This window comes from Cryptomeria japonica, chromosome 3, assembly GCF_030272615.1.
Source record: "Cryptomeria japonica chromosome 3, Sugi_1.0, whole genome shotgun sequence".
NCBI lineage: Eukaryota > Viridiplantae > Streptophyta > Pinopsida > Cupressales > Cupressaceae > Cryptomeria > Cryptomeria japonica.
In genome coordinates, this window is record NC_081407.1 from 434,160,069 (window position 1) to 434,448,426 (window position 288,358).

At 36.3% G+C, this 288,358-nt stretch overlaps 2 protein-coding genes across 2 annotated transcripts; both read right to left on the minus strand.

Moving 5' to 3' along the window:
- Nucleotides 1-4,591: 4,591 nt before the first annotated feature.
- LOC131068485 (protein MRG1) lies at nt 4,592-148,015 on the minus strand. The gene is made up of 11 exons (XM_058003670.2): nt 147,619-148,015; nt 129,435-129,488; nt 129,152-129,165; nt 128,579-128,721; nt 98,631-98,666; nt 61,426-61,466; nt 58,949-59,053; nt 58,511-58,590; nt 31,312-31,487; nt 30,773-30,857; nt 4,592-5,126 (listed from the first exon to the last, which is right to left on the minus strand). Exons 1-11 carry the CDS (start codon nt 147,868-147,870, stop codon nt 5,030-5,032), a joined length of 1,083 nt encoding a protein of 360 aa, XP_057859653.2. The 5' UTR covers nt 147,871-148,015; the 3' UTR covers nt 4,592-5,029.
- A 133,118-nt stretch (nt 148,016-281,133) lies between these two features.
- LOC131068484 (uncharacterized) lies at nt 281,134-282,157 on the minus strand. Its single transcript, XM_058003668.2, has 2 exons — nt 281,995-282,157; nt 281,134-281,902 (listed from the first exon to the last, which is right to left on the minus strand). The coding sequence occupies exons 1-2, from the start codon at nt 282,026-282,028 to the stop codon at nt 281,367-281,369; spliced, it is 570 nt and encodes a 189-aa protein (XP_057859651.1). The 5' UTR covers nt 282,029-282,157; the 3' UTR covers nt 281,134-281,366.
- Nucleotides 282,158-288,358: the final 6,201 nt, after the last annotated feature.

Below are 288,358 nucleotides of genomic sequence, written 5' to 3' on the forward strand. Positions count from 1 at the left end.
GTAGCATCATGATTCCATGAGGGGACAGAATGATAGGGGAACCAAACAATAGTGGAATAATGATCTAAAGAAGGCTACAGATAAGACGATTTTATCCACTTTTGATGGCAACGGTTCTACTAGTGTACGAGCGTGGGTTCACAAGATAGTTATATACCTCTCCTTGAAACCCATGGCTGAAAACGAGGCCATTCAAATTGTTGTCCTACATTTGGAGAGTACTGCATATGACTGGTGGCACCATGGATTGGTCACGCAGAATCACACTCTCATTCATTCATACGCAGAGTTCATAGAGGTTGATTTCCAGATTTGATACGAAATATGTGGAACTTTATTACATGGATTTAGCTCGCTCTCTTGAATCAGTCGGGTCATGTGGATACATATATTAATGAATTTCAACGTACATTAGTGATGGTACCTGTGATGCCTATTAGGAGGGTAGTTATGCTCTTCATAGAGGGACTTCATGAGAGATACTATGGTTTAGTCAAGGCTTTGAAGCCTAAGACTTTGTAGGAGGCTATACAGCTTACCTTGGACTTGGACACCACACCTCCACATTCTACATTTCAGTAGAACATGAAATCTTCTGAAGGTTCTAAACCTTCTCAAAGTTCATCTTCATAGTTACCTAGTGCACCACCTCCACCTAAGATGGATCATGAATCACGAAACGAATTAAGGAGGAAGAATTTGTGTTTTTCATGCAAGGAGCCATGTAGGTCTTGCTTCTACACACATTAGTAGTATATCCTTCCTTGAGACAATTGAAACAAACAGGGTTAAACTTTTGCTTACCTTTATCCTTGGGTGTTGGTTGCTTCTTTGATGCTTCAGCTTTTGTTCCAGAGGTTTCACCTTCCTCATACCCAAAAAAACCAAGTCCAGTGGTATTCTTTACCAGTTTTGCCGATTCTAGCTTTTGCTCTAGCTTAGCAGTACTCTTATTGAATTTGGCAAGTATCTCATTTGACTCAGTAAGTTCCTTGGAAATAGCAACATTAGATTCCATCAAGGTTGCATTCTTAGAAATAGCCATGTTTAGTTCACCTTGCATTTCTTCTTTTTCCACTTTACTCTCTTGGAGATGAGCGGTAAGGGCACTGATTTCTTGCTTCAACTTGGAAATCTCATGATCTTTGTCTTTTACCAGATCTTCAGCTTTCCTTCGGTTCTCAAACTCTTGACATATTCTGATAGTCAGTCCTTCCAACTCCTTTCTCAAGTTTGCTTTAAGATTCATTCAGTTTTTCAACTTCTTCAACTAGGGCATCCATGTCAGCTTCATCAAAAGAGCTATTTTCAGTAAGTTCCATCAGTTTCTCAACATGCTCTGTTCTCTTGGCCAAAGAAGTTTTATACTCGACTTTGAGTTCATCATAGGCTCTCTCAATCTGAGTGAGACGATGAGTAAGTTTCCTCACAGTGTATTCCCCAATATCTCCTTCCAAGTGGTTAGACTTATAGAAAGGTTGGCTTCGATACCAATTGATGAATACTAAGAGGGGGGGTGAATTAGTATAAAAAATACTGAACTCAAACTCTTAAACATTTTAACATATAACTGGTATAACAAAATCACTAATAAACCGGTTAAGATAAATGCAAACCAAATAGCAAATAAAGCATTCACCCACAAAAGCACAATCACCATAACACAAGATATTTTGACGTGGAAACCCAAATGGGAAAAACCACGGTGAGCAGAAACTCTCAAATAACTATCTGCAGAATAGAAACCAGACCGGTTAAGGTCAAACCAGTTAAAGTCATACAATGTTCTTCACCAGAACAGATCTTGTTAGGAATCTAGATCTCTATTAGGAGATAAATCATGTTAAGACTACCTTGCTAAAGGATTTCAGATCCACAGTTGTAAACCACCTTTTAAGAGGATTTACAAAGGCTTTGTTGGGCCTACCCGATTAAGGGTTTCAGACTTGTCGAAGATGTGAGTAATCAACAAGTGAGTAATCTAGATACTAGCACAGTATGCTTGGTTAGATCCTGGATAGCTCATTGTTCATGCATTTCAACATTACTTCAGTCTTCAACATCTCCACACTCTAACTCTTCACATAGACATAATCTTCTCTGCAAAGATCGCACATAACCTTCTCATACATCATTCATCTCTCATTCATACAAACCCTAGACATGATGTCCTTATAAAGGAAATTGATTTCATGTCGATCCAATAGGATTAAACTACAAGTTCCTAGGTTCAGTGCATCTAAACACATTTGGTAACATGGCACAAAATCATCGCCAAAGTGTCTGTGGATGATAACTCATTCACAGAAATACCGGTTCATACAATATACCGATTACCGGTTGTCAAAAATGAAGACTGAAAAATGTTAACTACCGCTTTGTTCCTTCGTACCGCTTGAGGTCTTCATACCGCTCGAGTTCTCCATATCGCTTGAGGTCTTCAATCAATTTGTGACCGGTAAACATCTTCTGCAAAACACTGATAGTCTAGAGACTATAATACATAATACCGGTTGGAACAATTACTAGTTGAGCATAACTCATACATCAAGAAAGTGTGTCCATCAATGACAATCAAAACATCATCAAAATGCCAACATAGCTCACCTTGTTGAAGAGCTAAGCTCCAAATTGTTGGGTTAATCTATCGACTCATCTCAATCAAATAAATAAATGTCACTTAATAGAACTCCTTTCTTAATAAGACTTCTCAATTGAACAAATAATTACCATTTTGATCCCGTCCAATTCTTCAATTCATCTATACTTGCACATGCCCTAATGAACTTACATATGGCTTCGATTAAATAAATTGGGTCATCAAATCTATGAATTTAATTTTGACACTATGGGAATTCTAATCTTAGATTCAAAGAGATATTTCAAAGGAAATCCCTAAAGACAAGGGTTGAGAACACTACTACGAATTAACATTACATTAGTTATAAATGGACCATTATTTATTATGTCCCCAATCATAATATTATGTCTAAAAATCAAGAAAAATAAAAGGTGGTAATGTCTATATACCCAAACCTTTGCACAAAATGCTCTATATACAACAAGATGAATCAACGAATAAAAGTTTGTTTAGATCAAGTTTTCTGGGAACTTTTTCCTACATTCAACACGATATTTTAAAACTCGAATGTTTTCTCTATCTAATTCAAACCTTTGTTCATTGTTCTGAGATAAACTTCTAATGCATACAGACACCGTACGAAATAAATAGTGCTTGAAAAGTGTAACACACTGGTTTGCATGTTCGCTACATGGAATGAGATTTGAAAGAGAAAATATCTTGACAACTCCATTTTTTACCGGTTATTGTATTATTGATCGTAAGATAATAAACAAACCTAACTTAGGTTGTCAACCCTCCAAAAAATACAGCAACCCGAAAGAATCTATGAGAAATATAGGTCGGTTGCTAAATAAGAAAGGCATGGTATTCAATTCAAATGACCAGACAGACAACATGGGTGTGAAATTAAAATGTTGATGACAAAATACAATGTCACAAACAAAAACAGGAAAGATGTTCAGGTATCTCAATTGGACGATGTGTAAAAGAATCAATCTCAAAGTGTTTCAATAGTATGTTTAAAATTCTCGTGAAATAGAAGATACCAATCCCTACAAGGTTTCAAGAGGATTGCAGTCTTCATCTTTAAAGGAAAGAATTATCCATTTTCAGGCTTGAATTCTAGGCATAATGATCAAAACAGAAGGTAACAACCAAAAGGTTATTTGAAAATCATGCATAGTACATCTTGACACGAACTTCTATTTTACAATCAATACTATTATGGTGGTTTAAAAATTCTTCTTATTGAGGAGGACATGAGCACTGATGATGCAAGTGAAGAAGGTTTAGAAAAAACTAATTTCTATTGTAATTTGGGAATTTACCAAATATAAGAACCTTTTCATTGACATTACTCTTAAGGCATGTATACTAACGAAGACACTAGGAAGGTGTGTGGATCAGAAAGTTTGGGATATGCCATTACCTTGTATATTTAGATGTTGTGTGAGGAAGCAGTATTCCTGGTGCGCTTAAGGATAAAGTCTAACATTTTAATTCAACTTAGCACTTCATAGCAAGAATATAATAAGTTGATTAAAGAAAACAATTGAAATTCTGACACTTTGATTATAAATCAATACAATGAAACTTATTATCTATCAAATCTACCATCTACTTTGTTTATGATTCGACATACTCCACCCTAGGACCAACATACCGAGAGAATAATGAATGTACTCTTATTTATCCATTACGTTCAAGCAATACGTTAAAAAAGGTCGTCCAGCAGACCTCACAACATATTGAAGGTGCCCAATAACCTCCCGAAAGATTTACCAAGCACTCAAGTGCATCATTAATGAAAAAAGAACGTCGGCTTGTAGAAGAGAGCATAACTCACCCCCATATGAATATTCACTCCCAATGATATTCAAGAAAAACAGGAGAATTCGATTCACAGTAATGAACAACCTTTTTTGAGACTTATTGCTCGGTAAAGAGATTTTATGAGAATTACAAAATAAGTCAAATGCAAAAGAGGTTTAATGGAAGGACCAAACAAAACAAAAAGGAAGAAGCATCTATATTAATTCCAATTTGTTTTTATGATATGCATCTAGCAGATTTTTAGCAACATTTATATCAAATCAAACTTCTCTGAAAGGATTTCCTACTACATTTGTTAGCTATGTATGCAAATAGTATGGTAATAATTAAACAGAGTTCAGATTATTTGTGTGTAAGTTTAACATCTAGATGCAAATACGCTTTACAGTATGGACATCCATGACCAGGCTAATCAGCAAGACTGTAAGTTCAGACTTGAAAAAGAAGAGGCCACACGATATGATCACTCAGGTCACAAAATATCAAACACCGCATAGCAATGGCCAAACCTTGCATGGAAAATGTTATATAACTTGCTGAACTCCACTCTACCCAAAATTCACAGCAAAATGAGAACCCTCTGAAACAAAATTGCTGGGAGTAGACACAAAGTCAGGAACCTTTCTGCTCTCTGTTTTCAACCTCAGAGGTAACTTTTGGCCCATCATAGCTAGAGAGGAAAAAGCTGCTTTGATTCTTCTGTAGAAACCTGCAGATTTAGGAAGAAACCTTAGAAATAAACCCCTATTGTTTTATAAGTGGTACCGCATAAAATATTAAGTATTGTTATAACGCATTCCTAAAACACTGCATACAAAATGCTCCATTTACCTTCCTCTCTAGCATTTAGCATTGAATAATGCAAGCAGCATGGAAGTGACAATAAAAAAGAAACCAGACACCCATTTGTTAAAAACAATATCATTGGCAGAGAAAAGATCGGCAATAAAAAATTGAAAAACAATTTAATGTAAGCATGTACCTACCAACCAAAGGTTAAACTTGGCACAGGTTGCATGTTGGAGTAATTAGGACATTATCTTATTATTTAATTAATTAGGTCCTTTAATAACTTTACTCACTTAAGCTAAACTTAGGTGCTTTTTCATTTTATTAAATTAGGCTTACACTTGGCACTAGCTAATTTAAGCTTGCTTTAGGGTTTAGCCTAGGGATCCATTCAACCTTTTCATAAGGATCCATTCATTCATTTGTAACATATTCTTTTGCACATCAATACAGAATTCTCAAGTTGTTGAGCAAATTATCCTTGCTTGATCTCCATTTTGTGACAGGTGGTGTGCTTGTAGATGATTCTTTGGATTGTGTGGTTAATCGATAACTCCAACATTGCAAAGGGAGGTAAAACATATCAAGGCTCACAGCAAGCATTTGTTTGTTATCTGAAAAGAAAATAATGACGGCCCAAGTAAACTTCCTCTAGGATCTCCAGAAAGTAGTCCAAGGAGAGCCACAATACTTCAATTACCCCAGCTTAGAGATAGTATTTATGCTATTTTTAATTCTTTATTTTGAAGAGGCCAATTTTATGAGAAAAATAGTGGCAGCAGGCATTTTGAGCCCAATAAAAGGCACAGCACTAGAATCTATAACAACTGCCCCTCATATACTAATATTTTTTTTCACAAGTACCAACGTAATTGACCAAGCATCTTCCATCTAATCTAGAAGTGCCGACTTCATAACTTCTCCAACCACCATCGTGGTGGCGACTCCATGCCACCACTCATATGCTTACACTATAAAGTGGTAGCTCACAATGTAAGGGCATTCCTAGACCCAGAACTTAAACTTCAAAGGTTTATTCATGGTGACCCTGCCCATGTATCCCTTTCCAAAATCAAAGGCTTGTAGTTCATAAACCAATGATAGAGAGGATTCATCCTCTCTTCCTCCGTACACCAATGATAGAGAGAATCCATCTTCTCTTCTTGTATGAGATCTCTAATCTCACTTTTAAATCACGACTCTCTCATCTTATCTTGATGATCAAGCCCCACCCCTGGGCTAGATAGGCAGGCAGGTCGGTGGCCCTACCATCTTTTTGAGGTAGGGGATGTAATGTCCCCTTTTCTGAAATAGGATTTAATAATAAATTAAAATATAATAATATAAAAAATAAATATATAATATAACATAATTATTAAATATAAATTTAATTAGGTTTAATGAATGGTCAAAGAGCATGAAATAAAGAGTTATGTCTATTGGAGGATTAAAGGTATAAAAGGAGTGAATCAATCATCAACTTGAAAAGGAACGGAGGAAAATATAAGTGACTTGAGGAAATATAGAATAAATAATTATTATCAAAAGACAGAAATTAAGGATGAATAGTTGTGACTCTTTCAAAAGGGTAGAAATAGTGAAAGGTGTGACTAACTCCCAATTTTAAAATATAAAAAGGAGATCAAATCATTTGGAGGGGCATCAATTCAGATCACAACAATTCAAAGCAGAAATCTAGAATGACACTCAGCAATAAAGGAATCCAAGAGATTTGGAAAATAATTTATTATTCTTGAAAGGCCACAATGAAGGGTGGTGACTCAATTCTTGTGAAAGGTGGTGACTCTTTCACCAAAAAAAATATAAAGGAGAGATCATTCCAAGGATTCAATCATCTCCTCTCTATCAATTCAGCATTCATTCAATCATCACTCACCAATACATCAACTCAACAATTACTAAATAATCACTCGTGAATCCATCAAAGGAAATTATTCAATCATCCAACAATCATCAATGGAGATTCATCAATTCAGAATTCATCGTCAAATATCAATCCACTCAACCATATATACAAATTCAGAAATCAATCAACAGTCATTTTAGACTATCAATTTACAATCATCAACAATCAATAAAATAATTCAATTCATTAATTCAATACAGAATTCCAGAAGTACACTCGAATTGATTCAAGACTTATTCCTAAGAATATTCAAATATTATTCAAGGGATTGATTGTCAAATCATCGAGAAATAGTATTTAGCAATAGTCTAGCAAATATACCAAGTCATCAACTTTGAATTCTAGTTAGTACTTGCAAAATGGGCAGGGTCCAGGCCCACAGGTTGGGCTAAGGTTTGGAAGGATAGGGTCTTTTCCAAACCTTTGGCGAGCTAGGGAGAGGGTCCTTGGTATTGTCACCGAATGAGGTCTAGGCTCATGGGGTGAGCTAGGGTTTGGAGGGACGAGATCTTTTTCTTACCTTTGACAAACTAGGGACGAGGTCCTTAATTTCATAACCATTGAGTTAGAGACAAAGTCTTTTAGATCAGCAGATTTGCAAGGTATTTATGGGGAATTCACGATTTGATCAACTTGGGTATTGTTCAAGGATGTATTGACTTAAATTTACATTGCAAATCTTGACAAAACTATTATATCTTGAGTGAATTCTATTTTTTAAGGAATATCCCCCAAAAGGAAACATTATTAGAGCTGGTTGTACCACATGTATAATCTTTCCTAGATTTGTAGGTCTCACTTTTAATTCACAACTATTCATTAAGATTATGTTCTGAAATTAGTCCAATTACAATAAAATGATGATAAACACATTCCAATCAAGTGTTGGTTCCATAACAAACATTCTTGTATAAACACACAAAACCACACAAAGGCCATATCATTTGAACATTCCATGTTCACACAATGATTGGCTCATGCATACATCATTTATACACATGGTGACTAGCCTATATGCACATCATAAGTACAAACAATGGCTAGCTTAAACATACATCACATATACATAATGTGAATGACTCACTGATACATCATATATACACAATATAACTTGAGCGTGCATTACATATACATATTGTCTATCTCATGCACCCATCACATCCACAATGTGAATAACTTATACATCACATGGTCACATAAAGATCAACTGATAGGTGGATGCAACCTATGACATGCATCATCCTACTACCTAGTTCACTAACACATAAGATTGTAAGTAGATCCCATCTAGAAAAGGAATGTCGATGTACCCCATACTACACTTCAGGTGCCATCCTTTTTCCCAATCCACCACCATTTGTGATGACAATCATCTTATACAACTTGTCATTATTGGCAAGGCCATAAGTATAACAACATGCACAATACCCAAGGCCATTGCACAAGTACATAATGATTGGCTAATGCATACATAGTAACCAACTAGCAATAGGAAATGAATGCAACACTATTACATGTATCTTCCTATTGCTTGTTTCACTTGCACTTATCCTTTAAGTGCATCCCAACCAAACAAAGGAATGTCGATGCATCCCATACCATACCATGGATCCCATCATTATCCCCGATCCTCTACATCAACCATGATGATGGGCAACTATCCCATACTGCTTGCAATCATCACCGGATAAGATATATGTGTTACAAACCCATCACATAAGGCCATTAATGACACTAAACCATCGAGATAGTGGATTCCAACGTCTATTGCCCCCAGGCCATTGACAAAAAGTATATCCACCCTAGAAGGAAATAGTACCAAACATATAACACCATGTGGCCTTGGTTACACATCGACTAACCCCTTCACAACATGGGTAGCACCTAGCATCAATCACCTTCGTACTAATGAACATTTGATACACCCCCCTAACACAATGGTTAGTTCTTGGCATTGATCACCTACATGGTATTAGTGATAGTGGAATAACCACTCATGTATCATAACATGAATAGTTCATGGCATCCTTCACCTATGTGCTACTGATGAAAGTCAACTAATCCATAAGATACAACAGATAGCACCTAACATCAATCACTTGGACAATACTAGTGACAATTGACTAACTACTCTTGTATCATGGCATGAATAGCTCATGACATCCTTCACCTCCATGTTGCTAATGAAAACTAGCTAATCTATAAGATATGCGAGATACCACATAACATCAATCGCCTCCACAGTACTAGTGATAGCTAGCTATTTACATCTATATTAGACTTGGCTCCAACATATGAGAACATCTTATAACCAAGTACACATAATCCACACATCACGAAGGTTCACAAATTTAGGACAAATGGACCTAAATATGTCACAACCAAGTGATCCCGGAACCTACACACAAAGTCCTATAGGACTTGAGGTCAAATTACTAACACAATTAACACATTGAACCCACATGAGTTGGCCTCTACTCAACACATACACAAACAAACACCAACTTCTAAAATAATCAAGCCCATCCACTTCATTCAAACTACTATTCAAGAACGCATTATTTCAAAGTACATTATTTATTAACTAGAAATCAAACCCATAGTAGTTATATTAAAAAATGTCCTACTAAGTACGTATCATTTTGGTTAATAATAATCACAAATCATAGGACACATTTCTCCACTAGATGGATACAAGGGCAAAATACCCAACCATCTTCATTAAAACTTATTGTTGATGACTACATTTGGTAAAGGAGGTTATAAGAAACTTTGTCCTAAACTCAACACCAAAGCAAATACATATTAAAGCGAGAAGATCAAATGAGCAGGATAAGGTTTGTTTACATCATTATATCCATGTCACGACCAAGTTAATGGCTCCCTTATTGCCTAGAAAAAATAGAGCTCACAAAGTCACAATGATAACTTATACCCTCATATATTTGTTAATGATTTCAAACGCTATGCCATAGTGTTTAACAATTAGCTCTAATTATTTTTAGTTCATATAAGTTTGGAGGCATTCTCACACCTTCACATTGAGACAAGCCATGGTGATAGACTCTAAGTTCGTCCAAGATTGGGGTAGATTTTGGAATACCAAATAATACTTACCTTTGAGTAGATAGGCTTGAATCGCTTGATCACGACGGGTTGCTTTTCATTTGCTCAAACCCATATAGTGCATAGTTCAACCTCTGGCCAAACCATATTAAAGAGGGAGAAATATTCGAGTTTAAAAACAACCCCAAATCTTGGAGACGTCCACTAAACCCTTCCTTACAAACTTGGGTCACAAGAGCATCCTTTACCCAAGGACTACATACTTCCAAACTGGATCAAAGTCCCATGAAGTTTTCCTCACAAGAACTCTCTCAAATAAAATACACAGAGTCCCATACCCAAGGTTTCATAACCAATCTAGTACCATTACTCGAGAGTGAAGTAGAATGAACACTATATAAGGAAAGCCATATGAAAGATTAAAACCCAACAATGTAGCGAACCACCTGTTGGTGTACGTTTTATCATAGACCGAACATTAGAATAATATACCCAAGGATACTCTATCCTCTCTTGAAAAACCACCACTTATGTTAAGGTTGCAAGAAGACTATATGGCGATTCCAAGGTTTCTTTGGTCAGGTCTTGACGTGTGGATAAGCTCAATGGGTGTTGTGATATGCTAGTAATACACAAAGGGACTTACACTTGGCTCGTTCAATTCACAATGGAGGTTTATCATTTGTGGGTTTTGGATTGTGGACTTCAAGAAAACTGAAAAGGAGACATGGTTTAGAAATTCTAATATATTCCTAAGAATTCAAGAGACGGTAAAGACTGGATGAAACTAATAACAACACTTTGTTCCGCCACACTTAGGACAACTACGCAAAGCAGGTTGTGCTCAAGATTTTCACATTTACGAATAACACCAACAATTGAACAATATTACTCAAAGTAAAAGTTAAGCATCCACATCAAAAGCTCAGGCTAACTTTACATATCGAATGAAAATCATCCATCCAACAAAAGTATGAGCAAAAAGTTTCACCAATCTAAACTCTCAAATCCTTCATTCTTCTAACATACATGAAATAAAATCAAAACTATGATGAGGGATAAGAACCATGCCAACTCCAAAATAAAAGAGGTAATCACCATCAATTCGACCAATGCATTACTTATTACTTTGGCAATTGTATGCAACAATTGCTTGTCTCCACATGTTTTGCAACATGCTCCCATGATTTACAAATGAGGGGTGAATTCAATTTATAGGCACCCCAATTACAATTAAATGGCCAGGATTGATTTCTAATCAACGGTCGAGATTAAAACAACCTAACCCTAATTAGGGTTTCCTAAAATAGATCAAATATCCGTCAGATGAGAGACAAGTGGCACAAGATGCTATCTTTTAGGATTGCACCCCCTTCTTCTGTTGAGAGGTAGTGTGTTCAATGAACTTGGACATGTTGACTTGAATTCTCCAATTTGTGTCGAAAAATTTGTCTGCATGGAAATTTGTCTAGAATACTCTTCTTGCCACCAATTTCTGTTGCACGTGGGAGCTTGTCTTTGACTCTCCAAAAGCGAAATCCTTCAAGAAATCTGGAATTTTTTTCCATACTTTCGCCAAGTTTGAAGACTTACCTTTCTTGATGCCCGGAGACTCTTTCAGGTGCCTTGAATTTGGAGAAGAATTTGATTCATCTCCTCTTTATTTTCTTCTTTGATCTTCTTCTTTCTTCCTGTTTCCTGTCCAACATTCAGTCAAAATTTGATTCTTTTGGTTGTGGAAAATTCCACACTTAGCCATTTTTCATGTATCAAACCTTTATCCACCCGTTCGTTTGATTGACCCTTGATTTCATGTGCTTGTCAAATTTATTTTCCTACTCGATTGCTGGTCTGATTTCATGTGAATTTGTCAAAATTTGTCTTTCCTCATGGCATGCCAGCTTGATGGTCTTCTTGTCTAATGGATCAAATTTGAGGTCCCTGATCCGACATCTTCACATATTTCATTTATGCCTTGGACAAATTCGTGTCTAAGTTTGATCAACCTGCTTGGACAAAGGCTTGAACAATTTTCAGTCCTGTCTTATGTCCTGACTGTGAATGTGCCAATTTATTTTTCTCCCTCTTAGGTTGTCTTAAACCAGGAACTTGAATGTGTCTGACATATTAAGGTTTGTGTCTTGGAACAAATTTGTGTAGGTCTTTATGTCTTGGCATGCTTCATGTCAATTGGCTTTTCCTCGGACTTGGAATATTCTTGGACAATCATCCTTCATTTTTTATGGATTGGAAAAGTTCAGACAGTCACATGTCCTCGTCTTTGGCACATTTCGGAAATATAATCAGACAATTTGTCTTGCTCTTTGTCATGTCATCTTGGCAGGCTTCGGAAGTATGATCGGACAACTTGTCTTTCAGTTTGTCAAGCCATCTTGTTCTTGGGAAGAAAAATTTCATGCTTTGGATTGTTTGGCATGCTCGAAGGCTTTCCTCTTGGCAGGGCGAAGATCACCTATCCTTGGACAAATTTTTATTTGCTGAAATTTTGTGCTTAGTTTCTTTGGACAAAATCTTTGGACATGTCTTATTCCTCAACAAATTTTGGATGACTTTCTTCCTTGGATATGAAAGGGCGAACTTTCCACATCTTTGGACAGATTTTGGTTGATGCTTCACTTCAAACTTGGAAGGTTATCACATGCATATCAGATATAAACAATCTTCCTCTTCCAAGGAGGGTTTGGAAATGATTAAAACTTCCTTGTTGACCATGATAGCAGCAGTTTGACAATGTGAATTTAGATTACTTTTTTTTTTTGGACAAGGCACAATTTATTCTTCCTCGGGCAAGTCCACTTTCAATTTGCTGTCTTGGACGATCTTGAATGAATTTTATTTTTAGGCAGATTTGAAAGATTTTATTTTTAGGCAGATTTGAAAGATTTCTGAGAAATCTATGTGCAGATTTGAATTCTTTTCCCAAGGTAGATTCAAGGATGATCAATGGTGAACTCAGAATTTTATCAGCAAACCTTGGTGATGGCGAACTTGAACCTTTTGAATGTCCCTTTCAAACCCTTGGACCTGCTTTATTCTTCCTTTTGGAGATGTTCAAGGTAGAATCTTCTCCTTCAAACTGTTATCAATGGCGAATTTAAGGAGAATATCGAACTTATTTTATCCAAACCCTTGATTTTGCTTTATTTCTCATCCAAATTCTTCTGAAAATTTGACAATCTAGTTGGATTTTGGAAGTGCCTCCTCTGAAGAATTTGAATTTTTTTCTTCAAACCCTTGAATTTATTTTATTTCTGCAAAGGTAACCTGATAATATGATCAGATTTTGGCATGAATCTAATAATCTTTATGCTTGAAAGCTGTTCACTTTGATTTCCAAACCTGTAGACATGGCAGATTTTGAAGTTGGATAATCTGATCATGCATTGAAGCTACTAGCTTCTCTCAACTTTAGCGAAATTTGACAAAGTTTTGATGCTTCCTTCTTTGATATACAAACTTCTTCTTGGCAAACAAAGTATTAATGAATGGGCACCATGTCTTTATAGCTTAGCAATTTCTAGAAGCTTTGTGTTTTATTCTATCTTCAGAAAATTGAAACCCTTTGCCTTCTTCTAGAAGGAAGCTTGGAAGATTCTCAAAAATTAGAAAGTTTTATTGTTTTATCCTCCCTCTAAGAAGTCGGAATTTATCCTTAGAAGCTTCCATCATGTTTTAGAAAGTTTTATTTGTTTTAAATCTCCTAGAAATTCGAATTTGAGTAAGGCATGCACAATTTTTATTTTTATTTTTTTTTTAATTCTTGAATGACTTTAATTGCCAAGTCATCTTACTTGCCATTTTTAATTCTCTTGGAATGCCAAGTCATCTTTTATTGCCAACTAGGAAATTTATTTATTTTTTTATTCTATGCCATCTTCAAGTGGGCCCTACATTCTTTCTCAAGCTTTGGCAAATTTTGCACATCTTCCTTATGCTATGTTTTTAAAGTGGACTTGGAAAGAATTTCTTGCTTGTGCCATGTTTTTAAAGTGGACTTGGAAAGAATTTCTAGCTTGTTCCATGTTTTAAAGTGGACTTGGAAAGAATTTCTAGCTTGGACATGAGGTGCATTTTAAAAATTGTCAAACATTTTTGGTGCATGAATAAGCTTAACCTTAGGCGAGAGTTAAGTAACCCTTGCCATGAGTTAGTTAACCCTTGGTAGGAGTTTAATATTTGTCGGACAATTTTTCTTGGACAATTTTTAAATTGATCTTGCTCAAATTTCTTCGACATTTTAACTAATCGTCTACCATTCTACCCTTGAACCTTGTTGAACTTGTCTGCCATTTTTATTTCTTCAGCTTGGACGAAATTTTCGATGTGCCATTCCACTTGCCTTCTTTTTACTTGGTCAACAGTGTTCATGCCATATTCATACCTTGCTGGTTCATCTGGACAAAAACCCTAATCTGGATTTCCATTTTGCTTTTGGCACTTGGAGACCTCATTTTTTAAATCTGAGAAAATGGGTAGGAATAATTTGGCATGGGGATCAAAACCCTAATCTCAGAAAAAAGCAAAATTTTCAAACCCTTGCTTTTTACACTTAGAAGCAAAAATTTTCAAATCTGAAGACATGGGTAGGATCAAAAGAACCTAAAGAACAAAACCCTAATCTCAAAAAAAAGCAAAATTTTCAAAGCCCTGCTTTTTACACTTAGAGGCGAGATTTTCAAATTCTGACAAAATGGGTAGTAATAAAATAGCTCAAAGAACAAAACCCAGATGTCAGTTTTAAAAAAGCAGAAAAAGAAGAAAAAAGCAAGAATTTCTAAAAATAGCAGGTTGTCAGAAATGACTCAAAGCAATTGCGATTTTCGTCCTTCAGACCTTCTGAACACTTTGGCAGCATTCAAATTCAATTCTAAGCATAAATTCTCAATCTGGTTTGGGATGAATTCTCAAAAACTCTAACTCCTCATTGTAAAAACACTGGTGATTATTAGATGCGACGCCAAAACAGAACCCTAAAAAGCAAAAAAAACAAGGGGGTCCCCATTTGCAATGGGGCGATGTGTGAAATAGGTCACAACACCACCCTTTTATCAATACCCTTCCAAAACTATGACCATATCTCATACAATATCATTGATACTATTGTTTATCCCAACAAGGTTCCATTTAATGATTACCATCAATCAATAACACTTAACAATGTATAGAAAAACATAACTAAGCTAACAATATAGCAAACCTATTTTGAGGAACTTCTAACAAAGGACATCTATATCTCAACCTTGCCTTCCCCACTATTATTAATCCTAATTCAATGTGAACATCCCAAAACCCTAACAATTACCTATAAACAATATCATGCAACATTTGGTACCTTGATGATAACACCATAAATATATCTAAATTATTTACATCTTATATTTGACATCAACCTTGTATCATAATGCAACCAACATCTTTTGGCAACATTTCATGGGTTGCAGCCAAAATCACTCTCTATTGTATCACTCTAGTATTTGACAAAAGAGAGTACCACCATCAATTACATGGACTAGACATTGCTAAAACCCATCATTTTATAGCCACAATGGAACAAAAAGATAGCAAAGGCTACTTGTAATTTGTAAACAAAAGGTTATGCAGTATCTTAGTTAAACAAGAAAAGTTCCAATAGATACCCCATTTATAATTAGGAGAAACAATTTCATAGGGGTGGCTCCCTCACTTTCACCAACTTAAATAGTCAACAACAAGATCTTCTTACTCAACTTCAACAAGGAAGAATAACACCAATGTCCCTAAATACCATTCCCACTAAACACGTGGGGTATCGTTGAATTGGCCCTTAGTCAAGCATCACTAAAGTTTTGCCAAAAGAAATATTCTTAATATTTATTAATTGAAATAGTACAACTACAAACTATAGAATTATATAGGTTTTCAATAAACCATCAGCCAATGATTCTTTTGCATATATTTCATATCCCAAAAATTATAAACATTAATACACAAAATATGGAGACAAAGCAATTTTCCTTTCCACTTGGCATTATTGCAAAGGTCGTGCCTTAGGGAGATTATATTGATTCCATTTTAGTTTGCTAGGGCAACCGTTAAGGAAAGTATGTATCAATTTCCAAGCTATAACTCAATTTCAACCCAGCTTCATAGTCTAATATACCTTCAAATTCTATTTTCTAAGTACCACATTATTCTAAATAGCATTAACCCAGTCCAAACCCATTCAACATTAATAGTACTCAGCAGCCAAGAAAAGATGTTTGCATCTTTACTATCAGAATCTTACATCTTAACAGCATGGGAGTATATCTCATCTCCCTGCTAGGATTGAGCAAAATTGTTGTACTTATAACAAGGACATCTCCATACTCGTAGCATAAAAACATTGAAACTACACAGTTTCACACATGTCAACTTGCTTGGTGGATTTTCCAGAAAAAAAAAATGTTCTTTTAAGATACTCTAATCATAAAAATATCACAAATTCCTGTGCAGATCTATCTATTTTCTCCATTTGTTAGCAACAGGTAGAAGAGCTCACAACATTTCACGCTGAGGAAAATGATAGATTGACAAAGTCTTGTCCTCAATTTCGGGATCTGTATCTACCTGGAGAAGAATCTGGACTTGATTTTCTGACAGAAAGATGTTTATTATCACACCCACCAATCATATAAAGTTTTACAAGAAAATGAATTATTGTGATAAATTGTTTCTTTTTTTGGCATCTATATTTGCCTAAAAAGTATATTGAGACTAGATCACCACCAACTTAACTTTCCAACACAGATAAGTTTATTACAAAACTCTAAAATCCTATCCAATTTACCAGAGAAGGAACTTTTAATAACATTTTTTTGTATTATTTTTCTAGTTAAATTGGAACAATGAAAAAGAGAGCAGAAAACTAATAACTCTCCAACACAAACAGGGTAATCATCACATTCCCTAACTATACACAAATCTACAATCTGTTGAGATTTTATAAGCAGGGTTTTTATTTTCATAAAGAAGATGACCATACTGCAACTTACCTCGAGGAATGCCAGTGCACAACATCATGATGAGAAAGAAGAACGATGAATCCTATACTCACAATGAGAAGGGACAAAATAAATGTCTTGGATGTGACTCTTTTCTCTAAGCACCTATGCGTCCTCCTATCTCTTTGCCATGTGTTGTTCTTCTGCTTCCTTTTGCATGAAAAACACTCCCCTCTCCTGCTCAACCCTTACATTCAAACCCCCACCCTATTTGACAAAAATCTCTAGCCCATTCTGCTTCAGCAGGCATCCATCACCTAGTGCAACCTCCCTTTCCTGATCAAGCATGGAGAAGAAATGCGAAGGTTGTAGAATCTAGCTTTACACATACCAATTGCATTTACTCAAAAGTTCTGAAAACCTTTTCAACGAATCCATTTTTGTGAATATCCTGTCTACTGGAGCAGTTCTAAAACCCCATGCCCTTTTAAACTTCCAGCCATTATCCTTGTCTGCTCCTACCCTCTCACCTTCCTCCACAAACATCTCTTGGTGCTCTAACAAAATTCATCTATCCTTTATGCTTTGATGGTGTCCACACCTCTCATGAAATTTCTCGCAACCCTGGTCCACAAATCCCTTGGTTGTGAAGAGACATCATACCCTATTAAAGGCATTGCAGTTGTTTCCTTCCCTTCTCAACAACCTACTGTCCTTCTATGTCGCCCATACACTTACTATTAATTACTTTTTTTCTCTTCACTGACTTAATTGGTTTCTAATACCTCTTTTGATTATCTATTATATTTCTAACATGTAAGCCCCACATTTACGCTTGCTTGTGCGAAGATGTGACAGGATCATCTAATTCCAAAAGAAATAAAAGAAAAGTGATGACTGACACATACGTGAAGAGGAAATAATTTAATCTTTTTTTGCTTAGTACATGTCAGGTTTAGAGCTAACTTGTCTGTCCTTATGCAAGTATGGAAGTAAAATTTTGGTTCAACTTCATTTGAAACACAATGAGTTACAATACCACTTCCACCAACCATGTCAAATGTAAAAGTTCTCATTTAAAGAGATTTTGGCAAGTTGTGGAATAATGGCATCCAAGTCAGCACAGTCAAGAGTTAGATCCCAATTTCTAGTCACCCCCATTGTAATCAAGTTTCTTATGTGACGAGATCCCAAATCCAACAACTAGTGGGGGTCTAGGAGTGGAGATCCTAGTAGTGTTGAGAGGCAACACCTCCCACTACTCCTCATGGGAGTTAGGAGGCAATGCCAGTAGGGTTGAATCTACGGGCAGCACTCCCAATAGGGTCAAGGGGCAAAAGGGCAAAGCCACCACCACCAAGTCCAAATTACGAACTTTGAAACCACACAAACCTTCATGTTGCATGCCATTTTCACAAGATTAACACTTGAGAACAAAATTAGGTATTTGACACATGTTTATAAAAATGTTTCTAAAAAATCTTTTTTTAGTTTATTATTTTGGGCGGCCCTTAGGTCCCCTTGGGTTTGCTTAAATTTACCTCGAGTCTACCTAAGGGTGCCCAAGGCATACTCTAGAAGAACCCAACCAACACCCAAACCCATACAAGTATGGGAGGGAAGGGTTTTGTCAAACCCTGCAACATACTTAGAGCATAGGAAGCCCACCCATATTTGATACAACTTGAGTAAACGAGAATACCAATTTGGATTTTACTAATATAGAATTATATAGGAAGAGAGCCTTCAAAATTTTCAAAGTTCTAAATACAATCAAATTTGTCCATGGTAAGAAATAAGCAATAACTACTCCTAATATTTCCATATAACAACTTGCAAAATTATAGATGAAACTAAGACTTTAAACTTTTCAAAATTATACAAATTCTACTTCAATTCAAAGTCCAAAATAATTAATCTATACTTGTATCTTTGCAAGTCAATATTGTTGTAAATTGTAATGTATATTTAGTAATAATGCAATGTAATCACTAAGTATAAAGAAAAGGCATTTATTAATGTATATTTTGCAATTAGTTTACATATAAAATTTATGTATTTACTGAACAAACTTACCCTCACATGATACTAGAACATCCTATAATCTACTAGTTTTTCGTTTGCCACCAATTTCACCAAGCATTAATCTGAAGTTGAGATTCTAGAGGCAATTATCAACTTTCTCCTAAGATTGCTTGGCTTGAACCTATCCATAGTTACAAGACTTGGACTCGGCAAGCTGAATTTTGACTCAAACTAAAGCCCAGACTTGGCAAAAACTCGGCCAAGACTTGGCAAATTGAAAAACCTAATAAATTCAAAGATTTCTAAGAACTTAAAACTTGTTTCATGAATCCTTTAATAAATAAACCTTAAAGACACAATAATCTCATCAAATAGAAGCTACTTTGAAGTGAAACTAAAGGTAGGTTCTCATATTGGATATAATCATCCCAAAGCTTCTCAAAAGTGGTAGGCATCTCACAACAGCAAACGGATTGAACAAATGGATCCCAAAATAAGAATTCATTTAGTGCTATGGACAGCAACTCATCATCATTGACCTTTGCCACTATAGCAACAAGTTGATCCAATGTTTAATGATCTTCATAAGGTAACAGCCATCATGTTTGTATCATTTTTGTATGTGGCACTAAGATTGTTATTTGGCAGTATCTTCCAAGAAGTATTCATGATAGTGTCTTCTCTGCGATGTGAGGGACCAAATGGTCTTTCACCAAAACTAGGATGATTTTCTTTGTCTTAGCCAACTTTTTGTTATGCTCGATCAATTGAGCAAGATTGTTATTAGGTGCAATCTTAGCTTCCACAAAAAGTCAATCAACTTTGTACAATAGCATTTGCAATCTACACTTTCAAGGTGTAGAATTAGAAGTGCCCTCTAGACTGTCACATTCTCTAAGACTGAAATAAGTAGTGAATCCTTTGACAATTCCCTCTAATGTGTAGTGCTGCACTCCCTACAAGGACCTAAAAGATTTCAGTCAATGTGCTCTAAAATCATGTTAATTGTCAGACCATGGTAAGTAGATTCTGAATTCAAAAAGGCAATTGTAACTGCAAACTTGAGTCCAATAACTCATAAATACACACCACTCGAAATACTAACAAAAACAATAAAAAAAATTGTCATTTACTAAACTGAAACTAAATTACACTCAAATGTCATACCTCTTCTGTATTATATACATTTTTGGCTGCTAGGTTATGTGCCTAGGATATATTTTTTAGACTAACAGAATCTTCTAGTTTTTAAACACATCTAACTGAGTTTTTAAAAAAAAATTATTCACCTTTTGTTCAAGTTAAAACAAACCATTTTTAATATTTTTCTTTATTATTTTTTGTTGGGTGCGGCAGAGTCTGAGGCTCGAGACTCGACGAGTCTGTCGAGTCTAACAGAATCAACCAGACTCGACCGAGTCCAAGTCCAGAGTCTTCAGGACTCTGCAGAGTCGACCCGCCTCTGGACTCACAAACTCCTGTATCTATGAACCCATCAACCCTATACATTCCCCTACGACATTATCAAATTTTGTATTGGCTCTCTTGTAGTGATAGATGATTAGGTTGTTGACTCTTCAGGCCCAAGCCTTGCTACACACAACATCACTTGTGTTCTATTACGGTTCCTATTTTTGTGTTTGTCAACTTCATGCTTCCTTGAGGGGTCCTACCTTCACAAACACATTCATCCTGATGATGGATCACAGTGTAGTTAGAAACATCAATGGTATTTTAATATCATGATCACATATCTTTTCCAAAATCCTTGTTTCATCAACGTACTCATTTTTGAAGTGTGGCTTGACATATTTAGGATGATAACATAATTGAAGTGTCATGGGTTTGGGAAGTAAGTCCATCTTGAGCTCAGCTTCAGTCTAGAGACCCAATACTGCTGTATTAGTTGGCAAATCCAAATAGTGGCGTACAATTGGATAGCATGGTCCTAGCGCTGCCTTGACAGATGATGGATCTTGGCTGTGAATGGCAAATACAGATGGCGAGTGGATCTAGGGCAATGTTAGGCATTAAATGCTCATGCAACCATGCGTTGTAGTTCTCTTCTGTGGACCTGCTTACTCTTGATATTGTAATTGGAGGGTGTGGTGCTCCTTATTGAGTGATCAGGTGGTCTTCAGCCTGTAACCTGCCAGCAAACTGTGTTCTTCAAACCCAAGCCCCTGAAAGATAGTAGACCCAATGCAAATGGTTGGAACTTGTATCGTTCCAATATGTTGGTTCTAAATTTCTAACACTTAGAAGATGATAGATCTGAATGTAGATGGCTGCACTCTAATTTTGGAGCTGTTGGTAACAATCTGGAACTGTGCTTAGTTGATAACCTAGAGCTGCACGTTGTTGTTGGTCGTTCCTCCTAATAGTGGTCGCCCTAGAGTGAATAATAGATGTTGATGTAGATTCACTCAGATTCTTCTGTGAATAGCCCTTGAATGAGTTTGTTGTAGCTTCTTGTCACCAAAAGCTACACAATGAGCATGATACCTGTTGTTGGAGGGCAACAATTCAACACAGAGTGTAGTGAAATCCCTTTGCTCAGCATGTGGATTAACGGGGATTGAAATCAATGACTATAGAAGGTAATTGTGAAATTTAGAATCAAAAAATGCTATAAGAAACTGATCTAATGAGGTAGTGGTTTCCTCCTAACTTCAACTTTATAATAGAGGATTTTGTCCCTATTGAGCAGAAACAATAGTTGCAACAGCAAATTGATATCTAGAAGTGCCCTTCAAAATTTCAAATGGTACCCAAGCAACTGAAATACCTCACTCCAGATTTAGGTCCCAAGGTCCTAAATTGGGCACTCAGATTTCAATTTGAAATTCGTCCAAAGCCCTAAATTGAGCATCCAAATTTAAATTTGAAATTCGCCCAAGGTCCTAAATTGGGCACTCAGATTTCAATTTGAAATTCGTCCAAAGCCCTAAATTGAGCATCCAAATTTAAATTTGAAATTTGCCCAAGGTCCTAAATTGGGCACCCATATTTAAATTTGAAATTAACTCGAGGCCCTAATTGGGTGCCCAAATTTTAAATTGAAATTACTTTATTTGATTTTACTTTTGATATTTATTATTTTATTCTTTATAGTTTATATTAAATATTTATTAATTAATTAGAATTAAGTGGTGTTAATAAACACCTTTATTTGAAGGGTTGGGATGCTGGCCTCAATAAGGGAGAGACATGACACATAAAGGCACTCTAAACACTTGGAACTAGAAATATAAGGAGTATTACAATAGATAGCATAAGGATTGGGCATATTAGATTTAGATGATTCAAGATTGCAATCATCAAGGGGCAATGGTTGCTGACTTTGAGTCATACAAATTTGAGACTAAGTATGGTCATAGAAAATATGTTAAGCATCAAAGTTTCAAACATCTATGGCAAGCACAGTTGCATACACATTGCAGATAAAGCAATTTAACTTGGACTGCAATCTTTGAATACATCCCTTTTATTTTCTTTCATTGTAGAGACAAATTTAGCATAAGCCTTTTAGAGCTCCCCCTGTTGGATTCATGCAAGATCTACATCCAATACACTTCAGTGGGGAGAGAAACTAGATTCTCTAATTTTTTTAATGCCACTGAACACAAATATTTAATATACTATCATTGGGACCCTAAGTTACTAAATCAGCACACATGTATGCCGATTCCGAGTAGGGAACATCCCAGAATTGAATCTTGGGTTGAACCATTTATGGAATCTACTAGGGCACGCAATTTTCTCACCCGAAGTGATTCAAAGTTTTGCTTGTCAAATATGGTCAACTCCAAGAACCACATGAAGATTCCAAAACAAATTCCAACCACTTTAACCTACAAATACAATTTTGAAAGGTTCTTTGTTTTTGACTCCCCAAACATTTTTGCGTCATGAGCTAACTACCATTTCTTTCTCAAAGCTCACCATTGGAATGCATTTTATGACTCGATATTTTTTTCTTCATTGCATCCTCGCAAATGGAGACAACTCTAGAATTCACTTTGTGGGTGCATAATTCGAAAGAAACAAAACAATCCACGAATCAAATCAAAAACTTTAGGCTTAATTTTTCAGTTTTAAATTTATTAGAATTTTATTGAATTTAATATCACTTTTTATTATTTATTAATCTCACAATTATTTTACTGAAGCTTATTGTTAATAAACTTAATTTTTTGGTCTATAAAATATTTTTTAAATATATATTAATTAGTATTAAATTAGTTGTTTATTAAGTTTAATATTATTTAATATTATTATTTCATTGCCATATATATATATATATATGAATTTTTTTATTAATGTCATATCAAATGGTATTTTAATTTATATTAAAGTATTTTGAAGAATAGTTTTATTAATAGTAACAGTAACACCATATATGTCATAAATATTATATGTTGCTTATAGTTTGATATTTAATTAATACCCGAGGACGTGTTTCCTACGTAAAATCATGCGTCCCGCAAAACGGAAACATCACGGGGACAGGGGGACAGTAGGGAACATCCCCTCATGTATTAACTATTAAGTTACATTGTGTAAAAAATTTATGATTTTCAACTCTAATTTGAACTCTCAACTCAACTCAATTGCTATGTATAGTGTATATGATGAATGATTTATCAATGTTATCATATGAATATTTGAAATTCTCCTATATATTTTAAATCTTCCCTATTTTTGTAGTCATCCCCTTTGTCCCCAAAAATGGCAAAATAAAATCCATCCTAGAAACCTGTTTCCCTATCCCCCACATCTCGATAACTCGAGGTAACATAGTTAATTATTAATATTTTATATGTTATAGATATTATATAATCATATATTAGTACTGTGCATATAATTATATGTGATTTTTATATGTTTTTTGTACAAACGTACCCAAATGTACCTAGGCCCCCAAAATGATTTGGATGTACCCACATACACGTACCCAATTTGGCAACTTAGTTGGGACCTTATCAGCCTTCTTTTACCAGCACCAAAATGCCAACAAAGCCTCCAACCCTGTCACCCTAACCAAAGATATGAACAAGGTATCCTCCTTATCGAAAACTGTACGCCTAGCAACAACTCTATTATTTTGCAAATTGCCTTAGTTTGCCAACTACCAAAGAGGGCATGTAGAAAAGACTAGTTATCTCCAACTTCCTATTTTTATGGGTAATAACCATTACCAACTCTTGACAAAAGTCGGCCAGTTCCACTTTTTCGTGAAAATTCTCTTTCCTCAATAGCTCTTCCTGCGAACTAAATCTAAGGTTCCAAAATCCCCTATGCAACCTGTTGCAGGTCCACGCCAAAAGAAAAAGGGTCGTCAATATCCAACAACACATAATTAAATATAATTATATTGAATTTAAAAATATTATAAATTAAATATATTTATAATTTAAATTCTAATTCAAATATTTTAAATATAATATATATTTAATTTAGGACTTAAGTAGATCATACTAAATTTAAATACATTTAAATATTAAAATATAATCTCCATATTTTAAAATTTCAAATTAAACATTAATAATAATTTATAAATGCTAAATATAAGCTTATAATTTAAAATATAAAAATCTTACCAAACAAAAAACTAAGTCCATTATGATATTGCTCTCAAGATTCAACTGTGTCGTTTTCGAGTCAAACTCATGAATCATGGGTCAATGAGTTTGACTCGAAAACTACACAGTTGAATCCTAATAGCGATAATATAATTTGACTCGCTGTGGAAAATACATCCTACTTATCAACTAAGTCCATGGGCAGTAAGCTTAATTCAACCCAAAACAATTACTAGCTACCACAAAAGTTGACGCTATAGTAGCATTACACACCAAAAACTTGTGATTCATCTTGAGTAATCTCGAACCACCAAATTTTCCATGTTGTTTCCTCACATTTTCAGATTTTCCATGTCAATACCTCAGCTTTTCTGAAAGTCATTTCGAAACATTTTAATGAATACCTAACATCATTTTGGCTCACTTTCCACTATAAGGAAAAAATATAGCACAAGAAGACCAAAAATTTTTAGCTTACAATTTAGACTCTGGCATTTAAAATTTTCTTTTTAAGTTCTACTTTGAGTAGATTTGTTTGAGTTAAAATTTTACACATTAATGAGGGGTTTTCTTTTAACTTTCAAGTATGGGGCTGCTCCTAAAGGTTGTGCTCCATGAAGGCAATGCTTATCATTTTAGGACCCTCTTTTGGACACACAAGAAATAGGGATTCGGGGCCCCACAGGAGTATATAAACATGGTAAGTTGGAATTGCAAAGGTTACCCATGGAGAAGAGGACTAGGGTTGGGGCCCATAGCAGAGGGGGAAGACATTATTTTTCTTATGAGAACACATGAACATGACAGTTGCAACATTCCAAACATTGAAGTATACATTGAAATATCCGTGTAGAATGAAGAGATGGAAATAGGTAAAGGACATGGAGGGATAACGCTCCTAATAACAGAAATGTGGCGTGATATTGTAAAATTGGAGAAAGGGGACCCAAATAAACAGTTTATTTGGCTGAAAATAACAAACATTGAGGATACAATTTGGATGGCTGCTTGCTATTTTGCCCCAAAAAGCTCAAAATTCTACCAAAAAAAACCATTATGTTGCATTACAAAAAGATATTTCATCTTATAGCACTTTAGAATAAATTATCTTAATTGGAGATTTCAACGCTATGACAACGAACAACCAATCTATTCAGTTGAGCAGCAGTGTAGGAGAAGACAACAACCCCTTATGGCTTGGGGAAAATGAGGATCGTCTTTGGAAACGGACTTTCACAGGATGGGAATGGGAGTGTATCACACTTTGGGGCAGAGTTGTTAGGCCTTTGCAGCTTATATGTAATGGCATGAAGAATTGGCCGAGATCCAATAGTATCACTTGCAAGACTTACAATGGGCAAAGCGTGGTAGACTATGTAATATGCTCTCAAAGCTCTATTTCCAAGTTGTTGAACTTCAATATTGAGAGCTGTCCTATAGAGTTGAACTTTGACAATATGCCTCTTTTTATTAAGCTTGGCATAAATGCTAAAGGCCTGCAAGCAGAGAAGAATCAACACTCTCACAAAAAGGTCTTTAAACAAGGTAAAATCCTTATAAATCAAGAAAACCATGAGCTCTTCGAGGCTGCTCTGGAAAACCACTTGTGTTAGTTTTCGTGATCAAATTAACAATAATGAGCAGGAAATAATAATGCTGAGTCACAAGAATCAAAGCACACAAATAGAAAGGGCACACAACACAAGTCTACCCTGAGAAAACATCCCTCTTGGAGGAAAAACCCAGCAACAACAGATCCTCAGATCTGATTATTCATTATGAATAAAATTGCAGTCTTACAACACTTATCTCAGGCTGAATACATGTGCAGATATCTTCAGCTTCAAATGACCTTTTTGTAATCAGCATAACCGTACCTTCTTCAGCATGAACAATAGACTTAAGTTCGCATCAATCGGAGCAGAGTTGCATCTATAGATCAAGTATCTTCACACCAAAGGAGAGCAGATATATTTCGCACTATTATTGCAGATCCGATTCGCATATATAATAATTGTATCAAGATGCATTCTATGTAGCTTTTATATATGAGGATTGGTGCCTTATTGGGTCGGCCCAATAAGGCACTTTTTGGCGCTAAAGTCTTTGTACTTTTCCCACGTTATATGTGCAAGATAGGGTTGGCCCTATATCTCACTCCACAATTTATTTAGGTTCAGCCCTATCCTGGGTGCTAAGGTAGATGCTACAATCTCACACGTTTGACCTTGCTTGGCATGTGGAAGAGAAAGGGCCCAGCCCTATCCTAATTTGTGCACATAGATAGGGCCCAACCATATGTGCCCTTTTACATAAATACATTAGATGGAGATAGGGCCCAGCCCTATTTACATGCCTCCTTATTGAAGAAGGGCCCAGCCCTATAAGGATTCGGATGATGCCTTAAGGCAATCCGAATCCTTTTTTATTTTCCTATCCTAGTTACACCAAAAAAAAAAACCTGCAGTTGGCAAAATACAATATAGAGTGCAAGGATAACAAGAGAGAAAAAGAGTATGTTTGATCCCTTTAATACACAAGGCTTTGAAGGTGTGTAAATGATCTAAACCTCTGAAGAAAGTTTCAAATACCTTCCCAACTAATCCTTGGTATGACGAATAGTGCAAGGCTGCTAAAAAATCTCTTAAAGAGAAGGATTCAAACAGGGAAAACAAGATAATATACAAACAATTGATAAAATATAAAATAGAAAGATATTTAATTTCGAGGAGGAAGAAATAAATTGCTTTGGGGAAACAAAATCCCAACGGATTTTGGAGGAAGTTGTTGGCCCAAGGTTTGTCGTTGCACCAAAAGATCGACCTATTAATGATCGATACAAACACAAAAGATAAACAAACCGCAAGAGGTGGTTAAGCCATGTCACAAATCCCCAAGGGCGGCCCTGAACAACCAAGGGGACGAAGGCACCAACTTTCCAACTATCCCTCCCAAGCGCGACCAAGGGATTCAAACCTGTGACTTGAGCTCTAATACCAATTCTTGGCCCAAGCTTTGTCGTTGCACCAAAAGATCGACCTATTAATGCTCGATACAAACACCAGAGATAAACAAACTATGAGAGGCAATTAAGCCATGTCACGGATCCCCGAAGGTGGCATTGAACAACTAAGGGGATGAAAGCACCAACCTTCCAACAGGAACTACAGCAAAAGAGAAAACAAATTGAAAATAATATCACAAATGCCCAATGGTTAGAATATGCGAAGCTCTTATATGAATGAACAAATGAGAAAAGTAATCCACCTACAATTGACACTTTTGTTGAGCTTTTTTCAATAATAAACATCAAACAACCTTTAAAGAATTTGGCAAAAGGTGAAGCACAAGATATTGATCTTCTACAAGTAGAATTTTCTTAAGTGAGGAGTTGATCTCCTCGCTCCACATATCAAGATCTTTGACAGACTTACTCAAAACATCTTTCTGGTAGAATGGACAACTAGTGTTGTTATTCCTCTTCACAAAAGTGGAGACATCAATAACCCCTCTAACTACTGTACTATTATGGTCAACCTTCTATTTGGGAAGCTTTTTGGGAGCATGGTAGAGCGTAGAATCAGTAAATGGGCAGAAAAAGTGGGAAAAGGGGCAAGAGGATAGGCTGGTTTCCAGCCTAAACACTCCAAAGTTGACCACTGCGTCACTCTAAGGCACTTCATTCAAAAAGTTTGGGACAGCCAAGGTGGAGAAGCCTTTTGCTGCTTTGTTGATTTCAAAAAAGCTTAATGTCATCCCTAGGGATAAGCTTTGGCACAGAATGGAACAACTTGGGGTACCAAAGTTTAGAGCTGCTCTCCACAAACTTTATGAGCAGGTTAGAGCTAACATCAAAGCTAAAGAGGGTATGTCCAAATGCTTCAGTAGTGAAATCGAGGTCAAACAGGGGTGTCCTTTGTCTCCCACATTGTTCGGTTTATATATTGATAAACTTGAAGAGTGGTTAAACAATACTAATGGAGAAGGTATCCAGTTGGCAAGATATGTGGTGAAGTTGCTTCTATATGCAGACGACCTTATTCTTATTGCAAAATCAGCACAAAGTTTGAGAGGGCATTTGAAGGCTCTTGAGTTCTATTGTGAGGAGGTTGGGATGCAAGTGAATACCAACAAGACCAAAGTGGTGATCTTTTCTTTGAAAAAGAAGAAGCCGCAGGTCAATTTTATCTTCGAGGGCAGCCCCTTGGAGGTAGTGGTGGAATACAAATACCTATGAATTGATTTTCACAATAGGCTTAGTTTGGAGACATGTAGATCAAAGAGGATCCAAGAGGGATGGAGAGCTTTATACCTTCTTCAGAAGCTAAGTTGTGGGTTTGGAACACTAAAAAAACCCTTCTCGGTTTGTTAGTTAGTGATGCCAATTATCCTTTACAAGTGTGAAATTTGGGGGAATAGCATGTCAAACCATAAATGGCGACAAATAGAAAGAATTCAAAAACATCTAATCACTAGCAGCCTCAAAGTCAAATCAACAATACCTTATGAGATTCTTTTAGCGAAAGCCGATATGTTCCCAATTGAGGCTTCAGCAATATTATTATGCTACTTTAAAAAGTTGAAAGTATGAATAAGCACCACTGGCCCAAAATGATTGTTGAAGAGAAGCTAAGTCATAGGAAAAAAATGTGTAAGAAACAAAACAGCAAGTGGATGAACAAGTGGGGCATAAATCTACATGACTGTCCTAAGCACTAAAGTGGAGATAAAACAGTGGGTGTTAGAAATATTCAGGAATGCCCTATGGACAAATCAGATATGCAAAAAAAAAGTATACTATATTAAGAATTTAACCCTACTTGGTAGAATGATGAAAAAGTTTATTTGAGATCTACGATCAACAGAAAGGCCAAAATTTTAATTGCATAGTTGTGGACTAGATCTCATCATTTGAGATGCGAAACTGGTAGGTGAAAGGTGCCCAAAGAAGACTGGGAAGAAAGGACGTGCATTTTTTGCAGCAAAAGGGTGGTGGAAACAGAATGGCATTTCATCAAGGAGTGCACAGCATATGACGATATTCACAGTCAATTTGATAATGAGTTAAAGGTGGACAATTTGAATCAGTTTTTTGAAGAGTTGTCAAGGCTTCAAAAAACAGCAAGTTTCTTACTCAATATTCATAATAGAATAATCAATGTGGAAAAAAACTTGAAAACGGATTAATTTTGGTTCTCGGTCCCTTAGACCGCTGGGTCTCGTGGACACCATTAAAATTCCTTCATTCATTCAATCAAAGTAAAATAGCTTTTTCAAAAACTTAAAAGCCATACTCTTCTTTTATAATAGGAAACTTTTTGATGTACTATGTTTATTTCTAATATAACAACACCAAGATCTTCTCTATTTTTATGAATATTAATCATTCTTTAGTTTGCCAAGTTTTTCCCATTTTAAACCCAGGATAATTGAATTCCATTTACACTTCTGTCAAATCATGTCAATAGCGTGTAAATGGAATGCTACTATGGTTGATGCCACCTACTGTACAATGCACAGCGACTTCAAAGATGTTCAAAACTTCAAACCACAAGCAGCAATACTGAAACAAAACCCTTCAAGTATGAAAGCCTGAAACTTAAAGGATGCTGAAATCCTTAAAATAAGAACAGAACCTAACAATAGCACACAGCATGCTGCACAACAATGGCAAGAGACTTGAATTTGAATTCCCTGAATGAAATCTGGCAAACTCTATGGTTGATCATATAGCCATGTCAACCTTTGTTTAAGGCACATTGGGCATGTTCCCCAAGATAATGTGCTTTTTAAGGTTTATTTGTATCAATGTAGTAAAATCTCCACTTGTAAAAATAAGTTGAAGATACATTAAGGGAAAAAATACTAGTCCTAAAATACTACAAAGAACAGAAGGATGCTGTATTCTACTGAAATTTGTTTTTCATAGAAAATATGTTTCCTTTCAGACAATGTTTATTAAGGATAGATTTGTACGTACTTGAGAAAATCAAGTAACTTTGTTTGTAGTGTTGCCAAAGCTTCCTCTTCCATATTTACATAGACTAACAACTCAGGCAACTTCACTGCAAGACCATAAAATTTATTACGATTAGTAAACCACAAGAAGAAAGAGGAAAAGACAATTATTCATTACCCTATTGGGGATTGATCATTTATTTAGGTTAGAAAGCATTCAGATAATAGAAACGTCTCAGTTCATGACAATCCACGAACTCATACAAATGTCATAAGTCTGACAAGCTTATATAGACTAATGGAGCCCAATTTCATTATGCAGTCTTATGAGCTTTTATAAGACTGTTTGCAGATTACACTCATATTGCTGACTGCATAAGACATTAAAATATTATATAAACTTTGATATGACGATGGTAATGTATGTTTTCCAAATAAGGCTATAATGGTTTTTATCAAAACATCCCTCATTTTTACCGGATGAATATTAACATGAAATTAAATCCGCAAGCAAACAGTGTCGAGAGCAAAAAAAAACTCTAAAGGAAACTAACACCATACCAAAAAGGCGAAGCAAATGCTCAGCCCCATACACAGTTGATGGAGCTACATTATTGCCTTCAGGAACTACATCGCTGTATTGTTGCCTTTCCTGCTTATACAAGAGCATTGAAGGCAATGCCTTGTCAAAATAGCTGCGGACACCACTTAGTATTTCCACAACTGAGTCGCCAACCCTACAGCCATAAACAAACTTCAAAATAGAGTTCAAACATATGGTAGAAACTCAAACATAAGTTGATATCAGATTTTAAATCCCTTTTATCCTATTCAAAATCTCTCTGTTCGAGTCCCACTGGCTTTTGGTCATCTCTAGGTATCAATATATTTTATTTCATTCTTCTGTATTTACTATTTAGACACACATCAAGAATCTGCATTAACATCATATTGCATTTGCTTTCATATACATGACCATAACCAGTTCCTACCACTCATAGTGATCTATCTACAAGGTACATGAACTGTGTGAAAGAACATGAAATCCTTCCTCAGAAGGAAAGAAAACCATTTCAAAGCCATTCATTATAATTGCCTTCCTCCAATTAGAGTATTCCATGAAATCCCAAAGTGTTAATATGCATCTATTCTGTTACTAACATGCAAATGCCAATCACAGACACAGTGTAAGTATTCTGTTTTGTTACAATTGTAAGATTGTCAGCATCATTGTTCACCTTCAAGCCGTGCAAATATAAAAGAAGCAGAATTCACAGATAAATATGTAATTGTATTAAAAGGAAAGAATGTAAACATAGCTACTAGCGGTCAAGAAGTTATACACTCAGATAGGATATTGTATGTACAATATTTAGTATAATGACAAGCCAAGTGTCAAGAGAGTGATAGTTCTCTGTTTCTTTTCTAATATCATGTCCAGCATTTGATATTCTCATCACTAAGATATGAAATTTATACTGCTGCCTGAGTAACATATGCAATCATCTTTGTAAGATGCCACCGTTAACCATTCAATATTCTCTTTCACTGCTCATTCACAGAATGGGAAATATTTAATTCTCTTCCCTTTAAATTTTACAAATGTGATGAATAGGAACAAGTTAGTGACCATTAAGATGGAAAGTACACACACCAAAACAGAGAAATGATGCCTAAAATGATCATCACAACTTGAAATCAAGCATGGAAGAAAGCAAATGTTAATGGCAAACTATGGCAAAGACTAACTACCATTGCTAATTTCAGAATCTCAGATGGGGTGCTAACATAGATGAGTGTAAATGATGATGAAAATTAGGGATAATGCATAATCTCAATCCATACACATTGCCGGAGAATGCATGTGATGTGAGCATGGGAACATTTGGGGGAAGAATAAACCCATGGGTACTTGTTTATTAAACCTCACTCCCCTGAACAAAAATATATAATAATAAATTCTCCTGGTCTTCTCTCTCAGGCTGTCTTACATCAATTTGAAATAGGCTGGGCAATTTTAGGGTTAAGCAAAAGACATGTTTCGAGTTGTAATACAGAAACTTTGAACTCTGATCTCGCTATATATCTTAATCAGGCATATTCTGCATGTAACTTAAAGAATTTTGTCTGCAAATGAACAGTGCATGATTATATTGCATTCCTTATTTATCCTCTGTAATTTTTAAAGCATCAAAACATTAGAGACCATTACTGATCATATCTAAGATCTTCATTGGTGTTGTGGCATTGGTTAAAGCTCAGATTGACAGCAGGAAAAACAATCTCAAAGGAAAGTCTTCCAAAAACATTCTATAGTGGAAGTGCTAAAAGCCTAAAACTAAAGTCACCAGAACCAGCTACCACGTAAAAAAACACTTGGCAGCTCATATCGTGGCTTATATTCTCCTTACTCTCTTATCTACTGTACAGTTTCTATTTGGATGTATATATCCAGAATCTATCATGCCATGTCCTCTTTTATTTCTGAGATTTCTGATCAACTTTCTAGACCCCTTATGATCACATGATAAGGTATTATATATGTTATAGGCTGCTTTGACCTATAGATACCAATTACAGGGGTGTTTTGGAACATATGATGCCAAGTCTGTCATTTTTATACAGTAATAATTAAATGTATTACTCATTGTTATGGCCCATATTATCTTTATGGATAATAATAGGTCCCCAATCGCTACTCAAATTCCGACCATCATTCCTGTCAATTTTATTCTTATGTTGTTCAATTTAACCAGCTCAGATGGTGTTTCATGTGGTGATCTTCCCTGGCCAATACCTTCACCTTATTGACACAAATGTCATGTTCTGTCACAAGTGAATGTTCTAACATCTGCTAGAGATGATTTTCAGCCCTATCATGCTTCAGATTCCCATAAAGTGCTTTGGTCCTAGTTTGATAGATTTCCAGCTTCATTAATGTACAGTCTTCACCATTTCTTTATTTAGGATCTAATGGCTCTGGTTAATTGAAAATTATTTCAATTCCTTTTCATCCTAGCATCTTGGATATTTTATTGATTGTGCTCTTGATGAAAGGAATCAAGATCTTGTTAGCATTTGACAGTGTCACTGATATCCGTAAAATTGTATGTGACTTGCCCAATGGATAGTGCCAATTTGATAGAAGGAATAATGGAGGGGAGAACCCAAAGGTTTTGTCAAAAAACCCTCAACATACAATTTTCACAAAAACATGTTGTAATTGTTCCAAACCCTAGAGTAAGAGTTTTGTATGTAGTCCAAAAAAATTTATCTAACTAAAGATGTGTAATCATCAAACTTTGAACCAAAGTCTAAGAACAAAAATGCTGTGATGTCCCCAATTAAGGAGGGTTGGCTCTTTTGTTTGCTAGTGTTTGCTTTCTAAATAATCAAAAGAAGAAAGAAAATTATTAATAAAGGTAACTAGTAAACAATTTTATTAAATCAGTTCCATTGGCTGACTTAGCTTTTTGTAACGATCTCTTCTTAGAACCGGCTATAGGGCAGTTACACTTGGAGCCGACTTAGAAAGAATGTGTATATATCAGAGTTCTAGGACTCACCTGGACTCACCTAGACTTGGCATGTCTCGACCCAGGTGACCCTAGGCAAGTCCCAGGGGCCCGACTCAGGCTCGTCCGAGTCTTGGGCGAAACCTGGCGAGTCCCAATGCCCAAACTCGGCTGACATCAAGCACAAATTAAAACATAAAAAAAACTTAAAAAATGTTCAATTCAATTGTTTTTTATTTGACTTGTATTGTCTCCTTAGCTCTAAAAGTGAACTCATTTCATTGTATTGGAAAAATTGGAGGAGAAGAGTGAGTTGTGAGGAAAAACAAGAGTGCATATCAGAGCAACCAGCAAGGAGGAAGAGAAAAATTTCTTCAACAAATCGCATTGGGGCAGCATAATACTTACATTTGATGTCATCAAGAGCTTGTTAGAAAGGATTGGAAAGAAGATGCATTTCATTTCATTTCAAGAAGTTGTCTTTTATCTTGATGATTTAAATTGAAAGATCATCATGATGTGCAAATTGAAAATTTTATTTAACAATTTGTTCATCCATTTGTATGCACCAGTTGAAATTTGTGTAAATACTATTTATATGGCATGAAGTTATAAAATGTATTTGCAGCAATGTTACAAGAAAAAATGGCCTACCTTTGACAGAAAAGTACTGCCTCCCAACTACCTGCAAGTTTGCAACTAGTTGCATCTTCTATGCATGTCCTCAACAAGCTCCCATTTGTACTCATGCCCTAAAAATATTATGTGATTGCATTATTCATTAAATATTTTGCCATTTCACAAGTTTTGAAGGTTTCACAAGTTGGCAAGAGATTGATGAAGGTTTGAGACATGATTTAAATGCAATTTTTATGTGATTTAAACACAAAAAAATTGTTGAAAATCGTAGTCAACAATATTTTACAAAGACTAGATTTTTTGAGGGGGAAAATATCCACAAGACCAATTCGTGAAAAAACCAAGTATAATCAATATTTTTTGGAGATTTTTGCTTCTATGGTCTCACCCTCCTTATGATGAGAATACTTCAACATTTGCTGTTCGCCTAGTAACCTAGTGGGCATGTGGACCAATGTCTAGGGTTTCTTGTCGCCTTAATGGATCTAACTTGTGCTTCTTCTTATCATGCCCTTTGGATCTATGTTAAATGCTACTAGTACTAACCCTTGTACGATTGGTAATGGCTTTGAACTGGTGGTTTGAGGACAATAAAGTGCTAAACCTAGGTTTGTTCTTCAACAAGGGCTCAAATTTGCACGTTTGTCCACCAAGAATCGATCAGAGTGTCCCTAGTGATGTTGTTCACAACTTGCTTCAATGCTCCTCACACTCAATAGGATCTTCACCCAGAATGTGTAATTGGAATTGTAAGGATATCCAAACTTCTTGCAATAATAGTGCCTTGCATACTTGATGGATAAGTAACTCAATCAAAACCAAGGTAGATTTCGTAAGAAAAATAAACTCAATAAACAATTAAAGGGTAAAGGTTTCATCCTAAACCATGTTAGCTGAATATGGGGTTTTCATTATCAATACCAGCCTATGGAGGTATAAAAGAAGTGAACTTATTTTTTGCATAAACAGCTGCTTTCTTTTTTTAATATCAAAGCCTTATATATATATATGCCAAATTGCACCCCTCAAAGGAGAAGTTAGCCTCCAAAAAGTGAGTGAGTTGGCACCCAACAAAATCAAAATTGAGTCAGCCTCATGATGAACTAATTATTAATATTGAAATAAATAATATTTTTATTATTTAATAGAGTTTAAAAACACTTTTACTATTATAATAAATAAGTCATGGTGTTGGAGTGTAGGGGACATGACACAATCATAATATATGACAAGCAAAAGACAGCATTCCAAAATCATTAAGGTCATTACAAATCACCAATCATAACCTTTGGTCTCCACAATGCCCCTGCCAAATTTCAAGCAATAATGAACAAGATATTCAACAAATCCCTTAGTAAGTTTGTTCTAGTAATCTTTTATCGTCTCCTTGTTTACAGTAGACCATTAACATCCAATTTAATTCATATGAAAACCATGCTCAATATTTTGGCTAAAGAGAAGTTGTAGTCAAAATGTCCAAGTGTGTTTTCTTACAAGTTACTGAAATATTTGGATATAACTATTTCTGCATAAGGGGTGAACTCTGCCCCCGATAAGTTATAAGGCAATATATGATTGGCCTGCAATTTCTTAGGCTTGGCAAGTTTCTACCAGAGGTCTGTGAGAAATTTCTCTACCATTGTGTATCCATTGACTACCCTCACCAAAATGATGATTTCAAATGCTCTCTAGAAACATAAAATGTGTGTGAGCTCAAGATGGCTCTTATGACTAGTCCAACACTAGCAAGTATCGATTTCCCTGCTCCATTCATCATCAAATTTGATGCTTCTTAATTTGGACTTGATGAAGAACTCTCTCTGAAGAGGATCACCCCATTGCCTTTGAGAAGAAGCTTAGTTAGTCAACACATAGTAAGAATATATTATCCATTCTGCATGCAATAGCCAAGTGGTATTAACTTCTATTGGAGAGAAAATTCCTTGTTAAAACTTACATTCTCAATCTTATGCACATGTTGACTTCAGGCACACTCAAAAGGGGGCAACAACTATGGAAGATCATTCATATGCATATCACCTTGAGATCCTTTATGAGAAAGAGAAAGATAGTGTGGTGGCAATTGCAATATCATGTAAAGAAAAGTTACCAATTTTCATGCAATTTGTATTAGCAAAATTTATTGGCTCCAAGATCTTCATCAAAAATATTGATCAAAGAGTAAATTGTACAAGGAACACAAAGGATTGATCAGTTCACAATGGGGACGTTTTCTTTTGCATAGGAATAAAGAGATAGATCCTCACCTACAATTCACATTGGTTTCAAAAAATCTACAAATAATCACCTTCAATTTCTACTTGCTGAACATGAATGACGATATTCGGCAATTTGTGGCAGAATGTAGCATGTGTCAATGAAACAAATCTAAGAGAATCCAATCCCCAAGACTCTCCAAGATAACGTCATTCCTACTTGAAATTGGTCACATGCATCAATAGACTTTATCTCAAGTTTACCAAGGTCTCAAGGCAAGGACAAGATATATGTTGTTGTAGCTTGGATGACCAAGTATACTCAATTCACTCCTACAACAAAAGAAAGATTCGATAGAACTAAATTTTCTTAATTTCATTTCCAACATGCATTCAAGCAACATGAGATACCACAGATTACCATTTGTGAGGAGCATAACTTTTGAAGCAAGTGTTGATTAGCAAGAGTAGCATTCATCATGACTAATAACTATCATCTCCAAACATATGGTCAAGCAAAGGCAATCGATAATTGTTCAAGGTACCTGATGATGTATGCAAGGGATAAATAGAGCAAGTGAATTGAATAAATATTGATTTAGAACCACATATCACTAAGCCACAAAGATGTCTCCCTTTCACTACTATATAGGTAGATGTCCTTAATACGCTTTATAGGGGTAGTACAAAGGGGGATGATCTTTGCAACTATAGAGGCATTAGAAGCAACAAGTACACCAACATAAGAGAGTGAAGCTTTGAAGTGAGGAGAATATTGTTTGTTTGTTTGCAGCCATGCAAACTGTGAGATTTTGCCAAGATCAAGAGCTCAATGAAATGTACAAAATAGAGACACAATATAGGACAAGAATAAACTGTATTCTCATCAATAGAAAATGATCAATAATATCAATTACATACAATGTAGATGAGCTTGCTTATATAGGCAAGGCTAGGGATATGTGAGCACACAAACATGACATGTGGCTCAATAAGAAACAAGGGTAGGTAGGAAATATGTGTGTGTGTAGGAAAAATAATATAATAGTCCACATGAGGTGGATCACCCACTAAATGTGGAGTGTAACAACAAGATCAACACCATAAAAGGTGGAATTTCTCCTACACACACTATCCCAATGTGGCACAAACACCCAAGTGTCTCATACCCAAAATACTATGAGATGCATTTCCTAAGTAAACTTAAGTGTAATAATATCCAAGATGAATAATTATTTCCACCAACACCCCCCTTTAAGTGCAACTTAGGGGAATGCACTTAAGTCTACAATGCAACTAAGCAATGCAAGATGGGTCCCGGCTACTAGGCCATGTTAGGTACCCATGTACAAATGCAAATGCATGCAAACCAATGCAATGAAATCTCTCACAAAGTGGGGAAAGAGAGAAAAACCCAATGGGAAAAAACCCTCCCCCAAAAGAGAGATGAAAAACATACAAGAGAACTCTCATAGAAGAATGTGAAGGACAAAACCCCATGTGAGGAAAAAGTCCCCCCCATATGAAAGAAGAAGAGAAGCTAGGAAGCCCCCCCTCAATGTGGAATCTGCACCAATGATAGAAGCTCGATGTATGAAGAAACTACTCCACGAACGTCGAACAACATTCCTCCCCTTAGGAAGAAACAAAACCAAAGGTGTATCCATGAAGTCTCCCCAATCATGAAGGGAAGATGTATGAAAAAAACTCATGATGAATGGAATCTCTGAAAACTGCTCAAGTGTCCCCATGTCGATGCTGAAAGATACCCCCTCCAAAGGTGGTAAACTATGCCACACTGCTGAAAAAGGCACTCCAAGATCTAGTGGAGATGGATGTAGAACATGTCCCAAAGACTCACATGTCTCCTCGAAAAATAAAGAGACCTCCTCCAACTGCTGTACATAAGTATCCACAATCATGTCAACCTCGAAAGAATGATCATGTAGAGAATGAACAAGAGGGTCAGAGTGTGCCCTCGCAACAATCGAAGAAGGATCACCTTCATCAAAGACAAGATGAATGTCATCAATGATGTCTCCCAAATCTGCAATGTAGGATTCCATAAATAAACCTGCAATATCTATCAAGTAATCATCCCATGAATCTGAAGCTGGAAGACAATGAATATCCTGCTGCACTGAATCACATGAAAGCAAAACTGTCGCACTATCCGCATCATCAGGTGCAATAGGTGATGTGATATCAATATGAGGAGATGAAATACAAGACTCAAGAATGGGGTCACATGTGAGAATCCCCATGTTCAAGTATCCAAAGTTCTCAAAATCTGAACCATCACAAGAAATGTGATCATCATGCGTAGAATCATCAAATGTGAAATCATCATCATCAACAAAATCTGAAAAGGAGTATAACCGAGATGCATGATCAACCACCCCAATCGCAATGATAGCTCTAGTCTCCAAGTCTCTAATAAAAACTGAGTCAGGTGTGAACTCCACAACTCTCTTAGTTGCGCCATGTGTGATTTGATAAATAGAAAGGAGATTGTTTGTCAAGTGGGGTACACACAATACATCATTGAAGGAGTTATCCCCAATGTCAATAGATCCTTTCCCAATCACATCCATTTATGTATGATTGCCCATCAAAATCTATGGCATGGTGCAAGGCTCAAATGTAGAGAACATAGACTGCGAAGATGCCATATGATGAGAAGCCCCTGAATCTAGAAGCCATCTCTCTGAATTATGACTGATAGTAGCACATAGAGCTTTTCCTTTTCTTGTTCCAAAAGAGTGAGTCTTCCCACTTGTAGAAGCCATGAATGCTTGCCCTTTTTCCTTTTGAATGTGAGGAAGTGGAAGTTGATGAATCATCCTTCTTGTAGACTTTAGGCAAATCAATGTTATGCTTTTTGATGATATGTGTGAGCTCATCAATCTTCTTAGAATGGCAACGATGCTCCTCATGACCAATCTTTTTACAATAAGCACAAGTAGGTCTCTCCCTCTTTGGTGAATTATCTCTCTTGGAAGAGGATGTATCTCCTTGTTGTGGAGAAGATGGTGCTTTTTCTTTAGGCTTTGATTGCCATTTCTTCTTGTTTGAGTTGTCCTTTCCTTGATTTCCTTTATTCCCTTGATTTGCCACTAATGCTTGAAACTTAGAAGCCTTAAGAATGCCCATGCTTATCAACTTAGTTTGTTCCATCATCAACATTTCATTGAAAGCATCAAATGTAGGCATTTTGTAGCTTGAACCCATTGTCATCCTATGGGTTTGGAAACTAGAAACAAATGTTGCATATTCTTGTGGAAGCTTGCCGATCAAGTTGAATATCAATTGAGTATCCTTCTTATCAATGCCACAATCTTTGAGTTGTGCCCTCAACTCATTTGCCTTAGTGACATAATCTTGTATAGTATCAAAGTTCTTGGGATCTAACATGGTGAGATCACTATCAATTTGATATCCCCTAATCTCATCAACTTGACCATACAAGTCTTGAAACTTTTGCCAAGCATCCTTGATTAGAGTACATTTCTCAATATGAAAAATGAGATCCTTTGATACATACTTTCTTAAGGTACCAATTGCCATGATATTTTTAGTGAGCCAATCCAAGTGACCAAATGGATCAACCTTAGGATCACCGGGAGCAACAATAGTTCCATCAATATAATGAGTGAGTCCTTTTTCCATAAGTTTACTCCATGCATCAATTTTCCAAGTAGCATAATTATGAGGAGTTAAGAGAGGAAACTTAGAAGAACCCATAGCAACAAAAAGGAAGGAACACAAGAGCACAAAAGCACAAGAGACACCCCCCAAATTCAATCAATCAAAGTACCCCCCCCCCAAAGTGATGATTTTGGCACTTTATACTTAGTGCGATTACAATGAGCCACTTGCAAAACAAGGCAAAGTGGACTTATGATGCAAATTTTACTTCTTCTCAAATGAGATACAAGAGACTTCAATCAATAGTGCAATGAATCTAACTGAGATTCAAGCAAATATACAAGTACCAAGAGAGCCAAAAATGGCCAAAATCTGAAAGTACAATTTCTACTTACAATGGCATCAATCTGATAGCATCATGTGAAAGTAGACGAAAAAATACGCACTTTCAAAAAAAACGGCACCTGAAAAGGAGGTCGTATGACCCTAAACGAAGCCTCTGAAGTTGCAAAAACTGGGATTACTCAAGTACAGTCACCAAAAACTGCATTTTCTGAAAAATCAGTGCATCAAAATCAAAAAAATTCTTCACCACTGCAGAGAACACGAAATTCTAGCCCATTTCAAAAAAAATTGCTCGAAAAAAGGAGCAAAAATGAGCAAGTTATGGCCATTTGAAGTTGAACTGCAAAATCAAAAATGCAAATGAGAGGGGCCTGTAAATTTTTTTAAATGATGACGTGGCGCTGACGTCAGCAAGTCATTGTGTTAAATTTGACGGCCATATGACCGTCGCAAAAACTTCACCTCTCTGCTGACTGGGCGTCCGTACTGTACGGACAGCTGACGTGGCAGGTGACTATGCAGGCCGTACCGTACGGATTTGCTGACTGGGCGGCTCTGCGTGGCAGATGACGTGGCGGATGACTCGGCTGCCGTACGGAGCTAACGTGTGTACGGGTTGTACCCGCGGGCCAATGGCCGCCTGCCACGGGGCGGACGCGGGTCCTCCGGTCTGGGTGGTCGTTGGCGAAGCGGGAGAGACCGGCGGGCCCAAGCTCTGCCAGAGGCGGTAGAGACTAGCGCGGAGAAGGCAACGGCGGCAGCAACGAGCGGCGAGGACGAGACAGCCGGCGGCTGCGGGGGAGCTGAGGTGCCAAAGGAAGTCGTCGGGCAGTGCTGCTGTGGGCGGCAGTGGCGGGTCTCAACGACGACGGGACCGGTGCTGCAGGCGGCGTGCAGGTAAGTCGGCCGGCGAGAGGGAACCAGGACGGCCGACGGGAGGGAGCACGGCGGCGACGCGGCATTCGGAGCGGCCGGACATTCTGCGAGTACGGGCGGCGCTGCAGACCTGCAACACGCGGAACTGCAGGGGGGGTCTGCGGACCCCCAAAAAAGCACCTTTTTTTTATTTTTTTTTCAAAAAATTAATAAAAAATTTGGAAAACCGTACAATAATAGCAAAATTGGCGAAAAAAATTTTCTCACCAAAATAGGCCGACTTTATAACCAAAATTCATGGAAACGGCCTTTTGGACGCAATGGTGGGGTCGGATCTGGTCTAGGACGCCTCCAAAAGATGCTGCTCCTCAGATCTGCCTCTTGACGTCGCAATAATGCCTCTTCAAGACGAATCAATGAAGCCCCAATGGCTCTGATACCATGTGAGATTTTGCCAAGATCAAGAGCTCAATGAAATGTGCAAAATAGAGACACAATATAGGACAAAAATAAACTGTATTCTCATCAATAGAAAATGATCAATAATATCAATTACATACAATGTAGATGAGCTTGCTTATATAGGCAAGGCTAGGGATATGTGAGCACACAAACATGACATGTGGCTCAATAAGAAACAAGGGTAGGTAGGAAATATGTGTGTGTGTAGGAGAAATAATATAATAGTCCACATGAGGTGGATCACCCACTGAATGTGGAGTGTAACAACAAGATCAACACCATAAAAGGTGGAATTTCTCCTACACACACTAACCCAATGTGGCACAAACACCCAAGTGTCTCATACCCAAACTACTATGAGATGCATTTCCTAAGTAAACTTAAGTAAGTGTAATAATATCCAAGATGAATAATTATTTACACCAACACAAACAAATGATGCTAAAGGTGAAAGAAAAATAGTAGCTCGAACGCTATTACATGTTCCATAAAGGATTTAGAAGAAGTTCAAGAAAGTGGCATATGTACTAGACAGCCCAAACAAAAGGAGAATCCATGATGTCTTTTATTTGTCATGTTTCAAGAAGGTGTAAGTGTCCATGGTACTACCAATCCATAAACTTGGTTATACATACTATAATCAACATACAAATCTAAATAAAGGAAATTAACATTTTGGACTTTGGCAATCAAATACATCGAACCTAGAAGGAAAACTATGTGCAATGACCATCACAAAAGAAGACACAATGATTTTACATTGGGCAACCCAATTTCAAGCATCATTGATTGTGCAGGCATCCATGTAGATCTAGAGAAAATCAAGGTAATTAAAGACTACCCATTTCTACATAACATCACTAATGCATCTTTCTCAAATTCGTAAATTTCTACTGAAAGTTTGTCCTTAGATTCTTGCACATCTCTTGGCTGCTATATCAAATCATGTGCACCTAGGTAACATTTGCCTAGATACCTACAAAATAGTGTGCCTTCAATGAGCTCAATTTGGACAGCTCCACGTTTAGTTTCCACTACTTGTCGAAGAAGTCATGGGGGTCATCACTTCTCAAGAAAGAGCGAATGAACATAGTGCAACCATGCAAGTCTTAGAGAACCTTATGTGTGCCTCGACAAAACTCTACACTAGACGACAAAATCCAATAGCATCACAAAGACTTGCACACAAGTCACTACATTACACACCACCATGTATGTCTCAACACACCTACACTGGCCATTTAGCAATCCTACAAATATGGCATCCAAATAAGGCTTCTTCTTCATAGCATGGTATTAGAACACCAACCATTGCCAAACACAATTGTCAAGTGGTTTTACGTAATCAAATACCTGAATATTCTAGGAAAACTATTTTGATGTGCTTGCCCCTTTCTAGTTGTAAGAATTCTCCTAAACTTGCTATTTGCAACACCCAAGTGTACCCTATTCATTTATGCTTGATATAGGTGGCACTTATTTGCTATACATCTTCTGCTCTCTTTAATTGTATATTGAAAAATAATTGAATGAATGATTCAACAATCGAATAAATTAATTGAACGATATACAAACGTATATATAGAGGTTACAAGACGATGTTCTATAAAAAGAACAGATAGTTAAAGTAAAAGACTAAAAAGCTAAACACTAAATAAAGCTTAAAAGTAAATTAAATAAAAGCCAACTATGCGTCTTTAATAAAGAAGCAATAGTTTACAATTAACGAGCTAAAAAATAAAAAGCTAAATGACCATTAAACAAGAAACTAAATATAGGTGACTAAAATATAATTAAATATTCTAATACCCTCCCTTAATGGTCATTCTATCTATCACACCAAGCTACCCTCTAAATTTGAGAAACTTTGTCAGGCTCAAAGACTTGGTGAGGATATCTACAGTCTGATCTTCTATAGGAATGTACTGCAGTATCACTAATCCATCTTCAACATGCTAGCAGATGAAATGACAATGAAGATCCACACGCTTTGTCCGCTCATGGAAGACTGGATTTTTGGCTAAATTCAAAACCCCTTGATTATCACAAAACAAGGGAGTAGGTCCTGGTTGAGACATTTGCATGTCTGCAAGCATCCTACGTAGCCAAATTGCCTCACATGTTGCCTTAACAGTTCCCCGATACTCTGCTTCAGTCAAGGAAAGAGCTATTGCATGTTGTTTCTTGCTGGTCCATGTGACTGCACCTATACCCAAGCTGAAAACATACCCAGAGGTTGACTTTCCGTCATCAACACAACCTGTCCGATCTAAGTCTATGAAACCAACCAGCCTAGGATCTTTGCTTCTGCGGTACAAAATGCCAAAATCAGGAGTGCCCTTCACATATCTAAGCACACGCTTTGCTGCAACCCAATGTTCAACTTTTGGGGCTGACATGAAGCAAGAAATATAGCTCGCAACATAACTGATGTCAGGTCTAGTGGCGGTGAGATAGATGAGGCTGCCCACTAGTTGCCTGAATGAAGACTCATCCATTACAAGTGAATCTGATTTGGTTGATAATTTCAGCCCTATCTTCATAGGTGTAGATGCAAGTTTGCAATCTTGCATTCGAAACTTATCCAGTAGGCTCTTGGCATACTTTGACTGAGAAATGAATATGTGGCTATCAGTTTGCCAAACCTCTACACCGAGTCAATAATGGAGAAGTCCCAAATCTATCATATCAAAATGCTTACACAAATTATGTTTGACCTGCATGATCAAATATGTTGCACTACTAGTAATGATGAGATCATCAACATAGACTACTAGACATAGAATATCATCACTAGTATGTTTGACATACAAATTGGGATTTGAAGGACTCCTCTGAAAGCCTTGATCAATCAAGTACTTATCAATTTTTATGTATCATGCACGAGGAGCCTGTCTGAGGCCATAGAGTTCTTTAACTAGTCTACATACCTGGTGTTCCTTACCGGAAACCTTGAAACCGGGAGGCTGTGTCATGTAGACTTCTTCCTGCAAATCACCATTGAGAAAGCCACTCTTGACATCCATTTGATGGACTTTCCATCCAAACTGAGTTGAGAGAGCGAGGACAAGCCGAATGGTACTCATCTTGGTTGTGGGAGCAAATGTCTCCTCATAGTCAATGCCCTCCTTCTGTGAAAACCCTTTTGCTACTAATCGAGCCTTGTACTTATCAAGAGTTCCATCAGCTTTATACTTGACTTTAAACACCCACTTGCAAACAATGGGCTTCTTCCCTGGAGGAAGATCTGATAATACCAAAGTGTTGTTTTTCAGAAGACCATGTTGCTCAGCTACCATAGCCTTTTCCCACTCAGGTACACCTTTAGCCTTATATATGTATGAGGCTCATAAATACTATGAATGTTGGCCATAAGAGCAAATTAACAATGTTTTGCTTGCTCTTGCCTCTAGCTGATCTACCCTCAATGAGCTCTTCATCATGAAGATCATCAATGGTCTTGGCCCACCACTTAGGCCAGAGGGAGAAGTACCAACATTTGCTGCAAGATAAAGAAGATTACCTGGAATATCTGGAGCAAGGTCCTCTGGATGTGGATCTAGAAGGTCCTAAGGAAAGTCGGGTGGTGCACTGTCATGCTTACGACACCCCACAACTGTAGAGTCAACTGAATCCCTCCCATCAGGTGGAGCTAAGGGGAAGCGAACACCCGCACTTGCAACCTTTGGAGGCTGATCCTCAATGCTCAAATCAGGAGAGGGAGGCTAAAAAGGCCCTCTTTCTTCATCAAATACTACATCTCAACTGAATATGAGGCTATTAGTGTCTATATGAATCAGTCGATATGCCTTGTGGTTGTCACTATAGCCCGTGAACATCAATTTTTTACTCTTAGGATCCAGTTTGGTGCACTTGGCATCTAGAATCCAAACATAAGCTGTAGAGCCAAAAACTTTCAAATGACTAATTTTGGGATTCCTGCCAAACCAAGCTTCCTCTAGAGTCATTTTCTTAATGGCCTTTGTAGGAGACCGGTTCAAAAGGTAGAGTACAGTGAAGACCACTTCCGCCCAAAAGTGTTTTGGAACATTTTTATGCTCCAACATAGACCGAGCCATCTCACTGACTGTACGGTTCCTGCGCTCAACAACATCGTTCTGCTGAGGGGTGTAAGGTGTGGTAAGCTGATTCTTAATGCCATGTAATGCACAAAAGCTGGTCAACTTTGTAGAACAAAATTCCCCTCCTTTGTCGAACCAAAGAGTGATTATCTGACAACCAGACTCTTTTTCCACTAAGGTCTTAAACTTCTGAAACATGGTGAACACCTCTGATTTCTGCTTAAGAAAATAAACCCACATGCGTCTGCTGAAATCATCAACAAATAATAGAAAATACCTGCATCCAGTCACTGATGGAGTGTTCATGGGACCACAGATATCCGCATGAACGAGCTGCAAGACCTTGGATGCTCTCCAAGCATCTCCATCTGAAAACGGAGTCCTATGCTGCTTGACACACTACGCAAACTCCATGATTCTGAGTTTGAATGGTAGGTAATCCTACAACTAGATCCTCTCAAACCAACTGAGAGAGATAGTGGACATTCAAGTGTCCATATCGCTGATGCCAAAGAGTGCTGATGGAAGTACTCCTAGCTGCCATGGCGAGCTCTTGAGAACTAGTAGAATCAACAAGTCTATAAAGACCTTGATCCTCAATGCCAACTGCAACCGTAGTGCAACTCTCCCTGTCAATAATGTTGCACTTGTGCAACCCAAAAATGACATCCAGTTGTGGTGAATGCTACATAATCTGACTAACTAACAATAGATCGAACTTCATACCAAGTACAAAGTATACATTGAGGAATATCAAATCCTTCCCACCAGGTGAAATATGAGCGTTGCCCTTGCCAACAATAGTATGCTCTTTGCCTCCACCAAAGATCAGTGAAAGGCATGTACTCTGTAAACCGATCCCGATGATCTGTGAAATGTCAAGAGGCTCTAGAGTCAATGTACCAGGCTGATGATTGAATATCATCAGATGAGGTTTGGGCCATGAACGCATAGAAGGCAGATTCCTTCTTATCAGGATGCGTGGTAGAATTGGCTTTCTGCTTAGACCCTCCCTATTTGGATTGCTAGGATGCTATCAATTTCTTGCAATCTTTCACCAAATGGCCATATATATGACAATAGAAACATTGTAAGCTCTTCTTCGAAGACTGGTGAGTTTGACCTTGACCTTGTCCTTTCTGCTGGAAGGACTAAGCTTTACCCTTGTTCTTATGCGAAGCTAAGGCTATGAAAGCCTGTTCAGTGGATGAACTAGCGCCGCTTCCATCGATCCTGTTGTAGAAGCTTGTTGCAGAGATCAAGAAACTTCAGATCGACACTAGTAGAGGAGATATTGAGCATATCAATGAAGTGCTCGTAGGATCTGGGAAGGCTTTTTAGCATGATGACTACCATATCCTCTTCCACCATGGTTCAGCCTATAGCTTCCAATTGGTCACAGATGTCCTTGATCTTCATAACATGTGCCTGGATAGATGACTTCTCATCCATCATGATAGAAAACAGCATATTATTCAAAAAGAAAGTTTGGCTCTTGTCGGATGTTTCATGAAGATCCTTCAAGAGATCTCAGATCTCTTTAGCTACTTTACCTGAAGGCACCTGAGGGAGTTGATCATCTGTGACTGAGAGTTTGATAAGCATGACAGCCTCTCACTTCTTCACATCATGTTTGTCATGATCATCACCTAATGTTGTAGGACGAGATTCCTTGCCCAAAACAATCTGATCAAGGCAACGATACTCAAAAATGGTCAACATGCATTGTTTCCAGGTGTTGTACTTGCGGTCGTTGAACTTTTGACTATGTTCCGACATGGTGTTGATCAAAGATGCCATCACAGAAACCAAGGTTGAACGAAGTCAACTGAGTGAAAGCAAGAGATAGAAGAATCTGATTTAAAAAATCAGAATAGAAGCAGCTGCAAAAAAAAAGAAACACCAGTGGAATTCTTGGCATGAATCCCAATGCACAAATTTCAAGGTTTGGGAGAAACCCATAAATTAAAATTTGCAAAAAAACTCAAAAAGTAATAATCTGCAAAAATAGGATTGATTTTTAAAAAAAAAATCAGTCAAAAAACACTGGCACAGATCCCGAGGTAGTTGTCTGAAAAAAAAAACGCAAAAGAAAAAATAAGTTGCAAAAAAAAAAATACTGATTTTACCTCTTGAATTTTTTGTGCAAAAAAACAGAAAAAAAGGACAATTTTTTTAATAAAAAAACGTAAGAAAATAGGGTCAAAAACCCTAGATTCACGCACAACCGTGACGAAGAAAATCTGGAAAAATTTCGACGGCTAGGGTTTTTAGTGGACAGCAGTCATTTTTTGCTTTCCTAGCCGCCAAAACTTTTCCAGATTTCAAATCCAAAAAAAAAAATCGCGAATATTGTCTGCAGAAGGTCAAAAAAACCTAGGCGCAGGTCAAAAAGAATCTTAGCCGCGGAAATCACGACTCTGAAAACCCTAGCTGGCGCAGATGAAACCCAGAGAAAAACGCAAAGAGAGTGCAGAATGAACTGGGCGATGCCGAAAAATCGCGAAAATCGCGGATGCCAAAAACGCAGCCAAAAATCTGAAAAGCGCACAAAAGAACAGACTGTCTCTCGTGCCGAATCTCAGACCTACATGATAAAAAACGTGAACCCTGCAAATCAAACCCTATCCTTGATCCAATTCGCCCAGGATAAGAGAAAGAACCTGCTCGTTTTTTTTGTTTTTTTAAAAACAGATTAAAGAAAATCTCTTAAAAAAACTTCAAAAATATTTTCAATAAAAACTTTCGAAATTTTTAATTTCCATGCTCTAATACCATGAAAAATAATTGAATGAATGATTCAATAATCGGATAAATTAATAGAACGATATACAAACATATATATAGCGGTTACAAGACGTCATTCTATAAAAAGAACAGATTGTTAAAGTTAAAGACTAAAAAGCTAAACGCTAAATAAAGCTTAAAGGTAAATTAAATAAAAGCTAACTATGCATCTTTAATAAAGAAGCAATAGTTTACAATTAACGAGCTAAAAAATAAAAAGCTAAATGACCTTTAAACAAGGAACTAAATATAGGTGACTAAAATATAATTAAATATTCTAATATATATGGGATTATTTTGTTTCATGTTTTCCTTCGGATAATCTATAGACTTATCTTTCACTAAGATGGGATCATCAACCAACTGGGATCCAGATCTGCAAAACTCAAGAATGACATATTCATGAGAAACCATCTAAAGTTGCCATTGCTTTGAGGAATATGCCAAGACAAGTATGGGTTCCACAGAGTTCTAAAAAAATAAGGATCCATTTCTTCTCAAATTCACTAAGTTGTATGTAATGTCCCCATTTTAAAATAGGATTTAATAATAAATGCTAATAATAAAATTAAAATATAACAGAATAAAAATTAATTAAAATTAAAATAATTAAAATTTAGTTAAGTTTAATGAATGGTCAAAAGGCATGAAATGAAAAGTTGTGACTCCCTCAAACATGAGATATAAAAGGGAGAAGAGAACTTCATTTGAAGGGGGAGATATGGAGAAAGGAAGAAAGAATGGAGCATGTGAATCAAGGAACGATTAAGGGAAGAAGAAAGGAATGGGAAGTAAATAGGGAAGTGACTCTTTCAAAAGGGTAGAAATTATGAAGGGTTGTACTCTTCAAAGGGTGCTAATTGTTACAGGTTGTGACTCTTGCCAAAAGGCAGACTTGATGAAGAGGTGTGACCTCCCTCACATTGGAAGATATAAAGGGGAAGAAGGATCAAATGGAATAGAGGGAAATGAAGTAGAATTAGAGGAGATCTAGAGCAGATTCAGAGCAGAATTATATGGAGGGATCTGAAATAAGATTTGAGAAGGAAAGAAGAAACTAAGATATGCAAAACTAGAAGAAGAAGACATGCAGATCTTAAATGGGGTATATGCAGATTTGAAAAGCAGTAAAGACAGATTTGAGAAGTGAGAGATAGGTGAAGATTAAACAAGACGTGAAAAAGCAGCAATTGTTGCCAAACAGATGTATCTTTTCATAACCAAAGAGTGACATTTTTTCTTCATGAATGGTATAAAGTGAAGGAGACATCATATGAAGAAGGATTGAGCCAAGAAGAAGATCAATCGGTCCGTTCAAGGAAGCATCGAACTTCATAACTGATTTCAGAATAATAAAGAGAGGAAGCCGGCAGATTTGATAGTAGTAAGGGCAAGATTTAGGGCAATCCCAAAAGTATACATTACATTGTATTTTTGGCGTGTCCATTTGGACTATATATTGTCACTTGGCAGTCATGGGTTCCATTCTCCACATCTACATCACTCATAACTCATAATTTATAATTTTAACTACGTTAGGGAGCAAAGTCTATGTTTTACTAGTTTCTATATTTGTTAGCCTTGGGTACAATGCTTACTATGGGTAAGGACATGTTGTTTACCCTATTATACTACTGTTTTTCTACCCTTTATTCCTAAGTTATTATTTAAATATGTTTACATAAAATTAATGAAGAGTTAAATCATGGGTTAGTTGGGATCTCCTTTTCATTTAATATATAGTGAGGGAATGCCCTAAAAGATGTATCTCTTTTCAACCCTATTTTGTTCATGCATTATAAAAAGTCACCATTGTGTGAGTACTAGTGTGTTACACCCAGATTTGTACATGCAGCCCATATCAGGTGGCCGTTTCCATCTTTGCTTACTTTTAGTTCAATATTGCTTTTGCATTTTCTTTTGTGATTTTTTTAGGAATACAGCAGGATTGTTTCCAGCAAACATTAAATAACTTTGAATAAGATGCAGACAATAATGACAAAAGACCAGTTGATCTCTAAACATAAATTTTTTTAAGGATCCAAGAACTCCATTTTTTAGTTTGTCAAAAAGTTTTAATTGCTGTTTCAAATTTATCATCCATTATGTTGACTGTTGTAAATTGGTTAGATTTAAATGAAAGAGGAGTTATTAGTTATTACTAAATCACGGCTATTGTTTCATTATTGAGTCATTGGTTTAATTGACAATGGATATTGCAGCCCCATGATATGGCACGACATGTAACTTAACCAATCAATTTACGCATGTGGATGCCTAAGAGACTGAGATTTGCATGAGTCATTATTCTGACTATTAGGTCATACTGATTCAATCTCAGATACTATAAACCTTGGGTAATAATAATCCATTTTATATCAGTCCATACACTGTTAATCCACAATATGCACCAAATTACTGTGAAGATAAAAACGTATCACTTCCTAAGTTACACTTCAAACATCGTACAAAAGGTTCAAAACAAATGGATGAAAATAGATGAACTCTTTATGTATTGCCAAGAAACCAAGGAGATGTGAACTCTCACAAACTTAATAACTGAAGATACCTATTTTGCTTTATTGTCCCCTTTTAGGTCTTTGCATGGCAATTAGCCATGGAAGGCATTGGTAATTATATTTTACTCTTATACTGAATCCCTGTGGCTGAATCCCAAATGGATGATGCTTCCTAATTTGGTCTTAATTATTGTCATTTTTCTACCTTGGAAAGCATTACCTTATAACCGTAATAACATTCTTCTTAAAACAAAGGACACAATTAGAGATCAGACATTCTGGTGGAATTCATAAATTAAAAGTTAATTATTGGCCAAAAATTGAGATTACTCTACTATGCAATGATCTTAAAAAAAATTAACTTCTTATGATATCTGTTCCTTAGATAAATACCAGTTAGTCAATTGGAACAAGATAAAATGCAGATTATTTCTGAATTAATTCAAATATAAAAAAATTTATTCTTCAAATGGGTTTTGATACGTAGTGTTGCCCATACTGCTGATACAACTGGTGGTCAAGATGATCAATTTGTCATCCCCTCTGTTCCTGCCACCAACCTGACAGTAGATTTTACCTCTTAAGAGTTGTTTTTTTTTAACTTCTGGTTGATACTTGATAGCAATGGAAAGCTTTTACACATGGTATATCAGGTATACCATTTTATTTATAGTTGCCAAACCAGGTACAGGTACGTGAAGATGGTATGCTGGTACAGCAAATTCTTTTGGGAGGGTTAGAGTACGTTATATTTAATAGATTGGTAAATTAATAATATTAAATATGGCATTTACTCATACTATTTTAATAAGTAATAGAAATAATAAGGTATTAATACTAAAAATAATATTATTAAATAATAAATTAGTATTTGCATAAGTAATAATATATTAATAATAAGCAGAGTTTGAATGCAAAGCGAGGGTTTTAAGAATTTATCTATTCTTGAAAAGTGCATTGAAGACCAAGTACTGTTGCAAAATCAGAAATTCTCATTCAAAGCATGCATGGTTTCAGGACATGCGGTACCCCGTCTAAGACAGGACACAGTCTGGTTTCGAGTATACCACACCCTGTATAAGACCCATGCTAGTATGCCAAGGACAAATGAGTTTGAGGTTGATTGATATGACAATTTTGATCAGTTTGAATGTCTGGTTTGATTGAAAAAGTTCATCTGATTAAAGCACAATGCGTGATTGCATGTCGTTGGAGGGATGCTCAGTGATCTGTCGTATGCATCAAGAGGATATTTATTGCAAAATGTTTGTTTTTGGATTTTAATGTTTCGAAATTTTTTTGTTCATGTTTTTCAGGACTTTATTTGACTTTTTAGGGATTTATTTCAGGACTTTATTTGATTTTTAGGGATTTTTTTAGGACATTATTTGATTTTTTTGGATTTTTTCAGGATATTTTTCAATTTTTTTGGATTATTTCAGGACATTTTTCAATTTGTTTGGATTATTTCAGGACATTTTTCAATTTTTTTTGGATTATTTCAGGACATTTTTCATTTTTTTTTTGGATTATTTCAGGACATTTTTCAATTTTTTTTGGATTATTGATTCGAAAGTTCCAATGATTGATCATGACAAGGGGAACACACCCAATGCACATCGGAAAGACATATATAGAGACCAGGACCGAAACATATGCACAAGAAACCGGAGTATGCAAGACAATGATGTTGACCAATCACAAGCCTGGAACAGCACATTGGGTCAGGACATGATAAACCTGCAGAGAGAAAGCATAGCTAGAGGTCAGGATAGATGACGAAGCAATGATCTTTTTACACATGGTGCCTGTTTGCCAGGTTTTCACCATGCTACTTGCCCAAAACGCCTGTTTGCCAGGTTTTCACTAGAGGGCGAATCATTTTTTTTTACTTTTTTGTTCTTTTTCTTTGTTTTCACTTTTTTCACTTTTTTTTTTTGTTTTTTTTTTTTCACTTTTTGATTTTTTTTGTATTTTTTCAGGATCATATTTGAAGAATTGCTGATAGAAAATTATGCCCAGTACTTGCGAAGGTGCATGCTATTTACAGGATCAGACAAAGGTTCACCTTCTGGGGTGGCAAGCTGATATGCCCCCGAGCCATAGGCTGCAGTCACTATGAAAGGCCCAACCCAATTAGGTTCAAACTTGCCTTTGATGACGTCAGTAGATTGTGCATTCTTGGGGTTTGCCTTTAAAACCAGATCTCCCACTTCGAAGTGTCGCCCTTTGACCTTCTTATTATAAGAGCGACGGAGACGGTTTTGATATGCGTGCAAATGTGTCAAAGCTATCTGACACTTCTCATCTAACATCTCAAGTTGATGCAACCGAGAGACTCTGTGCGTTTCATCATCAATTAGATGTTGCAAGGAAACACACAAAGAAGGAATCTCCACTTCCAAGGGTAAAATGGCTTCCGCACCATACACCAAAGAATAAGGTGTTGCTCTAGTAGGTGTGCGGATAGAAGTGCGATAAGCCCATAGTGCTGGATTCAACTGGACATGCCAATCTCGACCAGCGTCATTGACAACTTTTTTCAGGATCTTGATAATGGTTTTATTTGATGCTTCGGCTTGACCATTACCCTGTGGATAGTATGGACTAGAGAAACGGTGTTGGATATGAAACTTTTCACAGAGTTCCTTGACATCTTTATTCTTGAAGGGACGGCCATTATCAGTGACTGTGGCAAGGGGAACCCCATATCGGCATATGATATAATTCAATAGGAATTTTGAAATTTGCACACCAGTGATATAGGTCATGGGGATAGCCTCGATCCATTTTGTAAAGTACTCTGTGGCTGTAATGATGAACTTGTGTCCATTTGCAGATGTCGGGTGAATCTTGCCAATAAGATCCAATCCCCATTGAGAAAAGGGCCACGGGGATATGACAGAATGAAGCTCTTGGGCTGGCGCATGAATATAATTTCCATGGATTTGGCATTTGTAGCACTTCTTAACAAAATCATGAACATCCTTTTCCAGAGTGGGCCAATAATACCTAGCACGAATCAACTTTTTGGCTAAGCTCAGACCATTGAAATGGCCCCCACATATACCATCGTGAACCTCGTGTAAAGCCGTTTGTGCTTCATCAGAATCCAAACACCTAAGGAGGGTATGGTCAAAGGAACGACGGTAAAGGGTGTCGGCAATGATGACAAATTTGGCTGTCTGTCGGATGAAGGCTCGGCATTGGTTAGCGGAAAGGTTAGGTGGTAAGGTTTGGGATTTCAAGTATTGATATACATCATTGTACCACGGGGAGTTAGGACCAACAAGAACGCACATCACATCTGCTGTCGGAATGTCAAAAGAAGGGACAAGCAACTGTTCGACCAAAAATTCACATTTGTCCATGTTGTGGGGCATATTCAACATGGAAGCAATCATAGCCATCGCATCTGCCGACTTGTTTTGAATTCTTGGAACTTGACTGAAATGGATAGCCGTGAATTTTGTCTTGAAGAAATCTACCATATGCTTGTAGGGAATAAGCTTTTCATCTTTTGTTTCGTAGTCATCATTCACTTGACGGATGACTAACTGAGAATCTCCATAGACTTGTAAATGTGTGATGTTCCAATGGACCGCTACTCAGAGTCCTGTGACCAGAGCTTCATATTCTGCAATGTTATTGGTACAATGGAAAATTATTCTGTAGGATTTGGGAATAGCATCACCTTGAGGGGTGACAAACAATATACCTGCTCCGGACCCGAATTTGGTATGGGACCCATCAAAGTATAACTTCCATTCATTAGTAGATGTAAGAGCAAAGACTGATTCATCCAGAAAATCGGTCAACATGGGATGATCATCATAAATAGGAGCCTCTGCAAGTTGATCTACTATTACTTGTCCTTTTATTGCCTTTCGCTCCATGTACTCAATATCAAACTCACTGAGGATCATCACCCACTTTGCTAGGCGACCTATCAAAGCTGCCCTACTAAGCAAGTATTTCAAGGGATCAATTTTTGCAACTAGCAATGTCTAATGACTTTACATATAGTGTCGAAGCTTCTGCGTTGCAAAGACTACTGCTAAACATACTCGTTCAATAGTTGAATAATTCAACTCATAGCCCACTAATGTCCGGCTGATATAATAAATAGCTCGCTCTTTGCCATTCTCATCTTGTTGGGCCAAGAGAACTCCTAGTGTCGTTTCAGTTGCAGCAATATACAATATAAATGGCTTTCCTTCTCTAGGAGGCATTCGAATAGGTGGCGACAGCAAATAGTCCTTAAGAGCTTGAAATGCTGATTGACATTGCTCAGTCCATTTAAAAGCGACTCCTTTATGCAATAAATGCTGGAATGGATGACATTTGTCTGCCAATTGAGCTATAAAGCGGCAGATTGACTGTAGCTTTCCTTGCAGACTTCTTAATTGTCGGAGATTGGAAGGAGGAGGCATATCCATTATTGCTTTAACCTTGGCAGGGTCGACTTCAATGCCTCTGTGAGAAACAATGTACCCTAGTAATTTGCCGGCTGTGACACCAAAGACACACTTCTTTGGACTGAGTCTAAGCTTGTAGGTCTCCATTCGGTCAAAGATTGGGCCCAGGATGGCTAGATGACTATCTCTTGTGACAGATTTGCATAATAAGTCATCAACATAGTCTTCCATCAAAGTATGCATGAAATCATGGAAAATTGTCGTCATCGCTCTTTGATATGTTGCGCCAGCATTTTTAAGACCAAAGGGCATCACATTCCAACAGTAGGTACCCCAAGCATAGGTGAATGCAGTCTTATGTTGATCTTCAGGAGCAATGCGAATTTGGTTATAGCCGGAGAAACCATCCATTAATGAGAGCATCTCATATCCAGCAGTCATGTCAACTATGATGTCTATATTTGGTAGTGGAAAATCATCTTTAGGGCATGCTTTATTGAGATCCCTAAAATCCGTACAGATTCTGATGCCCCCAGTTACCTTGCTAACTGGTACCAAATTTGAAGTCCAGTCTGCATAATCAATGGGTCTAATAAAGCCCACATCTAGTAATTTTTCCAGTTCTACCTTGACCAAAAGAGCCACCTGGGGATGCATCTTTCTGAATTTCTGTTTGACAGGCTTGGCATCTGCTTTTAATGGCAAGTGATGAAGGACTAATTCTGAATCAAGGCCAGGCATATCTGCATAGGACCATGCAAAACTGATCTTCTTCTCAAAAAAGAAATTGACAAAATCTATCTTTTCCTGTTTTGATAAAGAAGCAGCGAAATGAATGACCTTAGGGTTGTCAGGTGTACCCAAATTGATTTCTTCGATCATTGCTTTGATGAACACCATGTAGGCTTTGTCAATCTTGCTTTCATATTATACTTATGCACTTGAAGGTGAGATCCACAAAACAAAGCAATTTGAAGGAGAAAGAAGGACAATGGAGAATTCTTGAGGAGACATTTCACATTTGTGATGGTTTGCATTTGAATTGAATGTCTTGTTTTTCATGTATCTCTATTGAATGTAATTAGGATTTGTCACTGCAATTTAGTTTTCGTGATTGAGCTAGACCAATTTGCTATTTGCTTTGATGATTTCCAATTTCCTATCTACAGATTAGTAAATTAATAATATTAAATATGGTATTTACTCATACTATTTTAATAAGTAATAGAAATAATAAGGTATTAATACTAAAAATAATATTATTAAATAATAAATTAGTATTTGCATAAGTAATAATATATTAATAATAAGCAGAGTTTGAATGCAAAGCGAGGGTTTTAAGAATTTATCTATTCTTGAAAAGTGCATTGAAGACCAAGTACTGTTGCAAAATCAGAAATTCTCATTCATAGGGAAATAGAAAACCCATCCCCAGTCATGTTCGTCCCTGTTCGCATTTGGGAAAAGCTTTGTTTTAGAGTTTTATGTTTTTGAAAGATCAGAAAGAAACAATCAATGCCCGAAATCACTATGGAAATGTAACATAATGGACAATTCACATGCGTACAGGAGCTGTTCGACGGAATCGTTTCAGTGGGGAAAATACAGTACCCTGGAAGATTCCACCAACATTTCAGGAGAGATTTTGATTCTGGGACATTTCATACCCGGAATTGGTGGGTAAACCTGCCAATTCAGCAACACATATTTATATGTGATAGGTTGGACAGTTGAATTTTGATGAAATCAAAAGACAAACGCTGTGAACTTGAAAAAGATGTTTTGATAAATTTGGAATTAACTGAAACAGTTGGATAATCTTGGGATTATAAATTTGACACTGGTAAATAAATTTCTTCTCTTTATGATGTAGATAGCATTGTGTGATCATGATTTTCAAATACAACATCCCACCACAACGCAGATTTTGTTTAAAATTATATTTACAGTTTCTCAATTTTTCTAATGCTGACATGACTTACTCGATTACTCTAAAATACAAAAAACCATAATTTACCCAACAACAGTAGTAGCATATAAATAGTCTTCAAATATCAAATAATTTTACAAACTAAATGCACTAATACTGAATGGAACTCGAGAGCATTAATACAATAAGATCCACCTTACAATGTGTATCTTACAGACAGATACAGCAAAGAAGATAAAAAATATGAGGAAAACCAACAAATGGTACCAAAGTAGTTAGACATGGCAAGAAATAAATATGCATATTCAAAAAAACTCACTTACGCGCCCTCCTTCTTGGTCTTGTGCTCCAGATACTTTCTCAAAATATCATCCACTGTTGGGTTACGTGGAAGCTTAACCAACTGCAATCAAAACAGTATGAACTGTATAGAACTTTGATGCTAAACAATCAAAACACCTAGGCAATCACATACTGATGAAAACATAAGCATGCCAAATATGATAAAATATAATCTAGTCAATGGCTGTGAAAGTCTAAATGATACATTATGCACAAAATGTAAATTGAATATACATATTAGATGTAAGTTATAAAGATATAAAGGTAAGTCCCCTTCTCTATATGCTTCTTATGGCTAATCATATTCCATTTAGATTGTGAACATAATTAATTTTTACAATGAAAGCCAAGGCAGTATATCCTATATTTCCAAATAATAAGATTATGTATAAACTTCAAGCAATATTTAATTTAATTACCTTACCCAACTGAGTTACAAACTCCCAATCATCAACCAACTGCTTTTTCAAAGTAGTTGGCAAGTGAATCTTTATAATCTTTTCTGGAGATTCTCCATCTTTCTCCTAACAAAAGGTAACAAAATTTTCAAGAGGATGAAACCATGACCAAAACATATGTCTCAAGAACATCATATATGTGGCAAACCAACAAGAATTTAGGATTACAAAATCCTGATCTCTCAACATTACAAAATTCAAGTATGATGAAATATGCATTCTGATTATGTCCCTACATTCTCTCTTCACTCCTTTTCTGGAGTGAAAGAAGTGTATGCCCCCATTTATTCTTTATTTTTAGCCAGTGTTACTGCCCAGACTAGGACTAAACTACACAAGGTAATTATCAAGAGCATTTTTAAGTTAATGAATGACAGTCTACAAGTGAAAACAAAGAAAAATATCCAAACCAGAGAGGGAATGAAACAATAATCATTCATGACTTCATACATTATATCACCAAACTCATCAATGAAACCATTAATTCTTCGATGATGTTAATTTAAAAATATGAATTGTAAATCTAAAAACAACATTTCTCTCAGGCAGACTTGGCATTAATTGCAGGATTGAACATTAACTTTCTGCTGACTGAACCAACTGGTGGCCAGATTGGCTTCATTAAATCACTTAAACAGCTATAAGTACATTTCTTGTCTCTCACTAAATGTATCATTCACACATCAAATGCACTTGTAAATTACAAGGTATATTTGGTGAAATTGTGAACAAACTAACATTATTTAGCAGGAATACAACTGGAAACTGAACTAAGATGTCAGTAACTGATATAGTATTTTCAGTTGGGGTTTAGTGGTCTTTAGGGTACTGAGCATGATTAAGAATTTGAAATATTTGGCACATGTGAAGTCCCTGGAGCAAGGAAACTGTTACAGTGAAGTTCTTGATTATCTGTTTCTACAGAGTTCTCAAACCCTAGATATACAGGTTTTTCACAAAGCCCTTGAACACCACAATGACACAGGAAGCCCACACTTAAGGAAGAATAATTTAGACTTTTACTGGACCCCTCAAAGAGGACAACTACTAAGGAATTGATAAGAGTTTAATCAACAATAAGAATTGCAGACAGTAATCAAACTATGGAAATTTCAAAAAAATCTGTCAAGAGTTGTTTTAACCACCCAACCAAAAAGTATTAAAATGCAAATTTTTATGTGTAGTTAAAATGAAATTTATTTAACAGGTTAATCATGTTAGGCCTCAAGGAACTACAACGGATAAAATGGTTTTCCAATGGAATCAAAGTCCAAAGGACCAAACATTATTCTATAAAGAATCTTTAAATGAAATCTTGTCAATCCAGTCCTGCGTAGAGAACAAAAAAATAGTAGTTCTAGACAATGATGCAGATAGATCTGAGCTATTACCTATGTTTTTGGGTATGACCATATGCCCAGCCATACCCAAACTGAACTGACCCAGGTTTGGATCCCTTACCTGATTCAGATCCCAGGCCACATCTGACCTGGGTATGCCCAGGGCACGTCCATCAGCACTGAGCATTCATCCCAGGTACGTCTTAGATGTACCTGAGGCAAATGCACAGGACTGTGTTAGTGCCTGGTGTGTACACATGACGAACCTAGACAAAATTGGCACAGCAAAATAATGATTTTCTTCCAAAATAAAACATATTTGTTTTACCTCAGCCACCTACACAACATACCTCTTTCTATAAAACATTTTTTTTTTTACCTCAGCCACCTACACAACGTACCTCTTTCTAAGGCAAAATAGATTTGACAGTGCAGTATATTTCTGGCACTTTGGCAGTGAAAAAATTTTTATTTCCCATTAACGAAGGATTCAAAATACTATACATGAGCGTTTAGTAAAGTTGACAAAGGAGATAATTGATGTCACCAGAAAAAGAGGAATGTTGTGTAGATGGCCGTGGCAAAAAATTGGTAGAGTCAGATGGCTGTGTTAAGAAATTGGAGAACACCAGTTATTTCCTGCAGAAACTCAAGGTGAAACACTTTATTGGCATGTAAATTTCTCCTCGTTTTTAAAGTTTTTTTTTAATCAGGTTTTCATTATCAATATTCAGTGTCACTCTTACGTGAAATGCTTACGTCAGCATTTGTGCATGTGTACGCGCATACATGTGTATATATAAACTTGATTATATTGTACAGAACTGGGAAAAAAATAATCAGTGAACTGCTTAACCAAGCCAGCAACAGAGAATATTACAGCTAAAATATTAGCAGTTCCTATAACAACTGGTGAACACCTGAGCTAGCATTTCATGTTCATGGAATATTTTATAATCTTCATTAATGCAATGTTTTACTTATCCAAATCCCGAAATCATATATCTGCTAATGGAATCCAAACTAGTTTATTGAGAGAATAACTTCTGTATTTAACTTGAATACATCATATTTTCCATCATGCCAAGCCACACATACCTCAGCTCCAGAATCACCTTTCCGCTTTCTACCCCTGGCCACTGAACAGTTAAAAAAACACAGCACATACAATCAGGCACAGCAAAAACTACATAATTATTGCAACTGTAGAAGAAATCTGTACAATCATGTATGAATTCACTTGAATTTTATTTCAATGTAATTGTTCAATAAAACTAAAATGTTTCCACTCAGAAATAATATAGCTTAATTAATTATTTTAAACACATTTGGTATCATCCAGTGCAACGTCCATCTTACCAAACCAACTAGTAAGGGTTGAAATCTTGGGTTGCACCCCTGGCAGGTTCACCCCACAAGCCCTGTTGAGGTAAGGCAGGCTGTTCTAAAACATTGCCCAGGATGAAAATGAGGCCTATAAAATCTCCACATACCCTTAGAAAATAAGGAAATAGCTATACAGCCCTTAGGATGCACCAAACATCCATTGCAATGTATTTATAATGTACAAAGGGTATTGATATCTTGGTGCATTCTAAGGGCTGGATAGCCATTTCCCGAAAATAAAGGTATAATCTGGTCCAAATACATTAATGATCTACTCTATCTATAGTCTCCAGTGTCTTAAAACAAATAAACCACTTGAATGAATTCTAGTCTTCTAATTGCCAATATAAATTAGTAAACACCTTACATCCTTTAACAGCTGTATTTACACTACACATTTTGAAAGCTATGTACATGGACAGTCACACATTGAAAGAAGCATTAATAAGGTTTCTGAACATTATATAGTAGCTAGAGTTAATAGGCCACTTATCAGACTACAAAAGCACTCTTATACAGAGTGGGGGTAGGGAGGGGATGTAAATCAGTATAACAACAAACTTTTACTTTTCAAATACTTAATTAACCGCAAAAGCAATACTTCAAAACCTAATCGACCACAGCAGTAACACATATGCAAGATCTAGCAATTGGGAACACAAGATAAACACAAGATTTAGGTGGAAACCCTTGCAGCAGAAAACCATAGCAAAATATTGCTTGTATTACAAACTTCTTATAATCTTCATAGGCACCAACACACAGGAGACACCAATCCCCTTAAGATAATCTCTCTCTCTCTCTCTCTCTCTCTCTCTCTCTCTCTCTCTCCAACACACAGGAGACACCAATCCCCTTAAGATAATCTCTCTCTCTCTCTCTCTCTCTCTCTCTCTCTCTCTCTCCAAGAGGCACTAAATAGTTCTCATTTGCACATGGTATAGTTGTATGCAGGATGTATTAGCCACATTGACATTGTTCAAGAGGATAGAGCTTATTAGGAAATTAGATGCCAAAAATGCACTAGGTGATTACAAGTTATTAATTAAAATGATCTGACAATAAACAATCCTAGCTATGGGTGGTGCATTTAAAACTTAACATTACATACAATTGAAAACTCAGATACCAGATTCATGGTTGTAGGGCAAGGTGCGGGGCCGGGTTTGAGCCGGATCCAGCCCTAGGTTTGCTCCCAGTTCAGCCATATTGGAAATTGGAAAAAAAATTTGAATTTTTTTTTTAAACTTTATACTCCCACGGGTTTTGTCTTCCTCTGTCCTTCGTCTATCTTCCGTCCCTGACAAAAATGTCTTTTGTATTCCTCCGTCTTCCTCCTCCCTAGATGACAACCCTCTTCCACCTGCGATCGACTTTCTAAAAATCTATTTTTTATTTTTATTTTAGCTTCAACTTTCCAAAGTTTTTTGTTTTTAGTTCTATTTTTCCTTTTTAAAATAGAATTTATTTTATTTATACTATATGTTTTAAATCGTTCGATTTGGAAATTTTATAATTTAATAATTACTATATTTAAATTTAAAATTTTAAAATATTTAAATTAGACTAACATAATAATTTAAATTATAATATTAATAATAATTTAAATTAAATTTTAAACATATTTTATTATTATTTTGTTTTATGTTTATCTTTATTAAATATTGAAACATATTAGTATATTACTATTATTTTATTACTCATTTAAATTTGTTACTTATAATTTAAAATATATATATACGGACGTACCCATACCCGTACCCAAGGAAAAAAAATTGTCGTACTCATACCCGAATCTGTATCCGTACCCGAAAACAAAAAAATCCCACTATACAAATTTCCAAATAAAATGATATATCGCAGGAAAATAAATAATTTAATGGGAATAATCCAATTCTTCAAGCACAAAGCTGAAAATACAGATCTTGCATGTAAGGCATTATCACTTTTAATTAGGAAGCCAATCGCAGACCAAGTGGACTGAACAATCTAGGAATTAAATAGAAAGACGTGATGAACATTGGGTTGAAGACCACTACAAAACAGAAATGTTAAATTTGCATAGGGAAATTGACAGCATGTGCAAAAAATTGTTTTATGTTGTCATTGATGGCCAACTATGTTTTTATAGTCACATAAGTCTTGTAAGCCAACCGGTAAAGCTTAACCGGTAGAGAAGACAGTTTAACAGTGAACCGGCAAATAGGTCTTCAACCGGTAAACAAGAACAAAGTTGCATTCGAGCTACCGGTACAGGCGATTGATGAAGAGTTGGATGATGCGGTTCTATAGGAGTGATGGAGACAAGTATTTGGTGCTATATTCTAAGTCACAAAAATCCGCGAATTTCAAGCATTAAGCCTGATTTTTTTCGAATTTCTAACGTTTTTCAAAAATCCGTTCAAATTCGGCCATAAATTCGTATGGCCACAACGTTATTTTTTTATTAAAGCTAACAATTAAAAAGCGTTTTTTTTTTTAGGGTTTTAGAAAAGCGTTTAGGTTTTTTCTTAGATTTTCGACAGATTTTTTTTATAAAACCTACTCTATGCCTTTGTAAACACACGACTCCTGTGAAGAGGTGATTTTCGGCAGATTTCTAGCAGATTTTCGACGTGGAGAGGTGATCTTGTGTCTGCTGGGTAGCGGGTATTGACTGTCAGGTATTCACTCTCGTGGCTGAAAAGGCTGGAAATCGTCGTCGGTATTCACTCCCGTGACTTTCGCCGGATTTACAATAGACTAGAGTTCGTGGTGGGGCTGCAAAGGCCTTCTCAAGGGTCGTTGTCGCTGCCAAGCCTGTTGTCGTCGCATTGTTGCTTGTTCAAGTAGGTGATTTCAATTTTATGAACTATGAACTATATATTATGATAAATATAGTTCATAAATATATAACGCAATAATATAATTTGCATTGTTTTATATTTTTTTGATATGTTTAATAAACTATTTTATTTTTTATTTTTTTAAGATATATTCTTTTGTGTTATATATTTTATTACTGTGATTTTCATTTTATCATATATCACTGGGAATTATATATATTCTATTACAGTGATTTTTTTTGTGCTTTCGTATATTTTATTATTATTAGATTATAATAAAATATATAGTAAATAAAATAATACAGTAATTAAATAAATTATAAAATCATACAGTAAATTAAGTACTATAGAATATTATTGTATATTTTATTTGCTGTATTCTATATTACTTTATTTACTGTATGATTTTATTTACTGTATTATTTTATTTACTGTATATTTTATTTACCATATTCTATATTACTTTATTTACTGTATATTTTTTTTGTATTATTGTATTATTTTATTTACTGTATATTTTATTTACCGTATTCTATATTACATTCCAGTATTCTATTTACTGTATTCTATTCCAATATTCTATTTACTGTATTCAATTCCAGTATAAAATTTAGTCCATTTTTTAAATATTAAAAATCATTTTTCTTCTAAATTGTACAGATTGTAATGGCTCCCAACAAATCAACTTTAGAGGGATGGAAACATGTGACCCGCAATGGTACTTATCTTCATTGTAACTTGTGCCCAAAAGTTTATACCGGAACTTTAACAAGGATAAAAGACCACTTGCTTGGTATTTCAAGGGGTAAAGATGGAGGTGTTACTGCATGTCCAAATGTGTCCAAAGAAATTAGAGCTATTTTAGAGAAAGAGCAAGCCTCTTCGATTGCAAGAAAGATGCAGGCAACACAAAAGAAACAGAGAATTGAAGAGGATGTGTCTAGATCCACATCTATTATGTCTTCATCTTCAAGTCTACCCAAGGCCACAAGGGCATCCAAAGAGAGTGGAACTTTGAAGAGTCTTTGGAAACCAGTAGAGAAACAACAGGTGGAGTATGCACTAGCAGATTTGTTTTACACAAGTGCTATTCCATTCAATGTAGCTAGAAATCCGCATTTTCACAATGCAATTCAAAAAGTTGCAGAGTTTGGCAAAGGGTACACACCTCCCACTTCTGAGGCTTTCAGGACAAGTCTTCTGGAGAGGTCAAAAGAAAGAGTGACTGAGAAACTAGCTGAGGTCAAAGCCTCTTGGAAGGCAACAGGTTGCACCATATTGACTGATGGATGGTCAGATATATGTCAAGGCCATTGATCAATGTTTTGGTGGCTTGTCCTGAAGGTGTTGCATTCTTGAAAGTGATTGACACCATGAACCACAAGAAAACTTCTGAATACATATTTCAAATATTAGAGGAAGCCATTCTTGAAGTAGGGGTGGAAAATGTGATTCAAGTGGTAACTGACAGTGCAGCAAATTGTGTGGGAGCTGGAAAACTGATTGTTGAGAAATACCCACAAATATATTGCAATCCATGTGCAGCACATTGTTTGGATTTGTTGCTTCATGATTTGGCTAAGTTTCTATGGATACATGAAGCAATTCATAGAGGGAGAGCAATTGCAAACTTCATAAGAAATCATCGTCTCACATTGAGTCTTTACAGGCAGCATGCATCTAGGGAGTTGTTGAGGCCTTGTGACACAAAATTTGCTTCATTTTATATCACTTTGAAAAGAGTTGTTGAAGAGAAAGCAGCTTTGAGATCTGTTGTTTGTTCCAACGAGTGGGAAAATTCAGCGCTTTCTAAAAGTGCCAAGGGCAAGAACATAGAGCATATTGTTTTAAATAGCAGCTTTTGGGAGAGTGGAACAAAGGTTTTGTGTATATGTGAGCCAATTGTTGATGTGCTTCGTATGGTTGATGGTGACAAACCTTGCCTTGGAATGCTTTATGAAAGCATGGATCGTTGTAAGGAAGCTATTCAGAGAGCACTAAATAATGTAGATGCAGAGTACATGGAGATATGGGCAGCAGTTCATTCCAGATGGGAAAATGATGCACACACCTTTACATGCAGCAGCTTGCTATTTAGAGCCTAAGCTATTTCATATTAATCGACAAGCTGATTTTGAAATTATGGCAGGGTTTCATGAAGCCATTAGCAAATTTGAACTAGATCCAGCAATTGCATGTCTAATTAGAGACCAAAGTTGGCTATACCAGAGCAAAAGGGTTGTTTGGAGTAGCAGGAGCCAAATATGATATGACACAAGCTGCGGTACCTAGTTATAGATGGTGGATGAGCTATGGAGCACAAACTCCTGAACTTCAGCGCTTTGCCATTAGAATACTGAGTCAGGGAGCAAGTTCATCAACTTGTGAGAGGAATTGGAGTTGCTTTGACCACATCCACTCCAAGAAGAGGAACAAATTGTTGTCTGGAAAGTTGGGAGATCTTGTCTATGTTCGCAGCAATTTGAAATTGTTCATGAACAAATCAGCGAGCGACTCCACTTCTTCTTCACAACAACGCATTCCACAAGGCATAGAAGTGTCGATTGCAGATGAGCCTGACTTTCTTGATGAGAAATTGGATAGTGATACAGATGATGATGCTACACCATCTGAGCCAAGTTCTCTTAATGACTTAGAGCTTTTTTGAAGTTCTAAAGTCTTAACTTTTTATTGTAACTTTTTGAAAAGAAAACATCTTCGCAATCGTGATTTCATATGTTTCTTATGGTTTATGCTACACCATCTAAGCCAAGTGCTCTTGATGACTTAGAGCTTTTTTGAAGTTCTAAAGTCTTAGCTTTTTATTGTAACTTTTTGAAAAGAAAACATCTTTGCAATTGTGATTTCACATGTTTCTTATGGTTTATATTTTATAAATGTACCATCTTTTAATAATGACTTCAAATCTATTTAGCAATGTTAAGATATTTTGATAATTTATTAGAAGTATACATATATTTAAAAAATAAACAAAATTATATAAGTCAAATTTTATCCGATTCTTTTTTTCGAATTTTTCCCTTGTCGAATTTCATCCGAATTCGAATTCGAACCTTGTGACTTAGGCTATATTCATAACCACATTAGCAGATTGAACAAGATGATCGAGATTTGATGTACAGAGCAAGCTATCTGGAAGAACACTTAACCAGTAGTGATAAAGTCACTAAGATTCGTAAATGAGTACAGTTTTTCTTTTATTTTTGGTTTGTTATGTTGGTGGCCGACATAACTAAGGCATGTAATGTAAGTTTGTCTAGATTCATTGAACTTAGGAAATTGTTCCAAGGTTATGAGTCGATTAAGTTGATGTCTATAAAAATTGTGATGAGGTATGAAATAAGAGTGTGAGATCATTAGTGAAGGATGCGAACTTGATTGTGTTGTGATTAGTGAAGCTCTGTATTGATGTGTTGTTGAAGTTTTGGGAGGAACCGAAGCGAATCTTATCTGACACAGAGGTGTTATATGAAGATCATTGAACTGTTGTTATCCTAACAGTTGCAGCAGTCAAATCCCTTAACCGGGTAGGTCTTGACAGGCCTTAATCTGTAAATCCTCTAACAGGGTAGTTCAACATTTGAGTTTAAATCCTCTTGCGAGATTGCTCCTAACAGGGCAAAGCTCCTAACAAGGCTCATCATAGCAAATCCCTTCACCGGGTGACTCCTAACAGGGCGTATTTGTAAGACCTTAACCGGTCAAAGATTTCTATTCTGCAGATAGTGAATCTTGTGGATACTAACTCCCACCATGGTTTTTCCCTTTTGGGTTTCCACGTATAAATCATTGTGTTATGGTTGGCATGTTTTATATAGTATTTGCTTATGTGATTATTTTCCTTGCATGCCTATTGATTTTAAAGTTGTTAAGAGGTGTAATCAGATTCTTAAGGTTTTTGCTTGCATTGATTCATCCCTCATCCCCCTCAATGCCTTATAAGTTTACAATTTGTATCAGAACCAAACTTCCTTGAGGCTTAACCGCTTGGGAAGGATCCCTAAGGTACACACGAGGGAAGGAATGAGCTATAGAGAGATGTCTAATAAACTTGCAGAAACTAAGGAAGCCCTAGAAACATTGAAAGGTGAGTATAAAGCCTCACTTGCTAAGAGAAGAGAGCTAACTGAACAACTATTGGAAGTTTCTGAGAGCAGTTCTTCTGATGAAGCAAACATAGATGCATTAGTTGATGAAGTGGAGAAACAGAATGATGAGAAGGCTAACTTGAGGAGAGAGCTAGAAGCCCTAACCATCAGAATGAGTCAAGAACTTGAAGCAAGGAGGACAGCAGAAGACAAGATCAAAGAGAAAGAACATGAGATCTTTAAGCTGAATCAGGAAGTTGGTACCTTGTATGCTCATTGGCATGAGGAAAAAGAGGAAAAAGAAGAAATAAAGGCAGATCTGGATATGGCAATGTCTCTTAGAGAGACTCTTATGAAAAGGAATGAAGACCTTACAAAGGAACTTGCTGATGCTAATGAAAAACTTGCTAAGTTTAACAAAAGTTCTACCATGCTTGATGAACAGATTCAATCACAAAGGATGAAAGGTGAGACAACTAGATTAGGTTATACTACATTTAAGAAAGGTGAGTCTTCCGGTACAAAGGACAACATGGAAGAAGGTAAATCTGCACCTAATATTCAGAAATCCACCGGTAAGAAACCTTATAAACCTGTATGTTTCAATTGTCATAAGCCAGGACATACTGCTAATGTTTGTAATAGCAGATCTAATGTTACTAATGGTTATAGACCTAATATATATCAAGGATATAAGCCTAGAACTTTTAATGGATATTGTTACACTTGCAACATGCATGGGCATAGACCTGTTGAGTGCAGGTATGGAGCAAATAATCCAACACCTCACATGAGTCAGAGGTTCGGTGATGATTGGCAAAGAACCTTTAATGATCGAAGAAGTCCTAATTGGCAGAGACCCTATGTTAACCGGTCTAGCCCCTATAAGATAGAAAAGAGGATGAATGTGGTTTGCACAATCTGTCATAACTACGGTCATGTAGCTATGAACTGCAGAAGAAGGACTGGTAGAGGCAATGATGGACCTTGGAGAGCATCTGGTATGGCTTGTTATCATTGTCATCAACCGAGACATATTGCAAAGTTTTGCAGAGCAAAGGTGAATCAACTAGTAAATCAATCTACTGACCCAAAAGGGAAGATCAAAATTGATGTGGAGGAGACCAGAGCTGAAATGAACAGAATCGGGAAAAAGAAGAATGATGAGAAACCATTTGAAGATTCTAATTCCTCACCTAGTGTGGAGAACCCTTCATCGGCAAACTAAGTTGTTAAAAAGCTTAGGGGGAGCTTAATGTTAGATCCATTTCAGAACCCCCCGAAGGACCATGAGGTAAGTTAAATCTGCATACTTTGATGCATGATGATATTGAGAAGTGATTTTATGATCAAACCAGTAGGTTTGATGTGTTATGAGAATCAGTAGTATGTTAAAAGACGTTTTAGGGTTTTACCAGTAAGAGCATTTAATGCGGTAGATAATGGGCAAATAAAAAGAACTTTCTGAATGTCGCTTGTCACTTTGGATTCTTGTGAGCACTCGAAGAGCGAAAAGAGCAAAAATAAAGTTTGTGTTTGCACCATCTAACCGTATTGACAGAGTTTTGAGGAGATTTGAGGTGATCCACAATCGATAATCGGCGAGAGAACATTGTCGGTGTCAAAACCCTAGTTGTACAAGGTATTTATCCGACAAATCCTATTTTTTGTTGATAAAGTCTGAATCCTTGAGAATGGATACCCTGCATCTAGTAGATGTTACAAACAGGCCTCGTCCAGAATTTAAAAGGCACCTGTTTAAGTTTGTTGAAACTGATCCCGCCAGAGCCTTATCCAAACTTCCCTATAGAGTGTTACATGTAGAAGATGTTAGATCTTTTTATCATTGCAAATTGGAGGATCTTGGTATTTTTGCGATCGTTGACCAACATAAATTGTTGTGTGATAAGAACGAAGTGTTGAAGGAACAATTTAAGAAGGTTACCGAGAAAGGTTTTCACCATGCACTAAATTCCATTGATGATTTTGATGGTGAACATGTCAGATATGTTCTTAGCAGGATTCACGACCAATTTATGTGGCTCGATAGACCACATAAGATTACAAAAGAAGCTATTCATGCAGTCACCGAACTTTGTGCCACCGGTGAGGTTCTAGTATTGAGATCCGTTCCTAAGAATGATGTAGCTAAATTGACTGATTCAAGATGGGATGGAAGAGCAATGACAGTGAATGATATTAACGATCTGACAGTTAAATATGCTTCAATGGTTATGGGTTACCGGATATATCATTCTAGCAGGATGAAAAGCATCCCTGTTGTAGCCATTCATACCACATACCGGATGATAATTGAAGATGTTGATTATGATTTGTCTGAGGCATTGTGAAGTCAACTGATACTGAATCTTGAGTCCATCAAGAAGGATAAGAGATTGAAGTTTAAATTTGGACAGTTGATCATTGGTTTATTTTTCTACTTTCATAACTCTTTTCCCAGTATCGGTGATGTTCAGTGGTCTAAGGACACACCGGCACTATTACAGATGAAGAACAGCATTAGAATGTTGGGTAATGGTTTTGATAAGATTGCATGGGGATATTTTAAAGATTTTCAGAAGAAAAAAATGCAAGAGAGAGGTTACCGTAGAGTATTGTCCAAAGATATGAGGATACAATTTGTTTCATGGTTGATACAGATACCTATATGATGGAGGCAGCTGATCCCAAGATAACTTGGGTGATGCCTATGGGTTATGAAGTCGAGGTTGATCTTTTGGTGGCGTATGCAGATCACTTGTTAGCTCAACCGATAGTTACGACTGCAGAAAGATTTGGCACCTACAAGGAGAAATCTCTACAAGTGCACTCTGAATTAAATAAACCGGTAATTGCTAAGAAAGTGAGAAAGGAAGTGGAGGCATTTGTTGAACAACAAGGTTTTACAAAGGAAGCCATTGCAAAAGCAAGAGCAAGACATGCAGCACAACAGGCAGGTGCATCAAGTGCCCCAACCGGTACCTCCACCGATATGAAAACAAGAAGTAAAGATGCAAAGATTAAGAAAGAGATACCTGCTGAAGCAAAGAAGGAGAAGCCTTCCAAGATACAATTCAAGAGAAAAAGGTGAAATCGTTGAGCCCCATGCACCTAAAGCACCGGTAACTACAGGGAAAAGGAAAAAGGAACAAGCGAAGAAACCGGTAGCTGCTGATGAAGAAGAAACTGAATCAAAAGGTGAGAAGAAAACCTTAAGAGCTAGTGGTAAGAGATCAAAGGGTATTGGAACTTCCACTGTCAAGACTGTAAAGAACCGGTAACAAAACTTACATCTTTTGAAAAGTTAATAATGCATGTTAAGGAGTATGGTTTATTAACTGTCGTGAAGAAACTTTATGATAGTTTTGGTGAGGATGAACAAAGACAAATAGAGGATGCAGTTGTTTTCATGATGAATAAATACAGCAAAGCCCTAATTGAATTGCAAGGGCTAATTTCAAATTCTTTATATAACAAGATTGATGCAAGATGGCAGGCGGGCATGAAACAAGACAGAGAATTTATTGAATTCATTCTTAAAAATTTGCAACCTGAAGCTACAAGAGAGGAGATAGATGAAATTCTTGCAAAGGTAAAATCATCTTTAAGATCTAAGAAAAGGTTGACAAGAATGTTAATTGGTGAGACCCAATCAGTTCATATGGAAACTGAACAAATTTTGAAAAAGTTACTGGGTTTATTACCAGATGAGGAGAAAGAGCAACCGGAGAAGCTTAAGGTAGAAGATATTCCGGACAATGTTGATATAAGTGACTCTCAACCTAATGAAATTGTAATAGGAGACCAACCGGTAGATGATCAACCGGTCAATACACAAACAAAGACAGTTGTCATTACTAATGATGACACTGGTACTAATGATGTTGATGCAACTGATAGTCTAAATGTGCAGGTTGATGATGTGCTAATGTCTAAACAACAACAGGGACAGGAAGAGAAGAAAGATGAAGAAGACAAGAGCTCTAAAGAGCCACCGGTACATACACAAACTGTTCTGCCATCGGTAAATGACAATGAAAAGAATAAGGAAGAAGAAAAGACAGAAGAAACGACAGAGGATAAACCTAAAGAGAAGAAAGAGGAAGAAGAGAAGGAAACAGAGAAATCTGAACCTAAAGTGACACCTCTATCCTTTACTTCTAAGAAGAAAATTGATGATGATGAGGACGATGATGCATTAAGTATACAAGGACCCATTAATATGGATATGATGAGTTCTACATAATTAATGGAGATTGCAACTGCAATGCAATCTAGAGCAAAGAAGAAGAAAATGAAGGAACAACAAAAAGAAGCTGAGACAATCCAACATGCAATTGAAATTTTGTCAAGTTTATTACCAGAGACTGATACAGACAATTTTGCTACACCGATTGATAAGTTAGGTCAATTGGTTAATGATGCTAGTGAACAGATGAAAACATTTGAGGATGCGGCATATGTTTGTGCAGAAAAGGAGTATAAAAAGCAAAGGACAGAGCAATTAATGAAAGATATTGATAAAGCTAAAGTTGCTTTGACTGTTAATAAGGACTACTTGATGGAAGCATTGGAGACTGGCAGTAAGATCCTTTCTACTGTGGCAAATTTTTCTTTATTTTGTGATGATTTGGTAAAGAAGCGGGAAGCAAAAAAAGAACTTGAAGTTCTAAGTTAATCATTTAAGCCCCTAAATGATTTTGCTATAACTTATGGTAGATCCGTTGTAGAACTTCAACTTAAGCTCAAAGCTTATGAAAATGAACAGGTAAAGAGAACAACATCCCTGCAGGAACTACAAACACAGTTGATACCAAAAGTTGGGATCTTGTACAGAGAGTATAAAGAGTCAGAAGCTATCCTTGCTTCCCCGGAGATGAGCACTATAGATGCCATGGAGGAGCTTGCTGGGCAGATCAGGACACAAGTGGAGATAACCAACACTATTTTGGAGACTTGGCATAATGATCTGGAGCAATTGAAATCTCATTTTAGTGATGCTTTTTCTAAAATTGCATTGTAAAAACATTTTGAACTCCTATATCTATATATGCTATGCAATTTTGATGTAAATGTATTTATCTTTTCATGTATTTACTTTCCTTTGTCATTGTTATCAAAGGGGGAGTAGTAGTTGAAAAGAGTCAGTCAAAATTTTGTTGTAGTCATAATGGGGAGTCGTAGTATGAGTCTTGTAATGGTTTAAATTTTTGTAATAGCATGTAATTGCTAAGGGAGAGTATGTGCCATGAATAGAGTCAATTTTTGTATTGCACACTTAGACAAAAAATTTCTTAAGTGTTGACATCAATGCCAGGCCGAGATTGTTGGTTTGATGATGATGTTTTGATGTCAAGAGTTGATTGGTGACTTATTTTATGCTGTCATTGATGGCAGCTATGTTTTTATAGTCACATAAGTCTTGTAAGCCAGCCGGTAAAGCTTAACCAGTAGAGAAGACAATTTAACAGTGAACCGACAAATAGGTCTTCAATCGGTAAACAAGAACAAAGTTGCATTCGAGCTACCGGTACAGGCGATTGACGAAGAGTTGGATGATGGGGTTCTACAGGAGTGATGGAGACAAGTATTTTGTGCTATATTCATGACCGCATTAGCAAATTCAACAAGATGATCGAGATTTGATGTACAGAGCAAGCTATCTCGAAGAACACTTAACCGGTAGTGATAAAGTCACTAAGATCCGTAAATCGGTACAGTTTTTCTTTTATTTTTGGTTTGTTATGTCAGTGGTCGACATAACTAAGGCATGTAATGTAAGTTTGTCTAGATTCATTGAACCTAGGAAATTGTTCCAAAATTATGAGCCGACTAAGTTGATGTCTAAAAAAATTGTGATGAGGTATGAGATAAGAGTGTGAGATCATTAGCGAAGGATGTGAACTTGATTGTGCGATGATTAGTGAAGCTCTGTATTGATGTGTTGTTGAAATTTTGGGAGGAATTGAAGCGGATCTTATCTAACACAGAGGTGTTACATGAAGATCATTGAATTGTTGTTATCCTAACAGTTGCAGCAGTCAAATCTCTTAACCAGGTAGGTCCTGACAGGCCTTAATCTGTAAATCCCCTAACAGGGTAGCTCAACATCTGAGTTTAAATCCTCTTGCGAGGTTGCTCCTAACAAGGCTCATCATAGCAAATCCCTTCACCGGGTGACTCCTAACAAGGTTTGCTCAGAACAGGGCGTATTTGTAAGACCTTAATTGGTCAGAGATTTCTATTTTGCAAATAGTGAATCTTGTGGGTACTAACTCCCACCGTGGTTTTTCCCTTTTGCGTTTCCACGTATAAATCATTGTATTATGGTTGGCAAGTTTTATCTAGTATTTGCTTATGTGATTATTTTATGTGCATGCCTATTAAGCCTAAAACAGTAAGAGAAGCATTGAAGGATGATGACTGGATTAATGCTATGAATGAAGAATTGGATCACTTACCGGTTGGGAACCTATTTCTTCATTGTTATGTTCATCATCCTTCTGCACTTCTGATTCTATAAACACAAGTTTTTTTTCATCATTTTCAGGCTCAGATATGCTGGTCTCATCAGGTTTCTCAGAGAATTCATCAACCTTAACATTTACGCTTTCAACTATCTTCTTAGTTCTCTTGTTATAACACTTGAATGTTTTACTCTTGGTAGAGTATCCAAGAAATATCCGTTCATCACACTTAGCACCAAATTTTCCAGTAGCATCATCTCTCTTAATAAAACATTTACTCCCAAAAATTTTAAAGTAGCTGACATTAGGAACCTTAACATTCCAAAGTTCATAAGGTGTTTTATCATTACCTTTCTTAACAAGTACCCGGTTCAAAGTATAAACAGTTGTACTAACTACTTCCCTCCAAAACATCTTAGGTACTTCACCTTGTATCAACATTGTTCTAGCAGCTTCCACAATTATCATGTTCCTTCTTTCAGCAAATCCATTTTGTTGTGGAGTTCTGGGTGCTGACATTTGCCTCTTAATTCCATGTTCATCACAAAACTTCACAAACTCATCAGAAGTGAACTCACCTCCTCGGTTAGATCTCAAACATTTCAAACTCCTCCTGGTTTCCTTTTCAAATAAAGATTTAAATGCCTTGAATTTACTGAAAGCCTCAGACTTTTCTCTCAGAAAAGTTACCCACATCATCTTTGAAAAATCATCGGTAAAAATCATAAAGTACTTATCACCATAATAGCTTCTAGTCCTCATAGGACCACATAGATCAGTGTAAACTAAATCAAGGATATGCTCTCAAGAAAAAGTTTTACTTTTAAAAGATATAGAAGTCATCTTACCCATCTGACAGTCCTTACACAACACATTGTCCGATTTCACAAGTTGGGGCATACCTCTCACAATACTTGATTTGCTAACCTTAATCAAATTGTCAAAGTTCAGATGACAAAACCTCTTGTGCCATAACCAATTGTCTTCAATCTTAGCCACCAAACAACTATTCACATTAGTATTCAGATGAAAAAGATTACCTCTAGTCTGCTTTCCAATAGCAATCAACTCTCCTTTACTTCCAAGGATCCTGCACACTCCACTCTTAAATTCAAGAAGATATCCTTTATCATTTAATTGTCCAACACTCAATAAGTTATGTTTCAATCCATCTACCCGAAAGAAATCATCTGCATTACTTTTTCCATTCAATGAAATAGATCATTTACCTTTAACCATGCAGGGCGAGTTGTTACCAAACCTTACCACACCGCCATCAAAATCTTCAAGAGATATGAACTTGTTTCTATCACCGGTCATGTGGTGTGAGCAACCACTATCTATTATCCATTCATCACTGCTATCCATGTGTGATACCAAAGCTTTTTCATCAGTCAAATCTTCCTTCACAGCAACAAAGACAATTTCCTCATTGTCCTCTTCCTCAAATTCCTCAACTGTTACACCATCATCCACTGCAACATAGCAACTTTTCTTTCCTTTTCCTTTAAATTTCCTGAACTTTTCCTTTTTATCACCATTAGGACAATTTGCAGCAATGTGTCAAATCTTATTGCAGGAAAAACACTTCAAAGGAAGTTTACCTTTGTACTTACCGGTGCCTATATGAAATCTTTTAGCCAATAGTGCCTCAAGTTCCATCAGATGATCTTCATCATCACCATCTCCTTTGCTACCGCCATGACTAGACCTGCAGTCATGATTATGACAAATATCCTTTCCTTTCTTCATTGATGTATCGATTAGAGAAGCCTTAAAAGCAGATTCAAATGTCTTAGAAACACTATTATCAAAGTTGTTTAATTCAAATGTAGTCAATTTACCAATAAGGGAATCAACAGTAACTTTATCTTTAGAAACAAATCTCAATTCTTGTATTGGAGATACCCTAATAGCATATTGTGGTAAGAGAGTTCTAAGCATCTTACTAACAACAGTATCTTCTTCAACTTTACCTCCAACACTCTTGATACCACCTACAACTTCCTTAATCCTTTGTCCATATTGTTCTATATTCTCACCATCAACCATTCTCATGTCATCAAATTTACCTCTAAGACTTTCTTCCTTATCCCTTTGTACATGTTCATCACCTCCATAAATCAAACCTAATTTCTCCCATACTTCAAATGCAATCTCTAATCCATGAACATCTATATACTCAGAGTCAGACAAAGTACTTACAATTGCTTAAAGTGCCTAGATGTTTTCTTGCTGCTCCTTAAGTTGATCAGGTGTTAAGGGACTGGTGGTAGGAGCCACATACTTGTTTGTCACATGATACCAAAACTGAGAACCCATTCCTTTGATATATATCTTCATTCGATCACTCCATATCCAGTAGTTGTCCTTGGTAAACTTGGGACCCTCCATCATCTTTCTTCGGGTTCTTTTCCTCAAGCTGTTAATGCTTCTGCACACAAAGGACCTAACGCTCTGATACCAATTGTTAATCTGAGAGGATCTGGTTAATACTGAGAGGGGGGGTGAATCAGTATTAACAACAATTCATAACTTTAAACTTAAACTGATAAAACTTCACCAAATCAATCACAAACCAGTAATAAACTGTTTACCACTACCAATAATCACTAATATCCAACTGTTAAACTGATTTATCAGAGCTGCTCATTTAGCGTTCATCAACATGAATAAACTGAAAGTAAATCAAATCAACACATCAAAAACATTCACCATATGAAAACCAGAATTTTCACGTGGAAACCCAAATAGGGAAAAACCAAAGTGGGAATTGGTACCCACAAAAATTGTGCACTCTTTTGGAATGCGCCCTGTTAGGAGCCTAGCCCGATTAGGAGCTTACAATGATGCCCTATTAGGAGCAGACCCTGTTAGGAGTCACCCGATTAAGGGATTGCTATGATGAGCCCTGTTAGGAGCTTTGCCTTGTTATAAGCAACCTCGCAAGTGGATTTAAGACTCAGATGTTGAGCTACCTAGTTAAGGGATTTACAATTTAAGGCCTGTTAGAACCTACCCGATTAAGGGATTTTGTCTGTTGTAACTGTTGAGGAACAATAGATGAATGATCTGGAAATAGCACCAACTGCTTGCTTGTTCAGATCCAATTCAACTCCAATCTGCTACACTCTGGCAGATACACCACACTAGTTCAGCTTCACACTCTTTTCTCAAATCACCGACATAACAAACATCAACTATACTGACCTAAATAACCTTTACATCTTAGTTGGTCCATAATCCATCAAAGCACAATATATTTACATTAAAGGCATGGTATAGGATTTCTTATATCATTAAACTTAATTATAATGAAAAAAGACACAAGTCATCATTCATTAGAGGTAGGATACCATATTTTAATAAAGCTAACCTTTAACATCACAACACTACCTTCCAAGGTGCAATATGAAAAAAGAAATATGCTTTCCCCTATTTACGAGAAAGGAGGCAAAAAAGTAGAAGGGAAGCTGCTGGGGAAATTAAATTATTGGCATATCTTTTGTGGCATAAATGAGCAACAGTCCAGCTTGGCAGTGATACAAGTAAGGGTTTAAGCGATCATTTATTGGTGCTTATCATAGTTTTCTTGGTCAATGTGTGCCCTTTAGTGAAACCCCCAACACTCTTATGTGTTTCTTGGAATGTCTGAGGCATTTTCCCTAAAAGGTATTGTTGCTTTTCCAATTCATGCATGTGTAGTTTTGAAAAAATAATTGAGCCACACCTCTAACAAAAAGATAGTTTATATTCTCCTTTGACTCATAACATTGGAAAACATTTGCTAATAACAATGGGAGACCTTGATACAGTAATCTACCACACTAAAACTAAATAAAATCAAGATTGGGTTAAAAGAATTGTTGATTAACAAAGAGAAAACAAGGGTAATAAAGGGTGCTATTAGCTAGAGAAATACTATCACCTTAAATGATAAGGAATGTCAGATGCCATAAACCTAAATTGCCAAATCGGCCATTTCCTTTGCTAATCCCAAGTAGGATACATCCCAAAATCAGGCGTAGTTAAAGAAACCTACAGAATCGACCAAGGTTCATATCTATGCAGCCCAAAACTTTTTTCGATCCATAACAAGATCCTGACCCATTTTTGGTGTTGACTTGGCATTTTTTCATGGAATCCAACACGATTCCAACACCTGATGCAATTTTCGTGTTTTTTAATTTTACTTGGCAAAAGAACACTCGTCAACTTCGAAAAGAATATTGAAAACCTGAGAGGTGAAACATTTTTCATTGTTTTTGTGTTACGAATGGGGGGAAAAATGGCAACTCATTTCTATGCTGCTCATCTTTCATTCTGTTCTTTTATGTTTTGATATTTTAATCTTTTATGTTTTTAATATTTAATAAATTTTAAATTACGACAACCCAGAAAGCACGAATGTAATGTCCCCCTATTGAGATTTACCATAATTTAGTCCTGAGACAACAATTCCAACTTTAAAGTGAAGTGTAATACATTTATAAATATAATTTTATCAATTTGGGGACATTTCATTATAATATTTAATTTAAAATTCTAAGAATAGCTCAAAGGGTAGAACTTATCTTGACAGCTTTCTCTGATTTGACAATAGATTTATGCTGATCAGAAATCTTCCATAAAACTGATTACTATCTCCTTACAAACATGCCATAAAACTTCTTACAATCTCCTCATTTAATATGTCCATATAATTCTACATAAATCTGTAATAGTCTTCTGTACACTTCTCTTCATTGGATCTGCAATCTTACTTTCTATCAATGTCCTTGGTGCATATGCTCAACAGTCCTTTTAATACGCATACCCTTCCTCTATATCTGTATGAACTTCTTGTCTTATATCTAGATCTGATATAACAGTATTTCTCACACAGTATCTACTTATTATTCTCTCTTGCTTGTAGTATATACTATATTCTTTGTATACTTCATCCTTTCACTTCTTCTTAAAGTTCATTTTGTTTCACTCACATACTACCACACACATCTCCTCAAACTCCTTTCTAATCTCTATAATCTATATATCTTTTCTTCTAAAGGACATACCCTTCCAGATTTGAAGAGACATGTCTTTCTCTTGGTTACTGACTTCTCTTAGTCATAATACAAATTGCTTCCCTTCATTGCATCTCTTTCAAATTGCACCTTAACTATTGTTAATGTAGATCGTACCTAATGCAAGTTCACACCTCTTGCAAATAACAATACATTGCAACAAATGCATCTTTTCATGTATAATAATCGTGTCTTGTTAGCAATTTGCACCACTTGATAATAGTTACTTGTTAATAAAAAATTTAACTTCCAAACAGATCACACTTGTTTAATTATTGTTTCTTATTGCAACATATTAGTTAGCCTTTCTTATGATCGCTGTTCTTTAGTTAAGTATATGATAAATATAAACAATTTAACTGCTCAAAATTATGATAATGATCCCGGTGCTACGCAACAACTCCGGTTCGATTCTCACTAGTGTTACCATAAACCCTTTAAGGGTGCATGAGTAGCCGAGTTGGTGTGAAGGCGAGTCGTGAGGCGTAATGTTAGGCTAATGATCATGGTGCTACGCAACAACTCCAGTTTGATTCTCACTAGTGTTACCATAAACTCTTTTAAGAGTGCATGAGTAGCCGACTTGGTGTGAAGGCGAGTCGTGAGGCGTAGTGTTAGGCTAATGATCCCAGTGCTACGCAACAACTCCAGTCCGATTCTCACTAGTGTTACTATAAACCCTTTTAAGGGTGCATGAGTAGCCAAGTTGGTGTGAAGACGAGTCGTGAGGCATAGTGTTAGGCTAATGATCCCGGTGCTACGCAACAACTCCAGTTCGATTCTCACTAGTGTTACCATAAACCCTTTTAAGGGTGCATGAGTAGCCGAGTTGGTGTGAAGGCGAGTCGTGAGACGTAGTGTTAGGCTAATGATCCCAGTGCTACGCAACAACTCTAGTTCGATTCTCACTAGTGTTACCATAAACCCTTTTGGGGACATCCCCATAGCGCAACGGTAGTTGCGAAGCCCTGTTAATATGGCAGTCTTGGTTCGAATCCCATGCAGATCACGGGAGGAGTTTCGAACGCGGCCCCCACATGCTGAAGTGAGGATGGATTGCTGACGGTGCAAGGAGATTCGTGGAGCAGCAGCCGCTGGAAGGTGAAGGCGAGGAGGGAGTTCATTGTCAAAGGAGGAGCTGACTCGGCCATTTGGAGTAATAAGGGTTGGAGGGATGAGGAGATGGATGGATGAAGGAGAGATAAGGAGCAGATGGAGAGATAAGTCGCGAGAGTTATAAGGTGAGGATGGAGAGATAAGGGAGCTCGGAGTGATAAGGGGAGCGCGTAGAGTGATAAGGAGCAGGAGTTATAAGGGGAGTGGAGAGATAAGGAGTGATGCGCAAGGAGTGATAAGGGTGTAGGTGCTTGGAGGGATAAGATAGGTGACAGTAGATGATGCTTCAGCAGCAAGAGACAAATCCACAGAGGTGTTAATACCTGTTGTGACCATTTCACACATCGCCCCATTGCAAATGGGGACCCCCTCTTTTTGCTCGTTTTTCGCTTGCTTTTCGCTTCGCTTTTAGGGTTTTGTTAGTCAGTCAATTGTCTGGATTTAGGGTCAAGCCTTAGGGTTTTAATTGCCGTCTTTTCAGGCCAGAATCCGGTCAGTTTTGAGAGCTTTTGAGCTTCCTTTCGAAGGATGCAAATTTTGAATGAAATGAATTCACCAGAATGGTCTATTTTCAATTGGAATTTTGAGTGCAGAGCTTAAATTTGTCTAAGTGTTGATGATGAAATGTGAATTTTTGTCCGATTGAATATTTTGACCAGATTTTGAGTTTTTTGATTTTTGATCCTAGGCATTGTAAATGATTTGTTTTCGCCGTGTTAAGTGATAAAATGTGTAAAATCATGATATTTTGGCCTGTAGGAGCAGAATCGCTCCTGTCCCTCAATGAAGGACCGGAGCTCGTTTTCGAATATCTTACTGTCCTTGCAGGGTCAAGGTGAATTTCGAGTTGGAAATGATAGAGAAAGGCGTGATCTTTCCGTTGAATATAAATTGAAGATTTTCACAAGCACAGAGGTGCCTCCAGGAATCAAAATCGCTCCTGTCCCTCAGTGAAGGACCGGAGCTACAAATCAAATATTGCTTCGTCCTTGCAGGATTTCAACGACTTGACGATTTGAAGATGTCCAAGGGGATATGTTTTATCGAATGAATATAACTTGAAGTGTCGACATGGAGGAAAATGGTCCAGAATGCCAAAATCGCTCCTGTCCCTCAGTCAGGGACCAGGGCGAAGTACATTATAGCTCCCGTCCCTCTCCAAGGGACCAGAGCGATATTCTTCATAGGGCGAGATTTAGGCGAAGATCAAGTCAAGTTTATGTTTGAAGGCAAGGAAGGAGGTAAAATGAACTCATTGAAGATAAATTGAAGATTGCCAAATGCCAACAAAGGACCAAAATGCTTAAGTTCGCTCCTGTCCCTCAGGAAGGGACCAGAGCGATTTTTGTTATAGATGATTTTCTTGCCAAGTTACAACCGATCTCAAGGCATGGATGAATAGAAGGGTACATTACGAATCCGTTGAATATAAGTTTTGAAGATGACGAAATGAAATGAGGCCTACAAAGCTAGAATCGCTCCTGTCCCTCTCCAAGGGACCGGGGCGATATAATGATTATATTGCCTTTTCTCCCAAAATTCAAGACACTCCAAGACAAGGAACAAGGTGGCAAAGGCGTTTCAAGGCATCTCAATCAAGCACGAAGTATCCAAAGTTGCTAAATTGAATGGATTTACATTAAGACCCCTAGTTCGCTCCTGTCCCTCTCCAAGGGACCAGAGCGAAATTTGCATAAAGGCATAAATTTTGAAAGTTTGTCAAGCATCAAGCGATTAAGGAGGGTCAAGGGACGTCATATCACGCATTGAAGGTAATGGCAAGCTGAAGAACGCAAGAACAAACTCAAAACCTTGAAGTTCGCTCCTGTCCCTTGGGAAGGGACCAAAGCGATGTTTATTATATTGGCTAATTCATGCAAAAATCACGTAAGGTCAAGACTTCACAAGGTTGTAAAAGGTCCAAGGCATGATTAGAAGATGATATTCAAAGGCTTCAAACGTAAAATGATCGTCAAATTGAATACAGAAGCTATATCGCTCCTGTCACTCTCCAAGGGACCAGGGCGATTTATATGGAATCATTCATTTTCCTTCAAGTTCATGCCAAGTCAAGGTCTTTCGGGATCACCCAAGGTCTAAGGCGTCTTTTGAAGGTGATATAACAAAGTGTTGAACGTTAAAATGCTACCAATTTGTACAAAGAGCCTATATCGCTCCTGTCCTTTGGACAAGGACCAAAGCGATTTTTACAAAAACACTCATGCTCCTTCAAAATCAAGACAATGCAAGGATTGGCGAAGTAAAGGACATCCTTTGGAAGACAATGAACGAAGAACGAAGATCAAATGCTTACAAATTTGAGCCAGAACATGGAGATCGCTCCTGTCCCTCTCCAAGGGACCAGGGCGATATTTGCCAAAACGCATGATATCCTTTAAAGACCACATCAAAACAAAGTTGTACAAAGTTTTAAACATCATTTGGAGGGCGATACAAAGGGAAATGGACGTTAAATATTACCAATTTGAGCTTAAAATGGAGAAAAGACAAGGATCGCTCCTGTCCCTCTCCAAGGGACAAGGGCGATGATCCTTCTAACATCAAAAATGGCTTGTAAAAAGCAAGTGATGCAAGCGTGGGGTAAAGAGACGAGGTTATTATTCACCATACAAGGAAAAGTTGATGTCAAAATGGAGAATTTCAAGTGAAAACATTAGGATCGCTCCTGTCCCTCTCCAAGGGACCAGGGCGATGAGGTACTATTGACGTGTATTTTATACACAATCATACACAGAATAAAATACCAATAGGCATCTTATCCTCTCTTGAGAAAATAGTCTCTAACTGCTGAAGATCTGCACGAAGGATCAGTTAGGTAGACTCCAAGGTTCTTTTAGTAGGGTCTCTACGTGTGGACAAGCTTTTAGTGGTATGATGTGATTTGCTGTTTCCTCCAAGGGGCCTTACGTATTCCAAAAGTTCAAAGATTTTCTAAACTAAAGAAACTTTCAAAAAAAAAAAAGCAAAAGGAGTAGGGTTTAAAAGAGGTCTAATCTAGCCTAACCCTATGAATGACTTAGTATGGACAAGACTTGGCAAGATTCAACCAACTTCAATTTCGCCATAAGATAACAACTCAATTGAAATTAGTGCGATCTTCTAAGGTAATAAAATGATACTCAATACATCAAAGATCAAGGACACTACTACGAAGGTACATATCCAAGATACAATAATGATTGAAGATTAAGGGACTCAAAGTATTCTCCAGTCGACCACGCAAGGCGTTCCTACAATCAGCAAGAAGCTAGTGGTTTGGATTACGAATCCTACCAAATATCAAATCTCACACTTTGTCCTTCAAATTTAACAAACTACTTTGATTGAGCACGATTCAAGTAGATCAAACAACCATGAAGATAACTCAAGAAATTTGCAACAAAACACCATAACTTCAATATTTTATTGATTTCCAAGTCATCATGTACAACAATTGCTTGAATTTCTCTCTTCAAAACTCAATCTTGCTACAAAATAAAATTGCTTCTAACTCTAATCTCTCTTACATCAACTATTGACTATTACTCTATTCCTCTATTACACTATTACTCAATGAAATGAAAAATGGGGGTATAAATAGCATCCCCAATTACAATGAAAGGTCCAGATTGAAAGTAAATCAATGGACAAGATCATGACACCTAAACCCTAATTAGGGTTTGTTACAAATGACGTCCTTTTTACTGAACAATATTAAATACATAGCCAAATATTAAATTCGGCACAAAAACCTAGGAGGTATCAACCAATGAGAAATAAGATGTCATGTCATCTGTAACAACCTTTCATCCAGAATCCTATTCCCTTTCCAATTCTCTTTCTTAGCATATCCAATGAATTTTGTCACGATTCCTTCGATTTCTGTGATTGGAATCTCGGGAAGATTCTTCATACTCTCCTCTAAGTGGATGACCTGATCGAATGCATCTAGAAGAGCTGTGTCTCAAGTAGATTCAAGTTCCTTCGTTCTATCAATCAGGAGCATGGTAGCAAACATCTGATCATACTGCTCATCTGTAACATCTGCGTCCTTGCGAAAGATGATCTTGATTCTATCCTCAAATTCCTGCATATCCACATCTGTCTCGACCTCGATCCCTCTGCCAAGAATGGTACGAAGTACCTCAAATACTCTGTCCTGGATCAGATTGATCACTTCCTCAAGTTGGCCACATCTAACATTGATGTCCTCAAAGAAAACATTCTTCATATGGAGTAAGGTTGACCACTGAAACAAACTGTGAGAATCACCCTCCAAGATCTTCTCCTGCGCTAAAATTCTTCTTGATGTGTGTCTTATAACTCTCAAGACAGGAATGACAACGTCCTTGGTATGGGCAAATGCAGCTACTGTTGTCATCAATTTGTGGATTATCTCAAGAACTTGGATAGCCTGATGAATGATCTTCATCATCCTTGTAACAAACTCTATGGCCACTGTATGAGATCTATCCATCCAACTACATGTACGTTGAACCAGGTTCCTGAATCTTTCTGCTTCATTGATTGATTGAAGTGGCAATGCCTGCACTGGTGATCTAACTGGATCCTGACGTCCCAAAGGTTCATTGATGTGACTGAAATATGTCCTCCATGCACCTACCTCTCTCTCAAGCTTTCTGTTCTTCTCCATTTCTTCTCTAAGCTTGTCTTTCAATGCCTCAAATGAATCAGTAGCATCATCTAAAGTCTGCTCTGCTGTAGGTGGTCCTAACTCAAAAGTCTGTATATCATATTCTTCTGCTAGGATCTCACCTTCATATTTGTCTGCTGCCGGTGTAGCTATCTGCAATTTCCTAGATCCAGTCTCATCTTGAATCATCTTGGACATCTTGGTAGCCTTCTTCTTCTCTGTTACTTCATGTGAACGTCCAACAAGGCTCTCTAAATCAATTGCATTGTCCTCGTCCTCTACTACGATCACCTTAGTCAATCTTTCCTTCAACCAATCTGGGATATTCGATCTTGTCTCTTGAACTTGAATCTCTTTATGCACCATTTCTTCTTGTCTGGGAGGAGATGTCATTTCATTATCTTCTTCTAATTCATAGTCTTGGAGAGATCCATCTGACGAAGCACGTTGTGCCTGTCCTTCCTCCTGCCTGTCATTCTGTACCATAGACTCCATGGACTCTTCTACTTGAATTGTTCTATTCTCTGATCTAGAAGAAGTACCTGGTGTTTGATCTTTGTTGGCACCTTGCTTTTTCTTGGAAGACCCTTTCTTTTCTGACCTTTCTTTTCTCTTCGAACCTCTTGGATGGAGATTGCCCTCACTAGCACATCGAAGGTTACCTTCGCCTGAATTCCTAGGATTAGGATTGCCTTCACTCACAATGGCTCCACCTTCGGCTGATTTCTCTTCCAAAGTGAAAGACATAGCTATGCCTTGTTCTCTCAATTTCTGATGCTGAACGTCTACCCATCTACGAGTACAAGACAAGACTGGTGCCATCAAAGCATCTAAATCCACGACCTCGGGCTCATTCCAATCCAACCTTATTGTTTTGCTTTCTCTATCATAGGAAGACTGGATATGTCTGCCACTGTCCTGAGCTTGGTCGGCCACTCTGTAAATCCTGCATTTCCTGATGAAATCCAAAGGCAATCTAGAATGCATTTTTCGTTTCACTTTAAGATCATCTAAGAGATTCATCATAAAATCTTCAATCTGATACTCATGCCTAAACCTTCTACCGACTGTCTCCTCTAAATGTCCATGTGGATCAAAGCTATTTCTCCAAGCAAAAGAAGAAAAAGAATACAAGGCTAACTCCTTCTCTGCGTCATCCATGGCTAAAACATTAGGACATACCTCAACTGAATTACCCAAAATAATAGGTACTTGGACTCCATTCTGATGTCTGTGCCTGAATGCCTTTGCATATGCGGCCAACTGTCTTGTTACTTCAAGTAACACAATTCTGTCTGTCGGATACCTCGGCAACATTTATGGAGGTAAAGGACATCCATGCACTCTAATGTAAGTGAATTTGGGAAACTGAATGAACCAAGCACCGTACCTCTTGATGAATTCCTGGGCATCCTGAGATAATCTGTTGTGAATCCCACCTTGCAACGTCCTTGTGACGTTCATCGTGAAGGTGTCATTAACTAACTTGTAGTTTTTCCCTGGCGGATGATGCAAGTAGGCATAGGAATCACAAGCTCTGACCTCGCCGGGTCCTCTTCCAATCGTTCCTCTGTGAGGTAGTCCTGCGTACTCCACACTCCTGATCAAAGCATAGATGACGTATGAACTCATGTGGAAAGACTTAGTAGCCCTGAGTCTCCTCAACTGTACGTCTAAGCAATGGCTAATCATCCTAGCCCAATGTATCGTACCTTTATCCTGAACAATCACCTGGATGAAGTAAAACATCCACTTCTCAAAATAGAAGGCATGAGGTGCTCCTGTAACTCGGTTGAGCATGGTAATCAAATCTCTGTACTCCTCCTGGAAATCAATCCTGTGCGGTGTGTTCGGGATCTTGCTTAGACGGGGACGACTCTTGAGTAGCCAGTTCTTGTTAATTATGCTTAAGCAAGCATCTGGATCATCATCGTACATTGATCTGGCTCCTTCTATGCTCTTGTATATCATGTCCCTGTGCTCTGGAAGATGGAAAGCTTCACTTATAGCTTCCTCTGAAAGGTACGCTAAAGTGTTTCCCTCATTGGACACGATCGTCCTGGACTGTGGATTATAGTGTCGGGCACACTCGATCATCAACTCGTGGCACTGAATAGCTGGAGGAAAACCGGCCGCCTTAATGATGCCACTCTCTATTATTCTCTGGGCGACAGGTGATGGCTTGCCAATGTAGGGGACCTCTCGAAACTTCTTCGTGCTAAAGTTCCCCAAGTTTGTATCTCCAATGTTGCTCCACTTCGACACGATCTTGGTCTCCACTTCTTCGGTCTTCTGATCTTCTTTCATGAGAGCTGAGCGACTGGTGGATGCTCCCGCCTTCGGGGTCGCCATACCTACACAACATTTCATTATGAGAACTATATTTTGCAATGAATAACGTTGATTAGAGAGATAAAGTTTTTAAGAAACCTCATGATAAGTCTTTAGAGTTATCATTTCCTAAAAACGACTGAGCTTATTGAAATTCAAAATTCAAAATTTCAAAACTTAAAATATGACGATGAATAAATAAAGCAATAAAAATCAAATCGCCATACCTCAATAGAGAGCTAACTCTAGAATGCAAAAAGACAAAATTCGCCTAGGCCAAATTGAGGTATAGATGATCTTCAACGTTATCTCCTCAAGATATCAATTTCGCCACCTTTGTCTTCAATGTGATCTTCAAATTCACCTTTAACGTGGTCTTCAACTCTTAGCAAATTCGCTCAAATGAAGGTCTTTAAAGATCGCACCACCTTTGATTGCTTACGCCACCTTGGATGGAATTCGCACCTCTTCAAACACACTTCGCACTATCTTCGCTTTCCTCAATTCGCATGTAGAAGGATAAAATAATGATGTGAAAATAATAGTTTTCACCCCCCTATATATAGCGCTTGCACCTCTCCATTTACTAAGGCCGACTTGGTAAAATATAACAATTTCAAACGATTTTTAAATGATTTTTTTAATTAGATAACAAGGCCGACCTCCATGTATGAGCGCTCCATTCGATTTTTAATAATTAAATTCATTATTAATTAAATGCCTTTCGTTTTTTAATTTGTAAACTTCGATTTTAATAAATGCAAAATAATTAATAAATGACTAACGCCATATTAAATGCGAATTTAATTGGGTTTTCAAAACTTATCGGTTTTAGCATTTAAGGAAAATTTGAAATGTTTATTTGGCGCCAAAATTATGAAATGAAGAGGACGTACCTCATCGCTCTTGGAGAGGGACAGGAGCGATCCAAGATTTTTGTCATAATTCTTGCAATTTTAACGTTCATCTCCTTCCTTTCTACGTTCAATATCGATCATTTTGTTGGGTCCTTTGAGTTAGATCGTCATGTATGCGTTCACGAGTGCCTTTGGATGTTCATCGCCTTTGTCCCTTGGAGAGGGACAGGAGCGATCTCCATATCTTCACGTTGATCTTACATCTTTAATCTTCGAACTTCCATCGCAAGGTGAATAACATCATTGCTTATTCCTTCTACGCTCGTTCCACTTACTTTCATGAAGTGTTTGGACGTTTAGAAGATCATCGCCCTTGTCCCTTGGAGAGGGACAGGAGCGATCCATGTCTTTCTCCTTAATCTTAGCAACTTTTAACTCCAATCTTCGTTGTGATGTCTTCCAAACGCCGTCCTTTACCATGCCCATCCTCGCCTTAACTTAATTTCGAATGAGTATGAGTGCTTTTGATGGGATCGCCCTGGTCCTTGTCCAAAGGACAGGAGCGATATGGACTCCTTAGCTTGATTGATAACGTTTGGACGTTCAAAACTCTTGCATGTCATCCTCAAAAGACGTCTTGAACCCTTTACAACCTTGTGAAGCCTTGACTCAACGTAATTCTTGCATGAATTGATCAATATACTCAACATCGCTCTGGTCCCTTCCTGAGGGACAGGAGCGAAATTCATCATTGTGAGCTTGTTCTTATTTATTTCAACTTACAATTATCTTCAACGCGTGTAATGACGTCCTTTTGATCCTTGGGGTAGCTTGATATTTGCTTGTCTCTTGAAATCTATGCCTTAATGGAAATATCGCTCTGGTCCCTTGGAGAGGGACAGGAGCGATCTGGGGTCTTAGAGCGCAAATCCTTCCAACGTGACGACCTTGATGCTTGTGTTTGATTAAAAATGTCTTGAAACGTCCTTTGCCTCCTTGTTCCTGACTTGGATCGGTTTTGAACTTAAGTGAGAAACAACATACTCACTGTATCGCCCTGGTCCCTTGGAGAGGGACAGGAGCGAACTTGCTCTTGTGGTCTTCATTTCACTTTGCTAGCTTCCAAATTTATATTCAATGGGTTCGTAATGCGTCCTTCCATTCATCCATGCCTTGAAATCGTTTGCAACTTGGCAAAAAAATCATTTATAACAAAAATCGCTCTGGTCCCTTCCTGAGGGACAGGAGCGAACTAGGCACTTTAGGACCCTTGTTGATATTTCAAAATATTCAATTTATATTCAATGAGTTCATTTCACCGTCTTCCTTGCCACCAAACATGAACTTGTCTTGATCTTGGCCTGGATTTTGCCCAATGAAGAGTATCGCTCTGGTCCTTGGGAGAGGGACGAGAGCCTATAATGCACTTCGCCCTGGTCCCTTCCTGAGGGACAGGAGCGATTTTAGCATTCTGGACCATTCTTCTTCATATTTGCATTTCAAATTATATTCATCTGATAAAACATCTTCCTTTGGACCTCTTCAAATCGTCAAGTCGTCGAAATCTCGCAAGGACAAAGCAAAATTGGATTTGTAGCTCCGGTCCTTCACTGAGGGACAGGAGCGATTTTTCTCCTGGAGGCATTTCTGTGCTCATGAAAATCTTCAATTTATATTCAATGGAAAGATCTCGCCTTTCTCCATTACTTCCAATTCGCAATTCATCTTGACTCTGCAGGGACAGTAAGATATTTGAAAACGAGCTCCCGTCCTTCACAGAGGGACAGGAGCGATTTTGCTCCTACAGGCCAAAATAACATGATTTTACACATTTTATCACTTCACACGGCGAAAACAAATCATTTCCAATGCCCGGGATCAAAATCAAAAAAGGTCAAAATTTGGTCAAAAATATTCAATCGGACAAAAATTCACATTTCATCTCCAACACTTAGACAAATTTAAGCTTTGCATCAACATTCCAATTGAAAATTAGACCATTCTGGCGAATTCATTGCATTCAAAATTAGCATCCTTCGAAAAGGAAGCTCAAAAGCCCTCAAAACGACTGGATTTTGGCCTGAAAAGACAGAAATTAAAACCCTAAGGGTTGACCCTAAATCCAGACAACTGACTGACTAACAAAATCCTAAAAGCGAAACGAAAAACGAGCGAAAAAACGAGCAAAAAGAGGGGGTCCCCATTTGCGATGGGGCGATGTGTGAAATGGTCACAACAGGTACGTATACTTCATTTTCAAAAATTTGGCGCTCAAGCAAACATTTTTTTTTTTTTTAATTTATTTTAAATGCTAAGATCGATAAATTTGAAAATCCTATTAAATTAGCATTTAAATATTGCGCTTAATATTTATTAATTATTTTGCCTTTATAAAAATCGAAATTTATTTATTTAAATAATAAAGGCATTTAATTAATTATTTATTAATTAATAAAAAATCGAATGGAGCGCTTGGATATGGAGGTCGGCCTTTATTATTTAATTAAAAATCATTTTAAATCGCCTTATTAATTATCAAGTCGGCCTTGGGGGTGAGTGGTGAGATGAGCGCTATAAAGGGAGAGTGAAATCTTCATTTTCACATCATCATTTTACCTTTCCACATGCGATATGAGGAAGACAAAGGAAAGTGCGAAGTTGTATTCAAGGTGGTGCGAAATTTGGAAATTCATTTGTGCGAACTTGAAGATCTATTTGAGCGAACTTGCCAAGGTGTTAGAGAATCACGTCAAGGACAAAAGGGTGGCGAAATTGATATTTTGAAGAAAGAGATCACGTTGAAGACTATATATTCTCGATCTTGTTGCCTAGGCGATTTTGTTCTTTTTGCATTCTAGAGTTAGCTCTCGGTTTGAGGTATGGCGATTTGGTTTTATTGTTTTATTTGTTGATCGTCATATTTTAAATTTTGAATTTTGATTTTGAAATTTTGAATTCCTAGCTCAATCGTTTTATTTTAGGAAATGATAACTCAAAGACTTATCATGAAGTTTCCTAAAATTTATTCTCTAATCTATGTTATTTATTGCAAAATCTAGCTTCTCATTATGAAATGTTGTGTAGGTATGGCAACCCCGAAGGCGGGAGCATCCACCAGTCGTTCAGCTCTCATGAAAGAAGATCAGAAGACCGAAGAAGTGGAGACCAAGATCGTGTCGAAGTGGAGCCACATTGGAGATACAAACTTAGGCAACTTCAGCACGAAGAAGTTTCGAGAGATCCCTTACATTGGCAAGCCATCGCCTGTCGCCCGGAGAATAATAGAGAGTGGCATCATTAAGGCGGCCGGCTTTCCTCCAGCTGTTCAGTGCCATGAGTTGATGATCGAGTGTGCTCGTCATTATGATCCACAGTCCAGAACGATCTTGTCCAAAGAGGGAAACACTTTGGCGTACCTTTCAGAGGAAGCTATAAGTGAAGCTTTCCATCTTCCAGAGCACAGGGACATGATATACAAGAGCATAGGAGGAGCCAGATCAATGTACGAAGATGATCCAGATGCTTGTCTAAGCATTATCAATAAGAACTGGCTACTTAAGAGCCGTCCCCGTCTGAGCAAGGTCCCGAACACACCACACAGGATTGATTTCCAAGAGGAGTACAGAGATTTGATTACCATGCTCAACCGAGTTACAGGAGCCCCTCATGCCTTCTATTTTGAGAAGTGGATGTTTTACTTCATCCAGGTGATCGTTCAGGGAAAGGGTACGATACATTGGGCTAGGATGATTAGCCATTGCTTGGACGTACAGTTGAGGAGACTCAAGGCTACTAAGTCCTTCCACATGAGTTCATATGTCATTTATGCCTTGATTAGGAGTGTTGAGTACGCAGGACTACCTCACAGAGGAGTGATTGGAAGAGGACCCAGCGAGGTCAGAGCTTGTGATTCCTATGCCTACTTGCATCATCCGCCAGGGAGCAACTATAAGTTGGTTAATGATACTTTCACGATGAACATCACAAGGACGTTGCAAGGTGGAATTCACAACAGGTTATCTCAGGATGCCCAGGAATTTATAAAGAGGTACGGTGCTTGGTTCATTCAGTTTCCCAAGTTCACTTATATTAGGGTGCATGGATGTCCTTTACCTCCATACATGTTGCCGAGATATCCGACAGACAAAATTGTGTTACTTGAAGTAACAAGACAGTTGGCAGCATATGTGAAGGCATTCAGACACAGACATCAGAATGGAGTTCCAGTACCTATCATTTTGGGTAATTTAGTTGAGGTATGTCCTAATGCTTTAGCCATGGATGACGCAGAGAAGGAGTTAGCCTTGTATTCTTTTTCATCTTTTGTTCTGAGAGAAAGCTTTGATCCACATGGACATTTAGAGGAGACAGTCGGCAGGAAGATTAGACATGAGTATCAGATTGAAGATTTTATGATGAATCTCTTAGATGATCTTGAAGTGAAACGAAAAATGCATTCTAGATTACCTTTGGATTTTATCAGGAAATGCAAGATTTACAGAGTGGCCGACCAAGCTCAGGACAGTGGCAGACATATCCAGTCTTCCTATGATCGAGAAAGCAAAACAATAAGGTTAGATTGGAATGAGCCCGACGTCGTGGATTTAGATGCTTTGATGGTACCAGTCTCGTCTTGTACTCGCAGATGGGTTGACGTTCAGCATCAGAAGTTGAGAGAACAAGGCATAGCTATGACTTTCACTTTGGAAGAGAAACCAGCCGAAGGTGGAGCTAGTGTGAGTGAAGGCAATCCTAATCCTAGAAATTCAGGTGAAGGGAATCTTCGATGTGCCAGTGAGGGCAATCTCCATCCAAGAGGTTCGAAGAGGAAAGAGAGACCTGGAAAGGGAGAATCTTCCAAGAGGAAACAAGAGGCTAACAGAGATCGATCATCCGGTACTTCTTCTAGACCTGAGAAGAGAACAATTTAAGTGGAAGAATCCATGGAGTCTATGGTACAGAACGACAGGCAGGAAGGAGGACAGGCACAGCAAGGGTCACCAGATGGATCTCTCCAGGACTATGAGTTAGGAGAAGATAATGAAATGACATCTCCTCCCAGAGAAGAGGAAGTGGTACATAAAGAAATACAAGTTCAAGAGACAAGATCGAATATCCCAGATTGGTTGAAGGAAAGATTAACTAAGGTGATCGTGGTAGAGGACAAGGACAATGCAATTGATTTAGAGAGCCTTGTTGGACGCTCACACGAAGTAACAGAGAAGAAGAAGGCTACCAAGATGTCCAAGATGATTCGAGATGAAACTGGATCCAGAAAACTGCAGATAGCTACACCGGCAGTAGACAAATATGAAGGTGAGATCCTAGCAGAGGAATATGATATACAGACATTTGAGTTAGGACCATCCACAGCAGAGCAGACTTTAGATGATGCTACCGACTCATTTGAGGCATTGAAAGACAAGCTTAGAGAAGAAATGGAGAAGAATAGAAAGCTTGAGAGAGAGGTCGGTGCATGGAGGACGTATTTCAATCACATCAATGAACCTTTGGGACGTCAGGATCCAGCTAGATCACCAGTGCAAGCACTTCCACTTCAATCAATCAGTGAGGCAGAGAGATTCAGGAACATGGTCCAACGTACAAGTAATTGGATGGATAGATCTCATACGGTGGCCATAGAGTTTGTAACAAGGATGATGAAGATTATTCATCAAGCTATCCAAGTTCTTGAGATAATCCACAATTTGATGATAACAGTAGCTGCATTTGCCCATACCAAAGATGTCATCATTCCTGTCTTGAAGGTAATAAGACATACTTCAAGGAAGATTTTAGCGCAAGAGAAGATCCTGGATGGAGAATCTCACAGTTTGTTTCATTGGTTAACCTTACTCCATATGAAGAGTGTTTTCTTCGAGGACATCAGTGTTAGATGTGGCCAAGTTGAGGAGGTGATCAATCCGATCCAGGACAGAGTATTTGAGGTACTTCATACCATTCTTGGCAGAAGGATCGAGGTCGAGACAGATGTGGATATGCAGGAGCTAGAGGATAGAATCAAGATCATCTTTTGCAAGGACGCAAATGTTACAGATGAGCAATATGATCAAATGTTTGCCACCATGCTCCTGATTGAAAGAACGAAGGAACTTGAAGCTTCATGGGACGCAGCTCTCCTAGATGCATTCGATCAGGTCATCCACTTGGAAGAGAGTATGAAGAATCTTCCCGAGATTCCAATTGCAGAAATCGAAGGAATCGTGACAAGATTCATTGCATATGCCAAAAAAGAACATTGGAAAGGGAATAAGGTTCTAGATGAAAGGTTGTTATAGATGACATGGCATCTTATTTGTCATTGGCTTATGTCTCCTAGGTTTTTGTGCCAAATTTAATATTTGGCTATGCATTTAATATTGTTCAGTAAAAAGGAGGCCATTTGTAACAAACCCTAATTAGAGTTTAGGTGTCATGATCCTGACCGTTGATCTACTTTCAATCTGGACCTTTCATTGTAATTGGGGATGCTATTTATACCCCCATTTTTCATTTCATTTGATAATAGTGTAATAGTCAATAGTTGATGTAATAGAGAAGAGAGATTAGAGTTAGAAGCAATTTTATTTTGTAGCAAGATTGAGTTTTGAAGAGAGAAATTCAAGCAAATTGTTGTACATGATGATTTGGAAATCAATGAAATATTGAAGTTATGGTGTTTCGTTGCAACTTTCTTAAGTTATCTTCATGGTTGTTTGATTTACTTGAATCATGCTCAATCAAAGTAGCTTGTTAATTTGAAGGACATAGTGTGAGACTTGATTTTTGGTAGGATTCGTAATCCAAACCACTAGCTTCTTGCTGATTGTAGGAACGCCTTGCATGGTCGACTGGAGAATACTTTGAGTCTCTTAACCTTCAATCATTATTGTATCTTGGATATGTACCTTCGTGGTAGTGTCCATGATCTTTGATGCATTGAATATCATTTTATTACCTTAGAAGATCGCACTAATTTCAATTGAGTTGTTATCTTATGGCAAAATTGAAGTTGGTTGAATCTCACCAAGTCTTGTCCATACTAAGTCATTCATAGGGTTAGACTAGATTAGACCTCTTTCAAACCCTACTCTTTTGTTATTTTTGAAAAGTTTCTTAGTTTAGCAAATCTTGAACTTTCGGAAAACGTAAGGCCCCTTGGAGGAAACAGCAAATCACATTATACCGCTGGAAGCTTGTCCACACGTAGAGACCCTACTAAAAGAACCTTGGAGTCTACCTAACTGATCCTTTATGCGAATCTTCAGCAGTTAGAGACTATTTTCTCAAGAGAGGATAAGATGCCTATTGGTATTTTATTCTGTGTATGATGGTGTACAAAATACACGTCAACAATACCTCAGTTGTAATCTCGGGGAGGGGGTCCCCCATTATTGTGACCCCCACTGGTTCAAAGCTCCAGTCATAAAAGCGATTACCGACCAAAAAAAAAAAAAAAACAATAATTGTTTAGACTCTTTCCTTCGGCGATTGGGATAGCCATTTCCTTCTTATGTTGCTATCTAATCATATCTATCGCTGCATATATTGTTTGTATGTTTTTTATCGCTGACTTTATCGACTATTTTTGTAGCCACGTTTCTGTTCATTCCTTTTTAATTGCTGACTATATCTTGGTTATTCTTATTGCCACGTTTCCATTTCATTGTATTAATAATCACAGCTTTTTAGTAATTATTAAATTACTGCCTTATCACTCTTACGTAGGATTATTTTATTTTGTCTTTTAGTGGGGACTCTAGCATAAGGAGGTGGGCCCCATAAATATTGTCTTTAGTGGAGGGCTCTCACATAAGGTGGTGGGCCCCAATAATAATTTATATGTCATTCTTTTAAGGCACAAAGTGGGGTGCCAAACATGAGGGATCGGTCCTCATAAAACAGACTCAAACAAATTTATTTTATTCATATTTTAAACATGAATATGAGGTGGCTATTTCATAGAGGGCTGTTCTTGTGTATTACTAACTCTAGATTAGTTGTTTTTCCCCATCTATGCCTGCAATAACTGGATCATTGTCCAGCACAATCTTCATGCAGTTTAAGCCACTTATCATCAATGTATGTCATATGTTCAGGACAACACTTAAATGCTGAAATGGAATCAAACTTCCATTTATCTCTTCCATGATCTGATTCATCTGTGTACTCTTGGTCTTGTATGTGATCAAACAATTGTGTCAACCTTAGACAGAGAATGACGATATCCTCTTCTTACTTGACCATCAATGGCAATATCTCAACAGCAACCAAATCCAAATTATCTTCCAGCTTTTTAATGACTGCCAGTTGATATTTCTGTATCTACTTTGCTCATATCGGCCAACAACTAGGTTACCGGGTTCGCCTCTGGGCCCCCCTGGTACGGGTCCTGGTTCGACTGGGTCTGTAGTATGGGTCCGGTTCGAACTGGGTTCGACCAGGGTTCGAAAAAACAGAGGTGGTTCGATCCTGGTCGAACCCAGTCGAACCCAGTCGAACCCGGGCGGACCCAGGTCGAACCCAGCAGTGTTTATCTTGATAGCTATATGTGTGTGGTCTGGAGCAGTCGATTCCTTGTGTTTATTCTTGAGCTTCGTTTCTTTTTGGCAGCTGTTGTATTTGGCACATATTAAATGGCGCATATTCCAAAAAATATGCGTTATTCTTTTGTGGCTGTGAGTTTGTTCGATGATTTTTTTTGTCAGAAATGTTCTTTCCAGCACCAATTTCTGCTTTATGCGTTTCTTTTTGAAACAATTTTGGGCTGCAGTTTCTTTTGTCTGTCAGAGCTAATGTGTCATTTGTTGGAAAATGATTTCTCTTTTCTACAAAAAAACCCGTATATGCCAAGGTAGGGGTGTCGTGTTGCTTTTGAAAAAGAAAGTCACTTTTGGATGATCCATTTGATGATTAAACTTTAAGTTTATATTGTTCAAAGTTGAAACAATGATACTTGAATATTTTGTCATTTTGATATTAAACTTGATGTATATGATGCTATTATGGTATGATCATGATGCTATGATTACAAGTTTATATTTGTTTTGTTGTTTATATGATGCTATGTGACATGCAAATTTTAATTCATGCTTATAGGCTTCACAAATATCAATATATATATATATATATATATATATAAAAAAAAAAAAATTTACATGTTTTTGTACTAACGAACCCAAACCCCTATTCAAAAATTTTCTTCGAACCCAAACCCGAACCAGTAACTTAGGCCAACAATCAACCAATAAATCAATAAGGAAATGTGGATACTAAAATAGCAACTAGGTAGCAAATACAACATCAACATCCATGTAAATCTCATTGGAGTAGGCATGCTTAGTTTTAGGCAATTAACATGGTCACTAAATACAAAAAAGGATAAATATACTACTTAATAATTCAAAAACTTCCCCATGGAATATGAACCATTTGTGATTTTACATGATAATGAAAATGCATAAACTAGCCAAAGGAATTTAATATACTCACCATAATTCTTAACATCCTCTTTTTCCACTCTTGTATCTGCAATGGCCAAGTGAGGAGTCAACAATGGGTATCAAATTATTAAGACACAAAAAGCGAAAATAAATAAAGTATGTTATACTCAACTTCATATAATATACTCAATATATGCAATATTCCTAAATTTAAATTATCCCTGAGTTATTTCCGAGATCTTATTTTTATCAATGAGGTAGCCCTACCTTGATTTTACATTAAAACAATTTATCATTACTGCATTGGTTTTTGTATTGCATACATATTTTGTTTTTTATAATGTTCACCATAGAGATTCATCCTTTTTTCTCCAATCAATTGCAAATTGACACTTCATAATCTATTTCCATCGTAATAACAGTTGAATTAATTATTAGAAAGAAAAAAGCAAATCAAAATTTGCTACTAGATATGGCATTCCATTGACTCCAAAAATCCTTGCTTAGTTCACTACTAAGACCACCATGGGTCAGCAATGATAAGCCGACAATGGCATTTTCAGAAATCATTCTTTTAAGATAAAACATTCAAAATAAATCGTGTTGGCTGCACAGAACCTTGATATTAGAATAAAAAGAAACATCATGAGCAATCATAGGTTGCGTCATGAACAATAGGCAATAATTTTTTGATGAAATAAAAGATTTTAGACAATAGTAACAATCCATTTACACAGCACTAACACAATTGCCCAAAATGTAAAATCAAATTCAATTCCCTGGGCTCAAACGTAATGTCTCACCCTCTCTGGGAGACTGAAATTTCTGACTAGGAGAAGAACACCTGCTAGTTCTTTAATTAAATTAATATTACTATGCGTCTTTTCTTTGAATATGTTCTTTCAGAGCTACATGGAAATTGAAGAAGATGTAGTGTTTTTTTTGTTTGAAGTTTTTTCAAAGAACCTCTAATAACTAGTAGTTGTTAAACTGAATTGAAAACGCATTTAAGTTCAACACTTACACCAATATTCCATTGAAATTAGATACATCAATCTCCAGACAATAGTTCAATTACAAACAATGAAGTCCTTTAACTCACTACTAACATACCTGATGGTTAGAGGAGGAGAAATTGAATTCTTGATGGAACATATAGCTAAGCAGCTCACTCAGAAAATCAGCTCACAGAGATCAGAAATCCAATCTTTTCCACTCCAGATTGCTGTCATAAGGTAGGTTCGCTGGGGACAATGGATTTGCAATGCATAGACGGAAGTTATCCCTTAAGTTGGGATAGTTTATGAACTCCAAATCCTCAGTCAAATACAGTCTGATATAAATCTGATTTGATGGTTTTCATACCCTTTTTAACTGCTGCAATCCTTGTGGACTGTACTGATGTGTTGGATATGAGACTACGATGAGGGACAGCCACCAAGAGCAAAGTTTGTGACAAAGATAGATACCAAGAGAAAAGTTTGTGACAAAGATAACCACCAAAAGAGTTATAAAGTGGGTTGGCCTACCAAGCAGCCACCTCACTACAACCACTATAAAAACCCTTCAACTGATCCAAGAAGCTCTTCAAAACTGCTACCAGGTCTTCACAAAACTTGTTCTCATATGCCAATACAACCCTTGTGCAAAGATGATCCAAAAACGTATTTTCCAAGCCTTCCAATCTAGAAAGTACGGCCAAAAACATATTTTCCAAGCCTTCCAATCTAGAAATAATTATCAGCAAAAACACGAATAGAAATGAGTCTCCAATGGGGGATGACCCCACAACACAGCGGTTAGCTGCAAGCCTCTTACATGGGAGGTATAGGGTTCGAGTCTACTCAACCGGTTCTTAGCTCTAGGGAAAAGCTAAAAACACTGCTTCAGCTGTGAATTATCAAAAAAAGAAGAAATGAGTCTCCAATGAAATTAAAAAAAAACTTTCCTCAAGTTGCCCTAATTAGGGTTGAAACCCTAACACCTCAATCAAATTTAATGAATTAGATAATAGTTACTTTATCCTCATAACAATTCTCCCACTTAAGACGTACACTTTATGTTATATGCTTTCTCCACTTATAACCTTTTATCTCTCTCTTCCCCATTCACTCTCTCACTAGGAATAGGTACATATGAAAGGTGAAACTTAATATTATAAATATGTTTTAAGTGACCCAAGGAGAGATTATAAAGTAATATGCATCAACTTTAATATCTCTTTTAATTTGTTTTTTTCTCTCCTCATGGATACCTAGCAAGGAAGCACCTCACCCTCTCTCTAGACTCATGTATGCCTTTGAAGGAATACTTTAGCGTTTAATGTAGTTTTAGACTGGCAACTTGGAGATAACAATACTGTCGACTGATTCCACCCATGTTTACTCTAAAGTGCCCTCTGAAATAGGAGAAAATCACCAGTCCAATGTCCTCTGCCTGTCCTTATCAGTCTACAAGGACTTCATTAATAGACTGATCCTGATCTATTGATTCTGGCAAAGAAGGGGACATTACATCAAAACAGCAAAGACCGTAACAAAACCTTAGCAATCTGTGTTAAAATTGGCCCAAAAAAAAGGTAAACATTTTTTAAATATTCATAACCAGATGTGTTTTTCCAGAGTAGCGATTAACCACTAGTAATGTTGTCATCCTACAAAAAAGCAACCAAAAACATTAGTATTTCTCATTGCAAAGTTATTGGCAATAATGAGAGAGGATTTAACTAATAAAATCTTAAGTTAATCCATTGAAAGGTGATGAGAGCCAAATACGTCCCATTTTATGTCATATGTCAGCCTATTTCATGCACCTTCATACCCATTTGCACCTACCATGTCTGTTGCATTTTCACACCATTTTATTATTTATGTTGCATATGGTTAAATATTAATAAGTGATATTTAATTTCGTTTTAAGGTAAAGTATGGAAACTAATTATTGATTGTTTTTGCTAATAAGCGTTGTTCTATGCCTTGGAAGGTATACTTTATAGCATGCAGATTTAAGGGTACAAATCTTCCTGTCATTTTGTGGTCAGGAACTTATGTGTATTCATTTGTGACCAGCAAGTTTTCTCCTTCCAAGGTGGTAGTGGTTATAATTACTCATGCTGACTATGTGGACTGTTAGCTTCTTTCTATGATCTTTTATTGTTACAAGACTATTGTCAATGCCTCTGCCAACTCAGCCAAACCATGTTGAAATAGTTGCAAGCTTCATCACTACCAAATCCCATGTTATTTGGAAGCTTGTGTTTGCTGGAGATAACCGAAAACCTTTCCCACTATTCTCATTTTCTGTTGTGACAAGATCAGTTTTGACTATATTATTCCAAAGATGGACCCAACGCAACATGTGCCACTGTGTCTTGCAGTAAGGACAGACACACAAGATGGAAATGTGCTTGCTTCAACCACAGATCACCCCATTCGCTATTCTTGTTTTTTGTTATAGCAGATTGAGTTCAATGGTTCTGTTCACGTGGAGAATAACATGTGGAGGATGCAATTTGTTGAGGAAATCACAATTGTTAATTTGGCAAATGGACATTTTTAGTAGTTGGAGAAAACTGCAGACTTCTCATCTCTATTTTCGCTCATTGTTGTAACAGATTTGTGATTTTATTCATGGTCAGTACTCATCGATTTTTGAGGGCCATTGGTATCGAAACAAACAATCCTATTCTTTACCAGTTTAGATAATTGTTGTTAAAAACTGCATGTATATAAGTAACGCAGTATAAGCTATAGAGGGCAGAATAGAATACGGACAGGAAGAACATTGTACGCAGGTTATTATGCAGATGGATATCAATATTTTCTAATAAATAAAACCCACACTTGCATGATTACAAAAGTGTAGAAACATTTCTTTGCTTCATCACTTGGCAGCTAAGGAGGCAGGGCCCACTCCGAAGTTACCTGGTGATTCTTTTTCAGTTCTGTGTGGAGTGCATTTGACTTTGTTTTCCATCATACTTTGATCGGGTGTGGTATGTATGTAATTATGCAGATTGATTAAAGTATTATATTGTTTATATGTTCAGTGAAACCTTATCCACGTTCATTGTTGTTCAATAATATTTCATTTGAATTAGATTATGAATTAATTAATTGTTTGTTGTGAGTTTTTATTTTAATTATAGATTGTTGTTTCTGTTCCTGTAGTTTCTGCCGCCAGGAAGTGACAGTTCCTGTCGCCAGAATTGCTTTGATTTGCTATATATTTATTTTTGTGTGTTGTAGTTGCATTCATAATCACTCAACTCACAACTAGCACCCCTTGATGGCATATTGCCTGGACACCTTTCACAAGCTTACGCCCCCGGATCGACACATATAGACCAACTAAAATTCATTATTAAACATTAATTCTGTTGCATTCTGTGCCCCAGTGTTGGCCTATCAAAAGGAATTTTTTTGTCCCTTGTTTTTGGTCCTAGGGCCCTACCTCTTTAGGAATTCTAATGTTACAATAGAATCAATGGGGTACTCATTTATATTTTTAATTACTTTTAGATCTGAAATGAGGGTGATGTGTTAGGCACTCCCACCATATGTGTTGCTTCGTGTACCATCCACAATACCTTTGGCCATTATTTGCCAACTAGTTGACCTAACCTTAAAATCAAAATCACGTGGACAAATCACAAATATTTTTATGAGGCTAATAAAGATTTTCCACGATTTTCCATATTTCCAAAAATATAAATGAGTTCTAAGGATTATCCCTTTGAAGCAACCTTTAACAATATTTCCAATTGGTAGAGTTAGCTTCATGGTGACTCCTCAACTGATTGCAGATGCAATGGGCTTAGAGAATAATGGGTTGAGGATTGTGAAGAAGAGTACTGGTAAAACCAAACTTTCCTTGACAATCCCTAAATGGTGTGTTTGGAAAACCCCTCAATTCCTCCTAACTCTGTTATAATCCAAATTATTGCTAGTAAACAAAATTCTTCAAAAAAAGGCAACCTTTCGAGGAAGAAAATCCCTAACAAAAGCCATACCCATTCCTTGGCCTCTCAGAACAAGGAGCTTAAAGTTACTCTGGAAAAAAGGAAACCCACCTCCTCTTCCCCTAGGTTGTCAAAAGTGAGAAAATTTGACATTGATACTAAAGACAAAGGTGTCGCTATTACCCTTTTTGATGAAATTGAGGAGGAAAATACTACAGGTAAAAAAGTTGCGCAAGAAGACACGGATGTTGTTTCCTCTGGTGGTTGCAAGTCTACCCGGCATCTAAGGACATTACCCCTGACCCTAAAGGAAAGGGGATTGAAGTGGATGAAGAGGAAAATTGTCCTCTAAAAAAGACTTTGTTCTAGAAGCTGAGGAAGACAGTGAAGCCACTCATTTGGAGGAAGAAATGATACAGGAAAATAAAGAAGAAGATTTTCAAGAGGATGACATGTCTCCTAAGGAAAATGAGGATAGCATGGCGAAAGATGAAATGGGAGTTGAGGAATCTGATGATCAAAAAAACAATGATAATTTTTCTACTAAAAACTTGGATGTTGATAATAAATTTGATAGATTAGAGTACAAATTAAGGATCTCCACATGAGAATGGTTATTTTGGAAACTAAGATGGAGAAAATCTACAAGAAGCAGAAGATAAAGGATATCACGAATACTATAACCTCCTTGATCAGAGTCACTAATGGTATCATGAAGAAGGCGATTATGGGCACCTCGACGAGATAGTCCAAGATCAAAAAACATCTCAAGAGAAGCAGCCAGACTAGAGATGACAAGAGCATGGATCTTATTGTGACCTTTTCACACATCGCCCCATTGCACACAGGGACCCCCCTCTTTCCTGGTTTTTGTGTCATGTTATTTTAGGGTTTTGGCAGTTAGGTGGCAAGTTTTCAGCTTTGCAGTGCCCAAGTCTCAATTTTGAAGTGATCATGCCTAAGGTGATATCAAGGTTTTGAGTTTTGAAAGGGATCAAGTGAATAAAATGATAAATTGTCTAGGTGATCTTAAAATTTTGTCTAAGTTTGGATTTTGAGCGTAGAAGAATTTAAATGAGTAAGTCAGTGATATTTTTGTGCCTAAGCGTCAAGAGATCCTTTAGGGGTTGTTTTTTCCCTCCTAGTAGGTAAATTAGATCAAAATCGCACTTTGTCACAATGGAATCCCTATTTTCCCTCTCAAATTCAGTTAAAATGGACTACATCCCAATACATAATGATGAAATTTGACATGTCTGGATACTTAGTGGTGCGAAAATCATCTAAGTCCTAATGGAAAACATGAAATCAAGGTCAAAATGATTTTTTCCATTGAAGGATGTCTTTTCCTGAGTTTTTAAGGCATAAATGGACTTTTTCCCAATGAATCATGATTTTCCACACTCATTTTCTTGATAGGGGGCGCTTTTCCTGAGATATCATAATAATTGTCCTGATGGACCACGTTTTTCCACCAGGAGGCCAAAAATTTGCCTAAGTATTGGAAATTTTCCTGATGAAGGTTGAATTTCCCAAGAATAAAGTGTGAAGTTTTATGCGGATGAAATTGATTATCCTTACAGAGGTCGTTTTCCCCAAGTCAGTTCATGAGCAAATTTAATGGAAATAAGTGCAAATATTTGTCTTGATGGCGATCGAATTTCCCCAAAAGGGAATTTAATGACGAAAATGTGTGGATTGGGCATCCAGATGGCCCGCATTTTTCCCCAAGGTGGATTTTTGGGACAAAGTTGATGAAATGAAGTGAATTGACTACCCTGATGTGGGTCATTTTTCCCCAAATGGCATTTTTTGATGAGTTATGTAGAAATTTAATGAAGATTTTTATCTAGACATGGGGCGTTTTTCCCCAACTAGCCCAAATTTCAGAAATGAAGATGAATTTGGTGACAAATATGGTCAGATTTAATTGTTTTGCCTTAACGACAATTATTTAATGTCAAGAAACAACTATTTAATGATTAAAATATTTTTCCAAAGCAAATCAATTTTCCCAGGCAAGTTTTATCCCACATTGCTTGTGTGGTGGAATGTTGAGGTGAAAACTAGTTTAAAGAGGCCCAATTAGCATTAAAATATTATTAAATTTTGTTGTTGACTGATTGAAGACATTATTTGGAGGCAAGTGTAATGTCCTCTTTTTGGGACATTAGGAAATCCATTTAAATAATTAAGTTTACGTTGTCAAAACATAATAATTTAAAAGCAACTTAATTTAATTATTTATTAATGCAGATTAAAGTGACTTTTTATGTCAACATCAAATTATAAAGTAAAGTCACTTATTAAATAGAAGGGAATTCCAAGAGACAAGCAGTGGGCGAACAAAGAGTCACAGGGTTGAGCTATTTAATAACTTGGAGAGGCTCATTTCCTTATGCTTGGTTTATGTTTGGAAATTGTTTCTCTTGGAGAGTTTCTGGGAAGCTCTAATTTTCAGCAGGTTTGAGGACGCAAACCCTCGAGCTTGGAGGCAATGCACGGAAACCCATTGTCAATTGGAGTTATCATTCAAGTGGCTCACTTTGTGCTTCAGGTTTTATTTACTGGTTATCCAATCAAACTGTAAGTTATGTGGCTACGATTGGCTTTTTTTGTTGTTGTTGTTCTATTAAGGATTTGAGGCTATATCCATATCTAAATTTCAGAAATTCTGTTTAAATCTGAAATTTAATGATTTTCATTGTAATTTGGTGAATAAATTGAAATCAATTACATGCAAATTGTATGTTGAATTTTTGTGGTTCGTTTGTTCAAATTTCTGGAATACCCTAGGGGGATATTTCGGTGGTATCAGAGCTAAAAATATTCTGCAACCTGTGAAGGATTTTTTTTCAACATCAAAGACAGTTGCAGAAGTTTGAGGACTAAATTGGAGGTATTGTATGATAGGGTTCATTTTCAGAAAAAAAATTATTCTCTGCAATTTTCAGAAAAAAACAATATTATGCTTCATTGTAATTGAAGGATTTATAATTCTGAAAAGCAGTGGGTTCATGATGGAATTGAAGAAAAATTAATATTATATATAGTGGCCAGAATTTTTTGTGGAGCGATATAACTATTGGGTACGATCTTTATGTGGTTGAATCCAATTTTTGGGCAAAGAAATACGAAGCAACCTGACCCTTGAGAAGTGTTGTAGAGAAGGCCGATATAATATTTTACCAGTCGTAACGAAAGCATAATTCATTCTCACATGGCATTGGCAATCCAGCATAGTGCGGGGAAAATCCTTCAAAGTTTTTATTTATCTCACCGGGATAAGGAAGGGCAAGATCACCACCAAATGATATTTAAGTCGGGGGTCTTGGCAGAATGAACTAAGTCTGTAATACCAGTTTTTTCCTTCCAATGCAAGCGATATCAATCATCGCAAGAAAGAATCAATATTTGAAAGAATAATTGGGGGTTTGCATTCCTTTATCACAGCTCTTACAATAACTCATGGGCGAAATTATTGAGTAAAGCTTATATTTCAGAATCGTGGGTGATTTGTTGTGTGCGGGAGGTGTTCTAATTTACTCGTGGAAGATTGAAAGGCGGAGTTAGTTCATATTCATATTTGGCGAAGTGTCTTGTGTAATCTGCAACGGCCTGAGGTGATAGGTATTCGCAAGTTGTTTGATCTGCCAAATACGAATTTTGGAAAGCCATATATGAATTCCGTGGGTGTTTTCCTTGCCGTGTTGGTGATAGCTTCATCTAGGCACAGCCATCGTTCACCACTTCAATCCATATTCTTGCTGAGTTAACTGACGACATTAAATGGAGATGAAGTGTTTATTGGCTAAATTGTTTAAGCAAATCAAACTACAGTAAGGCAGTGAAGGAAGTCGTAGTTATTCATACCGGCTGCTCAAACAGAGGAAAGAGATACCCCCGACTCCAAACAGAAAAGGCTTAGCTAGTGGGAAATATGCACAAAGCATCCTGTAATGCAGTTGCCGCACAGGTCGACATAGCAGTAGAAAAACACGCAGATCTCGTAAGTGTGTTGGGGTTGTTGGATGAGGAGGTTTGTGGTGTCGTCTAGTTGGTAAAGCCAACTTACATACTAACAGTTGAACACGGAGTTGGGATGGTTTTCGCTGTGACAACCAGCCAGTATACCGCCATTGCAAGCACATGAAGTCGCAGGAATTATCAGGTTGAAGCATTTCTGGAGAAAATCTCAATTTGCAGATGAGCTGAAGTTTGAAGTTTTGACACTGTTGGAAACCATAAAGCTGGCCGAAGTGTGATTGGTGTTAGAGTTTATCATTTAACGCTAATATTGGAAGTTGCATGTATGGAGTGGAGTTGTGGTTATTCTCAGTATAACCTGTAAATCGCTCTGGCAGAAGGAATGCAGATTCGGTGTTTTGGCAGACCATATCAACCAACATCTAAATTAGTTCAGCAGTTCGAGGGGGGTTGCAGTAGGACAGTCCACTCTAAACAATTATCAGCATGACTCCCATTGTTTAGCTACAGTCAGTCGTGGCCAGAACTCTAGTCGAAATTAACTCACACAATTGTGTGTCATACTGGCAACGATTTCGAAGGTGAATCGAAAAACTAAGGGACTAATATGAATTGCTGTTAGTAGCCGCCCAGCTTCCAGGGTCACAACTGTGTTTGGGTAGGACGTTAAAGCATCACAAGCCGCAGCTTGTTCTGGGCAAGGTGCTGGAGATAGTATAGCGATATAAGAAATGATCCTCAGCGGCAAGGTTTCCAAGTTCTTAGATATTAGTTTATAATTGGAATACTGTAGTTTCAGTTTGTAGTTGATTGTTAGAAACCTGCAGCTTTATGGTAAGTTGGAAATGATTATTTGGAGTTTGAGATAAATAAATTCCTTGCTAGTTGAATAGCCAATGAATAAGAACTCAATTGTTAGAATGTGGTTTCATTAATGCATGCTATTGTAATGAAAGAATGTTTGCAAAACTTTAAACCAAACACACTAGGTTCAACAAAACCACAGGGAAATTTTTTAAAAATCTCAGACCTTAATGGGCAGCCTGCCAACAGTTTGAAGAATCACCCACAGTGTGATTTGACAAGGAAATTATCAGCTAATAGGCAGTCTACTATAGTAGAATGTTGTGTAATGTTTCAACATGTAAAACCACAGTTCATACATCAGAAAAAAATCAAAATACAAGGTGGTAGCATTACAAATTGTTTGAACAAACTCTTCTAGGTTATTGGGGAAATTGGTTTGGCTAACAGGGGTAGACTATTACAAACTGTGGAAGTGTAAATCAGATTTGGTAGGACATTTAGTGGAGAAAATAAAAAACAAAATGAAGACAATGGCAGATCAGAAAAGTGTCTTATTCTCAAAAGAATTTAATGACACTTTTAATAATGAGCAGCTAAGGGATATACAGAAACAAAAAGTAAGCAATGGGCTCTATGTAATTGGATTACAATTGAAATCCATGAAAATTTCTGATGGTGTTCTCTCTAAGCTGGAGAAATTAGATTCATGTTTGACCAAAGTAGACCAATCAGATTGGAGGCTTCTGAATTGGGCTTTACAGCCCTCGATGCTTGCTGTGGTCCGACACGAGTTCATGGGACATCCATATGAAGAGGAGAGGCTTGCAGTGGCTACTTGTTTCAATGAGATTATAAGAATAACAGCTCTTGTAGCACCCTATAATGATAACATATTGAAGAGGGTTCTGCAGCTAATTGTGGAGAGCCTACATTGGTTACATAATGTTAAAGCCCCTACTTTGGGTAAGAGGGCTAAGATTTTAGAATTCATGGGGAGTACCAGATCATTCATCATTATGTTGGATCTCAAATGTGAAAAATTAATTCTTCAAATGTTCAATTATTTCATTGCTGAAATCAGGAAACACCATTCAAACAAGGTGAAGACAAACATGTTCGACATATTGTCCATGATCCTAGATGAGCATGATGATATCTCCAGGCAGTTGCAATCAAATTTGTTAGCTATTTGGAGAAAGGAGTTGGTTGTCTCACCTTGTGCTTATGAGTTCTCCAAAGGGTTGATTAAGCAAAAAATTGAAAGGTTTAGGGAACAGATGACTAAAAATGAACTAATCTCCATTGGGTTTACAGGTTTCGGGACCTCCAAAAAAGAGCAAGAATGAAGCAGTCACCAGTGAGGAGGGACCTCAAAGAGATCAATCTGGACCGGTCAGCATGAGTAAACACAACGGAAACACAAAGATATGATGGAGCCAATGCAAAACAGATTGTTTTATTTCATGAAAATTGATTACATCCAACCGGTAACAACCAGGTTACAACATACCGACTCACAGGCCTGGTAGAATAGGTCACAACCGGGAATCTTAAGGTCTGCCTTCTACGCACAATCTAGCTACTTTAGTCTCTGATTTCTTACATTCTAATGCGCAATTACAATTATATATATATATCGATCCAAAGGATCCAGTCGGCCCAAAAGGGATCAAAAGCCAAAGAACAAGACCTAACGTGTAAAACAACAAGGTCGGCCTCCGCCAAGAGATTCCTCCGGAAAATCCAAGGGATGAAACGTAGATCGCAGGAAAAGGTCAGCCACACGCCACGGAACATCGGAATCAACGTCCAAGGCTCCGCAAGCTTCAGAAAGGGTTCTGGTAGATCGCCAAAATAGGTCCAGGCAACCGGTAACAAAGGATTGTCAACTGGTAATAGGAAATTGTCATGGAAACCGGTAGCAATATCTTGCCGAAAAATGATCCAAATGTGATGCGGTCTGGAAGCAAGAAAGATGATCAAGTCTTCAAATAGAATCCAACTCCATAGGATCCAGTGAGCCAAAACCGGGACACACATAAAGGAAAACTAAAACTGCAAACAGAAAGAAAATGTTTTTGGTTGATGCAAGATTGTTGTGAACTGGGGATGCTTCTGCAGCAAAGAACAAAATGACAAGAGAGCAGATTTGTTTCAGATGTCAAAAGGCTTGGACACTTGATCATATTTGTGAAATTAATAAGGAAGCAAATGTATTGCAGCCAAGAGGTAATGAGGGCAGAATTACAAATGAGAATGCTTACATGTCTCATGAGGAACAAACTAAAATTGCAGCCTTGAATACATCCCTTACTAGGCATGATGAAAGAAAAAAGGATAATGATTTTCAATCAACTAAGGTGAATAATTTGAAGGAAGAAACAATCGCTTCAGGTGAGGGGTTTTCCAAACTCTTCATTGGAGATTTACAAGTCATTATTGATAAAGTAGGAGAAGATAAAAACTTCCTTAATAAACCCACTCATTATCATGTTGCTGCGCCCAGTTGAGCTTCATGAGGAGTGCACACCATCCTCTAGTGAGATAGATGAGTTTGAAAAAAAATTTACAATTGATAACCAATCAGAAAATTTGATATGTGATAGCTCATTTAATTTAGATGAATTTGAACCTAAGCCCCTAGCATTGCAAGATTTGAAGGACAGATTATTAGTCACAGAGGAAAGGGTTATACAAGTCCTAACTAGGGCTGATGAATCTCACAAGTACATTGAGGATCTTACATGGGAAATACAAGTTTAGGAGACACACAAGGGAGTTGCAAGTTGAATCACTAGCACTCAGTTGAGCGTGATCAAAGAAGCCTTTGAAAGGATGAAATCAGATTTCTTGCAACTGCTTATGGACAGGGATCTTGCTATTAAGTTTGCAGAAGATAAGGAGAAGGAGTTGGATGAGCTTTGTTTACAACTGAGTATGATGCATTATAAATTATCAAAATCAGCAAATCAAACTACTACTACAGCGACTTCCAAGGAAGAAGAAGTTAATTTTAAGAGTATGGAGATGATGCAAATCGTCGAAGGGATCAATACTATTGGAAGGGATGAAACAATGCACAATGTTCCTACCCTTTGTTATTCAAAAGATAACAATGAAGAGCAGAAGAACCAGCAAGGAAACAAACTCATTAATTTGGATCATGAAAAATTAATTTACAGCAATGAAATGGCTGTGATAGCAGGGAATACGAGCAGATTTCAAAGTAGTTGCAGTCATGGGACAACGGTTACTTATGAGCTTCCAAATTTGGAAGAAGCCATGCATCAGGATGATGATAGGTAGGACTTTACCAGCTTTGAAGTTTCACTTAATAGTGATCGATCCGAGGGTGAAGAAGTTGATTTTATTGATGACACTTGTAGTGAATCAGACTTTCAAGAGTTATCAGTGTTGGGCAGTGCAGGCATACACACCTCAACCTTTTCACTGTCATCTATTTCTCTTGATAGGGCAGCGGTGTATTTTTTGCTTGGTGACTTCATACTCTTTGATTTCTTATGGACTGGTGGCTGTCCTAGTCGGAATCATATAGCACTTCCTGATTTTGCATTAAATAGTATGGGAGTGTTGAAGGGTGCTACTCTTGGATAGAGATGGAGTGTGAGAGGTTTTTCTTTGATTGGCATTGGTTTGGTGACATGTTTGAAATCATTTATGTTGTTGATCAGAGTTATGGCAACGAGTTTTGGTATTCCTTCATGTTGGTTTATGGGCATGAGGGGGTTCATCTTCATCTTGTCCAGTTATTCTACATGTATAGAGGGTTACTTCAAGGTGATTGGCTGACAGATTCTTTCATGACTTATAGCGGGTTCTACAGATTGATATGGGATCCAAGTAGTGATATGTTTGGTGCATTGGCTCTTGTGGACCAAGATATGTTGCTACATAGTTGGTAAGCAGATGTCTTAATCTCTGTGGTACAGCGGATTTGTAGAATAGTGTTCCTAAAGATGGTTTGGGATCCTAGTATTGGTAAGCGGGTATATGATTGCTTGAGGACAAGCAATCTTTAAGGAGGGAGGACTGTAATGTCCCCTTTCTGGGACATTAGGAAATCCATTTAAATAATTAAGTTTAAGTTGTCAAGACATAATAATTTAAAAGACAATTTAATTATTTATTAATGTGGATTAAAGTGACTTTTTCTGTCAACATCAAATTATAAAGTAAAGTCACTTAATAAATAGAAGGGAATTCCAAGAGACAGGCAGTGGGCGAACAAAGAGTCACAGGGTTAAGCTATTTAATAACTTGGAGAGGCTCATTTTCACATGCGTGGTTTCTGTTTAGAAATTGTTTCTCTTGGAGAGTCTCTGGGAAGCTCTAGTTTTCAGTACGTTTGAGGACACAAACCCTCGAGCTTAGAGGCAGTGGCCGGAAACCCATTGTCAGTTGGAATTATCATTCAGGTGGCTCACTCTGTGCTTCAATTTTTATTTACTGGTTATCCAATCAGACTGTAAGTTATGTGGCTACGATTGGATTTTTTTTTCTGTTGTTGCTCTATTAAGGATTTGAGGCTATATCCGTATCTAAATTTCAGAAATTCTGTTTAAATATGAAATTTAATGATTTTCAGTGTAATTTGGTGAATAAATTGAAATCAATTATATGCAAATTGTATGTTGAATTTTTGTGGTTCATTTGTTCAAATTTTTGGAATAAATATCCCTAGGGGGATACTTCAGCAAGTCGAAGGGGCTCCTCCTGAGCGAATTTGTCTAAGTGCCATTTTGGGCACAATTTTTGAGAGTTCAAGTTGCAGATTGAAGGCGATTTTTTGCCCAATTATCTCTAGTGCCACCATTACAAGGGGAGTTGCAGCAAGTTCAGTGGCTGTATCGGCCACATTTTTTGGTGAATTTGTGGAGGTGGTGCCATCATTGGATGCCATTATTTTGTGTGTGTGTGGCTGGCCCCTTCACTTTTGGGCAATATTTTGGGGACATTGTTGGGCGCTATTGCTGGGGGGCTGCCATTACACTCAGATCTGCATTTGGCACCATTGCTGGAGGTTATCTTGATCACCATTGTTGGCTAGACCTTCATTTCCAGGCCTGATTTTCACTTCCAGCCTTAGGCGATTTTATCTAGACACCAAATTTGGGGATTTTTGGGGGCATATTGTGGCTGCACCATTGCTGTTACAGTCTCAAGCTTCACCTTCAGTCTTGTCTCCAGACTTAGTTATCATTACCAGCCACTTGTTCTTGCCCAAACTTGACCATTTTCAACCTTGGAGAGGTAAGACAGTCCCAATACAAGTGTTCTACATGGCTGCAACTACTTCAAAATGCTGATTAATGTTAGTTGCAAGTTGTCTTCAGAATTGTTGGAAGCCATTATTGACCTTGGAAAGTGTTTTCAGACATAGAAAGTTGAAAATCAGACCTTTGCACACCATTTTCGAAGTATAATCAAACTTCCACTATACTCTTTTGACCTCATTTTGACAAATTTCCGAGTATACTAAGTTGTCTTCAGATTTAAGTTCGCATGACCAGACCTTATAAAGTCTGAAAATTAAGGTTTTATGAGGGTTTTGTACCCTATTTTATCGAATTCTCATTCTATTTTCCAGATTTGTGAAGGAGCATTGTTAGAATTTCTGATTTTTTATCCTAAATTTGACTAAATCGTAAAAAATCAGAACTTTTACAATTCTAAAAATAAGTTTTTAGGTAATTTTTTCCATGATATTGACTTCGAGTTTCATGGAGGTACCATGTCTAAAGCAAGGATCGCTGCGAGGAAGGATCAATTGAAGATAGTACAAGAAGGTTTTGTTCCAGATTCACAGTTGTCATCCCGATGGAAGAGAATTATGGATACAAACATGAAGTTCCTAAACATGGAGCGAATGCGGTTCGGAATGAAAAATCAGCTTCCTTCCACACTTTCTGCCAATATCATGAAGAGTAGCATATACCAAGCGGTTGGCTTTCCTCAATCCATACAGTGCAGTGAGCTAATTGTGAGAGTGCAAAGTACTATGACCCGATAACTTGAATGATCAGATCACCTAAAGGGGTCATTCTTGCATACCTTGCCGAAGATGAGATTGTGGAAGTGTTTAGAATCCCCAAGAGTGTGGATATGCGAGAAAAAACTAAGGATGAATATGAAGCAAAGTTCTTGAAGAGAGCGGATGCATGCATGATAGTTGTGAATAAAGAGTGGATGATTGAACCAAGGCCTCACCATTTAAAGATGCCCAAGAGGCTCATGTGTATGGATTTTAAGGATGAGTATAGTGACCTGTTGTTCTTACCCGATCAAGTGATGGGGATGTCTCAAGGAGCTTTGTTTGAGGGCTAGATGTTCTACTTTATCCAAGATTGTATAAGAGGAATAATGGTCAATTGGTCCAAGATTATAAGCGATAATCTCAACTTCCAGTTGAGAAATGTGGAGAAAACCAAGTCATTTGGAATGACTTCCTACCTTGTGTACCTACTTGCAAGATTTGTTACATACAAGGGATTGATGTGCAAAGGTGAAGTTGGAAACGGACCAGGACAATACAAAGTTTACGAATGCTATCCGCAACTTCATATGCACAATATTGAACATTATGGAAGGGTGAACGATGCTTTCACCATGTGCTTCATGAGGCTACTGCAACGTGGAGTCCACAAACTATTGTCCAAGGAGGCAATGGAGCTTATTGAACAATATGGCGCGTGGTACATTCAGTTTCCCACCTTCACATACCTACGAATTCAGGGATTTAAATCCAAACCTTACAAACTTCCTATGTATCCATGATCCTACTTGAGGTGGTGAGACAACTTCTGGAATTTGATTTTATCCAAAAGGAGAAACACAAAACAGAGATATATCTCCGTATTGCACTACGGAAAACTTTGGAAGTGTGCCACAATGCAGCTGCAGCTAGTTTAGTTATTGATGAGCTCAAGTTCTATCGCCTTGGAACTTGCAAGAGCAAGAATTGATTTGATCCACATAATAATGTTTTGAAAATCAAAGGAGAAAAGTTCATACATAAGATTGACATTGAGTATTACTAGGCTAATCTCATGGATAAGCAAGCAGTAAGGAAGAGAATGTGGTCCCGAATGTCAGTGGATTTCATAAGGAAATGTGAACTCTTTTCCATTCCTGATCAGGTAGTTGATGATAGTGATCATAAAGAGTTTGAATAATGTTCCAATACGGAGATCTTGTCAGAGAACATTCAAGAATTACAGGCTACAGCATAGTCGGCACTGCCGAATGAGGATGAAGAGCAACCTCCATCTCGCACAATCCATTTGAATGTTAGTTTGGGCAACAATGTTTATGATTTAACTAAGGATAAGGAGTAAGATGATTATGTCATCTCAACATTGAGACGACTAGATCGAGAGATGTGCCTTGATGATGGGATGGGAATTTCCACCATTCTCGATTGGTTACTATGGAGCATGGAGAAAAGCAAAATGATAAAAAGCAACCTATTGAGAATATTGATGATGTCTTAGCAAGGAAAGACAAAGAGAAAGAGCAGCAGAAGGCTAAGACATTTTCCAATGTTACTAGAGATAAAACAAGTGTGCGAATTGCACAAGTGGCTATCCCGATGGGTGATGTGACCAAAGATGTGGCCACTCCCATGGATTATCAAATCACTTTGATTGCCCTTGGACGAACTGCAAAGACACAGGAGTTCCAAGAACTCGATGATACGATCCAAGCAATCAAGGCTCAATTGGATAGGGAGATTGAGAAGAAGAATATGTATAAGGAAGAGAATATGAGACTTAAGGAGTATATTGCAAGTATGAATTCCCACAGGTATGAAGATCCCACTTTTGTCTCTCCTATTGCAATCGATCGTGGATTTCACTTTAATCATGAGGCAGGGAAGAATACACATAGAATTTGGAAAGTGGATTGAAGATGTGACATGGCAGACAGATGATTTCCTAACTCAATTTGCCTAGGCATTTGATAAATCGTCAATGCTCATGTTCAGGATACAATATTTGGAGGGAGTTTGGGATGATTTCCAGCCAATACAGGAGAAGACAATTCCTCGCCTCAAGGTGTTGAAGAGAATTTCGATGCCCACATTGATCCATGAGGGAGTTGTGCATGAGGGATATATTTATGACTTTCAGTGATGGTATTGCTCATTGGCCATGCGGATGTCTACTTATGAACATGCAAAGAAAGATTGTGTAGAGATGGAAGGATCGATCCATAAGATTCAATCCAAAATCCGTTCATCCATTGAAGAATTGTTAGGGGTAGATGTTGGTGCTTCCAATGGTCTTCACTTAGAAGAATTGAGAGAAAGGATAAAGTTCATGTACTCCAGCCAGTTGGATTATTTGTAGAAGAATCAAATTGATGATTTAATTTCCCTGTTGATCCACATCCACAGTTTACAGAGGCTTATGCCAGATTGGGAGAATGTCTTGGATACTAGTTCAGATGCATTGGATGTAATGGATGCACAACGGGAGGCTTTGCCCAACATCACCATGGAGCCAGATTCAGTTTTGGCTAGACTCTTGGAATATGCTGCTAGAGAGAGGAGTGCAGGCCCAAATCTTCTAGAAGATTCTCTACTTGATGATTAGGCATCATTCCATTAGATCACATGTTGGTGATTCCTCTTTTGATGTAAACCCTAATTAGAGCAAATCTAGGGCTATGTTGGCATGATCTTTGTCCTTGATTCTAAATGAATCTTGGTCATTCATTTCATTTGAGACTCTGTATATACCCCATTGCCTCTCATTTGTAAGAGAGATTTTTGAGAATTGTCGCCTATATGCTGCAGATTTGAATACAATCATTGAAGTTTGGTGATTTTGTTTAAGTGTTGTATGCATTTGTGGTTCTCATTGCCTCCAAGTTAGATTAGAATTTGTTTCAAGTTTCTTAGATTGAATGAAGTGTAGAATGCATTTGATTGAAATCCACTTAATCCATACCACTAGTTGTCTTGCTAATTGTAGGATCGCCTTGTGTGGTCAACTGGAATTTAGAATTGAACTTAACTTCAATTATTGCATGTCCATTAGTATGCATTGCCTTGATGGTATTGATGTTGATGGTGATAATTTGAATATCTATGAATTTTACCTTAGATGATTGCACTAAGCTTGTGTCAAATTGATCATTGATGGTGAGACCTTGCCTAGTAGGATTTCATTGAATCGTCCTACTAGGCAATATCATTGATGGTGAGACCTTGACTAGTAGGATTTCATTTGAATATCTATGAATTTTACCTTAGATGATTGCACTAAGCTTCTTTCTATTTCTGGGTTAATGGTTTGATGATAGTTTGAAAACTCTGCAGACTCGCCACGAAATTGCCAAGACTCACGAGTCCGTTGGCGGGCCAAGTCGACTCACCACGGACTCACGAGCCGAGTCTGAGCGAGTCCATTTAACAATCTCACGATTTTTTGCAGTGGACTCAGGGCAAGTCTGAAATCGAGACTCGCCAGTCCTTCATTAGGACTCTCGGTGTTTGCTGGAAACGCATAATCAAACTTAAAACAATTTTTTTTTTCACTTTTCCTCATTTCAATCATTTGTTATTGCTCAAAATAGGTCTTTTATTGCTCAAAACGGGTCTGTAGGGTTTGAAACAGTGTTCCACAGAGTTTTTGGGACGCAGGGATAGGGGGGCATAAGGACGGGTTTCGGGGACAAGGGGACAAAGGACCTAAATTTGGGGATGGCGAGGGGGGCGGTGGGGGCACGGCGGCAGAACAGTGGTGGGGAGGCAGTGCTGATATTAAAAATAAAGGTGAATTGAAATCTTCAAAGCAAAACCAGCAATATAACATCTCTATGAGTGCCCCATGAAAGGCCAACTAGTTTTCACAAAGTTAAAGGTTGAAATCGGTATGTAATGGCATGTGACATATAGCAAATGACCTAGCGGCATCCCCGCCAAAGGTGGTGGAGGTGGTGGAAGTGATGGTGTTGTTGGGGGACGTTTCCCCCAAGTCCCTAAGTCTCGGAAACGTCCCCCTACAAGGGACAGGATTTTTTTTAGGGGGAGACACATCCTCATGGAACACTGGTTTGAAACTATAAGTATGAATGATGAAATTTCAAATATTGAGCATTTGGAGATCATATGACATGTGTAATGTTTCAATTATGGCTCTTATGTTCTCTAAATGCATTAATTTGTTTTTTTGTTTTTTTGTAAAACTACGATTTTCTTTTTTGCTAAGTCCTTGCTGACTCCTTTCCCGAGTTCTTCTCGAGTCCAAGTCCGCAAAGAGTCCGGGTTTCCAACTATGGTTTGATCTGCTCTTCTATACTTGGGATCAGGGCCCTTTCCCTACTAATCTAATCAAAAACAATATTTTCCAATTAAAATAACTATATAGCAACAAATGGAGCAGCTTTCAATAATTCATTTCTCATTAATAGGGAAATTCTCATTTGCACAGTTCCCAAAGGACCATCTTTTAAGTCAGAAAAAGACCATCCATCAAATCAGAAAAAAAATTGATCAAGTTTCCAAAAGAATAACTTTCAAGTTAGTCATAATAAATTGCTACAAGTTTCCAAAAGACCATCCTTTGAGTTGTGAGCAAATTTCAGCTATCTGACTCCAAGAAGAACAACCTGCAAGTCAAGAAAAAATATTGATCAAGCAACAATCAAGAAAGTGTCTATCAAGAGTAGAAGTGTGATACAAGAAAGAAACCTTCAATAGGCATCTTTAATAAATAAAAAATCCAATATATGCTCTGACGACGTAATGTCCCCTTTTTAGCTTGTTCCTATTTTTGAAAGATTAGCCTATCATTCTGACCCTCGTAGGCTAATGAGGATGGACAAAGGGTCTCTTTCAGTTGGTATCTACTCCAGGATTCAGTATGCTTTGGTTCGGCTTTCGTTTGGCATCATTTGGACCTCATTTGCTATACATTTGCCATATTTACTATTTATAGTAAGTCAGGAGATGATCGAGATGGACCCTTTCTATTTTTAGCAAGAACATATGGTCACATGTGGAATAGCAGGGTGGGCTCCCATTTCAGACGGCATAGCAAAACAGTAGGTATTTTGGGAGATATTAATGTTTAATTGGCCTAAATAGTAATTATTTATTAAAAGGTTATATTATTAAGCTATAACTTAATAATTGAGGGTCAAGTTATCATTGAAAGGGGGCCATTAATACAATTAATTATGGGGTCCATAATTAATGAGAAATTAAAAGATTTCCTAAGTCTAAATGAAAATAACATTTTAAATGTTATTTAAATTGCTTTATTGGAAATAGAAACATGTGGAGAATATAAGAGTCTTCAAGCTAAATCGAATTGATTATGTGATTATTATTTCTTTCAACTTGATATTGGAGAGCATTGGGATTTGGAGAGACCAAGGGTTTCTGCAAGTTTTGAGAGCTTTTTGGCATTGGAGTGCGTAGCTACTTCATTGTGACAGCTACCTAAGGTGGTGAAATATCTTCCGAGGGTTACTTTTGAGTTGGCTGTAACCAGCAGTCAAATTTGTGCAAATTGGAGAAAGATCGATCAAGGTTTTTGAGCAGATATTTTTGTGAAGTGCACAATAATTATGGGGCTGTGTTAATTCAACGCTGGGAACAGAGGTTTATTGTATCAGATCGTATCATTCAGCCAGGTTCTTAATGAATTTGTAAAGCATTGATCTTATATATATGTTGTTGTTGTAGATGCCATTAATCTGAAATATTATTGAATGATAAGAGTCCAAGTAACTACTCGTTCATTGTAATTGATGATTGCAAATAATTAAGGAGATGGCTGTCGCAGCACTCTATATGATCTTATATCTATATTCATTATGTTTGTAGTTTGCATGCCAAATGTTTGTCTTTATGTCTGCTGGCTGTAACTGCACATTTCACCTTTCAAAGTCACGTAAATGCATTGGAGGGGCTAAATAGAAGTTATTCATGCATTATACTTCAAGCCTAGACATCGCAGGGATCATTTGCAGTCAATTTTGATGCTGTGTAGTCACCCAAACAATATTATATGAGACTAAACTCAGACCAGCAAATTGAGTGTTTGTATGTGAAGTGTTTGACATTATTCCTTGAGTTGGATTCCACCATTTTCACACCTATATTAGCAGGGAATATTACAGGTTAACACTCTTAAAGAAGTCTGAAGTTTTTCATCAGTCATATGCCAAGTAAAAACTGCATAACACGCAAGTTATACTAGCTGTCCCAACTGCATAACACGCAGGTTATAAAAACTGAAACAAAGAACAGCAAATACAGACTTTGCAAGACAAGTGTTTGACAATATTCCTTGGAGTTCAAATAAACAAAAACAGGGTCAGATTAGCCAAGAGATATTACAGACAACTAGTCAAGGGATTCTTTTTATTTGCAATTGTAAGGAGTACCATATGTATTTAGTCTGAAATAATTGTAGACAGTCGTGATCATTTCCAAAAATTTGGCTCAAGTATTTGGCTAATAGTTGAGTAGTTCTAGATTGAAGCTCTTCATCCTATATAGCAATTTTATTGTTGCATTTGAAATAAAAATGTTTCTTACTTAGAAGCTTTTTCTGTTGTGAAAATTCACAGGTGAGCATAGCCAGTACAAGAAAGCAAGACAGGTTCTCTTTAATTAAAGGAAATAGGCTCATTTCAAAGTGAGTTAGGTTGTATTTGTTCTTGTCATAGCTATACCATGAGCAGATTCCAAACACAGAATTCATATGCTTCCAGATTGTAGAGTTCAGAGCATTAAAATTGATGGCACTATAACTACCCTCCATAAAATGATGGGGTTAAAGATAGCATGCAGAAGTTCAAGCGATAGACTTCCCATATCAAGGTTGGCTCATTCTAAAGAGCTGATGGGATGACTTTGCAAGGTTTGAGTTGCTCAAACTAGTTGTAGACAAGGAAAAGTCCATAGCCAAATATGTTTATCACCATGCTGGAGTCCTCATCTTGATAAGAACATACACACATAACAAGGAAAAGCTTGCCTATCCAGCTACTAACTACATCAATACACATTTCACCTCTTTCCATTTGCCAGCTATAGAAAAGCTAAGTTTGAAGAGGATGCTTGATGTTCAGTAGTGGAAACAAGGACGTTGTAGAAGGAATGATAGATGATATCAGAGATCAGTGTGTTGTATTCAATGCAAATATACAGATGGATGCTCAAAACTCCATATGTTATAACTTAGAACCACTAACTAAGGTCCTTCACATCATGAATGACAAAATCCTAGAATCTCTAATGGGCCATGTACGTAAGGCTTGACTATAGACAAGGTGACATTCAAGAAACGTGTAGATGAAAGGAAGATAAACAAAGGCTATGCAAGATATTTCAAGTTCAGGTTGCAGCATTAAATCCGAGCACCTCAGCACACAGCGTAAGAAAAACTCAACTCCATTTTGCATTTTGCATGATCATTGGTTTCTTTATTGATGATTAAGTGTGATTAAAGGCCTATTTAAACAAATAGAGAAGATTTAACCCTTCGGCAGAGACGTCTGAAGGTCAATCCATGGCTAACTTCGAAAGTGTAAGAAGTCTAAGGACCTCTTCAGATTTGCCATAGCAGTACTGTGAAGAAAGACTATCATACTAGTTGACTTTCTCAACACCTAAAGTTTATGCATGTATATTCAATGATTCTTTTTATATGGTTACATATTTATGTTTCCAAACATTAATTTTGTTTTACGTTTCATCTATTTTGTTGTTAGATAGATTCATAAGCTATAAAGTATAGCTATTACAATGTGGATGACAACATTTGATGCGGTTATTTGTGAGCATGATTGATGTATGTTTATGGATTGAGCACATATACTATATGAAATGCAAAGATTAGAATAAAATTGGATGAATGATTTAATGTTTGTCCCATAATCTTGGACTCCAAGTTAAATGCATGGATGAAAGCAAGGCTATGGATGCAACTAGCTAGACCAGATTAATTCAAAATTGGATAGTCACTAAAACAATGGGTCAAGCAATCAGAGATGAAGAGTTAGATAGACAGATAGAGAGAAAGAGTCAATAAAACCTTTGTACACTACAAGAAGGTGTACCTTACTAAGACTAAAGCTTCCTTCTAACTTTCTAATTGTGTGATGTAGTTCATGATACCATGGGCCATAATTTAAGAAGCTTGGCCATTGCACATATTTTCCTAATTTTGTATTTGACAGGAATGTATGTTTAGTTTGGCATCGTTAATTAAGTTCTAGTGGAATTAAACATCCCCATTTTTTTGTGATACATATATTCTCTATTGTAGTCTCCTTGATTGCACCATAAACATTTCAAATGTTACCATCCAGTCTTCAACATAGACATCTTAGAAAATCCTCAAAATTTTCTCAACAGAAAGATCTTATGCGCATATCCATTTGCAAATGGTATTGATCAGATTTAATCTCTAGATTCTAGTTTTGTAGTTCTTTAGCATGGTGCTTCATCAGTTGTAGACAAGCTCACCTAATTGAAATCTTTCTATTCTATCCAGTTCAGAAATGTAAATTGTTATAGATTTTTCCATTAGCAGATAATGGGATAGACCAACAAATATGAGATACTAGTGGGCATTGAGATCAAAACCTTCTAGCATCACTAGCAATTCATTAGAAACTATCAATATGCTAAATTCATGGGAATGCCAACCTATAAACCTCATAAAAGGAAGCAATGCTTGGCCAATTGTGGAAACAAGCACTCAACAGCTTTGTAAAATAGTGGATGCAAAAGACTAATCAAACTATTGATTAAGTTTAAAAACCAATTCATATAACCTGAAAAAGCTAAAAACTGCAATCCGTATTTTTACAGATTTGTTGCCAAAGATACAGAAACAATGAAAGGAAACAAGCAAGGCAAGACATGAAGCACAGAGCAAAAAACACCAATGCAACAAATCTTCACAAGAAGCAAGAACAACTATGCCTAGACAAAAGTGACCCAAATGAGGAAGAAGGATCAAATTCATTAAACAATGCCTGTTTAGCCCAAAAGAAAAGACTAGGACAATCAAGAAAAAGTAAGCCCAACAAGACATTGATGATAATCAGCCTGCTTCAAGTAGGTATGAATAACTTCTCAGTGCTAGTGTTGCTTTAAACTTGGTATAAGACACGAGAAAGACCATGTTAAATAGGCTAATAGTGGAAATATAATAGTAGCATTGGCCAGAAGATTCATTCTACTAGAGAACGATACATAATGCAGAGCAAATTCTAACACACTTAGAGCAAGCAAACAACATGCATACAAACTTCCCTATAGAGAAAACTAGCATTACATGCACCAAAAGTTTTTGGTGGTGCCAAAGCACCAATTTCAAGATGCAAGTCCCTGCATTGACGTATTACCATCATCCTTATCTTTGGAACTAACATGAATTAGATATGGTCGAGTGCTTTGTAGGATCCCTTGCCTTCGGATTATAACAAACTCAAATAAGCAAAAGGTCGAAAAAAATGACTACTCATGGAAAATAGTCATCAAAATGATTTGACTTTTAAAATACTCCATGTAGTGAAAAAATTGACAAAAATGTAAATATCTAACTGAGACTATACTATGGAAGGTTTGATTGCTTACCACGAATTTTGCATAACAGCAAGTCCAGGTCTACCATGGGAATGAATGAGATTGCCCAGTTCAGATTCAATCAAGTACACCTAGGTTGATTCAATGTTTGGATACCATGATAGCAATTATTGAGGTAGGGAGGCATCGAAAACAAGGAATTGATCCCACATCTATTGGGAAACTTACTGGTTCATTCATCATTGATTCAAATGGATCATCTGTTGCATTATTGTGGGGTTCATCAACATTGTTTAGGTTGTCAGTTCTAGTGGTCAAGGTGAATACACTACGCAGTATTGGATCAGATATTGCTACCCCTGTTATTCCATGTAAACGGAGCTTGGCTGATTCACTTAAGGCTGCTTTTTGTGCACCGAAGTTGGCTTCTTCGTTAACTCAATTAGAACCGTGCCTCCCACAATGTGTTTGCAGCTACTTACTCCCTGTTTGTCGATAAGTTTCCTACATTGGATGTTTCAACTAGTAAAGTGTGTGAGAATGTGTCCTTTGAATTGATATTGCCTCCCAAACATTCTTCATTTGCAATGGTCATTGGCTTGGTGGTGAAGAGTTAAGGTTTTGACTATGTTCAATTGACTCCTACTCTGTCAATGGCTAAAAGTGACTCACCTACAAAATGGGTCTACCTTGTTTCTTGCTCTAAGGAAATTCCTATGTTTGTCCTTAGGGAAGAGGTGTTGAATGAAGAAGCACTACACACAAAAGGGTTTGATTCACAAGTTCAATAATTTTTGGCCTAGTTTGCTAAACCTCACCCTGGGGTGTCACTAAATTGCAAGACATTTCTTTGGCAATCTATTGATATTTATTCCTATACTCATGTTATTTTTTGTGAATCCATTCTTGACAAGGCATGCATTCTTGAGAAGGAATTGTGATTCTAAAGTAAAGGTTGTTTTGCTTCTAAAGCCTTGGCATCCTGCCTTCAACCCTCTTACATAGTCGTCAATTCTTCATACTTGGGTTAGACTCTTGTATCTTACTCCTATACTCAAGGTTTTTATATTATTTTTTGTGAATCCATTATTGACAAGGCACGCATTCTTTCATGTGTAGTGTGGGTCCTGTGGGATTTGTTCTCTTTTTGTCTTTTATGTGTAGTTGTCTAGATGCATGTAGTTGTACTAATGTTCCCTGAGGATGTGTCCCCTGTGTTTTTAGCCTCATCCCCATCCCGAAACATTTCAAGGACTCTAGGACGCCATGGAAACATCCCCCCCCCCCCCACCCCGCCCAACAACCCCTATCCCCTGTCAATTGCAAAAATGGGCATGTCCCCAAAACACCCCAAAAATGACAAGGGACAGCTAGCCCTCCCCTATGGCCCAGCAATGTTTTGAGTTTTGTTTAAAGCAGTGGGGGTCACTATATTTTTCCTCTCTGCTACAGAGGGGAAATGGCCATTTTAGAGTTTTTGAGTTCCAATAATTTGGAAATGGACATTTGTAGTGTAATTAACTCAAAGACTGCCTCTATGTTAGTTTCTATTCTCATTTCCATTGTGTGAGAATCCAATTCCATTATTACATGTCATGAGAGTAGAGTTTAGAGGATCAGTTTTTGTGGATTCCTTTGATTCCTTTCAAGAACATGAACAAAGATTTCATGTTCTTTAAACTCAGGTGCAGCAGCTTTCTGTCATTCCTGTTGTAGCTCTTGGTCAAGACAAGTTGCCGACTTCTCCTATTTGAGAAAATCAACTGCAGCTACATCACCTTATGCGGAGAAAGAACAAGACAACAGGGCTTGTGGGGTCATTTTTCATATGCTAAGTGTGGCTGGAGCGGCAGAGGGGGTTAAATCAACTAGAGCACCAGCTGGTGCAGCTGGTCACTCTGAAGGCCAGCCTTCTGGATCTGAATAGTCACTCCATTGTAATGCTTTTTCATACTTTTGTTTCAACTTTCAGTCTCCTATTGAATATTGTTTTTGGATAGTTAAATAGGTTGGTTTTGTTAAGTTTTTACCAACTCGGTATCTTGGAGATATAGACTTGATAAAAACTGTCAAACAAAAATATTGTGAAGTTCAATATAATGGGTGAGAGACCCTTACTCCCTAGTTCACCTATAAAACAAATCCAATAGGTTGCTGCATAATGTTGATAAAGGACAACATAATAGCAGTGACCAAGTTTCTAATTATTGTGGCTCATAATCTCCATGGAGATATGTAATAATTATGATGTAATAAACATGGTATACAATAAAGCATAAATGATGCTTAAGAGTTCAAAATGTGGTCCAAGAATACCATGCACGATACTGCCCAATCCTATCCCCAACAAGAATGGCATCCAATGCTTCTCCAGACCACATTAACGACAGCCCAAATTTACAAGAATAAAGAAAGGCTTCAGATTTGAAGAAAAGAATTAAAATGTACATGCATTGACAATGAAAGCATTTGAATTTTGTTAATTTGTTTGTCAATTCTCATGTGAAATCTCAATTCAAATCTAATGTTATGTATTAAACTTCTACAATATCTATGACAAATGCTTTATCAATGTTCTGATATAAATATTTGAAATTTCTCTATATTTTTAAATATTTCCCAAATTTTTAATAGTCATCCCCTGCCATCCTCTAAAAAATGGCCCAAAAGTACCCCCATACCAAAAACATGACCTACCATTCCCTGTCATCCCTTAAAAAATGGCCCAAAAGCCCCCCTTACCAGAAACACATCCTGTCGTTCCCTGTCATCCTCATCCCTGAAACTTGGGGGAGCAAAGGGTTGTACTCAATTTATTGTTGTTGTTTTTCAATGTTTGATTAACCCTTGTGAGGTCATTAGGGTTGTTCATCTAAACTTTTTCTTGTCCCATATGTACTTATGTTCACATATTATCTAAAAATAAATTGTGGGAGACAAAAAAATGATGATAGATTACAAGAAAACTACTAGCACCTCAAGGAACTCAAAGATTATTTTACTAAAAAGAATGGCAATGTATTTTTTTACCAAGGCTATGGTGATAACAAAGCATAAGAATTTAAATCATAGAATAAATACGCAAAGTAAAATCTTCAACCAAGTTACCTTTATCTTTTGTTGTACTATTATCTTTATTCTCCAAAAAAATAGATTGAACCGCAAGAATTTGTTTGTAGATATTTTACATGCACAATAACAAGATATTTCATGTTAGTAAGGTTTAACATTGATGGATAGGTAAAATTACAATTAAAAGAGCAAAGAGAATTTTGATAATATCCTTAGGCATTAGCACATTAGTAGTTCAAACTCTTTTATATTAACTACATTATGTAGTAATAACATACAATATGGCATCCCAAACATTAAAAAGATAAGTAATAGGATGAATGTTGCTCATCAATAAATCATTTCCAGTACAAATTTCAAGTTATTCCAAAGCAAAGTAAAACAATTAGATTTGGTATGCAACCTCAAAGATTTAAAACTTCTTCACAGGAAAAGTAAAAGAACCATGACAGTATCAATTCTTTGACTATAGCGATTCTCCTTGCAACTTTAATCAAGAAACGTAAATGATTTTTCACTTAAATCATCAAGAATTGCAATCAATTAGAACTAACAATCACAAATGTTTTAATCCAAATAAATTGGATATAACTTTGCCATCAATATTAATTTATCCAAATTGACTCTTCTACTTTGCTAGCTGTTATATCCGCCCAAATGACTTGGATGTTCAATCCACCTTGCCAATTATAAGAAGGTATTTGCATATTTGTTGGCACATTTAATATCACATCCAACCAATTTAACTTCATTTAGAATGTATCTTTGCACTCCTTGACCAATCTCCACATCAATTGATATGTCGTCCATCCAATTAAGCATCATTTACTAGGTAATTAATCATCATTTAATTAATTGATGTGTATTGCATTACAAGTCACCATACTCACTCAAAATAAGAAACGAGTTGTGTTGGCGTTCTTTTCTGATAATTGAATGATGGGATTTGTCCTATGCTAGTCCAACCTTAGAACTACAAATTAGTTAGAAAGCTAACCCTTAAATTGCTTTTCTTATAGGTGATATGGGTATAGAATGTAATTTTTGATTTGCAGGAATTTGTAATATAAAATGTAAGTTCATGTGGGACCCTTATCTTTTCGTCACATGGCCACAACGAATGAACCTGACATGCCCGAACATATAATATAAGTGAAATCATATGCAACATAACAGTCAACAAAGATAAGAACATATTTAAAAATCATAAATTATTGCAATATGCTATATGGCAATCCACTTTTTGTTGTAACTCTAAGTTCATTACTAAGCCCAAACAATCATGTTTTATTATTCTAATGGCATGGCTAGAACCGAACAAAAGATTTCTAAGTACCAGCCTTGGATGGTTAAAAGAACCCCTAGTAGTTTGTAGTTGCTTCTCCTCATCGAAATAATAAAAACCAATGGTGCCACGCTGAAGTCAGATTACATTAAAACAAAATGGTGGAATGTAGCCCATTATCAAATAAGCATGCCTAAATTTGGGGCATTTCCCATTAGTTTAACCAAATAATGCAATATCTGATTTGTCTGGCAGAAAATTTAGCAGACATGTTAAAAATTTTAAAATAGACAAAGGGAGGTAACTAACCAATAAAGCTTCTTGGTCTGTTTTGTGCTGCACGGCCCCTGATATTTTTGTCAGCACTTGTGTGTTTGATCAACTCTTGCTGCTTTCGTACATTTTCTTCCGTGATCTTCATAAGGCGATCTGGGCCAACCCATTCATCCCAGCTGTCCATTATTACATTAATGTAATATCAACATCCATTTGTCTACACAGGTGTCCAAAAAACAGACAACAATAGAAACAAGAATTCATATTCTTTCATTTTCTATCTGAATTCAATTTCAAGACCCTCACACCCATTTCAATCAGGAACACTGCAGCCATGTTATGACTAGATTGGTTTTACAAAAACAGAATAGCATTGAATACATTGGTATTTATTATTTAATATTTAAATATTACTTACCGCATTCAGTGACAGAGAGTCAATAAGCATGTCAATATGGCAATCTAAAATAATGCAGCATAAACAACAAAATAGCATCAAACCATACAATACGACATTTCATCCATATACAAATGTTATTGTATAGCTGGAGTACACCTGTAAATCGCAAACTAAAAGAAAGGCAAAACCAAGAGATGAAAACTCACTTTTTGCTCCAACCCTGTAATACATGATACAAGGGAAAGGAATTAGAAAGTTAGTTAACCTTATTACACATGATAGAAATACTATATTATCCAATTAGCTACCACTTCTTCCTACCCTGGCAACTTACAACAGGAATAATTGATAACAAACCTAATGCTGTAAGGCCACAAGAATAAGATGCACATACTAAAGAGTCAACCCTTCACATTGAAGGTTAATTTACAGTGTTAATGCATCTACAACTTATAAACGAAGAGGTGAAAACGATGGCATGGTGCTCACAAGATAGTGTACAAAATATTTCCATTCTTTTTTCCGAATCTCTGCTTTTTGAACCTTCAGCCAAAAAAAGAGACAAAGTTAGATAATGTGTAATTGAATCATCTAAAGACAAACTACAAACTCCTGCTAGAAATAATTCTAAATGACCAACCATAACTCAATTTCAAGTCAAAATCCTCCGTGCTGCATCCATGTCTTTCAAGTATTTCACAAAAAAAAGATTCTGAAAATCTAACAGAAAAAATTCAATGCTGAAAGGCCACGTAAGCTACTCAACAATGTTTGAAGCAAGGAATGATAAATTATCTTTCAAAGAAAAAACAAAAGTCTTAGAGGTGTCAACTTATTGTCTCTTGAATGACTATGAAGAAGCTGTAATGTAGTAAGAAAACAATTGCAAAAATGAAAGGAACTGAAAGTGTTTGTCACAATTCTACCTGTACAAAAAAAAATCTAGATGAAGAAATTATAATAATAGAAAGGTTTACACACAGATGCATACTATATTTTAGAATATTCTATAAGCCCATAAGACTATTTGATTGTTCAAGAAGATAAAATAGCTCAGGTTAATATGTTATAATTTAACAAAATAGAATAGGCCATGTGACCATGTCGCATCATGTCCTCCTACCTTAGTGGAAATTGTCCTAAATTTCTGCTGTAGATTAAGGAAATAATTCTCAAATGTTAACTAGCGCAACCACTTAGCTAGAGTTTGCAATAAATCGTTCCAACCAAGTTGTAGTGGAATGGGGCCTAGTTGTGCATGCACAAACATCAAAACAAGTGTCATAATTAAATGTCTCAGTTATCAGTTCAGTTATGGATCCTGTTTTCAGTTCGTATATCCAGTTTGTGGATTCAGCTAAAAAAATTGGGGGTTGGGTTCGTTTTGGGCATGTCCGTACAAGAAACATGTAAATATAATATAATACTATTAAAATTATTAATTTAATAAATATTTATATATAAATATATAATAATTTAATTTATAAATATATAATATAATATATAAATATATCATAATATAATTAATAAATATATAGTAATATAATATGTAAATATGATAATATAATGACCGGATGAACATGATATGCTAAAAGAAATCGCTGCCAAATGACCACATTGTTTTTGGGTCTTACTATCACTAGAAATATAATCATGACACCAAGTTTAACAATCAATTTTCAGCGTACTAAGGATTTTCTAAATCATCGACACCAACATCATCATTAACATTAGACAATGTAGTAAGATTAGAAGAACCACAAGCAATGCCACTACCACTCGCACTGAAAGTGTGCTCACTTTTGAGCTCAAGTGTAATATGTCGGAAACTGGAAGCATCCAAATCAGTTTGCTCTAGCTCAATATCCCATAGCTTCGTGGGGGTCTAGGGGCAATGCCCCTAACAGGGTCGACAAGCAACACCCCTTCTAAGGATCTAGGGGGCAGCCCCCAAATGAAGACCTTCAAAACTACATAGACCTTCATGGGGCACACCATTTTCGTAATTTTTTAGAAGGCAACGTCAAAGGTGAAAAAAATATTAAGAGGCAAAAAAATGGATGGATGCATGTTTTGGATCTTGCTTGAGTTCACTTGGACTCATCCCAAATGAACCCCACCATCATTCTCATGCATCTTACCCGTATCTACAGGCAGATCAGACCGGATCACAGATTTGTTTCAAACCGAACCAAGATCCGGCCAGTCTGCAAGCAAATCCAGTAACGTAGGATTTTAGGGTTGAAAGAAGAGGAAAATAATAACAAGGGAACCTCCTGATAAGATTTCGGTGGATATAAACTTCAATAATGCATCAAGGGAAAGCCATGGGAAAGATGGAGCTGGGTGGGGGTTGAAGAGAACTTGGCTTTGCTTCTACAACAGATTTACTCATAGCCATTAACAACAATGCAAGGGTCCTGGAATTGCCAAGTGCCAGGATCTTCAAAAAAAATTCTTGGAAGTAGACTCTATGAAAGGGAGAGGTAATTAGAAAGATACGTAAAAAGGCTAGTATCTTAGGAATTAGTTGGATGAAATTCTTCTCCCAATGGACTCCTTTGATCGGATATCTATTAAGCATAGCTTTAAAAAAATAAAGAATTATAGAATTGGCAGCCAACTTTAGCATGGACCTGAAAATAATCATTAAATTGAGAAAATAATTATTTAAAAAGTGGATCAGGTGGATGGGAAGTGCTTATACCGATTCTGAACAGTGACAATCCAACTAAGTAACCATTAAAGGAACAAGTGGAGAGTTGTAATGTCCCCGTTTTGAAATAGGATTTAATAATAAATACTAATAATAAAATTAAAATATAAAAGAATGAAAATTAAAATATAAAAATAAAATAATTAAAATTTAGTTAAATTTAATGAATGGTTAAAAGGCATGAAATGAAAAGTTGCGACTCCCTCAAACATGAGATATAAAAGGGAGAAGAGAATCTCATTTGAGAGGGGAATATGGGAATCAAAAGTGCAGATCTGATTTAAATAAGAAGTGCAGATCTGATTTGAATAAGAAGTACAGCTCTGATTGTGAAAGTTTGTGTCCCTTTCAAAGGGCAGAAATAATGAAGAGTTGCACTCCTTCAAAGGGTGCTAATGGTGAAAGGGTGTGTCTCTTGCCAAAGGGCATACATGATGAAGAGGTGTGACCTCTCCCTCACATTGAGAGATATAAAGAAAAGGAATCAAAGCATCCAGTGACATCACCATCAATCAGATCAGAACAGAACTGTTATAAAGTTACAGGCAGTAACATCCTTGTTCTTGTTCTTGGTGGTATGCATAGGGACTGTCATAGCCCTATCAGGATAGACTGTAGCTAGTTTATCAATTGGATCACAACCTTTATCTCAGACTGTCATGCCCCATTCCTAACCTTCATATTTCCTTTGATCAAATTTAATATATGCTTGACACTAAAGTATTAATAATATGACTTTATTAATAATCATGATCGAACTAGAAAGTAGAAACATCCGATCAATACTGAAATAAAAGTATTTTAAGAGGAAATCAATTATGGATATATCCATGATTACCCAGCCACAATAGAAATCACATAATAATCAATGGTGAAAGGAAATTAATGATAAACAAATGAAAAATAGTTAATCGAAGAAAATGATAAGTAGTCATTAACTATGTCACAAGGTTCGAGTTCAAGTTCAAATTCATGTTCGACAACAATAAAATTCGGATGAAGTTTGGCTAGGTCAAAAAATTCGAAAAAAAAAAAGTCATTAAATTCGCCTTATATAAATTTGATATTTTTTAAAAATAAATAATAAATCCATAAAAAAATTATATTATGTTAAATTTGAATACATTATAATAAATTTTAAAACTTATTTATATTATAACATTTTACAATTTAATTTAAATATTATTAATAATATTATAACATTTTTAAATTTAATTTAAATATTATTAATATATAAATAATAACTATATCAAATTTTATATACTGTATATTAAATATATTATCATTTAATTAAAAAGACAAATTACATTAACTATCCACATGATTTAAAGAGATATTAAATTTTATTTAAAAAACAAATTTAAAATTAATGAAACTTAAAAATTAAATCTAAATATTTAAAATTAAAAGAGAAGCCGACCCTTCTCCAAACACAAAGCATAAAAGTTGTTCTATTTCTATAATTGGTGACCCTATTTCCGTATTCTAAATTTTTTTTAAAGGTTTCGGCCAGCTAGAGTATGAGGTTTTGCTTCTGTTTTTCATCATGGAAAAGCACTAAACGAAACTCCATCTTGATCAGCAGTTAATATGCTTAATACCTCGCAAGATAGGTAAGTCCTGCAATGGAATGGACCATGCTACAATAGCACTATTTGTGAGGATAGTTTCTAGCACCCTAACATGGTTGTTCTCCATTTCCGTAGGGTTGAGGATTAGGTTAGAGATAGAGATTGGGGATTAAATATAATACTTATCAAATGTATTATCAAAGTAAATGTTCATTAGTTGCAATAATTGAATCTCAGCATAATAGTTATGTTGAAATATGTTGATCTTCCTAGTTAGAAATATAATAAACCTTACTTAGTTAAGAGTAACCCTAACGCTAATTTGTTATAATTATATTTCTAGGACAAAACTTGTAAGGGGACATTACGATTGGTATCCGAACTTTGATCCTACCATCCTGCAGGGTAAAGGCAAATCAATAAATGCATTCTAGACAATAAGAATGGTCTAACAATGTGTGTACTCGTGTGAAGGCTCTGTGTTTGCACATATTAATGTATATACTTTGTATATGCTCCGTGCCTTCATGCATTCATGTGTATACTTCGTGTTCTCAAGTGTATGCTTCGTGTTTGGTTCCATATTTTTAGTTAATCTAGAATATGAGAATAACTCGGGGGAATCAAAAGATAGGGATTTATTACATTTGAAGTCATAGACGTGGGTCATACTATCGTGCAAACATTGGGTCAATCCAAATCAGTTTTGATGCTATTACAAGATGACCTAGTTCCTTCACTAAGAGTGATGAGAGAAAACTTGTCTTAAATTGCAAACCTTGCAAATTCTCAATGCCTTGGTTAATATCAGCGTCGCTCAGCAGAAGGTGAATTATGATTAAGACCCCGTGAACATTGCATGAGCACAAACAATTTTGAGAAGGGCGAACTGTAATGTCCCCTTTTCAAAATAGGATTTAATAATAAACAATAATAATAAAATTATAAATATAAAGAATAAAATTAAACATAACCGTTACTAAAATTTAGTTAAGTTTAATGAATGGTCAAAAGGCCTAAGATGAAAAGTTGTGACTCCCTCAAACAAGAGATATTAAAGTGAGAAGAGAACTTCATTTGAAAGGTGGATAATTTGGGAATCAATAGTGCAGATCTAATTTAAATAAGAAGTGTAGATCTGATTGGAAAGGTTGTGTCCCTTTCAAAGGGCAGAAATAATGAAGAGTTGCACTCTTTCAGAAGGGTGCTAATAATGGCATGTCTCTTGCCAAAGGGCATACATGATGAAGAGGTGTGACCTCTCCCTCACATTGAGAGATATAAAGGAAAGGAATCAAAAGCATCCAGTGACATCACCACCAATCAGATAAGATAGAAGAGCAGTTAATAAGAACTGGACTAAATTGCTTCCATTGTCAGATTTTTGCTGCTATGTTTAACAATGTTAGGCAATGGAAGCCACGACTATCCAAAAGACTATAGAGTAGAATACAGGGACTAAATTGCCATATACAAATTTATATATGTAAATCTGACCACAAATAGGGTTTGCATATAGCTAGATTCACATTTATAGATCTGCATGTTCCCGAATTACTCTATTGAATAATAATTGCTATAGGGTAGGCATGTTTCTCTCAATTGGGATATGATTTGTCTATCTCACCAATTTCCTTCTTCTAATAATATACTTGATACTATCTTGTTCCAAAATTAGAAAGGGATATTTAGAAATTCAAAAATTCCCATATAGAAAACCAAGATGGTAAAGTCGGTACACGGCAGGAATTGCATCCCCCTTCACAGCAAAACATTGAATGGTAAAGCGGAGTTGAATGAACCTTTGAGTAGTAGATACCTTTTTCTCATTCATTCAGAAGCAGGCCCTACTATTCTGTGGGGGATTCGCAGTGAGAGATCCTGAGAGAAGAGATTGAAAATGGGGGATTGCCTGTATCGGCAAGATTTGGAACTGCTTCAATTTTTACGCTATCAAACTGGCTATGCTACTTACTCCACTGGTGGTGGTGAATAAACCAGGTCAACAATCGGATTTGGAACTGCACCTGGAATTGCAATTGCATCTACGAGGTCTACCGCATTTAGATCCGCTGCTAGTTCTGGATAAACTGGATCAACTTCTTAGCTATCTAATTTTTAGGATAGCCTCCCATAACTTGGATAGCCACAACTCTCTCTGCTCCATCCGGGGGTGGAACTTGGAAGGCAATACCCTCTAGTCAGGAATGTGCCATTGCTAACCCCTGCATCCTGAACCGCCAGTGCGGGATAGAAGAGCCTTCTAGGATATAGAAGTTAGGCTATAGGTTAGATTTTATAGGTCAACATTAGTAACAAAGATACAAGACAAAAATGACAAAAGGGTCATGAAACTCTTGCAAACAACAATAGAAACTTTAAGATACTCCTAGAAACAGTATCGGAAGTTTAAAAAATTTAATTGCAAGAAACTTGAAGCTTCTCAAAATGTTTTCATAATCGCCTAAAATATTGCTTTGCAGGCACTAAGTTTTTGGGAACCAAAAACTATTTAGAAACCAAAAAAATTATAAATGTGCCAGGTTTCCAAGTTTGCAACCTACAAGAAACAATTTCCTTGAATGAGAGATCAGATTTAGACTCCGTAAAAGACTGACTCATTACAATAAAATGTTATTTTTATTAAAAAAAAAATTAAAAAAAACACACATTTTTCGAGAAAAAGACAAAAAACAAATGACTTCAGCTGAACCATCAGAATTTCAATATTGTGTATCCATCAGGTCATAGTAACAAATTATTTGCATTTATCTTAATAAAAAGGGAGGACAGCCTTGGTTAAATCAAATTATAGCTAAATTTCACAATAATGAAAGCAATTTTCAGATAAGTTTCACATCAATGAAAACAATTTCCATAGTTGGCAGACCTATGAGTACTCATCGAGTTCTTTGCAAAACAACCTTTTCCCATCTTTACTCGCCAAGTTTTTGGCAAGTCCTCATCGAGTTTTTGGCCAGTATTCGCCAGACACATTAAAAAATGTAAAATGCAAAAAATAGTTTAAAAAGTCACAGTTTAATAAAAAGGGAGGACAGCCTTGGTTAAATCAAATTATAGCTAAATTTCACAATAATGAAAGCAATTTTCAGATAAGTTTTACATCAATGAAAACAATTTCCATAGTTGGCAGACCTACAAGTACTCATCGAGTTCTTTGCAAACAACCTTTTCCCATCTTTACTCACCAAAGAAACTCGCCAAGTTTTTCCTCATCGAGTTCTTGGCCAGTATTCGCCAGACACATTAAAAAATGTAAAATGCAAAAAATAGTTTAAAAAGTCACAGTTTTGCCCTAAAAATGCATGAATGCCCCTCACACTTCCTCGCATAACACTTGGAGAGCAAACATTCTTCATAAAAATGTTCCAATTGTTAGACATTTTGTCATTGATGTCAAGTGTTTTTGTCAAGCCTGTGCTATTCAAGTTGGAGGATTACTCAAGTAATATTTGACTAAGTTTGAAGTGATTTTCGAGCTACTGTTTATTCATTAAATTTTCTCAATTTTGGTTGAGCTGCTTGAGCTGCTTGAACTGCCTGGTTGGCTGCTTCAGGTGTCTGGCTGACAGCTTCAGCTAGTTGGATGCTTACTTGTTTTTGTATCAGCTGCTTAGTCATATCATGTGCCATGTCATCCTTTGAATAGTCAAAACGGTTGTTAATATCTTTTTCCAATCGAAGTATGTCTAAAGCTTTTGGGTGTTATGTGAAGAGGTTGACTTTTCTTCTAGATTCGATTGTTAGCTACAGCTGGCACTTTAATTCTTTACCACCTCCATGAGACTCCTTTAACATACTATGTTTAGGACTGACGGCTTCAGACATAATTTTCCTTTTTCATATCGTGGGCAAGGAGATTTTATTAAAGGCTGCCGTTATAAAGTTTGTGGAGCCTAACAAATTCATATATTTTATTATGGGCTGCGGTTTCAGATTTTTTAATTGTGAATGGCATCGTTTTGGAAGGTTGACTCTTCCATATCAGCCGATAAAAGGAAGTATATTTGTCTTATTCAATGGGCTGGCTATAGTTTATTGCTTCAGAATATGGGGACAGCTGGAAGTTATGGTTGAAAAGCTTTTTAATGTTTCATTAAGCCGTTTCTCTAGAAAGCGAAAAGAATTTCCAGCTGCATGTAACGCTTCTTCTATGCATGAAGACAAAAGAATTTCCAGCTGTATGAATGACGTGTTTTCCTTTGCAAAAAGTTTTTATATAGAATCGTATTGTAGAGTGGTGCTTTGAATGAGTCCGTCTATTTTACAACTGGGCCACGATTTTAATTGTGGAGTTGAAGTGAATTATTTTTTTAAGGAAGTGCTACTCACATTTTTTGCGTCCAAATTCTTTACTTTTGCTGAGCGGCTATACTTTAGAATAATTGAATTCCCGATAAAAAAAAATTTAACTTTTATGTCAGCTGGGCAGTCATTGTGGAGTTTTGTGTTGGGTGTTTTTAGTGTCGAGCAGGCTGTAACATTTTTTGGATTTAAGGAGATTGATTATTCATGACCACCGTGCATATCTCTTTGGGAATCTGTTTTGGTGCTAAATAGAGGGATGCAGCTGTTTGTGCCGTGGGGCTTTAAATGCTCAATTAAATAAAAACAGATGATGATGGTAATTGCAGTGCTGGTTTCCTGCTATACGTTAAGTGAACTGTCAAAGTATATATTGAGACATTGTGAGATGCGGGGGTAGTTGGATGAGAGAAGTAATAGCGGTGTGTTATAAAGAAAAAGAAAAAAGTCTTTTAAGCTGCAGTTATTTTTTAAGAATATAGATTCCAGTGTTGTTTCTATGAGAAGAGAAGAATACGATTATTGGAGTGGACGGAAGTGAAGGCTGAAATCCTTTTGACTATACTGATGTTTGTGGCTTCATATTGAATCGAGATTTTTTGGAATATTACTGTTGAAAAGTTGTGCAGTGTGTCAACGCAGCTTCATCTTCAAGAAATTCAGATTGGTAGATAGAATTGTGAGGTTAAAGTATTTGTTTCAGAGTTCTGAGTGTATCTTAGTGGTTAATGAATTGCTTCTGAATAACTTGAATTTTGGGGATGTTGTATATCTCTTGCTAGTGATGGAGGTGCTGTAATTGCTCAGAAAAATCTCATTGATTCTTGTATTTAAGGTTGTTCACGTTCTGGAGTTGGTGCTTCAGCAGTAAAGAGAGTTGGTGCTCTCAAAAGTTTACGTGTTTTTCACCAAATACCTAATTTCTCCCTTAAGTGATTAAATTGTGGAATGGTGTGCGACAAGAAATTTTGTGTTGTTTCAAAGGCCTTAATTTGTGCTTGGTGGCAAGGGTGTTGCCCCTCGACCCCACCTTGTATCACAAAAGGGAATGCACCAGGGGCGCTGCGCTCAAACTCCACGAGGGGCATATTGTGACGTTTTCACACATCGCACCATTGCAAATGGGATCCCCACTTTTCACTTTTTAGGGCAGATGTTTCACTTAGGTTGTTTTAGTTTAGCAGTAGTCTCCTAGTTTCAGCCTTTGCTTATGAGAGGGTGTCATGTCAAAATGCAAGAGATGATTAAAATGATCCTAAGTGTCAAGTTGCCTTAGAATTTTGATTTATTCTTGCTAAGTGTTGAGTTTCAATTTTGTCTTGAAATTTGAGTGTAAATATGTCTAAATGAGTATAAGTCAGTGATATTTTTGTGCCTTAGCGTCAAGAGGTCCTTTAGGGGTTGTTTTCTTGCTCCTAGGAAGTGATTCAAGTCAAAATTGCACTTTATCTCGATGAAATCCCTATTTTCTCGCTCAAATTTTGATAAATTTGGCTAAGTCCCGATGCGTAATTATGAAATTTAACATGTCTAGGTGTTTTTGAGTGGAGAAATTATTAAATTCCTAATGGAAATCCACTAAATTGAAGTCTAAGGGTCAAAAATCCTGATGAGGGGCGTTTTTCCCCAAGTTTTTAAGCAAATTTCCAATGACCCATTATTTTCCCCCACTCAAAATCCTGATGGAGGGCGTTTTTCCCAAATATGTATATATATGTATATAATCAAATGAATTTTCACAAAGCAAAAATAATCAATAAGTTTTTATATATCATAATTACCTACGTATATACATGTATATGATCGAATCATTATTCGAACTCATATACATAACTCATTTAATGCATGTGAAGATGTTGTTGGATGTTTGGGGAGATTGTTAGTAAAATGCTACAAATATGTGCTTTAGTCATATCTGAGAGATGTGTTTTCATTGATGTCAACTTATTTCTGTATCTATGATAGTGATGTAGTGAATTCATTGACTTGTTTTGTTTAGCATGTTGACTATTAGAGTTTGCAGATTAAATGGTTTATAGGGGATTGATGATTCAGTGCAATTTTTAGAGGTCTGTATGAAGGTTTGAGCAAGTTATGGTTATCTGTGTTGTGGCTGGAGGCCCAAAATTTGTCTCTGTGTTGGAAATTTTCCTCCTGGATGTCGTTTTTCCCCAAGTCAGATGATGAGCAAGTTCGATGGATTTTAGTGCGGATAATTGTCCTAATGTGTGGCGAATTTCCCCCAAGTGTGACCTATGATGATTTTTGATCTGGATAATCATCCAAATGGGGATCAATTTTCCCCAAGAGGCAATTAAGATGATTTGTGATGATTTTTCATGTGGATTTTTATCCACACATGGAGTGATTTTCCCCAATTGGCTCAAAGTTGATGAAAGAATTAAAATTAATGCAAATGTGGTTGACATTTTATGATTTTTGCCTTTTTAACAATTATTTAAGAATCAGCAACAATTATTTAATGATTTGCAATGATCATTTAATAATTAAAATGTTTTCCTAAGGCAAATCGATTTTCCCAAGTTGCTATAAGAGGCAAGCTTTATCCCACATTGCTTGTGTGGTGAATTAAAAAGGTAAAAACAAGTTTAAAAGAGCCCAGCCCAGTATTAAAATAATATTATAAGTGTTGATTGTGACAGTCAAGTGGCAGAATGGAGGCAAGTTGGAGAGTTTCCAGCTAGGCAATTTTGCCTGTGTGTCCATTGGACATCATTTTTGTGAGCTATAGTTGCAGATTGGAGGAGATTGTTTGTCCAATCAGACCTGGTCGTTGCCATTAGAGGAGCTTCAGTGAGTTTGGTGGCTGATTGAGACACATTTTCTATGATTTTGGAGGGTGGTGCCATTGTTGGGAAAGCCGTGACTTTGTATGTGGATGAGCCCTTCACTTTTTGGGGTTATTTTGTTGATATTGTTGGATGCCATTGATGATAGAGGGGTACCATTACACTCAGATCAGAATTTGGCGCCATTGCTGGAGGTTATCTTGATCACCATTGTTGGCTAGACCTTCATTTCCAGGTCTGATTTTCACTTCCTGCCAAAAGCGATTTTGTCTAGACATCAAATTTGGAGACTTTTGCAGGCATATTGTGGTGGCACCATTTCTGTTACAGTCTGAAGCTTCACTCTCAGTCTTTTCTGCAGACTTAGTTATCATTTCCAGCCACTTGTTATTGCCCAGACTTAGCCATCTAGCCATTTTGACCTTTAAGAGGTAAAATATTTCATATGTAAGCATTTCACATGGCAATGACTACTTCAAAAGGCTGATTCATGTTAGTTGCAGGTTGTCTTTAGACTGAAACTTCATTTCCAGCCACATAGTTTATTCAAGCATGGCCATTTTTGAGTTTAGAAAGGTGAAACAACTTAAGTGCAAGTGCATGACATGGCTATGACCACTTCCAACCCCTGATTTCTTTCATTTCCAACGTATCTTCAGACTTTTGGAGGCCATTTTCAAACCTCGAAGATGTGTATTCAGACTTTAGCATCAGAAAATAAGACTTCAATACACCATTTTCTGAGTATTTTCAGACATTGGAGGGCGTATTCAGACTCAGTCCTCAGAAAATCAGACTCTATTACAACTTTAATATAAAAAATCAGTCACTTTTTTAGTGTATTCAAACTTCCAAGTGACATTTTCAGACCTGGGCATACTTTTTTTGAGCTTCAAATTAGTCATTTTCTGAGTATACCAGGGTGTCTTCAGACTTGGTACTAAGAAAATCAAATCTGAGACAACTTTCTAGCACCTAAATCAACCATTTCTAGGGGTGTTCTCAAACATTTACACTCAGAAATCAGAACTAAGACAACACATTTGATTGCAATTTCCCCCATTTTCTAAGATTGGGAAGGTGTATCCAAACGTTGTTCTCAGAAAATCAGACTTGATGCAACATTTAGACACTTAAAATCAGTCATTTTCTGAGCATTGACAAGTGTTTTCAGACCTGGACATTCATTTTTGGGCACCAAATCATACATTTTTTGAGTTTACAGGGGTGTCTTCAGACTTATTTATTGCCATCAGACTTATCCTAAGTCTGAAAATCAGGTTTTCTGAGGTCAACTTTTCCAGATTTTGATCAAATCTCTTGTATTTTCCAGAATTTTTGTTTACCTAATGTTGAATTTTCTGATTTTAATGAGCTTATAGGTCTGAAAACTATTTGAAATCAGAACCTTAATTAATTCTGGAAAAATATTTGGACAAAGTGAGGAACATTGAAGTGTCATGATGGGGTTCGAATTTCCACTCCATCAAATGATCCAATCGAAACTATTTGAAATCAGAACCTTAATTAATTCTGGAAAAATATTTGGACAAAGTGAGGAACATTGAAGTGTCATGGGGTTCGAATTTCCACTCCATCAAATGATCCAATCGAACAAAATTTTCAAGGACAATGAGTTTGGATGAGGATCAGTCTTCCACTTGAGGACAAAATTACAAAGGAAGGGACATATCAATTCAAACTAAGTTACCGGTACGTCTAGGTTTTGACCTGGATTCGGGTACGATTCGAATCAGATTCGGATTCGAACTGGAATCCCTGTGGAATCGAACAGGGTTCCTGCATTTGCCCTCTGAAACGTATCCGCGTTTTCAACCATGAATCCCAACGTATTTGGAATGACGTGGCGTTTATTTTTTGATTCTGTGGCGTTTTTGACGAGTCAATGTCGAATGTGGATTTCGAGGGGTTTTTTTAGAACAGATGCAAGCATAGACGACGCAGCAAGGCGACGCACAACGAGGGCAGACGAGGGCAGGTGATGCACGATGAGGTCAAATGAGGGCAGACGAGGGCAAAGTAGCCACCTCCCAACGAAGATTCACTCTTCCATCCATTCGAATAGCTTCTTCCTGACGGAGATAAAACCAAAGTTGTGCTCGACGGAAGTGTTTTAACTTTAATTTTAGGTTTTTAATTTACTAAAATTTTATTAAATTTAATATCGTTTATTATTATTATTAACATTAAGAAGCTTACAATTATTTTAATGAATTCTATTGTTTATTAAATTTAAACTTAAATTAGTTATATTAAATTATATTAATTAATATTAAATTAAATATTATTTAATATTTATTGTTAATTTAATTATTTTTATTATTATTATACATGTGTTATTTTATGAATGATCTAATAAGTAGTATTTATATTAACAGGTTTTGAAAAATAGTGATAGGAATATAGTTTTACTTTTATTTTGTTAATATTTATTATTAATATTTAACATGTTTAAAAACTCAATAATATCAAATAATTTTATATTAATATGGTATTAAGATAATAGTTCATAAACTTATAAATTTAATATAATATAGATTTATATTATTATGACATTAAAGTTTTAGGTATTAAATATGTATATATTTATGATTTCATATGTTTATTAAAGAGGCGTACCCAAAACGTACCCAACCCCCTCCAAAAAAATTGACGTATCCGCGTACCGAAACTACGTACCCGTACCCGTATCCGTACCCGATTCGGTAACTTAGAATTCAAATGAAGATCAATAACAAAGTAGCCCTTATTGGCATCAAATTTCCACCAAGTGAAGGAAGGGACAAGGATAATGCGGATATTTTGAGGACTAATCCATCCATATGCGGATGGATTTCGCACCAAGGTTGAAATAAAGTTTATCCCATAGATGTTTAATTCAATGTTTGTTTGTTTTGCAGGTTTGCTACAAGGAAAGCACGATGATCAAGGCTTGAGGTGAAGGAGGATGCATATTGCAAGGAAACTCAAACAATGCGGATAGGGAAGATCAACACTTCAAGGATGGGAAGAGGATTTCGAGACAAGGATTTCCAAAGGCAAAGATGTGGACTAGAACAAACATGAAGAGGACTTCACCTTGATGGCAAACAAATAAAAGAAAGCAAGTTCAAGACATATGCACAAAGGATTTCTGATTTCACATCAAGAAATCAGGAACTTGATCAAGGAATTTCAATATCAAAGAGCACCAAGGAAGGAAATATTTCAAGATTCTAAGATTGGAAAAAATTTCCAAACATGAGGATGAAATTGTTCGAGGTAAAAGTACAAGTTAATCAAGGCAGGCTAAAGTTGCATCTCAGTCACCATTCGTTCAATCAAAGGGTTCCAAGTCAACACTCATTCAAGGAGAGAAAAAGTGACACGTGACACTACATCAAATATTATTTATCTTACTTACCCTCATCTCTCATTGGTCAATGTAATGGTGGTTGTAGCAAACCCTAATTTGGGTTTCTATCTTTCGATCTTGGCCATTGATCTTGAATCAATCTGAGCCATTCATTGTAATGAGTTGTCTATATAAGGCTCAGCTCTCTCATTTGTAAAGGTTAATGTTAGAAGAGTAGGAGAATAGTTAGCAGTAGAAGAGTAGAAGATAGATAGTAGTTAGATCATTAGAAGTTAGGAGTAGAGTAAGAGGAGAAAAGGCAGAAATTGTTGCCAAGGCTTGTAAATGGATACACCACTTTCATTGAAGTTATGGTCAATTGTGGGATTCTTTTTACATGTTGCATGGTTTCTTATTCTTTAACCTCATAGTTTAGATGAAGTTCATTGATCATGATGGAGAAGTGCAATGGTATTTGATGAATCCCTTGAGTGTTCATACTTTTGGTAGTTTGTTGATTGTGCAAAGTTAGCCTGAACCTTATGATTATGGTTGCTAAGTTCAATTGTGGATGTTTGCTCAAGTTGCGCCAATATTGGGTATTTGAATGAATGATCCTCAATATGAAAATCTTTCGACTACTTAGAAGATCGCACGAACTTGGTGTAGTTGTTGCTTGTCTTGGCGAAGCCAAGTTATGTTTGGGGAAATTTGTCTATCAAAGCACCATCTATTGTCTTCATTGTCCTTAGGAGTAGATTAGTCTTCCTAAACCCTTTCCCTTTTGTCCTTATTTTTCAATTCAAGTTAGTTTAGGAGAGAGCATCACAAGATTGCAATATCAGATGATCAAGTTCCAGCATTATTCAAACGTCAAACATTCAAGCATTCATGTACAATGTAAGTCCTCTTGTGATTCCAGCATTATCACATCAAACCATTGAACTTATCCACAAGTCAAGACCAAACATTTCATAACCTTGGAGTTGTCTCATTTGATCACGAAGTATAGCATTTGAGAGACTTCATTCAAGAGATAATAAGATACCTTTGTATTTTATTGTGTTCATATGTGCATAAAACACACATCAACAGAGCACTACCCCTCAATCCCGCCAATGGCACTGCCCCCAAACCCCCATGAGGGATGTTGCCCCTCAACTCCGTTAGGGCATTGCCCCTGAACCCCCACGAAGAGCATTGCTCCTCACCTCTATTTGGATCTCCACTCCTAGACCCTCACTAGATTTTGGGATCTCTCCTCATATAAGAAATTTGATTACAATGGGGGTATTTGGGAGTGGAGACCACAATCAACAACTTAAACAATTATCTATATCACTATCATAGTATCATTGGTCGATGATGAAGTGTCAAACTATAAGTATCAAAAATTCAAATGCCACTATTATTCTAAAATACAATACAACCTTCAGCCTTGCATAAGAATGGTAAACAACAAATAATGGAGTTCATTGGTTTGGTCGAATCAAAGCCACAAACACATCTTCAATGTCAAGAAATAAGCTACAAAAGAGTGCAAAGATTAGAAACTCTCCCCAAGTTTTCATTAGACTAGGACAAAGGAAGATATCAAATGTTGTAATATGCAATTTATGAATTATGATGATAATTTTCAAAGGCAATCATCTTAAATTCATAATAGTTGCCAGCTAACTATTGTATCAGGATTTTGCACGATGATGCCACTTTGTACTCAATTTGTATTCAAACGAATCAAATTTAATAAAAAACACTTTTGTACTCTTTATGGACTCATTAGATATATTTTGTCAATGTGTTTTAAAGAAATTTAAGCAATTTTATAAGTTTCCAAGTTTTTGCCAGCTAAGAATTTTCAACTTGGTTTCCAACATATAGCAAAATTTGCACTGAATTTATCACTACATGAAAGCAAATTTCACGATGCTATACATATTTTCAGCTAGATTTCAAGACACTAGACACAAGTTTGCAATTTTACTAGAAATGTTGATGGATCACTGAGTGTGAACTGAAATGTTCATGAAAATAAAATTACACAGCATTACCATAAGTTTTAAACTCATTCTCATGGACTGTGAAAACCTCATGCTCATAAGTCATTGAAAAGTTAAATAATTTTTGCAACACTAAAAGCGGATTTCATCTAAATTCTCCCTAAATTTCACAATGTAAGAAAACACTTTTCAACTAAATTTCACAAGATGAAAGCAATATTCAGCTAGTAAAATTCAATGTCTTCGAACATGTAGTGTTGTGGTTAAAACACTTCATTGGTGAAGTGGCCCCCCAAGGTTCAAACCCCTGTTGGGCCATTGTACTCGCAGGCCTTGTGTCTACGCTGGGCTGTTGTGCTTGCAGGTTTGAACAAGTGAAGTGTGGGGATGAGGTCCCTTGTTTGTGGCCTCACCGGTTCATAGCTCCGGGTCAAAAGTGTTTCACGTGGAGCCGGAGGGCATGTCATGCAGCATCGCCAGTCACGTTAAAAAGTTTACCAAGCATTATTTTTATTTTATTTTTAAAAACTAGTAAAATTTCATGACATGTGCAAGCAAATTTCACAAAATTGAAAGCAAACTTGGGCAATATTCCATCTAAATTTTATGACATATGAAAGCAACTTTTGGCTGAATTTCACAACATTGAAGATAAATGTCAGTCAAATCTTACAATACTAAAAGCAAAATTCAGCTGTAATGCTATAACAAATGAAACAGATTCTGGACAATTGCTAAATATGAATGCAAACTCCAACGACATATCACAACATTGAAAGCAAACTTCAGCTAAGTTTCAACTGCATTTGATAACATTTAAGGCAAACTTAGGCTAAATTTTAAAATGCTGAAAGTAAAATCCAATTAATTTCACATCATTGAATACAAAATCCAGTCAAACTTCGCAACATCGAAAAAAGACTTCTGCCAAATATCACAAGATTGAAAGCAGAATCTAGCTAAATTTCACAACACACGAATCAAATTTCTACTAAATTTCACGATACTAGAACCAAATTTCTGATAAATTCCTACTAAATTTCACTACACTTGAACCAAATTTCTACTAAATTTCACAACATTGACAGCAAACCAGGCTTCACAGCATCATAAGCGAACTACCCCACAATTTCACAATATCGTACGCAAACTTTAGCTGGATTCCATGGCATAAAAAGGCAAATTTTGGCTGAACTTCACAACAATGAAAGAAAAAACCGTCTAAATCTCGCAAAATTGAAGCATATACTGGCTCAGTTTCACAACTTTTAAAACACATTTCAGCTGAATTTTGCCACTCTTAAAGCAGATTTCACCATAATACCACTCTGTCAAAATCATCTATCAGCTACATTTCGCATCACTGATGACAAATTTTGGGTAAATTTGAAAACGATGATAACAAATTACATCTGAAGTCCACACCTTGTAAAGCAAATTTGAAAGCCAGACAACTAATGCCTCAAATCCACAAACCCTAGTGACCCGGTCATACACCCACGCTTGGAATATACAACCAAACCTCCGGTTGAACCACGGGCTGCCACTTTAAATTAAGAAGAAACTTAAAAAGTGCTAAGCATACAGCAGAGAGAACTTTTTCACTTTCGTTTTGCTACAAAGGTCAAATACAACACGTCAAACTGAGGGAAAGCAAACTCTCTCGTAATTTCACATGCTGATGAGAAATACTTTGCAAGAATGGCCAAAAGACGAGAACATTTATGAAAGGAGGCAAAAAGAAATTTCTCACTACTACTTCGAGTTATAATAGAAAAACACTAAAGCGGGTGTAAGAGAAAAACAGAAAATATTATTGCGTAACCTCACATAGCTAAATAAACAGTAGAGAGGAAAATTGAAGTCAATTAGAGTGGAAAGAAGGAATTAAAAACCTTGGCCTCATAGATGAGAGGGCCGTGGTAGGCAAGAACCTTGTCGCCCTCTTTAAAGAGGGCAATCTCCTTGGTCTTTTCGTCTTCGTCCTCTTCAGCTTCCGCTTCTGCTTCCTCTTCCTCCTCCTCCTCTGCTGCATCGTCTCCATTAGCATCACGACTATCATTATTGTTGTTGTCCTCTTTGTCATCTACCTCTTTTGCCATTATTTCTTCCTTTCCATTCTGTGTGGTGGAGCTCACCATTTTCATGAACCAGCGTGTTCAAAGAGGAGGGAAATTATGGGACGCTGTGAAAAGGACTTATTTGACGATAGCAAAAGCAGCCGTTTTATAGACGCAAACTAGCGCGATACAGGCCTGCAATTTGAAGCCGTATTTTACAATTACAAAAAACAGTATAATGTGACTTCGTTGTATTTTTTCATATCCGTATAAATATTATTTTACATTATACTAAATTTTAAATATTTGTCCTAAAAAAAAACTGAAACATTATTTTAATTAAAATTATTTTTATAAAGAATATGTTATTTAAATTTTATTTTTAATTCTTTATTTTACATGGTTTATAAAGTTAAAATAAAGAAATAAAAAATTAAAATGTAACATGTTCTTTATTGTAATAATAATAAATGCAGTTAATGGGCTTTCTAAGATGAATCTTAGTGTGGGGGACTCTTTTGCATCTATTTGAGTTAGACTAGATCAAGGCTGGGTAAAGATCAATTTTGATGGTGTCTCAAAGGAAAATCCTGGTGTTTGGAGTGTTGGATGTATTGCTCTGGATGATGCTGGTAGGATCCTTATTAATGGTGCTTAAAGGTTACCAAATGACACGAATAATGAGGTTGAAGCTCGAGCCGTTGTATTGGTAGTTGAGCTAGCTTGTAGTCTCAAAATCTCAAAACTCCATCTTGAAGGGTGTGAGATTTTGCCAAGATCTAGGGCTCAATGAAAAATACAATAGAGAGACAAAATATTGATAGGAATAAACTGTATTCTATCAAGAGAAAATACTGATCAACTGGATCATCAATCGATGTTATTTATACAATGAATATGAGTCTGCTTATATAGGCAAGGCTATATGGATATGTGAGCACACAAACATGACATGTGGCTCAATAAGAAACATGGGTAGGTAGGAAATAGGTGTGGGTAGGTAGGAGAAACAATATAATATTCCACATGAGGTGGATCACCCACTGAATGTGGAGTGTAACAACAAGATCACACCATAAAAGGTGGAAATTCTCCTACACACACTATTCCAATGTGGCACAATCACCCAAGTGTCTCATACCCAAACTACTATGAAATGCATTTCCTAAGTAAACTTAAGCAAAGTGTAATAATATCCATGATGAATAATTATTTACACCAACACCCCCCCTTAAGTGCAACTTATGGGAATGCACTAAAGTCTACAATGCAACTAAGGAATGCAAGATGGGTCTTGGCTACGAGGCCATGTTAGGTACCCATGTACAAATGCAAATGCATGAAAACCAATGCAATGAAATCTCTCACAAAGTGGGGAAAGAGAGAAAAACCCAATGGAAAAAAACCTCCCCCAAAAGAGAGATGAAAACCATGTATAAAGAAATCTCATAGAAGAATGTGAAGGACAAAACCCCATGTGAGGAAAAAGTCCCCCCCATATGAGAGAAGAAGAAGAAGAAGAAGAGAGATTAGGAAGCCCACCCTCAATCTGGAATCTGCACCAATGATAGAAGCTCGAAGATGAATGAAGAAACTGCTCCATGAACGTCGAACAACATTCCTCCCCTTAGGAAGAAACAAAACCAAAGGTGTATCCATGAAGTCTCGCCAATCATGAAGGGAAGATGTATGAAAAAAACTCATGATGAAAGGAATCTCTGAAAACTGCTCAAGTGTCCCCATATCGATGCTAAAGGTTACCCCCTCCAAAGGTGGTAAACTGTGCCACACTGCTGAAAAAGGCACTCCAAGATCTAGTGGAGATGAATGTAGAACAATGTCCAAAGACTCATATGTCTCCTCAAAAGATAAAGAGACCTCCTCCAAGTGTTGTACAAAAGTATCCACAATCATGTCAACCTCTAAAGATTGATCATGTAGAGAATGCACAAGAGGGTCAGAGTTATCCCTCGCAACAATCAAAGAAGGATCATCTTCATCAAAGAAAAGATGAATGTCATGAATGGTGTCTCCCAAATCTGCAATGTAGGAGTCCACAAACAAACCTACAATGTCTATCAAGTAGGCATCCCAATCAACTGAAGCTGGAAGACATGAAATATCCTGCTGCACTGAATCATAAGAAGGCAAAACTGTCGCACTAGCTGCATCATTAGGTGCAATAGGTGGTGTGATATCAATAGAAGGAGATGAAATGCAAGGCTCAAGAACGAGGTCACATGTGAGAATCCCCAAGTTCAAATGCCCAAAGTTCTCCTCAAAATCTGAATCATCAACATAGGAAGAATCAACCTCATCAATAGGACCAAAATGTGAAAAAGAGTACAACCGAGATGCATGATCAACCACCCCAGTCGCAATGATAGCTCCACTCTCCAAGTCTCTAATGATAACTGAATCAGGTGTGAACTCCACAATTTTCCTAGTTGCCCCATGTGTGATTTGATAGATGGAAAGAAGATTATTTGTCAAGTGGGGTACACACAACACATCATTGAAGGAGTTATCCCCAATGGCAATAGATCCTTTCCCAATCACATCCATGTATGTATGATTACCCATCAAAATTTGTGGCATTTGGCAAGGCTCAAATGTAGAAAACATAGACTGCGAAGATGCCATATGATGAGAAGCCCCTGAATCCAGAAGCCATCTCCCTGAATCATGACTTGTAGTAGCACAAAGAGCTTGTCCCTTTCCTTTATCTGTCCCAAAAGAGTAATCCTTTCCTTTATCCTTGGAATAAGAAGCCGATGTAGACATTTTAGAAGGTAAGTTGATTCTATTCTTCTCAAGAAGATTCTTCAACTCATCAATATCCTTCTTATAACAATGATGTTCATCATGTCCCGACTTCTTGCAATATCCACAAAAAAGATTGTCCTTATATGATTTCCTCTTAGGTGAGAATGATGAATCACCTTGTTGTGGAGAGGAAGATTGTACTCCATCTTGTTGTGGTTTTGACTTAGGTTGCTTTTGATTGTTGTCTTTTCCTTGATTACTTTGATTCCCTTTGTTAGCCACCAAAGCTTGTGACTTTGAAGATTTGAGAATCCCCATCGTGGTCAACTTAGATTGCTCAAGTATCAACATCTCTGTGAATGAATCAAATGAGGGAGAAGTGTATGAGGAACCTTGAGCGAACCTATGGGTGTGAAAGCTAGATACAAAGGCTGCATACTCTGAAGGAAGCTTGTCCAACAAGTTATAAACCAATTGAGCATCCTTTTTGTCAATTCCACAATCCTTTAGTTTTGCTCTTAACTCAGTTGCTTTTGTGACATAATCTTGGATTGTATCAAAATCCTTGGGATCCAAAGTTGTGAGTTCCCTATCAAGCTTGTAGCCCTTAATCTCATCAACTTGACCATACAATTTCTTAAAAATATCCCAAACCTCTTTAATTGTTGTACACTTATCAATGTGAAAAATGAGGTCATCTGATACATACTTTCTAAGTGTTCCAAGTGCCATAGCATTCTTAGTAAGCCATTCAATTTGAGCATTAGGATCAGCCTTAGGATCAAGTGGTGTTATAATAGTTTCATTTACATAATGAATGAGTCCTTTTTCCATTAGTTTACTCCATGCCTTAATTTTCCATGATGCATAATTATGAGGAGTTAAAAGTGGAAATTTAGGAGAACCCATAGCACCAAAATGAAAAAACATAAGATAGAGAGAGGCACAATCACACAAGACACCCCCCCAAAATACTCAATCAAGAAACCCCCCAAAATGGTGATTTTGGCACTTTATACTTAGTGCGTATACAATGGGCCACTTGCAAAACAAGTCAAAGTGGACTTTTGATTTCAATTTACAACTTCTCAAAATGAGATCTAAGAGACTTCAACAAATACTGCTAGTGATCTAAACTGAGATCCAAGCAAAATGCAAGTACCAAATATGCCAAAAATGGCCAAATACTGAAAGTACAATTTCTCCTTAAAATCACTACAAACAGATGGCAGATTATGAAAGTAGATGAAAAAATACGCACTTTAAAAAAAAATGGCACCTGAAAAGGAGGTCGTATGACCCCAAACGAAGCCTTTGAACTTACAAAATCGGGGATTAGACAGGTACAGTCATGAAGATCTGAAAATTTTGAAAAATCCATCCATCAAAATCAAAAAATTCTTCCACCACTGCGAAGAGCACGCAATTCTAGCCCATTTCAAAAAAAATTGCACCAAAAAAGGAGCAAAAATGAGCAAGATATGGCCATTTGAAGTTGAACTGCAAAATCAAAAAGCTCAATGAGAGGGGCCTGCAAAAATTTTCAAAATACTGCTGATGTGGCGCTAACGTCAGCAAATCACGGGATTAAATTTGACGCCCGTCTGCCCATCAAAAAAAAAATTGCCTCCTTGCCCATTCGACGTCCGTACAGTACGGACTGATGGATGGACCAACCAGATTATGCCACGTGTCGTACAAAAATATGATGAGTTGTCTGCGTGTCGGTATGACCTGTGATGTGGCCACTGATGTGGCAAGTATGACTGCTGACGTGGCACTTGGATTGCGCAGGTGATTCGGCTGAGGTGGATAGTCTGTGTGACGGGGTCTGCTTAGGTGGCGGAAGCTGCGTGGGCGGGAGGATAGGTTGGCCCACATGACCGCGTGCAGAGGAGGCAACCGATGCCGGAGGGAGGTCATCAGGGAGAAAGCAGCTGCCGGTTGCCAAGGCACGGGAGTCGGGGAGTTAGGCAGCCACGGGTGGAGCTGGTCAACGGGAGCAGGGTGTTGGGAGGGTCGGGCTGGTGTGGCAGCAACGTCCGGTGTCCGGCAAGTGCAGTGGGAGGACGTCGCCAATAGTGAGCTCATCGTCACTGGACAACAACATGAGCTGGTACTCATAGGAGCAGCACTGACAGAAAAGGACGGGAGGCACAGTCAGTACGCAGTACAGACCCTGCAAAAAGATGACGCAGGGTACGAAGTTCACGGGGGGGTCTGCAGACCCCCCAAAATTTGATTTTTTTTCTTTTTTTTAAAGAAAATACATTTTTTTTCGGAAAATATTAAAAAAATTTCGAAATCCGTACAATAATAGCCAAAATGGGCAAAAAAAAAAAAAATCTCACCAAAATAGGTCGACTTTATAGTCAAAATTCATGGAAATGGCCTCCCGGATTCAACCATGATGTCCAAATCGCTGTACAATGCCCCCAAAAAATGAAGATCCCCAAATCCAAAAATTGAAGCCTCCAAAATATCTCCAAAAGACTAATTAATGAAGTCCTATAGGCTCTGATACCATGTGAGATTTTGCCAAGATCCAGGGCTCAATGAAAAATACAATAGAGAGACAAAATATTGATAGGAATAAACTGTATTCTATCAAGAGAAAATACTGATCAACTGGATCATCAATCGATGTTATTTATACAACGAATATGATCCTGCTTATATAGGCAAGACTATATGGATATGTGAGCACACAAACATGACATGTGGCTCAATAAGAAACAAGGGTAGGTGGGAAATAGGTGTGGGTAGGTAGGAGAAACAATATAATATTCCACATGAGGTGGATCACCCACTAAATGTGGAGTGTAACAACAAGATCACACCATAAAAGGTGGAAATTCTCCTACACACACTATCCCAATGTGGCACAAACACCCAAGTGTCTCATACCCAAACTACTATGAAATGCATTTCCTAAGTAAACTTAAGTAGAGTGTAATAATATCCATGATGAATAATTATTTACACCAACAAAGGGGACTCCAAGATAGTTACAGATGCAATTTCTAGTGGATCCTCCCAGTATTGCGAACAAATAAATTTATTTCTATTATTTGCACAAAACTTAATTCTTTTCAAGATTTTAAGATTTCACATATCCGAGGAGAAGGCAATGGGGAGGTCGACCCTTTGTCCAACCTAGGATTTGAATTGATCCCCAAGGGATTAGGTGGTGGGACAGCTCAAGAGCCAATGTGGCATGGGCTACTTAAGCAGGTACGTGGTAATGATGATTTTTGCCATTGGGATGTATAGTTCATTAATTTTACGCCCCTGTTTTTCCTCTTTGTGTTGATCTTACTCCATCATTTTGTTTTGAGCCACGACCTAGAACTAATATTATGACAAGTTCTTCTGTGATTGGATGTATGCAAGGTGACACGTTTTCTGTCGTGCAGATGGATTGGCATAGTTTTGATATAAAAAAAATTTGATTTTCAACAAGCATTTGTTTCCTTTTGAGTGAGGCTTTGTTGGTTTTTTGAAGTGAGGGTGAGGTGTGGTGGTGGAATTGTTAATCTCAAATTCTCAGGTTTGAGATGGAGGCCAATTTCACTCTACACTCCACCAAGCAGCAGTTGGCATTTTTAGCCTGGGCATCTCTGATAAGCGGTTGGGTGGTAAATTTTTCTTTGTGATGAGGAGGAATTCTTGGACTTTATCAGGTGATTGTTGGGTCGCAATTACTTGGTGTCTGAGTTTCAATACAGAACAAACATGTACATTGTGTCATGTTGGTGGCCTGGGGTCTTTCCTTTGGGACTAAAGCAGAAGTTGAATGGGTAGCTAAAGTTTGTGTCCCTTCTCATTCATTGTGTGATTTGGTTTCTCTATTGGGGAGAGCATTTCCAGGGTAGGGTTTGAGACGTCCATTTGGGGAAGGAGTAATGGCAGATCAGGTGAATGTGGAATATCAATCGTTTATGCTTTGGTGGGATGGTGCAGACCATGTGGCAAGAACCAAAGAAGCTCTAGAGGCGTGGGAGGATTTGTTAATGTACATTTGCTTGGCACAAATCAAAAGAGACAAGGCTCATGAGGCAAAGAAGAAGAAGGATCGTGGCAAGATGATGGAGATTGGTGTTGCAAATGGTCGGGGGTTTGGTCCTGACCAAAATTTGAAAATCAAGTATGAATTTTTGTTTGTCCTCTATGTCCAATTTTTGATAGTTTAGTTTGGACCAGGTAGTTGGGAAGTAGCGGTTGTCTATGTACAACCTTTAATGGCAGTTATTTAGTCTGTTTCATATTTGCTCTTAGACTTTGGGGTTTATCTCTCGTTTTAGGAACTAGATAGATATGTATATGGCTATTTAATTTTGATATAAAATCCTCAATATTATTGATCAAATAATAATAATAATAATAAATTTTAAAAAAATTAAATTATTAAATAAATAATTATTTTTAATTAAAAATTCAAATTTAAAATTTAAAATTTAAAATTCTCGTTAAAATTTATTATATTTATTTTATGTTTAAGTTTTCAAGTCAATCATTTCTTTTTCTTTTTCATAATTTCAAGTTTAGTTTTCTCTTTTATTTTTTACCTAAAAAAATATTTGTCCTAAAGAAATTTGATACAATATTTTAATTAAAATTATTTTTATAAAGAATATAATACTTAAATTTTATTTTTAATTCTTGATATTAATTATTTTACATCTTTATAAAGTTAAAATAAAAAAATATTTTTTTAAAAATCTAACATGGTCTTTATTGTAATAATAATAAGTACATGAATTTAGAATTTTTTAAATTATAAAATAATTAATTATTCTTAATTTAAAAAACTTAAATTTTAATTTTAAAATTTTAAATTTTGATTAAAATCTATTATATTTATTTTGTATTTAAGTTTTCAAGTCAATCATTTCTTTTTCTTTTTCATGATTTCAAATTTAGTTTTCGTAACGTAAACAAAATTTTATTTATCTCTTACTTTTAAGATTATTTTTTTATTTTTTGAAGTGTTGTCATAGTAGGTAGCTCCTTTCTATTAAACTTTAATATTACAGAACATTGTGCATGATGTGCATCAAATCCATCACTGAATTCATAAATCCTATCTAGTATCCACGTTGTTGGAGAGAACAAATTCCCAAGCAGACTAATTAATGTAGCTGCCATGTCATTCTATCTCTTGTTTGTAGAGGTAATCTATTTTTATTTACCATTGTTGTATTGAAGATTACTACAATCATTCTGAACTTGGGTGATTTATCGATGGTGAGGATGGCCCTTCTAATAGCTTCTTCATTGGTGTTCACCACCAAGTTATGAGCAATGGTGGCCCCCCAAGTCTGCACCCATTACTTGAACCACGTTGCTAAGGAGGATCTCATAGACCACTCCATCATGGATACTTCTGGTCACCCACTTATTCGCATCAATGATTTTGACAGCTCATCCCAATATATCCTCTGCATTAGCTTTCAACAATCTTTAGATCTATTGATCCCTAAATTCCTCCAAATCTATTTTGTGTCACCATTCTGCACACAGATGGCCCCTCGACATCCCAATTATAATTCTCACACAAAAACCAAGGTCATTCCAAGAATCCTAAACTCAATATTGTCAATGGAATAAACTCTTCATGGCATCGTTGCTCATTAAAAGTGAGGAAGAGATCAGTCATATCCAACTTATCATCTGCATCGCCCTCGTGAATATAAATATTCAAACACTTAGATTGACCAATGTTCTTATATCTTTCCCCAGGCTCAACATACCACAACTACCACTGCATACCATCCCTCACCTTTGGTGATAATAACAAGTTATTTCATTTGCCATCCACTAACTTACTTCAATTATTGTCGACATTGCCACCATCTGTGGGACTACTATTCAATGCCTCACTCTCAATGATTTTACTTAAGCCATCCCAAGCCTTGGGATTGGAGAAGAGTGTCACTAAGCTTCCTGAAATAGCCCCGACATAAACTAGCAAATCTGTCGCCCAATTCGCTTCACGATATATGTATTGAATAGTGAATTCCATCTTTCCCAAATCCTCCCATGTTTTTTGGACACCTTTCATCCATTTCTAATTGGTTTTATACTTCTTCCTAGTGGTGTTCATGCATACCTTTGAGTCTGCTTCAATATCAATCGTGCTTTGTTTGTGATACTGGCATTCTTGCACCCCCTTGACTAAGGTCGTCATCTCAACAACATTATTCATTAAGACTCTTCGATGGTCAGACATATCCCACACCAAAACTCCATTCTCATCTCTTGCAATGCACCTAAAGCTAAAGAATGTGAGATTCCCTTTTGACATTCCATCGAAATTCAATTTCAACCTTCGCTAGGCAAACCAAGGCACCTACTAATATTTTAAAATTTAATATATATTTGTATTTATTAATATATTTATTTTACATAAATACATAGAAAAAATATTAAGAGACTATTTTGAAGGTGTATATTGAACTCATATATTTTGCATACATTTATTTAAGATAGATGTGTTGGTTTTAAAGATATTTATAGATTTTTCAAATCTATCTTTCTTTTATTAGCTAGAAAAAATATATCCCCCACGTTCATGGGAAGACTAGGGATAATCCAATGTCAAAAGCAAGGTTTAATGCAATATGGACATCATTGGAAGAAGGATGGGTCAAATTGAATTTTGACGGGGCCTCTTGAGGAAATCTAAGATTGTCCAGTGTAGGATGCATATTCAGATTTCACATTGGTACGATGATTAGGCCAATAATGAAAAAGCAACATGCATGAGCTAACAATGAAGTGGAATTTCAAGTGGTGTTTTACGTTTACAGTCAAGAATAAAATTTGAGTTGAAGAGACTAATTATTGCGGATGATTAATTAGTAACAATAAATGTCATACATAGTAGCAAATGCACAAATTGTAAATTGAACAATATTTTACAATACTATCAAGAGATGGTGAAAAAATTTCAAAGATTTCAAAGTTGAAAACATGTATAGGGAAGAAAATAAGGATGCGGATATGCATGCTAATTTGGTAGTTGACATGAATGTTGAAGCGCAACTTGGCAGAGGGGAAATTTGTGGAAAGATCTCATAGGTGATACACCCTCATGTGGTATAATGAAGCATTTCAATGAAGTGTTATAAAGATGATCACCCATTCCTTTCATTCATGGGAGGACTCTGTAAAAACATGCAATTGAATTAATATAATGATGAGACTAAATTCCTAAAGATTTGAAAGAAAATTTATTTTGAATTGTTGTGTTTGTCACAAAAGTTCATGAAATGGACTCTACAATATGTCTCACAATAAAAACAAGACAAATAACTTTCAATGGAGATATTTTGGAGCTCCATTTGAAGAGGTGTCAAAAAAAATCTATTATGGTTTTGTGTGCACAATAAGAATGGTTTTAGGCAGCACATTTGTGACATCAACCTATTGAAGAGTGTTTTGACATGTTCCTCAACATGCAAGTAGAACACCAAATGCACTAGCTCTTTTGAAAGGAAATGAACCTCAAGAGGTTGATAACTCCAAGGTCTCTTTGTGTCAAATTTTGACAATGTTGGATAACTCAATGGCTTATCTAGTTGTACTTGTATAATGGTTTGTTGATAATCAATTAAATAAGTGGTTCGATGCACTAGGAGGTCAAAAAAAAAAAGATAAATAATGCATAACAACTACTTCAATCAACCATTGTACAAAAATTTACGCTTTCAGCACTATACGAGCGATTGGACGACTTACATTCTTGACAACTCTTATTCATAACAAGTTGTTGGAAATAATATCATATTCTAACCACAACCTGTTAGAGTAAAAGGTATTAGTTTACTTAATTAATTAAATCATATTGATTTAAATATTAAGTCACCTTTTCTCTATTTCACTTAAGCTAAATTTAGGAAGCTTTTTATAGGAATTATTATTTTAATAATTCCTTTCTTTTATGCCTGCATCCTTTAGGGTTGCATTAGGGTTTTTTTATCTCCTTTATTAAGGATTGATCTCATTGTAAAATCAATTCCCTTACAATCTGATTATTATTATTGCATATTCTTGCTCTGGTTTTTCAAAGAAACCTTTTGTGTTTTGTGTGAATCTTCCATTGTTGTGACAAGTTATTTGCATACAGGTGTTCATTGGGTTTTGTGAGGTTGTATTTCACAACTTTAACATGGTATCAGAGCTTCAGACCTGAGGCTTTCTTATTTGTTTGATTGGGAGATTCTACCTATAGCAAGTCTTCAGTGTATTTTCAGTTAATTTTGACCTCTCCATTGTGTCCAGAACGCTCGAGTTAGTAGAAAGTAACCTATGGTTTGTCAATTTTGGCTTCACGACACCAAATCTGAGAGGGTTTGAAGTTTTGTGTGTTTCCAAATCCAGAGAGTACCTACAATTTTGAGACATTTTGAGCCCAAACAAACCTCACCATTGCGTTTGCAGCGGCCAAAAACCCTAAGATCGCCTATCAAATTGTCGAAATCCGAGCAGTTCACCTCTGAGGCAAAAAAAATTGCCTGTACGACCGTACTGCCGATTGTGCACACACTTAAAAAAAAAATCGGTATTTATTTTTTGGTTTTTGGTTTTTTCCAAAATTTTAAAAAATTGTTAAAAAAAACTATGTCAATTTTTTTTTTTTTTTAAAAAAGAGGCAAAATTTGGGGGAGCCTGCGCAGGGTGTTGTCAACCCTACAGCAGGGTACTTGCCGCCCCTACGCCTTTTCGGATGCCCACCTCTGCCGCTCATGGCTTCCCAGCCAACTTCCACCCCTCCTCCGAGTCACCACCTACACGCTGCCTTTGGGTCGCTACCACAACCACCGGCCCTCGTTGGCTTTTTTCCGACCCACTTTCTTTTGCTAGTCGCCGGTAAAAAAATTTGGCAAGTTTTTCCGATAGTATTTTTTTTCCGGTGGATTTTTTCGACAAAGTTATTTTTTGGCCGGTGAAGGGAATATTCTCATAACATTCTGTTGATGTCAACATGATGTCATGCTAACGCCAGTGGTACAGACAACTTGCATGGCCCCCCTGTGAGCCTCTTTGTGCCCTAAAAGAGGGCTTTTTTTTTTTCTTTTGGCCATAACTTGGGCACGATATCGATTTTTGGCAAACGAGATATTGTTGGAAAGTTGATTTTGTCTACTTTTTAGATATGTGTGTTTCATCACCTATTTTTGTTGTTGATACATTCTACAGCCATTTGAAGTCAGAGGTGTTATTTTCAGTCCCAAGCTCATAACTTTTCACTAGTTTCTCTGTTTTTCACAATTCTAGCGGTGTTGGGACAGTGTTTTAGAGCTCTTCACAGCCATCCATGTAATTTTTCCAGATTTTACTCCAGGTACATTTTATTCAGTTTTTTGTATTTTCACACTCTAGTGAATTACTTGGACATATGAGCTCGTGGAAAGTTCTCGTTTGCATGGGATGACTCGTTTTTGGTTGTTCTTCGTGTATTTCTAGTCTTATGTCTTTTTTTGACATTCTGAACTTTCATTATAAGCACTTATTGTTTTGTAAACGCACTGAGATAAAGTGCCTCTGTATTGCACATTTATTATGGGATCTTGCACATTAGTTTTGTGCCTTATTGTACTCGCACTATGATATAAAGTGTCATGGGGGTTTTGATGTTTGCCTTTGTTTTTCCTTGATACCTTTCTCATGCGTGTGTGCCTTGGTTTGCACACCCTTTGTATTTTCTTGTACTCTCATGTCTGCACAGTCATATGTTCTTGGTTCTTCTTCATGCACTACATTATGGCTTTCAGATTTAGTGTACCTGTCATACCTCTCCCTTGTCAGCATTATGGAAGGGTTTCTACTGTTGGTGCTAATGCTTCCTTGGTTTCGCGTCGGAGTGAGCTATGTATTCAGTATTTGATCCTATGTACTAGGTGGATGCGGCGGCTAGTTACCCATGCATATCAGTGAGATAGAATACTTACCATATGGAAACTCTTGCATTCCTATTTCTGGAGGCGACCTTCCATTTTTTCATTTGATCAGTTATTCAGACTATTGGTACTTGCGCCATCTGTATCTTCGAGTTCCAAATGTTTTCCCTGTGTTTGCCATTTGATTCGGATTCAGGTAGTGTCATTGAGGGCACTCATGCAGATTCATATCTTCTTGATCCTGATCATCTTTTGTTTCAGAGGAGGTTCTTATTTCAGCATCATAGCAGTCCTACTACGACAGTGTTTGTAGCTTCTTCATGCTTTAGTGTTTCTTCATGCTTGTCTTTTGTTCCTATCTTTTGGAACATTCTTGTTTGGAGGCTTCTTAGTCCTTCACTTGAGCTTTCATCTCTTCTTGGAGAGGAGTTTTGTTCTCATGGGGTTTTCTCCTTTTCTCCACTTTACAAAGATTTAATTGTACTTTGGTACGTCATCAAGCCTTGTTGTCGGGACCTATTTTCGCTTTCATGCATCTAGTCCTTAGTTTTTTTTAGCTTCTCCCTAACTTCAACTTAAGGGGGGTGTTAGAGTAAAAGGTATTAGTTTACTTAATTAATTCATATTGATTTAATAATTAAGTCACCTTTTCTCTATTTCACTTAAGCTAGATTTAGGAAGCTTTTTATAGGAATTATTATTTTAATAATTCCTTTCTTTTATGCATGCATCCTTTAGGGTTGCATTAGGGTTTTTTTATCTCCTTTATTAAGGATTGATCTCATTGTAAAATCAATTCCTTTACAATCTGATTATTATTATTGCATATTTTTTCTCTAGGTTTTCAAAGCAATCTTTGTGTTTTGTGTGAATCTTTCATTGTTGTGACAGGTTATTTGCATACAGGTGTTCACTGGGTTATGTGATGTTGTATTTCACAACTTTAACATAACCTACTTCTAAACTAACCAAATATGCAAAAAAGAACAAAAATGGGGGTTTAATAAATAAATTAAAAACAAAGAGGATCAACTTTGTATCTATTTTACAATTTCTTATCTTGGAAGATTCAATGAAATTTGACTAGCTTGTAATAGAATAACTAGTATTCCACACAATTATGAACATCATAAGTGTAGGGTCCTAAGGGTGAAAATGGTAAAGAAATTGCATAAGACTACTATATTACAAGTGCAGGTATTACACAATCTTTGACAAATCCACCATAAAATAAAGATGTAAACATTACACTTTATTGAATTCTACCAATTATCTAAATATCAAAATAACAAATACAAGTGTGTCACCATCCAATATGAAGAACCAACAAGCTATGGGCATGTAAAAACTTCCAACAAAAAACCTTACTGAAAATTGCCACTTAGCTCTGTCTTTATAGTCTCAAAATTGTTTTCCTAGATTCCTCCTCAAAATTAATAGCACCCCTTCTTTTATTGAGATGAATTTACACTTCACATCATGAGTAAGTTTGCTTAATCTCAAATTTAAATCCACCTTTATAGGATAAGACCTAATTCAACTTTAAGCTACAATGAGATAAAGTAAGTCCTACTAGACCTCCCTATGAGTGAATTATAAATCAAAGTCAAAGTCATGTCATTCTTCTCTTCCTTGCATAATTGTATCTCTCCATCCATCAAGTAAAAGTGACTTTGTTCTTATAGAATATCTATGAATCTCAGTATGCTTTACTCATGTGTCTTAGCATATTTCCATAATGTTTCCAACATCCTAGACTTCCAACAAGCGAAGAGCATAAAATTATTCATCATCAAATCAAATCAAATAAGAAATATCAAGGTATATTATTTTAACCGCCGAGTCTATCAATTCCAAATTTTGGGTACATTTGTTACCATGGGAAACTTCACATTTTTTTATCATGTAAGGCCTTCATCCATAGATCTACGTCTTCGCCTCATACTCTCTTTCATTATATTCTTCATCCTTGTCAAGCTTGCATAACCATGCAACTAGAACTCAAAAGACAGGCAACATGACTACCCTACAGTTGTCGAGCCTATCAATGTACATCTTTGGGATAATTATTTGAATCTTTCAAGGATAATAAGGATTGTCCCTTATACCCAATCTTATAAGGAATAATATTTTTTTAACCATATAACCAACCTAAAGTGAATTATAATATAATAGTTAGTCACAAAATATGCCTACATATCAAAATGTCATCAATACTATTTATGATAGCCATAACTCTCCTCCATCTTTTAGCTACATATTTTTTTTTTAGAATTAAAATTAGGTATTTTCATTGGTATTATACCTTACTTGCAAAACCCTACCTCCATCCCACATATAAGGTAGATTTCATAAAATTTGAGTAAAACAAGAGAACTTTATGACAATCCTATAAATATTATAGTTGATCATTGGTTGTGCAATCTTGAAGTTCATCAAAAACTTACTTTTTCAACAATATCATGCCTTGTAACTCCTCGATGATATCTCAAATCCATGTATACTGCTCCCAATATTCGTTTGAGCAAATATTTCATAGTTTATGGGCATGAAATATTCACCATGCTATTGCCCCAAACAGAGAAAAAGTTGACCATGACTTGGACAACATCACATCACATGGAAACTTAATTCATTTTTTTGCAAAATTCCACCTCAACAATCCTTATATAGCATCTTCATACCATGTCGAGCACTTCCATTCTCCATTTGGGAAAGGTTTCATGGTTCATGGGTTTAGAAACTTCATCATATTGTTTCCCTAAAGAAAAGGTTGAACATGATAAGGACAACCTTACAACTAATGTAAAAACCATTTTCATAGTTTCTCATTTCACCTTATAACTCCCAAATGTTCTCTAAGGGCCCCAAAATGATATCCATTCTTTTTATTTCTTGATGAATAGATGATTTAAGCCTCCAAACAATATAATGAATAGTCATTAGAGTTGTTACATTACAAACCAATCTAAAACCCCTTATAATATTTAAAACCCTTGAAGTTGTTTAAAATTTTGCAGCTCCCTTCATGTATTCAAATGTTGCATTAAATCCACTATAACTTGTCATTTATTTTCCTTTTTAAACTAAGAGTTCATGTAAATAAGAGAAGATAGTTTCAAGCTACTACAAATTAGGACTATCAGACATTGCATGATCTATGATATTTAAATATATATCTCTCCATAATTGATTGATTCACTTATTGAGATTCCACCATAATTACATATGATAAGACATGTTTTCCATAATAAAGAAAATCTTGAAGCCATAGTTGACAATATCATAACAATATATTTGCAATACAAATATTTGTCAAACCAATAGGATGGCTTTGGGAAAGCCTAAGACAATGAGATTTTAACTTTTTGAAACTCCTTCCATGGCTGCAACAACCAAAATAGCTATAAATCAATTCATTTTCCTATCCATATCTCCCTAAAATAGTTATAGAAAAATAAAACTTAACCATGATTGTGATTGAAAATAGTGACTCTCTCTTTTTTCTCACAAAAATATTGCAAAATTAATCATTCATGCTCTTCCATAGATCCCACACCTATGAAGGTTGAATCAGGAGAAAAATGCATGGAAATGAGGCTCTACAATATCTATCAAGAGAGGTGAGTCATGGAATGGAAAAATCAAGAAAAAATCCAATACTTCACCTCTTCCAAATTTCCTTAATCCATACATATTAACATATGGGCCCCTATAAATAATGATAACTCTATAAATAAATCCTTTCAAACTTATAAGCCCAGATGGGTAGCAAAATTGGCTTGGACCATGGTTTTGCTCCCCATTGGTCTCAGGTTCAACTTTGAGGCCCGAAATCACCCATTGGATCTAGATTATGGGCGGCTTGGTCCATCCCCAAGGACTAGCCTCGCCTCAAGCTCGGCCCTTCCTAAACCCCAACTTGGAAATAAGTACGCCCAACATAAGGCATGTTGGGCATTAGGCTTGGGTCGTGGGAATACCTTGAGTTACCAAAAACAAAATCCTTTCAAACTTATAAGATTTTATCAAAACTATAAACCATTCATTTAAAGAGGGTAACTAGTATTTTTTATTTAACTTATAACAATCAAATCTAAGATGAAAGGTGATATGAAATTAGAAATTTAAACTTATTTTCCCTTCTCATTAATTTAATTTTTGGCTCTCAAATTGATTTATAAACTCTTCCAAAAGTTTCAAAGGTTTATAAAAGGAAATTGGAAAATCTAAGGGTTGTACAGTGTCACTAGGACTATTGTACTTGTATATTCACCTTTATCTCTTAAATAAGTCCAATATTTCTTGTTGTGACCAAACAAACACAAGAATATTCATTTTTAAGAGATCCTAAGACCAATCAAGGAGTTATAATATAAAATATAGAAACAAACACAAGAATATTCATTATTAAGAGATCCTGAGACCAATCAAGGAATTATAATATAGAATATAGACTTTCAAAGCATGCTCTGATCAAATTAATTTGCAAACAATACTAGCATAATGTCAAACATAAGACCATGAAGAAAATTCTCCACACAAACTAATAAATCAAATGAAGTAATGTTGTATCTCTCAAAACAAGACTCCTCAAGCAAAGAATGCCTAGACCATCAATGAACAAGTAAGCATTGGTGTCATAACCCTCCCTTATCACTTTTCATTTGATGCAATTTTTATTATATCTTCTTTTGGTTGAACTATTGAATATGGTTGAATAAATATTATAAAAGGTTAAATAATGGACCCACATACACACTTGGAGAATGTAATTTAAATAGGTATTATTTATTTTTCCCATTCCCAATTATGGCACATGTTGTAGGAGAAATTAGAAGCTTCTAGAGGAATCTTCACTATTTAATTCCCTTGCAAATAACTCCCCCACTAGGATATTAATCAATTTTGCATGGATCCAATATTGGAAAAAGAATCTCATTTTCAATTAATTCCTCTAGATAGTGGAGTTAAGGGATTTTTCCTATATATTGTATGCAATTTCCAAAAGAATGGGGTTGATTTTTTTTTTGAAGAAATGTTTTCTCAAGTAGTAGTCTTTTTTCTGGTAGTCACATTTTTCATTTGTAGAATTGTTAAGTTTGTTTTGAAGAATTTCACCAAGCTTGCAAGGAAGGATCAAGGAAGGCTAGCTTGAAGATTTGGAGAGGATTCAACATCAAAAGGGCTTCTCTAGGTTCCCCCTTTTCCATTTGCTAATTGCTTATGTAAATTTTATATTTTCAAAAGGAAATATCTCCTCTTAGATTCTTTTATTTGAATATAATTTTTTGAAGGAAATTATTACTTAATTGTTAGATTTATTAGAAAGGAAAAACTATTTTTCATTAAAGAAATGCATTGACAAAAGTACTTTTCAAACATGCAAATGTAGATTTCTTTTTATTTGTTAATCTGTTTAGAGAAAAGAAAGAAATCAGATTTCTACTTTTTCTGCTTTTTGAAATCTAGAGAAAATCTTGAATCTGGAAAAATCGTGCTTTTCAACATCTCTACTTTTTTTGAAAACTCAAATTCTTTTATCTATGTAAATAGTTTCTTTCTCTATGCATATAATCATTTGTATTGAGAAATCTCGCTATGTGAAATAGTATTTCAAATATGATTTTTTCTTAATATTGTTGTATAAACTCCCTGTGAAAAATATTATATTGTTATTTATTTCTTTTCAGAAATCTCTCTCCTTCTGTGAATGTTAATTTCCTGACAAACTCATCATAAAAATTTATGTTTATCTCAACGTAAGGCAAATTTATTGAATATGATCACTGTGAAATCAAAATTTATACATCTATCTATCTCTGAGGTAATTTAGTTCTCTGTTGTATTGTTGCCTCAAATTCAAACTCAATGTATCTTTTTTTGGGCTCCTATGAAATCATTTGAAATAATTTTCTCTATTATCTTTCATGCCTATGAATAGATTCTTATTTTTATTTTTATAATAACATTTTTATATGTATCCCTCTTAAATTGTTAATAGAACTGGAATAAAACTGTGTGTGTGTATATATATATATATATATATATATATATTGTAATATTTAATTTGTATGATAAAAAATATATATAAAATAAAATAAAGTAGTTTTCAAAAAAAATAATTCGCATTAAATAAACTAAACGGTCAACATAGGGGTGAGGTGGAGTTAATATAGCTGTCAGGGAGTGGTACTTTCCACCACCCCTGTGGTCACTATTACGGCAGTGGCCGTAGAGGAATTGGAGGGGCCCACGACTGTCCCCTCATCTCTGTGGGCCCGCACCTGCAAGTCCATAGTGGTGATGGGACCCATGGCCCCCACTCCCCACTTGACAATTAAAAGCTTATTTTCATATTTTTTTTTATTTAGATTTTTTTTCATATTAATTTGCAAATTGGAATTTGCTAATATTTTCTTTAGTTTAAATTTTAGTTAGTAAAATTAAACTTAGAAAAATTTATAAATAATTTGGATCATTGTTTAGTAAATTTATAATTGTAAATTAAAGTATATCTAATTTTATAATTGGAATCTCTCAGTTTATTTGAGATTTATTGGGTTACTTAGTTGGTATTTTAGATTCATTAAAAATAATTAATTTATATTATTATGATTTAATCCAAAATTTGTCTAATGTCTAAACTAATTGCTTATTTTGAACTAGTAACTCTATAATTAATTATTCTCGTGATAGAAATAAACATTGCTTAATCTTGCATGTAAATGACACTATTCTTGCATCATGCGAATTACTTATACATTATTTGCATTTATTGATGAGCAAGTTACATTTTCATCATCTTCATGCAAGTTACACGTTTGATTATCAATATGCAAGTTTCATAATTGCCATTATTGTGCAAGTTATATTTCAAGTTTTGATTATTAAATAATTTAGTTTTCAAGTGGTTCATGAATCCCATAGAAGTAGTTATTTCAATTATTTAAGCTTTGCAATGTCTAATTATGCACGTTTATTTCATAATTGTTTCAGGCATGATGTTAATTAAAAGTTTTCATAGCCTCTTAGTTAGAAAACTAAACAAAGGGAGTTGGAAAACAAAAACCTAGCAGCGTTCGGTATTTACGGTGCCTCTGGGTCACGCTTACGGGTAATGTCGTCGTGTTGAACTATTGCATTTAACACCTAATAAAGTTGCATCAACGACGTCTGTGGCATCGTCCCTATAAATCGTAAGGGAGTAATAAGGGACACTTGGAAGTTTAAATCCAAGGGGAGGGTAATCCCCCTTGGATCGATAATCTAATAAGATAATCCTTAAATGATTTTACATCCGTTGAGTTAAACCATAGTAAACCCCTTTAGGGTTGATTGAGTGAAATGCTTTTATAAATTTGATTTAATCTCGAAGAGTTGTTGACGATTGACAATTGGGTCAAGGGTGACGCTTATGATAGGTATTAGGATCTAGTTGTTTTAGGCCACAAGCAATAGGCCATCTTGAGCCTTTGCTTAAGTGCTACCATCATGGGTAGCAACCACAGAGAAACTGTATGGGACATTGACCCTAGAAATGGTTGCGTACCCACCAAACGGTTTACATTAAACCACAGATTAGAAAATAGAACTACATACTTTACGCCTTGATCCCATGCCGAAATGGGTATGTAGGTAGTCTAGGGATGAAGTTGTCCCTAGTACTCAGGCGTTCATGGATGGGGTCTAGGTTCTGGTAAGAAGAAGGGTTGCGAAGAATCATAATTTGAAAGATAAGTGTAACAAAAGAAAAAGTAATTCAATGCATACTCGGAAGGAATCTCGTATGAATCCGCTTGACTTCCTGAGGCTTTAAGCCAAATTCTGAGACGGAATTCAAGCTTGCATTATGTTATTTTGATTTCTCCTAAGGACGATGACCTCGATGCACTCCTATTAGAACACCTACTAAAACACTAGCACTTTGGAGATCCAACACCATTCACCGGCAAGCAAGTAACTATTGCACAGTTACTGGTATATGGTTCACCGGTAGGATATAATGATCACCGGTACTCGGAATTATGTGGAAGACACTTGGTAATGTCGAAGACATCTTTTGGACATCTTGTCCTGGAGTTTTGTTCATTGGTACATTCATATTTGCACATTTTCTTTTACCAGCAAATAGGTCCAGGGTTACCTAGGGTTACACCGATAGGTTTATCTTTTCCAGATCTGCATGGCACGCTAAGGAAATGATTAATTATTGTTGTAAATGCATTAAGCCGACATGTTCAATCAATTATTGCATCAGATATTATATTGTTTGTAAAATATTTTTATTGTAATATCTTGTAGAACTGACCTACTAAAATTGGTCTTAGGTTATGGTATAAATGTAAGATCTTATTTGTAAGATTGAATGTGGAATGCGAAAAAGAATTGTGTGAAGGTATATGCGAGATTAAGCAGAGCTATACACGAAGACATCATTTGAAGGTGAAGTTAGGTTTTTGTGAAAGCATATCAGCATTACACTGGTACTGAATCCAACATATGAAGATGCTATCTTGTGCAGTACATTCTTATTGGATTTAACCATCCAACTGTAGTCAGTGTGACTCCCATTTTATGATTGAGCAGTGAGCTCTAGGTTGTTGGCCTTTCTGCATGTGCAGACCCCATTTATGTACACTTACTATCTGCAGTAGTATGATCTGATTGTGGGTAAGGTTTCCCACCATGGTTTTTCCCCTTACAGGGTTTCCACATACAAATATTGGTGTCATGTGATGTGGATGACTTTGTGTTTATGTTTCATGCATTAATCTTTACCGGTATAGCTAATAACTGTTAACATTGTCTACCGACATACTTAATTGGTTTACCGGTATTAAGCATTAAGGTGGTAAAGTTATTTTTGGTTTGAAATTAGTTGACAACTGATTCACCCACCCCCCTCCCCCCTCTCAGTTGTCTTCAGGACCTAACAATTGGTATCAGAGCTTAGTCCTCTTTTGCAAAAGTTTAACAACTTGAGGAGATCCAATGTCTACTAATTATTTCAGGAAGGACAGTCCTAAACTTGATGGAACCAACTATGGCATATGGAAGATTAGAATGGAGACACATCTAAATTGCATTGGCAAAGATGTCTAGGAAGTTACAAAGAAAGGTTACACTGATGTTGTATCTGGTCAGCCCAGTCCAACTACCTTGGCTAAAGATGAGGAAAATGATTGCAAAGCAAGAGAAGCACTTTTAAGCGCATTATCAGATCAACAAATCATGGGATTATCAGATAGGTCTACTGCTAAAGCTATTTGGGATCATTTGGAAACATCGAATGAAGGAGAGTCCACAGTCAAAATTGCAAAACTTGAAAGCTTCCGAGTCAGGTATGAACATCTGAAAATGTAAGAAGATGAAAGGATTTCTGCTTTTATGGAAAGAGTAAATGAAATTGTTTTGGGTATTAAATGTTGTGGAGGAACCTTAAGTGAGGACGAAATTGTTTCAAAAGTCTTAAGAGCATTGCCAACGGCATATAAAATGAAGGTTACTGCTATAAATGAGTTAAGAACAATGCCTAATACATCAGTGACTAGGGATGCATTGATTGGGAAACTTTCAGCTTTTGAAATTGAAGAATTTGGTCCTGTTGCTACTATAAAGACAGATTTAGCCTTTAAAGCATCAACATCATCTACTCCATCATTTGACAAATCTAATTGGAAAGCCTTTTATGCAAGAGAACTTGAAGAAAGCAGGAAAGAAAATGAAGAACTTGAAGAACTTGAAGCACTATTTGCAAAGAAAATGCCTAAAGGTCCAAGCGGAAGTAAGTATGAAGGTAAAGCACCCTTTAAATGTTTTAACTGCAATAAGATTGGTCATATGGCTTCGAGATGCCCTGATAGACATGCTAGACTAAGAGAAGAAGCTAGAAGGACTTACAAGCCTAATCCTGAATATCAGAGATACAGATTCAAGAAGAACAAAAACAAATCTTGTTACATTGTTGATGAAGGTGTGACTGATGATTCTGATGAGGATCCAGTAGACAATGGATGGGTTTTTGTTACAATAACAGAAGATCAACCGACACTTACTACTCAGCCGGTAGAACAAGCCCTAGCAGCTAAAGTTGAAGTAAAGGATGAATGGATCATTAACTCGGGATGCTCACATCATATGACAGGAGACAAAGGTAAATTCTTGAACTTTCAAGAATACAATGGAGGTTTAGTAAGATTTGGAAATGACAAAGCCTGTTCAATCAAAGGTAAGGGTACAATATCTCTTGATGGTAAGCATAACACTGACAATGTCTACTATGTTGAAGGATTAAAGCATAATCTTTTAAGTGTTGGTCAATTAGTTGAGAAAGGATTTCAGTTACAATTTAAAAATGGAAAATGCAAAATCATGAATAGAACTGGTTTGGAAATTGCAACCGGTAATCAAACTAGAGGTAATATCTTTCATTTGAATAACAATGAAAAGACATGCTTGATTGCACATATAGATGAAAGTTGGTTATGGCTTTAGAGACTCTGTCATGCAAACTTTGATTGCATGGTAAAGATCAGTACTTCTAAGGCAGTTAGAGATCTACCTAAAATTGTCAAACTTCATAACACAATATGCAAGGAATGTCAATTTGGAAAACAAGTTAGAGCTAGTTTCAAAAGTATTCCAGAAAAATCCAATAATGCTCTTGATTTGATTCACACTGATTTATGTGGTCTAGCTAGAACTAAAAGCTTACATGGTGATAGATATTTCATGCCAATCATTGATGACTATTCTAGAATGTGTTGGGTTACTTTTCTCAAAGAAAAATCAGAAGCACTTGGAAAGTTCAAACTATTCAAAGCAATGGTTGAAAATGAAACCGGTAAGAAAATCAAATGTTTAAGATCAGATCAATGAGGAGAATTCACATCTAAGGACTTTAATACATTCTGTGAAGTGAATGGAATCAGAAGACAACTATCAGCACCTCAGACAACACAACAGAATGGAGTTATTGAAAGGAAAAACAAAGCTATCTTGGATGCAGCAAGAAGTATGTTATCAGAAGCAAATTTACCACATGTGTATTGGAGAGAAGCAGTCAGCACAATGGTCTGTACATTCAACAAAGTTCACATCAAAGGTGAAACTGGTAAGACCCCCCATGAACTATGGTTTGGTAATACTCCTACTCTTAAATATTTTAGAATTTTTGGAAGTAAATGTTATATTAGAAGAGATGAGTATATTGGCAAATTTGATCCTAGAAGTGATGAAGGAATATTTCTTGGTTATTCATCTAAGAGCAAGGCATATAGATGTTTTAACAAGAGATTGTAGAAAATTGTTGAGAGTACAAATGTAAAAATTGATGAACAATTCAGAGGAACTTCAAGGTATATAGACTCTGAACCGGCAATAGAAATTGTGACAAATGAACCTACACCAAATCCACTGGTACAAAATGAAGATCCAGTTACCCTGGTACCATCTGAGGATTCCACAATAACTGAAGAACAACAGCAAACAAAGACACCCCAGTATGTAAGATTGAATCATTCTGAAGATTAGATAATTGGAAATAAATTTAAAGGAGTTATGACAAGAGGAAGATTGGCAAATGAAGAGGTATGTCTTATTTCTCAAATAGAACCATCATCTGTTAATGAGGCATGTGAAGATAAATTTTGGTTTAAAGCTATGGAAGAAGAATTAGAACAAATTGAGAAAAATAACACTTGGACATTAGTTTCCTAGCCTAAAGATAAAAATGTAATTGGAACCAAATGGGTATTCAGAAACAAACTTAATGAAGATGGTAAGGCTGTTAGAAATAAAGCAAGATTAGTATGTAAGGGATATTCTTAGAAAGAAGGAGTTGATTACAATGAAACCTTTGCACTGGTATCTAGAATTGAGGCAGTCGGATTATTCTTGGCTTTTGCAGCACACAAGAACTACAAAGCTTATCAAATGGATATTAAATGTGCATTTTTGAATGGAGATCTTGAAGAGGAAGTATACATTGAACTACCTGATGGATTTTCTTTGACAGATGACAATGATATGGTTTGTAGGTTAAGGAAAGCTCTGTATGGATTGAAACAAGCCTTGAGAGCTTGGTATGCAAGATTGGATAAGTATCTTTTAAAGATTGGTTTCACTAAAGGAAATGCAGACAACAATTTATATTACAAAATAACTAATGATGACATTTTGATTATAAAAGTATTTGTTGATGATATAATCTTTGGAGGAGAAGATGGTTTATGTAAGGAATTTTCTACTAAAATGTAGCAAGAATTTGAAATGTCTATGATTGGAGAAATAAAATTCTTTTTAGGATTGCAGATTTCACAAATTGACAAAGGTATATTCTTGAGCCAATCCAAATACTTAAAAGAGTTACTAAAGAAATTTGGGATGGAGAACTCTAAATCGGTAAGCACACCTATGACTACAAATGACAAATTATCTCAAAGGGATGAATCTACACCTGTTAATCCAACTAGATACAAATCTATGATAGGAGGTTTACTGTATTTAACACAAACCAGACCTGATATTATGAATGCAGTATATATTGTTTCAAGATTTCAAAGTAATCCTAGAGAAAATCATGAATCAACAGTAAAAAGGATTTTTCGGTACTTACAAGGCACTATAAATCTTGGATTATGGTATCCTAGAGATGAAAACTTTGAATTATGTGCATACACAGATGCAAATTGGGCAGGAGATGTGGATGATAGAAAAAGCACCACCGGCGGAGCATTCTTTCTTGGAAAGAGATTAGTTTCTTGGTTGAGTAAGAAACAGAGTTGTACATCTTTATCAACAACAGAATCAGAATATGTTGCAGCAGCAACTAACTGTACACATGTACTATGGCTTAAGCAAATGTTGAAAGACATAAAGGTTAAATGCAAGGAACCTATTACTATATATTATGATAACACTGCAACAATTGATATATCTAAGAATTCAGTACTACATTCTAAAACAAAACATGTTTCTATCAAACTGAATTTTCTAAGGGAAAAAGTTGAAGAAAAGGAGATAAAACTGGTTTATGTGAACACTAAAGAACAACTTGCAGATATTTTCATAAAACCTTTGCCTTAAGAGACTTTTGAATATCTCAAAGATCATCTTGGAGTCATACCACCACCGGTAGAAACTTAGACAGTTGATGATTGTCATCAACCGACAGAATTAAAAGACAAAACTTTTACTCCGGTCTTTGATGAGGAAGCTACTTCTTAGGGGGAGTAGTTGGTATTTTGTATATGAACTTGGTATTATTGTAACTTTGGCATATGATGTCAAAGGGGGAGAGATATCTATGGAAAAACACATTATCTTTTGGAGAAATTGGTATGGAAACTTTGGAAAACACATGTTGCTCCCAGGGGGAGAGATTGTTGTTTGGGAGAGATTATTACTCTCTGATTTCTGGTTATGATCTTTTTGGAGATTGTTGGTTTTTGATACTTGGCATTTCTATTTTGGCACTTTGATGGTTTTTCCATCTTGTGTTGCCATCAATGCCAAAGGGGGAGATTGTTGGTATTTTGGTATGGTTTTGTCATTGATGTCAACACCTACTAAAACACTAGCACTTTGGAGATCCAACAGCATTCACCGACAAGCAAGTAACTATTGCACAGTTACTGGTATATGGTTCACCAACAGGATATAATGATCACCAGTACTCAGAGTTATATGGAAGACACTTGGTAATGTCGAAGACATCTTTTGGACTTCTTGTCCTGGAGTTTTGTTCATTGGTACATTCATATTTGCATATTTGTTTTTACCGACAAATAGGTCCAGGGTTACCTAGGGTTACACTCGCAGGTTTATCTTTTCCAGATCAGCATGGCATGCTAAGGAAATGATTAATTATTGTTGTAAATGCATTAAGTTGACATGTTCAATCGGTTATTGCATCAGATATTATATTGTTTGTAAAATATTTTTATTGTAATATCTTGTAGAGCCGACCTACTCAATTTGGTCTTAGGTTATGGTATAAATGTAAGATCTTATTTGTAAGATCGAATGTGGAATGCAAAAAAGAATTGTGTGAAGGTATATGCGAGATTAAGCAGAGCTATACATGAAGACATCATTTGAAGGTGAAGTTAGGTTTTTGTGAAAGCATATCTGCATTACACCGGTACTGAATCCAGCATATGAAGATGCTATCTTGTGCAGTACATTCTTATTGGATTTAACCATCCAACTATAGTCAGTGTGACTCCCATTTTGTGATTGAGCAGTGAGCTCTAGGGTGTTGGCCTTTCTGCATGTGCAGACCCCATTTATGTACACTTACTATCTATAGTAGTATGATCTGATTGTGGGTAAGGTTTCCCACCGTGGTTTTTCCCCTTACAGGGTTTCCACATACAAATATTGGTGTCATGTGTTGTGGATGACTTTGTGTTTATGTTTCATGCATTAATCTTTACCGATATAGCTAATAACTGTTAACACTGTCTACTGGCATACTTAACTGGTTTACCGGTATTAAGCATTAAGGTGGTAAAGTTGTTTTTGGTTTGAAATTAGTTGACAACTAATTCACCCCCCCTCTCAGTTGTCTCCGGGACCTAACATGTAGTACTTAGTGAGTGACTCAGGACCCAAATGGTCCCGATGAGTCTAAGTCTCTAGTCAGAGCACCTCCTATCCCAATTGGATAGATGCCTACCCCGTATGGGTAGATGCCTACCCCGTATTGGATAAATGAAACCTTTTGTTCTGTATGGACAGATGCCTAACCCATATGGTTAGATGCTCATCCCGGATGGATGAATGCCTAATCCAAATGGATGGATGCCCAGAGTATGCGATTGAATCAAACACAAATGATTAAATTAAATATTAAAAAAAAAAAGAGGTCAAAATTTTGTTGGGTTAAGTATAGTGGGTTATTACAATTGGATTAACACAATGAAATCAAATAAAGGCACCCTGATGCAGAGAAGGGTGAAAACCTCTAGACCAACTCAAATTGATCAAATATCAATAATGGATCAGACCATGAAACCCTATTCAACCTATCCAACATCAACTCACCCTCATTGCCAAGCAACCTTCCATACTCGAAAAATAGGCATAACTTTTCAAAGACACCTCAAACCCATGATCCCAAATTATTTTTGGATACCTATTAAGACCCATTCAAACATATTAGAAGATCTTAAGCACTCGTTTCATAAAGTATAGGAGTTCTATGACTGTCCCCCCTTGAACTAGGCCTAAATTGGTCCAATTTATAAAGCAATTACCCTTCAATCATGTAAGATTCACTCAAAACATCAAAAAATAAGATCAATATGTCATAAAACATCTAAATCAACAACCTCTTGGATTAGTCATGCATTTTAAGACTCCAAAACAAGAAACCCTCATTTTGCTTGCAATTAAGAGGACTGAATGAAAATGACATCTCCACAACTCACAGACACTTGAAATAACTTGTAAAATATCCTATTAGACCTTCACATGCTCACAAAACATTCACATGGCCAGCCATAACATCAATTGACTGAAACTCAACTTCTACACCTTTATTTGCATTGAAAATGCACAAAATTCAACTAGGACATCACCTTAAAAGAATCATAAATGACCACCTATGCTTCCCAAACTCACAGACATCTAATTAAAATCATATCAGGCCATTCCACCAATTTAAAGTGGCATATAATGGGTGGAATGGTCAAAAACTACATTTTAGACTTTCAAACCCTCCTTTAATGGCTTTGCATAGGCAATTTTCATAAAAATTGCTATAACTCGCACTAAACTTAACCAAAATTCATGAAAATAGTGTCAAATGAAATTTAATTCACCCCTGTTTCAAATTATTCTATTCTTAATCCTTAATTATTTCATACCAATTCAGAATAAACGCCGCAATAGGTCGGTTATTGTAAAAATATAGAAATTGCAGTGAATAAAATGATCATAACTGCTTCAAATCTGAATGAAATTTAATGCCAAAAAACCAAATTGAATTTAGTTCACTAATATAACACATCAAATTTGTTTCCAATCAAAATGTGATGAATTTCACTGAAAAATGAAAGGAATCAGACTGCAACGTCCAGAAATGCATAAGAAATTTTAATCTTATTGAACAAATTCTTCAATTTCAAAAATGACCACCCTTGGATGGTGTGATAAGGGCCTATTTATTCCAATACAATTTAAATAAACCATTCAAAACTAACTTTCAACCACATTTCAAAAAGTTGCTTTCAAAGTTGCAAAGTTGTCATGGCAAAAATGACAACATTTTACAACTTTTACATTTTATAACATATAGACCTCAAACTTTCCAAATTGGATCCCAATACATCAAAATGGCCTTAAATGGCCTTTTTTTCATTAGATAACATAAAAAAAACAAAAATCTCAAATTTTGACCCTTTGGATTAAAACTACGTCCCTAGGGTGCTCCTGCACCATACTCCCCATAGAAATGAAACTCAAGTCCCTTGAGTGAGGACCTGCAACAAGATCATTTGTGATATCTTCTTCCATTGATATCCAAATGGCTCTCTCACCTGGTTCTCCCTTCCAACGTACAAGGTACTAGAAATGTGCATGAACTTTAGAACTTGCATAAACTTTCCACTTCCTCTTCACCTTCGGGGTTCCCATTCTCTTGCTTAAGTATTTGAACCTGCCAAGAAAATTTTGCTGCCCTTTCCAACCTAATTTGGTTGATATTTGCACTGGAATAAATATGATAATAACTTCAGTGACAAAAACAATTTTGGTTAGTATCAACACAATTCATGAAATCTTGGTCCTATCTCCTTGGTGATTCCTGTCATATGACGACATCTGATGGAATCATCTGCATCCTTACATTAGTAACTATATCATCAATCTGATCACAATCATTCCCCCCTATTAATTCATCATAAATATTACACCTCATACATTCTTCTTCTTCTATCACCATCACCTCAACTTTCTCAACTCCACCCTTACTTTTCCATTCTTCCTCAATGGTTGCATATATTGTCCACAAATCTCATTCTTCATCTCGAATTGTTGTCCTTGCATTTATATCTTCTTCTTTACCTTCCTTTGTTTGTTCACTACCCTTCTCCAACAGGTGTTCTTGTGCCTTCATTTCTATTTCTAATGCCTTCACTTGTCTTCTCTTCTAAATCATTCTTTGAATAGGCCACTCAACCTTCTTTCTTAATGTCAAGTGCCAACTTTGCAACTACTGCATCTCAATTCATTTGTCCAATTCCTTCATGTCTTTTTCCAATTGTTCCATAGCTTTCCTTATTTCTCTTATCTCTCTGTCAAACTCTATTTGCCTCATCTTTTCCTCTTTCCTCTTCCTCTCTTTATCTTATTTCTTCTTCTTTTGTCTCTTCTCTTGTGAACCCTCACCTCATAGATACCTTCTCAACAAATCCATTTCTTCAAGCGAGTTCCTTTAACCTTGCTTCCACTGTGCCTTTGCCTCACCTAGGTCTCTTCTCCTCTCTATCTAGTCTTTTGGCAAACCAGGTTCTCCTCTCAACCTACACAAACACAAACACAAACACACAACCACAAAACTCTCCTCTGCCTTGACCTTCTGAGCTCTTATACCACTTTGATGCAAAGTAGGGTGGAAACCTCTAGACCAACTCAAACTGATCAAATATCAATTCATAGAGCACCCATACCAATTAAATGGGACATCATTCTAATAAGACATGCATTTGAGTGATATACTTCAATCACTTCAAATATCTCCGACAAAATAGTGGTGGATGTATGATTTGTGTATAAGTATGCACAAGGGAAGGGAGAAATAATGAAACTAGAAGTACAATCAAGTGAAATAAACTCCCATGAATACATCCTACACATTGATAGGAAACTAAGGTATCTCTAATGAATTTGGAGCTCACACGATCTTAGATAAAAGTGGAGACCATTATGAAAAATGAAGATAGTTCGTCAATATGTTGTAATAAACAATGCATAATAAGATCTACTTAAATATTCCAATTAAATCTGGAGTAAAGGAAAAAGAATCCATTCATTAACTATTTTGTGAATTGATATATAAAACAAAAATATTGATTAAATCTACCCTCTACATTAAAACTTCAATTAAACTATAAATAAGGGATATAAGAATATAATATAATGGACAATTTCATTTTCAATAACATCATAAATATTATTGAATATTGGAGATATTCATTAAGAGGGTAAGATAAGCTTGATTTCTATTTATAAATACATATGGTTTATTTTTTATTTGATTGCTATTCATACGTGAAATGGATAGGAAGAGAGATTAATTGGTGAGGATGAATGGGTCCAAGATTAAAAAAAAAAAAAGAATCAACCATCGAGGATACACTTAGAGAATGTGGATGGATGGGATGGAAGGGGGTAATCTGGAGTATCTTAGGAGTATAGGTAAGTCCTTGCTAATGTGACATATACTGAGGCCTACATCACATGTACAAAATCCATACATTGTGTACAAAGGCCCATGCCTACATACACTTTTGGAGGGTGTCCATGATTTGAGGAGATTTGACCAAGGTTAAGAATGTGCAAGTGGGGGATTGGTGGACTAATTGGTTTTAGTCCACTTAATGAAAATTGTATGAAGATGAAATTAAATAAATAGATATATTTATTTAATTTTTGGGATGAAGTAATTAATGTATTATATAAACATAGTTGATTACGAGGTAACCAATAATTGGGTGTTTTATACACTTTCAATTAGTTACCCTATAATCAACTATGTTTTTATTTGAGTATTCTTTATGTCAATTACTAAACACACAATGCCCACAAAAATATTTTTATTAATAAAATAATTAGAAATATTATCAACTAACAATTTATTAAGAATGATCTTACGACCTTTTTCACCAATGTGATCCAACCTATTGTGCCACAACATACATGCATTTTTAATGCCAGTTACATTGGCAGAGTTATAAAAAGTAGAGGCATTGAGCCTAAACAAAGTCCCTATTTGACATCATTTAGCTATCATAAAACTCCCTCTTACCAATAAGTAACAAAACTTGTTGAATGTCACATGCATTCCCAAATCATTCAACTTGAACATTGAACTTAATTTTCTTGCAAGTCTTGGACTATGCAAAACATTACCAAGAGTTTTAATCTTCCCTTCACTAAAACACAATTTTACCTTTCCCTTACTGACAATCTTCTTCATGTTATTATCACCAAGGAATGTTGTTATCACCAAGGAAATCCTCTCCCCCATCATATGATTTATATGTAGAAAACCAATCATTTGAGGAGTCATGTGATTGGAGCAACTTGAATCAACAAGCCAATCATCATTACTAATAATGTTAGATGAAATAAAAAGCATTAAAATCATAATTGAAGGAATTTTTCATGGAGGAATCAACATTATTTTTCTTAAATTTAAACTCCTTCACATTCCCTCTTTTACCACAATTTCAATACTTTTCCTTCATGGGGCTTTTAGAATATCATTTAGACTTATCTCTCTTTTTATCCCCTTTAGGCCCTTTCTCTTTGGACCATCCTTGCACATAAAATACATCTTGGGAGCCAACATTCATAAACTTAAATATCCTCATCTCTTTTGAAAGAAGCATGGAAACAATGTTATCTGCCTTTGGCTCTACATTAACACTGCTAATGACAACAATTAGAATTTCCCAAGCTTCTGAAAAATAACAAAGAAACAAGATACACTTATCCCAATCTCCTAACTTAATGCTTAGTGATGCAAGCTAACTTATAGTCAAATTGAATTCATTTGAATGATATGTAATTGAATCACCATATTTCATCTTTAAGGAACACAACCATCTTTTTAGATATAATTTATTAAACAAACCAAATTAGTTTGATTAGTATCACCTATCCTTTTCTAGACAACTTATATTTTAAGTCTTCTATGGAGACATTTTCAAAAGGACAAAATTCATAAGACACGTATGAATGGTTCCAAATGCCTTCTTATCCGTTATTTTCCAATCTTCATGAATCATTATAGATGGCTTTATTTCTTGTGAAACTATCGACTACTAATCTCTCTCTTCCAAGAGATCCCCCATCTTCAATTTCCATGTCTCATAGCTCGTGCCATTGCTCAATATATTGGCATGAAGTAGAGGCCATGGTTTACAATCATCTCCACAAATGTGCAAAAGACCAGAAACAAAAACTCCCATTGTAACCAAAAAATCTTCAACACTTAATAGAATCTCAACAAAACTATTTCCTTTGATACCAAATTGTGTTGAAGCTGAAGTAAATTAGTAATAATAACTTATGCATGTGTATGAAATTCTAAAAATAAGATTATCGAATCAGATTTACATGTATGTGATTGAACATTCAATATTAATAAAAAAGCAACAAACCATAAAGACATTGAATGTACGTGGAGAAACCCTTTTTGGAAAAAAAATTACATAAGAAAGAAAGAAAATACATTATTAATCTTTACAAAGAGATTTACAATAATAAACTTCACTACTCTCCTTTATTCAATTCTGTAGCACTCTGTTATCGCAAGAACTCAACATAACACTACCACCTTATGTCTATAATTTATATAAGCTTGTTAGAGGGAAAACCATCATTGTATCCTAGAACAAGAGGCAATAAACCACTTGTGAAAACCCATGCCTAGGATAATGCACAACCAATACATATGATAATAAAATAATATAATTTATATGGTTCCAATATGGGCACCTAGCTCGCAACCAATCAAATTCTCAACTTCTCGAATGCTTTGTAACCCCTTAATGACTCTTTGGATCGCACAACAAACAATCTTTCACCTTCCAATCTTGGGTGCCCAAGTCATAACTCTTCAAATTCCCAAAAGTGGATGCCTAGAAGGCATCTTTGCTCATTTTGACTTATCTCCATCACTCACACATGTTCATCTCTTAAAGATGTAATTATAATTTATCTTACAATATAAATATTAAATATTTTTCCTCTCATATCCCCAAGAACACTTCTGAAGGAACATGCAGACACATGAATCACATAAGAATGCAATGTTTTGATTAAGTAAAAACAGGTTTTTGAAAGGAACCTGAACCTTTTACAAATCAGGAAAAAGAGAGCAGTAGAGCTTGAAAGAATCGTGCCTGATCACTCCAACAACAAAAAATGATCCCCACCCGAACAAAAAGGGATCTCAACACACATAACATAAATAACCACAAAAGATAGCAAAAAGAAAGCAAAAGGACAACACAAAGACAAAGACAGAGACCGAGACCGAAACAACTAGATATTTTTCATAATATCTTCAACGTGGACCACCATCTGCTTCATGTTGTTCGCAAAGGTCTTCAAATCATCCAGCTCTCGTCCCTTGATGTCATAGGAATGAAATGTTAATGTGACACCTATCCTAACAAAAAGAGTCTCATTGTATACATGTTTGTATACACGATTTATTCAAATGTCATAGAGAACTCTTTAACATGCTCGTTGGGGTCTCCCTTTCCCTTGAATTTGTTGAATTGGAGAATTTGATGTGTGTAAGGAAAGGTAACACCATGATGGATGTATTAAAGGGGTAGGGACGAATATCTTCAAACTCGTAGGTTTTACTTTGGTTTAATTTCCTTGATTTCAACCTCTTGAATTCTTCCTTAATTTCTTGCCACTCTTGAGTAAAGGGATTCCTAGGAATAGTATTTTGAGGTGGATATGTGGTGGAAGTTGTTAGTATATAATTTTGATAGGTTGGTTGTTGACCATATTACTATTGATAATCTGATAAGGGTTGAGTATGGGTGTATGATGTTCTAGGATGTTGTGGGTAAGTATTTGTGAGTGGATATGAGGTGGTTGGGGGTTAATTGGGGAGATAGAGTGATGTGAGTGGATATCTATTGATTTGTAATGCCCCCTTTTCAATCAATTTCGATGTTCACAAAAAGTTTCAAAATACTAATTTGACAATGGCACAATGTTCTAGAAGCTAAATAAATACAATGTTTTTTTAATGCAAATCTGAATTTTAAGGATCATTCCACTTCTTGGATATTTCCAATATTGTAAGAGAGCACCAACTTTCCTAAGACCTTGGGTGTACATCTTTGTTTGATATTGTAGAGTTATATTCACCCTTGTGATCTTATATTCATTTGGTATATGTTTTTATGAACCAATTGAGTGTGTTGGAGTGATGTTTATTTGTGATCGAGCCTGCCACTACAGTTGTTCACAATAGTTTCTAATATCTGTCACATTTTAATGTATTTCTTGAAATATTTTATGAATTGTGAATTGTAATACCACTATAGGGTTATCATTTGCATAGATTTCATATTATAGGATTGGTCAATTTATTGCTAGTCATTATACCATTATCATATAATCTATTTTGACATTGAACAAGCTGTCACTAATGATAATTTTTTCTAAGTCAAGCTTAGAAATTTTTCAAGTGGATTTCATTTTGTTAATTAGGCTAGCTTGATTGACTATGTATTCTAGGTGGATTTTATCCATTTATCTTCTTGTATACATCATATATAGGGGCGTGACTAGAGCACTATATGCTCTCACATTTCCCACTATATTATTAGGGTGATTAGAAAGCATGTAGGCATTACATATGCATTTATTAGTTGTAAGAAAATTATAAAGAAAAATTAGGACGAGTTATTATAGTGGTATCATAGATAGTAGTCTTGTTAGCCTACTGGGAACCTAATAATTTATACAAATCTTCATTTGCATGCTTTGAGTTGATCAAATTTTTAATTGTAATAGAAAATTCAAATTTTTTTTGAGCCTTAGTTTATTTAGCTTGTAAAATTGTGGCATTGGCCAATTTTGGAATGAGACTTTATAGAGCAAGGAATAAACTCGAGTAGTTTCCACAATCAAAAGATGTTCTACTCAACAATGTAAAGGAAGCAAAAGTTTGTTTGGCCATGGTAAAATAATTATATGCCAATATTTTGAGATGGACAATGAATCCATCAATGATTACCTTGGTTAAGCCCTAATTTATGAAACACTTTGATAAATATGCGAGGCTCGTAGTTACCATTTGCTTTAGTATACTTGTTAGATTAACATCTCCAAAAATCCCATGTAGAAACAACGCCATGAGGGAGACATTTAGTTGATTGTGGAAAGTTTTCAATATTTGGATGATATCAAAAGTCCTTGTGTTAAGAGGGTAACAATTTTGAAAAATGTCACTACAATCAATTTATGTTTTGTGATGTTAGATTCAAAATATGAAAGTCTCATTCTTAAAATGTTTCAACATTTCTTAGCTACTATTAGTATGAATCATGAAGAAAGTGTTGTGACCTTAATGCAAACAATTATACCTTTGGTTTAGATCGAAAGTTATGACATTCGTTAGACATTCTTATGATTTTTGTTGGCTAATGCGAGAAAGGATGAGCATAATTTTTCACTAATTACAGATGCTCTAGCTAAACATGTTGTCAAATAGTGTGGGAGTAAGTTGAAGCCATTCTTATTAGTTAAAATGATAATTGTATGAGATTAGAAATGGAAATCAATATGAAACATCAATGGGCAGCTACAAATCATAAGAAATATACTATTGTTATCAATCTCAAAACAATTCGAGAAATACATGAATGCGATGCAATAAATCAAATGAAAATAATCAATTATACCTTCAAACATGCACCATTTCTATCTTCATTGTTCTTCTTCAGTTAAGTATTAGTAGTATGTTGCTCTCAGAATTATATCGTAGCACTACTTTGACATCATGATTGAACAAAATCTCAAAGATTGTGGTTGTCCATTATTGATGATTGTAGATTGCCTTTAGAGATTTTTTATATTGATCAACAATGGAGATCTAATGAAAAATAGTGAAGATCAATGGATGAGATTTGATTTTGATTAAGGAAAAAGTAGGTTTTGAAGGGGCCCTGAAACCCTTTACAAGCAGAACTTAAACAACAAAGCTATGAGAAACAGAAAAGAACAGAAACCACAAAAAACCAGCGAAAAACTGAAGAAAACCCCAAAAAGCCCCCAAAAGCCAGCAGGCCTTCCAGCATTCAGATTTTTTCCAGGGCTTTAGCCAGGGTGTTGCTGATATCATACAACTCTTTGATGTTGTCTTTGAAGTTAGGGGGATCCTTTGCTGAAGCAGCCACAACTTTCTTGATACTGGCCCTGGTTCTCTTCACAGTATCGCCCACCGGATTAGCATCACCGCTTCCAGTCTGGATGGTCTCTTCCTCCAGGTCAAGATCCACGACCGGTTTAGGAGTGCAGGTATGATCAACAACCTTGGTGATGTCCTCCAGGTTTTTAATGACAGTAGAGAGGATACTTGGGATAACTCCCATCAGATTTTTCATCACTTATTTTCCCTCTTCCAATGATTTTACCTTATTCTCCATTTCCTGCTTCCAATTGATCTGCTCTCTATTTTCATCCTCCCTGTTTTCATCCGTTTCAATACCTTTCTTATCCAGGTTTTTTCAGGGTCTCGTAGGTCCATCTATCGAAATCCATTATGGCCTCAGAGAGCTTCTTGAGGTTATCCAGGATAAGCCCTTTACTAGCACTTTCCTTGTCCTCGCTATCCCTATCGTCAGTCGGGTCCTTCTCAGAGTCTTTGTTCATTTCCTTCTCAGAATTCACTCCGGTTTCCTCGTTATCCTTGGGTTCCGCTTCTTCCATCAGATGGCTGTTGTCCTTACCAGGGTATTCACTGAGGGTAGGGCTTTCTTGACCAGGCTCATTATTGCCGCTTTCTTCCTCGTTACCTAGCTCCTTGTCTTTCCAGCTATCTTCACCGTTGGAGTTGTTCATCTCCATTCCGTTGCTTTCCTTAACAATGTCCTCTGTTTCCAACCCAGGGACGCTTTTCCTTTTTTTGCTAGAGGACGCCTTCTCCTTGCTAGTTTCTCCCTCTTCCATCTTTCTCTTGCCCAGAGAGGCAGAAATCCTCTTATTTTCTAGCAGGGCGAGGGTTTTGCAATGCTCATAGATGAGAAATAGAAGCCTGTAGTGGAGAATTGGGCTGGAAGGGTTAGTCCTGTGTTTGTTGAGGGACCTGGAGAGGGACCGAAAGAGGTAGTAGGGCAGGGACACCTTTTTGTCGTGTCTGAAATGATTTAAGAGCACGAAGTGGTAGATGTGGGCCCTGGAAAAATGACCTTCAACCGTGATGTACTCCATAATTGTGTTCAGAACCTTGCCCCACAACTTCTTGATGTTTGCAGCTTCGTAGTAGCCCCCAGTAGCCTTGCCAATTTTAGCTCTCTCTTTCTCTTTTCGTGGGAATAGGTTAACCACGTTGTTGGAGACCTTAAGGTCTCGAGAGAAATTAAGCCTAGAGTGGGGCATTTTGGTCATAGTGGAAATGAGCCCAACGTCTAGCTTAAACTTAACTCTATAAAGTTTAAAAGAGCCATTAGACCAGTTTTTGAAAATCTTGGAAACGGCTAAGTTAACCCTACCTTTGTCATAGTCCTCAAGTTTCTCCATGAAGTTGGTAAGAGAGCCCTTCTCCAATTTTGCCTAGACTTTTGGCATCGCTTTCCAGGTCAACGTATTGTCTGGTTCTTCCCGCCTTAGGTCTCCTCCCATCTTCGGATATGGGTTGTCTGCTCTGTTTCTCTGCAAGTTATCACCTTCTTTTCCGATGTTGCTCAAGTTTTTGAACTGGGTAACCCACAAAGCGTGCGACACTTTATTAGAGATAATAGAAGATCTACTGCGGTGCCAAGTAATGATGGCCTTTCCAGCAAGGCATAAATGATGCTTTTTACTTGTCATGATTAAATTGTCCTTCTCTCCCCGTATAACGGTCCTTTCTAATGAACTCTTTGATAATTAAATTGAGATCCTCCTCGTGCCAAATCATTTGGGAGTCAGAGTTAACTCCAATATTCACTAAGCAATCCACCATGTTGTTTTGTTCTCTTAAGGCATGTTGAATAATGATTTCTTTGAAACTGGCAATGATCTCCCTAGCTTTCATGATGATATTTTCAATAGACCAGGAAGGCTCCGATTCCCCCTTTAAGCACTTTATGATATTGAGTGAATCTCCCTCAAGCCATATTTTATCATAATTTAGATTTTTGGCTATAATTAAGGTATTGAAGGCTGTAGAGGCTTCAACAAAATGGCTAGTTTGATTCCCTAAAGGACCAGTTACCGCCTTAAGACAACTTCCAACAAAATTCCCGACAATGCCCCCATATCCAGCTTTACTTGGATTCCCTTTAGAGGCCCCATCAAAGTTAGCCTTAATCCATCCCTGTGGGGGAAAACACCAGACTAGACCTTCTCTCCCAGTCTCCTTGCTAGTAGTAGTGGTAGAAAGGTTCCACTTGTCTTTAAAATCATCTTTAGCAGCAGGTCCCTGATCAGTGCAGTAGAGGCTTTCAAAGATACTCCTAAAGATTTTATCTGCAACCACTGCAGGAAAAGCCCTTTTATCCCTAAAAACCATGTTGTTGCGCTCTTTCTAGATATTCCGGATAACAATCGACAGAGTAAGTTTCCAGGTTTCCACACTTTTAGCATTAGAATTAGGGCAATGCCATTGAAGCCAGGTGTCACCAAGAGAGTTCGGGAAGACCCAACTCAGGTTCCACCTGGAAAGGATGATTTTCTAGATATCCTGGCTAAAAGTGCATTGATTGAGAATATGGCAAGCTGTCTCTTCTTCCCTGCAGCAAAGAGAACACTTGTTAGGAAAAATAATAACCCTTTTGTGAAGATTGTCGAGGGTTAATACCTTATTTTGGATGAAAATCCAGAAGAAGATATTGACCTTAGGAACTAACTTCTTGTTCCAGACTTTAGCCTAGATGGGAGTTTCTTCCACCGGGACATTGTGAATAACAACAACAAAGGAAACAGAGTATTTCCCATCCAGAGTTTCCCTCCATATCAATCCATCATCTTTGTTGTCTCTAGGGATTTTGGTAGAGAGAGCAGTTTGAAGTAACTTGAGTCCCGGACACTGCTGGCTAAAGTCAATCCATTTTCCATTTCTCTAGTAATCTCTTACCATTTCTCCATACCTGCTTTTGAATCGGTCTTTCCAATCTTTAAGGATTGGGATTTCCTCCAGAGGTTTATCCAGGATCCATCCATCTTCCCAAAATCTTATTCTCCTCCCATCTCCAAGGTTCCAAGTTCTGCCAACAGCAGCCCAGCTTTTAGCTGATTGCACAGCATTCCATATGGCGGATCCTTCAACATTAAAAGAGTTGTCAAAGAATTCTTCCTCAGAAGGTTGCATATAGAGATATTTATTTTTCCGGATAGAGTTCCATTCTCTTTCCTCCCCTTTGAATCTCCATATTTGTTTGGCTAATAAATCTTTATTCATAGAACCAATGTTCCTTAAGCCCAGCCCACCAGAGGCCTTTGGGGAGCAAATTTTATTCCAGGCAATAAGGGGAATTCTGTTTTTAGCTTCCACTCCTGACCAAAGGAACTTTTTTTGGATTTTTTCAATGGCTTCCGCAAACTTTGAGGGGATTTTGAACAAGCTAAGAGCATACATAGGAAAATTTTGGAGAGTGGCTTTGAGCAGAGTGATTTTTCCTGCTTGACTTAGGACAACCCCTTTCCAGCCAACAAGTTTCAAGTTAATTCTGTCAATTAGCTTGTTCCAGAAGGAATCCTCAAGCTTGAGACACAAAGGAAGCCCCAAATAGGTAGAGGGAAACTCAAAGATGTTGCAGCCAAGAATCCTGCCAATCCTTATTTGCGTTTGAACTGGGGTATTGATGAAAAACAAAGATCTTTTATCCCAGTTGATTTTTTGGCCAGAGGCAGATTCATAGGTATTCAAAATAATCTTCATATTTTTAGCTTCCATGATGGTGGCTTCCCCCATGGTGATAGAGTCATCAACGAATTGTTCATGAGAGCAGACAACATTGGAAGAAGAAGGTTTCAGGCCCTTAAGATTTCCATCTTCCACATTTTTAAGGATGAATCTTCCCAGGCATTCAACAAGAATAGTGAACAGGATAGGGGATATGGGGTCCCCTTGTCCGAGACCTCTAGAGCTTTTAAAGAAACTGGACGGGGAGCCATTGACAATAACAACAGAGGAGGAAGTTTCCATAAGTTGAGAGCAGAGTTGAATAACTTTGTCACCAAAACCAAACGCTTTCATGATCCTAAGGAGAAACTGCCAGTTCACTCTATCAAAAGCTTTAGCCATGTCTAACTTTAAGAAGAATCCCTGGTTATTCACCACTTTCAGGGAGTGGATGTTTTCATGAAGGGAAATGATGGAGTCCAAAATCTGTCTTTCGAGGACAAAGCCATTGTGTTGGACAGATATAATCCTTGGTAGAATTTCCAATAACTTGGAAGTCAGAACCTTAGATAAGATCTTGTAGACAGAGTTACACAAGCTGATGGGTCTAAACTTGTTAAGAGAATCAGCTCCGGGGATCTTTGGGATTAGGACAATGAAGGTAGCGTTCAGTTCCTTTAGGAGTCTTCTATAGCCAAAGAATTCCTTAACACCATTGCATATGTCAGCCTCCACTATGTGCCATAAATTTTGGAAGAAAAACATGGGGAAGCCGTCCAGACCAGGGGATTTATCACCCTGAAAGGAGAACACCACCTTTTTGATTTCCAGATTAGAGGGAATACGGGATAAAAGGTGGTTTTCAGCTTCCGACAGGATAGGAGGGATAGCTTGTAAAAGGGTGTTTTGCTTGCTGAAATCCAGGATATCCACATCACCCATTAGGGTACTGAAATGCTCGAGAGCTTCCTTCCTAGTGTCACAGTCCTCTATTAAGATGCCTTTATCACAATTTAGTCTGGATATTCTGTTGGTTGCCCTATGCTTAAGAGCAGTTAAGTGAAAGAAGTGGGTATTTTTATCGCCTTCCTTCAGAAACAAAGCTCTAGATCTTTGTCTCCAGAAAGTCTCTTCATTAGAAATGATGGAGTGGATGAGATTTGTTAAAATGCTATGATTAGAAGATAACTGATTACACAATCGAGATAGACATAATGGATTGATCAGTTAAAGTTAGAGTGAGTGAGAGTAGAGGGGTGAAAGTAAAGATATAATTAGCATTAAAAAATAAATAAATATTTAATTTTGAACACAAGAGGATAAAATAAATAAAATAAAGATTTAATTTATTTTAAGAGGAGTGATTATTGTGGATAGGATACAATATGTTGTCATTGATGTCAATTGAGAGACTATTGTGCACATTTATTCTTAGCAAAGTTAGCAGAAATCATACCACGATAATATATTAAGATGAGGATTAAAATCATTCAAATGAGGATGTTACTCAGAGTTTTAGTTGTTTTGGAGTTTGTTGGTTATGGTCCCAAGGTGCTAAGTTGCTACAGTGGACTGAAATGCTCTGTTTCTCATTTGTGCAAGTGACTTGATGTTGGTGAAAGCTTAAAACAGTGTGGAATGGTAAAAGGAAACACTAGATATGTTTAGCAGGTCATATAAAACTCACATCGTGATCTGCATGGTTCCCCTGATACCAAAAATAATTTGATTGTAATGATATGTTCTTAAAGGGTTGACTTAGCTTGACAGTTGGGTTTTCAGATTATGAATGGATCTTACACTAAGAATTATGATCTATGTCGACATGATAAAATGGTTTCGGGGTAAGATAAGCCCTTTGCTTGGCTGTCGTGACCTATTTTCCTTGGTTCATATGTTTTGGAGCTAACTTATGTGGTATCAAATGTTTCGTCCAAAAATTTCCTTGCTACAGACTAAGTTGATAGTTTCATATGTTATGGAGGATATGTGTGTGTTTGTGTGCAGATGTTGAAGCCAAAAACTAGAAGCAGTTAATAGTGCAAGAAAGGAATTATTGTTGACTAATTAGTGGATTAAGTCATCAATCACAATCAATTCCCTTTTTCAAATTTTAATCTCCAGGGAGGTGTTGTTTCCTTGGGTTGAATGCCTAAATCAATGTTGTAATCTTGTTTCTATTATTTATGCTGGATATGAACACTAGATCCAAGAAGCTATTCTCACTATTGTTTTTTTCTTATGGAGTTTTCCACATAAATCTAGTGTTATGGTTATGTGTTTTGGCTTCTCTCATTCCTCATTGTTTGAACATAGATGTTGAATGAATGATTAATTAAAAGAAATAATTTTATTAAGACTAATTCACCCCCCTCTTAGTCTTTGAGTGTGTTTAACAATTAGTATCAACGCCAGGTTCCTTTGAAAAATCCTTACAATTAAGGTAGATATCAAAGTAGAACACATGGGGTCTAAAGAACCGCCCAACCCTCCAAAAAATGATAGTGACATGATGGACTTCAATGAAGAAGATTGTGAGGTTGACATAGAAGGAGATATCTTATTTGCACTAGAAGATTTAGATATAGCAAACAAAGAAAATAAAGAGATTAAGATCAAACTCAAAGTGTTAGAAGAAATAGTTACCAATTTGAAAGTTTAAGTTCATAGAGGAAAGATAATTAAGGATTGCCTGGATACTAAACTCCATTAAAAATCTGTTGAATGTTCAAAGCTCGAGGAATAAATTGTTGCTCTCAATAAAGAATTGGAAAAAGCAAAAGATCAAATAGAAAAAAGCCTAAAACTCAATATTGACACCAACATCCTTGATGAGATACTCGGTAGTCAAAAATAAAAAAAAGGGACAAAGGTGGTCTTGGATTTGAAACAGGTCAAAGTTCTAAGTTAGATATTCTAAAGGAAATCCTGAAACAATGAAGGATGAAGTTTGTGTTGAAGACTTTAAAAACACTAAAGATAACAAGCAGAAACTAGATAATAGAAAAATTAAGGTCAACGGTCAGAAGAAAGGTTTCAAGAGATCCCTCCCTAAGCAAGATACAAATGTGTTGGTTGAAAATTTTACAAACTTGTGAGGTTTACAAAATTGTGGTTTCAACCACAGTGTGTGAGATTAAATCTCTCCTAATTAGAAGGGAAGGCTCCCCCATTTCTTCTCACTCTAACTTTCTTTAAACAAAACTATAATTACTAAGCCTATTCTAATCTTGGGTTTTACACCATCTCATTCTCTTTCTTCAAAATGGATGTTTATCCTTTTCTCTCTTTTCAGAAAAAATATTACAGTTTAGAGCAATAATGATTTAAATGACTTCCAAGTCACTAAGAAATAATTTAGGAGCACACAAATATATATATAATTTACAAGTAAAGAAGCAAAGTTTCTATGAAATCACAAAGTCTTTCGTTGCTTCCTGAGATGAGAAAATAATTATGAAGCTCAAAGTCTTTAAAATGCTATTTTTCATACAAATTTACAAACTAAAACTTAATTTTCTATACTTACTTCGAGATATCAAAATAAAGCTCAAAGTCCTTATGATGTTATCTTCCAACAAGTTCTATTCTACCAAACCGCTTTATGATGTTATATCAAAATAAATCTCAAAGTCTTTATGATGTTATATTCCTACAAACCCCTTTTACTCAATCAATTCAATTACCATAACAAGAATGACATAAGAACACTGTCACCATTGAACACAATGAACTCAACACAAATTTTGAGTGCCAAATATGCTTTATTTATTGATGGAATCAACAAAATCACAAATGAACTCAAAGTTTCACTTTGATTTTACTTCGGCAGAGTCTATTTGCATATATATAAAAGATCAAAATTACAATGAACACCCTTATATATATATATATATATATATAGGAGAGGGGCAGTGAGGAAAATTAGGAAAAACTCAACTAACTATGACTAAGTGAAAAGTAGAGTTCGATTTTATTTAGGACTTGTGCACTCCTACATGTAAAATTGTATATGCAAAATGACACTTGAAGTGTCGATTACCAACTACAAAAGCGCACCTACAACAAGAAAGCATGAAAAAATGACCGTGTTTGAATCTTCATGTTGACGATCATCATCTCCAACTTTCTTCAACAATTCTTCAAACTTCTAGAGAGCTATTTGTACTTTTGAGTCTTCTAGTTCATCAACATGACCTACGATGAATTGAGATTGTGTGATTGAGTCCATCAAGTTGGAGTAGTTTTCTTTATATTTCTTCAAGATAGATCCCAAACTATCCAAGATAACTTGTATATCTATCAATTTGTTAACTAATGAGAGGGTGAAATGCACTCTCTCAACTTCGACCTAAACAAGCAAGTTGAATTCTTGTATGGCCAAATCCAAGTGTAGTAATTTGTGATCCTTATCAAGTAAATAGCGAGGAAGCTCATCAATCTTGTTGATGATCCTTTTGACTATCTTCTCACCCAAACCCTTTGCCTCTTATAGGTCTTCAATGAGTTGCTCTAAAACTTCCATATGATATTTTAGCAACTCCTTGTACTGAATATACATTTTCCTAGAAGGAATCACATCATTGCCAACCAAGACATCTAGAGAGAAATTAATGAGCTTTGTCTAGGCATCAAAATTCTTTTCATGTGTAGTCATTGTCTCCAAGAAGACTTTTAGTGTTGCATTCAATTCAGACTAAACACTCTCCACATTGTTAATCAACTTAGAAGTAGAACTCAAAAGGTGGGTTCCTTGATTAAGCATCTTGTCCATCCACTCACTTGCTACTCTACCTGGTGAGGTTGTTGAATATCCGGGGAAGAGGGGGGTTGGGGCGAGTCAGTTGATAACTTGAATCGATTTCTCTTATCATTTTTCACATCTAGAGTAACCAATAGAATTAATTAAGATAGATATAGCATGAAAACATAAACATACAACATATCACACAATGAACACTAGATATGACGTGGAAAACCCAAGGGAAAAACATAGAGAATGTTAGTTCTCAATATAAAACACCGGTTAAGTTGACACCAATTAAGGTGATTTTTACAAAGGGTGGCTCACTTCCAGAATGCTCACTACAAGTGGGCTCACTGCCAAGAAAAAGGCTCCCTACCGAAGAAAGAAAGAATCCATCACTGCATCACAATCTGCAAAATCGGGCTGCTTTCGGTGCCTCAACACCAACACACTTTCAAAAAAAATTAACAATTAGATTCTTCTTTATCAATCTCGCATATCTTCAATAACAATGTTGCACTTTTTCATACTAACTTATCTAGATCATTCTCATTTATATACTATCTTCTGTGAAGCATAATCTTCCAAGTCGACCAAGACAGGGATCTAAAATAGGTCAACAATAAAAATTCTGGTGGTGGGAAGGAATGAGAAGTAGACTATACCACAAGGCATATCAATGGTCCGATCAACACATTACAACCATTACAAATTTTGGACCCAAATCAGGACTCGCATGCTATACCAAAGCCGCTACATATCCTCAAATTCTAGACAAGTAATATGGACCCAAAAATCATTGCCCAAAACACCAAAAATAAGAATGGAATCAAGATATACATGAATGCAATCGATCAACACCATATCCAATAGAAAAAAATATCTGAATCACCATCAACTCAACCAATCCATACTAAAACAAATCTTCAAGAGCACCAAAGATTTTGGGAACACATCTTCCAGATCACGAACACCAAGAACACATGTTGACACTAATGACAACCATTATGTTGAAATCAATGAAAACTAATCTTAATCATCAACATCACATTTGCAACAATCTCCCCCTTTGTCATTGATGGGAATATCCATCAACAACAAAAAGAAATGACACTCTCTGCACAACTCTGCATTAACTCAACAACTATTTGAATCTCACATAAGCTCTCCCCCTTTGACATCAAGGACAAAGGAAGGCAAATCTCCCCCTATGAAACTCACCCCTTATCCCCCTAAGAGGAAGTACCCAAACATCAATCCAGATTAAAAATATGGAAGTTGTTCACTAGACCAATGCACAACCAAATGTACATCAGTTCACACTAGGAAGGGGTAATACCCCTAACTTCTGTTGGAGATACTCAAAAGTATCTTTACACGATATCTTCATGAATATATTTGTAATCTTCTCCTTTGTGGGTACATACTCAAGCTTTACTTCATTGTCCAAAACCTTTTTCCTCAAGTAGTGATACTGAATGGATACGTGCTTTGTTCTGGAATGTTGTACCAAATTCTTAGAATTTTTTATTGCACTAGTGTTATCACACATAATAGAGATAGGTTCATTGAATGTTACACAAATATCCTTTAAAATCTGCTTCATCCATAGAATCTATGTGCAACATGAAGATGTTGGAATATATTCTGCTTCAGCTATAGATAAAGAGATAGAATCTTGCTTCTTACTTGGCCAAGTAACTAACCAAGAGCCAAGAAAGAATGCTCCGCCACTTGTACTTTTCCTATACTCAACACTTCTGGCTCAATCCGCATCAGTATAAGTTGTCAAAGTGAAATATGAATTTCTAGGATACCACAAACCAAACTCTTTTGTTCCTTTTAGATATCTAAAAATTCTTTTCACTGCCACAACATGTGACTCTTTCAGTTCTTGCTAAAATCTACCTGCCAAACAAACTGCATACATGATATTCAATCTGGTAGCAGTCAAATGTAATAGTCCTCCAATCATTGATCTATATTGACTTGCATTCACTTTAGGGGACTTATCATCTTTTGTCAATTTGCATCTGGTGGTCATAGGTGTACACACTAGTTTGGAATTCTCCAACCCAAACTTCTTCAACAATTCCTTAATATACTTAGAGTATGAAATGAAAATTCCCTTGTCACTCTGATTTACTTGTAAACCAAGAAATAAATTTAACTCACCAATCATGGACATCTCAAATTCCTTTCGCATCTCATTAGCAAATTTTCTACACATACCTTCATTTCTTCCAAAAATTATGTCATCAACACACACTACAACAAATAAGATTTTACTTGAATAAGTCTTGAAATATAAATTTTGTTGGCATTTGATATTCTGGTGATGCTCCAGTGAAGATTGGTGGCTCTTCATGCTTGTAGATTCTTAGGAATTGTCATTGATGGAAACTTTGCCTTCTGATTTGATCCGGTATGAAGTTTTGGCTAACCGGATGTCTTGGATAATGTATTCCTGGATTAAGACTATCGGTGCAATTCAATATACAACTTTGTGATCATTTTCATTTTTGGTGAAGCAGTTTTTGGTTTCAGTGATTAGTGATTAGTTGGTTGGGTATATGAGGCAGTTTATCACGACAATCCACCCACTGATGTTAATTCCTATGCCTGTTTTAAGATTCAGTATTCGGTAGAATAGTAAAACAAAGTATTCATCATAGTTAGTGGTGTAACGTGTGTCTGGATCCTTGGAGTTGATTTCAGTGATTGAAAATGTGTTTGAGGCAATTTGTGAGACCTATAGGAAGTGTGTGATCTTGTATTTTGGGTCTGGAATATGGTTCGGTAATAGATCTAAGCTAACTTGCAGCTACACGTTTCACATTTTGATATTTGGTGAAGTCGACTTGTGAAAGATTAATTTTTGTATGTGTGGATATATCAAACCAATTTGGATGATGCATTTGGTGTGTGATATAATGTGGTAGAATTTTTTGAAGCTATTGAGTGCATTTTCACGTGCACATCTTGATATTGGTTGATCTGGTAAGCATTTACAGAGCAAAATAGAGCAGATTAGCAGATCAGCTATAGCGGATCATTTTGCACTTAATTGAAACTGATTTTTGGCATAATTAGATGTTATTTTTGAGTTCACTACTTATTGTAATTAGTTTGTAATCATTTGTAAGGCAGTGAGCCTTCCTCTAGGTTTGTTGCCTTTGTTATTGTAACTTGAACAGTGAGTTCTAGGCAGTGTACCTGAATGCAACTGCATTCCCCTCATGTAATATTGTTTTGCTACTGGCCATAGTGGAATAATATTGTGGGTTCAAATCCCGCCGTGGTTTTACCCATTTGGGTTTCCACGTAAAAATCATGGTGTTATGGTTGCATGGTTACTTGTTTTAAGTTTCTGCACTTTACTTTTTTTCTTAAGCATCCAGTGGTTAAAGAATCAAAATACCAAGTTTAAATTTGCAGAACACTGATTCACCCCCCTCTCAATGTTCATTGATTCCAACAAGTGGTATCAGAGCCCTATTCCTTTGAGGAAGCCTAACCGATTGAGGAAGGTCGGGGAGATCGAATCAATGGATTCTGGTTTGCAGAGATAGCTTTGTGTGGCACTCGAGGATCTTGATGCAACAAGAAATGAAATAAATTCCTTAAAGAAAAAATTGAATGCAACTAAAGACTTCATTAAAGATTTGAAAGAACAAGTCAATAATTCGAGAGAAAAAGGAAAGAGCTGATGGACAAGCTGAAGGAGAAAGAAGAACAAAGCATGAAAAATCAGGACAAGATCAATAGAGAGAATGTTTTATTGAATAATGAGATGCAATCCATTGTGATGAAGCTGACTAAGGAAATTGAAGACCGGAAGAAGAATGAAGAAAGTTTGACTCAATCATTTAAAGAAAGATCAGATGAATGCTACAGACTTACTTATGATAATGATCAGTTGAAGCTTGAGACGATGCAATCAAGAATCGTGGACAAGAACTTGAAAGATAGATTGTTGCCTTAAGAGATGAACTTTCTACTGCAAATGAATATAAAGACACATTTAATGCTAGCTCATCAAGGCTTGATGAGATGCTGGAGAGTCAGAGACATGGAAAAGATATGCGAGGACTTGGATTTGAGAAAGGAGAATCCTCCGGTTCTAGACAGAGCAACGCAAAGCCTAGCAAGAATCCTCTGGTAAGATAACCTAATGCTTATAAATTCAATGGTAGATGTTTCACTTGCAATAAATTTGGTCATATGGAAAATCAATGAAGAAGTAGGATGAATAATGGAATGATGAATAACATGATGAACAATGGTCCTACCTTTATTGGTCAGTGTTTCATATGCAATAATTTTGGTCACAAGTCAAATATGTGCAGAATTATGATCAATTCTTATAGTAAGAGATGTTATGCTTGTGGAATGTTTGGGCATATATCTAACCAATGCAAGAAGAGACAAAATCAAATGAATTTCAGATATATGCAGAGAAATGTTGATTGCCATGCATGCAACAAGCTAGGTCACATTACAAAATATTGCAGAAGCAAGAATAATGGTATGATAAACAAGAACAAATCAGATGAGAAAGGAAAAGGAAAAGTAGATGAAATCAGAAATTAGCATAAGAAAATGTGGGTTAAGAAAGAAGATTCCAATGTGCATAATGGCTCCACGCCTGAATCTGATGATGGAAACCCATTCGGTAACTAGGGTGTTTTGGCTTTAGGGGGAGTTTTACATGCAGATTCATAGAACCCCCTCTTTGGTGATCTGTAACCGATTCTGGAAGTACATGCAGAAGTCTCTAGTGATTAGGGGGATCAACCATCTATTGATTCGGTTGAAGAAGCACAAGATAGACCTTCTGAGAATCCAACAGTAGATATCTCCGGTGAAGCTACTCAGGACCCTCCTAAGATAGAAGTAATTACAGAAATGATAGCAGAGGAGATTGCAAAAGTTGAAAAGCATGTGAGTGCAGAGGAGAAGAGTGATGAGCCAATAGAGAAACCTCTGGTAACCATGACTGTGGCCAATGTCACTAACAAAGGTAAGCAAATTGATGTTGAAGATGACTTTTCTCATGGTCTGGTTGATTTAAGTACTCTTTCCCCTCTTCAAGCATTGAAACTTGCCACCCAAGCTCAGATCAATGTAAGTGAAGATCTGTTGAAATCCCAGTTTGGACATAAAGAGGTCATTTATCTTGCAACTGAGATTTTAGAAATTTTTTTACCTAATTTCAGTCAGGATTTTGGTGTTTCTCCCTCCAGAAAGCTTAAGAACTTGTTAAATGTTGTTAACTCCAATTTTGTATCATTAGAAACGGCTGCAGATGAATCTGTGTAGAAGAGAATTAATGAGATGAGATTGCAGAATAAGTTGAAAGATGTTGAGAGAGATAGAACAAGCCCGAAGTCTGCAATGAAGAGTGTAGAAGAGGCATTGAATGAAGGCGGGAAAATTTTTAAATCATGTCTGTTTTTGCCCAAATTTACTACAGACATTGGTCAACAAATAAGAGATCTTGAGGACAAGTTAGCTAGTATCGATCATTCTTTTGCACCTCATTCGGTCTTCTCGAGTTCCCTTGAAGAACAAATTTTGGAATTCACTGAAAAAATAAAGAGATTGAACCAAGACAAGGAGAAAATGTTGAGCAAAGTAGGAGAACTGAGGAGTTTGATAACTCCCAGGATCGATACCTTGATGTGAGCACAACAAGATACAATAAGTTCCTAAAATAAACCGGTGCCATCCGATCTTCAAAGTCTTGAGATTCATGCATTCATGTAGAGTGCCCTAATAAATGTCTTTGATTGTTTCCCGAGAGGTTGGAACCAATATTTGGAATCCTTAAAGGTGACATACTCAGACATCTTCAAATTCATGTAACCAATTGCATTCATTCATTCTTTTGTTTTGATGGATTCCCACCCCTTTCCATTGATGTCAAAGGGGGAGAGAGAGAGCAGTGAAAAATGGAGAAAGCAGTTCAGAGGGAGTCAGTTAGATTCAGTGTACCGAATTCAGTTTTTTTGGTGTTTTGCAGATTTGGGATAGTTATCATTTTTCACTAGTGTTGCCATCAATGCCAAAGGAGGAGATTGTTGGAATTTTATGTTCCAGTGATGCTCTGGTGAATATTGGTGGCTCTTGATGCTTGTAGATTCTTGGGAGTTGTCATTGATGGCAACTCTACCTTCTGATTTGATCCAGTATGAATTTTTGGCTAATCCGATGTCTTGGATAATGTATTCCTTGACTAAGATTGTCGGTGCAGTTTATAATACAACTTTGTGATCATTTTCATTTGCGGTGAAGCAGGTTTTGGTTTCGTTGATCAGTGATTAGTTGATTGGGTATATGAGGCAGTTTATCATGACAATTCATCCTCCAATGTTAATTCCTATGCCTATTTTAAGATTTGATCTCTAGTAGAATAGTAAAACAAAATATTCATCATAATTGATGGTGTAACGTGTGTCCGGATCCTTGGATTTGATTATGGTGATTGGAAATGTGTTTGGGGCGATTTGTGAGACCTATAGGAAGCGTGTGATCTTGTATTTTGAGTCCAGAATATGGTTCGGTAATAGATCTAAGCCGACTTGCAGCTACACGTTTCACATTTTGATATTTGGTGAAGTCGACTTGTGAAAGATTAATTTTTGTATGTGTGGATATATAAGACTAATTTGGATGTTGCATTTGGTGTGTGATATAATGTGGTAGACTGTTTTGAAGCAATTAATTGCATTTTCACATGCGCATTTTGATATTGGTTGATCCGATAAGCAGTTATAGAGAAGATTAGCAGATCAGCTACAACAGATCATTTTACAATTAATCGGAACTAATTTTTGGCATAATCAGATGCTATTTTCCATTTTACTAATTATTGTAATTAGTTTGTAATCATCTGTAAGGTAGTGAGCCTTCCTTCAAGGTTGTTGCCCTATTACTTTAACTTGAGCAATGAGCTCTAAGTAGTGTGCCTGAATGCAAGTGCATCCCCCTCATGTAATCTTATTTTTCTACTGTCCATGGTGGAATAATATTGTGGGTTCAAATCCCACCATAGTTTTTCCCATTTGGGTTTCCATGTAAAAATATTAGTGTTATGGTTGCATGGTTACCTATTTTAAGTTTCTATAGTTTACTTTCTTTCTTAAGCATCTGGTGGTTAAAGAATCAGAATAACAAGTTTAAAATTTGCAGAACACTGATTCACTCCCCCCCTCGTAGTGTTCTTTGATTCCAACAAATTGTTGTCAGCGGATCCCTTCTATAAACTTTAATCAATCAAATACTTATCTAGCCTTCCAAACCAAGCTCTATGGGCTTGTTTCAATCCATACAGGGCCTTCTTCAATCTGCAAACAATGTTCAAATCATCTTTCAACTTCAATCCTTCTGGTTGTTCAATGTAAACTTCTTCTTTCAATTCTCCATTCAAAAATGTTGATTTCACATCCATATAATAAACCTTGAAATCCTTAAAAGCTACAAAATTGAGAAACATTCAGATTGCCTCTATCTAAGAAACCAGGGCATATGTCTGCTAAAAATCAATACCTTCTATATGAGTATAACCTTTGCAAACCAAGTTTGCTTTATTTCTCATAACCTTTCCATCCAACTTGTTCTGGAATACCCACTTTGTTCCAATCACATTCTTATCTAGTAGTATGTTAACTAATTCCCATGACTCTTCTCAATCCGATCTAGCTCTTCTCTTATTGTCTTCATCCAATTCTGATCTTTGCAAGCTTCTTCTATTGTTTTTGATTCAATCTCTGAAAGTAAATATAACAAGACTTGTTCTTGAGCTACTTTGCTTCTTATGATGATTCCTTTGTTCTTATCTCTAGTAATCTAATGCACTAAATGATTCTTCTGAACATTTCTTGGGGTCTTAGATGTAGATATCAAAGCTTCCCGAGCTTCCTTTTCTTCTTCTCATTTTCTGATTTTCTCTTCCCTTTTTTTGTCATCCAGTTCATCAGACTCATATCCTGCTAATTTCTCAAACTCTTTAGAAATGTCTTTATCAACCTTCACATTTGCACTTTCAACAATCTTGTTCAGCCTTTTGTTGTAACACCAGTATGCCTTTCTCCTTGTAGAGTATCCTAGGAATATGCCTTCATCTGCTATGCTATCAAACTTTCCAAGATTATCTTCATCTCTCTGGATATAACACTTGCTTCCAAATACCTTGAAATATTTCATTGTCAGAGTTCTACCATGCCATAGCTCATAAGATGTATTTCCATGTCTTTTCTGGTATAGAATATGGTTAAGCATGTAGACCGTAGTATGAATTGCTTCTCTCTAATAGACTTTTGAGAGTTATGCTCCTTTGATAATTGTTATGGCTGCCTTTTGAATTGTTTAGTTCATCCTTTCTACTACACCATTTTTCTAAGGTGTTCTCGGAGTAGACAACTACCTTTTAATACCATGTTTCTCACAAAAAATATTAAACTCATCAGATTTAAATTCTCCTTCTTTGTTGGACCTCAAGCACTTAATCTTTTTCTCAACTTCATTTTCAACTTTAGACTCGATTTTTTTAAATTTCTCTAATGCTTATGACTTCTCTCTAAAAAATGCAACCCGTGACATTCTAGAATAATCATCAATAAAAAACATGAAATAATTCTCACCTCGTATACTCCTTGTTCTAGTTAGACGACATAGGTCTGTGTGCACTAAATCCAACAATCTAGTGGTCTATATGTTCATTTCGTCTACTTTTGCAAACGTGTTATCCGATTTGGTCAACCTCGACAAATCTCTCACTACACTTGATGAGATAATCTTCATTGAGTTGTCAAAATCAATATGACACATCCTCCAGTGCTAGAGCCAACTATCATTGATCTCAGATAACAAAGAACGCTTCACAACTCCTTCTAGTAGTTACATGTTTCCACCAGTCCTTTTCCCTGTTGCAATAATAATTCTGGATCCTTTCCGAATCTCACAACCATTATCTTGAAAGATAACATTGTAACCATTTTTGCACATCTGTCCAACACTCAAAAGATTGTGATGCAAACCCTTCACATAGTAAACATTGTTATTAGTATGCTTTCCATCAAAAGAAATAGAAACAATTCCCACAATTAGTGTTTTCCGATCATCTCCAAACCTAATAGAACCACCATCATACTTTTGAAGTTTCACAAACTTACATTTGTCACTAGTCATATTATTTGAGCATCCACTATCAATCATCCATTAATCTCTATCTCTTCTAACATGTAAAGCAGTAGCAAAAACCATAGGAATATCAATTTTAGGTACATCTCTTTCTACCAAAAACAAACAATTGCCATCTTCATAATTTGATTCATCATCTAAAATTCCAACATCATCTTTGACATAGTAGGCTCTCTTGTTAAAATTCCCTTTCCTGTCTCTAGATTTCTGACTTGAACCTCTTTCTGGACACCTAGCAGCAACATAACCAATCTTTCCACATCTAAAGCATTTAAGGGGCAACATACCTTTGTATTTGTCAGTGCCTTTCTTTAGTTTCTTTACAAAGTTTGCTTCCATCTCATCTGAACTTTCATCTTTCGGATCTTTCTTAGAGGCTTTAAAGGTAGATTCAGTCTTAGCTTTATCTTTTCCAAACTTCCTTATTTCAAATGTTGATAGAGTACCATACAACTACTCTCTGGTAAACTTCTTTGGATCATAGGTTTCTTCAATAGCCAAGATCTTGTCACTATAGCTTTCTGGTAGCGACATCAAAATCTTCTCTATTACTTCGTCTATCAAGATGCCGCCAAGTTCTCTGATTTCATTTACCACACTATGAAACTTCTGAAAATAGCTAGTTATATCTTCTCCTTCTTCCATTTTCAAGTTCTCATATCTACACTTAGTTGTTAGTTTATTTGATAATTTGACTCTATCATTTCCTTCATAGATATATCTCAACTTTTCCCAAACCTCATAAGTAGCATTTAATGAAATAACCTTTGTCAATTTAGTCTTTGATAAAGCACTAAAGATAGCATACCTTGCCTTTTCATTCTCTTCAAAAGCTTGAATCTCATCTACAGTGGAAAGACCATTTGCTGATTGAATATACTTAGCTTCCATTGCTTTCCAAGTGTTGTATCTCAAAGAGATCAGGTAGCCTCTCATCTTCACTTTCTAGAAACTATAGTCGGATCCTTCAAAGATAGTGTATACACCTAAAAATGGTCTGAAGATAGTTAATTAAATATGCAGTTATTTGATTAATTCCCCTTCCCAATTAATTGAATTCACAAGCAATTTAATTAATTTCTCTATTCATCTACTAGGAAATAAATCTAAATGATTTATTTATATAGTTCATCTCACATCCCCCTTTGATTAATTAATTCTAAATTAATTAATGTCTCCCCATACTAATCAATTCTTCTAATCCCTAATTAAGGTTAACAAACTCAAGTTGGTTGAGATTAATTACCATTTTCCAATTATTTGAATTTCTAAATTCAAATGAGCACATGGCTCCTAACTTTAACCACCCAACCTAACCATCCCCTAACTTAACCCATTCTATCTAATCTTGGGTCTAACTAAACCTATCCTATCTTGCACATTCTAACCTCCTTATTCTAAGCTCTCATGGTGTGGATATTCTCTCCTTGAGACACATGACACTTTTGCCACATGTCTCCTCCCTTGGACACTTGCCCTCTCATGAGCAAGGCTCCTTGACACTTGTCACCACAGAGATGACAAGTGTCCCTTCCTCCAACCTCTTCTCCAACTTCTTCAATCTTGGCCCTTGATATCTTCAGATCAAATCTGGACCGTCGATTCTTGCCACCTCAGCTTTGGCCTTGGAATTCCTATAAATACCCCTCATTTTGGAGCAATAAGGAGCCCATCTCATATCGATTTAGGCATCATCACTATAGGCAATTTGCATTTCAATTATCTAGTAATTAGGTTTGGATTTATCATAGCATGTTCATCTAGGTTCTTAAATCATGCATTTCATATCATCTTTATAGTCAATCATGATCAATTAGCTACTCAACTCTTGAGTTGTCACTTTGGAGGTCATTGCTCCACTGAGAGCCCATCAATCCAACACCTTCAAGGTCCTCAAGAATAGAGGAAAATGGGACATTTCAAGGAAGGCTTATGGTTTGCATCTTTGGTTTAAATTTTCAATTAAGCTTTTCAATTATGTTTTTATTGTCTCATTATATGTGTATGCCTTATACTAACCATATTTTTAGCATCACATTAATTGGCGCCCACTATGGGGCCTAGCCCCTTTGATCTTTAACAACTTTGCTTGCAGGAAATTTCATTGACAGGTTGATTAGCTCTTTTGGAGTGCAAATTAGCTCTCTTGGGCTCCCGAATCGCGTTTTTGGCATCTTTTGTGGCGTTCCGACACCTCAAATGACATTTATGGGAGATTCCTCAACTCTATTTTTAATTTTTTCTGTACTTTAGCACTTTCAGTCTGTACTTTAGCCTTTTGGGTATGTATGGTGGTGTTTTTGGCAAATTTATCACGTTTTCAATCTGTTTAACAACGTTTTTGGTTTTCAGAATAGCGTTTTTGGTGTGCAGAACAGTGTTTTTGGTGTGCAAAGCAGCGTTTCTAGTGTGCAGAGTAGCGTTCTTGGCACATATGATGGCCTTCTTGGTCAATTTGATGGCGTTTTCAGTTTTTATTAATTTTGCAAATATTATATGTTGCATTCCTCATTTTTGCTTCTAGTCTGTCATTTTCCCGAACCTAATTTGCAGATTGTTGGTTTTGCAGGTACTTATTTCACTGTGAAAGACCAGAGTTATAAACTATTTCGCTGCCAAAGAATGCAATATAAACTACTAACTTTGTTTGCAGCCACGGGATTTTGCACTTACATTTGTTAAATTAGGCACACAGACTAATTACAATGGAAATGAACAAACATGTCTTACATGTCTTGATGATAGGCGAGTATGCTCTCACCTTATTTAGGTGATCAGAAAGCTAGACTCATCCTTTTCTTTCAATTGCATATCTTTAGAGGGCCTGTCATAGTGGGAAAAAGCAATCACCCTGTGAGAACGACCCAAGTGAGTACAACTGGACTTGAGCATTCCAACTCACTATAATAAATAGGTCTCTGATGATTAAAGTCTCAGAGAATGGGATTATTTGAGTTTTCTCTTTGAGATCTCTCATATCAGGCATTTTGTAGGGCCTCGCGGTCTCAATCACATTTACGTGACTACAACTTGTTTTGGTACCTTGTTGGGCTATAGGCCTCAATCATGCTTGCATGACTTCAAGGGATAATTTCAAATGAAATTCCTAACTAAGAACTTTAAAAATAGAAGCTACCCGATTCACCTCCGAAAGGGTGATAATCTTTGTGCAAGAGAGATAGTAACTCTCCCAAGACACTTGGCCATATCGTGCCCCCATTAGCGTTTGGAGTTGAATAATACGGCGTTGAGAATCCATTGCATGAGACTCAATGGCCGTATTCTGATTAGCTATTGGGTGTGTACCTAAGTCAGCAAGCAAAGGTTTTCATTCTCAGCGAATCTCCTTAGGATAGATTGATTGATGTGTTTTAACAATTAAAAACCTTTGAAACAAAAATATAATCTGATTTCTGTGTTTGTAAGTCAAGTCAAGATATCATCCATTAAAATACAACAAACATTGAAAACTCAAACTTCAAACTGTCAAATTCACAAGTTTTGCAGCAGATTAGCTCTTTCAATCCAAACAGTCGCACCTACAGTCCAAACAGTCGCATCTACGGTCTAAATGGTCTCACATACAGTTCAAACAGTTGCATTACCAATCCAAACACTAGTGTTTTCAGCACAAACAGTTGCTCTTTCAATCCAAACATTAGCTTTCACAGTTCAAACTTTAGCTCTTTTAGTCCAAACGGTCGCACCTTCAGTCCAAACAGTCGCATTTTCAATCCAAAGGTTAGCTCTCTTGGTGTTAATATCAAATTTCTCATATTCCAACATTAACTCTCAAAGGTTGAGCATATTACAGAGTTGGGTCAAAATTGTAATCTCCTAAGTTCAAACACTCAATTTGCTAAACCTACATATCATTATTTGAACTTTAGAGTCACTGTATAGCAGAACAGAGTTCCTGGTTTGTCAGTCAGCATTTTTGGTCTGTATGTCAGCATTTTTGGTCAGTATAGTAGCATTTTTGGTAAGTATGTCAGAGTTTTTGGTCCAAACAACAGCGTCTTTGGTCTAAACAACAACGTTTTTGGTCTAAACAGCAAAGTTCCTGGTCATTCTGTCAGCGTTTTTGGTAAAATACATCAAAATCAGAAAACAAAAACAACCCATTTCTCAAACAGTCAAACATAGAGAATAGGTCATCTTGTTGGGTCATTTAATCAAGTTATCTTCTGTTAAAAATAGATTCAAGAACAAGACACACAAAAAGTCTCAAGTATTCACCTCAAACAAGTTAAAGATCAAACACCTTAAAGTGCAACAACACATTGTCTTTGATAAACTGATTGTTCAAACATAGTTTCTCATCAGGATCTATCATCCTTTAATCACGAAACTACAATGCTTGATCAGAATAACCTCTTTCTTTATCATAGGATATATCATTCCTATTTGAACTTGGTCATATCAAAAATCACAAAATTTGCACTCCAAAAACTAAGATCGAAAAACTTGTAAACAAGAAAATACTTGAAACGATCATTTCGTGTCTATACATCTACAACTTTCACCTCAACAATTGATCACTTATAATGACACATTACTCAAGATTTAAACCCTGAAAAACATTTAAAACACGTGTATGCCTATTCTAACTAGGGCTTAGAGACGGAAAATTGCGGAAACAAAAATAGAAACGTTTGAGATAACTAAAGACTATATAACCATGGAACACGAAGATGAAATACAAGTTGAAGATGAAATACAAGTTGAAGAGGAAATAACAGAACAAAATATCAGAGACATCAAGAAAGATCCTCAATTCAACAAATTTATGAAGAAATTATTGGAGGGAGAAAAAGAAAAATATTTCCTAATGTTAGCCAAATCTGGTGCTACACTCCCCCAAGAATTTGATGTAAACAAATTGAAACAAAAGAAAAGCGGTCCTCCTCCTAATGACGAACAATATGAGGACATCTTAGGTCTCAAAATTAATAACACGTCAATTCCTAGCAACACCAGAAATAATGAGGAAACTTACATTCCCACAAGGGAGGAAGTAGAAATTCTAAATAACACTCAATCCAACGAAGATACAAGAAGGGATAGAGATGATACAAGAAGAGATCAATATATTCCTAGAATGCAAAATCATGGTCATACAAGAAAAAATCATGTTGATAATCCTATCATGACTCTCACACAACAACTACAAACATTGCAAACACAAATCCAAGATATGCAAAGAGGAAATGTTAGGCGATACTCGCTTCAAGAAATATGTCCTTATCCGTTTGACAGAAACCTCGACATGATAACTTTTCCTATAGGTTTCGAGACTCCAAGGTACGAAAAATATGACGGAAGCACTGACCCTCAAGATCACATAAGATAATTTTACACAATGAGCATGGAGTTTGCACATGAAGATACATACTTAATGAGACTATTTCCAAAAAGTTTAACTGGATTAGCCATGGAATGGTTCTCAAAACTTCTACCAGGAATTAGATCATTTTTAGAGTTGGTGGATAAGTTTGTATCCCAATACGCTTACAACATTCAACACAAAATAGCCATGCTAGACCTGTGTAACACAAAACAAAAAAGCGGAGAACCCTTCATGACATTCTTACAACGATGGAGGCGGTTAGTTTCGAGGTATCCTCGTACAGTGCCAGAGTATGAAAAAATGGACATTTTCATAGACAACTTAAACGATCAAATGAGTTGTTACTTGAAAATGCAAGGAAATCAAAGTTTTGCAAAAATGATTGATAATGGAATCGGAATGGAAGAAGCCATGATAAAGAAAGGTGAGTTGAAAATATTCAAAGAAGGAGTTCACCCTCCTAACAACACTAACAACAATAATCACAATGATAAACCAAAATTCTGGAATAGAAATTGTAATGTTGTCAATGATGGGATAGTGGATAACAACAATGTAAAACCAAAGCAATAGGTTTTCAACTTATCCAATCACTCAGCAACAGCTCAACAAAACAACAATCACCAAAAAGCAACTATCAAAAACTTCTTTCGAAGACAATTTACAAACATTGGTGAACCCCTTGGGTCTGCATTAAAAACACTTATTGCAAACAAATTGATTACTTTACTAGAAGAAAGAAACTTTGAACCCAAGGTAAAACCTACTTGGTGGAATGACAACCATTACTGTGATTTCCATCGAAACAAAGGACACCAAACAGATGCTTGTCAACAATTAAAACATGTCATCCAAGATTTGATTGATAATGGAATAATAACCGTGGATGGACATACAACAAATGAATCTCACACAGCTTTCAAAACTCCACTTCCTAATTATGAGAAGGGTGAATCATCAATAGGGCAGAACGGTAAAGGTAAAGCAAAGGTAAACTATGCTCATGCATATGACAATGTGGTAAATGTAATCGTCGTTAAAGAACAACAACATCACGAACCTGCTCATGTTATCACATGAAGTAAAGCCAAAGTTGTTTTGTCGGGTCCTACAACAAACACATCATCCACTACCAAATAATACAATCTAGTGGATCAATTACAGAAAACACCCGCACAAATATCCATCTTAGAACTTTTAAAACTGTCACCTGCACACAAAGAGATTCTTGAACGAGCATTAGTAGATACCACAGTGTCCAAAGATATCGATATTGATCAATTCCAAACCATGGTGGGACACCTCACAACTCCTCACTGCTTATCATTTACTGAAGAAGACGACATGTCCTTGCAACACCCCCACAACGCTCCTTTGCATATTGAAGTCCTCGTTCACAAAACGTGAGTTAAACGTGTTCTAATAGATGGTGGAGCTGGCCTAAATATTTGTTCATTGAGTCTTGTTCGTGCCTTAGGATATTCAGAAGATGCAGTTGATCCCTGTAAAAAGATCACCATAAAAGCCTATGATGAAGAAGAACGTTCCTCCAAGGGAATTGTGATACTACCCATTACCTTTACAGAAAAACACAGCATGTCAAATTTCCCTATGATGGACAAGAAATCACAATATCTGCAGATTCAAATCCATTCCAGTATTGCAGCAATCTAAAAATGGCTCAAGAATTTATTGTTCCTCATAACAGGGAGGCGTCATCTTTGAACACACAATCCAAAGACCAATTCTTTGCCTCTATTTTATCAAGTATGGAAAAACAAATGCAGTTAAGAGATCGAGGAAATGGAGAATACTTAATATCACAATTACCACTCTCTTCTAAATCCTTTGGAAAACCATCAAACTCTAAACAACAACCAATTGTGAAACATCTTCCGATATTTGATGGAGCATTCATTAGTGCTGGAACCTTGTCAGAGGAGACAGAAGACAAAGATGTGCTACAGTGGCTATACAAAGATGAAGAAATTCAACAAAAGGACAACAATGCTAGAATACCTACAGAAAAATATGGAAAAGGATTCAACATTCTTCAAAAGATGGGATACATTGGAACAGGTCCTATAGGAAAAAGAAAATAAGGTATCTTAGAACCTATCCAACCACATAATCAACAAGCTACAGACAAAGCAGGCTTAGGGTATGGACAAGTTACTCTACCAGAAGATACATCTTCTAACCAACAAAAAGAAGAATATGAAAACAAACAAGAACAACTTGCAATTGAAAGGGAAGAAGCATCTGCAACGCAACGATCACAACCAAACATGAAATGGCAAAAGAAACAATCCTCAAATCAACAAGAGAAACAAACCAATAATACCTCCCAAGCAGCATTAACTCTTAATCAAAACAAGCATGAACCTAGTACTAATCAAGGAGAACTGATAGTAAAGTTGATAGAACTCAATCTCAGTCCAGAAGAAGTTGAATATGAGAGAAGGAAAGATATAGCAAGACAAACAGAAGAAACACATCAAAAGCTATATGAACAAATTTGTAGATTGCATGCTGCAAGTGAGACAGATTCTGACGAATGGGAATGGGATTCCTATCATTCTGAAGAATCAACTGAAGAAAATTGCTTTAAAGAAGATGTAGGAGTCAATGTAGTTCACATGTATGCAGGACAAACGTTAGGAACTAGTTCACTTGAATTAGAATCACATTCGGCTGACTTGGAATTAATTGAGGATGATCAAGAACTTCCTGGGCGAGGTCATTCTGATGAGGGTACCGTTCTGGACATTGACATACATATCAAAAACTTTGATAACTCAATCATGACCCTAAATACTCTCGAAACATCTCAACCAGATGATCCTTTACCTCTACTCCACCCCGAACTTATTGAATGGGAAAATGAAGGACATACTGCCATTGATACCTTTCCAAATGACTATGCCATATCCATATATCTTAATGCAATCGAACCCACAACAACTTCAACCAGGAATTTCAGCAATGCATCTTCCAGTCAAGTGGGTGCCAAATCTCCTAGTCGCAAAAGCGAAAATAAAGAAAACAATATCAGGTCTAATGTTGAAAACCATTTCTTGGCAACATTAGATCAAGAAAAAGTAAAAAGAAAGGACGTATCTAACGGTGAAAACCTCCTTGAGGCACTGGAAGATGGGAGATTTGACACTTTACCTAAGTACTATCAAGAAAGGTCATCAATTTAGATTGAACCAACGGAAGCAGTTAACATTGGGACATCGGAGCAACCCAAGATCCTACATCCAACAACTTCTCTGACAGAAAAGGAAAGGAAATAATATATGAAATTCTTTACATGAAGACAAATCAATTTTGCCTGGTCATATGCAGACATGCCAGGGTTGGATCCAAAGCTTATTATGCATCACTTGAATGTCAATCCAGGAGCCAAACCAGTCAAACAAAAATTAAGAAAGATGCATCCACATATTGCTCTCTTGGTTAAAGCAGAACTAAAAAAATTACTCGATGTCGGATTCATCATACCTATAGCATATCCTCAATGGGTATCAAACATTGTTCCTGTTTCAAAGCCAGACAAAAGTATCAGAGTATGCACAGACTTCAGAGATCTTAATAATGCATGTCCAAAGGATGAATTTCCTTTGCCTAACATTGACATCATTGTAGATTTAACAACTGGACACTCCATGTTTTCTCTAATGGATGGTTTCTCCGGATACAATCAGATTAAAATAGCACCCGAAGATCAAGAAAAGACAACTTTCACATGTCCATGGGGTACTTTCTGCTGGAACGTCATGCCTTTTGGATTAAAGAACGCAGGTGCCACATATCAGAGAGCTATGACAACAATATTCCATGACATGATGCATACATTCATGGAAGACTATGTGGATGACATCTTGGCAAAATCATACAACAGAGAAGAACATATTGAAATACTGGAAAAGATCTTTGATCGGTTATAACAGTACAAGCTATGACTAAATCCTAAGAAATGTGCCTTTGGTGTCACTTCAGGAAAGCTATTGGGATACATTGTTTCAGCTAGAGGTATCAAAGTAGATCCAGCTAAGGTCAAAGCAATCATGGAAATGGCATCTCCCAAGAATATAAGTCAACTCAGATCATTACAAGGAAGATTGTAGTCAATCAGAAGATTTGTGGCTCAACTATCAGATAAATGTCAACATTCACCCATCTATTACATAAAAATGTTCATTTCAAATGGGACCATCAATGTGAGGATGCATTCAACAAGATCAAGGCATATCTCATGCAACCACCCATTCTAATGTCACCAATTCCAGACAAGCCATTATTGCTCTATGTATCGACCACTGAAGTATCATTAGGAGTTTTGCTTGCACAACAGGATAATGAAGGAAAAGGGCGAGCCATCTACTACATTAGCAGAACACTAGTGGGATACGAACTCAACTATTCCCCAATAGAAAAAGCATGCTTGGCGGAAGTTTTTGCTTCTCAAAAATTAAGACACTATCTACTGTCTCACTCCATCAAGTTGATAGCTAAAATTTATCCATTGAAATATTTGCTCAACAAGGCAACATTGACAAGACGAATAGAAAAATGGATCATGATCCTAAGTGAGTTTGATATTGAGTATGTAGATAGAAAAGCTATCAAGGGACAAGTCTCACAGACCAACTAGCAGAGGCACCACTTCAAGATGATCATCCTCTACAAATTGAGTTTCCTGACACTGATATCCTAACAGTTAGAACAAAAGCATGGCAACTATACTTTGATGGTTCATATGCGCAGCATGGATCAGGAGCCGAAATTTTATTTATCACACCACAAGGTCATACCATCCTGAAAGCATATAAATGAAGCTTTCCATGCACCAACAACACTGCAGAGTATGAAGCTTTGGTTACAGTAATCAAAATGGCTATAGAATGGAACATTACACAACTTGAGGTCTTTGGAGACTCTCAACTCGTCATCAATCAAATCAATGATGACTATCATACAAAAGACAACAAACTCATGCCTTACAAAAAGATGGTGGATGACTTCAAGAAATATTTTGTTGAAATCACTTTTGAACAAATTCCAAGAAATGATAACAAAGCAACAGATGCCATGGCAACACTTGCTTCTCTATTACAAACACAGGAAAATCAAGAGCGTTATGAATTCCTGGTTGAAGAGTTGTTTTACCCATCTCATAATTGTCCTGATTCCCAAACCATTTGTCAACTTATAGGACATGATTCCTCCCGCTATGGCCAAACTTATACATACCTAAAAGATAACATCTTACCTCCTGACTTATCAAAAAATCAAAAGAGAAACTTTATTCGCCAATCCTCCCATTATACTCTTGTCGCAGATACCCTATTTAAATGAGGTCTAGACGGTACTCTTTTAAGATGTCTCGAACAAGAAGAATCTGAGAAGGCCTTAAAGGAAGTCTATAACGACATTTGTGGCACTCATTCAAGTGGTCTTACCCTTTCGAAAAAACTCATACGCTTGGGCTATTATTGGCTGACTATGGAACGAAAGTCTTTTCAGGTAGCCAGAACATGCAAACAATGTTAGATCCATGGAAACTTGATCCATGCACTAGCACAAGAACTTCATGCTTTGGCAACATCTTGGCCTTTCTGTCAATGGGGTCTTGATCTAGTAGGAAAAATAAATCCTTCTTCATCAAATGGTCACAAATTCATCCTTGTAGCTACAAAATATTTTACAAAATGGATCAAGGCAGTACCTCTCACAAATATCACAGGAAAACAAATTGATGCATTCATCTTGAATTACATCATCTGTTGCTATGGAATACCAATGACCATTATCACTGATAATGGGTGACCATTCAAGAATCAGGATGTACAAGAACTATGTGAGAAGTTTAAGATCCAACATAGATTCTCCACACCCTATTATCCACAAGGGAATGGGCAGGCAGAAGCATCTAACAAAACTATTCTGAAAATCCTCAAAAAAATAGTGAACGATGTTGGGAAAGATTGGCATATTCAACTAAAGCCTGCTTTCTGGGCCTATCGCACCAGTATCCACACACCAATAGGTGCCACACCTTTCTCTCTTGTATATGGATCAGAAGCCATATTGCCTATTGAAGTAGAGATTCCCTCTCTACGTGTATCACTAAAAGGTCTCCTCCCAGATGAAGAACAAAGAGTGTCTAGACTACAAGAGTTAGAACTGATCCAGGAACGAAGATAAAATGCCTTTGACCATTTAAAGGTATATCAACAAAGAATGTACCGAAGTTATAATCACAAGGTTAAACCAAGAATCTTTCAAGTTAGAGAACTAGTGCTAAAGGAAAATCCACGCAACCAGGCAGATCGAGAAAAGAAAGGAAAATTTGAACCAAACTGGTTGGGTCCATTTGTGGTCACAACAGTATTTGGATTAGGAGCATATTAGTTATCAACACAAGATGATGATAAACTCAAGGAACCTATCAATAGCATGCACCTGAATAAGTTCTATGTCTGAAAAATCATAAAAAATCACAAACAGTGAAAAATCAGAAAAAATCAAAAACAGTGAAAAATCAGAAAAAATAAAAAACAGTGAAAAATCAGAAAAATCCTAAAAAGTGAAAAAGCAGAAAATCCAAAAAAAAATCAAATATAAGAAAAAGTGCAATAAAAATAGATGGTGAAAACCTGGCAAATAGGCGCTATTTGTCGGATAGCTCTGCCATCTATTAGTTCATGCATCTTTCGGCTTGCATTCATTTCCATCAGCGCTGTTCATATTCATCACAAGGCCTTTTGTACATATGCAGGCATCCCAGGTAATTCCTCGTCATGGTTTGGATCATTGACTATATCATAATAAGGCTTGTTTCTAGGCTGGGGGCAAAATCCTGAACCTAGATGGGGGCAAAAAGTTTTGATCATTTTTGAGCTTAATCAAAGCAGGTAGAACAACAGTCAGACAACGCTTGTCAAGCGAAAAACTAAGATACATCCAACATTGAACATAAGATCACATTATCAACCATTAACTATCACATATCAATCTAAACATGACAAAACACATATCAATGGATGATATATCTTGACTCATGATTTTAACACTTTGGCAATGATGGTTCAACTATTTTATTTGGATTTTCGCTATCATGATTTCTGAGTAACTCCAGGATGTCTTTGACTAGAGGAACGAGGAAGGAACATGATATTTTTCTTGTCTACTGTCTGTAAATTAATCATTAATATGTGCAAAGTTGTCTAAGGAAATGATCATCAGAATATCATGGAAGACATTTCGGACTAGCATATAGAAATGGTTAATACTGCCTATTTTATGCAAGCAACACTCTGATAATCTTGGTTCAATTATACCTCGATGCTTGTGCTAACTTGCAATATCAAAACCTAGGAAAGTAGTGCTCAGGTCATCATGGTTCAATTATACCATTGATGCTTGCACTCACTTCCCACATTTTAGAGGCTCAATGATGAAACAAAGCAATGACTCCATGACCGGTCCGATCATTGCATTTTAAGATAAATTTGCATTTCATTCTGCATGGGATCACAATGCTCATCTTTTCCAAGGTCAAAGCTAACATGGTGTTATCTCTCTTATTACATGATTGAGTACATTGGACAATAACAAAAATAATCAATTCATTCATCCTGCATGATAAGTTAGTTCATCTCATGTAATCATTGCATACCAAGGCATCATTCATATAAAGCATCAAATCATTCATTCATTTAATAGAATCATTGCATGACATTCATCAAATCTCAAATCATATCAAATAACACCATTGCATTGCATTGCATCCATCTCATATTAACATGCACGAGAAAATCATAAAAAAATATAAACATAGAAATCATTGCAATCGCACAAACATCGCATAGAAATTATAAGCATTACCATACATATTTGCATTTGCATACATCATGTAAATACTGCATCATCATATATCCATCATCTAGAATTCATAGGCATATAGAAATTAAAGCATACATCAAGCATACATCATGAAAGTAACTGCACATCATAATAATATACCAAATAGAATGCATCCATCATCTCATAGGTCATGTAGAATGAATAGGATCGACTGCATATCATATCATCAAAATAGGACCAATGTCCAAGGTACAATGATATTGAAAAATATAGGAGATACATCACAAATATACATCACAGGAATCATCAATATCTCATCACAAAAAGGTGTGTACATAAATAGATCAATGTCCCATATTAGTGTGACCACTCGAACGCGGAGCAGAACTCTGTCCAGATGTGGTAGGTAGAGTAGCACCAGCTAATACCCCTATACCTGAGTCCCCACCTGGGGGAGCTCTCTGAAGTGGCCCTGTCACTCCTTGACTCTCGGTCTGGCTCTATCTCGATCTCCTGCTCAGCTGTGAAAATCCTGGAGCCCTCCGCTCAAGAGGAACATCAGTAAAGTATAATGTCCTGTAATACTCGGCCTCTCGGATCCCCTGGCGCATCATCTTCAGGGCGTTCTTCCCTGAAGTAGACCCTCCTGACAACTGTACCTGTGTCTCAGCCTGCCGACACCTATCCATAGCTGCATCTCTCTCGACCAGGAGAGAAGCCATCTGAGTCTCTAGCTGGGCCATCTGAGAGTCCCTCTCTGCTAGTAAACTCTCTAACTGCTGAACCTGAGCCTGTAAGTCTATAATCTGAGCCTGCTGTTGATGCGATGACATCCTAATGAGGATCCGCCGAGGTGCCTCTGCCTGTGGCTGCTCAACTGGGAGTCCCTCCTACTTTGGAACCTGATGCCCCTGATCCCCTAGACCTGATCTCCTACGTCTAACCACTCGGGCCATCCAATCTGTATATACATCCCTAGCAGATCTGGAACTGCTAGCTCCTGGTGTGCCTATCGCTGCCACTGCCACTGCTCGACCATCTCCCTCATCATCATCTCCCCCATCCCCCCATCATCATCTCCTCCATCATCATCCCCAACACCCTGATCTCCTGCATCTCCTCCATATCCATCTCCATCTCCACTATCATCTCTGTCTCTACCATCCCTCCGTCGTCTAGGAGCTCTGCGTCGTGGCCTCTCATCATCCTCATCTAACACTGGCTCTGGCTCATCCGGAGGTGTCAACCTCAAAAACCTATGTGCAATACAATACATGACGTACTCATGTGTCATCCCGCTATCCATCACACCTGGAAGATAATCCCAATCCATAGGCCCCAATGCTTGATACTCTACCTAGGCATGGTCATATGAAATAGAAGGCCCCCAAGTAGCCACATCCAATCTCCGACGAGCATAATGAGTTGTACCCTGTGGTATCCCCTATATCCTGCCATACTGTCTCAACACCCTCATACAAGGAAATCACTCGATGACGTAAGGTGTCGAGCCAATCAGATATCACGTCATGAATACATATGGCATCTCCATTGCATCCTCGGGCCAAATCTTGCAGTCCCTATATGGCCTCCATATCACAGTATCTAGGTCATCCAAAGTCTGTCTCTAGTACTCTAATTTGCCCAGCTTTCGCTGGACAATGACACCAGGATACCCATCAGCATAAGGTCTTCCTACAGGTCTCTCTCTGTCTACCAATTGTCGTGTGATAGATAAATGCTCCCAGGCCCATATCTGAAGCAAAGTCACTCTTGCTGATAACGCAGCTGATCCTTGGTACACAACTTGGTGAAAGTCATGGTACAAGTGCGCTAACATACATGATCCCCATGAAAATTGGGTCCCCTCTGTCACCATCTGCTCAAGCAGACGACCCCATCCAACAGATAATCCCTTTGACCTATGATCAGGACAAAGGAAGCCTCCAATGAATCCAGCAAGCACAGTCGGTAACATGGCATACCCTAGCTCTAACATCTCCTGCCACGCAATATCATACCCGTCGATCTCGTCATCCTCAAACACGTGACAAAGTGCCTCTGTCCCACCCCGCTCACTGAGATCATAATATACTAAATTTCCCATCACATGGATTCGCAAAATTCAGTAGACATCCTCGGGCATCACCGTCATCTCTCCAGTCGGCAAGTGAAACGTGTTATGTTCACTATGCCAGCGCTCTGCTAAAGCTGTCAGTAATCCCCAGTTTATCAGAGGCTGGGGCATGTCAAGAAGGGAAGACAGACCATATCTGCTAATGTGATCTCGCTCCGCTTGACTAAGGCAGGGTATCAACATCCATGTCTTCGGGAAATGCTCCCGAGACTGAAGAACGCTAAAGTGCTCCTGCAATCAAATCACTTCATCATATCAGTTTCTGAATTTATCTATCTATCAAATCAATCTATCTATCGGTCTATTTTGCTCAATTGAGATTTTTATCAAATCTCATTAGGCCCCTATCAATGACGTTCATCTATCATGAGGTCATTATCAATCTTATCTCATCTCGCGCATGCATCGAGATAATCGGAACTGATCAACAAATTTAACAATAAGGAGCGTCTAATTTTATCAATTAGATAGCTAATCAAATCTTACCCTATCAAAAATAAAAAAATCAAATCAAATCCTACTCTTTCAAAAATCAAATCCAATTGACAGCAAATTTGAAGAATCGAAAAATCAAATCAGCAAATTGAAATCAAAAAACCTTAGAAAAAATAAAAATAAAAAATAAAAAATAATAATAAATAATTTTTTTAAGCCTTGCGCTGGCGCAGGCGGTGCCGCCCGCAGCGCCCGCGGCGCCGGTGGCGGCCGCCGCCGGGCCTCCACCACCCCGCCTCTTCCCTTCCCACCCAAAATTTTTCAAAAAAACAAATTTTTAAATGCATGCATAAAATAAATAATTTTTTTTTTGAGATGCAAAGTGAAATTTTTTTGTAAAAAACCAAAAAAACCCATTTCACTAATCGAAAAACCCATCTCAAAATGCCATTTTTTTTCCAACCCATCTGACGAAAACGCTAAAAAATGATTTTTTATGCTAACAGTTAATTTTTTTTTTAAAATCAACAAAGCTGGGTTTTCTCGAAGTACGTACCGGTGGACTGTATGCCGGAGGACGCTCATATCGCCGAACTCGCTCGAACCTATGTTGGTGATACGGGATCGCCATTTCCTTCCTCCAAAGCAATTTTTCTCCAACAACTGTAGTGCACAAATGAGGAATAAAAAAAAAGGATTGAACCTTTTTAAACTCATAATGGGGCATTTAAGTGGGATTTTTATTCCACTTATTGTTAATCATCTAATCAACTAATCAGTCTGGCAGGACGACATTTTCAAATTTCTTATCGGGAAATGAATCGGATTGACTCTACAAATCTCTAAACATCGGAAAATCATTAAAAATCTAAAAAATTCAAAATTTTCAAAAATTTCAAAAAAAAAAAAAAATCGCGAAAAATTCAAAAACATTTGAAAATTATCTGATTCATCTCCCAAGGGGGCATCCTCGCATCAATTTTTATCAATTAGAGTCTGGGACACCATATCGAGATTTATCATCTCCAAAATCAAAACCGCATCATATCGAGATTTACCATCTCCAAAAATCGAATCAGTATCATATCGAGATTTATCATCTCCAAAAATTGAATTAGTATCGTATCGAGATTTATCATCTCCAAAAATTGAATCAGTATCGTATCGAGATTTATCATCTCCAAATTCGAATCGACATCATATCAAGATTTATCATCTCCAAATCAAATCGGTATTACATCGAAACCAAATCCGCATCCAATCAAGATCGAATCTGCATCCTATCAAAATCAATATCAAGAACATCATCAAATTGAGCTTTCTTTGAACCAATGCGTTGTCACACATTGCTTCAAAGAGGGGCAAAATGTATACACCTAAAACTGGTCTAAAGATAGTTAATTAAATACAGAGTTATTTGATTAATTCCCCTTCCCAATTAATTGAATTCACAAGCAATTTAATTAATTTCTCTATTCATCTACTAGGAAATAAATCTAAATGATTTATTTATATAGTTCATCTCACATCCCCCTTTGATTAATTAATTCTAAATTAATTAATGTCTCCCCATACTAATCAATTCTTTTAATCCCTAATTAAGGTTAACAAACTCAAGTTGGTTGAGATTAATTACCATTTTCCAATTATTTGAATTTCTAAATTCAAATGAGCACATAGCTCCTAACTTTAACCACCCAACCTAACCATCCCCTAACTTAACCCATTCTATCTAATTTTGGGTCTAACTAAACCTATCCTATCTTGCACATTCTAACCTCCTTATCCTAACCTCTCATGGTGTGGATATTCTCTCCTTGAGACACATGACACTTTTGCCACATGTCTCCTCCCTTGGACACTTGCCCTCTCATGAGCAAGGCTCCTTGACACTTGTCACCACAGAGATGACAAGTGTCCCTTCCTCCAACCTCTTCTCCAACTTCTTCAATCTTGGCCCTTGATATCTTCAGATCAAATCTGGACCGTCGATTCCTGCCACCTTAGCTTTGGCCTTGGAATTCCTATAAATACCCCTCATTTGGAGCAATAAGGAGCCCATCTCATATCGATTTAGGCATCATCACTATAGGCAATTTGCATTTCAATTATCTAGTAATTAGGTTTGGATTTATCATAGCATGTTCATCTAGGTTCTTAAATCATGCATTTCATATCATCTCCATAGTCAATCATGATCAATTAGCTACTCAACTCTTGAGTTGTCACTTTGGAGGTCATTGCTCCGCTGAGAGCCCATCAATCCAACACCTTCAAGGTCCTCAAGAATAGAGGAAAATGGAACATTTCAAGGAAGGCTTATGGTTTGCATCTTTGGTTTAAATTTTCAATTAAGCTTTTCAATTATGTTTTTATTGTCTCATTATATGTGTATGCCTTATAATAACCACATTTTTAGCATCACGGATAGGAATAGTCAGTTTATGGGCCATCAGATCAGGATCTATCACAAGTGATTTAGCTCTTCTCTAAGGAACCAAAGCTTTGATATGAATTATTGAATGCATGGGCAACTGAGAGAGGGGATGAATCAGTTGATAACTTGAATCAATTTATTTATCCTTTTGCACATTTGGAGTAACCAACATAATTAATTAAGACAAATATAGCATGAAAACACAAACATACAACATATCACAATGAACACTAGATATGACGTGGAAAACCCAAGAAGGGAACAACCACATAGAATGTTAGTTATCAATATAAAACACTGGTTAAGGTGATTTTTACAAAGGGTGGCTCACTGTCAGAATGCTCACTACCTAGAAAAAGGCTCACTAACGAGGAAAGCAAGAAAGAAAGAATCCGCCACTGTATCATAATTTGCAAAATCAGACTGCTTCTGGTGCCTCAACACTAACACACTTTCACACAACATCAACAATCATATCCTTCCTTATGAATCTCACATATCTTCAATAACAATGTCATGCTTTTTCATACTAACTTATCCAAATCATTCTCATAGATATACTGTCTTTTGGGAAGCATAATCTTCCAAGTCGGCCAAGAAAGGGATCTAAAATAGGTCAACAGTAAAAATTCTAGTGGTGGGAATGAATGAGAAGTAGGCCATACCACAATGCACGTCAACAGTTAGATCAACACGTTACAACCATTACAAATTTTAGATCCAAATCATGACTCACACGTTATACCGAAGCCACTACACATCCTCAAATTTTAGACTTAATCTGGTCCCAAAAATCATTGCCCAAAACACAAAAAAAAAGAATGAAATCAATATATACATGAATGCAATCGATCAACACCATATTGATAGATAGAAATATCTGAATGATTATCAACTCAACTAATCCATACAAAAACACATCTTGTAGAGCACCAAATATTTTAGGAAAACATCTTTCAGATCACCAACATGAAGAACACATGTTGACACTAATGAAAACCATTATGTTGACATAAATGACAACCAATCATATCATCAACATCACATTTGGAATAGAGGTAACCTACTCAACTTGTTTTATGACTTGCCCATCAACTAATGAAGTTAATAGTTTGACTACTTCTAAAGACTTTGTTATCTTAACTAACATAGTGGTGAGTTGTTCCACTTGTGCCTTAAGCTTATCTTTCTTGACCTTCTCTTCACTGTATCTTGCCACAAGAGCGTCAAAAGTTGACTGAGTGTCTTCCACTATGCCTTCGTCAATTTGCTTCCCAAGCTTGACCCTTCTCATCACATAGTCCTCTTCTTGGACTTCACTTATATTTTTATCAGGAGGAAGCTCCACTATTTATGCATATTTGTTATTGGAACTATCCACCTTGACCGTTGAGATGGTTTTGGCTTTCTTTATGGTCTTTAATTTGGTAGACACCAGTTGACCAAAAGCAAAATCATTAGGAGAAATAGCTTGCTTCTTCCTCTTAGCAATATTAGAAAGTAACCAAGGTGGTAAATTGGAATCATCATCAACACCTGTAGCCAATTCTTGGAAAGTTCCTTGGCCTTGAACAAAAATGATTACAATTGGGAGAGTGGAAGTCATAATAGAAGATGTATTTTTAGTAGTTGACACATTGGGTAAGAGCCCCATATCAAACATGAACTTGTCAAAATTCTCAAACATAGATGTGGATACTTTGCACAAATTTTGAAAAGTGGAAAACACATTCTCAATGTTATTCTAAGGAGTATCCAAGACAACTTAATTAGTAGCATAAGAAGGGACAATAAGAATGGTTGCACTAGGAGAATATAACACATGAAATAATGGGCCCAAATGGTACTAATTAAAAAATATGAACCTGTGAAGATGGAGCAACTGAAATAGGACTTGATATATGTGGAACATGTCCTTCTGGGAATCTCTAATAAACTTTTTTAATCAAATTCTTCTTCTTCTCTCTCCTCATGATGTTGTTGTTCTTCTCCAAGTTGATCCACATCAATAGGCTCATCCTCACACTCCCCTTCTTTTGATTCTCGTTCTTTCTCGTGATAAGAATATAAAGTAGAATATTTTCTTGTTCCTTCCTTTTACTTGTTCCTACATTGAACTTGTACTTGGGAGCTTTAGGGGAAGCAAAAAGGTGTTGTCTGTTCTTTGTTCTTAGCATTGATCTCTTTCCAACAGGTCTAGCAGTATCATCTTATAATCCAGTGGTAAATGATTTCAATTGGATTCCTTTTTGTGTTAACTAAATATTTATATTTACTAGAATCCTTTGAAATCTAGCTCTTATAAAAACCACTTCCTTTTGAGACCATTGGATAAAAGGGAGAGAAGTATTAGCAACCTTCCTATTTTCATAAATAGGATTTAGGACATTACCATCATCAACCAAGTCATCAAGAACATCTGCTAGGTTGAGATTGACTATTTGATCCTTGGTGAGGCGACAGTAATCAAGTTTCCTGATATCTTCCTTAGTTCTGCAATCTATCCAGATATCCTGAATTTTATGAACATGAGTATAGTTCTTTTTCAACTTGTTCTTCATACCTATGTAGTCAAAATCACTCCTGGACTTGAATTGTTTCATTTTCACTCTTCTTATTTCATCTTCCATAGCTCTTGCTTTGAAAATTGAATTGATAGACTACCTCCCAATAGACAATAAAAATTTGAATCCTGTTTTATGAGAACCCAATTGTTTCTCATGAACCACCACCATTTTCCTTGTCAACTCCATTAGAACAATCTTGTCAGATGGATAACTTGGGAGCATGAAAGGTTGATCATCATAACACCCTATCCTTAGATAGGTGAAGGTAGGAAACTGTAAGAACATACATCCATATTGATTGACGACCTCCCAAGCTTCATTAGAAACCCTATTCTTCTCAAGTTTCTCATCAAACATGCACATATAGGAACCAAATAAGGCATCATTAACTCTTCTAAATGATGTACGTTTCTTAAGAGTCAATTGGGAATGGTGTTTCCAACCAAGATTTGTCTTCTATCTCCTTTCAAAGATAAACTTGCAAAATTCCTCATAGAGACAACAACATAAACCAAGTAGGAAGTCATACAAAACTTCAAAGTGGTAGGTACCTTAGTGAGTTGCTCGCACAAGGCATCACTGATGTTCTTAGCCCAGAATATCTTCTTATTGTTCTATTTAATGATGTGAATGTATTGATACATACACTAATAATATGTATTGGAAGTAGGAAGCTCTTTTACTCTGTTTAGAAGAGTAATCAACTCACTTCCTTCTTCAAGTCACTTCGAGGGAAGGTCTTGGGATATCTGGAAATCATAGGCCTAGGAGTCTTTAACCAATTATCATTCATATTACTCCTATATTTATCTTAGTGTTTCTCATAATAGGCCTCAAAAAACTTTAAACCTATATTTGTATATTTACCTATACTGGGACACTTGAATAAGGAATCAAAGAAATCCTCATTCAACATGATCACTTTCTTGTCATCTACATCTTTCACACTTCGACTCACAGGATCAAAATGATTTGCCATTGCAAGATTGAACTCTAGATTCTGAGATGACATAGGGAAAGATGCAACCATATGAATACTACTATTAATGGTGGGTTCTATTAGATATTAATGTGAGAGATTATCATCTTGTATCAGAAGCTCGTCAATACCCACATGGCCTATTTTAGTGTCCCTAATATTTGTGAGGTTTGATGCCATTGCAGATGGTGAAAAGATTGGACGAGGATCTTGTTTCTTGAACTTCATCGTCTTCTTTCCTAGAGATGATTCCAACATCTGTAAAGAACTTGAATTGCATCGGAGTTCAAAAAAGCCCTCCAAAATAAGACAAAAACATCATCGTGGAAAAATATATTCAATACTGGGAGATCTTCAACATTGGAACAATTTCTATAATTAGAAAAAAATCTAAGTATTAGATGTAAATTGGGTCTATGGCTTGACTTGCATATTGATAAAATTGGACATATTCATTGTTTAGATGCAAATCGGGTCTACGGACCCCCATTTACACCTAAAAATGAAAAGCATATGTATCATGTAAATCAGATCTATGGGCTCAATTTACACCTTGGAAAGGGGGTGTAAAACAAGGTTCAAGTGATTCAGGTCCATAGGCCTGGACAACACATAAAATAGATGATTTGGGGTGTAGTTCAGATCTATGGACCCGAACCACATTTCATTTGGTTCGATTCAAACTTGGAAAAAACTTGCATACTATTTTGTAGTTTAGGTCCATAGGCTCAAACTACACCAATGAACATAGACAATGGTGTCATTTGGGTCTATGGACTCTATTGACACCAAACAACAATGGTGAGACTTTCGGTGCAGTTCAAGTCAATGAACCCGACTACACCAAACAACAGTGTAGTTCGGGTCCGTTTGGCCTGAACGACACCGTAGCAATGTAGTGAATAAAAAATGACAATGTGGATAGGTCTATCGACTCACACTACATGAAACAACAACAGTGTCTTGCATAGGGTGGGCCGGTAGACCCTGGCTGCACAACATGCAACAAATTCAAAGGATAAAACAACAACAACAAAGTATGGACTCGAACCACATGATAATGCAAAAAATTATTATATGATTCAAAGCCATGAACCTGACTCACACTATCAGTAAGATAATTTGTAGGGTGCAAAAAGAGAAGGGAAGCTCATGACCAGGAGTGCAAAAAAATGAAAGGAAAGAAAACATACCTAGATAAAAAATGACTTGAGAAAACATGAAAATGAATAAAATTGATAAGCTTTGCCTTTTGATTCGAAAGAAAAGGTAGAAAAGAAATGAAAAATGCTTAAAGGATGGATTCAAAGGGGAAAAAGAGACCTAATAAAACTCGAACTTCTGAAACATAAATGCTCAATTCGTGGGTAATAAATGAGATGCAAATCGGGTTCATGGACCCGATTTGCACTCAAATGTGCATTTTGGATCCATGAACTCGATTTGCACATAAATTACAAACCAAGTTTAGGGTTGGGTCTAAGATTCAACAATACACTCAAATAACCAAAAATAAAACTAACTTGAAATTGATACCAGAGATGAATAAATCGCTCTGAAACCAAAAGAGCTTAGAGTTTATGGGATACGATTTGGACAAAAATCATGGGGGTTATCCCAAAATTGTGCTTAGTTGAAATTGTGATAACAAAACACTAGGTATTCTCAATCCTTTCTGGGTTACTATTATTCTTCCAATAAGTTTGGTCATATATCCCTTAATTCTAAGAGTAAAATAACAAGAAATGATTATATGAATGGTAGATTTTCCGCATCTCAAAGATACAATGCTATGTGTCCTTAATCTTTCCATGGTTACTACTATACATGTAATAACTTTGGTCATAAGGCTATAGATTTCATATCTAAAGCAAGAGGAGATAATTTTAGCCTAGATTACAATATTTTCTACTACAAGTTCTATAACTTAGGACATAAGGCCAAGTATTGGAAAAGTAATTATGTAAAATGATTTGTTTAGAAAAAGAAAAAGGAAGACACCATGAATGTGCAAAGGCGCGATACTACAAAAGCATGGAGGAAGTAACAAGGACAATATGATGAAAATAATAAATACACTATGTTTGTTCATGGTTCTAAAAACATTTTAATAAATTAAGTCAAAACTATGACTTAGGGGGAGTTACAATTTGGTAATCTTTTTAACTCCTTGCAAAGCATGAGATACTGAAGTTTTCAATATACAAGTTGAACTATCATCTTCAAGATATGAATGAGAAGTTAGTTCAAGGCTCTTCGTAGAGTTCTAGAGCAAAAACACTTTCTATGGAAGGTTGCATAGTAATTATGGATACTTGTGATTACACAAAACAATGAATAAGCAACTTTCTTCCAAGGACAAATGCATTTATTACAAGGTGTTTGTAAAGATGAGAAGACTACTTAGTCCTATTTAGTCAAATTTTATTTCATTTAAAAGTGTTCAAGAGAGAAGAAGACATTCAAGCATTTTCGAGTGTGAAAGGAAAAACCCTAGCGAGGTTTGATAAAGGTATTCTATCATCAAAACCCTGGTTTCTAAATTTTTGAAGAAATTATCATGGCTACTCCACAAGTTTACAATGCCATTGAAAGACCACAACCAAACCACAAATAATTCCCTTATATAGCAAGAACAAATGATAAGAGTGGATCTTTCTCCTTTGTTCTAGCTAATGTTGTGTACATAGAGGATGTCTGGATTTATATTCACTCTAAGAAAGATGAAATCGACCACACCACATTTGAAGAACTCGGATACGAACTCTTTGATGGCAATAACTATTACAAATTGTATTATGCAAATATGGAAAGAAAGTGTTTGGAAACTTGGAAAGATTGCCCTAATTTCTATTATGAGTATGAATAGGTCAAATACGTGTTGAGCTTAATTCATGATGATTTCATGTATCTTAACAAACCATGCATGATTAACAGGAAGGCAATTGAAGTTGTTACTAGCTTAGGCTCCACCAGACCTGTCTCGATAATGAAGGCAATAAAAAAGGAGGTCATTAGACTAATTGGCATAAAATTTGGTAAGAGAATCCTAAATGTCAATGACATAACCGACTTAGGGGTCAAGTACACCACCATGGAGATTGCTTACAAAATTTATTACATAAATAGAGAAGGATCTGTAACTACCACCACAATTCATACTACATACCAAATGGTAAAAAAGGCAAAGATTTTGATCTTTATGAAGTTGCGAGAGGACAACTTCTCAAAAACAAGAAGTAAGCAAAATAAACTAGATAAAAATCTAGGTATGGAACCCTAATTATTTGTTTAATGCTCCATTTCCTAAATGAGCTACCTGGGTTCAAGGGTAAGATTCACCAAAACACATATGTTAGTTGATGCACAATTATGTTATCACGTGAGAGGATATAGGGTTGACAATACTTGAGATCGAGCTTAATGGGGTTTCTTTAAAGCATTTGAAAAGGACATGTAGAATAGGTTTATAATCCCTATTAACACGATAATGAAATATGAAGGTAAGAATACATCTGTAGTACATAAGGACAACTATTACATGGAGTCTGTAGAGCCTAGGATAGTTTTGATTCCCACACTTTCATATGAGATCACGAAAGACAATATAATTAGTTATGTTGATATCTTTCTCAACCATCCTAAAGAATCCACTATTGAAAGGTTTGGGACACATGATAAGATCATAGAGAAGTGAGATAAGAGAAGTTGTGAGGAGAACAAGAACACAAAAAATTCTATAAAATATGGGTCATTCCATTAGAACCCTCCACTGAAGCTACTACAGTGGATTCCCAATCCAAACTAGAGAAGACTCAAGGACCTAGAAGCTCAGATAGATCTTCTTTTGCCACTGCAACCACTCCACGACCCTCTAGATCCACACTATCTACATCCTCAAGAAAGAGGACTACATCTGATCCTTTAGCACCAAAGAAATCTCAGAAGGGAGACATACTAGACAAAAATAGTTACAAAAGAGAGAAGGTGAAGATTGTAAATACTAATGATGATGAAGAAGAATAAGCATCAATGTTAAAGAGGAACGGGAAGAAAACTAATCAAAATCCTTTGATAGCCCCTCCTCAAGATCTTCTCTAGTTGGAGGTTGTCCTCAGTAGAATTGAGCAATACAATATTCCCAACAATATTTTAGACCTTTTCTGGAGGCACCTCCTTTTTATCAGGCTACTATTGAAAAGGCAATTGTCATGTATATGATGAAATACAATGTGTCTCTAAGTGACATCTTAGATCAAATTTTGGAAAGACTTGCAAAGGTTTTTAGACCAAAGGAAGGAGATGCCCTCAATATGACGAGATCCTATATCTCTCAAGTTGAGAAAGGTATAGATTAAGTTCATGTTCCTCCTTTGGTTAACACTAATAAATGAGACTTACAAGTGGGAAAAGCCATTGATCTACATGATATACCAAAAGAATTCATATAAGATCTATAGATCTTTCATCCTTTGATGTTCCCATATGAGAAAATGTTGAGAAACTATAGCAAGAAGAACAAGGAAAGGAAACTGGCCCTCCAAAGAACATTGAACAACAAACCATGGATGCACAAAATCCAAGGAAACAAAGAGAGTTTAATGTCCCTCCATCGAGGAACACAAATCAAAATGAAGAACAAAATATTGTACATACTATTGGACATGAGAAAAAGGTAGATGATGACACCAAAAATAACCTTGAGAAAGGTCAGAATACTATAGAGAAAATAGTTGAGAAACAAACACCTGATACTCTTAAGGCAAATTTTGAAATAGGTCAAGATCCTCTTCTCCCTTAACAAATTCATTTAAAGACCTATTGCAATTAAAAAGTGAAATTCCTACCTATGGAAACTCGATAGCTATTGCAATTTCCAACACATGATGGGATCTATTTAATATTTCTCCCCTTCATAAAATTCAACTTGAAGACGTGTTGCATTCATCAACAAGGAAGGAGATACTTCAACAACACTTGGAGAATACTAAATTAGTGGATGAGGCTATACAGGTAACTTATGAGGGTTTGCTAAAAGTAAGTATTTAGTCATCTTTGATCCCACCTCAAAAGTTGAAACTATTATTGGACTCCTTCAAAGTCCATCAATTTCATATTGAAGAAAAGGCTAAACAAGTGACATCAATTAAAAATAAATGACAAAAGGTTGGTAGAGGCCTCTAATAACTGTGGCATTGCACACAACAAATTGCAAGAAAATATAAAGCATATTTAGAAATAGTTGGAAGATACCACCATGCTATATCAATTTTGCTTGAAATGGCCAATATCAACAAAGAGCATAAATGACCAAATTGATTCTATTGAGTTATAGGTTATTCATATGGCTAGTAGTTATGATCTTATGAAGGATACATATAGTGAAACAAGAGTAAAAATTGAAAATCAGTGTCTGAACTATCTTTGCTTCAAGATCAAAGAGAACACATCAAGGGACAATTAGTTAGCTAAGAGAAGTAAACTTAAGACTTGCATCCTTGACCGGTTTCCTATCTAATGTGAAGAAAATTGATCATACCATGAAGGTGCCAATTAGTGTCGACGAGGCAGAGGACATGTACATTCAATTTGAATGTCAAAATATTATCTTTCTTCAACAAAAGTATAGTGGGACACAACTCTTGCTCAAATCAAGATAATTTACAACAATATTTTACCCTCTAAGTGAGTTGTATATTGTTGTTGATAAAATAATTTTGTGATCATGTAGATATTCAAAAGATAAGTATGTGTCAATTTTTAAATTTTTGGTTTGTTGGCCAATACACAATGTACACACATCCTTGTAAAAGACGAACATTTTTGCTATATCAATTTTGAGGAGACTATTGGTACATCTTAGGTGGAGTTTGTAGTGGGTTAATACAGTTGGGGTATAATTTTGTAGCAAAATTAGTTGATGTCCCCTTACCCTTTTCCCTTGATGTCAAAGGGGGAGATAAGATACCATACAAATAAGTGTTATTGTCAATGACAAAAGGGGAGATTGTTGCAGATAGGACATAGTATGTTTTCATTGATGCCAATTGAAAGAGAATTATGTATAGTGTTGTGAGAAAAGTAAACATAAATGATACCATGCTCATATATTAAGATGAGGATTAGAATTATTCAAATAAGGATGCTATTCTAGAGTTTTAGTTGTTTTAGAGTTTCATTGGTTTTGCTTCCAAGGTGCTAAGTTGATATAGTAAATCGACATGCCTTGTTTCTCATCTATGCAAGAGACTTGATATTGATGACAACTTAAAATAGTGTGGAATGGTAAAAGGAAAGACTAGAGATGTTTAGAAGGTTTGATAACACTCATGTCATGCTCCGCATGGTTCCCCTAGTACTCGAATCAATTTGATTGCATGGATATTTGCTTAAAGGGTTGACTTGGCTTGATAGTGGGGATTGCAGTTAATGAATGGATCATTCCTTAAGAAGTATGATATGTTCCAACATGATAATATATTTTTGGGGTAGGTTAAGTGCTTTGCATGATTTTTTGTGACTTGTTTGCCTTGGTTCATATGTTTTGGAGCCGACTTGTGTGGTATCAAATGTTTCGTCCAAAGGTCACCTTGATGTTGACCTACTTGATAATTTTATATGTTACAAAGGATATATATAGGAGATCAAATCATTTTAAAGTATACGTGTGTTAAAAGAGTGTGTATATGTTGAAGGAAGAAGTTAGTTAATAGTGCAAGAAAGTAATTATTGTTGACTAATCAGTGGAGTTCAACCACCAAACATAGTCATTTCCCTTTTTCAAATCGTAATCTTTAAGGAGTTGTTGCTTCTTTGGATTGTAGCCTTAACTCGATGTTGTAATATTGTTTCTATTTATGAGGCTAGACTTGGACACTGGATCCAAGCAACTATTACCATCATGGATTTTCTTATGTGGGGTTTTCCACATAAATCCGGTGTTTTGGTTATATGTTTTGGCTTCTTTCTTTTCATGTTATTTAAACATAGATGTTTAATGCATAATTAATTAAAAGAGTGAATTTTATTAAGATTGATTCACCCCCTCTCAATCTCTAGGTGTGTTAAATAATTATGTTTAGAAAAATAAATAATTAAATAAATTAAAAATATATTTAATTATAGAAGACTTTGTTAATTAAATAATTAAAATAATTATTTTATTATAAAATACTAGAAGAAAAAGAATAAATTAAATAATTAAAAATTATTTAATTAATGTACATGATGGAAACAACTAGAAAAAAACTAAATAAATTAATTATTTAATTCGTGTGCATGAGAAAAGAATTATGAAAAAGAATTAAATTGAAAAAATATTTAATTAATGTGAATGTGAGAAAATAATTAGGAAAGTAATTAAATAAATAAATTATTTAATTCATGAGCATGTGAGAAATAAATAAAATAACAATTTTATTAATTGTTATAATTTTTTTTTTTTTTAAGGCAAGCTTCTACCATTATGGGGGTAGATCCTTATCTATTAATGTTGTTGTAAATAAATATTCATTATGGATATTATTACACTTTACTTAAGTTAACTTAGGATAATGCATCTCTTCGTAGTTTGGATTTGAGACACTTAGGGAAGTGTGCACACAGGGATATAGTTGTAGGAGAAATTCCACCTTTTGTGGTCTTATTTTGCTATTACACTCCACATTCGGTGGGTCATCCACCTCTTGTGGAATATTATATTATTTCTCCTACCTACCTCTAGTATTTCTTACCTACCCTTGTTTCTCATTGAGCCACATGTCATAATTGTGTGCTCGTACATCCATATGGCCTTGCCCATATAAGCAGGCCCATATTCATTGTATTGGTTAATCCAGTTGATCATTTGCATATTGATGAGAATATAGTTTGTTGTTGTCATTCTTTTGTCTCTCTTTTATACTTTTCATTGTGCCCTTGATCTTGGAAAAATCTCACAATTAAGATTAAAAAGAAATTCAATACATCCAACAAGAAATTACAATAATCCCCTCACTCAATACATTGATCCTCTCCATCTGAGAGGCAAAGAATAGGTCTCTATTTAGAGCCACAAATTTGCAAAGGGGGTGATAGAGAACTCTTCCAATCCTTTCTTATAGAGGGAAAGGGCTTATGCCATCTTCTTCTTCTCATTCAATGCCACAACATTGAAAACATATGCTATGTATCCAATGTTGGGATCTAGTTGGATAGGGTCAATTGTTGCTTGTTAGCAACAATCAATAAGTAAGACTGAGAGGGGGGGGGGGGGGGGGTGAATTGGTTTTCACCGGATCACAACAAATTAAACTCCAAAACATAAACTAATAAACTACAACAACAAATAGATAAGCAAATTAACAACACAACACACAACACCAAGATTTTGATGTGGAAAACTCAATTAAGGGAAGAACCACAGTGGGAACCTACCCACAGTAAGATGATACTCTGTAGTAGTATGTAAAAATATTACAATTGAGAATGCACATGCATTCAAGTGCACTGCCTAGAGCTCACTGCTCAAAAGATATATGTCCGGAAGGCTACAACCCCCAGGGAAGTCTCACTGACTTACAATATGATTCAGACTACAATCCAGAAGGAATGAACTATGATGATAGCTTCCATAAATGCTTGATGAGAGTTCCGGTAAAACATAGTTGTCTGCTCTGCAACACCAATCTCACCACAACACTTCAATGAATGATAAATCTCTTGTTCGCACAATCACCTCTCTCTGATAATGCAGACACAAATACTGACACCTAAATTACATAGGCATATCTCCTATATATACAAATCATCAACCTTGATAACAAGGTCGGCTAAACCCTCAACTCACAATTACAAAAATTATATTGCATGATACAAAGACCAACCATTAGACCAATATTATGATTTACATTACATAGCATGGACCTAATTCAAATTCCCAAATGCTCACTCCACCGGAAATCACACCAAGATCAACCACAACATGTTACACCACCATAAATACCGCATAATAAAAAGAAAATCAACATCGGTTCATAAAAATCACCAAAAACTCGCACAACGATCAATGTGGATCGCCAAAACAAATAGGACATGACTAGGAAACACTAGCAAGCATGTTAGAATCATTTGGAATAGTTGCACCAACACCTCTTTTCAAATATTCATCGGTCAACGTCTCAAAGCTCAAGAACACAACCAATCAAGAACTGTCACGAACAAAGATAACATGCTGAGCACCAAATCATGAACCATTTGAAATGAAGATACACAAGATCATCCCAAACAATAATCCAAAGTCTCAGCACAAGTCCTGATCACATCGAAATATACCGGAAGGAATATCAAATTTTGCAAAACAGTGATCAGCAAAACCAAACTACAAAACACCAGATCAAAAACTCTTCCCAAACTCACCAAAATAAATCACAGGAGTATGTTGACATCAATGACAACAACATATCCTAGCAGCAACAATAAACAATCAAATCCAACGATCTCCCCAATAATCCAACACTGCTATGACCCCTCCTTGTAGCAGTATGACAAAATTCTATGCGCTAGCCCGGATGTCTTATACTTCTTCCCCATGGCCTCCAGGAACAACTTAAAGAAGTGCTACAGGATCACACCATCATGCTTATGGCCTTCGTAAAAAAGGTTCGGGCCTAGAATATTCTATATTTTTAGAATTAAGAACTCGTCATCAATGATGAAGTCTTTTGAGTCACCAAACTGTCTCCCCCACTGGATAGAGACATGCTACACCAAAACATACTTGGCCAACCATCTCCTCTACTAGTTCCGTCAGACCACCTTTTCGTCCGCTCTTTGTGATCTTGAAGTCTCCTTTGGTCTGTTTAAATAGACAAGAAGAAGATTTTGGAGATCTCATTCTAAACATGTGCATCAAAGAATGAGACCATTTTGTCATCCACTTAGCAGAAAAATCTACAACTACTGTAGCACAAACTACATCACAATTCTCTGCTCGATTACCTCTAAGCTTTTTTGAAATTTGTAATATTCAGGTCAATCAGGGAAATCTGCATAAGGACTATTTTTGGGTTCTCATGACTCACATATCTGTCCTTTCTAATCATAGAAGATATTATATCTTCTACCTCATCGTCCAAATCTATCCCTACCCAGATATTTTACTTTTGTAAAAGGCCCACACCCATATTTGCCAACTTATTAGCCACTCGATTACCTTTTTTGTATATGTGTGGAATATTAACATCAAAGAAACCTTCCAATTGTTTGTGAGTGTTCTTCAACCATCCTTCTTACTTCCAATTCTGAATTTCATTTTTGTTAACTGCATTGATGCATATTAGCGAATCTTCTTTTATATCCACTCTCTATAAGACTTTCAAAAAGTATAATTGTAGACCACATGAAAGCTCTTCACACTCCGCTTCATTATTGGTGGCTATACCATTTTTTCTAGCCAAATCCCAAATACAATTCCCATTCTCATACTTAATAATGCATCCTACTCCTGCCTTACCTGGATGACCTCGAGTGGCCCCATGAAAGTTCAATTTAAACCTACCTTGCTTTGGAACTTTCCATCTTACATTCTTCCTCATGATTCCCTTATTCGACCTTAATGAGGCTATTGGTTTGATTTTTACCCATCTCTTTTATATTTTTGAGTCCTAAGAAGTGAAGTAAAGGTTATTTTTGAAATATTTGATTTGAGTTTGCCACCTCAGAAATTCCTACTTCTATTTTCCCCAAACCTTCCTCCACCAACATACTTTATCTTGGAAAACTTGTCTATTTCTTTCTTTCCAAGGATTCCAAACCAACATAGAAGGGGCTAAAATCCAAATATCACTATGTGCATTCCTTTTGTCCTTGCTTGGCCAACCCTTCAAATATTCTGCTAATGTTTCTTGTTTGGCACAAGACCATCCTAACTTCGATACCAACCAATCCCAATAACGCCTAGCGTATGAGAAGTTTAATAGAATATGGTTGGTTGACTCACCATCTCTCTTACACAAGGGGCACATACTCGGACCTTGAAACCCTATCATGTGAAGCCAGCCCCCCATTAAAATCTTGCCATTTAGTGCCACCCATAAGAATGCTCCCGCTTTTGGGAAAACACTATTATAAGAAATATATCTAGGAAATGAATAATTAAATAAATAAAATAATCTATTTAATTATAGAAAAGATTGTTAGTTAATTAGATAATTAAAATAATTATTTAATTATAGGAGACTAGATGAAAATAAATAATTAAATAATTGAAATTATTAAATTAATGAAGAGAGAGGAAAAAGAATAAAATAATTAAATAATAAAGATTATTTAATTATCATGTAATAATAAACTAATTAAATAATACAAATTATTTAACTAATTTTATAAGAAATTAGAGTAATTAAATAATTAATTTAATTATAAATGCGATTCTAGGGAAATTTTGAAATTTTAATTAGAATCAAAAGAATAATGTTAGTTTCATTAAATAATAAAACTATTTAATTAATTTAAAATAGTAATTAGTAAAGATGTTGTAGGTAGATGATGGAGAGTTTTTAGTATCTATATTTTGTCCCAATGTGCCTCAATTGAATGCAAGATGGAGGTAGGACCCCCCTTGAGAGATTGTTTGTGCATTTAAGGCATGGATGACCTCTTAAAAGAAGAAGAATGTTAGATGAATAATGAAATATGATGAGAGAGGAATTGTTATTAAGAAGTGAAGAATGTTAGTTGATGGTAAACAAGGGTTGATCAATATTAGATATAAATATGCTCAATGAGTCAAATAAAATAGATAGCATGAGATTAATTTGCAAATGATTGATTAATTGATTGACAAATTGATTGATTGATTGATAGACTAGTGTTGAGTTTTCATTTGTGCTTTCATTAGCACATAGAAAAATCATCATGGAGGTGTTTTTATTTTGTAAATGCATGTATTGCACCAAGGTATGGAAAGACCAAGGTGAGGACTATCGCCTTGCACAGACAAACACATTGCATAAAGATTGTCTTCATTCATACTAGTGACAATAGAACCTTGTTGAAATATGTGAGGAAGTAACCACAAAGAATGTTATTCATAATGTAATACAGTGTTAGATGACCTTCAACTTGCACAAGATTTTTGATTATGCCAGATGGAATCCCAATTATACACAAGAAAATTAGTTTACCCAACAATATTATGAAAACTGTAATGTCATAAAATTGCGACCCTAGCAATTTTCGACTGCAATAAGGTCTTCATGCATGCGAATTCGAATCCTCTAGCCTAATCGGAGACCAAAGATTGCTCAGCTTGCGGAAACAACTTCTTCCTTGGCCTCTGCATCAACCCATCCACACTCTGCTCTGGAGAAAGGGGTAGGACAAGGGTGTGGTGCCACTTTCCCCCCTTGGACAGGGGCGTGGAGCCCTTGTCCTCCCAAGACAGGGGCGTGGCACCCCTATCCATACCCTATTTTGGGGCAGGACCCTTCCTAGGGTTGCATTGTTGGTTGTGCCTCGAGCGGGAAACTCCCCCAATGTCGACCCGTGATGCAATTCAAATCCACTAACATGTATTTAAGGGGGAATTCATCCTGGATGAGTGGTAAATTCACAAGTGATCGAGCATTCAAGAGCATTTAAGCATTCAAGCATTCTTTTCCAGTATTGAGCATTCTCAAGTCTCCCTTCAAGGCTAGGTGTTGCATTCAAGTCAAGGATTCAACTATTGAAGAGGAGATTGATTCCAACATTCAATTCCACACAAGCATTTCTATCAACATTTCTACTACAACCTCCCTTGAGGTGATTTACAATTCAGTCTTTCATTTACATCTACTTGCAAGTACTTTCTTTCATTACTTGGTTAATTCCAAAACTAGGGTTTGACCTAAAGGCAAACCCCCAATCCAAACCCATTTTCCTCTCTTTTTTGTGTGTAGGTTGTAGGTGCGCAACTGTACTTTTGGATTCAAGCTTCATTTGCAGAGGCGGAAAAACCCTTTTCGTTTCGCAGATTTTTCGGAGGACCATGTACATTCCCGCCACGGTCCGGGCAACTTTTCGTCAAATTCGCAAGGCGACTTCGTCTCGACATATTACTGCCAGATCCAGGTGCAGAACTTCATCCCATATTCCAATCTCAAGTTATAATTAGTTCTTTGTCACTTTTGCACTACATAATTCAATCAATTCCTTTCCATTTCAAACAAGTAAGAGGGGATCAACTTAGCATTCCCAATTCATTCAGAATTCAATCTACCCTCTTTGTGTGGAGATATTGAATCTAGTGAATTATCCTCTCCTCTTTCTAATGTAATATTGTGAAAAGTGCTTGAATGGTAATCAATAGCGAAATTCTCATCTCTCTTTGAGGGAAAGGGTAGTTTTCCTCTTGATCTATCATTCACCATTTTTCCACCATTACAAAAATAAATCGCAAACAACAATCAAATGATAAAAAAATATGGTCCATCTTTTCTCCTCTAATCACTTGTAGATATTCTTAAGTAGAATAGGAACATGATATAAAGATAAATCAAATAAAAGATAAGACTTACTAGACCAAATGAGTCAACAACCATTTATATCTTCTTGCCAAAAATGAGTGTTCTTGTTAGAATGCTAATGATTGTGTCTGGTTTCAATAATAAGGTCTCTCATATAAGACATAAAGTCTAGCTTTGATGATGTAACAACCTGTATAAGATAGTTGATAGCTGATTAGGATATGTAAGTTTTATTAAGAAATTGAGAATTTAGGTTGTAGGTTAGCTCGGTAATTCATCTGTTGATTTGTGATTTGTTGAGCTTAGTGTTCGCATGATATTATGTTTCTATCTATTCAAAGTATCAGTCTTTGCAAGAGATAGTTTATTATGGATGATGGATTGTGATGGGTGTGAAAGTTTATTATGGAAGATATATTATGAAAGAGATTGTGATGGTGCAAATGTGATGTATCCTATGATGTGATGTCAAATATCCAATTTGAAAACCTAGGTCCAGCATTACTCCTAGTCGAGCATATGGCCATTTATTATGGAAAGGGTCAGGTAGACTGACTTGCTTATGGATTGGTGGAATGAAAATTGATGCTAAAAATTACCAAATCTTAGGCCAATTGAGGTAGGTTGATAATATTTATCATGGAAGATGGATAAAAAGTGAGGTTTTATTATGGAAGTATGTATGCTTGATTTATTATGGTTGGGGTGGAAAAACAAAATAGAATAATAATAGATGGAAGAGCAATGACCTAAGTTACACATGACACCTCTAAGAGGTTTTCACCATAGTACTCTCCCAAGGTGCCACCAAAGTAGTTTTCACCATAGGATAGATTATTTCTCTTAATTTCTAATATTTTTGGTGTCACACAAGATGCCTTCTTGCCAGGTTTTCATCAAGGTGACAATTATTTTGATTTTTTTTTTGTATTTTGTATTTTTTATTAGTTTTGTGCTTTTTAAGGGAATTCCCCAAGGGTCATGTATAGAATTTGCAAAGGTGCGTGTTATTGATGGGATTCAGTAGTGTCTCACATTTGGGAGTAGCCAACTGATATGCATTGGATCTTTGTGCTACTGTGATGATGTAAAGACCCAACCAATTAGGCTTAAATTTGCCTAGATTTTCGCTATCTAAAATATTTATTTGATTCTCCTTTAGAATCAAGTCATTGATCTTAAAGTGTTGAACTTTGACTCTTTTATTGTAATTGTGATGAAGACAATTTTGGTAAGCTTCTAAATGATTTAGTGTAGTATAGTGTCTCTCATCCAATAACTCTAGTTCATGTAACCTAGATACTCGATATTCCTCATCATCAATGCAGTGTTGCATAGATACCCTCAAGGATGGTAACTTGACCTCAACAAGAAGAATGGATTCATATCCAAATGCAAGGGTAAAATAAGTGGCTCCTATAGTAGTGTTGATATTAGTTTGGTATGCCTTCAGTTGGCTGGGTTGAGTTGGATGTACTAGTCACGACCAATGTCATTTACAACCTTTTTAAGCATTTTTAGATTGGTTTTGTTGGATGCCTTATCTTGACAGTTACTTTGGAGATAACAGGGAGTGACAAAATGGTGCTAGATGTGAAACTTGTCACAAAGCACACAAACATCTTGATTTTTGAAAGGATGACCATTATCCGTATCAATGGAAAGGGGAACACCATACTAGCATATAATATAGTGCAGGATGAATTTTACAATTTACTTGTTGATGACATAGGTGAGGGGAATGGCTTCAATCCATTTCATAAAATACTCAATGGTTACAATAATAAATTTATGGCCATTAGAAGAGGTAAGGTGAATCTTTCTAATGAGGTTGAGTCCCCATTGAGAGAAGTGCCATGGAGATGTAATAGGCTAAAGTTATTGCAATGGTGCATGTATGAGATCTCCATGAATTTGACACTGGCGACATTTCTTAATAAATATATAGGCATCTCATTCCATAGTGGACCAATACATTATTCCACTCATCATTATATTATAATTGTAATAATTAGTTGCTTCTTTTTTGATGCAATATATTTATTTAATTTTGTGTGTGTAGTGCACAAGTGCACTTGGGTTGGCATCCCTATAGGTGTGCTAGTATCATAATAACACTATTTAACTCTACTTCTCTATACAACAATCTGAAATAATTAAACAAAATTAATTAGGCCTTTGAGTTCAATCAACTTAACAATGTTCCATTTTCTTCTTGTTTGAATTCTCATTCCCTTTTTATGTTAATAGATTTAATTGCCAATAATTCTACCTAAATTGACTCAAATGAAGTTTATATTTGTCTTAAAGTTTCCTAGCCCAATCCTATTTAAGCAAGAAATCTAGTTTATTAAGTCATTTTTAGTAATCTAGGTGAGATTTCAAACTAATAATTCAATAGGTAATATAGTGGTTTATGTTTTTTAAAGTGAAATCTTCCATGTTAGATTTCTAGTGAAATTATAATATTTATGACATGATCTTTTTTTCAATACCAATGTGTTAATGGACATGACAATGGAAAGTGTATGCACCTACGAAACATTTTACAAGATCTTATTTTTAGCAATATAATATAGGTGTGTGAGATTTTGCCAAGATCAAGAGCTCAATGAAAAGTACAATAGAGAGACAAAATAGATGATAGGAATAAATTGTATTCTATCAAGATGAAAATACTGATCAACTGGATCATCAATCGTTACATACAATTAATATGAGCCTGCTTCTATAGGAAATGATATATGGATATGTGAGCACACAAACATGACATGTGGCTCAATGAGAAACACAATTAGGTAGGAAATAGGTGTGGTAGGTAGGAGAAACAATATAATATTCCACATGAGCTGGATCACCCACCAAATGTGGAATGTAACAATAAGACCACAAAAGGTGGAAATTCTCCTACACACACTATCCCAATGTAGCACAAACACCCAAGTGTCTCATACCCAAACTACTATGAAATGCATTATCCTAAGTAAATTTAAGTAAGGTGTAATAATAACCAACATGAATAATTAATTACACCAACACCCCCCCTTAAGCACAACTTAGGGGAATGTACTTAAGTCTACAATGCAACTAAGCAATGCAAGATGGGTCCCGACTACTAGGCCATGTTAGGTACCCATGTACAAATGCAAATGCATGCAAACCAATGCAATTGAATCTCTCACAAAGAAGGGAAAGAGAGAAAAACCCAATGGGAAAAAAGCCTCCCCCAAAAGAGAGATGAAAACTATACAAAGAACTCTCATAGAAGTATGTGAGGAACAAAACCCCATGTGAGGAAAATGTCCCCCCCATATGAGAGAAGAGGAAGAGAGACTAGGTAACCCCCCTCAATGTAGAATCTGCACTAATGATAGAAGCTCGATGGTGAATGAAGAAACAGCTCCACGAACGTCGAACAACATTCCTCCCCTTAGGAAGAAACAAAACCAAAGGTGTATCCATGAAGTCTCCCCAATCATGAAGGGAAGATGTAGGAAAAATACTCAAGATGAATGGAATCTCTAAAAACTACTCAAGTGTCCCCATGTCGATGTTGAAGGATACCCCCTCCAAAGGTGGTAAACTGCTCCACATTGCTGAAAAAGGCACTCCAACATCTAGTGGAGATGAATGTAGAACAATATACAAAGACTCACATGTCTCCTCAAAGAATAAAGAGACCTCCTCCAACTGATGTACAAAAGTATCCATAATCATGTCAACCTCTAAAGAATGATCATGGAGAGAATGCACAAGAGGGTCAGAGTATTACCTCGCAGCAATCGAAGAAGGATCATCCTCATCAAAGAGAAGATGAATGTCATCAATAATGTCTCCCAAATCTGTAATGTAGGACTCCGCAAACAAACCTGCAATGTCTGTCAAGTAGTCATCCCAATGAACTGAAGCTGGAAGACATGGAATATCCTGCTGTACTGAATCACAAGAAGGCAAAACTATCACACTAGCTGCATCATTAGGTGCAATAGGTGATGTGATATCAATAGAAGGAGATGAAATGTAAGGTTCAAGAATGGGGTCACATGTAAGAATCCCCAAGTTCAAGTACAGAAAGTTCTCCTCAAAATCTGAATCATCAACACAGGAAGAATCAACCTCATCAATAAGACCAAAATGTGAAAAAGAGTACAACCTAGATGCATGATCAACCACCTTAGTCGCAATGATAACTCTAATCTCCAAGTCTCTAATGATAATTGAATCAGGTGTGAACTCCACAGTTTTCCTAGTTTCCCCATGTGTGATTTGATAGATGGAAAGAAGATTTTTTGTCAAATGGGCTACACACAACACATCATTGAAGGACTTATCCCCAATGGCAATAGATCCTTTCCCAATCACATCCATGTATGTATGATTGCCCATCAAAATATGCGGCATGTGGCAAGGCTCAAATGAAGAGAACATAGACTGCGAAGATGCCATATGATGAGAAGCCCCTGAATCTAGAAGCCATCTCCCTGAATTATGACTTGTAGTAGCACAAAGAGCTTGTCCCTTTCTTTTATCTATCCCAAAAGAGTGATCCTTTGCTTTATTCTTGGAAGAAGAAGTCGATGTAGACATTCTAGAAGGTAGGTTGATTTTGTTCTTCTCAAGAAGATTCTTCAACTCATCAATATCCTTCTTGTAACAATGATGTTCATCATGTCCTGACTTCTTGCAATATGCACAAAAAAGATTGTCCTTAAATGATTTCCTCTTAGGTGAGAATGGTGAATCACCTTGTTGTGAAGAGGAAGATTGTGCTCCATCTTGTTGTGGTTTTGACTTAGGTTGCTTTTGATTCTTTCCTTTTCCTTTGCTTTGATTCCTTTTGTTAGCCACCAAAGCTTGTGACTTTGAAGATTTGAGAATCCCCATATTCGTCAACTTAGATTGCTCAAGTATCAACATCTCCATGAATGAATCAAATGAGGGAGAAGTGTATGAAGAACCTTGAGCTAACCTATGGGTGTGAAAGCTAGATACAAAGGTTGCATACTTCGAAGGAAGCTTGTCCAACAAGTTATAAACCAATTGAGCATCCTTTTTGTCAATTCCACAATCCTTTAGCTTTGCTCTTAGCTCAATTACTTTTGTGACATAATCCTAGATTGTATCAAAATCCTTGGGATCCAAAGTTGCGAGTTCACTATCAAGCTTGTAGCCCTTAATCTCATCAACTTGACCATACAATTTCTCAAAAATATCCCAAGCCTCTTTAATTGTAGTACACTTATCAATGTGAAAAATGAGGTCATTTGATACATACTTTCTAAGAGTTCCAAGTGCCATAGCATTCTTAGTGAGTCATTCAATTTGAGCATTAGGATCAGCCTTAGGATCAGGTGGTGTTGTTATAGTTCTATTTACATAATGAATGAGTCCTTTTTCCATTAGTTTACTCCAAGCCTTAATCTTCCATGATGCATAATTATGAGGAGTTAAAAGTGGAAATTTAGGAGAACCCATAGCACCAAAATGAAAAAACACAAGATAGAGAGAGTCACAATCACACAAGACACCCCCCCAAATTACTCAATCAAGAACCCCCCCAAAATGGCGATTTGACACTTTATACTTAGTGCGTATACAATGGGCCACTTGCAAAACAAGGCAAGGTGGACATCTAATTTCAATTTTACAATGGCCTCAAATAGGCTGTAAGAGACCTCAACAAATACTGCAAGTGATCTAAATTGAGATCCAAGCAAAATACAAGTACCAAATAGGCCAAAAATGACCAAATATTGAAAGTACAATTTCTACTCAAAATCAGTGCAAATAAATGGTAGATTATGATATTAGACAAAAAATTATGCACTTTAAAAAAAAATGGCACCTGAAAAGGAGATCCTATGACCCCAAAAGAAGCCTCTGAAGTTGCAAAATCGAGGATTAGACAGGTACAGTCATGAAGATCTGCATATTCTGAAAAATCCATCCATCAAAATCAGAAAATTCCTCCACCACTGTGAAGAGCACGAAATTCTAGCCAATTTCAAAAAAATTGCACCAAAAAAGGAGCAAAAATGAACAAGATATGGCCTTCCAAAGTTGAATTGCAAAACTGAAAAGCTAAATGAGAGGGGGGTAAAAAAAAATTCAAAATATTGCTGATGTAGCGCTGATGTTAGAAATTCATGAGCTTAAAATTAACGGCCTTATGATCGTCAAAAGGACCGTCGCACCCCTTGCAAAGCTTGTTCGTACGATGACATCATCATCCACGTGGCACAATGATAGATGTACGACCAATGATGTTTCATAATGACAGTCTGTTGATGTGGTGGAGCACGTGGCTGTCCAGCTGGCTTTTGACTAGACCATTGATAGTGTTCTATGGCTGAATAGAATGTTGCCACGTGGCACAGGGGCTCGAAAAAATGCATGGCTGCTAGCTGTCAACGCAGTCGGAGCACGGAGTGGCGAGGCCCGGAGAATGTGTAGCAGGGTGCCGGTAGAGGTGGCCGACGGGAGAACGGTGGTACGGTGGCGGGAGCCTGCAGAAGGCACAGGTGGGTACAATGGTCGGGGGGTTTAAACCCCTCGAAAATATATAACAATTTTTTATTTTTATTTTTATTTTTAAAAAAATATATAAGGCTTTTTTTCAATAAAAAACTTTTACATGAAAAACTACGAATTAACAAATATATATATAAAATCTGCAGAAAATAATAATTTTTTTTATTTTTTGAAAATCTGTACGATTATAGCCAAATAGGCAAAAAAAAATTCTCACCAAAATAGGTCGACTTTATAGTCAAAATTCATGGAAACGGCCTTTCGGACTCAACCATGATGTCCAAATTGCTGTACGACACCCCCCAAAATAGCACCTCCTCAAATCCAAAAATTGAAGCCTCCAAAAGACTAATCAAAGACACTTTAATGGCTCTGATACCATGTGAGATTTTGCCAAGATCAAGAGCTCAATGAAAAGTACAATAGAGAGACAAAATAGATGATAGGAATAAACTGCATTCTATCAAGATGAAAATACTGATCAATTGGATCATCAATCGTTACATACAATGAATATGAGCCTGCTTATATAGGCAAGACTATATGGATATGTGAGCACACAAACATGACATGTCACTCAATGAGAAACAAGGGTAGGTAGGAAATAGGTGTGGTAGGTAGGAGAAACAATATAATATTTCACATGAGGTGGATCACCCACCGAATGTGGAATGTAACAACAAGACCAAAAAAGGTGGAAATTCTCCTACTCACACTATCCCAATGTGGCACAAACACCCAAGTATCTCATACCCAAACTCCTATGAAATGCATTATCCTAAGTAACTTAAGTAAGGTGTAATAATATCCAACATGAATAATTAATTGCACCAACAAGGTGTAAGGAGTGAATGATCAAAGAAAGAAGTCAACAGAAAGTCCCAATGCCACCTTATAAATATTTACTAATGCCTTTCCTTAGTACTTGATTTTTTGTTGTGCTAAGGTGGTCATATCTTCCTTGCCTAAATTCACTCATACCTCTTCCACAACCTTCATGATGCCACCATATCTTATTCTTGTTAAAGGATTACAATTAGAAAATATATAATTTAATATTTTTTGGTCCCATTTTAATTCAAATTATTATTGGAATTTGGGCCATTAAATATTAAATGTATTTTTAATTTTTTTCATACTAGATATGGGATTCCTCCTAGGAGCAATTGAGTCCATGTTTTTATTGTCCTTTATAATTGCAACATCTCATGTTGAGAGTTGCAAGAATATAGGTGTCATTTGGCAATAGGTGATGGTGAGGGCTTACAAGAAAATTCAAATTTTGTTTTCCTTCTAAATTGGTGCTAATTTGATATAATTTTTTGGTTGGATAGTTCATTGGGATCTTTTGTTAGGTTATTCTATTATTTCTCCTTGTATGAACACTTTATTCTATAGTTATCTTCTATGGATGAAAATAAATGGATGATTGAAACTTGTGGATAAAACCCCATGATTTGTGAGGGACATATGATGAGCTCCTTATGATTCTTATGGGCATTCTCACTCTAGGAGTGTATTGCAGCTTCAATGGATAGTGAAGTGCAACTAGTGATTGAGTAGTATTCTTTTGCAAGTGTAATGCTCATTGTTTACCTTCTATAATTACTATAAGTATGTTGTTGTGTGAGAAGCTCTCTCCTGTTTTCCAACAATTTATTTAATAATTTTGTTGTAGGGTTTCTCTATGGTGTTTATAAAAAAATTAGGCACTATATCGTGAGAAACTCACTTAATTTGTATAGAAGAATGATATCAATTTCCAACCTTATTTTGTTGTAGCTAATGGTGTTTTGTATCTTAGTATGAGATGGTGAATTAAAGACCAAGATATCAATTTGGATGTATTTGTTGTAGTAGAGATTTGATGTAGATTAACAATGTTCAAAAGCAATATTTGCTAGTTGTGGGTGTGATTCCATAACTATTTTTTCCTTGATATTGTACTTGTTTTTTGGGATTGATGTAGGTGTTGGAATGAATATAATATCATTCTAATATGTTCTCATTACTATTTTACAATGATATGTTTTACTTTGCAAATGTTCTAGAATAAAGCTATGTAGCCTTGGTGATTCCTACATAGCTTGTTTGATGTATGGCACAAGTATGATGAAAATTAAATAAATTCTATTTCAACTTAGATTTTATTTCTATGATTCACATTTGGTTTATTACATTATAAGATATAGTTAGTCTCATTGGCATTAGACTTCCTTTTGACAACGTTGTTCTAGCTCTCGCATACCTTTGTACAATCTCTTGTTCTCCCTCCCACTCTTAGCCTCCTCATCCATCCTTCTTATCTCCCCATTATCTTATCCCTTGTTGAGATCCCTTGTCATAAGTAATGAGGCCTCTTTAATATGAAGTCTAGCATTTTATTTAGATATATTAATGGGTCTTGGTGGACCCTACTTGCATATTCAATATACTTTCACAAGAATATTTGGTTAGTCTTGTCTTGGATATCAAAATTTTTATTGAGGTGTGATAATGGTTCACACAAATTGGGATTCTTGTGTCCACTACTTTATTTATCATGAAAAAATCTAAATTAGCACAATTTGCATTCAAAATAATTTCCTTCATTATTTATTTTCAACTCCTCCTATGACATTCCTAGTTGGAAGAGATGGAAGCTATAGCTTCCCATCATCCATTGATGCATAAAATTCCGCTTCCTTGGTCAAATCCATACCATTCACTATACCTTTTATCATACCCTCTTCAAATTTAGGCACTACACAATTTATTATTTCACTCTGAGCTATCCCCTTCCAAAATTGAAACCACTTCAAACCAACCCTATCAACCACCCAAACCTAAACCTACATCTCTATTAGCATCTCTTCCCTAATATAAGTTCATCCCAATCACTCCTACATTCTTAGAATCATATATTTTCTTCACCCACTCCATCATCTTTCCTTTAAAGAGACCTCTTACAAGAAAATATCAATGACATAGTAGAGAAATTACAATCCATTTCCCTCCTCCAACTACATTCTCACTAACTTCACTTACCTCCCCTTTTTCCTAAACCATTCCCATGTTCCCTTAGCTCTTCTGATATTCCTTTCCCTACTTCAACCCTTCCATCTAGAACCATGTCTCCACAACCTCTTCTTGTCACTATACTTGAACATCACCACTCTTCTATATTATACTATTCTCCCCTTATCCATCAATTATTTATGGGTCTTCGCACCTCTGAATATATGGGATGTGCTAAGGACATTAGGCTTATTTTTATAAATTTTTATTTTCAAACTCCTTTCCCTCATGAGATTCTTTTTGTCTTGGTTGTGTATTTACTTGCCCTTCTTGGTGTGACACCACCTCTATTGTCAAATATTCATGGAACTATTCATTTTGACCAATATTTCCAACGGGTTACTCCTTTATCTCCCATTAATTTATTTATACCTTGATGGATATTCATTTATCCACTCTATAAATGCACCAACATCCCTTAATAATCATAATTAGGCCGAAGAATAGTTGTTAGATGATCAATGAATGCCTAGTGTCTTGTATTTTTGTATGCTTGTTTGGCTTGGAAGTCCTTTGTCGCTTCTATAAGGATACATATACTAGATGAACATGCATTGTGTATTTCTTCCATTTATTTCTATTTTTTCATCATTTGTTCTTTTCACTCATCTTGCGGATGATATGCAATGTTTCACATAGACTTTCATAAACCTTGTTGACCTAATTGGAGACAATTATTGATACATTCTGTTTTTTGTACTATTTTTTTTCCATGTGATCATTATTCCATACATTTGAGGGATGAAAACATGTCACTATATACCATACCATATGATAAAAATAAATATATGTTGGCCCCTAAACACAAATATCCCTTTATGTATTCACTTCCATGAATTTTCCCACCTTCCTTCTATACCAACCTTTCTTCATTCCTTCATGGAACCCTTCTATCCATTATACTATTTTTCACCTCTACTTTATTCTTCTCATGTAATAAAATGAGGAATCTAGACTACTTAAACCCTCTTATCATCCAAGCACATCTCTCCTATGTCCCCCCCTTCCTTACTTTCTCACATTACCTTTCAAATTTTATCTTCCTCTTATCAACAAATTATTGGTTGTACTGCTCTTTCTCCTCACAACATTTCCTCACCATAATTTTATATTCATCTTATCAGTGTAATCATTTATTGCCCTTGTATTTTTCATCCCAAATTTCCTCTCACTAAAGTTCTACACACTTCTTATCAATCTAAAAGTTGAATTTACACTAATCTTTTTCTCTCTCATAAAACTTTGGTCTTTCCCCTTGAAAAATCATTGAGAATACCTATATAATTTTATCCTTCATCAAGACCATCCCGTCCTCTAATATATATTTCAAAATATCAAAGCAAACTATTTACACTTCTTGAAACATATTCTTTAGAGTGTATTATGTGTAATGTACATTTATTTTTTCTCCTGATTCTTTTAGGTACACCTTTACACCTCCATCATAAATACCAAAAAAAATCTCTCTTCAATGCATTCCAAACATTCACTATCATCATATTATACATTTTTCTCACCTCTCAAACAAATACACTTCAAGTTGGTGCCTTTCCTTTTAATAAACATTCCACATTCCCTATGCATTGACACACTTAAGTAAACCTTCCTTCATTTTCCACCCCTCAATAATCCACCTTTTATTGTACATTTCCTTTATATCTCTTTAGTTCACATCTTCCCTTTCAATACAAATAATATTTCAACTCTTTTCTATCTCTTTTATCCTTAAGATGATTACTTTTGTCCCCTTAAAGAATCATTTTAATGGGGGCATATACTCTATGCCTTCTATTAGTTATACAATCTTTAACCACAATATATTGTTATCTAAGCCACAATGTTTATACATTTCGCCCCCATTCCACAATATTTTTATTGTTTCCTCCAAACCACAATAATAATTTTTGCATTCGATCCATATAAGTTATATTTAGGTCTTTGAGCCACCTTTTTAAATTAGATAGTTAGTGACAGAGTAATGATAGGCTAAGTGATTTATTTTTGTCACAACATTGATAATTTTTCCAAAAGCCATCTTTTTAGAATCATACAACAACAAAGTAATTCTACAAAGTTTAAAGTAATTATAACTTGAGTACAACGTAATTCTTGAGTATCTAATCCTCTTTATGATTCCTAGTAGCAAAGTATGCTAGTCTAAGAATCATACATCACTCTCTTCTAATTATACCCTCCTATATTTTACACACTTCTCTTATTTCTACGTGAATATTTATCATCTTTATCTATGAAAATCTGGTTTTCTATTATGTATTTAATTTTCTAGAATTTATAGTACAAATACATATTATTGATCTTGATTATGATGAATTAGCATTCATTTTGTGGATAAATTTTCTAACATATTTGTTTTTCAAAGGTGGTGTATTTTTATTAACATATCTATTTTGTATATTTAAAGCTAAAGTACAAGAAATCCAACCTACAAAGATGTAGCAAATCATTTTTATATATCTAAAATATTTACTCTTTAAGAAGATATCTTTAATAAATTTTCTATATACGAATTTTAGCAGAGGTTTTGCTAGATTGACATAAACTTGTTAAAAGTGGGAAAATGTAATGTCTAAAATTATATTCCTCACAACTTCTACATTGTTAGTTAAACTAAATTACTTCCCACACCCATAGAAATTCTTCAATCATTCTTAGCCAAACACACTATCCTTGCACCTAATACAAGGATGCACAAATTTATGTTGCAATTTATAATTTTATCAAATGTCATATTTTCTAGGTATAACGTGTGTAATAAAGGTATTACTAAAAAAGATGGCTCACAACATGCAAAAAATTGCAGTAAATCAAAGAAGGGCTTTCAATCAAGTTCAATCGAGAGATCCTGCTCGAGTTGGTGATGGGCATTCTGTAAACAGATTTGAAGTTCTGGGCCGTTATCCTCCCTCTGCCCTAGGGGTAAATTTTATGAAGAAAAATCATGGGAACCTCCCTTCTGCGTTGAATAACTTCGGGAGGGAACGACGACCTCAAAATTTGCATTTTGGATTTAGAAATAGAAGGAAAAATAATCAAGGATGGCATATAGCTAAGGGAAAAAAAGAATGAAGGGCATTGAACGCTCAAGATAGGGTTGATAAAAAAGACAGGGAAGGAAATTTTATTAGGAGAAATCTGGGTGACCGAGTGTGGATTGCTCCTATCACTTCAATGATCCCTAGTTGCGCTTCTGGAGCCAATCTGATAGACTGATACCCCTAGGAGAGAAGCAGAGCCATGAAAGTCGAGCGGATCAAATCCTGGGAAATAGAATTCGCAAATCACATGAAAAATTCAGGAATCATAAGCCCTGACATATGTTTAATCACTAGCCAAGGCAATACAATAGGAAATCTACGCCTGAAGCACACATTTGGCAGAATAGAACAAAAGAAGAAAACCCTAGGCCTATGGGCGATGGAAATAATTCCAATCTGGTAATCAAAGAATAAAAATATGCCAAGGGTTTGAGGGACCATTGCAGGAAATTTGGTCTTTTTGCCAAGTGGTGCGGGAAAGGACAACCTGCTGAAACAATTGCAAGCTGGTGGGAACAAACATACGCAGTCCAGGTAAGTATTACTGCTCTCCCTAATGATTTTATTTATATTGATTGCACAAAGGAGGCCTTAAAACATGAATTGTTAGCTGGGGATTATGTTTTTTATCAGAGTTATAACTTCATATTCATTGATTGGCTGCCGAATTTTAACCTTAGCTCACATAAATTCCAGAAGATGTCAAAATGGATAAGACTCAGAAACCTACCTGTTGAGTTTATGCATTCTCAAGTATTATTTAAACTTGGAGATAAACTAGGAGGTTTTGTAGGCTTGGAAGAGGAATGGACACGCACTTCAGATCTAAAAATGCTAGTTTACATAGAGATTAATTTAACTCAATTAAAAACCATAGAGTTTATTACAACAAATATTAGATACCGCATAGAACCTAGATTTTATATTGGTCCTCTGTCTGATAACATTGCATATAGACTAAGTAACCCCTCTATCAATAGAAGTAAGAGCCCAACCTATGCATCGCCCATAAAGGATAAAGGAGTCAACATCAACTTTAACAATAAGATGGGGGGCTCCATTATAAACGTTAGTCAATCTGAGTAGGAAGTTGCTATCAATCATCATTGTAGAACAACTGAGATTATGGATGAAAGATTGCAAAACAAACCTTCTTTACTAATGATCCCTATAGAAGGCAATACGATAATTGATAAAAATGAGGTCTTGCAAGTGACTGAAGCAACTAAAGAGAATATGGAGATGTCCCTTACTTTGGAAAACAAAATCCCACTGCCAATAGAAGATGTAGCAAGAACTACACAACAAAATGACCCAAGCATGCTATGGGCTCTTGAAAAGACTGAGAATGAAGGGATATTGGATGTGGACACAACTGTTAATGTAATGTCCACAACATTTAATAACCAAATGCCTGTAGAAGAAGTGGAGAAGGCTAAAGAGAGGGATTAAAAAGACAAGAAAATTAAGGAAACTATGCTTGAGGAAGGTGAGAAGGATGAGAATGACATTAATTTGACAATGAACCAAATATGCAATGAGGTAGTTAGTAATCTTATGGATAAGTTTGTGGAGCAAATTGTTGATGAGGATGAAATGGCTCTGCAAAAACAGTTACTAATTGCAAAAATTTTGGAATTGGGGGAGATGATGAACAAGAAAAGATAGATGAAGCAGAGATGATGATAGAGCTAAATAACAAGGAGAATGAAGGAGCTGTTGAAACCCTAGGAATTGCACAAATTGAATCTGGAAAAGAAACCCTTGATAGTGCCAAGCAAAATAAGAAGAAAGGAAGAAAATCCATGTCTGAACTAAGAATTAAAGATGGGTCAGCAGAGGGCCAGACTAAACTGACTTCTATGTTTTATGTTGGGAAGGGGAAGGTCCTTCCTGAAGAGCCATGGAGCTCATAACTTGGAATATTAGATGCAACATATCATAAAGCGTTGCATTATAATAACTAAATCAAATATCATAATGATACAAGAAACTAAACTTAACACAAAGGACATTGATACATTTAGAAAAAGACTACACATCATGGAATTGGAAGGCTCCCCAACAAACAGAGCCTCTGGGGGACTAGCAGTGATATGGGATCCTAGATTTGTCTCTTTCACTAAGGATAGGTGTCAAGGAAACTGGATGAGCGGATGGGTTAAGAGCATTAAGAACAATTTGCATTTCCTCCTTATAAATGTTTATGGTCCGACACAGAACAGGGACAAAAGATTGGTGTGGAGTGAAATAGAACAATATCTGCGATCAATACCAAACTAGATCTGTATTTTAGGAGGGGACTTTAATGCCATAATTAATCATATTGAGAAATGGGGAGGGAGCCAAAAAGTATCTCAATCTGCCACTGATTTTAAGGACTGGGTCAATAAAAACAGTTTTATGGAAATTAAAACTGCTAGAGATTCATTAACATGGAATAACAGGAGGAGAGGATTTAGTAACATAGCAGAGAAATTAGACAGGTTCTTTCTTAAGGGAAGTTTGATTGACTTCCCTTATATCCTATTTGCATAAATTCTTCCCATATTTGGATCGAATCATTTTCCAGTTTAGTTGACCATCATAAAAGACACTAGGCCCAAAAGATGCCCTTTTAAGTTTGAACAAATATGGCTGAAAGATGATAAAGTACTAGAGCTAATAGAGCAATGGTGGAAGGAGGCAGATATTTCAGGATCTAAGTCATTCAGGGTAGTTAACAAATTAAAAATAGTAAAAAACAAATTGTTGCTATGGAATAAAAATCACTTCAGCAACATCTTTGAGTCAAAGGTAAAATTAGAAGAAGAAATATAAAAGGTTAATAATGCGGTAATTGAAAAGGGAATGGATGCTCTATCTTAGAGAAAAGGGGTTATTAGCTAAATATGAAGATATCTTAGCCAAGGAAGAAATTTTTCGATGTCAGAAGTCTAGAGAAACATGGCTAAATGCAGGGGATAAGAACACAAAATTCTTTGATAATAGATCCAAACATAGAACTATTAACAAAATAACCAAGATCAAAACTGGTTATGGAATTAGTATGGAGGACCCTAATCAGATTGCAATTGAGGCTGTAAGGTATTATGAGAATATTCTAAATAACTAGGAGGGATCTAATTTGGGTAACCAGAATAACATTCTTGCAAATATCTCAAAGATTATATCAGAAGAACAGAACAAGAGTTTAGTGGCTAGATTTTGTAAGGCTGAGATCGAAGCAACACTAATGCAAATGAACCCAGACAAGGCACCAGGACTGGATGGGTTCCCAGCCTTCTGCATCTCATAGGTGATGAGGTAACCAAGGCCTTGGAAGGGGTGAGGAACTCATGAAGTATTCTCAAGGATATTAAAAAATAATTTCTTATCCCTTATACCCAAGAAAGACAAATCAGAAAGTTTTGATGATTTTAGGCGAATAGCACTATGTAATACTATTTATAAATTATTCACTAAAACCATAGCAAATAGAATACAAAAGTTGCTCCCTTTCTTAATTAGTGTGGAGCAGACGGGCTTTTTCCTAGGGAGGTCTATATATGATGGGGTTATCATAGCCCAAGAAGACATTCATTCTATTAAGCAGAATGGTGATCTGAGCATGCTAATTAAGCTAGACATCAAGAAGGCCTATGATAAGGTGGAATGACACTTCCTTTGCAAATGCTTGGAAGCCTTTGGCTTCGCTAGACAATCGATCAACCTAATCTTTGAATGTATTTCCACTCCAAAAATGTCACTCCTTGTAAATGGCACCCTAGAAGGTTTTTTCAGTATATCCAGAGGATTGAGACAGGGAGATCCTATATCTCCCTTCTTATTCATCATTATGGCATAATCTCTAGGTAGATCTATAACGAAAGCTAGAGAAATGAATATTGTTAAGGGTATCAAAATAACTAGTGAGTTAGACCCTACCAAACACCAACGATTTGTTGATGACACCATGTTGTATGGCTAAGGAGGGAGACAAGAAGCACAAGCATTTAAAAATATACTTGACTCCTATACTAAGGCCACACGACAAGAAATTAGCAAGGAAAAGTGAGAAATATTTTTCTTTAATACTGATTTGAACACGGAAAATGCAATATGCAATATTTTGAACTTTAAAAAAGGCAAACTGCCATGCAAATACCTTGGGCTGCCCCTAGATAAAGGTTGTAGGTCCAAAAAATTATGGGATCAGATGGTGTCTTGAATAAAGAATATAACATAATCTTGGAAAGGTAGATGGCTCTCCTCTGCAGGAAGAGCAACTATGTTTAAATTAGTACTATCTACAATGGCAATCTATCAATTGTCTTCCATAAATTTCCCTACAACAAAGAAGGAGGAATTGAACAAACACCTGAGAACTTTCTTCTGGCATGGAAAAGGGGAAAAAAATAAAATCTCATTGTTAGCATGGGACAAGGTATGTAGGCCCAAGGAGGAAGGGGGTGCTGGAATTAAAAGTATTAAGAAACAGAGTAAGGATTTAGGTGCTAAACTAATATGGAGAATGTACATAAACCCTAATTTAAAATGGGCTAAAATCCTAAGTCACAAATACCTGAATAACAATGATTCAACTAGTATTTTTCAGGATTGTATCCCCTCCAAGGGGCTCATGTATATGGAACTTTATGTTAGATTGTAGAAGCACTATTATTGAGAAATTAACTTCGAACCTTGGCAATGGAGAATATGCCTTGTTCTGGTCAGACTCTTGGGGTGGTTATACAACTATAGAAAGACTATCCAACTTTGAAAACTCTAGAACCCTCTTGGAAACTTGGTGGGGAAAACATGTTAAGGATTACATTGAAGTAGTGGATGAGGAAATTGCTAAAGGTTGGAGATGGAAATATTTGACTGACATTGACATCCCAGTCAGGGAGAAAGAGGAGCTCACTGCGATCCTCAGAAATAGGAATATTACCTTCCATTCAGGTGTGGATAGACTGGTTTGGGATGGATCGAAATATGGAGACTATAGCACTAAGGATGGATATGACTACCTTGTTAGTAGACAACTAAGACCCAAGACAAATATCCCTCTGGAATTATGTTGGGATAAGAATTGTTCACCTAAGGCCGACATGTTTTCATGGTTGGCTTTACAAAACAGGATCCTAACAGCTGACAGGTTTAGAAAAATAGGATATGAGGGACCAAGCAGATGCCCGTTATGTGAAGAGGAAGCAGGGAATGAAGACCACATATTACTAACTTGTAAGTTCTCTAACCAATGTTGGATGTGGTTATGCAACAAGTTGGGATGGAGCTCAACCTTGCCAAAATCCATCTTGAGTATGTTCCAAGCTTGACCTGTCATAAAGAAAAGCTGCTTGTATGGTAGTCTATGGATAGTAGCACCCTCTATTATTATCTGGGAGTTATGGAAGGAGAGAAATAGATGATTATTCAAGGATAAGAAGATGGGTTGGGAACAACTAACAAATAAAGTTGAGGTTGCCATCATTGAAATTGTGAATAGCAAGATTATGAGTCAACAAAAGATGGTAGCCAAGATGACTTAGTGGGATGAGCAGATGAGCGGCAGATGGATTGGGTTAAAGATTCCTCCTTATGTAGGGCCTGGAGCTGAGCAAAATAAATGAAAAAAGAGCAGAATGTGTATGGCAGCCTCCTAAGAGGGGGTGGTTCAAGCTCAACTTTGATGGTGCATCACGTGGTAATCTAGGTCAAGTAGGCATAGATAGTTGTCTTCATAATTTAGAAGGGACAGAAGTGGCAAGGTATGCAAAATCAATTGGTATTGAGACTAATAAATTGGCTGAGTTGATGGCCCTTGTGGAAGGGCTTTTGATGTGTAAAGACATGAGGGTGGAGAAAGTGGCCATTGAAGGAGATTCTGTAATTGTGATCAATACATTAAGAAATGGATCTATGCCAAACTAGAGGCTTAATGCAATACTCACAAGAGCTCTGTACTTAGCTCAATCATTTAAGAAGACAACATTCAACCACATATATAGAGAGGGCAACTCCCGAGCAGATGAACTAGTGAATAAGGGTGCAGATGGGAACACCATAATGTAATGAGGGAGCATGGTGAGAATCTCAAATCCTTGGCAAGGTCAAGAAAAATGGGAGAATATGGCAAACACAAAAAAACTAGATAATTGGTTGAGGTGAGAGAAATATAGATAAACATTCGTATAGGGGTATAGGGGATAGCAACTTGCATCAACAAGGGAAGACACAAACACACACCTCCTTATAAAACTAGTTATCCTAAGTAATATTAGCAATTTAGCTGATCTTGGTAGGATTATAGGTTGGTTTTTATTATCTCTGGCTCTGTTCTTATGGTCAGGTGAATATATATATATATATATATATATATATATATATATATATATATATATAGAGAGAGAGAGAGAGAGAGAGAGAGAGAGAGAGAGAGAGAGAGAGAGAGAGAGAGGTATACATTTTTTCTAGTATTTTACTTACTTATGTATTTTGCTTATATATATTTATACTTATTCTGACCTGTCTTTATATCTTCTCTATTATGTTGTGTTTGGTTTTGATCTTATGAACATTAACTCTCCCCTTCTCTGTGTTTTTATGGATACTATGGAATGTTTCAATATTTTATGGGTTCAATTTTAATGTTTTTGTGATCTCTTTAAGCTATCTTATCGTTCACAGGTATAAATAAGCAATATAGACATAGATATGTTTAGCCATAATTTAATCTTATCTCTTCTTACTGTTTTAGTCAGAAAGCTGATCATCTGGTTTTAGTAAAATGATCTCTTACTCGATGTGGTACTATCACAATCAGAAAGCATGATGTGGATTCAACGTGAAAGTGATGCAGGGATCATTTGCTTTATTCATTAGTAGCTTGCTAGTTTGGCATATTTATAAAAATATCTGGGGGTCAGTATATGCATACTCATAATTCTAATTCCACTTATGATATAAGCTGCTTGTTGAGATAATATCTTCAAATCTTTTATCTAGACTAGTACTATGACATGGTTAGGTTTAACACATGAACTCTATGGTTGGCCTGCAAAGCAAAGGTAACATTTATCTTTAGATATATTTAGATTATGAAATAACTCTGCTGGTAAGTGGCAAGGTATGGCAATTATTTTTTACAGGTTTTTCATGATCACTTAGTAAGTAGGACTCTCAAGAGAGGCTTGGGTGAATCTACGTCATTGAAAGAAGAAGAGTTTGCTGGCCAGATCTTTCAGAAAGTCATACCTATAACAAGACACTGAGTCCAACCTCATTGCATGTAATAGATGAGAAATATGTAAAGACCCTTACGAAATGTAGGGGATGTAAAGTTAACACTATGTAGTCTATAATTAGCATGCTCTTACATAACCGACATGTTCTTCCTACAATTGTATTATGAAGATAGGGTGATGTCATTATCACTCCCGTTATTGTTTCGGGATATTCTATTTAATAGTACTAAACCGAACTTTCAAAAAAATTAAAAAGTTCTAGACAAGTTAAGAGGTTTTCTTGACTCGGTTCTTTCCTACCAGTGCCCACACTGAACCGAGTTGTAAACTTCTTTAAGTTAACTAATAAACTTATTGGCTACAACCTATTATCCTTTAAAAAAATGTCACATTTTCTAAGAATTTTAACTACGTTTTCTTATCTTTTTGTTGGATTTTTGTTAAATTTTAACTACGTAATGATATCAATTTCTCTAGTAAAACAAAAAAAACAAAGGGCAAAAAAGGGTCAGGATGACATAGTTGTTGAATCATGAATTGTCCATTCATTGTGATCACAATTTTATTGGCACCAAAATTTGTCCAATCATCTTCCTCCATTTTGAATGCCTCTTCTCATACTCTTCAAAACAAGCTTTCAAAAAACTTTCCAACAAATTCATAGCTATCAATAACTATTTTAATTTTTTCTACATAGTTTCTAATATCACACTACCTATTATTTTCTCTAAGGTTCTCTGTCAGCTTCAAGTGATTTCACTCAAGAAAATTCACACACTTAGGTTTTCTCATATCAATATATATCACTTTGATTGTTATTTTTGAAATATTCATACAGAGATTTAAGCATCAATGTCTTCCATATTGACAAGAATCTTATCTTCCTCAAGAAAACTAATTTAGGATTTTAGGGATAAAGACTTTTATTTGATTTAATTTTTAATTCTATTATTTCCAACCTCATTATCTTATATGTTTACATCAAAGAATTCATTATAGCATTCCATTTATTTTATTTTATACCTACTACATGATATTTGTAATTGTTAAAAGTTCCTAATCTAATATTTTTTTCATTTTTTCATTTGTGAAAAAAAAGTGGAGTTGAAGCTCCTTTCTAGAGCCCCTCCCTTTGTCCTCTTTTCTCTCTTCCTCCATTCTTTGTAATTTTTATTCTTTTGAGTCAATCTTGATTAGAGGATAACTTCCTTTGTGGAGACTTAAATTTTTTTCTAATAAATAAATAAGAAATACCCCATAATAGTCCTCTCTTGAGTCATCTTTCTCTCTTCATCTTTTATTTTATTTTATTATTATTAAATTTAACATAAAATATAGTTCACATTTTTCCACATCCTCTATTTGTCAAAGCATATAGCATAAGCACACAATTTTTATTCAATATAATTATAGTTACATTCTGAAGTATTGAGGTTTGCAACACAAGAACACACAAGATAAAAAAGGAAACAAGACACCTTCCACAAACAAGAGTAGCAAGACAAGTTTGCCATACTTCTCAAAGTAAATAGTACAAAATGAATAAAAAAACATGAATAGTTTCTTTATGGAAATACAAGAGAGACCTAATCTATAATTAGTGAACTGAAAATAACTCAAAGAAGTCGTAAGTGAGCTTAACTTAATTATGGCATATTTTTTAAATATAGAATGCATCAACACCCCCGCTTAAGAGAAACTTAGGGAGAAGTAAAAAAACTCTAAATGTAAATGCATGAAATGCAATGAATGACTGCTGACAACTAAAAGTCTAATGAGATGCTCATGTACAAGGAAATGAAATATCTTACGATTGGAGGAAAGAAGAAAACCACATGTGAGAAAAATCCCCTCCAAAAGAGAATTAAATAAATGCACTAGTGAACAAAAGATAGGATTTGATGTGACCCCCTAAGAATTGCTTATATAACATACACACAATGAATGTCCCCCCCATAAAAGAAAAAAAATAAGGAAACAAATCCCCCAATAAAGAAGTAGCTCTTGTCCTAATGATGAAAGCTTGAATATAGAACATGATCCAATGCCTACAAACAACATTTATCCCCTTAGGAAGAAAGAAATCCATTGGTGATTTGAGAAGTCGTTCCGATAAACTAGAAGAATCAAGAAACAAAATCCAAATGATGTGTGCCTCTGAAAACTTTTGAAATGTCCTCCTAGCAAAATGAGATGTTGTCAATCTAGAAAATTGTGAAGATTGATGTAGAACAAGATCCAAAGATGATAAAGATGGGTTAACACTTATGAGGTTCTCAACAGAGAGCGAATGTCCTCAAAATAATCCTCCAAATTTGCAATATGAAACTCCATAAACAAGGATGATATGTCTCCAAGATACGTATCCCAAGTAGCCATATCTGTAAGTAATGAAGTTGCACTAACAACACTGATGATGTTGTCAACAAAGAGGATATGAATGTACTCAAAATAATCCTCCAAATCTGCAATATGAGACTCCACAAACAAAGACAATATGTCTACAATATATGAATCAAAAGTAACCATTTTTGGAAGATGATAGATGTATTGTTGCACTGAATTAATGGGGGGCCAAAGATGTATTAATACCAAGTTGGTCAAGAACAATAGATGATTAAGTTTGGGTTTCAATGTGAGGAGTTGTAAGTGACAGACAAACCTCTAATCCATTGAGACATGAAATACTTTTGATATACTCAAACATCTAAAAGTACCATTATCATAGGGCATAGAATTTGTATGTACAAGGGGAATGAGACAATCTGCTACAAGATCTGAAGAACACAAATGGACATAGAGAGGGGGGTGAATCAGTGTGTTATAAAACTTCTCTAAATTAAGTGTGCAGGGACAAAGGATGCAAGGCAAACGAGAAAACACATACACACACAAGAATCAATCCACAACATAAGATTTACGAGGAAAATCCAATGTGAGAAAAACCTCAGTGAGAATAGTTGCTGGAGTCTACTGCTCCAATCCAGCGTCATAAATAAAACTAAATAGAATATGTTTGAGGGTACCAACCCAAGGAGAACCAACCCTTGTTGTTATGAGCACCAACCCCTGCTCTGACCACCCACTCAGATATATACAATGAGATACAAACCAACACTATGGAAATCCTTGTTACAAATGAGTTTTGTAACTCTTGTTGATTCTGCCTCTCTGATATTTATCTTCTACTCTTCTTGTCTCTATTTGATTTTTCTTCTTCTCTCCACCTCTGTTTCACCTTGATGAATCTTCTCTATTCTCTATTCACTGTTGTCTACCTTTTCTCTCTGCGTTTGTAGTTCTGGAACTGCTCACTACTCCTACTCTAGCACACTTCCACTCTTCAACAATCACTTATCTTGTCGATACAATCTCTATTACTTGTCCACATTGCTTTTCCAACTTAGGTACCTCAACTACTCCTGTCGAATCACACAAATTTTCTTCTTCATTTGGTCAGCTTCTGTGTCTACAAGATTTCATTCTTTGTCTTGAGTATGATCTCAGACTGCACGTCCATATTAAATGCATTCTACCTGTCCTTAGATCGTTCTTTGTACTTAGGTTACTAAACTTAGTAATCTCAATTTGTCCAATAGATCTGATACTTCCTTTGTTGATCATATCGAGTCCATCAACCAACTACAACTGGTTTTCCATTAATGAAATCACCATCCTCCTGCCCAGATTGGATTGTAGACATTGTCTTCAACATCTCAACATATTTGTTCGGCCACCTGGATGCCATGTGTCTTCCATCCTATTGTTCAAAACACTCAGTCAATGTTGACCAATTACCACGTAGGACTCTGTAACAATTGGGTTGCAAATGTGGCATCAAAAACATCTCTGTCGGTCGGCGAATACACATCGGTTTGACAACTAGTGATCATGTCGATTTGCTCGATGTCCTTATGCTTTACTAGGTCCGTTCATCGGAGAAGCTCACTTTGATCTCCATTGGTCATCCTTGAGAGTTACATCGATGGTAGTCACTTCATTATAGTTATCAGGTAGACTCATGTGGTCGGGGACAACTTGAGGAACTCATTCCGATGTCCTAAGTGTCACCGATCTCCTTAGCTCTTCTTCATACTCCCATCGGGGTGACTCAACCCGATGTATCTCCCTGTAGCCCTATCAACATGTCTTCTATTGTCGGGTTGACCTCTAGAATTTCACCTCACTTTTGTAACTTACCCCGATGACTATGCATCGGCCAGATGTTTCCTGATAGCTCTCTGATGCCTTTAGTTCCTTTTGTCGTGTATGTCCGAAAGACACATCTCGATCCTCTTGGCTTGTCTTCGCTATTCGTATCAGAGTGACTCAACCTGATACACCTCCATGTTTCTCTATTGGTATGACTTGCACTGTCGGGCCAACTTCCTATATCTCATCCAAACTTTATACCTCTTGCTGATGTTGAACTTCATCGGCCAAACTCTTCCTGATCAAAAACTACATCGGCTAGACCACAGAAGTCGGTCTGACATTCAACAAGTCATTCTAAGGACCAAAGTCACCCAGATGTACCTCTATAGTCATCCTATCATCATGAGTTATGTCGATATCCTTTTCAGAACTGCTCCAACGACATCACCCTGACTCTTCTCGACGATGATGCAAGTTCATTTTCAACAATATGACCTCTTACTGATATATATCTTGCCGATGTCGAATTTCAGCCCATTAGCATCCTCTGGCCAGTCGTCGGCCAGAGACACTCTATCGATGAAACACTTACCGACACCCTAAGACACCCCGATGACAATTCCTACCAACTCATCACCCAGAGTCTTGCCAATCACACTGACCAAGGAAAATTCAAGATCACCACGTAGATCGACTAGAGTTGCACCGATCAGGACATCGAAAGGTAATTCTCCAACACTACTCAGATCGGCTAGACAACATAGGAGTCTCACCGATTTTGCTTCTTCAAAACCATTTCACCAAGACAATTAAATTGTCATGCCAACTTCTGCAGAAATAGGGTTTTTTGACATTTTTCAACTTTGCAACTTGCACACCTCAAAGGCAATGGATCAAACACATTATGAGGCACTTGTAGAGCATGTAACGACTTTGTGTACACTTCTCCAACACATGAAACAACCTCTTTTGGCCTACCAATTCCTATGCAACCTGCAACTGCTTGACCTAGTTGACATCAAGGTTGACATCAATGGCAACATTTGCCAACAATCTCCCCCTTTGGCATTGATCTCAACACACACAGACATTGTTATTCTTCCCCTTTGACAACAATGGAAAAGGGCCTGACTGGCATTCTTCTCCCCTAAGAAAAAATATTTAAACAACGTGCACAACCTGGAACTGCTGGTAGCACCTGAAGGCTAGATGAATCATTATTACAATATAAAAAACAAGTGCCAATACTGCTTACAAAAGTTTCAGAATAATATCATGCTACCATGCACACTGCTTGCACAATATCAGGCCTTGAAGCTGTGAGGTATAATAATCTGCCAATCATGGATGTATACGAGGTCTAATTTACACTAGGTGACTTATAATCTTTGCTTAACTTGCATCTTGTCACCATGGGGTACTAACCGACTTGTTGTGCTCCATTTGAAATTTCTTCAACATGTCCTTTGCATACTTGGTTTGTGAAATGAATATGCCCTTACTTAACTAAGAAATTTGCAAACCAAGAAAATATGACAACTCACCAAGTAAAGACATCTCAAATTCAAACTGCATTTGATCAACAAACTCCTTGCATAAAGCATCCCTATTGCCTCCAAATATGATGTCATCTACATACACCAATACTATGATCATGTGATCACTGTCCACCATAATATATAAATTGCTATCAGCATTGGCCTTTCTGAAACCTTGCTGATGAAGATATTTATCCAATCTTGAGTACCACGCTCTAGGAGCCTGTTTTAATCCATATAGCGGCTTCTTCAATCTGCAGACAAAATTCTCATCTTCATGAAGTTTAAAACCTTCAGGTTGCTCAATGTAGACCTCTTCCACAAGATTGCCATTTAAGAATGTAGATTTGACATCTATGTGATATAATTTGTATCCTTTATATTATGAGAATGCCAGGAACATTCTGATTGCTTCAAGTCTTGCAACTAGTGCAAATGTCTCCTCAAAGTCTACCCCTTCAACTTGAGTATATCCCTTGCACACAAGTCTTGCTTTATTCCTTATCACTTTGCCTTCTTCATTCATTTTGTTCACGTAAACCCATTTAGTCCCAATAACATTCTTATCAGCAACTCTAGGAACCAATTCCCACATTTTGTTCTTCTCAATCGGTTGTAACTCTTCTTCCATTGCATTCGTCCACTTCTCATTCTTGTTGGCCTCATTATATGTCTTGGGTTCCATCTCAGTCATAAGGCAGAAGTTTACTTGCTTGTTATTTCTTGCATACCTTCTTGTTTCTACACCTTCATTCTTGTTGCCAATTATCTGATCTTTAGGGTGATTCTTTTGCACATATATGTTTGGGGTTTTTCTTGGTGCTTCTTCTTCATAATCACTTTCAGATTAGTCTTCATCTTCAGCATATGGTTCTTTGATCTAATTTACTATGGGTTGTTTACCTTTATGTAGATCTTCATCAATTCTTACATGAACACTTTCAACCACCTTCTTTAGTCTTTTGTTGAAACACTTTTAGGCCTTGTTGTGAGTAGAGTAGCCTAAGAAGCTACCTTCATCACTTCTTGATTCAAATCCACCTAGTCCATCTTCATCTCTTTTGATAAAGCATTTTCTGCCAAACACCTTGAAATACTTGACTGAGAGACTCCTATCATACCATAGTTCATAAGGTGTCATATTGTTGTTCACTCTTAGTTGTACTCTGTTTAAGGTGTATACATCAGTGTGAATTGCCTCTTTCCAATAAACATCAAGCAAATTTCCTTCATTTAACATTGTTCTTGCCATTTCCTTGATTGTAATGTTCTTCCTTTCCACAACACCATTTTGTTGTGGTGTCCTAGGGGTTGAATATTGTCTTGTGATTCCATGGCTCTCACAGTAGTGTTCAAATTCATTTGAAGTAACTCACCTCCACAGTTTGATCTCAAACATTTCAGCTTGTATCCACTTTCCCTTTCTACCATCTTTTTGAAGATTTTGAATCTTTCAAATGCCCGTGACTTGTCTTGCAAGAAGGTGACCCATGTCATCCTTGAAAAGTCATCTATAAGCAACATGGAGTATCTTTCTCCATTTAGGGCTCTTGTTCTAGTAGACCCACATAAATTAGTATGCACAAGCTCAAGAGGTCTTGTAGTCATATCCCACACTCATAACTTCTATGACCAATACCATTACCATGATAACAAATTATAGTCATATCCCTAAGTGTTGCAAATGGATTTCTACTTTCAAAACTAGGAGTAGACCTATGCATTAGTTTACAACCAACAATTTAATGACCATATGTATTACATTTGTATCAATAGCCATGGAATTGGGGAACATACCAATCTATGTTGAAGTCATTTCTCGTTTGTCTCCTTGGAGCAGCAAAGTCTCCTTGAGATATTTCTTCTTGTATCCTTGAGCTTGGTAAAGCCTTTGTCTTAAATCTTTGTTTTTCCTTTAGAATCAACATGCAAGTTCTTTGACTAATTTCTTGTAGCAGCAACATATGTCTTGTTTTCTGTGGATTTGCTAACTCTGAAAGTTTGTTCACCTCCATTCTTACTTGAAGAGACAAAATGTGTTTCTTTATTTGATGAATCTTTACTAGAAGAGCATTGTCTAGCATCAAAACCAACTCCCTTGAATTCTTGGAATTCTTTTGTTTGCTCAACATTTCATCCAAAGCATCAGTGTTGCCCTCATACTTGATTCTCACCTTGAGTTCATCCTTACTCCTTTCCAATTCCTTTCTTAGATTTACAAGATATTCTTCCAGTTTTTGACACTCTTTATCCTTTCTTTCTAAATCTGATTTTGGTACTTCATACATCTTCTTTGCTTCTTCCAACTGGATCTTCAAATAAAAAATCGTTGTCTTTGACTCCTCGAGTGATTTGTTGAGTAGGTCTTGTTTTATAGTAGCAACATTCTTGTACTTTTTTATATTCCTTTCTGACTTTTCTAAGTTCTTCTAGTGCACTCACAAGTTCACCTTCAAGGTCTACTATAGCTTCAATTTCCACTTCTTCTTCATCAACAACATGTTCATCATGCAACTCATCTTGTGCCATAAAGAGATTGACTTCTCTTTCTCCTTCACTGCAACAATCTTCAGAAAGACTTTCTTCATTAGAGGCACCATCTTCAAATGTGTAAAGACTGCTCTTTCTCCTAAAATTTCTTCTTCTTGGCTTATAAGAATTCATCATCTTTTCCTTACCGGAAGCTTTTATGTTTTTCTTTTCATCTTCATCCTTTTCTCCATAAGGGCCACTTAGATGCAAAGTGTCCAATCTTGTCACAATTGAAACATTTGAAAGACACCTTACCTTTGTACTTTCCCGAACCTCTTTTGAGCTTTTTTACAAAATTTCCCATAACAGCATCAGAGTCATTCTCATCATCTTCCTCATTTGCAGCCAGTTCATTCCATTTCTTGGTTGTATTTAAGACAACCTCTCTCTTTGAGGATTCGACACTTATTGTTCTCATATCATACACTGATAGAGAACCAAACAGTTCATCCATAGAGAAGGTGGTCAGATCCTTAGCTTCTTCAATGGGAGAGACTTTGGTGTCATACTTTGGATTGAGGGATCTGAGTACCTTTTTTACTATAACATCATCTTTGACTTCTTCTCTGAGTCCTCTTATAGCACTTACAATTTCATCTACTCTTTGAATGTATTCAACTATTTTCTCCTCATCCTTCATTTTTAGGTTTTCAAATTGAGCTTCAGATTTTGTAGTTTGGCTTCTTTCACTTTGGTATCTCCTTCATACATACTTTGCAGTTTGTCCCATGTTGCTTTTGCTAATGTGCAGTGCATGACTTTTACAACTCTATATCAGACAACCCACTCAGGATTGCATTCTTAGCTTTCACATTGTTCTCATATTCCCTTTTGGCATGAGGGTCAGTAGGAGGAACTTGAAGAATCGTGTACCACTCTTCACTAACATCCAGACATCAAAGCCTAAAGAAGACAAGTAAGTTTCCATTCTTCTACTCTAGAGCGCATAGTTAGTGCCATCAAACATAGGGGCTTTAGAGGAGGATTCATTTCTAGCCACTGTGTTCACAAGACAAGATCTACCTAAGCTAGAGGAAGCTTTATAGTAAGGGAACTTAGGGCTCTAATACCAATTGAAGAACACAAATGGACACTGAGAGGGGGGTGAATCAGTGTATCATAAAAATTTCATAAATTAAGTGTGCGGGGACAAAGGATGCAAGGAAAATGAGAACACACATACACACAAGAATCAATCCACAACACAAGATTTACGAGGAAAACCCAATATGGGAAAAACCTCGGTGAGAATAGTTGTTGGAGTCCACTGCTCCAATCTAGGCTCATATATAAAACTGAATACAATATGTTTTAGGGCACCAACCCAAGGAGCACCAACCCCTGCTGTTTTGGGCACCAACTCAACGAGAACCAACCCCTTCTCTAATCACCCACTCAAAGATATACAATGAGATACAAATCAACACTATGGGAATCCCTATTACAAATGAGTTTTTTAACTCTTGCTGATTCTGCCTCTCTGATGTTTATCTTCTACCCTTCTTGTCTCTGTTTGATTTTTCTTCTTCTCTCAGCCTCTGTTTCACCTTGTTGAATCTTCTATGTTCTTTGTTCACTGATGTCTACCTTGGCTCTCTGCGTTCGTGGTTCTGCAACTGCTCACTGCTCTCACTCTGCTCTCTCTCTCTCTCTCTCTCTCTCTCTCTCTCTCTCTCTCTCTCTCTCTAGCACACTTCCACTCTTTAGCAGTCACTTATCCTCATGATACAATCTTTGTTACTTGTCCACATCGCTTTCCCAACTCAGCTACCTCAACTACTTGTGTCAAATCACACAAATTTTCTTCTTCATTCGGTTAGCTTCTACCCCCTTCCTTATGCACAATCCTCCCCTTTAGTGGTTTGGGGTCACGATGTGGCTGAAAATAAAGAATTGTATTTGTGTAGGGGTCTAATTTATAGGTTCAACATTTTTGGGCTTCCCTTCCCAATCTGCGCAAATGGGGTTTGCATTCTTAAAGGGTTATCATTAAAGGCAAGATCAAGTTATTCCCTTGTGCCAAGGATTTCTTGATTATGTCTTTTGACTCTTCAAATTGTAAGGATTTGATGCTTGATGGTAAGTTGTGGTTGTGGAGAGAGAACCCTCTCTTGGTCTACTTCAACCCCCTTTTTGACACTCTCAATGTCAAGCCTATGTAGGTTCACCTTGTAAATCTCCCTCTCCAAATTTGGGAAGATTCCTGTTATAGAAACATAGGAAACTCTATTAGGCATTTCTTAAAGGTTGACTCTAACACTTCTTACATGGATCACTTTACATTTGATTGTATTCCACTAGACATTGATATCTCCAAGCATCTTCATGAAGATGTGGTTTTCATTTGGGAAGGAGGCCCTAGACTCGACCACTTAACTATGAGGGTCTCCACTTTTAATGCAGACAATGGTTGGCCATTGAGCACCTAGTTGTTGATTGTCCACTCTCTTTGTGCAAGGGCAAAAAAACATGGTGAAAGAGTGATAGTGAGGATCACTTGACTATTCATGCTTATAAAATTGTCCAAGTTGGGCCTCAGGGTTCAATGTTGCTTTTTCAATTGATGTTGTGCGTTTCAACTTGGTTGCAATTGTTTATAACTCTTATTTGTTTTGACAAATCATTTGGGTTACCCCATATCTAATGGTACTTTCTCCATATGTTGGTTGATTTGTTGTATAAGGGTTCAAACCCTCTGGATCCCACTTTTATCAATGCAAAAAACTTCCCCAAAGCATTGTACAAATATTGTTCTATAACTCAAATTCTATCCTTGTCTAAGGCCATTTCAAGACTTCTTAACATTCATATAATTTATGTGTGACATCTCATTCTAGATCTCCTTTAGAAGAGCTTTATACTTAGCTTAAGAAGTTGTAATGTCATAAAAAATTAAATTGTAAGGTTCAATTTTATGAACATCCTATCTATGAAGAAAAGAGGATTGGAATTGTCTAAGCAATTGAATCAATTGCAATCCTATGAATGTTGATAGGAGTGACAATGGGATTATTAGCCCCAAAGTTTTTCCTTCACCATTATGAGGTCTAGGAAAATTCATATTATTATCCATCTTATGAAGCATTTGCACCTACATATCAAGCATCATATCAAACTTCCTACCAGAGCATCAAGGTTATCTTCCATAGTGGTTTTTTTCTTCTACCATAATATCTTGTACTAACACAATTTTAAAAGATGGGAAATCTATTTCTGAATTCTTTGGAAGCTAATACTATTTTTTTTGTCTCTATGATACTATAATTTGTTCTATCACTAGGGTGCATAAGAAAATTTTTTTTGCATGAAAAGGATTAGCTTTTAAAAATAGATTGACAAAACAATCAACTTTGATACCACTAAATCCACATAATAAATGTACAATCACTCACATTCCAACTCTTAAATGATCCTCAAATTCCTTATATGGGCAAAGTGAGAGCATCTTAAGATTAGAACAAGGATAGTGGAATAAACTGAAGGATATAGGCAACTAATCATCCAACTCGCATTATAAATAAATCATATAATCAATCAAACCAAATTGGATAATAGTGAATACAAATTTCACTCAAGCTAAACTAACAAAATGCCAAGTGGAATTGCATCAACACCAAAATGATGAACAATATCATCCAATTCCAATACAAGCCTTGCAAGTTAAAACAAATACAAAAAAATGAAAGAAGGATCCAATGGATTAACCGACCACAATCTAGTACAATAATAAAGTAGTATCTAGTAATAACTATCCAAGATCTTTGGAAACTAAAATATCAATGCTAACTATCCAATTTACAATATTTTGGGAAAATTACTTCACTCTAATAACCAAACTATGCATTTTGTCACACAATTACTAGTCATTATAATTAAAAGCATTTTGTCAAACAATTGAGAGTAAATGCAAGAATTTTTTTTAATGCTTCAAAATGTTGGCTAAATACTCTGAAAGTGATGAATATGAAATGATAATAACACATAGCCATGTCATATTGAAGAGGTATGACCCCTATGATAAGTATAACCGCTTAAGAAGCCCAAAAATTGTTGCAATCAAAATTTGGAGAATAGGATCTATTGTAACTGATAGTACGAACTAGAAAATAATGAAAAAACAATGTATACAAGGCTTCGATTGATGTAAGTGTTGATTGGCCACAAGAATATAGATTGAAAATTGGATGTACAACCCCGTTCTATTGGCTGGAATAGTTAACAAGGTGTTCTATGGGCCTATCCACTTATACATCTTCAACTACTTAGCACTCGACATAATAAACAACACTCAATCGATAGAAAAACTTAATAATGTTAAAATAATCTCCCTTCACAAGTACAATCAAGTGCAATTAATAAAATTCATATTTCACCAAGAAATTACAAGGTAAATGTTAAGCCATTGAAATTTCTATGGCTAATCTAAGAATGTGCAACCAAGGAAAAATTCAAATAAAAGCAAACTTTTCCATCACAAATGGTAAAATGTACTAAATATAATGTTTGACAAAAACTAAGAATAATAACAATGTTATTTATGTTTTAAGAAACCCATACTGGAAGCAAAAACTTCGAGCAATAAATTGAAACTAATTAAAATTAGACAAATGTCACATCACATTGAAAATTGAAAAACCTAAAAAAGCATTGCCTAATGAAGCACAGTATCAATCCTTGTATGGAACTACTCTGAAAATCAAGAGGGGCTTCATCTTTGATGCTTTACAAATTTAGAGGATTTTGTCTTTGAAAAGAGAACATGTGTTCATTCTTGAAAAATCAAATTGTTTCAAAAATGCATGCAAACAATTTTTGAAAACAATCCTCATGTCTATAAATTTATTTTGAGGAAATAATATAATATTTATTTCTTTTTGGCAAATATTCATCGGTGTTTTAAAATATATAATTTACTATAATTTCAATCACCTTTTTACACCATGGGTCTAGCGACACTTGAATAATCACTTAAACACATTTTTTAAATAACTCAATATAAATTGTCTTTTAATTTTTGCTTTTTGACAACTTAAATATTTAATTAATTTTTCCTTTTTTCCATGCCATTAGCCTACAAGAAGAATTACATAAATTAGGCTAAGGGTCATCAACAAACTTACACTCTAGAAGGGGTCATGACAAAAGTTGTGTCCTATATTTAACTTTTATATTGAAAAACTTTCAATGACAATAAAAATCACAATAAATGCCCTTTGTACTCAAATGACAAGTTCGTGAGACAACAACATCCAATTTCAAACAACTGTCAACTCAAAGAAATGAAAGTAAGAAAAAGAAAAAGAAAAAGCAAGCAACAATTTGAGCACAATATAGGAAAGAGGCATATTTCCCATTGTTGGTGCCTTGATTGTCTTCAATTATTCAAAGTGTACAGTGTGCAACAAAGAATGTTCTCCAAATTGAATGGAATGGGCAATTTCATATAATTTCTAGCATTGACTTGAATGTATAATCCACATTTTGTTTCTTCACAAAAGCATAAAATTTCATGTGCAATTCTACAAGCTACCCACTATGGAAATAGATAAGCATTTTGCCCAAAAGACTACAAAAATATGATAACAAACTCAAAGATGATTGCATGATGCTCTAACAATCTCACTTTCAAATTCTAGTTGAAAAATTCTCTCTCAAATCTGCAACTATTTATTTTAAAGGTATGATCTTCAATGCCATGTGCTTACTTTCACTTGCAACTCACTTAACACCCCAAGTGAAAAATCCATTGACTTGTATTTATAATCCACATTTTGTTTCTTTACAAAAGCATAAATCATCACATGCAATTCTACAAGCTACCCACTAGAGAAATGGATAAGCATTTTGCCCAAAAGACTACAAAAATATGATAACAAACTGATTGCATGATGCCCCAACAATCTCACTTTCAAATTCTGGTCGAAAAAATCTCTCTCAAATCTGCTACTATTTCTTTTTAGGTATGATCTTCAATGCCATGTGCTTACTTTCACTTGCAACTCACCTAACATCCTAGGAGAAAAATCCATTCAAATTCATAGGGGAATCAACAATTGGTATTGCCCTTTGGCAATCACAAAATTATCTTACCCATTTTGATAACATATTGGAAAATGATAGATGCAAAAGATAAGACAAAAAAATATGTAATATTATTATTCTTGCATTGGATGATAGATTCCTTATACATTGATTATAATATAGCTTTATAAAACAATTGCAAAGTTTAACCACCCAACAACTATTTATTCGATCTAATAACATTTATAATGTTAGATTATTTATTTACCTAACAATTATTTGTTAACCTATAATATTTACAACAATACATTATTTGAGATAACCTAAAGAATATTTGAAAACATAAAAAATTGAAACGAAGAGCAAGACCTAATGATGGATCAATGAGTCATATTGATAATATCATTTGCTCATCAACCTAAAGGCTAACAAAAGCAAGAAAAATGTTTTCACTACTCATGAAAACATGGCCCAAAGCCAAACCATATAAGCATGTTTCTTATGGACATCCAAACTTATGTTTCACATCTCCGCCTCTCATCATCTTATGCATTCTTGCATTATGTTGTTCCCATGTTTCTGTACTTTGCACATTTGTATTGTTTTGATGGTAGTCTAGACTTCCCTTCCTCATCCCCATGTCTCAACCTTCACTCCTTTCCCATGTCCATGCAATCCTCCATCTCCTCTCCTTTGCAAACTTTTGGAGTTTGTCCAAACTTCTTTCATTCCCTTCTTCCTCAATTCCATCTCTACTACCCTTTGTCAGTTGTGCATGTTCCTTACATTCTTTTCATCCAATTGCAGAGCTTTGTGGCTTTTGAACTTTCATCCCCATGTCCGATTACCAACTCCAAACCTAATGAAATTCTACACCTTCCATCCTTATATCTTTTCACACTTTCCATCCAACCTTTTCCTAGAAACTTTCAATGAACTTTCAAACCTCCATTCTAATGTCCCATTTTAAGTTCCAATTTCACACCCAATTCCAACAAAGTTTCCCAAAGCTTTTGTTGATCATTTTTTGTGAGGAGTTTTAGCTAACTTCTAGACATCCAATTTTCCATCCAAACATCCCCTCCTAATCTCGAATTCCACATCTTTCTCCGACATTTCTTCATATTGGTTCCTTTGGTCATTCCACCCTCCTATAGAGTTTTGACTAACTTCTAAACTTCCTTTGTTATATCCAATCCTAACCTTTTGTCTTGCATTGTATCCCTGCATTTCCTCCTATTCACCTCAACTACTTTGCAGATCTTCCCAAAATGCCATTAATGACCAAATTTGACCCTTGCAACTACTCCATAGATTTTCCCACCCAAATACCATCGTCCATTCCAAGGGCACAAATTTCCTTGTAATTTCAATAATGAGTGATGAAGACATGATTTGTGTGCAGATGTGTATGTGTTGATGTGAAGGGCACGGTTCCAAGTGCATGGCCATGTGGAGATGATGCAAGCAAGCATGGGTGGCTTGTGCAATTGTAGGTGACCCTAGTTCAATTTTGTGGTGGTACGAAAGGATAAATATATATACTTGATTTTCCAATATAGGTTTAGGGCATTTTTTGTACTATAACTTTTTTTGGTTTTATCTCAATGAGCATTGTATGAATTTTTAATTATCTTACTGATCTTCTTAATTGCATTTGCTAATTTGAGTGTTATTTTTTATTAATTTAACAATCGGAGGTTGGTAAAACTCCTTGTAAAGCTTTTCAAGGCATATTATCAAAATAACACAAAAAATGTGTAAGTTTGCTCATGAATAAATAAGATAAGTTGAACTGGATCTTCTACAAATTCATCTACCTGCTTGTCTACATGTATAGAGCCTGGCTTATGTGTGGAATCTAGAGGTATAGTCCGTATGTTATCTTCATTTAAGGTCTCATAAAGTGGGTTTCGTTTATGTTCCCCTTTGGATCACAAAACTTGACATTCTAGGACCATTGCTGGATAAAGGCACCGTCTTCTTTGTGCTCAACTTCCAATCTCTCCAACGTATTCAAAACATATATAATTAATCTTCTTTTATATAGTTGTTTTTAATAACTTTGCTTCCATGTACAGATGTGTGCAATATCACAGGGGATTACCAAAGCAACATCTTTCAAATTCTACATGGTAGTTCATGTGCTTTATGAAGGTGCAGAACCCTTGTATTGTCAAACCAGCATACAAGCACTTAGTGACAAAAAACAGGTGTGTTTATGCGATGGGCATGGTTTGCTTCAGTATTGATTTTCATACCTATAGTTATCTTTAATATAACACATCAAGAATTAACCCCCTTGGCCTCACAGAGCCTAAAGATGAAGAAGTCATTACCCATCTGAATAAATTGGTCCCTTGTTGTCCCTATCTAATCATAAGTATGGTATTTGACCCTAACTTTGACACCCCTGACACTCAGAAACAGCCTAGCTTTGGGGATTGAGGAAACTACAACTTTGAGCACCAATCTGTACATGTAACAAATAACGAAATCAAGGTAAGGTGATAATTCAGTTATTGAATGAATTATAAATGCCTACGCTGTCCAAATCTATCTTATACAACCAACATAACCCACTAATATCTACAAGAACAAAGCCATTTTATAATCAAATTCATCAAAGAATGTTCATGCAAGACAACAATCTTGTTTGCCATATGCATCTAGTTTACCAGGCGACATCCTTCAGTGCCAACACAAAATATAGAATAGAATCTGTGAAACATCCCAACCAGGATTGATTGAGCAGAAGCTCATCACAAAAGAGATTGGTGCAACAGACCAAAAGACAAAAGTACGACATTGAACAAGCACAAAGACATATTATACTCTGATTTACTGTTGAAAGTCAATTAGCAGCAAACAATATTCATGCGAAACAATTTTAATTGTTGTATGCATCTAGTTTACCAGATGACATCTTTCAGCGCCTATATAAAACATAAAACAGAAAACAGACAATCCGTGAAACATCCCGGCAGGAGCTTGATTGAGCAGAAGATCTCAGAGGGAAGATCAGTGCAAAAGATCAGAAGACAAAAGTACTACATTATACAGGTGCAAAGACATCTCATATTCAGATTTATTGTTGAAAGTTACTAAGAAGCAAACAATGTTCATACAACACAACAATCTAATTTGCTGTATGCATCTAGTTTACCAGGTGGCAGGCATCCTTCAGTGCCAATATAGGACATAAAACATGCAACAAAAAATCTGTAAAACAACCCACCAGAAGCTTGATTGAGCCAAAGCTCATCTCGACTAAGAGATCAGTACAACAGATTAAAATTTTTTATAATGAACAGATATTTATATGGTGACAGATATTGGAGTTGGTCAACTGTTTGTCAAGCCTAAGAGCCACTGGTTTCTACAAACAGGTACTAAAACATGATGTCCTCTGGCCATATAGCAACATAGAAAACCATTGGCTGATTTATGTTCTGCATAATGAACTTATAATAATACATGATTGAACAAAATAGCTCAGAAATATACTTTTTATTGAAAGAGATCACCCAGCCTCCCACGCACATCAAGACTCTACCACTGCCCAGTTTGCAGAAAATATCCTTCAGGGGGGGGGGGGGAAGCGGGAGGGGGGGTGGGTCACATGGTCTCCTCTTCACACAGAGCTGCTCATGAACTCTGATCTGAGATTCACAAAGATGGACCTGAGATATTCAACTATGAATTCCTTTGTTTTATGCAGCAAAGAGCTCAAAAGACCATTATCAAGTCATCCTGTCCGTGAAAGAAAATGAATGTTACAAATAATGAGAACCCTACCCCAAATTCGGCTTTCTGTTGATGAGCTGGGACCAAAGGCACTGGCTTCTCGCAGAAAAAGTATTGATCTTCTGCTTCAGGGTGCCCATCTTGAATCCATGACCTTCACGACACAGGTTCAAGTATTCTGAAAACCATGTGGATCAATGGCTACAGTAATGACGTCTGAAGGATAATTCATTGCAGTTTTCACATCAAAGTAGGAGAAAGGATCAAATCTTCTGGGATGGGGAGACAGGGGGGACGGTTTATGAATAACTGTTCTTTTCATGAAACCCTGGTCCCCAGCCTTCAATCCCACAGAAGATCTTCTTATCACTGTCCTGTTTTGGGACACCATTCTCAATTGAATACGAGGAATTCACTCTCCAGAGAATTGGCAATTAAATTAATAAATATGAAACAAGTTCTGAATCCACATGGAACCTGGAGGTTGTGGATCATGCTATATGTGTCAGTATAGACTTGGAGAAACCCCTTGCTGAAGGAAGTTTAATGGATATGGTTGGAGTGAAATGGGAGCAGCCCCTTGACTACAAGAGTATATATTGTTCCGGTGTCAGGCCTGTCACAAGCATGACCACTTGGCCAGAGTCTGCCATACTCAAAAGAGGCAAGAGACACACAAGAACACAGAGAATCGGTACCAAGCTCTCCTGACACAACAAACGACAACTAAAGCCCTTGCCTAACCACAGACTACGAGCAAAACCCAAATTTTGGAAGAATTAAAGAAAGACAACGGAACTCAATGGATGACAAATTTCTCTAGGCATACAAAACTTAAGACAAATTACAAATAAAATCATACCACTGCAGGAAGTCCTCTCTCTCTACAAACAAAAGGCCAATCTAGGGCGATCATCAAACTCGACATGTCTAAGGCCTTCAAAAAGTGCAATTGTTACCTTCAATAAGTCTCTTAATGCCTTCACACTTGGTCATGATCTCAATAAATCGATTCAAAGTTGTAACTCCACACCTATTTTTTATGCTTCTCTTAATGGAATCAAGAAGCAGCTTTTCTCATCCTCATGGACATTGAGACAAGGGGATCTATAAGCCCTTACATTTTCATCCTAACAAGTGAAAACCTCTAATAAACTGTTGAAATCATAGTTCGCAGACTTGGACTTGGAGAGTACTCAGCAAGCCCAAAATTTTCAACTCGGCAACTTAGAAAGTACTAAAAATTAAAATCTCTTAAAGAAACATTTTTTTTTTGTAAAATTCAATTACAAAATGTACTAAATTAATAATTGACAACTCGAAGGAGAAAATGCATGGTTTTATAGCCAAAACAACATGTGAAAAATGCATTTTAACCAGAGTTTTACCTGCGTTGACATTTTTACCCGTGTCTTTTTGCATCTATAAAATTGTGAGTTAAACTTGTGAAAACTCACCCAGCAAAAAAAATAAAGAGTACTCAAGCAACTCAGAGAGTACTTGCAGAGTTTGCAAATTATGGTTGAAATCATAAGAACAAGATTCAAGACTTTGGCCTAAGTGCATAGAGAGAGAGAGTTTCCAATTTCCAATTTGCTAATGACACAATTATCTTATCCACTCATCTTCTAGGGGAAATTCAACAGTTAAGTGGACCATTCATGCTCATGAGAGATGGGTTCTTGTGAACCACTACTCGTGAAATATGGGTCGATAAAGATTGATTCCAAAGCTACGCAATTGAAACCCAATAAAACATCAGATAACAAAGGTAAGTATCCCTGACCCTAATCTCTTTCCTTTAGTAGTTTCGTTTATATTGTGAATGTTATGTGCTTCATATATTAGACAGCATGGTATTGCTCATTACTTCAATCTTCTACATTATTTTCACCTATAGCCCTCTCATACCAACTAATGGCATTTTAGTCTCCATGGCTCTTGCTTACCACCCAGTGGCACCCCCCTTACGAACAGCCCTTGCTCACAATCCCAAACTACTTTGTGGATGGACACTCTTGAATTCTGTTGGACCTAGAATGGTCTTCTACCATTTCCCTATTTAGAGGATCACTGTATTATAAAGACCTACATTAAGACAAACCCCCTCTACAATGCAAGGAAGAAGAGTTACCCAGTATGTATCTCATATTTCTCCTTCATAGAAAAATGTTCCCTTTCATGAGATCACATTGTCAACAAAAAACAAAGCAGGCTCTCTCTATGTATTAATAAATTGTTGTCTTTGCTTGGCAGAGTTCAGCTGGTGAAATCAGTGCCCAAGCAATTCCAATTTATCCAACGACTCCGCTTCCTTTCCTTGTTAATGTCAAGAAAAACCTTGTTCAGATCTTAAGGAAAATTTTATCATGTAAAGTGAAAACTAAGTCCAATTTCTCTATGATCAGTTGAAAATATATCACATCATCAACTAAACTGTGCCAGATTAAACCTCAAAGATGTCAAGGCCTTCAGCTAGTTCCTCGGTATGAAACTGACTGAGCAATTGACTACAAGGAATAGACCCTTTGGTGCACTCTCTATGAACAAAATGAAAAAAATTATTACAGCACCCTAGAGAACCACAACATTTTCACTTGGCCCCCATCCTCTCAGCAACTGCTTGATAAATAAAAAGATGTCCCTCCCTCCTAACAACATGCAACCTTGCATATTGGGAATGGCTATACAACAAGATTTTGGGAAGACATTAGGTGGAATATGTTCCCCCTGGATACATTATACATAGAAGAGTTGAGATTGCTGCTTGAAAGCAAAAGTCTAATAAAGGCGGCAGGTTACATGAAAAACAACCTTTCCACATTGTCAAAAGCATAAAATCTAGAATATGGACTCACTCAAAAAAATGGGAACCCAACTCCAAATACAAAATATCCACTCTCCTTGAAGGGTTAAGAAATAGACATTTGATTTGCTCCAACAAGGTCGAAAGATTCATATGACCAATTGTCAATGTGAGGGATTGTGTAGTCTCCTCAGGTAAGGCCTCAACATAAAAGCACGCACTCATGCATAAACAATGGTCCAAGATTCGGAACATGGAAGCCTGGCCTGAGGTCAAACTACTCTAATGGCTTGTGCAGCATGGCAAAGTCTTCATCTTCAACAATCTCTTAAAACACAGATGTCAAGAGCCAACTAGATGCCAAAATCACTTTAAGGTGGTGAAACCATCTACCACCTACATGTTTATTGATTGCCACTTTGCCAAGATGGAATGGATATCCCTCTTTAGTTCTATGCATTCCATCATTGAATTGAAAAATAAAGACATCAAGAATTTAATTGAGGATTGGACTCCACCACATACTTCAATGGATGTCCTCCTTTATATACACCAGGTCATCCTTGGCTTTATTTGTCAGTTTGTATGAAATGCAAGAAACCAGAGGATGTTTGAGAATTAAAGACAAACTACAGTTGTCTATGTTAAGCCTATCAAGGAAATTGCCCACACTTCTACTCTAGTTTCACAAAGAACCAAACCACAAGGTTCCAAAAGCCTAACTGACCAACATGGCTATATACCATGACTGAAAACTGTTGTTCCACTACCAACACTCAGAGAAGCTACCAAGGTCACACTGTGTACCACAAGCAATTGGCTCCTAGAAACTCAATTTGGTATGGCATCAAAGGGAATCCCCAACAATGTTGCCATTGGTAGTGTTGTCAAGGACAATATTGGAACTCTTGTTGTATGTATCTCCAGCTTATAGGGAACCAAACGAAATATTGTGCAGAAACACAAGCTTTGTTTCTAGGGTTGCAATTGCAAATAAGAAATAATCTGAAAATTTTATAATTGAAGGGGTTTCAGATCAATAATTAAACCAAGACAAGATTTAGAACAAGACAAGAACAGGCAACTGCATCGCACATATTTAGGAAAGGTACACAAGAAATTGAGCAATAGCAAAGAATTGATATATCTTATTACTTACAGAAAGTACATTCAAGGATCTATATTTTTCCATATCAAACGGCACAAAATTCAGATCGTAGATGCATTAGCTAATCACTCCTTATGACTGGCATCCATGGGCATCCATAGTATAGAAGTCAACAGAACCTACCTCATTGTATCATCTAGCTACTTGATCAGAAACAGGGGATCTTAACAGCCCCTTAATGGCAGATAAAATTGCATCATTGGTCTGTTCAGTACCAGAACTCTTCAATCAGTGTCCGTAAACCTGATAATCTGTTACATTTACTTGTTACTATGCTTTCTCCCCCTTCAATCATATACTCTCTTTAACTCCAAGTTTCCTTACTACTATTTTTAGCATTTTTCCCTCTCATGCGAATCTTGTGTTGTAGACTTCTTTGATAAATGTAATTTTAGCTTAAGTTTACAAAATTTTACTTAATACTTATGATTTTGTAAATGTACTCGTAGATTTGTGATGGAAAGAGTATGGTGCCTGAACACAAAATTTTCAGAGGCTGGCCATCCATGTTTTATGCCAATCTTGCAGCACATTTATGGGTGGGATCACAACTGTACTCTGTTTGAGGAAATTCTTATAATTTTCTAAGTGTCTTTTTCATAGATTCGAGGTTGGAAGATTATAGTGCTCAAAGACCAAATCTCTAGAAGTTGGCCACCAACGTTTTATGCCAACCCTATAATACTTCTAGGTGTGAGAGCAACTGAAACCCAATTGAGAGCATTCACATCAAGAAGTGGGATACGTTAACCCAAGAATGCCTCAAGGACCTTGTCTTCATTCAATATACCCTCTGCCTCTACACCAAAATGATGGAGGACAAAGAGTCTCATGATGCCATTGACTTGGATGAACTCAATCTATATTCAGATTGGATTACAAGGGTAACGATGTCATGTTCAATGATGAAAATCTCATTGAAACGGAGAGACAAGTAGCAACAAAAGCAGGAGTATAGAGAGATGCTGATGAAATGATGATTCGTTCACTCTTGAGGAGAAGGATTTAGATTTTCCTTCCAGTTTGAGGCTGCCAACTACGAGGGGTAAGAAGTTGTTGACTGGAAGGCTTGAAGCTTGGGTTCTCCCTAAAATTATTCAAAGGAGAGAAATGGTAGGTTGGTAACATCACAACACTCCTCTTTAGATGCCACCGAGAGATAACCATAAGCCCCACAGAAGCACACCAGATGGCCTTCTAATCAGCCAATTCCCCAATGTGGAGCAGTGCAGGATGCAGATACACAGGGAATTGAAGGATAAAGGGAACAAAAGAATAATCCGCTTCCCAAAAAGAAGACAAGAGTCCACAACGGAGCTCTTCCTTTGTTGAGGACATCATGAAGATAGTGTGCGGGTCACTCAATTAAATTTACTTCTTATGCTTAATTATCAGGATTCTTGCACTGATGAATATTGCTGTGATTTTGATCATGGCCAATTTATTTTAAACTCTTAACGTGAATATATTCATAGATTCACAAGGTTTCTTAGCTACATGGCCAGTTTTAACAATATGGAGATAATGTAATCTTCATCTTTTGATTCTCCCTATGGATTTTTACTAGCTTCTTGAATGATAGAAAAGTTGTATTTTTTCACTCTTATCTTAGTAGATTATGAGATTTTATTTTAAGAAATAGATCATGAGTACAAACAATAATAGCAATGTGTGTTTGCAGAAAAAGGGATATATAGAGGAAAGTAAAAACCCTAGAACAAATGTAAACAAAGAAGCTGGCAGAAACTTGTATGTAATACTCACTTTATAATTTAGGGTTCCAAGCGTATAGGAGGAGGGGAAAATGTAAAGAATAATGGGCAAATATTTTAATTAGATAGGTGCGAAAAGCAGGGAAATCTTCTACACATTGAATAATTCCAACATAAAAATTGGGAATTGCTATCACCACATATATATATTATTGTAAAATTTGTTGACTCACGAATCTACTTTTTGGAAATTTTGAGAAAATAGCCAATTGATCGAAAAAGGAAAAATAAAAATATCGCACATAAAATACTCTGATAATAGTTCTGCCTAGGTTTGAGGAGGAGCCTCTCTGGATCTTCTTCTGAGCTGATCGATCCACTGATGTTCAGGAACAGTGTCAACCCAATCAGGCCTAAAACCTTGCAATGAAATACCCCTCATGGCATTCATAATAGCGGAGCTCGTTTGCGGGGGTAAAGGGGCATTTCTCCTTTCTGCATCTGCCCTGTTGGCTTCTCTTATTGCCTTCTGTGCTTCTTCTCTCAATCTGTCTTCTTCCTCCTCCTCTTCTGTATCTACTGTATTATGATTGGAGTGAGACCCATTGCTTATTTGGAGGCCCGCTTCTATAAAACCATTTGCATTGCCAAATACATGGATCTCAATGCCATTGTATGATATTGTAGTGCCATTATCTGCATTCTGAACCACTGAATCAACTGGTTGAAACCCATCTGCATTATTGTGATTATGTAAATCCACACTGTTGTCTTGGGTTGGATTTTCTGACGAGATTGGTTCATAGTCTGAGATCCTCAAATATTCAATGCTATCGTCATGATTCGAGTCATTGGGTGTGTCTTCTGCTTCCATTTCAATCAGAAAATAAATAAATAAACAAAATGAATAGGAAAAGAAAGTGAAAAGGATACGCGATTGGTTACTGGAAATGCACCTGAAGAAGAAGAATTGTCGAGTGTTGTAGACATGTCTGTGTCTAGCGTCTGCTACCTTAATTCACATCCACGCTCGACTAAATCAGAGACAGTATACAGCCTTGAAAGTGTCCCGAATGAAGTAATGAGAATCGCATACATAGGCTAATTGTGAGTTATCATTGTTTATTTATTTTTGTATTTATACTGGTAAAGTGGGACAAATTAGTGACAATAAAATATTCAATTTGTGCATGTTATTTTGTGGTTTTTGAGGGGGCTCTCGGTAGTTGTAGAGAGATCGTGTCACAAAGGTTATATTAAATTTAGGATTAAAGACTATATGGGAAATGAATGGTATATAATTTTAGAGTAATAAGTTGGGATAGAAATCTGTCTTTCTTTTTTTATTTTAAAATAAAATGAAACAATAAAAAGTAAATGCATATTTGGATTTTTAGGAAGACGAGATAGATTTGAATGTGATTAAATATTTGTGTTTGATTTTTAGAAATATATAAGAAGAATTGTATAAGATGTTTAAGTTTTAAAATTTATAAAGTTGAGTGATTATTTGATTCAATCTAAGAACTACTGAATTTATTCTTACATCAACAAACAAAAAAATAAGTTCTACAAAAATAACTCTTGGCACTAGATTCGATCTTGATGTCTACAAACCTTTAGTACCTCCAAATAGATAATCATTCGATCTTTGTATATGTAAATGCCCTAAAAAACAAAGGCTAAAATGGCTATTCCAAGGAAGATACAAATCTTCAAAAATCAACATGATGTGTTAAAATGAAAACGTGATAATTGGTTTTCACCTCCAAGGCAAAAACCTAAATGTCAAATATTTTGTACCCATCTGGTTGTCTCCAATAATTCTCATTTGTCTTTCATTGTTTCCTTGCACTTTCATGTTTTCCTTAAACTTCTTTTATTTTTTTGCCTCCATAAATCTATCGCTTCTAAAACAAGTGGCGATTGCAAAATCACCATCTTGCAAAAACAATGAATTCATCAATGTCAATTATACATGTGATTTTCCTAAAAATACCATTTTTTTTCTTTATTTTCTCCTTTAGTTTCATTCAATCTAAATTTGTTTTTAGTTTTTCATTATCCAAGAACATCCATGTACAAAAAGTTAAAGATTTTTTTTCCAAAATTGTGTAGGGACTTCTAAGAAGTGACCCAAACCTAAGAAAGTTTTCCCAACAATTATAATCAAACCCCCAAAAAACTATTTTCTATTGTCCTAATGTTCAAATTTTCCTTTTATTTTATATTGGAAGCATGTCATAAGCAATGTGGATAGGAAAGGAAAGGAAATGATTTGATACTAAAAACTACATCCAATTTTCTCCATGTTTATTGATGAACTTATAAGGCACTGAGAGGGGGTGAATCAATGCAAGTAAAAGCAATACAAATCTGATTATCAATTTCACCAACTTAAAACTTAATAGGCATATAAGAAATAACACCAAGTATGCAATCACCACATAAAGCATAAACCACATGACACAAGAGTTTATACGTGGAAAACCCAAATAGGAAAAACCACGGTGGGAGTAGGTACCCACAAAGATCCACTATTTGCAGTATAGAGATCTGACCAGTTAAGGTCTACAACACCCGGTTAGAGGCACACCCTGTTAGAAGTGTCTAAGCGTGGTTAAGAGATTTACAAAAAGGCTTGTGAGGACCAGCCCTGTTAGAAGCTACCCAAGTTACTGGGATTTGCAAACACAAGTTAATGTGTCACCTGGTTAGAGGATTTAATGATCAGACCTTTTAGGATCTGACTGCACCCTGTTAGGAGTGACCTTGTAAGAGGATTATCTTGCTGCAACTATTAGGGAGACAACAAGTACAAATGATCTCAGTATAACGCCTTCAGTGTTTGATAAGATCCGCTTCAGAATATACGACATCACATATACTTCATCTCTCAACTCCTTTGATCACCGCACTATCAGAAATACAAAATTCGCTAAATGATCTTTCACACTTTCAAGCTCATACTCATATATCCCTTCATACCTCATCACACACTTAAAATCATCATTAGGTCAGTTAGAACCTTGTTACAATTCCCTAGATTCAATGCATCTAGACAATCTTACATTGCACGCTTTAGTTATGTCGACCACTGACATAACAAATCCAATTTTGTGTCACTTTACTGATCTAAGTGATTTTCATCTCTACCGGTTAAGTCTCAGTCAGAATACCTGCTATGTCAATCAGATCACGTTCATCCGATCGAATCTGCACATGCGGTCACGGACATAACTCCATCTACCAGCCTTCATTGATGTTGCAAAACTGCATCATCTCATTCTTCATAGATTTCCTGTATCAGTTGTCGGAATATAATATTGTCTGTCTTTTACCGGTTAAAGTCCTAATTACCAGTTCTGATAAAATTGTCTTTGCTTACCGCTTAAGCCTTGTTGGTTGACCTATGGGACTTAGATGACTGTAAAAACATAGTTGCCATCAATGACAACATACAACAATCTAATCAAACATATACCAGTTGCATCAAGCGAACAAATAATTATTGGTTAAGATCAAATGATCAAATGCCAACAATCTCCCCCTTTGGCATTGATGGCAACACTTAGAATTTTTTGTCAACTAAGTGTGCAATACAAAAATTGACTATATGACATGTACTCCCCTTGGTGATTACTCCTATTACTCTCTCTTTACATTACATGCAAAATTTTGACTTACTCTTAACTATTACTCCCCCTTTGACAACAATGCCAAATAAAGAAGTAAAATACATGAAAGATATATACATTTTAGGTCAAAATTTGCATCAGAGCATATATAAATATAAGTCATAAAGTTTTTACAAAGCAATTTTAGAAAAAGCATCACTAAAATGAAACTTCAACTGTTTGAGATCATTATCCCATGTCTCTAATAGTGTGTCGGTAATCTCAACATGTGTCTTTATCTGCCCGGCTAATTCCTCCATTGCATCAACTGTGATCATCTCAGGTGTAGCCAAAATAGCCTCTAACTCCTTGTATGCTCGTTGTAAAATTTCAACTTTAGGAATTAGTTGAGTCTGGAGCTCCTTCAATGATCTTATCCATTTGACCAACTCATGTTCATACATCTCAAGTTTGTGATGTAAGTCTACAACGGATCTACCCAAAAAAATAGCTGAGTCATTCAAGAGTCTAAAAGTTTCACTCAAGATTTAAAGTTATTTCTCAGCATCTTCCCTTTTCTCCTTCAAGTTAGCACAAAATAGTGAAAACTTTGAAATAGTAGCCAAAATCTTTCCTCTGGTTTCTAGTGCATTCTTCAACAGGTCTTCATCAACCATGAGTGCTACCTTACATTTATCTATCTCAGACATTAGAAGTTTTTTTCCTTTTCTTCTTGTAATCCTTTTCAACTGATATATATGTTGCATCTTCAAAAGTCTTGAGTTCATCTCCAACATCGGTAACCAACTGTCCAAGTTTGTCAATGGAAGTGACAAAAATTTCAGTATTAGTCTCTGGTAGGAGACTAGACAAAATATCAACTGCTATCTTGATTGTCTCTGCCTCTCTTTTTTGTTCCTTAATTCTCTTCTTTTGAGCTCTAGATTGCATCATTGTTGCAATCTCCATCAATTGAGAACTCAGATTGTCCATACCAATAGGCCCTTTAATACTCACCGAGTCGTCATCATCATCATCAATTATTTTCTTCTCCTTTGTCTCCTTTTTCTCTACCTTTTCTTTCTCTATTTTCACCTTCTCGGTCTTATCTTCTTTTGTCTTCTCTTCCTCAATGGTGTCCTTGACCGGTGGTGGTTGTGTTTCCACATTTTGTTCATTCACCGGTACTTCCTCATTAGTATTTTCATCTGTCTTTTCCTTTTGACTGACATCAACATTTACACTTACCGATGGAATTTGACTATCAGTAGGTTGTGTGTTCACCGGTGGCTCATCAGAGCTCTTTTCTTCATTTTGCTTCTCCACTTGTTCCTCTTGTTGCTCATATTGTTCAAGCATTTGAACATCAACATCCAGTACATCTGTATTATCAACATTATTATCAACATTGTCTCTGGTGTTATCATCAGGAATGAATATCGGTTCAGTATCGATCAGATCATCATACATATACTTGTTGTCCGGTTCAAAATCTGTGATGTTAACACCTTTAGGAAGTTCTTCTTCCTTTAGCTTTTTCAGAACTATCTTCCTCAACTTTTTCATCTTTTCTCCATCCGAGATGAGACCTAAAGCCTTCTTGATCAAAATCTCAGTCTCCTTCTGGACTGATTTAGTCTCTCCTATTAACATTCTTGTTAATCTCTTCTTGGATCTAAATGATGCCTTTGCATTAACCTTTATCTGTTCAATTTATTCTTCACTTGTTTCCGGTTGCAAGTGCTTAAAGATATAATCAACGAATTCTTTGTCTTGGCTAATGGCAGCCTGCCACTTGCATCAATTAGATTATACAAATAATTTGGAATATGCCCTTGTAGCTCAATGAGGGCTCTGCTAAATTTATTCATACTGAAGACGACTGCATCTTCAATCTCTCTTTGTTACTTTCAGATAAATGAACAAACAATGCATTCAAAACTTTGTATATCCCATAATCCTTGATTATTTGAACCATTCTATTGAAAGAGTCTTCCAATGTAAATGGTTTCTTAGGTGACTTGCCCTTACCGATTGCCTTAGGCTTTCTTAACACTTTCTCTAAGTCCTCTTTTATCTTCCTTTGATTTAGTAGCCTCTTCATCATTTGTTGGTTTGTGGGCTTGTTGCTTCTTCCTCTTTCTGGTTTGAACTGGTGCAATAGGTGGATCAACAGTTTTCTACTTTCTCTAGAACTGAATTTTAGATGGTTTCCCTCTTTGTGATTTAGTCGGTTTCTCTTCTTCCATCTTCTTCTCTGTTGCTTTGGCTTTTTCATCTCTAGTCGTATCGGTAGGGGTACTGGTAGGTACACTTGATGCTTCACCTTGCTCTGTTGCATACTTAGCCCTTGCTGCTACTATCTTCTTGTTTTTAAATCTTGCCTGCTCAGCAAATGCTTCTACTTCCTTCCCTATTTTCTTAGCAATTAGTGGTCTCTGCAACTCAAAGTGGACTTGTAGAGGTTTTTCTTTGTAAGTCCCAAATCTTTCTGCAGTGGTATCCGTTGGTTTCTCTAACAGATGGTTAGCATAAGCAATGAGTAGATCCTTTTCTACCTCATATCACATAGGTAATACTCATGTGGTTCTAGGGATAACTACTTCCATCATACAGGTGTCAGTATCCACCATAAAACAAATTGTCTTCTTATACTGGTTGACTACTTATGTCGGTATATGCTCTCTAGCATGCATTTTCTTTTGAAATTCCTTGAAGTAACCCCATGAAATATTATCAAACTTGTCCTTCAATATCCTAATGTTGTTCTTCATCTGAAGTAGTGCAGGGGTACCTTCAATCCATTGAACATATCCAGTACCAGGGAAATGGTTTTGGAAATAGAAAAATAATCCCAAAATCAATTGTCCAAATTTGAATCTCACCTTCTTATCTTTCTTCACAGCTTCTAGATTCACCATCAGTTGACTTCTTAGTGCCTTTGTCGGATTATAGTCAACATTCTCTTTTACCATCTAGTAGGCAATATGAATAGCTATTCATAGTATGCTGTTCATTCTGCTTGAATAATAAATCCTGTACCTGATCATCATAGAGGCATATTTCACAGTTGGATCATTAATGTTGTTTACTATCATGGGTCTACCATCCCATCTTGATCCTGTCAACTTTTCAACATCATTCTTGGGTACTGATCTAAGTAAGGGTACTTCACCGATTGAGCAAAATCCGGTTACTGCATGAATGACTTCCTTGGTTATTTTATGTGGTCGATCCAACCACATAAATTGATCATGAATGCAACTCAAAATAAATCTAACTAACTCATTATCAAAATCATTAATGAAGTTAATTGCATGATGAAACCCTTTCTTGGTGACACTCTTAAACTGTTCTTTCAGTATGCCCTTGTTATCACACAATGATCTCTATTGTTCATAAATAACTGATACACCCATGTCCTCCAGTTTGTAGTGATAAAAAGATCTGATTTCTTCGACATGAAAAACTCCATATGGTACACTAGATAGGGCATTGACGGGGTTTGTTTCCTCTAATTTGAAAGGATGTCATTTAAAATCCGGTTGTGGCCTCTCTGTCACATCAAAAAAATATGGAGTATCCATACTAAACTATGTGAAACCTTGAAGCAAAGAGTAAGATTCATTGATAAATACCTTTCCTGCTTCTAAACTAGGGTTTCACACTGTCAAAACCTTCAACATCATTCATCGATTCACAA

Coding starts and splice junctions, on each gene's coding strand:
- LOC131068485 (XM_058003670.2), bottom strand. CDS start 147,870: ATGAAAATGGTGAGCTCCACCACACAGAATGGAAAGGAAGAAATAATG. Junction 98,667..128,578: donor CAGACCAAGAAGCTTTATTG/GTTAGTTACCTC, acceptor TGGCCATTGCAG/ATACAAGAGTGGAAAAAGAG. Junction 5,127..30,772: donor AAGTTACTTGATTTTCTCAA/GTACGTACAAAT, acceptor CTAAATCTGCAG/GTTTCTACAGAAGAATCAAA.
- LOC131068484 (XM_058003668.2), bottom strand. CDS start 282,028: ATGTCTACAACACTCGACAATTCTTCTTCTTCAG. Junction 281,903..281,994: donor CGACAATTCTTCTTCTTCAG/GTGCATTTCCAG, acceptor AAATGGAAGCAG/AAGACACACCCAATGACTCG.